Below are 217467 nucleotides of genomic sequence, written 5' to 3'. Positions count from 1 at the left end.
TCAGCCTGTAGACGATAATTCTGATGGCAAAACAACCAAATGGGTTAGGCGGGGGAAAAAAAAAGAATAGAAATAGAAAGAAAGTGACTTTAGCTTAATTCATGAGATAAATTAAAATAACTTACACTAGATTCCTGCTGACGCTGAAAGTGAAGAGAGCAGCACACTGCAGTCAGTAACAATGGGAGAAGTTGCAGTTTGGCTTTGAGCTTTTGTGGTTAGTCACAGGAAATACCTCCACCCAAGATAAGAACGAATGAACCAATCAGCGAATCTTCATGGGGGCCTCAGTAAGATATGTGAAAACAGCTGATTTACAAGAAAGTCATGTTTCCACAGCAGAACTCAGTGAACTATAGAGTGGAGTGGAAAAATCACAAAAATTAAATTTTTATGTGCCTGTCACACTTTAATGTTTCAGATCATCAAACAAATTTAAGTATTTGGCAAAGAGAACACAAGCAAACACAAAATTCTATTTCTAAATGAAGGTGTTTGTTATGAAGGGGAAAAATCCAAACCTACATGGCCCTGTGTGAAAAAGTGTTTGCCCCCTCCCTCTTAAAATACCTGAAGTGCCTCAATGCTATGCTTTATATTAATAAGTGTCATATAATTATATAGTGTAGTATTGAATGGACGCAGCCCTGAAAATGAAGGCCTTAGACTGCGTGTCCTTTAGCTGGAGACTCACACCCACATTTGTCTGCAGGAAATGAAAACAGGAAAAACAGGAAACATCTGCCAGTGGAAACTTACTAGAAGGGAGTAGGGCAAGGTCACAGCCTCGCTGGAGCTGAGAAGAGAATAACCTCTGCAACGTGGCTACTGAATGTCTGTGCAACACTGGTGTTTAGACTACACTGTTAAAAAAAACATTCTAAAACAACGGTAATATTCCGGCAGCTGGGGCGCCAAAATACGACCGTGAAATAACAGAAAATAACTGTCCCATAAAAATACGGTTATTTCCAGTAATGAAAATACAATTAGTTGCACTAATTTGACATGGGATCTCGCCTTTTTCAAGTGCCGCTAAACATTAAATCAGGAACATTTTTACGCGATCAAACAATGAAATTACCTATAAACAAGGTCACTGAATGTGGAAATATGAATCATAATACGTAAATGTACAGAAATATACAGTTAACAGTTGGTTTAAATAATAATTGATTGCATGCCCTGGGACAGAGGCGAGGCTGCCATATCGCACCATTGGCCATCACTAGTAGGCGGTAGGTGAAGAGCCTTGACCACGGACACAATGACGGAGAGTGTCCGAGCCGGGGCGCGAACCAGTAACCTTTTGATCACAAGGCGAACTGCCAACTCTTGAGCCACGAATGGCCTAACTAGCAACGATAATAATACTTATGTGATGTAACACAAGCTTATAGGGATCGTGTTATTGTCAGAGGTTGTGTGTGGAGGCGTGGAAGAGATGACCCAAACGCTGGACTCACGGTGCAGAAATGAAGAGGATTTATTGGAGGGTGAATGAACAAAACAGGAACGATGGAGTGACTGGCTGGCTGGCTGAAAGACTGGAAGAATGGCTGGCTGACTAACTGAACATACAGACGGAGGGACGACATGAACATCAACATCAATGACACGACAGAGAACTGGTGAAACCGAGGAACTTAAATACACAGGTTGAATGATGACAATGATTGGAAACAGGTGAGTACAGGGCTGAACATAATCTGACTAATGACACGGGAGACAAGCTGACACGGGAAAAAACAGGAAGTGAGAACATTAATGTGGCAAACTAAACTGAACATGAACAAACTGAAATCACTGGGTCAACGACCCAGGAACCCTGACAGTACCCCCCCCTTCAAAGGCCGGCACCCGACGGCCAAACGAAAAAGAACCAGAACAGGGCGGGCGGAGGGGGCCCAGGACGGAGGGACGGAGTCCACACAGAGACAGTTCAGGAGGGCGGCCACGTGGCCCGAGGCCGAGACGAGATAGTTCAGGGGGCCGACCATGCGGACGGCAACGGCGGCGACGTGGACACAGTTCGGGAGGCCGACCGTGCGGAAGGCAACGGCAGCAACGTGGACACAGTTCGGGAGGCCGACCGTGCGGAAGGCAACGGCGATGACTACAGCGCTGGTCCGGGGGCCGGCCGTGCGGAAGGCAACGGCGGCCACTCAGGCGAAGGAGACGACAGAGCAGTTCAGGGGGCCGACCGCGCGGAAGGCAACGGCGGCCACTCAGGCGAAGGAGACGACAGAGCAGTTCAGGGGGCCGACCGCGCGGAAGGCAGCGGCGGCAGCGAAGGAGACGACAGAGCAGTTCAGGGGGCCGACAGCGCGGAAGGCAGCGGCGGCTCTCCAGTGAAAGGTGTGCTGGCCATGGCCCGGTGGGCACAGGACCAGACGAGGCAGGACCAGGCGATGACGGGGCCGGACCAGGCGAAGACGGGACCGGACCAGGCGAAGCCCAGGCTGGAGCTGCAGCAGGCGAAACAAAAGCCAGAGTCGAGGCTGGGCCAGACGAGGACGAAGGCTCTGAGGCTGGAGCCAGACCAGGCGGAGCAGAAGCAGAGGCCGACGCCAGACCGGGCGACGTTGAAGGCGATGCAGAGGCCGGACCAGGCGTGGGTGCAGCTGATGCAGAGGCCGGACCGGGCGTGGGTGCAGCTGATGCAGAGGCCGGACCGGGCGTGGGTGCAGCTGAGGCAGAGGCCGGACCGGGCGAAGCAGAAGCCGAGGCCGGACCAGGCGAAGCTGAAGCCGAGGCTGAGGCCTGACCAGGCGAAGTTGAAGCCTCTGGCTGGAGACAGGCTGGGCCAGCGGGTGCGGAAACCTCTGGCTGAGGAGCGGCCGGGCCAGCGGGTGCGGAAACCCCTGGCTGAGGAGCGGCCGGGCCAGCGGGTGCGGAAACCCCTGGCTGAGAAGCAGGAGAGCTCACAGCTGGCTCTGGGTGCTGTGGCTGCAGGTCCGGGAACTGAACAGGATGGTAGACGGGCGACTGGGCTACGGACTGGACAGGGGCAGACTGGACTACAGGTGAGTGGACAGGAGCAGACTGAGCTACAGGTGAGTGGACAGGAGCAGACTGAGCTACAGGTGAGTGGACTGACGGGGCTGGAAGCTGAACAGCAGGTGAGGGAACTGACTGGAGTGAAAGCTGAACAGCAGGTGAGGGAACTGACTGAATTGAAAGCTGAACAGCAGGTGAGGGAACTGACTGGAGCGGAGATGCTAAGGGATGAACAGAGGTAGGCGAGGCTGACGACGGAGCTGAGGTTGGTGTGGCTAATGGCTGAGCTACAGACTGAGCTAGTGACGGGGATAAAATTACGGCTTGGGCTAGTAAGGCTGGTGCCTGGGCAGGGGACAGTTCAGCTAATCTAACTAGGGATAGTGCGAGGGCGTGAAAGGCTGGGTCAGGAGGTGGATGAAGTGGTGACGTAGCAGGTGAACCGGTTAGCTCTTCCAAGTCTCTAGGGAGGTCAGGCTGGGTTCTGGCTGCCCTCAGCCTGGGCGCTGGGACGGGCACGGAAGGTGGCTGGACACCAGTCACCCCCACCTGAGAAACAGAAGCAGGTGTGGAAGTAGACCGGGTCGCAGCTGCCCTCCTCCTGAGAGCTGGCACTGGTGTGGGCGTGGACTGGGCCCCCATGCTGGTGGGAAATGGCTGAATAATGGGTGTGGAAATAGTGACGGTGTGTGTGTTACTGGCAGGTTTATTGGAGAATGTTTGGGTTTTTCTGCCACCACTATTTACAGTCTTTGGAGAAGAGCAGAAAAACTCTTCCCAGTCCACGTCCTCGTCTAGGAGGGAGACTCCCCATGAATCAGAAGTGGGTCTATGGTGCGTTTCAAGTGAGTAATCAGATGGTGAGTGCGAAAAACAGTCACTGGAGCTCACCATCGGGAGTGGCTGAAAGTAGTCCGTTTTATGGCGGCGTGTGCGCCGCTTTCTTCGGGAAGAGACAGCAGGCGGGGTACACAGCCGAGCCTCTGGCACGGGAGCCTCCATTGAGCCGAGGTGGTAGGCAGAGCCGCTGTGCCATGGCGAGGTTGAAGGTCCGGTGAGTAAAACGGCTGGCGGGCGAGCGAGGAGCTTAGCAGCGGGAGAGCGAGCGGCCGAAGCTTGGCCTGCGACGCCCACTCTCCGCGGCGAACGCTCCGATGCAGGTGAGGCAGCAGGTGGAGGACCGCGGCGTCTCCGAGGCCCGCCCAGAGCCAGACGAGTCCCCTCAAAGACGTGCTCCCTCTCTGAGAAGAGCCGCTGTTTCCACCTGAGCTTCTCCGCCCAAATGGAGAGCGCTGCGTCCTGCCGCTCGTAAAGGTCCGAGTCCGCTGGGTCAAAAGCGTGTCTTCTTGGCACGGGTCGTGTCATTCTGTCAGAGGTTGTGTGTGGAGGCGTGGAAGAGATGACCCAAACGCTGGACTCACGGTGCAGAAATGAAGAGGATTTATTGGAGGGTGAATGAACAAAACAGGAACGATGGAGTGACTGGCTGGCTGGCTGAAAGACTGGAAGAATGGCTGGCTGACTAACTGAACATACAGACGGAGGGACGACATGAACATCAACATCAATGACACGACAGAGAACTGGTGAAACCGAGGAACTTAAATACACAGGTTGAATGATGACAATGATTGGAAACAGGTGAGTACAGGGCTGAACATAATCTGACTAATGACACGGGAGACAAGCTGACACGGGAAAAAACAGGAAGTGAGAACATTAATGTGGTGAACTAAACTGAACATGAACAAACTGAAATCACTGGGTCAACGACCCAGGAACCCTGGCAGTTATATACTTTACCATAGCATTACATTTGAATTCGATCTTTCAAATAACGGACAGATATTTGTGAGATCATGATACATTTGTGAATGTATTTTAACAATCTAAATATGCATATGTACAGACAGATACATTTAATAGTCATGACAATTATGTTGTATTACATTACAGTGATTTAACGTTAATTTACATTCAAAATGTGAAGTCAAAGTCTATTTACGTAACTTTAATGATACTCTAGAAGAACAGAACATTACTGTGAAATGCAGTAAAATACCTTCATATTAGGGTTTTTTCCTACGGTCGCAGCCATACCCGCGACCTTGTTGTTAGTTCACATTCATTGGCCGATGCTTAGCGTCATGTTATTTATATTAATTGCAACTCCTACCTCTACATTTCTTTTTCAAAATATATAATTAGTGTTATGGCCCTGTCCATAATCTGTTTTGGTGGCTGTTGTTGTCTGTGCCTTTAAGTCTTTGCAGGTCCCGGAGTGGATGAGCTGATGGCTGCTGATTGGCCCCCTGGCCATGTGATCTTCTTCAAATCCCTCACCAGCAGTTGTCCTGGGGCAGCCACTGACAGCAGCAGCAGACCTGACCCTGGCCTCTGTTACGGATTCAAATATTGGGGATGGAGACAAGAGAAAAAACCACAATAACAATACTGGTCCGGCCGGGTTAAGTCAAACGATGATTTTAATGAACACATGCGTGGGAGATGGACACTGTATGCAGACAGCCTCGGATCTCAAAATGGTGGAGCATTGCTCAAACTCTTATAGCCTCTGGTGCCTCCACCTTATCATAAAAAGCCTAAACATTCACATGCTTTCTCTCACACAGCGCCTAAGCTACGACCTTGGCTCCCCGTCTATCTGCTCCTGCTGAGATGGGGCAGAAAACTCCAGTATATTCTGTTCTCTTCTATCCATCCATCCATCCATCTTCATCCGCTTTATCCGGAGCCGGGTCGCGGGGGCAGCAGCCTAAGCAAAGAGGCCCAGACCTCCCTCTCCCCAGCCACCTCCTCCAGCTCATCCGGGGGAACACCAAGGCGTTCCCAGGCCAGCCAAGAGATATAATCTCTCCAGCGTGTCCTGGGTCTGCCCCGGGGCCTCCTCCCGGTGGGACATGCCTGGAACACCTCACCCAGGAGGCGCCCAGGGGGCATCCTTGTCAGATGCCCGAACCACCTTTCGATGTGGAGCAGCAGCTGCTCTACTCTGAGCCCCTCCCGGATGGCCGAACCTCTCACCCTATCTCTAAGGGAGAGGCCAGCCACCCTTCGGAGGAAGCTCATTTCCGCCGCTTGTATCCGCGATCTCGTTCTTTCGGTCACTACCCACAGCTCGTGGCCATAGGTGAGGGTAGGGACGTAGATCGACCGGTAAATTGAGAGCTTCGCTTTTACACTCAGCTCCCTCTTCACCACGACGGACCGGTGCAGCGTCCGCATTACTGCAGCCGCAGCCCCAATCCGTCTGTCGATCTCCGGCTCCCTTCTCCCATCACTCGCGAGAAATCCTGTCCATAAAAATTATGAACAGAACCGGAGACAAAGGGCAGCCCTGGCGGAGCCCATCACCCACCGGGAACGAGTCCGACTTATTGCCGGCAATGCGAACCAAGCTCTTGCAACGGTTGTATAGGGATCGAATGGCCCGTAGCAATGGGCCAGACACCCCATACTCCCGCAACACCTCCCACAGGACACCCCGAGGGACACGGTCGAATGCCTTCTCCAAGTCCACAAAACACATGTAGACTGGTTGGGCAAACTCCCATGCACCCTCAAGTATCCTGGAGAGGATAAAGAGCTGGTCCAGTGTTCCGCGACCAGGACGAAAACCGCATTGTTCCTCCTGTATCCGAGGTTCGACTAGCGGATGAACTCTCCTTTCCAGCACCCTGGCATAGACTTTCCCAGGGAGGCTGAGGAGTGTGATCCCCCTGTAGTTGGAACACACCCTCCGGTCCCCCTTCTTAAAGATGGGGACCACCACCCCGGTCTGCCAGTCCACAGGTACTGCCCCTGATCTCCACGCAACATTGCAGAGGCGTGTCAACCAGGACAGCCCTACAACGTCCAGAGCCTTCAGGAACTCGGGGCGGACCTCATCAACACCAGGGGCTCTGCCACCAAGGAGTTGTTTAACTGCCTCAGTGACCTCGCCCCCGGAAATTGGCGGGTCATTCCCCTCATCCCCAGACTCTGCTTCCTCCTCGGAAGACGTGTCAGTGGGATTAAGGAGGTCCTCGAAGTATTCCTTCCACCGCCTGACAATTTTCTCAGTCGACGTCAGTAGCGCTCCGCCAGCACTATACACAGTGCAGGTAGAGCACCGCTTTCCCCTCCTGAGACGCCTGACGGTTTGCCAGAATCTCTTCGAGGCAGTCCGAAAGTCTTTTTCCATGGCCTCTCCGAACTCCTCCCACACCCGAGTTTTTGCTTCAGCCACTGCCCGAGCCGCATTCCGCTTGGCCTGTCGATACCTGTCCGCTGCCTCCGGAGTCCCACAGGCTAACCAAGCCCGATAGGACTCCTTCTTCAGCCTGGTGGCTCCCTTCACCTCTGGTGTCCAACATTTGGTTCGGGGATTACCACCGCGGCAGGCACCAACCACCTTGCGGCCGCAGCTCAATGCAGCAGCTTCGGCAATGGAGATGCTGAACATGGTCCATTCAGACTCAATGTCCCCAGTCTCCCTCGGAATGCTGTTGAAGCTCTGCCGGAGGTGTGCGTTGAAGATCTCGCGGACTGGGGCCTCTGCTAGACGTTCCCAGCACACCCTCACTACGCGTTTAGGTGCACCAGGTCTGTCCAGCGTCCTCCCCCGCCACCTGATCCAACTCACCACCACGTGGTGATCAGTTGACAGCTCAGCCCCTCTCTTTACCCGAGTGTCCAGAACATATGGTCGCAGGTCTGCTGATACGATTACAAAATCGATCATCGACCTACGGCCTAGAGCGTCCTGGTGCCTCGTGTTCTCTTCTAATCAGACAAATAAGGCAATGACTTTCTGCAAACAGTATTTCTCATAACTCAGCAGTATAATGCATCATAAAACAATATCATTCATCCACAATAAATCAGCAGTCTAATGTAATGCAAATCAGTTTAACTAATGCAATAGTTATCGGCTTCTTCTAATTCAGGAGAATAATGCCAACTAAAACTACATAATAATTCCCAATCTTTAATTAGGGGTCTAACATGGCATAAAATAATATTATAATCTAACAATTCCCCCTGATGAGGTCATTAGAATAATGACCTCACCAACACCCTTCAATTCAGTGTGGCCGGGTTCATCTCTTCTCACTCCTGAGGTCCTTTGTCCCCCTGATGGGCGAACCATATGTGAGATGACCTCTGTGTTTGCGCAGTTCAGATGAAAGAAAAACTATTATTCCAACAATAGCAGGTACAGATGACACTCTCCAGTTCTCCCACAGCTTTATTTGGTGCTACCTTATACCCTCCAGACGTACTCAGACTAGAACCTCTGTCCAAGGAGCTTTTAGCCTTTATTTTATTGCTGCAGCTACCAGTGTCGTCCAGTTGGGTGATCCTCTGCTCTTCATTCTTCAACCTTAGGGGTTAGACAACCCTTCAGTCGTGGCACAGATCAGGGGATTATTCTGCCCCGATTTCAAACAACGATCTGTGTATCCTCCAGAAAAAGGAACAGGAAGGTGTCCCCCTTTTTGCCCAAGAGCCTCTCGAACCTCGTTGGTCTGGTGTTCCTGGATTTCCGCCAACCCCTTCATGGTTATCGCTGTGTTTATGGGATCCATCCTTTTGTGGTTACTAGCTGGAGCCCAAACGCCATGACCCTTGGACCCAGTTGGTGTCTTGGCAGTCACTGTGTCTGTCTCTGCTGCGGAGGATCCTCGTATATCTGTGACCTCGTCTGGTGTCTGTTCCTTTCTCTGTAAGAGACAGAAAACCAAAACACCTCTCTTCCTAACCCTAATAATCTAATGTTGTTATCTACTGACCTTCTAGTGATTCAGAATTGGTTTAAAAACATTCAGAATGTCCCAGGGACTTATTCTAATCATATCCTATGTGTGTGTAAGCGTGTTTGCATTTAGCCCCCTGCACTCAAAGTCAATACCTACAATATATCAGTCCGGACCATCACGCCGAACGAAGCTTATGACCTTCAAAAGACCAAGTGCCAACTCATTATAAGCACATTTGCAAGGTGTGTCTGAAAATTATTGAAACCACTCTTTTTAACAAAAGACAAACAAATTAACAAATCTTCTAAACGCTATTCAGTTCATTTCAATGATTAATGCTTAAACATGGACGTGATGATCTATGCTTCTCACTGATTCTCTACAAAGGACCAGAAACTTCTCGGACCGCTATTAGCTTAAGCTTTACCATACCTAAGGTATTAAAGACACAAATAAAGTTATAAAAAGTTATGTTAAAACTCAACTTCCCCCCCCTTTTTTGACACATCCCAATGTGTCAAATCAACGGAGCTAGAACATTCAAAAAAAAAAAAGTTAGGCAGCTACAAGGTTTCCCAGATTGTTATGGTGATCTGCGTGTAATGTTCTGACTCAGGTATTTAATATTTTAATAAATGTCGTTTAATTAACTGCCACTATGTAAACTAACCAAAAGACCTAATTCAAGAAAAGATCACAAAGAATAACATGATATCAGTGTTTTGTAAGCGCGTGCGGCCCTCTATGCTCGAAGCCTTTTCCCTCAATAGATCAGTCAGACATTCACGCTAACTGTAGCTTTTAACCCTTATTAACTTGAGCACAACTCTACAATGAGCAACAAATCGCAATATGTATAAAAATGATCATGGTTACACCTGCAATGAAAAATTATATCATTATCCTAACACCTGTAAATAGAAGATTCATCAGAGGTTATAACAATCACAGGAACACAAATGTTAGTATAAGGTCAAAAGCTTCAATAAATGATCATTGATGCAATGCTTGTTGCATGATTCTCATACAATAATAATGCTGATATTAAAATAACAGTAAAACACCCCCTTTTATCCCGTTTCACTTGACCCATAAACGTGTATAGATGCCTCTTTTAAATTTTATTTCCCCCTGGTTTCTCCCTCACTGATCACAGCAGGGGGATCTTAGTTTTGACTCAGCCATGAATCCAGCTCACCTGATTCATCAGTGAGCTCCACCATCACTGGCGTCTGACAGGGTGGCGCTGCATACTCTTCCTTTAATGTCACTATTTTCAACCTGTTAATTAGAGTGCTTAAACCTGAAGTCGACTACGTCCACAACAAGTCAATACAGCTGTAAATGTGGCCAATTATCAATCTATTACCAATCAATAACAACAGATAACTTCTATTTTATGCATGCTTTTAATCAACCACTCACCCAGGGGATCTCCAATCCCAGGAAATTCCTTCTCCTCATTTAATGAGTCTGTCCTCCTTCCATGCCCCGGTAACTGGTCCATCTAGAGCCATATGATCTCAAAATATACATACAACAAGCCAAACCACACCTTGGTCACACCAACCCTTTTCCGCCCCGAAGATGTCCAACGCCATCTTAGTCTGGACTGCCAAAGGTGACTTTAACGCTGACTGTTCTGACAATCCATTTTATAACGTTTCCTGGTCAGATTTGCCAATCTCTGCACCAGGGTTTTAATCGTTTTGCCATTTTCATTAGTTGTTATTTTTATTTAGTTTCGACTCCAGATTTTCAATTTTTACCAGTTGTAATTAGTTTTTACCAATTCTTTGCTAGTTTAGTCTAGTTTTTATTTTCTGAAAATCCTTAGTTTCAGTTTAGTTTTAGTTGTGTTTTGCAAAAATTAAGTGTAACAAAATCTCAGTTCCATCATATCAATCATGCTCTTCTGGTTATCCTTGGGTGTTGAGACTAATAACTATTAACTCTTGCCGCACAGAGTGTTCCTAATTTTGGTTGAAGTGAATTGATAACCTTTTTGAAGGCAATTGATTCACACATTTATTTAGATGTCCCAGTCCTGTTGTCTCGGGATACATCACGCTGCCTTATCTGGGGTTAGCTGTTTTCTGGGGATGCGGTTTGAGTGGGGGAGCTCCTCACGGAGGGGGAGTGTGCTCCCCCTGATGAGCTCTTCAAGGTAAGCTAGGTTAACCTTCTTGTGTGAGCTTTTCAAGTGCACTTCGAGGTTTGTGGGATTTTTAGTTTTATACATGTCCCTCATAACCCCCTAATCACCCAATATTTCATTTTTGCACACTGTAGTACACATTTAGTTTTTGCTTGTAGCTCTCATACTCTACTTGCCACTCCTCTAAGTCCTGATGTTTCTTAGAGAGGACAACAGTATCTTTAAAATTATATCACATGTGTGGGGGTGTGGCCTTGCCAATTGTTTTTATTTTTATTTTTTAACTCAGGTTTTGATTAATTTTTAAAAATAAACATCTAGTAAATAATTCGAGGGGTCTTTAAGGATTAAGCTTATTTAGTTTCACGGAGAACATGACTAATTTATTAATGTGTGCTCTACACATTGGGACTTTGTACTTATATTTATTTCACTTTTTCCTAATAGACAACTCTTTGACAAAGGCAGAGAGAATTCATAATTCAGGGGGAATTCATAGCAGAATAATTGAGCGAGATTCAAACATAGATTCTTCTGAGGATGAGAGTCATGTGAGCCAGATACGAGAGGGTCACAACCCAATAAGAACCACACAAAGATTATCGAGATGCAGTGGCAGATGTAATAGAGAAAAACACAGGGCCACCTGAAAACTGTCATCCTATCTGGTCCAAAACCAACATGTAGGAGAATCTGGAATTTTTGATTTTGAGTTAAAAATAAAATATGGGTAAAATGCAGAAATGTTTTCCAGTAAAGTAAAAATAAGAGTCGCAATTATAGCTGACTCCATGACACCTAATTGTTTCTACAAGATCACGTCGTTGCTAAAAGTTATCAGTGATCTCAATGTGCGAACAGAACTCCCAGTATCTGGAGTTCAAGCTCCTCTTGGCTGAGAAACCTGGGACAAACATGTGAACAAGACCTGAATAATACCAATAATGAAAAGTTCTCTCCGAAAATCAAGAAAAGGAAGCCCTAATCAGATAAGAGTGTAGCAAAATATGGTTCACTCCACTTGCCTGACATGGTTAACAGTCCAAGGCATTTCAGTTGTAGAATGGTTGGGTGCAACAGTAAAACATATGTGAGATGTGGGAAGTGCCAAATGTTCCTTTGTGTCTCCAAATAAAAATCACAGTACTTCCTCAGATATCATAAATGAATTGGCTTTTGTGAAATAGAAAGCCCAGTGCAATCACTTGTTCCTGAACCAATGGCTTACAGCTAGTGAAGTGTCAGTGACTTCTAAGTTGATCCCTGATCTACATTTTTATGATAATGTTATATAAATAAGTTTTAATATCCTGCTTACAAAAATTTCAGAGGAACATGTAATCTTCTTAAATAGCTCTTGAATGTTGTTAGTTTCACATTCGTGATCAATGAACTCCCCTTGTGCACTGTAGTGCACATGTTGTAAAATTTAAATAAAATTAATTAAAAACAATTTTGTTTTTGTAATGTGTTTATTTTACCGTCCCAACACTCTTGATTTATCTTAAAAAGAAAAAAGAAAAAGAAAAAGAAAAAATGAAAATACTTATCAATGCAACTAAACACATTTTGCTATAAATCTAGTTAATTTTAGTTAGTTTTGTGAACATTCATTACAGTTTTAGTTAGTTTTCCTTTTTGTCTTGATTTTATTTCCGTTAACGCAAATTTTCAACTTCTAGTTTTCGTTATTTCATTTGTTGTCTTTGATAATAATAACCTTGCTCTGCACCCTGGAATAAACATAATCAACTTGATCAACATTTTGCTGCGTGTCAATTCACCATCTTATCGATTCAAGTGCTCCATCCTTACGTGGTTTGTGACATTATGTTTATCTAAATCTCCACTTCGTCTCTAAATGTTTGAAGAATTTTTCAAGTTCGGGGTCAAATTTTGAGAATTTGACCATAAGTGAAAGTTATGGCGTTATCACCCCCTTTGGGGATTACCTTTTTCCAGTTTTGATGATATTCCTCCCCATTCTCTATTCTTTGCAAGTACCCCTCTTCGGTGGCGAGAAACTGTTGGTGTGGTCAAGCGGGTGCTGTAAAAACAAAAGCTCAGGACAGAACAGTCACCAATCATGTACTTCATTCAAAATTAACATATATCGAACTTCATATTGATCCTCTGAGTGTAATGGTACATTTTAATTTGCACTTCTCAAAACTAAAAACAATATTTTCTTTATTTTACTCTTGTTCTTGTGCAGCACCACCCCGCAGCACATGCCCCTGTTATTCTATCTTACTTTTAAATTGTTGACTACTTCAAGAAAGCGCCCAAAAGACGGGGACCAGTGTTTATCATTACATATCTCCATTTTGAGTGTGGCTGTCTATCATTCCCCTGTTATTCATAGACCTCGGTGGAGGGTTTTTTTGGGGGGTTTTTTACCTCTATAAAAATTAATTGACTCTTTACAGTGACCCACTATGGTTAATAATAACAACATGTTCAGTCATGAGTGGAATCCAACCTTTTCTTCACTTTAGCATTTAACATTCCCAACCATATAATATGATACATTAATCGAAACACAGCTATTAAAACACAATTTTCTTAATGCAAACATCAGTAACTCAAAATTAGCAACCAAAGGGTTAAGTCTGCAGTTCACACTGCTGTGAAGCTACAGCCTCCCCCTTTGGTCTCTGTCATTCTTCTGTTCTTGCAAACAAAACAAAGCAAGACAAAACCTCCACCCTTCTTTTACAGGCTGGGTGAATTGTCTGTGGACATTCAATAATCCTAAAGTCGGCACCGTTTTTGTCTCAGTATCAAGTCAGTTAAAACTTTTAGTCGTCAGTCCGTGACAGTCCAGTCACATGCATACATCCACACACATTCATACCAGAAGTTGCTGATAATGGAGTCTCACGCGCAACCTATTCGAGCCTCCCTCACCAGCAAGATGACGTCATCATTTTAAAAGAAACAATTCCTTTTTTTAGGACTGGATTGACTCGCTGCAATCCTTTTAGGCTCAGGACTTCTCATTCGATCAGTGTCCCATATAAGTCAATTTCTCCCAAGCTCATTATAATCATGGAGAAAAAATACTTTGCGACTGTTTTCAATAAGAATATTTTATAGCGCTTTAAAGTTCAATCTCTCAGGCCTGGATTAAAGAGCTGATTTGTTAAATCAGGAACTCATAAAATACCAAAATATCACCACCGGTGGATCACACCTCTCAGATGTTCTTATCTCAGTGCACTGTAACAAAAGCACAAACAAACGTAACCAATAAAACACTCATATAATAACAGATACTGGGGCCCATTGCAAACATGTCCAAAGATCAACCCATCTTTCTCTCTCTTAGGGAAAGAGAACAATCCATACCTCACTGATAGAATCAACCTAGTGTCAAACAAAACCCAAAAATCAACCAAAACTTCACACACTATATTGTGTAGGCATACAGGCACCGTAACTCCTTTTTGCACTGACAAAAACATGTTGGATTAACTTAATTCAATAGTGGACACTGGTTGCACACAAATGCTTTGCTTTGGCAGAAACTTAAACAACTAAGTTAAATCAACACAACCTTTTCATATTCTCTCCGAAATAAAACTCACATCATTCACTCATCATTTTCGCTCTGTACCACTGCTCCTTATCAGGCTGTGTGAAGCACAATAAACAATTCAGTGGAGGCCTTGAGCCATACACAGACATCACGCACAGACATTGTTTTCACAACCAAACTACTTTAGACCCTGTCTCCTAAATCTACACAAATGCCCTCTGTGTGGCATGAAATGCATTTAACCAATAAACAATCAATGGCTTCTTATTGTTGTAACCGACTCCATATTCGGATGTTTGTGTGCAGCATTTGTTAGTAAAGCATTCTTCATTGCATCAGCGTGGGTGTGTGTGTGGATCACTTCTCAGTGAATTGAATCAGCATTTCGATTTGTGTGTGTGTGTGTCATTTCTCACTCAATCAACGAATGCATATGTTCATATGTGTGTTTCTCTTCATTCTGAGTCAATGCATGTAGATGTGTGTGTTTGTGTGGGTGTTTGTGTTCATCACTTTCCTGTTCTGGTGTTCTGGGTAAACCACGGCCTGAAGCGTGCCCTGGGGTCCTGCCCTCCTCCTTTTCAGTCCGTTTGCATCCGTTGGTGCTGCTGCTCAAAGTTCTGTCCATACTGGTTCTGGCCCCAGTTGAGGCAGTCCTTTTCTCCAGTGTCCTGCATCTTCTCCTTGTTCTGCTCCTCCTTAACTTGACCCTTTTGCTTCCGTAGCCTCTTCAGGGCTTGCTCCTGCTGTTGGAGCTTTTTCGTCAGGTTTGGCGGCCTCCTGCTCCTGCAAGCTACGGCCTGATTTCAAGTCCTGTGTCTGGGACTCCAAGCCTGATGGGTTCGATTATCAGCCAGCTCCTCCTGAGCCATGGTCAGTTTCTGCTCTGATGCCTTGAGCTCTTACTGAGGGCAGAAACCTCAGTCTTTTCCGTACAGGTCAGATTGAAGTCCATAGATGTTTCCCTTGCTTTGCTCCACGGCCTTCTACAGCTCTGCTGTTCGGCTCTTCTCAGAGTTCAGCTCCTGGCCGAGCCCCGACACCTGTGCCTTCAGCTTATTTTCTCCTGGTGTTTTTGTTCATTTCGAGGTGCCTCCTGACCTCAGTTGCTCCTTTTGTCTCTGGCACACCCTTTTTGCTGCCCGATGATCATTGTTGGTCCGTCACTGTCCTGCACAGTTTTAATGCAGAGTGGTTAAGGTCAGCATTGTTTTGCTCGGCCTCACTTTTCATCTGGGCTTAATGGGCGTCTAATCACAGTTCTATCAGCTGAAGCTGTCTTTTTTCATATGGCAAGAGTATGAAGAGTGTGTGAGAGGGGTGTGTCCGATCAGGCACAATGCTGTTGGCTTTGCGAATGCCTCGTTTTCCAAATTCAGATTTTTATTTGTCACGTACATAGCAACAGAGGGAACAGTCTGTTGTTGGGATGGCTGAGGTCCTTCACGATCTTCCTGGCCTTGGTCCAGCACCGCCTGCTGTAGATTGAGTGCAGGTCAAGGTGCTCGGAGCGGATGGTGCGCTCAGCTGATCGCACAACCCTCTGTAGAGCTCGTCTGTCCGGCATGGTGCTGTTCCCGAAGCCTTTCTCAGTCTTCTCAGAAAGAAGAGACGCTGACGGAAATCTCCCCGTGTAGTGAAACGGGCCTTGGATTTAACTCTCTCCGTCTCTGCTGCATGAGATCATTTTCCTGCAGCACTGTTGACATTTTCAAGTTGTTGTTGTGGGTCCAGCTGCTTTAGCATTTGGTCAGGGTCACATCAAAGATGGTAGAGGAGAGAGCAAAGATGGTAGGGGAGAGCAGGAGTCCAGGGTCAGCCTCGGCTTTCCGGCAAAGCAGCCTGTAATCAAGCATAAAGAGAAAAAACAAAACAAACACAAAACAAAAACAAACGAACAGGAAAATGATGTTATTTTGGCTGCGCTATTCAGAGAGGGGAGAAACAACAGGACCAGGCCCTGTGTCAGCCTTCTCTCCCCCTTTTTTGTTTTTTCTCACCATATAATCCACTCATGACCCACCAAGCTGACAGGACATCACAGGTACATGTTAAAATTCTTAAGATCGTGTTTAAAAGCACAAAAATTGGAATTTTCTTTCATCTGGTAATCACTTGTATTAATCAATCAGCAGAAAACATGTCACAATTTGACTTTTCTAACCACTAAATTTGTTGTGTTATCACTGGTTGGTCAGACCAGTGCCTTTTTTTGAAGTTAAGTTGTTGTCCTGCAACCCAGAGAGTTTATTTGTTAGTAATGGATAACCTTTATTATTTAACGGCGGGTGTATGTTAAGTTTCACTGCTTGAAACTTGCTGGAAAATCTTCACGTGTTCATGGATGTAAGCTGTTTCTTCATTGCGTGTATGTGCGTTTGTAGGTGGGCTAATTTAACGTTTTTTCTCAAACAAGGCATTTCTCTAACATGTGCCTCTCTCTCACATTTCTCTGCTTGTGTGTTTTGTTTCACCTTTTGTTGTGATGCTCCGGACGCCTTCCCAACCTCCACAACTCTGTTGGCCCCAATTTTATGTGTAAAAGCTTCTCTTAATTTCTCCTTTAATTCTCTGCTAGCTGCTGTCTTTTCCACAGCTGCTGATTCTTGCTGAGTGTGGTTTCCATTACTATAATTTGCTTCGGCCGCTGTGCTTGTGGGGGCAGTTGGTCCAGGCCCGTAGCCACCTGTATCAACACACTGAGAGATTTATTTAATATCATTTTCATCACAATCTTACTCTGCCGGCTGACGTGCCGGTCTTAATCATGCTCGATTTATCTCTTCTATATCAAAACCCAGCCAAACATCAAACATTCACCCTAGTCATTCATAACCTTATTGGTAATACTATAATCAGCAAAATCAGCGTTTTAATTACAGGCATGTATCATTATTTGCAAATCATAATTATAAAACTCAAAAACACGCTAAACAGCAACAAAAGTCCTCTGTGCGCGTCACAGCTCATTTGCATGCTCACACAGTCTAAAAATAGCTCGCAGCGCTGCAGTGCGCTGTCGTCACACACAGGGTCACACAAAGCTCAGACAAAACTCTATTATTTTATATTACAAAGACGTCTTATATTTACAACCACTGACAGGCCTGACAGATTCAGCGCCTAACAATTTTGACAAATTTATCATAACGGGTCCAACCGAAGAAAGTTAACTTTTTTGTAATCAATCAACCAGTATCTGTTTCTTCCAGAACAGCCTCTGGCCTAATCTCTAAAGAACCTAAACAATTTCGACAACTTTATCATAACGGGTCCAACCGAAGAAAGTTAACTTTTTTGTAATCAATTAACCAGTATCTGTTTCCACAGTCTCTGGCCTAAATTCTAAAGTCCCTAACTCAATTTAACTTTGTCCAAAAAAGCACATGACACCGTTTCCAACGACGAGGAGACTCGGTAACTCCTAGCTTATTTCAGGATGCCCTGTACCCCACAGATAAGCCAAACTGAACTAACCCTGTTCGACGACAGGTCAAAGCCGCGCGTCCACGGCCAGGAGGGGGCGTAACCCCCGGGCTATGCGCTTCTTAGCAGTTTCCGACTGCCGTCCTATAATAATTTTCACCTAACCGATTTTGACAAATTTATCATAACGGGTCCGACCGAAGAAAGTTAACTTTTTTGTAATCAATTAACCAGTATCTGTTTCCACAGTCTCTGGCCTAATTTCTAGAACAACACATAGCCAATTCCCTACCAAACTACTTGAGACTTTAACTCAATATCCTGGGACTCAAACCCAATATTTCTTCCTAGCAGTTTCCGACTGCATTAAACACTTCTTAGCAGTTTCCGACTGCATTAAACACTCATTAAACCATTAATTAACCATTAACCGACTTTAACTGCATAACACACACGGTGATTCTCATCAAAATCAAAACAGACCCTCTACCAGTAATTTCAGTGAGTAGACTTTAATTTAGTCATATCCAATTTGGCACACTTTGGAAATAATTCAACAGGTAGTGCCTTACCTTTAGATAAGCCGGCTTATGCCCACTCACGTCAGACCACTGGCTTGTGCCTGTCCGTTCGACAACCTCGGACCGTCCAAACCTCTAACTTCCACCCCAATACCACAGGACGAGCCCCCAAACTGTTACGAGTTCAAAATTGGGGATGGAGACAAGAGAAAAAACCACAATAACAACACTGGTCCGGCCGGGTTAAGTCAAACGATGATTTTAATGAACACACGCGTGGGAGATGGACACTGTATGCAGACAGCCTCGGATCTCAAAATGGTGGAGCATTGCTCAAACTCTTATAGCCTCTGGTGCCTCCACCTTATCATAAAAAGCCTAAACATTCACATGCTTTCTCTCACACAGCGCCTAAGCTACGACCTTGGCTCCCCGTCTATCTGCTCCTGCTGAGATGGGGCAGAAAACTCCAGTATATTCTGTTCTCTTCTAATCAGACAAATAAGGCAATGACTTTCTGCAAACAGTATTTCTCATAACTCAGCAGTATAATGCATCATAAAACAATATCATTCATCCACAATAAATCAGCAGTCTAATGTAATGCAAATCAGTTTAACTAATGCAATAGTTATCGGCTTCTTCTAATTCAGGAGAATAATGCAAACTAAAACTACATAATAATTCCCAATCTTTAATTAGGGGTCTAACATGGCATAAAATAATATTATAATCTAACACCTCCAAAAACCTGAGACTTTTGTGCTCGTGATTTTTGCGGTTTTTCTGAGTTTTGTATATAGTGTGTACATTAGTTTTCATTATAAATAGCACATTGTAAATAGCACATTGTAAATAGCACTGCAACAGAAGGGGTGAGCTGCCTTATTGTTTTTCCTTGCACTGTTTTCTCCTGTTTATTTCAGTTAGGGAGTTAGGTGTAGCGCTTGTCTTCGGTTTGATGTTTGATTTCACATAGGGTTTTAGATAGCACCTCCTCCTGACTTAGCTTGTTTTGTTTGTTATTTTGGCCTTTGTTCACCCCGGAGCTTCATTTTTGCAGTGTAGATAATAAAACACGATTCACTAAGAAATTGGTTTCCCTCTGTGTATGGTTTTGGGGACCAGGGCGGGGTAGTCTTTTCAAATTTATGTTGCGTTCCTGTACCCCTAGACTGGGGCGTAACATAAAGTGGGGGCTTGTCCTTTTTTTTTTCTTTTGCCATTCTTTTTGCTCATTGTGTTTTGTGGGTTGTCTGCAGTTTTTGGTTGGCAGTTTTCTTGTAGTGTTGGGGGTGATCTAGTCACGATGACTTTTGACGTGGATGATTTTGCACTGCAACCCACCGTGGATAAGTTGGATCGATGCACAAAGGCGGATTTGTTGTTGGTGGCAGATTTGTTTAATGTTAGTGTGTCTTTACATGCTAAAAAGGCAGAAATTAAGCAGTGCCTGACAGCTCAGCTGGTAGATATGGGGGTATTTGCGAAGTAGAAACCTCGGCCGGTTGAGGCGACTGGAGGTTTGAATTGAATTGAATTGAATTGAATTGAATGCTTTATTGGCCATATGCAGGTTGCCCCGCAGAGGAATAGGACCCCCCCGACTTACACACACAACAAAGACATCACATGGGAATACAGTCGGAGATCGGCAGCGTTGCAGAGAATAACACTGAAAAATTACACAACAATGGGGAAGTACAAGAGGAAAAAAAGAGACCTCTTCTCACGCTGGGCACCTATGGGAGGACAGCAAGAGAACAGGAAACAAAAAAAACTCCTCTGCACAGAGAGCACATTAACGTCCACATCACAACATTAGAGCACGTGACAAGCCACAGGGGTTGGATAGGGGGGTGGGGGGTAATCCGAAGGAACACAGCAGTCGTCCTGCACAGCGCTACCATTACAGCGCGGCACGCAGACCCGCCGTCTTCCCCCGCAGGAAACAAGCATCGAAGGCGTTTGGAAAGGGAGGGGGATGAGTGCGTGCTTATCAGTGTAAGTGTATGTGTGTGCGTGTCCATAGTTCAGCTGAGACAGTGTCCTTCGCTCTATCAGGCTAAGTAAACAGTCCTCCAGCCAGCCAGGTGTCCTTGCAGGGGATGGGAAGAATAGCCGTAACACAGTCGTTATCAGGGAGTGATTGGTCGGCTCCAGCCTTGGGCCTGCAGCTGGCGCCGTGATGGGGATCCGCAATGTTCATGTTGATTGTGTAAATTTCCATGCGAGCAGCCCAGGAGAATTTTCAGGCTGCCCTAACACTCCGACACTGGTCTCTCAATCTCCCGTTGGAGAGTCGCGAGCCTCCCCATGATGGTATCAAACTTTCTGTTCCATGGTGTTGTCATTCTTTTGATTCTGAGACTTCACAACTGCAGTGATCCGTTCCGCGATGTTTTCCAACTGTCGCTCAAGGGTGTCATTTTGAGCAGGCCTTTCTCTGATGTGTCCTCCCATACGCTCAATGGTGTTGTTTTGAGCCTTCACAGCAGCTGTAAGCGTCTCCAAGGTGTTGACCATATTACGTTCGTTGTGAGAGGTCGCGCCTCGTCCCGTCGCTTCGATTCCAGCGGGCAGCCTTGTGGGGGTTTGAACAGCCAGTTCCGCTCTCTTATTTCTCTGATAAACCAGGGCTAAGCCAACGGCGATCAGCATGAACCCTGTTATCACGGTTCCGAATAGATAGATATCTTCAGCATCCTCGATCGACAGTCCCGCCAGGCACATGATCCTCCAGTTCTGCCACCCGTCCATCGTGTAACCGGCAGGGAAAGTCCCAGGGAAAGGCACTCAGGCTCTCCCGAGCCCCGACTTCTCGTTGAGAAAAGGGTGTCAATAGCAGTCAGAGACCAGTTGATCAAATCCATAATTCTCTTTTAGGTTTTAGAGAACGACAGTGAGCGTGTCACGGTCTGCGGAGGCAGACCGTGCGGAAATGTGTGTGGTGGACCCAGGTGCGAACACAAGCGAGGATGCAGGAGTGGATTTAAACAAAAGCGAGCCTTTTATTATGGCTGATGAAAGGAACAAAACAGAGTGAAGGCAGCATATGAGTAGTAGCTCAACAGAAACCTAAACTGGACAAACTAAGGAAAGGCTATGGCTGGAGATACGGAACACAGGGGGTGGGAACACAGACGACGCGACGCAGACTACATGAAACACAGAGACTAAATACACATGAGGGATGATCAGGGGAAGTGGCCACACATGGGAACGCAGCTGACACACATGAACTTAACGACAGGACAGGAGGAGTGAAACTGAATACACTGACAGTGAATGCAGGCCTTCAAAGTAAAACAGGAAACATGAGACATGAACCGGGGAGACGTAGTACAGGGGGAGGTGACATAACTGACAGCATGAACTTAACAGTACAAGACACACAGACATAAACACACGAAGGGCAAGGGAGACGTAATGCAAGGGTGATATATACAGATGGCTGGACTAACTTAATGAACCTAAACAATCAATAAACATCAAAATAGACTAAACACAAAACACTGGGTCGCACGACCCAGGAACATGACAGAGAGACTGTTCCAGGGAAAGTAATGCACACCAGACAAGACAAGGACATAGAGGCTAAGCAGGGAAGATAAGGGTGAGGAGGTGAGGAGAAAAGTGCGACCGCCTTCGCTGAGAGCAAAAAAGAAAGCCTGAAGTTTGGTGGTGGATGCGGGGGCAGAAGCTGCTGCAACCACCCCACAAGCTGCCAGTGGACGGGTGTCGCCAGGGGCGGAGGCTCCTGCTGCCATTCGGATCCCAAACGTTAGCCCAGCCGGACAATCAACAGGATTGGTTACGGAGGATCTTAGGCTCGCCCTTCGCCTGAAAGAGGTGGAGCTTGCGGCTAAAGCCAAAGAAGTTGAGCTTATGCATCTCCGCATAAGGGCTATGGAGCTGGATCCTTCCCGACAACCCAATGTTACCTCTACCCCAATGAGTAAAATTGTGAGTAGATCTTCTGATTCGTTCTCCTCTGACCAATTTGATGCAAGCAAGCAAATTGCTTTAGTGCCACCTTTCAGAGAAAGTGAGGTTGACTCTTACTTTAATGCCTTTGAACGCATCGCAACCACTTTGAAATGGCCCAAGGATGTGTGGAGTTTGTTGCTGCAGTGTAAATTGGTGGGGAAGGCACAGGAAGTGTGTGCGAGCTTGTCTATTGATGACAGCCTGGATTATGATATTGTGAAATCCACTATTTTAAGGGCTTATGAGCTAGTTCCAGAGGCATATCGCCAGAAGTTTCGGTCATGTGAAAAATCTGCCAACCAAACACATGTAGAGTTTGCCAGGGAGAAGACTGTCTTGTTTGATAAGTGGTTAGCTGCAAGTAAAGTGAAGGACTTTGCTCAGCTAAGAGAATTGGTCCTGCTGGAAGAATTCAAAACGTGTCTTCCAGAGAATGTTGTTGTATATATCAATGAGCAAAAGGTGGATTCGTTGTCTAAAGCTGCTGTTCTCGCAGATGAGTTTGTGTTGACCCATCGCGTTACGTTTTCAGCTGTGCGCCGTGAATGTGCCCGGTTGTCTAAACCTGAGAGGAGTTTGAGGGTTTCTCCTAAGCGTCAAACGCGCCCTGATCAGGTCCCCATGACTGTCCGAGAATGCTTTTATTGCCATGATACTGGCCATCTCATTGCCAATTGTCGGTCGCTCCGTCGCAAAGAGCAAACTCACACATGGATAAAGCCAAAAAGCATTGGTTTTGTTCAGTCGGTTTCTACTCCTAATCCCGTCAGTGATGAACCAGGAAATGACAGTCTTGACAGCGGTTACCGACCTTTCATTTCACAAGGGTTCGCCTCACTGACTGGAATAGAGGAGGATCGCGTGCCGATTGTAATTTTGCGCGACACTGGGGCTGCCCAGTCTCTCATTTTGGAAAGCGCGTTGCCTTTTTCAAGTAACTCGTTTTGTGGTGCTGATGCTCTCGTGTGGGGAGTGAAAATGAGTGTGTTACGAGCTCCGCTGCACAGAGTCTTCCTACAGTCACCTCTCGTTTCGGGCCCGGTAACAGTTGGGGTGCGCACTCGCTTGCCCGTGCAGGGGGTTACTATGATTCTGGGGAATGATCTAGCCAATGGAAAAGTTTTCCCGATCCCTGAAGTAATTGAAAACCCCGTCGATGATTTTGTTTTTGTTTCTGAGCCTGCTGCTGACAGTCTGCCCTCTGTTTTTCCTGCCTGTGTTGTCACACGCGCCCACAAGCGCAAATATGGTGATGTTGATTTGTCTGACTCTTTTCTATGTTCTGAAGCTGTTCCTGAGAAAGCTGAACTGCCTGTGGAAAAAGCCGAAAAATGTGTGTCTGATAAAATGCTACCCGCTACACCTGACCTGTCTTTTGAGGTAAACAAAACAGATTTTATTCATGCGCAACAGAATGACCCGACTTTGGCCAAATGTTTACTTGCCGCAAATTCCAGCGATCAGAATCCCCGTGTCTACAGCATTGAAAATGATGTGTTAATGCGCAAATGGCATCCTCCCTCCTCTAGTGATCTTGGCTGGAACGTATTTCAACAAGTGGTTGTACCGCAAAATTTCCGACCCCAAGTACTCAGCCTCGCACATGACAGTTTCTCTGGACATTTAGGAATTAGGAAAACTTACCATCTTATTCTGTGTCACTTTTTCTGGCCAGGTTTGAAGTCTGATGTGACCAAGTATTGTCGTTTTTGCCACATTTGCCAGGTCAGTGGAAAACCCAACCAGGTTATTCCTCCCGCTCCATTGCACCCAATCCCGGCTTTAGGTGAACCATTTGAGCACATAATCATCGATTGTGTAGGTCTGCTTCCAAAAACAAAGTCAGGACATCAGTACCTCTTGACTTTGATGTGCGCCGCCACACGCTTCCCCGAGGCTATTCCGTTACGCACTATCAAAGTCAAAGCCATCATCAGAGCATTAGTAAACTTTTTCTCCACTTTTGGTTTGCCTAAATCAGTTCAAACGGACCAAGGGTCTAACTTCATGTCCAAGATATTCGCTCAGGTCTTAAAATCGCTATCCATCAAGCATCAAAAATCCAGTGCATATCACCCCGAATCACAGGGTGCGCTTGAGCGTTTCCACCAGACTTTAAAAGCCATGATGAGGAAGTTCTGCCTCGAGTCAGGAAGAGAGTGGGACGAAGGTCTGCCACTTCTCCTTCTAGCGGTGAGGGAGAGTGTGCAGGACTCCACAGGTTTCAGTCCCGCAGAGCTGGTGTTTGGACACACAGTGCGTGGTCCCCTGCGGCTGCTTAAAGAGAGAGATCTGTCCGACACAGCTACCCCCGAGCAGAACGTATTAGACTACGTAAGTTGTTTTAGGGAGCGTCTGCATAAAGCATGCGAAATTGCACGCGAGGCTCTTTCTGTGTCTCAGGAAAAAATGAAAAGGAAATTTGATAAAAAGTCCGTGCAGAGAAAATTTGAAGTGGGTGACAAAGTGTTGACTCTCCTACCCGTTCCTGGATCCTCTCTCCAGGCAAAGTTCTGTGGGCCCTATACTGTCCAAGAGAAACTGAGTGACACAGATTATGTTATAGGTACCCCAGACCGTAGGAGAAAGCGTCGTGTGTGTCATGTTAATCTGATGAAGCCTTATTTTGTTCATGATGCAGGTGTAAACTCCTCCTCATCCCCCGCTGCGCTGTCTGCCGTGCCGGTAGTTGTGCCAGCATCCCCGTCTCAGTATAGCCCAGAAAGTGATGGCTTAGCTTTCGTTTGTGCTGAGGGTTGCTCCCGACTCAGAAACTCTGAAATATTGGATAATTTGAAATCCCACCTAAAACATTTAGATGAGGCTGCCCAGACCGATGTGTGTTCTCTGATCAATACTTACCCATCTCTGTTTGCTGATACTCCGTCTCGCACTACTGTCCTCAAACATGAGAGAGAGAGATTGAGCTTGTTATTTAACCCCAAGCTGGTAGTGGGAGCTCCTTATTAAAACACTTGTGGTGCTACAATGTGCCTCAAGGTTCAACAACAGCACAACAGAAGTCACTCATGGTACAACACTCTCTCTACAAAACAACAACTGTCAGTGACACTGCACCACGGCGTAAACACAACATTCAAGATAACAGTTAAAAGTAACGTAACCATAAACAATAAAACAAGAACATCTAAACAGCAGCACATGTCCCAAGGCATGATGGGAGACATTTCTGGATGTATTTTTACGATCTAAATATGCATATGTACAACAAAATATATTTAACAAACAAGTAAATTGTGTTTTATTACATTTACAGTGATGTTATGTTATTTTACATAAATGTAATGATATTCTAGAAAAACAGTACACATCTGTAAAATACAGTAAAATAATTTGACATTACTATTTTTTGGAACAGTGTAGAGTGGGACAGCCTGTAATAAAACTGTTGAGCACATACCGCCATTTCGAGATCCATGGCGGAGTGTCATGCAGGACGCATCTCCCTTCTAGAAGTAATTTTGTAAGAGAATAAAGGTATAAAATGTTCTACTGAGCAGCGTGTTGTGCTCCATCAGATGCCTATGAGGAATCCTATGCATCCTATTTTGACTTTATCCTGCAGGACAGCCTCCTGAAAATCCAGGAGTACCAATAAGCTATCAACCCTCTCCCCATTAATTGTTTTTAATAGTCTTTTTACTTTGCTGACCTCACCATCATCAATACACCACTTGATATTAATACATCCTTTAATACATCTTTTCTCTCCCACAGTCTTCTCACACATGCTTTCAACATTTAACACTTTCTGTTCTTCTGTCCTAACGGCTATCAACAAATTTCCATCCATGAGAGTTTTAGCCAGCTGCACTTACCAAACATTTTTTTCAACTCTCTAAATCAGCGGTCCCCGACCTTTTTTGTGCCATGGACCGGTTTAATGTCAGACAATATTGTCGTGGATAAATACAACCAAATAAAATGATACGACCAAAACAAAAACTGTGGTATTTTGTAAAAACAATGTCGGACTCTGTAGTTTTCTCTGGTCCCCTCCCCAATCAGACCAGGAGTGACATGTTTAGCCGCATGTTCTCCTTAAATTGCTGGGTGTCTGAGTGGTGTCCCAGAAACGATGTGGGCTTCATAGATAATTGGCAAACCTTCTGGAGGAAACCTGGTCTTGTTAGGAGAGACGGCATCCATCCCACTTTGGATGGAGCAGCTCTCATTTCTAGAAAGATGGACAAATTTATTAAACCCCCCAAAATATGACTATCCAGAGTTGGGACCAGGAAGCAGAGTTGCAGTCTTACACGCCTCTCTGCAGCTTCTCTCCTCCTGCTACCCCCCCAAAAACCCATCTCCATAGAGACTGTGTCAGCTTCCAAAAAGACAAAAAACAAACTAAAAACCACCAACAAACAACTTAAACAATTACAAAGAAAGAACAATACAGTATCCACATCTGAACCAAAGAGTAAAACAGTGAAATGTGGATTATTAAATATTAGGTCTCTCTCCTCCAAGTCTCTGTTAGTACATGACTTAATAATTGATCAACAAATCGATTTACTCTGCCTTACAGAAACCTGGTTGCAGCAGGATGATTATGTTAGTTTAAATGAATCAACACCCCCGAGTCATTCGGACTACCAGAAATCTCGAAGCACAGGCCGAGGGGGCGGTGTGGCAGCAATTTTTCACACCAGCCTATTAATTAATGAAAGACCAAGACAGACTTTTAATTCATTTGAAAGCCTGATGCTTAACATTGTCCACCCCAGCTGTAAAACTCAGAAACCAGTCTTACTTGTTATCATCTATCGTCCACCTGGGCCTTACACAGAGTTTCTGTCTGATTTCTCAGACTTTATATCTAATTTAGTTCTGAGCTCAGATAAAATAATTATTGTGGGTGATTTTAACATCCATGTAGATGCTAAAAATGACAGCCTCAACATGGCATTTAATCTGTTATTAGACTCAATTGGTTTCTCTCAAAATGTAAAAGAACCCACCCACCACTTTAATCACACTCTAGATCTTGTTTTAACATATGGCATAGAAACTGAACATTTAACAGTGTTTCCTGAAAACCCTCTCCTGTCTGATCATTTCCTGATAACATTTACATTTACAATAATTGATTACACAGCGGTGAAGAGTAGACTTTATCAAAGTAGATGTCTTTCTGAAAGCGCTGTAACTAAGTTTAAGAATATAATCCACCCACTGTTATCATCTCCAATGCCCTGTACCAACACAGAGCAGAGCAGCTATCTGAACGCTACTCCAACAGAGGTCGATCATCTTGTTACAGTTTTTTCTGATTGCTTAAGCACATTTTTTGTAACTATTGGCTAATTTTGCAAAACTCTTCACACAAATAAGAAAACCTGTCACCCAATCATCAAAACATTGTAGTTCTCTTGCAAAAGCAAACACAGCTGGATTAACTCTTCACACCTTCGTAAAAATGGTGTTTCCGTATCAAACAGTACACACAAGTCATCATCTACTAAGCACACAATGCGCCAACTGCACACTGATGGTATGAATACAAAACACATCTGGCTTTTGCTTTCTCTGTGCACAAGGTAGGCTATGTCAGTTTGAGCTCATACTTCTGTCATAGATCCATAAGCATAGAGGGATCCAAACTTCAAGTACTGGTGTTTATTCAAACACATCAAAACAAACACAAGTGTTTATTTCCAAGTATAGGATTATTTGCAATCGCCATAATGACTATATGGGTTTCTTGGTCTGCAGTGAACATGCTTCCTCTGCCCCCAGCATCTGGTCATCTAGCAATTCTGTAAAGTAACAATTTCAGTATTTTTACATCAATGGTATTGGTGTGTTTCTCATTGGCATATGGCAGTGCTACAAATCTTTGTGCGAAGTGACTGTACTAACCGATTCTCATTTCAAAATGTCCTTATGGTACTTGCTACAGTGTAGCGGCTCGAGTTAGGCTGGACCCGTTGGCCAGCTCCCCTCAGGGTCACTCCACGGTTGATTACATGGTCCACTATTGTAGCTCTGATGTCATCAGCAATTCTATTTCTTACTCTTCCTACCCTTCCTCTCCCCCCTCCTCATCTTCCTCTCCCCCCTCCTCATCTTCCTCTCCCCCCTCCTCGTCTTCCTCTTGCTCCTCCTTGTCCTTGTCGTCCTCTTCATCCTACTTCTTCACCTCCACATCCTCTTCCTCGGCCTCCTCTACTTCTCACTCTTTCTGCTCCCTCCATTGTACTCCGCACACACAGCTTACCTGTATTATAGTGCTTAGGCTGAACTAATTATCTAAAAAAGTTTTCACATGTGAAAGTGTGCCAGACAGTTGGCAAATTAGTGTTAATGATAGCCATACATGTGTATACTTTTGCTAGGAGTGTGTTGGAATTTTGGTAATTGAGTGCTGTGCAGTGAATTGTGCCTACAGTTTTGCAAAGTGTGTGTTACAAAATTGCAAACTGAGTGCAAAGCAGTTTTTGTGCTTTTAGTTTTGCAAACTCAGTGAGTGGTTTTGCTATAAGTCTGAATAGTTTTAGAGATTGTGCTACAGGAATCACAGTTAGGGTTTAAGCATTCAGAAAAAACTGTAATAATTTCACCTCCTCACTACATACGACTCTGGATACTGTAGCTCCTGTGAAAACTAAGGCCTCAAATCAGAAGTACCTGACTCCGTGGTATAATTCTCAAACACGTACCCTAAAGCAGATGACTCATAATCTGGAGAGGAAATGGCGTGTCACAAATCTAGAGGATCATCATTTAGTCTGGAGAAATAGTTTGCTGCTTTATAAGAAAGCCCTCCGCAAAACCAGAACATCTTACTATTCATCACTGATTGAAGAAAATAAGAACAACCCTAGGTTTCTCTTCAGCACTGTAGCCAGGCTGACAAAAAGTCAGAGCTCTTTTGAGCCAACCATCCCTTTAACGTTAACTAGTAATGACTTCATGAACTTCTTCACAAATAAAATTTTTATCATTAGAGAAAAAATTACCAATAATCATCCCACAGATGTAATATTATCTACAGCTACTCTTAGTACCATTGATGTTAAGTTACTCTTTTTCTCCAATTGATCTTTCTGAGTTAACTTCAATAATTACTTCCTCCAAACCATCAACGTGTCTTTTAGACCCCATTCCTACAAAACTGCTCAAAGAAGTCCTGCCATTAATTAATTCTTCGATCTTAAATATGATCAACCTATCTCTAATAATCGGCTATGTACCACTGGCCTTCAAGCTGGCTGTAGTTAAACCTTTACTCAAAAAGCCATCTCTAGACCCAGCAGTCTTAGCTAATTATAGGCCAATCTCCAACCTTCCTTTCATATCAAAAATCCTTGATGATGACATCTGATCCACAGCTATGCAGATGACACACAAATATATATCACAATGTCACCAGGAGACCGAGGCCCTGTACAGGCTCTTGGTAAATGCATTGAGGAAATTAATGACTGCTTGTGCCGCAATTTTGTCCAGCTAAACAAAAACAAAATTGAGTTAATAGTCTTTGGAGCCAAAGAAAAACGATTACAGGTCACCAGAGAATTTCAATCTATACACCTAAAAACCACAAACCAGGCGAGAAATTTGGGTGGATGGATGCAGACCTAAACATAGAAAAACACATTAAGACAATAACAAAATCAGCTTACTATCACCTCAAGAATATTTCAAGGATAAAAGATCTGATGTCTCAACAGGACCTGGAAAAACTAGTCCATGCATTCATCTTTTGTAGGCTTGATTACTGTAACAGCATCTTTACAGGTCTACCTAAAAAATCAGTCAGACAACTACAGCTCATTCAGAACTCTGCTGCTCGAGTCCTCACTAAGACCAAAAAAGTGGACCACATCAGTCCAGCTCTGAGGTCTTTACACTGGCTGCCTGTCCGTCAGAGGATAGACTTTAAAGTTCTGATGCTGGTCTATAAAGCTCTGAATGGTTTAGGACCAAAATACATCAGTGGCCTCCTGACCCAGTACGAACCTTCCAGATCCCTCAGGTCATCTGGATCCGGTCTTTTATCAGCTCCCAGAGTCAGAACCAAACACGGAGAAGCTGCATTCAGCTTTTATGCTCCTTATATATATATATATATATATATATATATATATATATATATATATATATATATATATATATGCATTTGAATAAAGCACCAAATCCGCACTTAAGCTTAAATTTCAAAACTTACATTTTAACTACTGATTTTATCTACTCTTCTGATTTTATCTGTTTTGATTTTATATACTGTTTTGTTTGTTTGTTTGTTAATTAGTTAGATTGTTTGTTTGCTTGTTTTAATCAATTTTAAATCATGCTTTTTATTTGTTTTTGTGTCTAATGTCTCTGTAAAGCACTTTGAATCACCTTGTTGTTGAATTGTGCTATACAAATAAACTTACCTTGCCTTACACAGGCAGTTAAATTTATTCAACAAAAGCAAACCCAACATGTGATAATAAATCAGAGAGAAATGCATACATACATGCGGTGGGTTCAGAAATTAGTTAGACATTCACTTTTTTCAGCTTTATTATGTTGCTGCAACGTACTACAATTGCTCAAATTTATTTTTCTGCTCATAATTCTACACTCCCTATTCTATTATGAGCAGAAAACTTTAAAGAGATTCTTTGAAGTTTTAAAAATTTTATAGATATGTCACCATTATGAATCACCTTTGGCAGCAACAAGCAAAAACACAGCATACAGGAGATTTTTTGCCAGGCCTGTGGGTGTTTTCAAGATCTTCATTTCATATTTAGTGGTGACTCGAACCAAATTCCATCGCAGATGAAACATTTTGTAACCAATAAGTTAGGTACAGACGAAAGTTCAACATAACACGTGAATAAACAGTTTGTAAAATCCTGTCCACACCACATTCAGTAATTATAGACACTAACTCAGCTGGGGTTATGATGTGTTATATGGTGGTCTTGATGGATGGATGTAGGATGGATGGTGTTAAGGTTCAAAATTGAGGAGGGAGAGTACAAACCACCCTGGGTCCAGAAGCTCTTGGTCAAACAATGATTTTTAATGAATACACATGTGTGGGAAGACAACTCTGTACGCAGACAGCAAGTAGTCTTCAACTTAATCAAAGCATGAACAGATATTTTATAGCATCAGGGTTTGATTTACTGACGCCCCTTCATGCGTCACAGATACATTTTATACATAGATCAGATCAACACCACAATGACTTTTAACCCAGAAGATCATCTTCTATTTTCATGGCTGGTACTTTCCGTTCTTATCTTAAAGTGAATTGTTCCTCTTTCTTGCCGAGACAACAAGGACGGTTCCTCTTTTACCGAGACATGACTAATCTCTCCTCTAAATAAATCTAACTCATGTGTGTGTGTGTGTGTGTTGACCTCACATGCTCTTTGTGTCACCTCTTCACCTACTAACTGTCTGTGTCTCGTCCTCAAATGCTCTTTCTCAATTCACCTGTTGCACTTCTGACCTTTCACCAGACCAGAGGCTCACTGAGACTATATGTATGTCTTCTACTAAATAAATGTTTTAACCAAGAACCTCTACTTAAAACCTTAATATAAAATGACCTGATATATAAGTGTTTTGTAAGCATGTATTGCAATTCCTTCTATGTTCTAGTTTTCCCTCAGCATGTATCACCTGAACAGTCACGTCAGTGAAGCTTAAGACCTTTAAAGAACCTGAACATCAACTCAAATAAGCACAGATATGCATTGTGTACACAATAGTTATAACTGCATCTGAAATACAAAATTAACATCATCATAAACATCTTAAGGCCATCTTAAAGCTATCTGTTACATTGTCAAAGCAATGATCATACTGCAGATTATATTATTAATGCAATGGTAATAATGATGATTATTTAACAATAGCAGTAAAATAATTTCCCTGCTCCACAATGGATGGATGGATGGATGGATGCAGGATGGATGCAGGATGGATGGATGGATGCAGGATGGATGGATGCTGGATGGATGCAGGATGGATGCAGAATGGATGGATGCAGGATGGATGGATGGATGGATGGATGCAGGATGGATGGATGGATGGAGGCAGGATGGATGGATGGATGGATGGATGCAGGGTGGATGGATGGATGGATGGATGGATGGATGGATGGATGGATGGATGGATGGATGGATGGATATAAAGGCCACATTATTGTGTTGCTGTGTAAAGGTGGGAGAGGTTCCTCTGTTGTTTCTGAGGACATGAGACCTGCTGAGGCCTCTGATGCACTGATCAGCTGTAAGGATGCTGGTTTACAGCTGGATTCACTGCATATTCAATGATTTAGGAATTTTATTTCATACCCTTCAGTTTTAAACGTGTCACTGTATCGCCTTTAACTATTTAAATCACACTGAGGTGTTCAGACCCAGAGCTTTTTTGAACACCTTCTGGGCGTCTTCAGCAAGCTGGTTGAGGATGAAATTCAAAAGTCTGTAAGTTGTAGTAAAAGAGAACACCATTGCCAGCGGGATTCCAACTATTGGAATGAATCTGGAAACTTCCTCCAGTGCCATAAATGTAGCTGCTCCTGCAATTTGGCTCAACACCTTCAGGAGGAGCTCTTTCGATATTTTCACCGCAGCCAGCGGAGAAACGATGACGGCATGCAGATCGGCGTATGGCACGCCTGTGCTGGCAGACAATCTCTGCAGAGACTTGATATCAAGACCAAACCCAAAGACGTAATTTGTGACAGCACCAACTAGCACCGCTATGTCAACAGCAATAGAAAGCCCAGGAACTGGAACAGCAGCTACAGCTGCAGACAGAGTGGACAACCAATACAATCGGCGCTTGAAAGTTTTTTTCTTCTTGTCGATGATCTCCAGGCTGATGTTGGGCATGGCGCGCAGCAGAGCATGTCTTTTGTGTTCAGGAAGGTCTCTGTCTAAGGTCTCATGTAAGAGAGAGAAGTCGTACAGGTGGAGCTCAAAGCTGGACACCAGGAACACCTGCGGAGCCTCGACGCCTAAATCTCTGAGTCCTGGCACAGAAAAAACAAACAGTATGATGATAAGATACAAAATAATAAAAACATCTAAAACTGCATTTTATCTTTCAGCAGATTCAGTGAGCCGACTGACTTTATAGATGTGTAAAGGATTTGAACTCATAGTGTAACTTGTAAGCCACCACATACAGACTGGGGTCGTGTTTTCATATTGGTGATTTTATAGCTTACTGTTGCAATATATTCCTTATTAAATAGTTATATTTTAAAATACACTGTGCCACTTTATGTGTAACATTTAAGCTACCGACTGCAACAAAAATGATTTTGACGTCTGTGACTCATCGAGAACTATCTTAATACAAAATCACCTGATGATATCAGACTGCAAGATCCTCCCAAACACTATAATAAGTATAATAAAGTTTCCTTATAACAAAGTTCATCTATCTAGCATCTGCCTGACTTCTTCAGCAGCTGTGTCACCATCATCAGGACAATCATCCTCCTCCTGTCTGGGCTGTACCTCGTCTATCACCCTGGATGGTGATGTTCAAGCAGCTTTCTCTCAGTAAGCTTTGGTGAACAAACGTTTTTGGTATGAGATGATGAACACACAAATCAGTCTCACCTTGAATGCAGTTTTCCCTCATTTTCCTAAGAGTCTCCTCTTCGCTGAAGTTTCTCTTTCTTCTCTCGGCTCGTAAATCGTTGTCAATCTTTGAGCGAACAAAGTAGAACTTCTTCTCCATCCTCTGAATCTCCTGAGCCAGTTTCACGTCATTTTCTCTGAAGCGATCGGCTGAGACGATGATGAAGAAGTCAAACTTCTCAAATCCAACAAGCTCCAAATATTTATCAGCTGGGAACTTGGTGGTGCCGATTCCAGGGAGATCCCATAAAGTAACCTTGGGATAGTTTGGATGGGGGTACGGTGTGACCTCTGAGGTGGTTTCTACAACACCGGTCAGGGCCGCTCCCTCCTCTCTGTTGTCCATGCCCCTGAAGGCATTAACAAAGGTGGATTTCCCAGAGCCAGATTCTCCTGTGATGGCGATATTCAGTGGAGTGTTCCTCTCCTTGTCCAGTAACTCCTTGATCTTTGTGATAGCCAGCGATTTGTCATTGTTCAGCAGAGCTTCTTTGATTTCTTCTCTCACAGTTTCAATTTCAAATTGGTTGTCTGTGCTTGTCTCTGATACCTGGAATGAAAAAAAGAGGATAAACTTTAAACTTTGGGGCTTTTTTTCGAGTTCTTTTGCTTTATTTAATCTTAGATCATCATCACACAAAACATGACACACTCCTCTTAATATTCCACAGAGAATTGACTACAATATCTTAGCATGCTGTGAACTGAGCCACTTTATTGTATTTTATTATATTCATGTGCATCACACACCTTTACGTCTGTCTGTGTTTACTGTTATTATATTTTTGAGCTAATTATGTTGATACAAAATCAACTTACACTTTTTCAGTTTTAAAGCACCGAAATATTTAAATTTATTCTAAAAACAAATTTCAATAACTGTTTATAAAAATTTCCCCAATCGAAAGAAAAAGTTCTCTGTAATTAAATCGAATTTACAGTGTTATTACTTACAAATACTTAAAGAAGGCACACTATAATAAAAGGCAGTGAGTAATAATAATTATATAATAATTGTGGCATATTATTGATATTTTAGTAATTTTAATTATGTAAGATTTCATGGCCCAGCCACCAGATGCTCGCCCTCGGGCACCCTCCCCGGGCCTGGCTCCAGGGCGGGGCCCCGGTAACCCTATCCCGGGCAGGGTAAACTGTTCCCTCGATATCCTTTTCATAAGGGTCTTCTGAATCGCTCTTTGTCTGGACAGACCTGGTGCACCTAAACGCGTAGTGAGGGTGTGCTGGGAACGTCTAGCAGAGGCCCCAGTCCGCGAGATCTTCAACGCACACCTCCGGCAGAGCTTCAACAGCATTCCGAGGGAGACTGGGGACATTGAGTCCGAATGGACCATGTTCAGCGTCTCCATTGCCGAAGCTGCTGCATTGAGCTGCGGCCGCAAGGTGGTTGGTGCCTGCTGTGGTGGTAATCCCCGAACCAAATGGTGGACACCAGAGGTGAAGGGAGCCACCAGGCTGAAGAAGGAGTCCTATCGGGCTTGGTTAGCCTGTGGGACTCCGGAGGCAGCCGACAGGTATCGACAGGCCAAGCGGAATGCGGCTCGGGCAGTGGCTGAAGCAAAAACTCGGGTGTGGGAGGAGTTCGGAGAGGCCATGGAAAAAGACTTTCGGACTGCCTCGAAGAGATTCTGGCAAACCGTCAGGCGTCTCAGGAGGGGAAAGCGGTGCTCTACCTGCACTGTGTATAGTGCTGGCGGAGCGCTGCTGACGTCGACTGAGAAAATTGTCAGGCGGTGGAAGGAATACTTCGAGGACCTCCTTAATCCCACTGACACGTCTTCCGAGGAGGAAGCAGAGTCTGGGGATGAGGGGAATGACCCGCCAATTTCTGGGGGCGAGGTCACTGAGGCAGTTAAACAACTCCTTGGTGGCAGAGCCCCTGGTGTTGATGAGGTCCGCCCCGAGTTCCTGAAGGCTCTGGACGTTGTAGGGCTGTCCTGGTTGACACGCCTCTGCAATGTTGCGTGGAGATCAGGGGCAGTACCTGTGGACTGGCAGACCGGGGTGGTGGTTCCCATCTTTAAGAAGGGGGACCGGAGGGTGTGTTCCAACTACAGGGGGATCACACTCCTCAGCCTCCCGGGGAAAGTCTATGCCAGGGTGCTGGAAAGGAGAGTTCGTCCGCTAGTCGAACCTCGGATACAGGAGGAACAATGCGGTTTTCGTCCTGGTCGCGGAACACTGGACCAGCTCTTTATCCTCTCCAGGATACTTGAGGGTGCATGGGAGTTTGCCCAACCAGTCTACATGTGTTTTGTGGACTTGGAGAAGGCATTCAACCGTGTCCCTCGGGGTGTCCTGTGGGAGGTGTTGCGGGAGTATGGGGTGTCTGGCCCATTGCTACGGGCCATTCGATCCCTATACAACCGTTGCAAGAGCTTGGTTCGCATTGCCGGCAATAAGTCGGACTCGTTCCCGGTGGGTGATGGGCTCCGCCAGGGCTGCCCTTTGTCTCCGGTTCTGTTCATAATTTTTATGGACAGGATTTCTAGGCGCAGCCAAGTGGCGGAGGGGTTTCGCTTTGGTGGCCTCAGAATCTCATCTCTGATTTTTGTGGATGATGTGGTTCTGTTGGCTTCATCGGGTGAGGGCCTCCAGCTCGCACTGGAATGGTTCGCAGCCGAGTGTGAAGCAGCGGGAATGAGGATCAGCACCTCCAAATCTGAGGCCATGGTTCTCAGCCGGAAAAGGGTGGAGTGCCCACTCCGGGTCGGGGATGAGTTCCTGCCCCAAGTGGAGGAGTTCAAGTATCTCGGGGTCTTGTTCGCGAATGATGGGAGAAGGGAGCCGGAGATCAACAGACGGATTGGGGCTGCAGCTGCAGTAATGCGGACGCTGCACCGGTCCGTTGTGGTGAAGAGGGAGCTGAGTGTAAAAGCGAAGCTCTCAATTTACCGGTCGATCTACGTCCCTACCCTCACCTATGGCCACGAGCTGTGGGTAGTGACCGAAAGAACGAGATCGCGGATACAAGTGGCAGAAATGAGCTTCCTCCGAAGGGTGGCTGGCCTCTCCCTTAGAGATAGGGTGAGAAGTTCGGCCATCCGGGAGGGGCTCAGAGTAGAGCAGCTGCTGCTCCACATCGAAAGGAGCCAGCTGAGGTGGTTCGGGCATCTGACAAGGATGCCCCCTGGGCGCCTCCTGGGTGAGGTGTTCCAGGCATGTCCCACCGGGAGGAGGCCCCGGGGCAGACCCAGGACACGCTGGAGAGATTATATCTCTCGGCTGGCCTGGGAACGCCTTGGTATTCCCCCAGATAAGCTGGAGGAGGTGGCTGGGGAGAGGGAGGTCTGGGCCTCTTTGCTTAGGCTGCTGCCCCCGCGACCCGGCCTCGGATAAAGCGGATGAAGATGGATGGATGGAAGATTTCATGGTAATTTTGCACAAAAACAAACAACATTAGCGCATCTTACATCGTATGTTGTGGTTTTGGGGCTTTAAGAAAATTGAGATGTTTATTATGATTCTGCTGAAAGACAATCAGTGTCTTCATGTAGACACAGTTATATCAGATTTATAAACGGTGATGTCCCCACAACAGAGGTAAATATTTTCACCCATAAACTGTATAAGCCTCAATGTGAACCTCAGACTCGTCACATGGGTCATCTCACTGAGATTATCTGCTTCTGCTTCATCTCTTCTTCTGTCTCTTTTTATGTTTCTAACATCATAGTTTTCTCTGTATTTGTAGAATCAAACGCGTTCAGGTCTGTTGCATGGTGTCACCATGGCCTCTCTTATATGAATTTGCTCTTAGACTGATAAACCTTGGCTGATAACCTCCTTTGTTCGAGTGAATGTTGATGTTATGATGAGTGAGGGCAGATTAAGAAAAAAAGCCTTGAGTATGCTGATCAGACTCCAGTAAAGATGTAGACAGAGTGGCTGACAGTACAATCATACCTTGAAAGCTTCTTTCTTCTTGTTGATGATCTCGCTGCTGATACTGGGCATGGCCAAAACCAGAGCATCTCTCTTGACTTCAGGAAGGCCGCTCTCTAAGGCTTTGTGTAAGAGGGAGAAGTCATACTGGTGGAGCTGAAAGCTGGACACCAGGAAGACCTGCGGAGTCTTGATGCCTAATCCTGTGAGTCCTGCGTCAGAGAAGGAAAGAAACGTGCACATGCGTGTCAGGGAGGGGCAGCCAATCAGCAGAAAGTTGGCCTAAAGGAAGGAGATTAACAGAGGATGAACTAAAGAAGCATCCTGCAGCCACACAGTAATAAAACTAACAGAGATGAACTGTCCAACTGTGGCCTGAACACTCCAACAACTGCATCACCATCATTAAATCCAGAAACTGGTCTCACTCATATAAATGATCTCATGTGACACTCACCTTGAATGCAGTCTTGTCTGATTTGTGAAAGAGTCTTCTCCACCTTAAACTCTCTCTGACTTCTTTCTTCAGCTCGTAAATCGTTGTCAATCTTTGAGCGAACAAAGTAGAACTTCTTCTCCATCCTCTGAATCTCCTGAGCCAGTTTCACGTCATTTTCTCTGAAGCGAACGGCTGAGATGATGATGAAGAAGTCAAACTTCTCAAATCCAACAAGCTCCAGGTACTCTTCAGCTGGGAACTTGGTGGTGCCGATTCCAGGGAGATCCCAAAAAGTAACATTGGGATAGTTTGGATGGGGGTACGGTGCGACCTCTGAGGTGGTTTCTGTAACACCAGTAGGAGCAGCTCCCTCGTCACCATCGGACAGGTCTCTGAGAGCGTTAACAAAGGTGGATTTCCCAGAGCCAGATTCTCCTGTGATGGCGATATTTAGTGTGATGTCATCCATCCCCAGTGGCTCCTTAACTAATCCAACAGCTGATGGTTTGTCATGGAGTTGTAGAGCTTTAATTTGTTTTCTAACTAATTTAAAGTCAGCCATCCTGATCCTCGATAACTGCAGTAAGAGAGATGTTGAAAGTTATCACACAATTGGAAAAATAATAATAATACATTTTTCAGTTAACATACAAAACTGTATGATGTCAAGATACATTTCAAGGCACTGAAAATTTAAAGTTCTTAAAATTTCCTGGCAGGTCTACTGCCATAATATCTGAGGAGTAGAGCTGGGCGATAGAACGATAACGATATGTATTGCGAAATAACTTTTTCTTGACAGAAAAATGAAACTATTGTGATAGACCTCATCTCTCTCTCTTCCTCTCTTAAAAAAAAAGAAAAAGAACAGCCAATCCAAATTAACTAGCGCAGAGCCGAACCAATCACAGCCGCAGCGTCACGTCACGTGACTTGTTACGTACAGCACAAGTGCCAAGCCGCACATGTGTATTTGTTTGGGAAGCAGCCAGCCGCCGTGCCGCCCGGTAATGGAGGAAATGAGTGTGCCGACTAGAGAAAAATCAACCGAGAGCATGACCGAAGGTTACCGAAGAGAAAACAGATGATGGTTCCAATGCCGGAGAGATTGTCGAACTAGTTTCTAGAATCGATTCAATCAATGATTCGATTCGATTTGAATCGGGGAAATTTAGCCTCAGACAGTCAGAAATATTATAATTCTGTTAGGATGCCTGGGTCGTTGACCAAGGGGTTTTGAGTTTATTGTATTATTTATACTTTCTAGTCTTTGGTTTCTTTGAGTTCTGTCTTATGGTTTATGTCTGTCTTCTCTAGTTGTTCTGTCTCCCCTGTCACCTGTAGCCCCTTGTCTAGTTCGCGTCTCTGTGTATCCTTAGTTCCTATATCCCTGTGTCCAGTCAGTGTTTGTGTCTGCCCTGGTCCCACGTCTCTGTTCCCTCTGTAGTGCCTGCATGTGAGTCTGTGTCTTTGTTCAGTCTGTGTTATGTGTTTCCTGTTTTACTTTGAAGGTCTCTGTCTTATCTCAGTGTGTTCAGTTTACGCTTCTTTGCTCTCGTCAGTTCTGATTTGTCCCAGCTGTGTTTCCCTCCTGTTACTCATTCCCTGATTGCTCCCTCTGTGTATTTAAGCCCTGTGTTTCTCTGTGTCTGTGTCGCGATCTACCGTTTATTTTGCTGTGTGTTTTGTCATTCCGCCGGTGCTAGTTTATTTTTGACCTTTTTCCAGTTATGTTATGTTTGAGTTCAGCATTAAAGCTGTTTTGGTTTAAGTTTCTCTCTGGAGTCTGCATCTTGGGTCCTATCCCTGTCCGCACACAGCCGTCACCTAACAGAAGATCGCGACCATACTATGGACCCAGCAGACATTGAACGACGCCGAGCAGCCTTTGCCCAGCTGGAGGAGGAACTCCGCTGGAAGCCATGGCTCACCCCTGACGTCGGGCGCATTTTCCATGGCACTCAGCTGGCTCTTGGTGGTCCCCGGAGCTGTCAGAAGTCTCGTCCTGTTGCTTCGCTGGCACTCAAGATGCGGCCGCTTCAGTTGGGAGTCCTCCGTGTGGCTTCAGGCGCTCACGCTCCATCCTCAGCGTCACCGTTCTGTGCACCGGAGGCTCAGTTGCTCACACCGCCAGCTACCTCTGCCCAAAGGAAACGGCGCTCACGTCGCCGTCATATGGACACGTCTGAGCAACCTCCGGTGGTGAGTCAAAAGGACTACACTTTCCAAACTCCACCTGAGCCGTTAAACGGTAAAGACTATGAACTCACCTCAGACACTTTTGGGATTTCTTTTCTCGACAAGGATTTGGATTGGGAGGCCAGTTTTGGTTTGAATCCTCCCGCGCTAGTTCATCACAATAAGCATTCGTCTGGGATTTTTAGTTCAAGGTCTGCTCGTTGGAGTGGGAACAAGCTAAAACCCAAGTTTGCCGAGTCTGTTTTTTCTGAGACTGTGAACACTGCTAAACCTAAGACTGTACGGACTGTTAAACGTGGTGGGAAAGGGTCGTCACCTATTTTTGATGAACCAGTTTTCAGTGAGCCTGCGCCTTTGCCTTCCGGTGCTCCTCCGCCCAGGGCAGCTGCGGTCCAGCCGTCTCCTGCACCTGTATCAGTTCCTCGGGTGAGGGGGGCTAGGGCCCAGTTTGTCCCTGCTCCAGTTTCCAGGCTGGCTGAGGCTCCGCTAGTCTCTGTGCCCGTGCCTATTCCGCGGGTGGGAGCGGCTACTGCCCAGCAGGCCCCTGCACCGGTTTCTGTCCTCGCTGGAGGCTCAGGTGAGCCCGTCCAGCAGTTTTCCGTAGGCTCGGAAGACATAGCTCAGCTTTGTGCTCATCCATCACCTCACCCACCATTACTACCATCGTTACAACAGTAAATACAACTTAAACTTCTCTCCATAGCTCAAACATTAGCTCACCTGTCAGCTCAGTCACCTGCTCAGTTCTCACCTCAGTCATTCACTCCACCGTCTGTTCCCGCTGGGGGTTCTGGAGAACCGCTTCAGCCGTCTCTTCCTGCTGGGGGGTCCGAGGAACCGATTCAGCCTCCTGTCTCTGCTGGAGGGTCCGAGGGGCCCGTTCAGCCACCCGTCTCCGCTGGAGGGTCCGAGGGGCCCGTTCAGCCACCTGTCTCCGCTGGAGGGTCCGAGGGGCCCGTTCAGCCTCTTGCCTCGTCAGCTGGGGGTCCGGGAGGACCCAGCCAGCACGTCCCAGTGTCTGCTGATGGTTCTGGCGAGGCCGTTCAGCCACCACCGGCTCCACCGCCTGGTCCGGCCTCCGAGTCTGCAGCTCCGCCTGGTCCTGCCTCTGCTGCTCCGCCTGGTCCGGCCTCCGAGTCTGCAGCTCCGCCTGGTCCGGCCTCCGAGTCTGCAGCTCCGTCTGGTCCGGCCTCCGAGTCCGCAGCTCCGTCTGGTCCGGCCTCCGAGTCCGCAGCTCCGCCTCAGCCTCTGCAGCTCCGCCTGGTCCAGCCTCCGAGTGTTCAGCTTCGTCTGCTCCTGAGGTCTCCATGGTGTCTGTTCCTGCACATCTTGTCCGGCCTGCTCGTCCTGCACGTCCCGTCCGGCCTGCACGTCCTGTCCGGCCTGCACGTCCTGCACGTCCTGTCCGGCCGATGACTGGGCGTCGTTGCCATCATGGACAGCCCCCTGAACTATGCCGCCGTCATGGACGGCCCCATGAACTACGCCGCTGCCAGTGCCTCCCGCCCGGCTGGCCTCCTGACCTACTCGTGGCTCAAGAGTTGGGAGTTCGCCTTGTAATCGGAAGGTTGCCGGTTCGAGCCCCAGCTTGGACAGTCTCGGTCGTTGTGTCCTTGGGCAAGACACTTCACCTGTTGCCTACTGGTGGTGGTCAGAGGGCCTGGTGGCGCCAGTGTCCGGCAGCCTCGCCTCTGTCAGTGCGCCCCAGGGTGGCTGTGGCTACAATGTAGCTTGCCATCACCAGTGTGTGAATGTGTGTGTGAATGGGTGGATGACTGGATATGTAAAGCGCTTTGGGGTCCTTAGGGACTAGAAAAGCGCTATATAAATACAGGCCATTTACCATTTACCATTTACTCCGTCGCCGCCGGTGTCTCCTGCCTGCCCGGCCCCCTGAACTGTTTTCTGGGCTCTTGGGCCGTCAGCCTCCGGGCCGCCCCCCTGAACTGCCCGGGTTTGGACTATCGTGCTGTCAGCCTCCGGGCCGGCCCCCTGAACTTTGTGTGAACTGTTTTTCCTGGCCGCCTGCGCCTGTCGTGAGCCTGTGTTTTGTTATGTTGCTTTCCGGGCTCCCTTGTTTGCACTTTTTTTTGTTTCTGGCTCCTTGACATTTATAACAGCGTACAGAGAGTTGCGCTCAAAGCAGCAGTGTTGCCAAATTAAGCTGGACATACACTTTGCGCTTTTTTTTCAGGCCCATTATTCAGCTCCTGCTCAAACTGCACGATTGACTCGCAGGGGTTAGAAGTTCATAGATCACGATGCGACCTGAGTGCTCACACTGTGTGTCCATAAAATGATATGGACGCATCATACAAAATTGGTCTCTCCCTCTCTGTCTTTCACTCACACACAGACCACCACCATCAACCTTTCTAAATTGCTAATGAAAAACATTGACCGGGCAGCTGAGATTGAGCATCAGTGTCCATCCAACTCTTTTCACGGTTGTTGTGGTCGTGATAATTTTGTGAGGCCACATCGAAAAGGCTCGGATGAGCCAAAGTTCTACAAGTTGTGCCTCCATCGCTTGTGTCCAGATCACACGCTGCATTGCCGTGCTGCTCCGTCTTTTCACTTTCATTTCTGTGTTTGTGTGTGCGCAATGTGAGAGGCTGCAGTGATGCCCTCACGACGGCCGACAGGATTTCAAACAGGTTTGATTATCTTACGACCAAATGATTAATGATCGGGAGCTGGTAGTGAGGTGTTAATCGCTTCTCGTTACCCCATGTACACGAAGCGATGAAGGCGAAACTCAGGCTGATCCCCAAAACGGTCGCACGACTGAAAAATAAGTCGTAGAGAAGAAACAGCTGATTTGGGCCTGTGTTGATCTGAGAGCCCACACCGGAAACTGTGGGAACAGGGACGAGGATCAGTAGTGAGAGGTGAACCTAGACATAACATAGTGAAAGCATGTGGGAAAATTTGATCGAAAATTGAGACTGAACTCATGGAGGTTCAGGAATGTCCACCACATCACAACAAAGAGGTAAAAAAAGAAAAAAGAAAAAGAAAAAAAAAAGAAGAAAAAAGAAAAATAGAGAGATAAAAAAATAAATAAACTAACTAACAATTACATTAATGAATAGAAAACACACATATACAAATTGTTACATGTGAAATTATATTTGGAGAGAATCAGAAGTGAGACAGTTTGAATCCACAGCTCAGTGCAAAGATGCATGAATTAAACCTGATTATAAAACACATATGCAATGAAGAATCAGCTTACACTCAATATTAATATGAACACATAACAACAACGCAATGAAGACATGCTTACATTCATGAATGTGAATACATGACAGAAATGGTAGATTCAACATACTTAAAGCTTGAAGTGAGGAATAACTCAGGAAAGTTCCACGACAATAGAGTGACTTTGGCGAAAATGAAAAGTGATTAAAAGCATAAAGTAGTTTTAAAATAGTGAATTGGAAGTGCTTTTGTGTCGATTGAGCTAAACAAGTGATTACTCTAGGAAGAAAATAAAATAATTTAATAATGTGGTAATGTTTAAATATGCATTTCTCTTGTCACGGCAACTTCTTGAGATATGAAAAGAAAAAGGAGAACTTGGGTTTCCTGTCTGACCGGATGAGTGAAGCTTGCACTGAAAGAGACACTGTGACTGTGAGAAGAAAGGCTTGGTAACATACAGGATAATTAAATAAAGTGGTCAGGTCTGTGACTAAGTGCAGTAGTGCAGATTTGGAAAATACATTTAGAATTTAGTGATGACACATTGTTATAACATCTTTAGAAAGGGCTTAATGAGAATATCAATGGTGTGCAAACTGTGCGGCTTTTAACAAGATTTTCTGTGTATTTAGCAGGTGAAATTATGTCATTTGACCTCAGATTGTCAGGACGCTGAAGAACCTGAGGCCACTGAAATATGATGTGGGGAAAATAAACAGAGGGAGTGATTTTAAGTCTGAGTTCAGACTATGTAAGTATTAATTTAACCAAGAGTAGGGCAAAACCTTTGTGGCCCTGAAGTTCTAATCTCCATAACATATTGATTAGTGAGCAAAACTTTTCTGTGATTAAGATTTTTGGGGCTGTTGTTTTAGTGATGGATTTTGACAGTTAGGTTTGGGTTGTTTTCTTATGTTAATAGAGTTTTATTAATCATGGACATGTTTAGAACTGGGCCCTTTAAAATTGTAACAGTGCACTTAGAGAAATCCTGTCAGGATTGTGTTTTGATGAGCTAATAATCAGCTCTCTTTGTCTCATTTTTGTTTTAAGCAGGCCTGCAAGATTGATTTAACAGTGCTGTAAAAATTTTCGGGAGAGTAAATATAAGGTGAGCTTTTCCAGATTATAATGGGCCGAGGAGAAGCCATCTGTGGGAACTGATGAGCATTTGAGTTCCTGTTTAAAAGGATTGCAGCGAGTCAATCCAGTTAAAGATTATAAAGAACTTTTTTCTAGAAAATAAAACAAATGAATGAGCTCATGTTGCTGAGGGTGGAGAATCTGATTATTTGCGCGGGAGTCTCCACTATCAGCAATATATGGTGTGAATGCGAGTGATGTGGGTGACTGAACTGCGATGGACTGACGACGTGGACTAAAGGTTAGACTGACTTGACACTGAGACTGGACCAAGGTTAGGATGAATAAAGGTTAACAAACAATTCACCACGTAGGGGAGAAAGGGAGACTGGAGGTTTACATAAGTTTGGAGCTGCAGACTTTTTTGGGTTGCTGATGTTTCCTTTAAGCAAATTTTGTGTTATTGACTGGGTGTAGATTATGGTAGTACATTATATTGTGGGGAAAATGGTAAATGCTAAAGGGGAGAAAATTTTTGATGTTACTCATGTTACCAGTAACAAAAGCAGGCCACTGTAGAAGTCAATTACATTTTATAGAGGAAAATAATTACAACCAAAGTAATATTTGTCCAAGTGACCAAGGTTTTTCCTTTAAAACAGTAAATTATTAAATTAACAGGACATAAGTTATTTCACCAATAAGTCTCACCAATAATATACTCACTATACTATAATATACTATATTATAATATACTCAATAATATACTCAATAATATACTCACCATTCATCTTGCCGCAGAGAATGGGGGTGAGAGAAGACTCCAAACCTCCCTCCACCCGCTCATTGTAGTGTTGATGCATGTGTGTTCTAAGGTGCAATTAAAACCCAGGAGGGCATGGAGCTACCTGCCAGCGAGCAGCAGGTAAGCGCATAGTCCCTCCTGCTAGCCCTCAATGTCTACGTGTATTTAAAATTGAGAGGTGGGCAACGATGCCAGGGGTGAGGTGTACACCCTGATGGTAATTTGGACTCCGTGTATCGTGCCCACCCCCAAAATCCTATATGTATGTGTAATGAGGGTGTGAGTAATGTGACTGTCTAAGTTGTGGGATAAAATTGAGGCAGAGGCAGCCAGAAGGGGACAGAGGAGGGGGGGGGGGGGTAGCCTCCTCTGCAGAGTGTAACAACCAACCACCTGTGTGGGAGCGCGATACCACTTTATGTCCGATATGACTGATATCATAAATTTGGATATCTGCCGTTATGACTCCAATATAGTGTATTTTATAGTCAGTAAAACTGTTTGTTTTTTAATATCGTGCTGCATTTTGTATAAGTTGATACTCAAGTTTTAAAAAACAAAACACTAAAGCTGTTCTGTTACACCTGTATGCAAAAAATACATAGCACCCAAAATATTTCATAGTTCAGCAACACTGATCAATCTGATAAACTTAAATCTACATCATGGCTGGACTTGGACAAATAAATCGGCCTGGGCATTTTGACTAGAGACCAGCCCACCGGGTATTACAGGAAAAGCCATAAAGCCTTTGAATGAAAAGAAACGCCGTTGTCAGAGTGATGTACACTGTCTTGTTGGAGATGTATCAATCTAATAAACTTAAACCTACCACATCCTCCCTATTCTGGTATTCTAAACAGAACTTAGTAGATCTATTAAACAACCTAACTAATAGGGTTGCCAACTCCCAGCAAAAGGCAAGATAGGTAGATCTCTGAAAGTGCAGTAACTGAATGTAAGGAAGTGATTCTATTACCTTCAGTGGCGGGCGGTTACATTTTGCAGTGCAAGACAATAATCGTTTCTCTCTCTCTTATTTCGATGTTGTTTTTCCTCTTTTCCATCACGGGAATCCCCATCCCCCATGCTTCCCCCTTCCCGTTTCCTTTTACTGCGGCTGTAGCTGCTTTAGTGACACGCACAGACAAATCGACCCACTTACTTGGTTCTGTCGAGATTAAGAACAAATAAGAAGAAACAGGTCATAGATCATTTCACCAAACGATGGAAGTTTACCTGCGCGTTGGTCCTGGAAAGATGATGAATACTTTATTCAGCAGTAATTCTGATGACGCGGTCTGCACGGACTGGATCCTTGTGCTGGCTCAAACTTTCTTTCTTTACCTGTTTGCTGTCTTTAGCCCCTCCCCCTGAACACAGCAAGTGAAACTGTTTAAACTGGTGACATAAAACTAACAGACTGGCGTTCTGCCTAGGGGTGGGTTTTTATAATTGATTTATCGATTAAAATCGATTCTGGCTTGGATAACGTAAAATCGATTCATTAAAATCCTGAATCGATTTTTTTAATATAAATTTATTTTGTGAGTTTGAGGTGTAGCAGGAGCTCCGTGAAATCCTGACATCCTGTTTCTACAGCCTGATGTATGAAGACAGTTTAGATGCTTTTCATATTTTAGATTATGAATCTATGAAGCGCCTTGAGGCGACTTTTGTTGTGATTTGGCGATATATAAATAAAATTGAATTGAATTGAATAGATTATATAACAGAAAGACATGATCCAAATGAAAACCAGTCAGCGTCTTTGTGTGGGCAGCAGTGTGTGTAAAGCAGCTGATTTACAAGACGTGCAGAGTGAAGAGCAGAGCTAAATCTCTTAACACACTGCGCCCTCTGCTGGAGAAAACTGTAGTGTTCACTTAGTGTTTATTTAACCTGACAGCTAACTTTCACTGTTTACTTCAAATAACAACTCCAATAGCAGTTTTTCACATCATCTTTACCTTTCAGCCAGACTGATGTTTGGATTAATTCATTACAGCAGCTGTTGGCTGTGAGCTCATCACTCCCTGCTGATATCAAACACAGAAAGTGGAGAGTGATAGTAAACATACCTGATGCAGTCATGGATGGAGGTGTCAGGACAACAATGTGGACAGTAACATGTCAGAGGAACAGATGAGAAATGTAGCACTTGTATTGACCACCATGTGGGGAAAAGTCATTATTCACACCCTGATGAAATTTAAAAAAAAAAAAAAATCTATTAATTAGTTATGAGGGGTTCTTTACATGCGATCCACAGAGTCAGATTAGATTCATTACGTTCTTGTTTGTTGAAGCACAAACATGTCTTCATTTTACCGTCCTTGTTTTTCATAAAACAGGATCACAACACCAACAAAAAAAAACACAATCTGCCCTCCCTGAATAACATTTCCAACATTCATAACAAACTGACATTCTTCCTAAAAGCATACACTGTGACAGTAGTAGTAATAATAGTAATAATAATAGTAGTAATAATAATCATAATAATAATCATAATAATCTAAATGAAAAAGTGCACTATCACTGATTTAATATTCATTGTAAAAACTTCAAAAGCTGAAATCCTCAAAATCATTCAAATAAAATGTACATATGCTATAATGCCTTCCAGTCTGTTTTTACTTAAAACTATTGTGTCTCTCAAATATTAAAGTAAAAAACATAATTTGTTATTGTGACCCCATTAAGGACCTGAGACACTCAGTGTGCTTGTAATGAGGTTTTATTTACAAAATGTTCATTTTTTTTAGTTTCTCGGTTTCTTGGCCTGACAGTTTCCTGCTGTGTACACATGTCCTCCTTTCTTCCAGGTCCCAGCATCACTGCATAATTACAGGTATGGCCCAGTAAAATGGACCATATAGTAACGTGGTTACTTCAAACTTCAGAGGACAATAACAGGGAGTATGAGAGAAGAATCAGCAGAAACATCCCTGTGTGCTCTGAGGGCCTGTAACCTTTTATCAGTATGGAGGTCTCAGCTCATCTGCCTGCTATGCAACATTATTTATTTAATGTACAGATAAATAACAATTTTAATAATACTGCATTCTGACGGGGTCAGGTTAAAGGCACATTAATCTCAAATGAAACGTTCATATTCTTTAGGAAAAAATGGAAATGGTCAGGTGAAAATCTAAATATTCCTGTCCTCACTAAGCTCTTTGAGGATGCTGATCATCCTTGCAGGGAGTCTCTGTAGACTGCCAATCTTTCCATCACAGCAGGAGGCTTGCACTTGGCTAACCACAGGTCTGGTGTGTGTGGTTGGTTTTTCCATGTCTTCTTCCTGCAGTCCAGAGACTGAGTCTTTCTGTGGTAGCTCTGTGGTAGACTAGCCTGCCTGGGGTGCACCCCACCTTTCACCCTACGACAGGAATAGGCTCCAACACCCCCTCGACACACCAGCCAGCCTGAGACCCTGAACTGGATAAGTGGAAGAAAGCAAACAGATCATTATTTATATTGTGACAAGTGTCATTTCCTTATTGCACTTTCACCCCTAGAAACAACACAAGTCCCACTGCTCGATTGGTTTCAGAGTGATCTACATGCAAACTACAGATTCTGGGTAACGTCTGATCTTTGAGCTGCAGCGATGTGTGCGGGATCATTTGTAGTTGTCTTTATGTTTCATTACACACATGCAACAAACTTTATATTAACATTTTTTAACTGCTGCTTCTTGATGATAAAGTTAAACTCTGAATCATGTTGTGTCTCTTTTATAACACAGCACTCAGAGATTTCCATCCAACGACTTCTCTCTCCTACATGAGAACCTAGAGAGAAAAGTTCCTGAGGTCCAGAGAGATGCTCTGCTGTTTGCCACATCCAGCATCAACAAGCACAAAGAAAGTTTGACGTCCAACATAAAGAAAGTGTTTGAAAGGCTTTGGATGTGAAGCAGTAAGTGACCGACAGTGTGACTCAGTGATGCATTTAAAGCTGCTGTATACAAAAGAGCTTTGTAGTATTGTTCATTTCCTCTGATCAGAGCAGAAACAACAGCAACCTCTCCCAGCTTCACACACTCAATCTTTCCTCTTCATCGCGTCAATACAGCAACAAATGTGATCTTAGTGTCAGTAAATAAATACATTTATTTAATAAATAAATAAATTAAATAAATAAATAAATTTCAAGACAGCGAGTGTAGTGGTACAGGCCAGGTACACAGAGAGACAGAAGTCAGATTTAAATAATTTAAAGTGTGTCAGGAAAACATGAAGAAACAAGTAAAAACGTAAAATGAGCATCTGTCTGTGCTTCAGTGAAAAGCTGAGTGCATTTAAAAAAAAATTGTATAATATTAGGAGGATAAAGTGATCCCAGTTTTAATTTCAGCCATTTCCCACTGTGGAAGACAAAATGTGGCAAACTTCACTGGTAGCAGTAAATCCATAAAAACAAGACTTTTATGAAAACACTGAATAAAAATTGTTTTCTTGAAAAAGACCAAATGTACAGTTCAGTGAATATTAGATAAACTATATGTAAGTGTTTTTGAAAGGCAGAGATACAGAAATGTGTGCATGTAACCAAGAGTCACGGTCAGTGACTGAATGAGTCTCACTGGGCTGGATGTGAGCGTGAAGCTGTTTATAATAATTATAAATTATAATTATTATAATTCTCTGATCTGCTGCTCACCACAAACAAGCACACACAGATATTTTGGACTTAACTATATTTTCACAAGTTTTACAGCTTTTTCTACTGATAAAGAAAATAAAACAAAACCCTCCCTTATGGCCATTCGTACTCCATCCATCCATTCACTTCCGCTTATCCTTTTCAGGGTCGCAGGGGGCGCTGGAGCCCATACCAGCTGTCATAGGGCGAGAGGCGGGGTACACCCCGGACAGGTCGCCAGTCTGTCGCAGGGCCAACACACAGGGACAGACAACCATTCGCACTCACATTCATTCGCACATTCACACCTAGTGACAATTTGGATTATCCAATTAACCTATCCCCACAAGCTGCATGTCTTTGGATGGTGGGAGGAAGCCGGAGTACCCGGAGGGAACCCACGCAAACACGGGGAGAACATGCAAACTCCACACAGAAAGACCCCGGCCTGATGTTGGAATTGAACTCAGGACCTTCTTGCTGTGCGGCAACAGTGCTAACCACCATGCCACCTATTCATACTATGCACAGTAATTAAGCAATAAACAATTCAATTTTTTGCAGACTTCAAACAAGAAACATAAAAAGGATAGTGTGGGCAGTGAGCAGAGCTTTCTGTAGTTTTGTTTCTTACAGTTTCAGTCCAGAGAGTCGTGCTGACAGATTTCATTTTTCTTCATCTTGTAGAAAAACAGTTCAGTCTGTGACTTCTTCACACTGACAGAACGTTTCACTGGTCCGGCCCACTTACAGTTTTTTCTGATTGCTTAAGCACATTTTTTGTAACTATTGGCTAATTTTGCAAAACTCTACACACAAATAAGAGAACCTGTCACCCAATCATCAAAACATTGTAGTTCTCTTGCAAAAGCAAACACAGCTAGATTAACTCTTCACACCTTCGTAAAAATGGTGTTTCCGTATCAAACAGTACCCACAAGTCATCATCTACTAAGCACACAATGCGCCAACTGCACACTGATGGTATGAATACAAAACACATCTGGCTTTTGCTTTCTCTGTGCACAAGGTAGGCTATGTCAGTTTGAGCTCATACTTCTGTCATAGATCCATAAGCATAGAGGGATCCAAACTTCAAGTACTGGTGTTTATTCACACACATCAAAACAAACACAAGTGTTCATTTCCAAGTATAGGATTATTTGCAATCGCCATAATGACTATATGGGTTTCTTGGTCTGCAGTGAACATGCTTCCTCTGCCCCCAGCATCTGGTCATCTAGCAATTCTGTAAAGTAACAATTTCAGTATTTTTACATCAATGGTATTGGTGTGTTTCTCATTGGCATATGGCAGTGCTACAAATCTTTGTGCAAAGTGACTGTACTAACCGATTCTCATTTCAAGATGTCCTTATGGTACTTGCTACAGTGTAGCGGCTCGAGTTAGGCTGGACCCGTTGGCCAGCTCCCCTCAGGGTCACTCCACGGTTGATTACATGGTCCACTATTGTAGCTCTGATGTCATCAGCAATTCTATTTCTTACTCTTCTTACCCTTCCTCTCCCCCCTCCTCATCCTTCTCTCCCCCCTCCTCGTCCTCCTCTTGGTCCTCCTTGTCCTTGTCGTCCTCTTCATCCTACTTCTTCACCTCCACGTCCTCTTCCTCGGCCTCCTCTACTTCTCACTCTTACTGCTCCTTCCATTGTACTCCACATAGACAGCTTACCTGTGGCCTGTTTATAGTGCTTAGGCTGATTGCAAAGTGGACTAATTATCTAATACAGTTTTCGCATGTGAAAGTGTGCCAGACAGTTGGCAAAATAGTGTTAATGATAGCCATACATGTGTATAATTTTGCTAGGAGTGTGTTGGAAATTTGGTAATTGAGTGTTGTGCAGTGAATTGTGCCAACAGTTTTGCAAAGTGTGTGTTACAAAATTGCAAACTGAGTGCAAAGCAGTTTTTGTGCTTTTAGTTTTGCAAACTCAGTGAGTGGTTTTGCTATAAGTATGAATAGTTTTAGAAATTGTGCTACAATAATCACAGTTAGGGTTTAAGCATTCAGAAAAAACTGTAAGGTCAAAGTGGACCGTATGTGGCCTGTGATGTAAAATTAGTTTGACACCCCTAATTTAGACAAAATATAATGTTGTCATGGTCCTGGGTCTTTTGACCCAGCGTTTTAAGTTTGAGTTTATTTTGTTCATTAGGTTATCTAAGTTCATTTGGTTATTAGACTCCTTGTGTTTTCTTCCCCTGTATTTAAGCTTCCCCTCACCCTTATGTTATCAAGTTTGTATTATTATGCCTAAGTGTTTCTAGTTATTATTTTCCCCTCGTGTTTCCAACCATGTTAAATCTCCCCTGCTCTTCATGCGTTTCATGTCTGTGTCTTACGTTGTCAAGTTCGGGTTGTCATGTCTATGTCTCATTATGTTTCCTGTTTTATTGTGAAGAGGTCTGGTGTTCTGTGTTCATCATGTTCAGTTTTACTCTCCCACTGTGACGTCATTATGTTCATGTGTGCCAGCTGTTTCCTCATGTGTCTCCACTTCCCCTAATCACCTCCTGTGTATTTAAGTCCTCTGTTTTCAGTGTGTGATTGTCAGGTCGTCTGTTGTCCACGCCATGTTTCCAAGTTTCTTGTCTAGGTTTTTCTTATTGTTTGTTTAGATTTCCCAGTTTAGGTTTGTGTTAATTTTGTTTCAGTTTGCCTTGCCCTTTGTTTGTACCTTTTTTCCAGCCATATTAAACGGCTCGCTTTTTGTTAACATTCAAGTTTTGTTCCCTGTTCCTTGGAGTCTGCATTTTGGGTCCTTTTTCAATTCATACAGTCTGCCCTCGCCAGACTGTGACAAATGTAGAACTACAGAATTGATGTGATGCTGTTTTCTAATTCTTTGTTAACTTCAGCACTTTGGGCTGAATCAGCTGGTGGAGTTTCTATGTTATCATTTGTAGCTTTCAGCATAATAACCTTTTTTGATGCAGACTGTATGGGGTAATGTAACATGTAGAAGTGTGTAGCACAGAGACTAGATTGTGAGGAGTGGTCACTGCCCTCCAGTGATCACAGTGAGGAACTGCAACACAAATGATATACCGGTATGTATGATTTATAATTTTTATCTACATCATTGTTGATAACATTTTATTGGTTCACATATTTTTTATGAGTTTGTCTTAAAACATTCAGATGCTCCATGTCATTCATGGTGAATAATAAATATTCAGCAGAACGTGCAGGAGAGGACTTGATGCACAGACTGGATCAATCATGCAGCTGATGAAGCTGTCATCAGGACATCAGCAGCACCTTGCTGACTAAGAAGTATATTGATAGATGCATATGAACTAAATTAAAAAGTCAGATTGAGAAAAAACCCCCACTGCTCAAAATAACAAAGTCACATTATGTTGGCCTGAAGTCTGAAGTGAGTGGAGCAAAATATCTTGGTCAAAAATGACTCCAAGGTTCCTCACAGCGTTACTGGAGGCCAAGGTAATGCCATCCAGAGTAAGAATCTGCTTAGATACCATATTTCTAAGATTTTCAGGGCCGAGTACAATAACCTCAGTTTTATCTGAATTAAGAAGCAGGAAGTTAGCGGCCATCCAGGTCTTTATGTCTTTAAGACATTCCTGCAGTTTAACTAATTGGTGTGTGTTATCTGGCTTCATGGGTAGATAGAGCTGGGTGTCATCTGCATAGCAGTGTAAATGTATGCTATGTTTTCTAATGATACTGCCTAGGGGAAGCATGTATAATGTAAACAGAATTGGTCCTAGCACTGAACCCTGTGGAACTCCATAATTAACCTCAGTGTGTTAAGAGGACTCTCCATTTACATGCACAAACTGGAGTCTATTAGACAGATATGATACAAACCACTGCAGTGCAGTACCTGTAATACCTACAGCATGTTCTAATCGCTCTAATAGGATATTATGGTCGACAGTATCGAATGCTGCACTGAGGTCTAGCAGGACAAGCACAGAGATGAGTCCACTGTCAGAGGCCATAAGAAGATCATTTGTAACCTTCACTAAAGCTGTTTCTGTGCTGTGATGAGCTCTGAAACCTGACTGAAACTCTTCAAATAAACCATTCCCCTGCAGATGATCTGTTAGCTGTTTGACAACTACTCTTTCAAGGATTTTTGATATGAAAGGAAGGTTGGAGATTGGCCTATAATTAGCTAAGACAGCTGGGTCTAGAGATGGCTTTTTGAGTAAAGGTTTAACTACAGCCAGCTTGAAGGCCTGTGGTACATAGCTGATTATTAGACATAGGTTGATCATATTTAAGATTAAAGCATTAATTAATGGCAGGACTTCATTGAGCAGTTTTGTAGGAATGGGGTCTAAAAGACACGTTGATGGTTTGGAGGAAGTAATTATTGAAGTTAACTCAGAAAGATGAAAGAGTAAAATATCAGCAGTTATCAAATTTGGCTTTTTTATTTCAGTAATGGTTACATTTTATTTGTAAAGAAGTTCATGAAATCATTACTAGTCAAAGCAGGGGTGGGGAACTCCAGGTACCAAGGCCCGGTGTGCTGCAGGTTTTAGATAACACGCCCTGGGTCAGCACACCTGAATCAAATGATTAGTTCATTACCAGGCCTCTGGAGAACTTTAAGACATGTTGAGGAGGTAATTTAGCCATTTAAATCAGCTGTGTTGGATCAAGGACACATCTAAAACCTTCGGGACCTGAGGTCTGGAGTTCCCCCACCTCTGTTTTAAAGGGACGGTTGGCTCAACAGAGCTCTGACTGTTTGTCAGCCTGGTTACAGAGCTGAACCTGTACCTGAACCTGGGGTTGTCCTTTCATTTTCATTTATTTATTTATTTATTTCACACTTGGTACAACAATTCAAACAAACCAACCACACTTTCTATCAAAAAGCACTACAACCATATGGTAAAAGGAGCAGGAAGAAGAAAATATTCTTATTAAACCCTGCCCGCTATCTACAATCCAACTTATATTACAAGTGGGCACCAAAAATCAGGGAACAAACTAACATTAACATTTATCTCCGGTCCTAACCCAAACCAAACAACAAATTTACAATCAGAATATACCACTCCACATAGTAACAAGGAGAAAAATAAAATTAAAACAAATAAAACAAAAAATTATAAAGGATCCTTTTTCAATGAACTCCAATTTCATTCATATTGAGTTATCGTTTTAAGCATGTAACACTTTTTAAAACAAAGTAAACTTATACAATTCTTTAAACTATAATGAAGAGAGTTCCACAGTCGTATACCCCTAACCGTTGGACTCATTAATCTTTGTGTTGTCCTAGCTAGCTGATGCTTAAAATAAAATTTCCTTCTGCTATCTTCTCCCCCTGAACACATTAAAAATACTCTTTGTAATTTAAAGGGCAAAATATTATTTTTAGCCTTAAACATAATAAATAGTGTCCGTAGTTTCACTAAATCTCCTTATTTTATTTTATTTTATTTTATTTTATTTTTAATTTTTTTTTGCCTGTCCCATTTGGTTCTTTAGCCATCAGAATTGTTGTCTGAAGACCAACAAGGATACCCAATGGATTTACTTTGCCAAATGGATCTTCGTGGCATTGCCGTATTGGTCCATTTGGTCGATCTTTGTTTTTATTATTTATTATATTTTATTTTCAGATGTTACAGACGGGACAGACATCAGTGAGGGATAGGAAAGGGAGAAAGAAAGAGGAAGGAAAGGAAAAACAGAAGGGGAGAGGGACAGTGAGAAAGGGGGGGAGAGAAAAAATAAAAATCTCCTGGATCACCTGTTGAGAGAAGAATAGAAGACAAAAAAAACAAAAAAACAAAGCAACATACTAAACACAACACCATCGCATTAATCTAGCTAAGTGTAAACAGCAGTAAATACTAAATATTCAATGTTGTTGTGCAGCACGCAGGACAGATGTGCTTCGAAGTAGTAGCCAAGAAAGGTGTAATTTAAGTCTACGAGCAGTGAACACCCGTGTGCATACCTGTGTGGATCAGCGTGCTTGTATTCCAAAGGTTTCTCCATGTAATGATCTGCTAGGGAGTGTGTGGGGGGGGGCACAGCCCCATCCTCCAGGGTATGAAGCAGGTATGGAGGAGATCAAAACTCCAGACATCCAGAGGCCCCCAGAACACAAGAGACCAAGGAAGACCAACAGAGGGGCAGCCGCGCCACTGTCCCAGCAAGAGCTGAGGAGAGTCCCAGATGAGGGTTCACTCAGCAGCCGCGGAGCAGAAGCCAGGGGGAGTTGCAGTGACGCGCCCGTGAGCTCCGCCGGCCCCCAGCTGTGCCTGAGTGACCGAGCCCCAGGCCGAGAGGCCGGGGGCAACCCACCTCCGAAGTGGTCCGAGCGAGCCCCAGGCTCCAGGCCCCGATAAGCGGCCGCCAAGGAGTGAGCCGGTGTGTACCTGGACGCCCACCCCCAGACACAAAGAACCACCAACGCACCGACACCTGAGGGAGTCCGCCACCGGCAGGGGAAGTGGTGGTAGGTGGAGATAGGCCTCCAAACCTTGGAGGGCCTGAGGTGTCCCCAGAGAGGTGGTGTCTGATACCCAACCTGACATATAGACACAGACATACAGGCACACACAGACACAAACATCCATTCCCCCCCTCATGCTCTCATGTGCACTCACTCCACACTCAACCAACGTGGAGACAGACATAAAGAGACGCTGTACACACGATCACACTCCCCAAGCGTACTCTACAAACCGGGTCTAGGTACCCTTGCCCCTGGAGGGGGGAACTGCACCCAGACCCAGGTGGTGTTACCCTTTTCCCTGCGGTGGGGAGAGGCAGACCACCCCGACTCCGTAGCAGCAGGGAGGCCCCACACTCCAGACCGCAGTCGGACGGCCAACAACTCCTAGCCCTCCCGCTCCAGCAGGCCGCAGGGAATGGGGGTGGGAGAAGACTCCAAACCTCCCTCCACCCGCTCATTGTAGTGTTGATGCATGTCTGTTCTAAGGTGCAATTAAAACCCAGGAGAGCATGGAGCTACCTGCCAAGGAGCAGCAGGTAAGCGCATAATCTCCTAATTTTAATAATTTCGATTTTATAAATAATTTATTTGTATGTTCTCTATATTTAACATTATGAATCATTCGTATCACTTTCTTCTGTAATAAGTTTATAGATTTTATAGTTTTCTCATATGTATTCCCCCAAACTTCCACACAGTAACTAAAATATGAGAAAAACAATGAAAAATATAAAATGCGCATTGTTTTATAGTCTAATAAATCTCTAACATTTCCCAAAATATAAATGTTTTTAACCATCTTCTTTCTAATATACTCAATATGTGATTTCCACGTAAAATTTTCATCTACTATTACACCCACAAAGCGAAATTCAGTAACTCTATCAATCAATTCTCCATCAATGGACATAATAACTTTATCCTCCTTTACACGACTCCCAAATATCATGAATTTCGTTTTTGTCAAATTCAAGGATAATTTATTTACATCAAACCATATTTTTAATCTTAACATCTCAGAAGTCATAATTTCAACCAAATCTTTCAAATTCTCTCCAGAGCAATAAAAATTTGTGTCATCTGCAAATAAAATAGAATTTAACCTTTTTGATACGTCACAGATATCATTAATATATAAATTAAAAAGTTTAGGTCCCAAAACAGAACCTTGAAGAACGCAACATACAATCTTCAATCTTTCAGAGGTGTTACCGAGAAAATGTACATATTGCGACCTATTTTGTAAATAACTCCTTAACCATTTCAATGCCACTCATCTCACACCATAATTATACAATTTAGAAATCAAAATATGATGTTGGTTAATGGAGGTATGGAGAAGCTGCAATTGGGGACGGTGACACAGATTGATTCCTCTTCTAGTCTTAAATACTGCCTGCAGATTGGCCTGGATCTCCCACAGGTGAGTATAACAGGTGTAGTGACGAGGGCTCCGCCCAGAGGCGGGAACACAGGGACACCATGGAAAAATCCAGATAACTCAGCCGGCCCATGACCACTTCTCATTTGAGACTTTTGTTAAAAGCAGATCCTTAAACTTAGTTACAGCACTTTCAGAAAGACACCTACTGTGATGACAGTCATGTGTAATCCATTATTCTAAATGTAAAGGCTACTGTAACTGATTTTCAACATCTGGATGTTAAAATCATCTACAATTAATATTTTTATCAGAACTGAGCACTAAATGAGATAAAAGTATGACAATCAGAAACTCTAAGGCCCAGATGGACGATCGATAACAACAAATAAAACTGTTTTTTTTTTTTAGTTTTCTGGCTTTCAAGTGAATTAAAACTACGTCTACATTTTTGGGTGATTGATGAGTGTAAGAATGCTGCCACTCCTCAGCCTGTGCTTCGTGTGTGTGTGTGTAACTTCCGCCCAAACTCAGGTACAACCAGTCGAACTTAAAACACAACAAAACGAACATTCTTTGGTTTTGACTCATCGCCCATCACAGCAGCAAACACAGTGATCTTATTGGCTGAGCTCTGCTGTAGGCGGTGCTCGTGGATTTTAAGTATTAGACTCTAATTGTCCAAACAGTGTCTGTGGTTCACTTCATTAACCATGATGTTTGCTGCTCTTGCAGGTGCAGCTCTGTTATCAACACACAGCCTTCCTCTCTGTTTCCAACAACACCTGGGCCCTATTTCAGGAAGCCGGTTTGGAAAACTCAGAGTGAAAAACGATACTCGGGGTTGAGTAACCCCGAACTGTCCAACTCAGAATATTCGGTTTCAGAAAGGCTGATAACAATTAGTTCAATCAACGCGGAGTTGCTTTAACCCCAAGTTAAACGCGCGCACGAGGATACATAAAGCCCTGATTAGTGGAGCACAGATTAAGCGAGTCACCATGGAGACGGAGGGAAAGAAGGCGCGGTCAATGTATTTTACATCGCTTGAGGCCGAAATTCTGATGGCAGCATATGCCGATAACATGCAAATTTTGCAGAAAAAAAGTAACACAGCCTCAGCTGCAAAAGAAAGGGAGCATGCATGGCAAAACATAGCCGACAGAGTCAATGCGTGAGTGTTAATCTAAACATTGATCTAGGGATTTCCACCCATTTAACACGTTATTTTATTATATTTTATTTTATTTTTTATGTTATACATTTGATTTTGTGATGTGATTTGAGCGCAGGTGCAACCCAACAGGCCCCAAACGTTCCTGGCAGCAAGTAAAAATGAAATATAAAAATATAGTCCAAACAGGTAAGGTGTAATTGTATTATGAGCCATAGTGCTTGGTCTGTTTGTCCCATGTAAATCAATTGCAGTTAGAGGCTACATTAATTTCCCCTCTGTAAGCACTTATTGAAATTATCTGAGCACATTACAAGTACATATTTGCTTACTCTGTATGCTCAAATGTGACCCGTTATAGCCAACAGAAAAAAAGCAGAGGCCCGAAAAACAGGTGGGGGTCCTCCACCACCACCACTCACAGAGGCTGAGCAGTTAGCTTCCACATTTGTGATAATGTTGGCAGCATCACATATGATCTTCACAGTGCAGAGAACACAAATTAGCATCCATTACTATAATGAAATAATTTGTTAGTTTGAAATGCTACAGGGAACTATGTACCTGTACATTAATGCTGTGGAAAGACTTCCTGTTCACATAGTCTCCTTCATTTACTGAAGGAGCAATGATTGGAATGTGATTGCCATCTATACAGCCAATCACGCCTGGGAACCGTGAACATAAATGTAAAATTTAAGTAGTAGTTCAAGTATCACCATATAATGAATTAAGTGTTCTTCATCCTGATACCTGCAATTTTGTGGCATCCCTCTTTGATAAATCTTGTGGGTCTATGACCGGGGAACACCACAAACGAGTACAGGAGACGTTTCAGTGCAACTGTAAAATTCCTGACTGCCCGACAGACGGTAGCCTTGGAAACGTGCTCAGCGTCACCAATATTATACAGAAAGCTCCCGTTTGCAAAAAACCGAAGTGCAATACAAATAATATGTACAGAACTGAGAGAATGTCCACGATGTGTCACATGAGCAATATTAGGCCTGAGGATGTTATTCAAAGAAATTATAGATTGTGCTGAAAAACGGTAACGTTCACACAGAAAATCATCAGGAAATGATAAAATGTCCAAACGCGCTCTAATCACTCTCTCCCGGCGGAGAGCTCTGCGGAGAATTTGGGCTTCAACATCTACTGGCTATTCAAGGAAGGGGCACGCCATGTCTGACACTTCCTACAGTCAGGTTTCTGACAAAGAGGCGGAGAAAGTTAGGGTTAGTTGAAGCTAACCTGCTAGGGGGCAGGTTAGCTTCACGGAGTGTGTCGTCATAGTAACTCACTCAGAATTAATCTAAACTCGCTTTGTGAAACCGAAAACCCAGAGTTTTCGTTAACTCAGGGTATACTTACTCAGAGTTTGCACTAAACCGGCTTCCTGAAATAGGGCCCTGCAGTTAAAAAAAGAGTAAAAACAAACTGGTTGGTTCAGTTTGCAGCATTTTCATTGGTCGCTCTCTGTGGATCTGCCCTCACCTGTTCTGCACCTCTATAACAACCAGGTGAGAACAAACTGAAGCACCGATCGCTGTTGTTGCTGATCCAGCTGTGTGTGTGTCAACAGTACGAAGAATCCAGTGAGTACCTGCTGTTAGCTTAAACTTAGTTAAGTGACAGGTTTGCTGTCCTATCAGAACAAGAATGAGAATAAGCACAAATTATTTTTTCAAGTCAAGGAAAAGGAAAAGTTTCAGGTTTATAGAAAGATATTATTTGTAAATTAATGTTAATGTTGGATGTAAAAATACTTGACAAACCCCAGGAAGAGACTTTGGTGGCCTCAGTGTTTTCTCTTATAAACACGTCTTTTACCGACATTTAACGTTTTACCTTTAATCACTTACTGCCCACATGTGCTGTGTCCGTGTGCCGTCAGTAACATTACTGATTATCAATAGTATATGTCTGCATTCCAAAATAAAAGTCTTTATGTTTTTCTTTCTGTCAGGATGAGCATGGAGGATCCAGATGATTCGTGCCCAGAACAAATTCCTGGAGTTAAAGAAGCCCTGAAGAACAACGACACGGCCGGAGCAGCAAAAAGGATTAAAGAATATTTAGAAAAGCAAACCAATGTCTCGTTAAATATCGCCATCACAGGAGAAAGTGGTGCAGGTAAATCCACCTTTATTAATGCCTTCAGGGGGATAAAGAACAGAGACGAGGGAGCTGCTCCTACTGGTGTCACAGAAACGACGTCGGAGGTCACACCGTACCCCCATCCAGATAATCCCAACGTCACTTTATGGGATCTTCCTGGAATCGGAACCAAAGACTTCCCAGCAAGGAAATACCTGAAGCTTGTTGGGTTTGACAAGTATGACTTCTTCCTCATCATCTCAGACACTCGCTTCAGAGAAAATGACGTGAAACTCGCTCAGAAGATTCAGAAGATGAAGAAAAATTTCTACTTTGTTCGCTCAAAGATTGACAACGATATCCGAGCCGAGGAAAGTGTTTCCGACTCCAGCAAAGAGAAAACTCTCACAAAAATCAGAGACGACTGCGTTCAACGTGAGTGAGGTCGAGTTTTCAAAATCATTTAAATCTCGTTTTTAATCGTTTTTTATTTGTATGAATCTGATGGTGTTGACATGTTTCCTCTGTGACGCAGGACTCAAAGACTTGGGCATCGAGTCTCCACGAGTCTTCCTAATGTCGAGTTTTCAGCTCCACAAGTACGACTTCTCTCTCTTACAAGAGACCTTAGAGACAGAGCTTCCCAAAGATAAGAGAGACACTCTGCTGTATGTCATGCCCAACGTCAACCCCGACGTCATCAGCAAGAAGAAAAAGGCTTTAAAGGTACACTTATACCTCTTGGCCACTCTGTCTGCAGCTGCTGCAGCTGTTCCCGTTCCTGGGCTTTCTGTTGCTGTTGATGTTGCTGTGCTCATTGGTGCTGTCACACATTTTGTACATGCGTTTGGTCTCGATGTCCAATCTCTGAAGAGACTCGCTATCAGAACAGCTGTGTCATACACTGAGCTGCGTGATGTCATCATTTCACCAGTGGCTGCGAAGGAAATTACTAAAGAGCTCTTCCTGAAGGTGTTCGCCCAACTTGGAGGAGCAGCTGGATTAATTGGAGCAGAGGAAGTATCCAGATTCATTCCGATAGTGGGAATCCCGGTAGCCATGAGCCTCTCCTTCGTCACAACCTACAGAGTTCTGAACTTTATCCTCAACCAGCTCGCTGAAGACGCTCAGAAGGTGTTAAATAAGGCTCTGGTCTGAGCGTGAAAGGAAAAGGCAATGAAACTCAGTGAAACTGGGATTTACACATGAAACTCAGTAAACCAGTCTCCTTGCACAGCTGGTCAGCTTCACACACTCAAACTTTTCTCATCATCACATACATACAGAAACAAACATCATCATATTATTCAGATATGAACTGTGTAAAGTGTAGAAGTCTGAGTCATTGTCATGTTTTTTCCTTTGTGTAAGTGCTTCCTCAGGACATCAGGAGATACGATGACCCAGCTTCAACTAGTTGCGGCAGATGGCTGAACTTCCTGGGTCTCCTTCCTGTTAAAGGCAGTTTTTCCTTCCCTCTTTCGTCATAGAGTGATGTCTGATTGTTGGGGTTTTCTCTGATTTGTAGGGACTTCACTGAACTTAATTTATCTGAGCTGTTTCTACCTTTACTCAAACATGTCTTGTTGTTTGAATAAATTGTGATGAAACTGGTTGTTTTGCTGTATTATATTTTCACATCATAGCTTCCAGAGTTAAACAGACTGTTTGCTGTAATGTGAGAATCAGGGGTTGTTTTGATGTTTTTACTTGCTGTTGACTGTGGATTGTGATGAGTGTTCACTGCCCTCTGGTGGCCAAAGTGAGAAACTACAACACAAATAATAACGATATGAATTATATTACTTATCACCATCACACCTGTTTATTATTAATAAAATGTTATTGATAAATAAACATCAGTGTTAGTGTGTAGGTCAGCCACTATATCATTTATAACTTACCTCAGCACTTCAGTCATCTGATACTCTTCTACACCACCCAGAGGCTGTCTCCTCCTTCTTCAGCTTCCACCTGACTCCACCTTACAGTCGCCTGTCTGTTTCAGAGTGCACCTTCTGCATAAGACGTCGTCCACCTGTGTGCATGTACAGGGTGCAGGGTGGACGCAATATTAGATACCTTGACTCTGTGGTGTAGATTTACGTTATGCACAAAACAGAATGAGGATTAATGGTGGAGAATACTAACGCATCTAGGAAATAACAGAACAGACTGCAGCCATCAGATGTATCCTGAGTCCTTCGATGACAGCCTCATCACCTGTAACAAAGACAGGAAGGATGAACTTGAACTGGCTGTGACGTCAGTGAAATGCATCGCATAGACACGAGGTGGCGCCATTTCACTACCAAATACTGTCAGTTTGTTTTGGAGCCACAAACAGCAGCAGGAGAGGAAACAGGAGACGCACTGCAGTGAACATTCACACAGAGAAATCTAAATCTAAACACGGAGCACACGCTGATCAGTGATCAATCGTTTACTGGGTTGTGATCAGTTACAGGGATGGAAAATAATCACAGGTGATGTTGTGAATATCTGACTGACATTAATATCACAGGTCTGTCAGTAAACTCGGCCTCATCTGTTTGATTCGTATTATTATCTCCAGTTTTTTCCACCTGCTCTTCATCCCTGTGAAGCTGAATCTTTGGATTTAAAACTCAGATGTGAAATTTGGCAGAACTGCAGTTTTATCTATAATCTACAAGTTGGCCAGATGGTGACTGAGTGATGATGATGCCCCACATTGATCGTCTTCATCTTCCTCAGTTCCCTGAAGCTCTGCTCGTTGTTTACCCGTTGCCACAGTGAATCTGTCCTGTCACCTACATGCGTTTCTGTGAAACTGGAAACTCTGAGTTAAAAGTTAGAGTTTGGTGAACTTGGTGCTTTGTGGAGCAATCTCTGATTGTTGTCTCAGATATTATCCCGTAAATACAGAGAAATAAAGTTCAGCTTTGCTCTCAAACTCCCAGAAAACCTGCAGCTGACGTCTGACATCATCAGTTTCTGTTCAAAGTTAGAAAACAACAGAGATGGAGGCAAACTTCCTGCAAAAACCTCAAATGTTTTGAAGTTTATTTACTTATTAACTGTTATTTTGAATGGAATTTATTTTATTAAATAAAGTATAACATGTTATATTATGTAAAACTGTATTAAAAATACAGAAAGAAAGAAACTTGGATTCTTCTGGATGTTTGATTTGGTATCCAGTATTTATTTGTACATTTACCTGTTTTCCACTGATAATGCTGTTAATAAATAACTAATAAAAATCCCAGAAATGCTTTTTAGATTTCCTCTGTGTGGGATCATTGTTCTGTTGATTGTTTGGTCCCAGTTTGGTCCCAGTTGTAGCTGTGGAACAGACGACCTCACAGATGAGTAAATACTACTTTGATGTACACAGGATTTATGACTCACATCAGGCCTGGTGCTGCAAACATTTGCACGCTGGTCTCGTCTGTCCAAAGAAGATCGTTCTTGCTGTGTTTGATAAAGGATGAATTTCATGATTCCCTGATATGTAAAGACCTCAGAATAGAGGAAAGGTGTACTTTATTTTTACTATTACTGTAACAAACCACTGTCACTGGTGTTACTGTAACAGTGCGGTGTATGGAGCACACGGATGACACACAATGCAAATATTGTGGGTTCTCCTTCCAAATCTAGGCCGGGTTTATTTAACTAATGTATCTCATAACTCTAAAGTTGTTGTTTGTTTGTTTTAAGGCAACAGATTAGCATTTTTAAATAAAGCCAGCAAATCAAATGTTACAGTTTCCCACAAAAAAGAGAAATCCTTCGTGTCAGACGTGACCTTTGTGGGGGCGGGTAAATCGCGTAGGGAGAACGTCCCCACGCGGCTGGTGACGGCTTTGCTGATCAAACCATCAGATAAGGAAGCTCCGTGTGAGTGCGAAGATCAGAGGAGCTTTTCACAGTCATCGAGCCCGAGAGAACGTGGCTTTGACTGCGCCTGCTTTGAGGTTTTGTTCTTTGTGGTGCCATCACCGTCTTCTTACCCACACAGAGCGAGGAGCTGTTAAAGAGCCGCCGCTCTGTCAGGAGTCAGAAAAATATCGGCTCAGGGAGAACGCTCTGCAAGGTATGCATGCTCTACACTTTACTGTCTCACTGCATTGTGATTTTAGTGTGTCTGTTTTCACTGTGCTGCATCTAAAGAAACGTTTGTTTAGATGCAACACAGAATTAATTTTAAAGTTTTAAAGAAATGATCAGACTTTAAAGGATAAAATGCCTTTCACAGATATTATTTCATATTTGGAGAACTGCCAGTTCTGCAAAAACATGAAACCCTGTTTGTTCCCAGTTTGCATTTTTAGAAAGGTGTTGTCTTTTCTTTACTGCCTTTCTCATTAATAACAGCCTCACTGAGGTTAGTGAGAACTGAAAGAGGTAAAGTGAGAGCAATATCAGCCTGTCACATTTGTTCCTCACGGCAGGTTTTTAAAGAAGTTCAAGTTCTTGTTTGTGTCTTTATCGCGGCGCTGCAGGGTCCATTTACTCAGAACTTAAATGTGTTTCCTCAAAGCTGTGAAAACAGCATCCATGTCCTGCCTCCTCATTCCAGAAACAGAACGATACATATCAGGTAATCACGTAATTAAGACGATCGTGGGGTCAAATACAGATTAATCTGACTGCTACCTGCTCCACATGCTAATACGAGCCTCGAAGGTTTACCCAGAATGCACTGTGATTTATCAGAAACAGATCAAACATCAGGACACTGAGGTTGGTTTCTGCTCCTCTGTGTCACAGATATCAAACCGCTGCAGTTTATTTATACCGATGCTCACGGCCTGTCAGCGAAAACCGTCTGTAGCTCTGGACTCTTGTGGCTCCAACACTTTGGTTTTTAAACAGAGCTTCAATGTGTTTCTCAGCTTTGAACATTTCATGTGAACATCTGATGGATTTGTGACATTGTTAAAAAATGCTGGAATTTTTTTTCAATGCTTAAATCTGAACCCACTGGCTGTGGATTTCAGGGCCTGGAACTCAGAAAACATCCACAGTATGAAAGTAAAGTGTAGCAATGTTTCATTAAAACAATAATAATAATGCTTCATTAAAAAAACGAGTTAATGTACCTAAAAAAAAAGATTCTGAGGCGTTCGGGTGGGAGGAGCCATGACCTTGTTTTTTTGTGTCATCTATCATAATTATAAGAAGCACGAATGCTGTGTGAGGAAAAAGCAAACGAGGACAAGTGACTGGAACATTAAGTTGTCCTGATGCTTCCTCCTCTCGTACGGATCCATCGCGCTCTGATTTCATGTGAAATAACTGACGCCTTCTCGCTCGCCCAAACTCTTTCCATCCCTCGTTTCTATCTGCTTTGATGGTTTTTCCACAACTGCTGTGACTCAAATCTCTAAACCCCAAACTCAACTTTCAAACCTCACCAATGCACCAAAACTGTCTTATTGGCAAACCACACATTAGGAGACAGACACAGTCAGTCAGACTAATGACGGCGCTGCGGAGGCTTCATTGTTAACGCAGCTACAGAAACGTGTTACAGCAATTCTACAAACACGTGAAGTAAAAGCAGAGCTGGACCTCAGATTACAGACGAGTCACACCTGCAGCTAATTTACAGCCACTAATTAACCCTACATGCAAGTCTGTGGCCTGCAGGAGGAAACCAGAGCACCGGCACACTCAGCCCACACTTAAATATTATTATTATCATGTCCATGTAAAGCTTCATGTGTTAAACATAGCATTTTAATTTGGTGGGAAGTGTGAAAAGGTGTGAAATATGTGAGCCGGCGTCCCAGTGACTGCTGGGCCCTGACCTCAGGACCCACAGGAGTCTCCTCAGATCAATGAATTAAAATTTAACAAAGAAACAACACATAATATTAATTATTAATGCTGCTTAAAAGTTTTTACTTTGAAGGTCAGCTCTCTCCGTTTCCTGCTGTTTTCATTATAAACAGCTGAACAAGCAGAATTATTATCATGTTGGATTTTTTTAGTTAAATTTAAACAGATTTTTTTGATTTAGTTGCTTTATAAGTTTTAGTTTTCATTTCATGTAATTTCTGGGATTAATAATAATAATAATAATTATTATTATTATTATTATTATTATTATTATTATTATTATTATTATTATTATTATTATTGTTGTTGTTGTTATGTGGGCTTATTTTTGTTACAGGCATGTTTAACTCAAACACTACTGTTGGTGGAGAGGAACTAAAAATGAAACTTTTCCTGTTTAATTATCTGTATTTTAGCAGCTTTGTAATCACACGTTGTTCAAAGACACAATGAACGAGCTCATGTGGGAAACAGCTTCAAAGCCTGCAGACGGATCCTTGCACAGACCCACGTTCATGAATGCATCAAAAGTGAGACATTTAAATCTCACACTTTGCATGTCCTCTGCTTTTTATATGGGTTAGGACTGTCTGTACGCGCTGCCCTCCATCTTCCTCCCTTCATCCTCCTCTGCCTCTCACACTCTCCCACCCTCGCTGCTTTATATCAGCTCAGATCAGAAAAACTGTGAACAGTTCTGAGTCGTCGTGTTTAAGAAGTGACGTTTGAAGTCTTAGATGATTTAATTCTGGGAAAGGATTTCAAAGAAGGTCAAATGAGGTACTTTAATCTCATCAAGGTGACACACTGTCTGTAGGTCACGGCCCACGTGTGGCCTGGTTTGATCTCAAGTAAAAATGCTTTATTAAAAAAAAAAACTTCAAAATTTATTTTTTTTACTAAAAATAGTTTAAAGATTTCTCCTGGAAAAAGCACAAAATTTAACAGCGAGGTGATAAAATCTAGATTCAGTGAATCTGAAACTGTTACATTTTATCCACACGTTTAGTTCATCACGTTAGTTCCTCTGATTCTCTACAATAACAATAATAAATCTGATCTTGTTTTTTATGTTAGTAATGATTCAAACGAGCTCTGAAACAGTTTTACAGCCACAGATGTGACGACCTCACAGCCACAAACTGAAATGAAGCATAAAAACTCTAAAATTGACCCAACAATTTCATTGTTCTCTGACAATGACAATAAATAAATAAATACTAAATACTAAACAGTTAAACTCAGCAGTAAAAGCCAGTCTGTGAAGATTCTGACTGTTTGGATTTGACATCATTGTATTTGGTTTGTCTGCATCTAGACCGATTTTAACTTCTCATCCGACAGCATAGTTTTATTGACAAATAAATAAATTAACGAGTGAATGAAATGTTATCCGGACTGGAGGTTAGAGCTCGCCGGCTTCTTCAGAAATCAGAATCTGATTCAGAGAATCTTCGTTTGTGTTTGAACAATGCAAAAAAGTGCAGTTCTGCAGACACAAAGCCTCTGCACTCCCTTTTTTGTGATTTTCTCACTTCAGTTTGGCTCTTAGTGTTTGTTTTTTGACCTCATTACATCTGAGATGCCCTCTGATAACAATCAGATCATTTTCTAAGCGAAGCACAAAGCACGGCGTACCTGTGCAGGCGTCGCCTCGGGCTGAAAGTGGGTCATTCATAACCAGAGGAACAGCTGACACAGAACGATGGTTTATTTTCTGAAACCACCAGAAAAGGTGTGAGGAGTCTCAACCCCCGGTGTGTGCAGGGTGCACGCTGTGCTGGATTGATTTGTATTGTTGGTGCTGAACTCTTCATATCTTCTTTCATCAGACAGCGCAGTGGTCTGTCAGAGGTCAAACCTGCTTTCTAATGATGGCACAGGGCTTTCCTTTGGTGTCATCACACAGATGATTAATTTTGGCCTTTTTTTTGGCACCACAGATTTAGCACCACAGATTTCTACATCTGGAAGTAAAACTGCAGCTTTAGATCAGGACAGAAATCACAGTAATTCAGCTGTTTGTGAGAATCACATCACAAACTACCCAACACAACTGATGTTACAAAGTTTTCCTTCAAATCAAAGGATCTGATTCAAATTAAAATTGGTTCAATGTTAAAAATTATTATTACAATATTATTCGTCACACGATCATACATTTAGAAATCAGGCGGTGTGTAAACTTTTACAACTTCAGTGTCCTGAAACTTTTGCATCTGCGTCTCAGACTCGTTCTGCTGAGTTTGCTGTTAAATGGATGAGACAGACTCATCTGGAGAAGAGATCGTTATGTGGCACAGAGCAGACAGGAACACAAAAACCACCAAAGACACTGTGCTGAAGTTTAAGGTCGGAGCTGCTGTGGCGGCTTTACGTGGATACGTGGCAGAAACAGGAAGCTATTAGAGGCACAGACCAAAACACCCACATGTGACTGCGAGACCTTCACTGACTGGTGGAAGCAGACGCCGCGGCTTCAGCTCATGTAGCACGTCAGACACTTCACGCTGGAGGGATCCTTGATGTCAACATGACTGACCCAAAGACACGAGAAAGGTCGGCTCCAGGACGGCGAACCCAGGCAGCGCAGCAGCTGGACAGCTTTCAGGAAACATTCACAATTTATGTGTTTTAATTCTTTATAAACAAGCGTTTTTTACAATGTACAACGTCTGGTTTCTGTGAGCGGTGGAGCATTAAATAACACGTCAGATCTACTGGGAACAATGGAGGCCGGAGATCCTCTCTGAAGTCTCTTTTCTCATTGCTCAACCTGAACAACATCACATGATTAAAGCTTCACTGACAGCGTGTTTCAGGTCCTTCTGCAAATGTCTCCAGTCAGTGCTTCACTCATCATGTTTCTTTTCTTCTCCAGGTCGCAAACATGACGGAGAGTCCTGCAAACGCGACATTCGGTGACTATGACAACGGTACTGAGACATATATCGATGACGACGGCTTCTGCATCATGGATCCTGACGCCAGTGAGGTCATCACCCAGACTTTGATCCACTCCATCATCTGCGGATTCGGCCTGATTGGCAACGTCCTGGTGATGGTGACTTACAGCTTCTACAAGAGAACCAAGACCATGACGGACGTCTACCTCTTCAACATGGCCGTGGCCGACCTGATCTTCGTGGCTACACTTCCGTTCGTCATATACAACGAGCAGCACGATTGGTCGATGGGCAGGGTGGCCTGTAAGGTGCTCCGGTCGTCCTACAGCATTAACCTCTACAGCGGCATGCTGCTGCTCGCCTGTATCAGCTGCGATCGGTACATCGCGATTGTTCGGGCGACGCGCTCCTTTGGGACGCGCTCCCGTGCCCTCGTCTACAGCCGCCTGATCTGCTTGGCGGTTTGGGTGTTTGCAGTGGCGTTAACTCTCCCCACGCTCATCTACACTGAACCCTCTGAAGATAACTCCCCGGGGTCTGACCGCGTCACCGTGATGTGTCAGATGTCTTTCAACCAGACTGAAACTGCGGCGCTCGTGAAGCTGCTGGTACCCAGCCTCCAGATGGCTGTTGGCTTCCTGCTGCCACTGTGCATGATGGCGTTCTGCTACTCCTGCATCATCTACACGCTGCTGAGGGCGCAGAGCAACCAGCGGCACAAGGCCGTCCGGGTGGTGTTGGCGGTCGTTGCTGTCTTCATCGTCTGCCATCTTCCGTACAACGTGACCCTGCTGATCCACATGCTGTCTCTGTTCAAGCAGAGGAGCTGCGACGCCGAGAACCTTAAACTCAAATTTCTCAACATCTGCAGGACCGTCGCTTACCTGCACTGCTGTCTCAATCCCTTCCTCTACGCCTTCGTCGGGGTCAAGTTCAGGAACCACTTCCGCCAGATCATGCTGGACCTCTGGTGCTTCAGCAAAAGGTACATCTACACCGCTCGCTCGTCACGTGGCACGTCCGAGATCTGCGTGTCAGGGCTGAAGTTGTCGGAAGGCTCCAACAACATGTCGTCATTCAGCGCTTAACACTTCAGCTATAAAGGGAAATCAGTCCGGCGCTCATCGCTCTCAAGCTTTGCTATGAAACTGTGCTTTAATCATAGAGACTGTGAGATGTTCTCATCTACTGCATCCAGTTTATATGACACAAAACTGGACATCAAGTCCAACAGCTGTCCTCAGAAACACAGGTGACCACAGCAGCTTATTATCCATCAAACTAAAAACACAGCAGCAGAATCTCACGCTTTGACTTCACGTATTGTTCTTGTGATTTAGAAGTAACTGTGTCGTGCAGGTTGCAACTGTACTCTTTGCTAATGAAGTTTGATGCTATAAACCGCATCTCTAACTGAACTAAACATAATGTACTTTTTTTAACGGGCAGGTTTGGATGTTTGGGACATCGAGGTCGGTTTTCTGTGACATGAACATGTAAACACATAATCCTGCAATCTGAGAATGAAGCGCCCTGTTGGAATAATTTGGTATTACAGTCGAGGCGTTTATTCCTGTTCTCGTGTCACCAGCAGGAGCTTCTTTTTTGTGTATGATGATTAAATCTGCTGTTTTTAAAGATAAGAAGCTAAACTTCTTCATTTTCTGGATCTTCCCATAACTGTCACTTGAACCTCATCTTCTTTTCTTGAAGCATGCTGTACACCTGCCCTGCTGTTTTTAATATTTGGCATTTTGTAGACCTGTGTTTTGTTTTGTTTTTGCATTATCTGAATAAAACTGTATGAAAATATCAGGGTTTTAATCAATATTAATTATTAATTTAACTGGATGTGCCAAAAGTTTGCAGACTAAAATGTATTTTTAAGATATTGTGTGCGTGGTTTCTCTGTGGATAGATATCATCGTACAGTTCTGAGTATCATGTCTGAGAGGAAGTGGGTAACCCGAGCAGAGCAGTGGGCCGAGCACGGGGCTCTGGGGAACACCACAGCTAAACTGGGCTTTGGAGAAACAGGAAGATGGGAAAACTAGATGTAGATCAGATTAACAGTGAAAGGAGAAGTGTAGTAGCAGATTGTGACACCGTGTGCGGTTTCCAACAATGACTTTCTCAGATGTGCTGATAAGCAGAGGTTTCACAGGCTACAGACACGAGCACAGATAGTGTGCTCAATAATCCAGCTGTTTCATGCTCCTGCAGCCTGCTGTGGAGGACAGGGACCTCTGCGCAGGTCAGACTTTTGGAAGCACACATAAAACATTTTATTGAGCACTGATGTGTGAGTTCATGTTGTACCTCACATGTCATTGTTTGTGCCACGTAAAGGCCTCAGGACAGGAAATGACACATGAAACTGTCATTAATGGAGAAATTATGATCACTGGAGCAGGAAACTGTGTCTCTAATACACTAAATTAGTTTCAATCAAACTCTGTGCTGGCGTTTGTAGTTCCTCTGCAAAGTTTCCATAGAGATAAAAAACACTGAGGACAAAGCTGCCGTACTGACCAGAAAAATGTGTAAAACCTTTAAAAAGTATCACAAAGTGTTAGACTGTGTGTTTGAACAGCTGTACCTCAGACATAAAGCACTTTATCAAACGCTGGCTGACCTAAAACTGAAACTCCAAACTGTGTCAGTCACTGCTCCAGAAACCTCTATAACAACAAGATCAGTCCACGCTTGAACAATGGCAGCGCTCTGCTGGAAGCTGCTGCATCAGCATGAACTGTGAACACATTACTACAGTACAGGCAAATGTGCACTAGTAACACTGTTGAATTATTACTGTTAAAGTTTTACCCATAGCTTCTCAATCCTTACACGGTCACATAAGTACATCCAGGCTTTGTTTGTTCGATCCAGACAAAGGTGACTGCGTCTGTGTGACCTGTTATGTAAATACAGTCGTGTGGGAGCCACAAAAACCCTGAATCTCAAATAAAAGCTCATAAAAATATTTCTACGACCATCAAACAGGTAAAATAACAAACAATTAAAAGAGCATCATTTCACCAACTGTATGGAAACAAAAAACAACCGAAGCTCAGATTTACTGGAGCGAACGTCACAAATCAGACGACGCTTTCATTACGCTCCGAACCGCAGACGTTTCACGTTCGATAAACTACAACATGAAGCGATTCCACAAAACTGCTACGACCCTTCTGTGAAGCCTCCACCTTGGACACCAACACAGAGCCGTTCACATCAAATCGCCATTTCCAGCCCAGTTAGAGAGTCGTAAATTGTTGTAAATTTTACAGCACGTTTTTCTCACCTTGCAACTTTTGACTTGTGGGACTGATGTAAATGTAGTGACGTTACTGTGATTCTACTGTCAGCCATGCAAATCAGCCAATAGAAGCCGAAGTTCAGCCTATTTAATCAACTCTGGGGCACAACGTCAACCATCCCATCATACTGAGAGTGTTGGTAATTCTTCAAAAAATATTCAAACAACAAACATTTTTTAGGCCTGTAAATAAAGTTCAATCATTTCTGCTGTTCAACAGAAATTTCTACTCACAGATGTGTCACAATGTGCCAAACGCCGGCCTGTGTCCTCATTAAACCCACTGTGTAATTTCTGTGTTTGCACAGATGATGCTCATATGTGGTTTCCTGGAGTTTATTGTCCACTGTGCATATTTTCAAAGAGTTTATAACCAATATAATACAAACAAATTAGGTGATAAAAAATATTCTTACTTCTTTTTGCTCCAGCCTCGGTAACTTTGACACAGTAACTTCTGCTGTAATATTTACACCTCTAAAGAAATCTCACAAGCGTTCGCTTTACTTTGATACCAAGATGTTTACACAGAGTCTGTAATTGCAGAGAAATACATGACTGGAGCACATGTAGAATTGACGGCTCCTTTTTCTTTTTCCACTGCTTTGCTTCTAACAAGCAGACACATGCACTGTAGAAAAACGCAGCTGCAGCCACTGCGGGCTGTCCGCTTACATGCATACATACATACGACCACCAGGGGGCAGGATAGGATCATTACTGCATGCCTAGCTTTGTTGGTAGTTTCATGGATGTGAGGAGCGTCTACGCAGGGAACGGCAGCGGTCTCTGCGGTCAGGACTCACAGCATCAGCTGATTTATGAGCATCCACCTCTCGTCACAGAAATGGCAGCTTGTAAAACGTTAGCGTGTTGACTGAGAGAGCCCATCAGCCCCGGGCTCATTCCAGATGACTCGTTTTATGTTTTTCAGTTATTATGGATGAGCTGAGATAGATAGATACCTCAGGGCCTCAGAGAGGTCTCTCCTGTGCGGCCTTTTCATGAGGAACGTCAAAACATCTGGTACCTGATAACGAAAGCACTGGTTTCTCTCTTACAGCTGAGTGATTCTCTCAGGAGTCGTCACTGACGCATCGTGGGGGCTCATTTGGTTATCTGTGAGCTTTAACTGGAGCTGCACTCAGAAACGGCCCTAACCAATCTGGCGCCCTAGGCAAGATTTTAGGTGGCGCCCCCCTACATCAGCAGTGTAGTGTAATGTTGTAACAAATAATATTTCTATTAAATAAGCTTTACTTTGCATTTTAATTAACGTGGGATTATTTTTTGTATTTAGAAATAATAGTACCAACTTTTTTTTTTTTTTTTCAACATTTGTGGCACTGGCGTGGCGCCCCCTGATGGACGGCGCCCTTAGCATTTGCCTATACGGCCTATGCCACGGGCCGGCCCTGGCTGCACTGGTCCTAGTTAGCAAATCTACACCTGGTTAAATGAGACAAATCACAGCTAATAACACTTTGAGTTCCTTTGCTGGTTGATTAGAAGTTAAATTTGGAGACGTGCAACATTTCTTACACGGATTACAAAAGTGAAGCCAGTGCCATAGTACCTTAAACCTGTATTTTTCTCTCATGTCCAGCAGGGGGCGACTGTGCTGTAAACAAAAATGCAATTTTTGAAGTCTTTCAATGGTGTTTTTGGACATTGGCTGTTTTTCACTCATTTCCAGATGTTGTTCACTTGTATCTGAACGTTTTCAGAGGAGTGTTTTTGAGCTATGAATCATTCCAGTGTTGTGTTGTCACAGCTTAGCTTAGAGCTGCATCTTTGGCCTCTTTGTCATCAGCAGCCTGTCACACAAACACATTTATTCACCGTTCTTTAGTTGCATTTTTTTTAAAAATCCCAAAGATAACACAGTGAAACAGCATATTTTTTGCACCAACAGGGTGATTCCTGAAGAACTGAAAACTTGTGGAGAAAAGGCCTGAGAACAATTATCTACAGCTGACGAATCTGAAAGTACGTTCTTTAGAAAAGAGCAAAAGATCCAGCAGAAATCTGACGGAGGCCCTGAGAGATGATCTGGACCTTCAGCCGATCATCTTCTGTTCATTGAAGCCTGGGTTAGTGAACCCTAACCCCTGACCCTAGCTTCATCAGAAACTCTCTCAGTGAAGGACGGCTGTCAGCAAGTCAATCTTAATGAAGGGAAACAGGAGCAAAGGCTGATGTATGAAAATGACACAAGAACTGAACTGAAGATCCGAGGAACAGGTCTGACGGAGAGATGGATCCACACCCTGATCCTTATGTTTGAGGTCTGCTGTGTGTACACCACAGCGGAGGCTGTCATGGTGTCAAATCTTTAAGAAAGTAAAAACAAAAAAAGTGTCTTATCATCTGCGTATGAATATTTTTTCACTTTTAGATCTCTGAGAGCGATTTCAACAGATTAGTAAAAGACCCCAAACTCTTTGAGCCTCCACCGTGGTGTCACACAAAGGTGTGTGAAGACGAGACAAAGACAAATATCCACCAACAAAGTACCAAAGGAAACAGAATATCACACACAAACAGGGCACGACTTCAGCGAAACAAACTGAAGTTTTGACAAAGAGCTGAAGAAACGGGGCGAAATATGGAGAACATGCAGAGAACTGACTGAAGACTAGACACAGGTGAGGGCCAAGAGCAGCACGGCTGGGCACAGAAACACAAAGTATGAAGAAAAACCTCAAACAAGACGTGAAAAGCCAAGTGAACAAACAGCCGCGAGCACTGAAACAGCCAAGAAATCCAAACAGAAACTCAATCGCATCAATCAGGAGTGCAGAACTCAAACCCTGAGACCAGGACCAGGAGACATGTCCAAGTCTTTGTATGCTAACACGCTGTCATGTAGGCAACCGAGGGGCAACACCCTGAGCTGCAGACACCCCCCCCCCCCCCCCCCCCCCCCTCACTGAGCACCTGACATCAGCCCGTCAGCGCCGACAGGCCTCAGAGATACGGTCGCAGATGAACTCCATCGATGAAAACCAACATGCATTCGTTTTGATTCCTCGTGCATCCAAGTGTCTCTCAGTGGTTTTGCTGATTTAGAGTTTTATTTTCTCCCAGGCTCTGTGAAGAAAGCTGCAGACAGGTCATTTATCTTTCTTTTTTAAGAGATGCAGACAGATGGTTCTTTTTGGCGTCACAGTCTGTGTTTGTGTGCCTGTGAACATACATTCCTCCAGTGTGTGCTTGGCCCATTTTATGCCTGAAGGAGGGCCGATTAGGGGGTCCTGGAGGCGAGGAGAGGATTATCACGCTGGGTCAGACTGTACCCCGCTGGCGTCCACCGAGGAATGCGGGCAAATCAACCAGCGGGCCGATCAGTCAGTCACGCACCGAGTCATCCCATCTGCCAGTCAGTCATCTGCCAGCGAGGCACTCGGCCAGTCCTCACATGCTTGGCTCTCTATCAGCAACCGTTACTCTGCCCAGCACTCACACGCCTGAAATAATCGTATCTAACCTGGAGAACACTGACGATCAAACCTCCTCTTATCTGTGTCTGCGTTTCAGCCACAGGAGACACTCTGCTTAGGCAATCACACTTTACAGACCTGGGAAAGCAGTTTGGTATTTTCATAAGGGGGGAAAGACTCCCCCTGGTGGGAGGGGGGTCATATGTAGCACTCTATTTGGCGTCGAGTTACAGCTGTAAATCTAATTTGTGTAACTTAAACGCTGGAAGCTGAAAAGAGCAAAGCTGAGAATGAAATCAGAGACTGAGGAGGAAAGAGGAACAAACAACCCAGCCTTCACTTTCACACAGACTAATGCAGCAACGCCACACAGGCTTCAACCCTTTCAGCATCTGTTTTCAACATGCAGGGCAGTGTGGTGGAGTTCATCCGGAGCCACTCGTGTCTGCAGGAGATGTGATGAAAGTGGGTCCGAGTTCAGGGACTGAGAGCAGCACCAGCCAGCGGGGCAGCAGGTAGTGCTGCCGTGTGCTTTAGCATGTGCAACAGAGACAAATCTGTCAGTCTCAGCTCATCATGGCCCAATGAGCAGTTTACTGCCTGTAAGGAAATCTTTTTACACCAAATGATGAAATGTTCCTGAACCTAAAGTGAGCAAAAGTTAAAAAAAAATCATATTTTTCCTTAATTTTTGTTCTCAAGTCCTCAGACAGCTCTCTGCTCTCCTTTCTGTCCTCCGTGCAGCACACTCACGCTACTACTGGCTTCAGGTGTGATTGCTTCATTGCCAGCACCTGTTTCCTGCCACAGGTGAGTTCAAACAAGCGTCATACGCTTGACATAAGACAATTCACCAACAATATTGAAAAGATGCCAATAATTTTGTCCAGCCTGAGTTCTGTGTGAAACGCTTCAAATGTGACTTTTGTTCTTTTGGGTTTTTTTGATCAAATGCAAATAAACGAAATAAAGTGTAAACCAAAACATTTGTAACTGTAACAATATTCTGGGAGAAATGGTGCTTTTTCTGGAAAGATTTCAGGGGTGCTGATTATTTCGGCTGTGACTGTACATAAATAACATTGTTTGCCATCCCATCCCCTCCAGTGCACAGGAATCATTATGTCATGTATGCACGATGCTTCCAGTGTTAAGACGACACTTTTATTTGAGGATACGATGCCTGAACACATCTGCAGTAGCTTGTTAGGATTACCTTTTCTGCTGCTGATGGCGCCTCTGTGCAAGATGCATATTTGTGGTGGTCCCATCTGTTACCAGTTATAAATAAAACTGAAGTCTTTGTGCGTGTAAAGCAGCCATACTTATCAACGTGAGCATCCTCTCAGATTCACGAGTCTAAATATGGAAGGCTGCCGTTTGACATAAGGAGGTGCTTGCTTCACTTTTTTAAAGTGCTCGAGGCGAGCGCTCAGGACAAAAACACGAATTTCACAAACATATCGAAGATCATCGAGCAGCTGGAAGGAATAAATGAGTCAAACATGCCTCGTGTTTTCTGAGTATCACTGCCACTGAATGAATTAAGTCCAGTCCAAAGCACACTGGACACAAAGAACAGGAAGTAATCATGCTGAATGAAAAGATGCTTTGTTAGCAGTTAGCTGCTGATGCTAACATCACAGTAGATGTGATACAAACAGAAACGTTGAGGACATCAGGCTGAAGCTCCACAGAGACCTCCTGAGAGGCAGTTACTGCAAATGAGGCCAATAAGCTCTCTGCCAGGTTTGATGAGCACAACTTTTCCACTGAGCATGCAAACATTTCCTCGTCACTGTCTCCCATTACGATAGCTCTGGATTGCCATCGTTAACGCTGGCAGATAAGCACGCAAGCATTTAGAGTGAAGCTTGCTTGTGAACTTTACATGCAGTCTTAGTAAAATCTGCCCAATCCTGCATTCAGCACTGCAGCACAGGTGACTAATAATCTGTGCACTGAAGTCAGAACATCTGAACATTTACAGGAACTTTAATCACCTGAGATTAAAATGGAAGGATGAGAACTTTTCTGTGGGGCTCACAGCAGATTTGCTCCCTGACTGATGGGTTCTTGGTTTTAAACCTGGAACCTGTAAAAAGCCTGTACACAGAGTCTGAGTGACTCATGTGAGTGGCTACGGGATGGGCTCCCACAGGAACCAATACACAGCAGATGCAGCCTTTAGATTCCAACATCTGCTCGTGATTATAATCTGTTCACTAAGGCAGTGAGGCAGACCTGGCTCTGAACCAGCACCTAAAGATATGTCCAGTTTGTTGTGACCACAGAGACGAGTCAGGTGGGCAGATAGGACCGGAGCACACGCCCACTCATGGCGTCTGCAGCTAGAATTCTCAGGACAAGAATCACAGCGCGAGTCTGAACCCAACCACCAGTTTCATCCAGGTTCACTCCGTGTGCAGGAAGACTACGCTGCACATCAGCGCGTCCTCGCAGTGTGAACTGTTTCCTGCAGTCCTGCTGTGTATTCTTGTACTCTTCTCTCTGTGACGGATGCTCGACCGCCTCCCGCGAGTCAAACCGTTGATCCTCCAGTTTGAGTTTCGTTTTCAGGAAGTGGGACAGGTCACAGGCCGAGAGATGTGATGAGTGATTCATGTGGGGAGTGATTGTGTTGGTTGCTTGCTTTCCTTTGTTTTTTTTTACTGGTGCATTATGGGTAGCCTCAGTCTCTAACTGAGCATGCTCCAGTGACAGGCCAGCACCTCATGGTCAGGTTTCAGGTTTTTGACTTTTATAGACGTATTTTCACAGTTTTGTGATTACACTTCATACACATGGTATAGTGATGATTTACATGTATTTTTGTAAACCTGAAATAAACATTTGATCTACTTCAAGGCAGCAGAAGCAAACTCCAACAAAGCTGTCGTATAACTAATGACATTATGACATCAATAGACTAAAAGTAATGAACCAGAATAAAGTGAACATACAGGCAGGAAATGGGCGGGTCGCTCATGTCAACAAGGGGAGAGACGAGAGCTGAGAGTGTGGAGCTTTTGAAAAGCTGTTGAAAAGATAAACACTCAGCTGCAGTCCATCAGCACAGACCTGCTTACAGTTTGCTTGTCTGGACTCTGGCAGGACGCTCACAGGAAGCTGCAAGTCCACGAGCTCTCAAAAAGATCAAAAAGACTAAGATTACGTCTGCATGAAATAAAGCGCCTGTAATTCTTAATAACTCGGTGAAGCACATTAAACTGCATCTCTTGTGATTTCAGCAGTTGCTTTATGCAAACACCTGCCCTGTAAACTCTCTGCCTCATGTGTCAGAGCCAAAAACGCTAGCGGGAATCCATCTCATGACACTTCCTACCCACCGGGGGTCACAAGCCATCACCGCAGTCCTTTGAGTGCTGGGATGCAAAACCCATTTTCCCTCAGCAGGACACCACTTCTCTGGCTTTCATCCGCCCCGCTCTGGAAATGAGAATGACGTTCCATTAGCGAGGGGAAAGAATCCCCCACCTTGGCGAGCGAGAGGTGCATCGCTGAGGGCCAATTGCCTAAATGAAATTCCAGTATGTGATGAGTGGGAAGCAGGCGGCTCGCCGGGTAGCCAGGACTGTGCAGCTGCAGACTCGTGTCCTTTCCAAACCCTGAAGTTTCGCCCCAGTGCTCTGCCTCAAACTCTGACACACACTGTATGGCGATCCAGATCTCAGGGTTGCTTTAGATTTTGTAGGTCTGCATTGCTTTGCTGAGTGTGTGTGTGAGACGTGCTGGTCTAATCTAGCCCGTCCACAACACTTACATAATCAGATTTTCCACCTCTCTCTGAATCGCTCAGTCTGGACCTTTGGCTTTCATGTTAAACTCTGCAGCAGACAAGGAAACAACCAGACACAGTCCATGTGTGTATTCCTGTTTGGATCTCCAAGTGAGCCAGGTCCCTTGTTGTCAGGGCGATAATGTGTTTTCCTGCCAAAGATTGAGGCTCTTTTATCTGTGCAGCACTGGAAACCTCATTTCCCGGTCCGGTTTTCCTTCCAGAGGCTCTGTCCACTCCGGTCCGGCTGCCAGAGCCGAGTCTGTGGGGAGAAGCGTGGAAGACCAGGCGTAGAGTTCAACGAGACAACTCCCAGAGCAGAGTTCATTTACTTCAACCCACATGTGGCCAGCAGTCTGAAGCTGCTAATATTACTCACCTTGCAAACATCCCTCACAGCTGCTTTCTGCTTGTCTGCACATAGTTTAGATGCTGTTGTTGCTCTTGGCAAAAGCTGGCAGTTAGTGTGCTAACATGCTAATGTTTAAAGGCACAGCATGCTCAGTCTTGTCGCCTTCATGTTTGCAGGTGTGTTACTGATTTGCTCTCATCCACAGAGCTGCCAGAGTGACCAGCGATCACTGAAGGTCAGTGACACGGTGAACGGTAGCAACAGGTGGAGCAACTGTTAGCAACACAGAGTAGGCGGTGTCCCTGCTGAGGTGAGCGACTGCAGCAAAGGATGGGTCTGATTAACCTGACACAGTGGAGCACAGGTTAGAAGGTTATTTACTGAACCGGAGCCTGAAGGTAGCAAAGAGCAGAACAGCTCCTGTGAGGTTTTAGGATGTTTGCAGATTACTGCAGTTTCCATGTTTGCATGAAACATGCAGGCCTGCGTGACTGAGGCCTTTTAACCTGCAGACGAGTTTTCAGGGATGTTCAGATGTTCGGGCCGAGACGTCCTCTTCCATCTGCTGCATGAATTGGCCGTTGACTCTGGAGCCTGGGTAGGAGATGATGTTCACATTTGGAGAGTCACACCAATAAACTGAACTCAGCTCAGCTCCACTTTCAGCCCTTTATGAGCTTATTGGTGCGACCCTCCACAACAGTCCCAGTTTTTCATGTGGCTGTTGGGGCAAAGAATTGCTGGGTCCGCTCTGGAGCGTCTGCTGTAGCAGCAGATATCTCAGCCAAGACTTCCTGTTTTGTCTGCTGGTCACAGTTTCCAAAAGCAGATTGATTTCAAAGAGTGAAATGCACTTCAGCAGTTAGAAGAGGACAAATGAAAAACTGATGGTCATCGATGATTCTGAGATTAGACCAGGTGGGTACTACACTAAAGGGTTAACTACTGTTAGCCCCAAATCTACTGACAGGTTTCATTTTATATGCAGATGACAGTTTAACCTCAGCAGGAAGTTTATGTGAGGACAGATCTGCAGAGTTCCTGTTGCACGTGAGAGTCGTGGTCAAGATGAATTTCAAAAAGTTCCTAAAAGGCTAAATATTCACAGGTATGGATGGAGGTGGACTCACCGTACTGATAGTCGATGTCTGCGGACACATCGTCTCGTCCTGAGATAGGTTTCAGCCCCCCCCAAGGATAAGTGGGATGGATGGGTCTAAAACTGTAATGGGACCCATCCAGTCATGACTGACAGACCAACTAACAAACCAAACAGGAAGTGCAGGAACTTGAGAGTAATCAGAGTCAAATGCAAACTTGTAGACTCTGTAGTTTGGACCTGATCAAGTATCTGCTTTAAACCAGAACACTAAATCAGACGAGTCATGTTCAGTGAAACAAAAGTCATTTTGTGATGAGCAAATAAAAAAGTCCTCTCATTAATGATGAGCTGACAAAGAACAGGCACCAACATGTGACTGTAATTCAAATGTGGCTTTTTTATTTATTATTACTGTTGAGAGGCATACATTACAGTGCAAACCATTCTTTGGCAAAGGTACAATACAACTGTCATGACAGGCACTAGGTTGTCCACAATGACCACTGGTTAGGACAGTGTAGGTAACACACGTTCAGTACTGCAGGGCAGTGCGCTCCACTGACACTGGGAACCTTTTCAAGGGGAAATAAAAAGAGGGACTCACAAATACACACATCTATCAACAAACACAGACGGGTAACGCAAAGAGCTCACAGAGCTTCGGGGCGCAAGCCAAAGCTAGTAGCTGTGACCGAGACACGGGGACATGGTGATGCAGGAGAAGGAGACACCACTGTAAACACAGTTCGTCCAGTATGAGGTGATACTGTTTACCAGTGTGACTGTTGGTGCTCTGACATCTTTACTGTCACCGATCAGCCCCTCAGCTCGCAGGATGTTACCACTGAAGAAGAAAACACAGGAAAGGAAAACTGCACACGCTCCGACACAATCGGAGGAAAACAGGAAGACGAGATCGGGAATTGTGTCGCACGGAGCGAGTCAGTGCACGGAGAGTACGAGGAGTACAGTACGTGTGAAAGGCGGTAAATCGGTCTGACAAACAGCCCCCCCGACCCTGAGCGCCCCTCCCCCAACATCACTTCCTCTCTCATATGGCTTCAATTATGAAGGAATGAGGGTCAGAGGCCCGCGCCACACATGCTCGGCTACATGGCGTCATCCTCCATATCTCAGAGCATTCCTAACCTATATAAACACCCAACGGGGGGGGGGGGGGGAGCGAGGAGGGGGGCTGCTGGACAAAGGAATGCAAGAGTGTCCTTGGACCGAGAGAGCTGCAGAGCAGAGCTGCTCGCAGTCCTCCAACGGTGTCGTCGGCGCCAGCGGAGCCGCAGGCTGTGACCCCGCCCCCCCAGCACCTCTCACGTTATTCTTTTAAACTGGATCTAAACAACTTTTAGCCAAACTGTCCATAAATGCACAAACTGGCAGCAATATTCTGCTACTTATTAGAGCATTAAGTCTGTTATGGACAGCAGCCATTTCTGTTATATTTCAGCTGTTCATTGTTTGTCACGCTGACCTTTAAATGTGCAGCTTTATAACTGTAATCAAGAGAAAGAAAAGTTTCTCTGTTTTTCATATCAGGGCAAAATAAAGTCTGTAAAATGAGGAAAATACGACCTGGAATAAGCGACACATTAATTCATTATTCATGCAGACGGCGTGTATGCGAGTCCAGCCTGTGATTCATGGAGGAGCACTGGAAGTTTCCTGTGTGACCGCCTCAGTCGGTCTCTCCACTGTGAGGTTTCAGCATCTTTGGAGTTCATGGTCCAGCTGTTAGGTTGGTGGACAAACATCTGCCCTCTGTTCAGCTTCCAAACGACCCATGCTTGTTCTGTCTTCTTCTGCTTGTCGTGACCTTTAACCTTTCACATGCTAGCTGAGTTTGAGCCGGAACTCTTGGGTCTGACCTCACGGTGAATTTTCTAGGACGTCCACTGCTGTGAAGATCCAGACCTGCAAACTGACACAGCTCCTGCTTTTATAGAGGCGCTGGTGATGATGACGATGATGATGATTAATTAATCAATGCATCTGATTGGCAGCTCCACGCTGACGCTGACTCCTGCAGAAGCATTAAGAGTGGACTCGGTTTATCACGTTGTTTCTGCATTTTGCATTAGCGTCTGCAGGATAGATGATAACAGGTTGTGTTAACCTCATTCAGACACCTGATGAGAATCGAATTGTTTATATTTGATATTAGCGCACACGACTGTGGCTGAGTGTTTCTGGCAGGTAAGCATCGTTTCAGCTACTTAATAAACAGACGCTGGTTTGTTTGGCTTTAAGCCTTTGTGCTAAAACTTGTTCAGATCCAGTCAAATATTTGTTTCATTGAAATTACTGAGCTCATCTTCCCACGACTGCAGAAGCACCGGTCCGAACATGAGCAGGTCAAAGTGAGAATACTGAACCAGGACAACATTCAAACATAAACTCATAAAATCATACTTTTGGCTTTAAAACACTGAGGAAAATACTGGAATAAAGTCCGCGGCACGTGAACACAGTGGTACAAACAGGGTTTCTTTCAAAGGCGCCGGAGCGAAAGCCGGCCGAGCGTCCGGCACACACAGCGAGGGAGTCGTCAGTGGACCGACGAGCAGAGATCAGTAGACATTTCTTTTGCATTACAAACATTTTTGTAGGGCTTCACATTTTCTTCATATGCAACAATTTATACAAAAAGGGAAAAGAAGAGAATAACATGATAAAAAGCACCGCGGGTTAAAGATGCAGTAACTCTACTCATAAGTACAACAGTCGTCTCAACTGTGATGTAGCATTAAGGACATACTGAGTGTATATAGGCTGCTTTGCATATACAACAAAATACTTTGAAGGTTTAGTGATTAAACTGTGATAAAATCGGGGGATAGCACCAGTTTTCGGCATCTCTAACCTGAGAATATTGTGTGAGACAAGAAAATGGCGACCGCCTTTCCATCTACTTCCCTGTCCTGCGATTTATCGTCGAGCGGGAGGAGCAGGACGGCAAACGGCGGCTGGTCGCGGCTCTTCGGGAGCCTCGGCGCAGGGAGGAAGGAGAGGCCGGCCCATCTCATGCCCGTTCGTCCATCCGGCGGGTCAGAAATAAATCCACGTAGTGACAGCGGCTCGTCGCCGGAGGATTTCGAAGCGAGCCTCGCGCCGCTGGGTGCAACAAACAGGAAACAAAATAAAATCCCTCCCTGGGTCAAGAAAACGAAAAACTGAGACGAGGCTGTTGGGTCTGTCGAGGTTGTTGGCGGTGGTGGAGCCGCGCAATTTCACGAGTCTCATGTCCTCTCCGTGCGTCTGATTGCGAGCGTGTGACGTTCAGACGCCAGAGGGCGTGTTTGCGGGAGTCCTGAGGGTCGTTACGGGCGGCGGGCGGGCGCCGTCAGCTGCTCGAGGCACACCGGGCAGCAGCTGCCTTTTAGCTTGACGGGCCGTTTGCACTCGGTTGCTGGGCAGGACTCCACGAAGCAGGTCACCTGGGCGTCCTGTCGGGGCGGGAAAACACAACAAGGGCGACAAGTCATGACGTCGTTACGTGTGAGATCTGAGGCGAAACTGACAGAAAAGACGCCAAAAACACCAAAACGGGAAAGAAAACTTAAACTGTTCAATAAGAACTGACATCATTTAGCTCACGTGAACAACAGCCAATCACACGGCTGCAAACCAGGGCAGGTAGACATGATCGCGTTCAAACCCAGGTTTGATTTTGGGTTCTGTTTGTTTGCATGTGACAATAACACCATGTGACCCTCAGCCGGTCACTCCGCCTCCTGCCACCAGGACCACCTGACCTGGGACTGACCTGCCCGTCATGCTCGCTGTGTCGTCGTGCGTGACGACCACAGACTGCTCTGTTTGCTCGCAGACTGTCTTCCTCGTCTGCTTCTGCCTGCCAAGCTCAATTACTGCAAACATCCCTCTGAATGCAGAGAGGTGTGGAAGAGGAGAGCGAAAGATGGCAACACAGCGGCGTGGAGGCCAGGCCTGCAGGAGGTGGGAAGGTCTGACACCGGAGCGCCATCGCCAGCAGCAACACAGTCAGACACGAAAACTGAACATGATGCCAAGATCTGCTCGAAGAGACGAGACGCTTCCAGACTCACAGAAACATTTAAACGGCGTCTGACAGAGGACGTGTTCACGTGTTAACCCACAGCCCTGCCCGCTACACTCACTCTGCATTCACATGTGGCGCACGGGTCCTTTTTCCACCGCTCGCCGTCCGCTCGCTCGCGGCCTTCGCTGTCAGTGCAGTCAGTGGTGCTCAAACGGGCTTCAAGTCTTTTAATCTGCAGAAACATGAGAACAACACATTTTAAAAGTCAGAACACACACCTCACCTCCCCAAACACACTGACACCTGCAGCTGACCAGAGGGCGGAGCCAGCACACCGACCTCGGCACGCCGACCCCTTCTTGAGGAATTAACTGTGCTCTGAGCAGTGAGACATGGCAACGTTTTTAAGATGGTTAGAAGTTTCAGACACTTTGATCACAAACATCACCATCTGGATTTAAAGGATAAAGAACAGCTGCAAACATCTGTCTGTGGATGCAGACACACCTGCTTTCGTAAGCTGGTGATGGTCTTCTGCATGTCGGAGACAAAATCCTGGAAGTCGTTGATGGAGGGCTCAGTGCTCTTCCTGGAAGTCGCAGAGACATTTCCCAGACTGCCCGGGGTCTCCTCCACTGAGCTGCACACACACACAAACCAAATGACTGAAGATGTTCACAGTTAACAGTTTACAGGACAAAGATGCACAAATGAGTGTTTTACTTATTCTACACCTCAAATATCTGTTATCGAGGTATTGTCAGGACAGCATTCCTCGCCACATCGCAGGTCACCTGACTCACACATCTGTAAGTGTATGTCGCAGGTTTCTGAGGCCTACAAGTGTTTTTATTTTTGCTGTAAAACAAGAATTTTCTGGCCTAAAAACTGATGCCAGACTTTCCCACGCTCCAGGACCGCTGACACCGAGGGAACGCTGTAAGATTACACAGGAGGCAGCAGTGAGTCAGCCATGTTCAAACTTTACAGCACATATAAACATGTTTACAGCCTGATACACAAACTGGTTGGTCTCCATGGATACTTCCTGAAGGTTTGCATGATTAGGGGCGTGGCCTGCTAGCTGTCTGCTGGACTCGGGTAACCAGAGTCCCTGAACTGGACCTCTGGACAACGTCTGTGCTGTTGGAGCAGTTTAAGTTTACAGGTGTTGTTACCTGTTCTCCTGGGAGCTGCTGGCAGGTTTGTACTCTTTGTAGCTGTGCTCAGCTGACCGGCGTCCCCTGAAGTGGTACGACAGGGCGTTGAACTGGCCCTTAGTTCTGCAGTCTGGTGGGTTAAACACAACACACTGAAAATCAATAGAAGAAGAAAACAGAGTCGCTGAGGCCAACAGAAGGACCGTTTATGACCTGACTGCAGTGCTTTTAGGCTGAAGTGCTGGAATGAACCACAGGAGCACACGGTACCCTCATCTCTTAGCGCGAGTTGTTTAAATCTTCTCTGACGTGCTTCGTCTTGCACTGTATCGGCTCCTTTAGACTCTCTGCAATGCAGACGACTCACCCATTTATCGAGCTGTGAGGGAGAAGACCGCGACCCCCCTAACGATCCCGCTTTTGTCATCCTGGAGGATGAAAAAACTGACAAACCCTTCTCCACTGTCACAGTGACGCAGCTTCCAGGTTTACGAGCCTGGAAGCTGTGGTCTTTATGTAAACGCTCAAATCTCAGCTGCGGTTGATTCACAGACTGCGTGTAGAAGACGAGAACAACAACACTTCCTCTCTTGTGCCGACACATAAAAGCGAACACACACGTGTCACTGTTAGCAAACGCAGTTATATTCTCTGTTTATTGTTTCTGCTCTCCTCATACAGTGAATATGTGCAGTATGTAAGAGGCTGCAGTCGGAGAGCAGACTCATCACCAGCGTCTGCTTCCTCTTTAAAGAAGAAAACATGTTTCCATCCTGTGATTAAACTCCTGACTAAACCTTTACATCAAACACTGAGATCACTCCAACCGCAATAAAAACCTCTTTTTAATAATGGAGGTTTGTTTTCATGCACCAGTATAAAATAATAAAACTGGGATCAGATTTGTGCAACAAATTCACACTACGGGCCAAAAATAAACTTTAAAAGGTTGAAGCAGAGACAGCGACCTCTGTGACCACAGAGCCACTTTGTCTCAGCGAAGATCAGAAAAACAACCAAAACCAAACAACGTCCTGAAAGCTCCTCTCGCCCTCACGGGTCTGCAGGCTGTTCTATTTGTTGTTCTGCGCTTGCTCAGGGCTGCAGCTGTTCAACACATCTGGGATACACTCGAATGCTAATATTCAACCAGTGATTTATTCAGTGGAGTTTAATTTATTCAAGCTTAAAATAAATGTTTGTGTTTTGAAAACAACAAACGTCTGCTAAGGTATCCTGGTCGTCGTGATCTGAGCTGTCGAGTAAACTGAAGAATAAAGCGAGCGTTTGCTGACTCTTACCTTCGCAGCAGTCCTGCCACATGCGCAGGTCGATCTGAGGGACGTCATCACAGCTGATGTAGCCGTGAGGCAGCTCGGCCACCCTGAACACGTCTCGCTGTACGCGCGTGATGTTGTCGCCATTATCGCACAGCACCCGGGCGAGGGACGTCTGCTTCAGCTGGGTCAGCTGGGCAGGCGTGAACACGCCGGGGTTCTCGTACCAGAACCTGAACACGGCAGGAAGGAGAGAAATAGGATTCATTTGTTGCGGTCACGTGACGCTCGGCGACAGTTCGGTACTGAAAGGTTGACCTACCTGTCGCCGTCACGCACGCGTTTGAACTGAGTGGTGAGGAGACACATGAGGGTGGGGCCCAGCCTGCTGCCGGGGACCAGATCTTCAGCCATGAGGGCGGGGAACAGGTCGATGTTCAGAGGCGTGCCGTACAGCCTGCAACACGAGGAAATAGAAACACGCTGAGCTCATACCATAACTCTGGCGAGTCACACTGAGCCTGTCTGAGGCCACGCCCACCTCTGCAGCTTCTCTCTGACCGACGGATTCTTAATCTCGTTCTTTAGGTCATCAAAGGTCCGAGCAGACGTCAGGTTACAGAAGGTCCTGTAGTCGTTATACGGCGGGATGCCGTGGTCCCTCCCTCGCTGTATATTCATGGCGGCCAGGTCCAGAGCCACGGCGTGGGCCATGGAGAACAACCGCTCCGTCAGCTCGGTGTTCAGAAGCTGCGTGGTGACACGCATTTTACCGGCGACGCCGAAGAGCCCGCGAAGCAGCGGGTCGATGCCGCCCTCGTTCACGATGCGGAATGGCGAGAAGAAGGCCCGGTGCAGCGAGATGTGGCCCTGCGGGATCGGCTGGAAGTCCTCATCTAACCTGTACAGGATCGGGTTGATGAGGGTGTGGCCAAAGCGGAACGCGGCGGTGGCAAACGCGTTGAAGATGCCGGCGTTCACGTTGGGGTCGTAGCCCCCGTACGGCCCCATCATCTTCATGCCAACCTCACCTAAGATCTGAGAGAAGAGGAGGGTTAGTCTGCCTGCTGTGACATCATCAGAGAAGCGTTTCATTGGCTGCAACTTTTACATTAAACAGCTGAATGAAGTGAGCCCCTCCCTCTCTCTGTGTCCCGGGCTGTCACACTCATGCTAACCCTGAGCTCACCTGATGATCAGCTGAGCAGCGCGGGCGCCATCAGCTCGGAGCCGTTACCTTGGGCAGCCAGTGGCTGTAGGTGATGTGCTGCATCTGGGCGCCGACGATCTTCCGGGCCTCGTGGTAGATGGTGTCCCCGTCCCAGTGGGGGTTCAGCCTCAGCAGCTCTGTAGCGATGCGGTTGTGCTCCCTGAACCACGCGGTGTGCATGGCGGTCAAACCCAGCTGCTCGTTGGCTCGGTGGTCTCCGGCGAGGAAGCACGGAATGGGACTCTCGTTCTCGTCCCTCATGCACTCGGTTGGCGGCCCGCTGGCGAACGGCAGGAGCGGCTTGCCCGTCCGCTGTATGATGCCCTGCCGCAGGAGACCCCTCTGGCTCGCCAAGTCGCGGACTTCCTCCGATTCGTGCCGCGAGCTGCCGTAGACGTTGGAGGCGTCGATGTAGGAGGTCAGCTGGTTGATTTGCTCTCTCGGGTAAACGCTGTTCATCAGCAGAGACGTCATCCCGCTGCCGCACACCGGGCTGGACCGGACGAAGAACATGCAGCGGGCGCCGCTCCGCAGCTGCCGCTGGTCGTTGGGCGGGAACTGGATGGGGAAGCAGGGCGGGTCGTTGGTGCACACCTGAGCGCACAGCTGGCCGTCGGAGAACCGGGACTGGCTCAGAGCCACCACCGTGGAGTCCAGGTCGTGGTCCAGGAACTGACCCCACTGCATCAGCATGTGTGTGTAGCGGTCGTCGGGGGTGATGGTCTCCGATCCGATCATGGTGGTGGACACCAGCCTCGGCAGCGGCAGCTTGTAGCCGTTATGGACGCGGTCGGTGGCGCCTCGCGGAAGGTTGAAACCGTTATCGTAGACGGACTTCAGCAGCCGCTCGAAGGCGGTGAGCGAGGCGCCCCACATCGGGTGCTGCAGGTTGTTGCAGGTGCCGTCGTGGCTGCGGTACTTCTGGTGGAAACAAATGTCCGAGCAGTTGTTGATGCGGCGGTGGGCTGTGCAGCCGGACAGGTTGGCGATCATGTCCAGGAAGCGGGGGGACACCAGGTCGTTGTAGCGAAACGCTGCGGAAAGGAAACACACGCTTAGACGTCCATCACAGAGTAATCATAGCAGCCCGGCTACTACACTCGGCCCCGCCCCCTCTGTTAACGCCAACACCTCCCAAACCAAAGCCTAAGATGTCACGGTGGATATGGCCATCTTTTATATACAGTCTATCACTCCCAGCTTCAGCCCACAGCGCCTCCTGGAGACGCCGCGGGTTAGAGACCTGCTCACATTCATCAGGTAATCCACAGGATCAGGCCCTGGAGCCCCTCCCACAGAGGCCACAGGGCGCCCTCCATCAGCTTTGAAATGAGAGCACAGCACATTCAGGTGTGTTAGCAGTGCAGCGTTGCACTTATGCATGACAGCAAGTGTCAAGCGTGTGTGAGGTGAGACTTCCTGTGTGAACGTTCCCACACATCACTGCTGCGTGTTTGTTTACTGGGGAGTTAAAAGGAGAACGTGGGAGCTGGCGTTTCCCTCCACGAACGTTTGTTCAAACTCGCCGTCTGTTGTGTTCATCGCTGTTCCTGCGTTTCCCCGTGAACCTGAAACTGTCACTATTGGTCTCACTACATTTACACCACATGAGGCGTCAACTACACTCAGCCTTTGTTATCATTTCAAGGATGAAAATATCCCAAAGAGCAAAAACAGGAAGTGAAAAAATGGTGAAAAAATTAACTAAAATAAAAATCTTGCAAAGAGAAAACTGCAGATTTATGAGGGAAACACTGACACATTTCAATATGACAAAAAAATGAACAAAACTTTTTAGAAGAACTTGCAGATTCAGGAGAATTAAAGCCAGAAATTTAATTTCAAAACTAAGAAAAACTTGATTTCCCGTCACACTGATGGTGAAATGTAGATCAGCTGACCTTCGTGCTGTTAAAATTAAACCCCCAGAACAACGACTGCTTCATGAGCCAGAAACTAAAACAACCCCCCCCACATGCTTTTGCACATAAACATCAAAATCCCCCCGTGCTCCCCCCACGCGCAGGTATAATTGACCCAGTGTGAACACAAACCACGTAGGTGAGGCGCTGCGGCCAACCGAGGACTAATAAAAGTGTTTACGGCTCCTCGTCAGGAGGCGTGCACAGCAACGAGAGATTCATAGACAGAATTAAATTATTGGCACCACAAGACTCCACTCAGGAAACTGTGTGGAAGCTGTTTACTGAACAGCAGCTTCATTCTGCAAAGTCTGAAACTGCATATGTGCCCAAAATATCAGCACAGCAGAGATGACCGATCAGTTTAAACCGATCAGCGAGCGCGCTCAGTGTTCACGAGGGTGTGGTTTTGCATTTTCAGCAGCGTGTCGAGTCTGAATCTGCTCACCGGTGCCGTTGGTGTCCACCATGAGACCCTGGTTGACGTGGTTCTGGATGAGCAGCAGCGTCTGCTCGAAGATCTCTCCGGCCCGCGCCTGCTCCACGGTGTAGGGGTCCCGCGGATACCGGAAGAGAGCCAGCAACTCCCCGGGGGTGCGAGGCTGACTGCAGGGCGAGGGAGGAGAGGGAACAATAAATATGACAGATCACAGAGACAGTAAGTGTGGAAGTAAGAGACAAAGACAGGTTAAACAAAAGCAGGAGGAAAGATTGCTCCGGTCTTTGGGGATTTTCCGTTAGAGCTCGAGGACTAGAACATCAGGCGGGAATTTCTCCAGTGCAGGTCGGAGAGTTTAAACACGCAGCAGCGTCTGAGTCACTGCGCAGCTGAGTCGCCGCCATCATTTCACTCTTTGTCGTTCCTGCTTCCTCCCAAACATCAGCTCGGTGGTTTTCAGCACAGCTATTCTAAACTTGCACTGAGCCTCGGGCTGTTGAAACTCAGCGAGGTGCTGCAGCCACGATCACACCGCCGCCGTCAACGCCAGCGCTGTTGGCGAGCAGGACTTCCTAACCTGGTCACATGACCCCAGGACACCTCACCGGTACACATGTTCTCATCCTGACCCATCATACGTCTCACCATTACACTCAATCCCATGATGCACTGCAGCAATAACGACAAGATGAAGATCAGGCTCAGGGAAGAGGGACACACGTGGTGGCGTAGGAAAATGGAGACACTTCAGAGCCTTCCAGGTTTTTATCCTCGAGGCCGTCGTGAGGGTCAGAGTCTCATATCGCGTGTTTGTCATATCCTACCCGTCAAAGAGACGCCTCCTCGTCGACTCGATGGCGCTGTCCACAGTACGGATGGCCTGCTCTATGGACGTGCTGACGAAGGTGTCGCCCTCCCTGCTGATGGCGGGCACTGTAGAGACACACAGGTGGAACATCAGCAAGCACGAGCAGAGCTCGGCCAGGGTTTACATCTCAAACAGAACCAGAGTTTTCAATAAAGAGGTTGGTGTCATCCCTAACACAAGCCCCGCCCACCTCCCCCACAGTGATGCACAAAGTTGCACAAAGGCCTGTTATGAGATAAAAACAATGAATCGTGCAGAGCTGCTCCAGTAGAGCCACAAAATAAAAGTACGGAGGTATATCCGAGTAAGGCCGTGAGGCAGACTGCGGTCTAAACCCAACAGGAAGTCGTGTCCATCTTTCATACATTTAAGTAACGGCCGTAAGCAGCTCCAGTTCACCGGTGTTCTTTAGTTCACTGAAATCCTGTGAGCTCTTCCCTCCTGAGTGATTTCTGGCGCTCCTTCGTCTTCGTGTGCCACTGAAAACATCCAGCAGCTGATGCAGTTTAAGGTTCGGTTGCAGAGCGCTGACCTCCAAAAGTCTCAGCAGGAAACAGCAACACACTCCGAGACCCGACAGCGCGGCTACATCGGCTGAGCAGCAGATCACACACACCGAGCAGCGCCACAGACCTTTGGTCCCGGCGGCGCTCTGATATCACTGCTTACCTGTCACAGTTAGCACCATGCTAGCCACCTGGTAGCCGATGGGGTTGCGTGCGACACACTCGTAGCGTCCAGCATCAGCCGTGCCCACGTCCTTCACTTCCAGGTAACCATCGGGGCTGATGTGGAACTTTCCACTTTCTGTCACCTGAACGCCATCCTGAGAGACAGACAGAGGTCAGAGGTCACGGTGCTGAGAGCTGGTGCCTGAACTAAGCCCTCGGTGCATGCTTGTGTAAGGACACAGACGTCTGAGTTTTACAAAGGCTCTCAGCGTCTGGTTTGAGCGTTAGGACCCTCTCGGTCTGATTGACCTGACCTCCTGACCTCTGCACCTGCACTGAGGTCGCCTCTTTACCCGCTCACCTTGTTCCAGGTGAGGACCGGCTGCGGCTGGCCCTGAGCGCTGCAGGGAATCTGCACGTCCTGCCCGGACTCCACCGTCAGGTCCCTCGGGGCATTCGTGAAAACAGGCGTCACTGAATGAGTAACACACACACACACAAGTTAATGAGCGGGCAGCAAAGGGTCCACATGTGAAGTGCATTTTGTAATCAATCACAGCCGACATCAAACATTTTACTGTCGCAGTGTTTGTGCTTCACCAGAGCTGCTGCTTCCCTCTGCTCACACACAGGAGCATCAATCAGCTTAATGTGAAGCTCAGAGCAAGACAGAACACACACACACACACACACAGACAGTCATATTACATAAATACAAACAGATTTCTGATTGAACCCTTGCGTCACTGTCAGAGTCTTGACCCCGCCCCCTGCGGTTCCTGTGCAGAGCGAGCAGCACGAACACAAAGACTCATCGACATCTAAACACCTGAAAGTCTTTGTGCCTGAGAATGAAGAACTCTCTCTGTGCGTGTTCACCCGACCCACACTCGCCGGCGTGCTGCTAACGGCTGAATTTGAGGTTGTCTAATTTTTACAGGTCACCTCTGCAGGCATTCCCCCGGTGGTCGTTGACAGTACTGCAGGTCTTTTCCAATATTCATGTTTTATATTTATAATATATATTTTTGCAAACAGATATTCTTAATTCTTAATTCTAATAAAACATGAATGTGTTTTAAAACGTGTTTAAAAACTGTACACGGCTTGATCCTACGGGATAAACTTGGGACTTTCCCGTTGCTTTCATGATTCGCGCTCGTGTCACTTCACGCTCTCTACGTCGGCTTCTCCATGAAACAGCTGTGGGCTCACACAGTGCTCCAGTGTGCAACCATTACGCAACTAGTACTTTGCAGCGTGTTAACAGGCATTACAACATGGAAAAACATGGCGTCACCTCAGGATTACAGGCTGCCGTGTTTTCCTGTGCCACGCCAGGCCTGTCATTGCAGAACACGCACACACACAAACACACACACACGAACACACACACACACACCTTCCAATGAGCTGTGACTTAAACGCTGCACACCACTCCCACCCTCCCCTCCACCTACACAAACAAACAGCCTGTGATTGGCAGCCATATTTCATCTATGCACCACCTGCTCTTAGAGCCTAAAGCTCCGCCCCCCTCCTCACCTCTCTGCTGGATGCTGAGCTGCACGGCGGTGCGCGTGGTGCCCACGGGGCTGACTGCCTGGCACTCGTACTGGCCCTCATCGTGGGCTGCCACCCGAGTGATGCGCAGCGTGCCGGAGGGCAGGGTCACGTGACGGCGGTCCGAGGGTAACGGGCTGCCCCCTCGAGTCCAGGCGATCACCGGCTGAGGATAGCCGGTCGCCTCGCAGGGGAAATCCACCGTGTGGCCTTCCAGGGCTAGCTGGTCCTGCGGCGTGACGGTGAACTGAGGGATCGCTACAGGCAGAGCAGGAAATGATGTTTTAATTGGTCAACAAAGGCACACAGCACCCACACCTTTCATCGATCTTCTGATTTACCTTGTACGATGATGTGCGCCGTAGCGTGTATGGTATCAACATTATTGGAGGCGAAGCACGTGTACTGTCCTCCATCAGCCTGCTCCACGTTCTGGATGTAGAGCCCTCCGGAGGGGGTGATGGTGATGCGGGCGTCGTTGGGCAGGGGCGTCCGGTCACCCTTCGTCCAGGACACCCGAGGCTGCGGCTGGCCCGTGGCGCTGCACTCCAGGGTCACGCTCTCCCCCACCAGGACCTCCGTGTTCTGGGGCTGGATCACAAAACTGGGCCGTGCTGGAGGAGCAGACATGGGAACGGTGGTGACCTCACTTTTTCTAAAATAAAGATCTGAAGATGTGAAGCGGCAGCTCGTGCTGGGATCGATGATGCCACTCTGAAACCATCCCCATTTGTCACGGCACGCAGCTGTGCCCTGTCCTTATTTGGCAGTGATTACAGTGGAGTCATAGCAGTGTGTACACAGCCGGGGACCTGAGGTTTACAGCCACACAGAGACAGGAAATGCACAACATCTGCTCCCAGAGGCTGGCCGTGACCTTCAGCTCAGATTTTAGCTCATTCATGTGGTTTCAGCCTTTTCCCAAAGCTTTGCAACTTTAATACCAGTTTAGCTAGCTGTAGTTTCAGTTGTCATGGAAACATGACAGATAATCTGATGCAGGTTAAATAAGTCAGCCATGAACTCCAGACTTGCTGTTGCTGCCACATCCATACAGGAAACCTGGTTATTCTACACACGGCTTCTTCCTTTTGCTTCTTTTCACAATAAAAGCCCCTCACATATACAGAAGTGCACTGAAGTTTTTCACACTGGTTCTGGGATAAAAGTGAAACGATATCTTTGATTCTTCTGGTAACCAGATGTGAAACTCACTGATGTTTCATAAAGCGTTTAGAAACCAGCCTCAACATCAATCATGACCATAAAATGCATGAAAGAATAAACAGAAATGAAAAAAGGCAAACAGGACTGCATCCCATAATGCATTGCATCCACAGCTTTAGCTGCATAGAGTGCATAAAAAACATGGCACCTACATTTCACTGACATCAGTGTGAAGATGATACGCAAACAGGTAACCACAGTAACTTTAATTAGTCTGGAGCGTTGACAGGAAGTAACTAGTAATAAGTAATGAAACTTAATGAAATCAGACTGTATGTGTGGCTGAGAGTTTGTAGCTGTGAATGTTTCTGTAACACCTGACCTGCTGACCTCGGAACTCTTGGTGCAAACACCGTCTTTAAACGTCTCAGTGGGATGTCGTGTATTTTATGGCTGTCACAGTGAACGGGCTCGGGAGCGCACACTTACACGGAGCTCCGAAGTATCGCAGCGTGACCTCGGACGTTTTGACCTCTCCGGCCACATTTTTGGCCATGCACTGGTACACTCCCTGATCCGTCTCCCTGGTGTTCTGGATCATCAGCGTCCCGTCCTCCAGCAGGTTCAGACGGCTGTCGTCGCGCATGTTTAGCGCATTGCTACGAGGAAGACGCACCGATAAAAACCAGAGCTCGTAAATGCGTGCGATGCGTTTCGATGTTAACCCACCCACCCGTTAGCCTTACTTGTTCCTGAGCCAGATAATCTGTGGTTTAGGGTTGCCTTCGGCTCTACAGGTGAAGTAGACGGTGTTTCCCGACGTCACGTCCACATCGTGAGGCTCCGACGTGATCCTGGGAACCTCTGCAGGAGAAGATCAGACAGAAAACCGATGTAATGTATAAGCAAGCACACAGCATCACACGTCTCTTCATATGTATTTCTTAGCCTACTGAATCGAGCTTCTGCTGAGTCTGTCTCGTCTTTTTGAACCTGCTCAATAATATCAGGGCTAAAATCCAGATCCAGAGGGAGGTCGGACAGGGACGATGCAAACTTCATGAGGCTTTTTGTTCAAAGATCATCGTCATTCTGACCCACAGAGCGGAGAATGACTCGTTCAGCAGCTGCACATGGAGACCAGTGGAGGAGTCCCCCAGGGTTCAATATTAGGGCCTCATTTTTTCCTGTTTTTTGGTTGGTAGGAGACTTTGTGCTGAGTTTGAAGCACAAACAGACACAAAGCTCCCAAACACAAGCGGGATGATATATGAACGTCCAGATCTGAAAAGTGAAGCCAGGTTCCTTAAAGCTGCACTTTATTTACAGACCACCAGGGGGCGACCCTCATGGTTACAGATATGCTGGTTTTGGGGATTCATTTCGTCAATTTTGGTCATTATTTAAGTCATAAAGGAGACTATTTTGGAAACCCTCCTCCACACACTTCACACCGCCCTCCTGTTTATCTCCACCAACAGGAGGCGAGTGTCCCCACCAGAAACAGCTCGTGTGAGGAGATGGCACTTCACCTCCAGCCACTGCTTTGTTTTGACAGCTCCTCCACCCACCGTGCAGGGGGGGAGGAGGGCGTGGAAAGGCTTCCACCGCGTTTTCAGGCAGACATTCCAGACAGGGCCACGCCAAGCAGGCCCGGGCACGTTTGGGGGCCATCGAATTAGCTGCTGAGGTTTAAATGTGGCGGAGACACAAGCAGCTGCCAGCCGGCTCAGCGTGCAGCCATGGCCGCAGGAAACGCAGAACTGAGACGGCGGGATTTACAGCTGCTCATAAAACCGGGTGAACATCAGGACACAGACGAGCGAGGAAAAGCAGTTCAACCTGAGCTGAAGCAGCCTCTCTGTGACAGAGCTCAACAGATTTTCTTCTTCTCTTTTGTTTTACGGCACTCAGCTGCACAGAAATGAAACTTTACAGAGTTCACTTGTTAACTGATGAAACAACTTTAAATAAAATATGAATTTTTGTGTCGACTGATGAGAAAAACAAGCAAAATACTAACATGACGGTTTCACACCAGACTAAACACTTCTCAAACTAAAGTGTCTCACAATGAGGACAAAGGCCTCCTGTGGGCCTCCATCCTCACACACACACACACACACACACACACACACACACACACACACACACACACACACACACACACACACACAGCTATCAGCCAGCCCATCTCAGCAGCTGCTGGTGGTCTGACGCAGGGCCCACAGACACGTTGAGCTCCCTTCGCCCTCAGACTGTTTGTGGTGTGTGAAGGATGGAAGTGGGGGCTGCAGACACAAAGAGAGGATACACCTGTGTGTGTCTCAGCTTACCTGCAGGGAGGGGGGCTGGGGGGGCTGTCTGAGAGTTTGCAGAGTTTGGCTATAAAAATAAGTGGATGTGTGTAACGCATGACTTCCGACGTGCTTCCTGTTAGGCTCCAAAGTCTTGAAGCTTTCTGCTTCCTTTGTCCAGCAGAGATGAGAGGAGACGTTCAGGAAACCAGGAATGCAAGCTGCACATCCAGCTGCTGTTAAACAGCTGTAACTTCTCCACTTTATAGCCAGTGATGGGGGGAGACTGTTTCTATAACTCATTCTGTAACTGTTCTCAGTACCGCAGTTGAGCTCCTCAGCGGTGAGCGTCGCCACCGATCTGCCCTGCAGGCGGCTCGGGTAGTCGCAGGTGGCAGCAGCCTGAGCGTTGCCCGACTCGGCGTACTGCTTCAGCAGGTCGGCCAGCCAAAGCAGCTCGCAGTCACAGTTCAAGGAGTTGGAATCCAGTCGCCTGCACACACAGAAACACAGAGACAAGTGGGCATGTGTGGATAGATGGAGCCCGCAGTCTGGATAAGCAGTAAACCCTCCCTCACACTGGACACGCCCCCTTCCTGAAGTGAGCACAGGTTTTTCAGGGACGAGGCTCTCGAATATTTATTTGAATCTAAAACTTCACAAATGACCGAGGCTCATTTATAAGTAATAAAGGAAACCTGGTTATTGTTGTGGAGCCTCCTCCACCTGCTCATAGCTCTGTATGTTTATTTGCTCTACATCAGCATCATGATTACTGAGACCCAAACTCCTCCGCTCATGTCTGAGCCAGCTGCAGTACCTCTAGCATCCAGCAGGGGCTCCAGCAGTGAGTCAGTCTGCTTAAATTTTAATAAGGCTTAAAGTTTGCAAACTGGGGGCGTGGCCTCTTTGACTGACAGGTGGTTGGTGACACAGGTGGCAGCAGCTCGCTGTCTGCTAACAGGACCTCTGAGCAGTGTCTGTGCTGTTGGAGCATTTTAACGATGTCATGTGACCAATAACATCGCTGCTGTACTAACAGCAGCTCCAGTTTCACTGTTTGGACACAGATACATGTCTGCTTGCATCATCTGGTCACCTCTGGCTCCACAAAAGCAACATGGCGGCAGCGCTGTAAACGGCGTGCGGCACAACGTGACGTCTGGAATCAAAGAGCTGCAGGCTGTTTGGTAACTAAAGCAAACAGGAAGTCTCTGTTTGGTAATCAGAGTCCTCTGAGACACACAAACATGCTGTGATGACATCGTTATTACCCAGGAAAATATGCAGAGCGGTAGGCGGGGCTGTGCGACCACGTAAGCATGTCTGTTCCTAATGACATCATGTAGATCCTGTGGCTCAGGAGGATTCACAGAAACGTGTTTATTATGAACACTTACTCGTGAGCCGGAGAGACACGACAGAAAATAAAGAAAAGCACAAACTCTAAAGACTTCGTATTCTCTTAAATGGAGTCATTTATATGAGCGACGTCTCAGATGGACTCAGATCTGCTGCAGCTCAACGGGAGGAAAAGCTGTGGGAGGGCCGAGCGCTGCAGGCGAGCGTGAGAACAGCGCGCTGCGGTTTCATGGCATCTAACCGATAAACACGCCTGTCTGATAGTGAGCACAGAGTCTCGCATGTGTTTGTGAGCTTGTCTTTTCCACTTACAGTCGCTTCATGGCCTGAAGATGAGAGAAAGTTCCCGGCACCAGCTGGGTGATCCTGTTGTTGTGCAGAAACCTGAGAGAGGCAGAAAAACATCACAGTCGTCAAGCAGGAATCTGTCGTTTCAGTGAGGAAACACTCTGAGGGATCACACAGTCCCAAAATCGATCTGCTCGACTAATAACAGGACATATTTGCCTTTAATAGCATCTTTTGGGATGGGAGAAGAAATATGATCGTTTTCCCAGATGATGACTCACGCTGGCTAAAACGCAGGCATGAAAACATTTTCCTGTGTACACGAGTCTCGGGCCAAACACATTTTTAATACCACAAAATGACATTAATTTTCCATCCCGCCCTCAGGAACGCCATCCTGCTCTCCATCTCTCTCTCGATGCTTTGACCGCAGAGAAATTTCCCAACCATGACCGGAGTGTGCGCCTGGGAATTCCACCCTCAGGTGTTTTCCCCGTGCAGCAGGTGTCCTTCCTCTCCTTTACTCAGGAGACTGGGAGGAGTGGAAACCCTGCTGGCTCATAAACAGTGAAAGAGATCAGGACACCTGCTGCCGATCGCTCGTCACGCCTGAAAGTCGGCACACGTCTGTGCGCGCCGCGTTTACACTGTAAGAAGGTGCTTACAGTGTGCACAGCACAAGCATTGCACTGCTGCAGGATAGTTAAACTGGGATGTATCCCATAATACTGATGGTCAAAACTGGTCAGGCAAAAATAATCACACTTGATTTGTCTCAAAACTGCTGAAGAAATAGTGAAAGCCAAAGTCGAGGTCCTGAAACCGTGTGTGTGTGGAGGGGGAGGGGCTTAGCACACAGCCCTGCACACCCTGCAGCACACACATGCAGGGAGCGACGGTGCTACCAACCCTGCACGACTTCCTGCAGCCGTTCCTCAGAAACCGTCCTGCAGCCTCTGACATCAGTGAAATGTCTGAGCGCTCTTCCAGTCCACATTCCTTCAGCTGAAGGATGTTCGAGCGCTTCCTGGCATGTACCGTCTGCTTCAAATTCAGATCTGGGCTCCGCGAGCCTCTCCGTTCTTTGTTTCCAAGCCATTCCTTCCATTCCCCGCCAACTACATCATGCTAGTTATTGCTTTCTGGTTTCTATCAACTGTCACAGTAAATCCAGTCGCACCGGTGGCTCTATTATTCCACGGATCTTAAAATTACCGTTCGGAAAAGCTTTTGGTGAACGCTCAGGCAGGATGAACTTACAGTCGCTCCAGCTTTGGTAGATGAGTGAAGGACTCTGGTTCCAAGGACTCGATGTTGTTGAAGTGCAGGTACCTGCAGAAGAGAGCAGAATGTAGATAAAGCAGAGTAAAACTGGATTATGTGATCTTAGTGTCCTGATGAGCTTCACCGGCTCTTATCTTAAAGCTACAGGGCCAGATTTACTTCGCGCAGGCTGCAACCATGAAGATGCTACAGAGGGAGAGCAAAGGTTTGGGTTGTAATATGAAGAAGGTCTGATGAGGTCACACAAACACAGGGCAGCGTTAACTCGTCTCTGCCTCTTTGGAAACCGCCGCCTGTTAGGATCATGGAGGCAGCTCTGAGAGAATCAATGATTTTATCATCAGGGCAAACTGATGGAAACTGGTGGGGTCTCTGAGGCTGGGCAGCAGGCAGCCATCCCGCAGGATGTGTAGAAGAAGAACACTGAGCATTACTGTCAGACCCACGTGTGTTAATGACGTTAGAGCGCTACGTGTATGAGCGTGCACGCTGTCATTGTTCTCTCCGTGCTGCATGAGGCCGCAGGGATTTATTAAAGTCAGAGGAAGGAATCTGACTCACAGCCAACTGTGGCCAACAAACAGACTGAAAAATCACAGATTACAGCCAGCGCAGCACGCCGTGACGCTGCGATGGTGCAGCCTGATGGAAACCTTCACGAGGCACCTTTGTGTGGTTTAAATGCTCTAAATCAAGTGGAACAATTAATTAACTGTACCCAGACCTTTGTGTAACAAACGCCACCGACACTCGTTTGTAAATCACAAAAGTACTTTTTAAAGCTGAAGCAGTCTTTAGTAAATCTGGCTCTTTGTCTACAGCAGGGGCCTCGAGGGCCGGGGTCCTGCAGGTTTTAGTTCTCAGCCTGGGTCAGCACACCAGAGTCACATGATCAGTTCATTACCGGCCTCTATAGAGACGAGGTTAACTGAGCTGTGTTGGATCGAGGACACGTCTGAAACCTGCAGGACACCCTCGAGGCCTGCAGTTGGACACCCCCCTTGTGTTTGTCTGTGTGACTCTCTATCATTGATTCTGAGTGAAAAGCAGGGACGCTGATTGTTTACTGGAGAGCAAACAGAATGAAGCTCATATACAAGATCGGGGTAAACAAATCCAACAGCTGTGAGGTTCAGCCGGGTGAGGGTCAGAGCAGCAGAGCAGACGTCATGTACACCACACCTTTGAGTTTAGAACAGAAACACCTCCAGACGAGCGCACCGATCGTATCGTCACGCTTTCAGAACCATCCCAGTGTGGCTGCTACGGGAACCAAACAAACGCAGACGAGCTGGAAATATTTAACTCGGTGAAACGTTTCCTCGAACGTGTCGCGAAAGCCTGTCAGCTCTGCCGAAGCCTCCAACACTCAGAGAGGGAGGAGCTTACTGTCGCTGTCTGAGGCGCGACTCGTTTCACTTTTATACAAAGAACAAAACGCAGAACCAGGAGAAACTCAGACACAGGTCAGTGCTGAAAGCAGGTTATCACTGCTCATTCAAGCTTTCCTTGTACTGAAGGAAGGAAGCAGCGGGCGTCCGAGGCACCTGATGTCCCAGTGTTGGTTTGTGGATCATCACAATTCATGTTTGTCGAGGTTTCAAGTGCACAGTCACTAGGGCTGCCACAAACGATTATTTTGATAGTCGACTAGTCACCGATTATTTTTGCGATTAGTCGACTAATCAGATCATCATCCATACAGCTTATTGCACCAGCAGCATCTGCTCTTGTATAACTATCATTAGCTTACAGCTTGAAGTGTTTAAGGTCTGTGCTAACTAAAAATAAAGACAAGATGATAGTTTATTAAATTTTAATGAAATGTGCAGATTGTTTCGGTGAAGTTTAATAAACTCCTTGCTATCTAAAATATAACAGGACACCGGAGTAAATTCTCGAGAATCTCACACTTCTGATAATCAGCTGTCTGCTTGACGTTTATTCAGCTGTGTAAAAACTATAACTTTAATCTCAGCCAAACCGATTTATTCAGGAACAATAACATTTTGAAGTTATCTAAGTGACTTATATATGTTTAACCTGAGTGGCGAAAGACGGCGGTGGGTTTGAAGCCGGGAGTCCGGTGTTCTCACGGGCTCTAGTGAGCCTTGCCCCGGCTCGCTATCGAGCTAGTGGGTAACAGACGTCTCCGAAAACGTCGGAGCGCTTTTGAAAATATGTGGTGTCTTGATAAACTGAGCAGATATTTGAGGTTTACACAGCTACATTCTCGCCTGAAAATATGTTAAACGTTTATTTTGTGACCCAGAAAGAATAATAAGAGTAATATTAAAACTAACTAGCTGCCGCCATTGTTGGAAACTGAGCTGGGCCGCGCTATGAATTCTGGGACACAGCTTCTTCTTCGGGGTTTAACGGCAGCTGGCATCCTTGTACATGCAGTGCTGCCATCTTCTGTTTCAGTCCGTTATTACACTCTTAAATCCTACTACTCATTCCTGCGTCTTTTGTGATCTTACAAAGCTTCAAACGAGCGTCGACTATTAAATTAGTCGTCGACGATTCTGATAGTCGACGTAATCGTGACTAGTCGACTAATCGTGGCAGCCCTAACAGTCACACTGCTGTGATGTCATAGTTGTGCAACTGCTTACGTCCACTCAGAAAAAAATTTTAAAAAATTGGGCGCTCAAGGTCCGAGTCGGGGTCAGGGTTGGAAGTTCGGTGGGTGGGGGGTGATGATGCAAAACTATGACATCACTACAGCGTGATATCCAACATTACGATGACGATCCAGGCACCCTCGCGTACACGGGGACATCAGTAACTCTCCGTCTGAGCACGCTCAGTTACAGCGATGACATAAAACGGTGGAGTTACCGATGATGTTCTGGGCGTTTTAAAATTTCATTTTTCTAGATTTGACTGAAAAACTGTCACCGATACGTGACTCCCATCACGTCTGCCGACGGGCTGATGTCATCGGTGATCAGCTGATAACTCATGAATCCGCGGCTCTCTGGGCTGTGATGCGTTCAGCCCTGAGGTTTCTTCGCTCCGGTGTCGTCACAGGTCCGATTCCCTGACAAACCGCAGGCACGCTGATAAACTCGAACGGCGCGCGCTGTTGGGCTACTCTTCAGCCTTTGGCATGCGTCGCCCGATGATGCAGGACCATTAAAACTCAAAACCCACATATACGTAAACTCAAAACAGATGTTGGAGTGCACTTGGTGAATTGGCCGTTTGTTCTCTGTTGCAGCGAAGAACAGTGAGTCACAGGCTCCTCACAGATTACTGAGCCTGAGTTTCTCAGCAGACGCAGCAGAAAGAGCAGCAGAAGCCTAACAGCAGACCATCGGCACATTTACGACCTCGTGTACAGCCACACATACGTCTGTCGGACATGCAGGTTTACGGAGCTCGACGTGTTTCTGACAGGCAGGATTTGCATCACACAGATTAAACACACACGATGCAGATTTCACACAAAGAAACAGCAAATTTACAGCGAATCAGAGCAGGAGCTGTTTCTGCAGCGGGACAGAAGCGAGTCAGGCTGTGGCGTGCAGACACGCTGCTCCACAGCAGCCGTGCTGGACGTCCCAGCAGCGCAGGTGAATTCATGCTGCAAGCTTCACAGGAGGGAGGGGCGCAACGTCGCCGCCATCCTGACCGCACGGCATGAAGCCAGTGTTTCCCCCACTCATGTCCAGGTTTCACAGTACATGTGGTTGTTAATGCTCAGATCAGCTGATCTGAAGAACGCACACTGAGTCGGGATCTGAGTTTGTGATCCGGCTTCAGTAAACCTAACGACGTTCACCCTTGAGGGCCAACGGAGGAACTGTGACGAGTGCACGTGAAACAGGCGGAGTCCATCCTTCGGTTTGTGTTAGAGGTGTGTGTGGGGGGGGGGGGGGGGGGCAGCTGTGGAGGAAACACTGGTGACTCATGCAGAAAGGGTCACGGGAGGCAAGCGCAGCTGCGAGGGGGCTGCAGTCACGGCATGCACGGTGGCAGCAGAAAGGTGGATGAAGGGTGGGCGTAGCACACTGTGGGGGAAACATGACACCTGCAAAGTCTGCAGTCATGCCACAAGAACATGCTCGCAGATAACACGTCACATGACGGAGACTTTGCCAGGCTTTATGGAGTGTTTGTTTTTCAGGAAGGGGGGAGGGGGTGGAGGCATTTACAGCTGGAGAAGAGAAGGAGGAGGAGTGGTGCTGCGAGCAGAAGGAAAAGGTGGAAGAGGAAGTAGGTCACTTACAGTTGCTCAAGAGAGACAAGCCCCTTAAATGCTTGTCTGTCAATTGATTGGATTTCATTCTTGTACAAATAGCTGGAAGGAGAGATAATCAGCATCATTAGTAACACACACACACACACACACACACACACACACACACAGAAAGGATAAACGTTTGCTGTCTGTAGAAGTATTCAGACGTGTCTCGGGGGCGGAGCCCGTCCTGCTTCACATGGACAGGTGTGGTCAGCAGGTGAGTGTTTGGGGCAGCAAACGGTTCAAGCTTCAGGTGAGACGATCTCTGCGAGCACCGCCCGGCAACGCGAGCTTTCTTAAACTCTCTGAGATGTTTTACGACACGGTTGATCCTGATCCTAAACATCTACTACTGCAGAGGTGGGGGGTGTGGCCTGTGTGCGTGTAACGGGAACAAAGTGACAGATGAGCGTTGATGACAGCATTACAACTTTTCACCTGAAAACTTAAAAACATGAACTTTTTACAGGCAGGGGAAGTGGAGCTGTGCTGGTTCTCACAGCTCTCAGGTCTCCTGTTCCTGTGCTGCACGACCTTTGACATGTGCATGTTTTTTCTCCGTGGCACATGTGAAAGAAATGCGACAAAAAATAAGAGCTAATGACTGCCTGACCTTTCACCTCCCTCCTCAGTCCACTCGTGACGAGCTGTTCTTTGCACGTCTGCCTGACTCACGGTGTCGGTCGGGCTTCACGCCACCGCTCGGCAGTGATCGTTTTCATGGAAATGAAGCAGAACCACAGCCCGGCTGCTCCCTTTAGCTCGACAGCTGAGTTTATCACAGTAATAAAATCAGGAAGAATTTTTTCTCCCGCAGGAAAACCTTCAATCTTCACTGGAATTTACGGGAGGATTCATGGGAACGCCATCTCAGCCCATAATCTCGGTGAGGACTTCGTCAGAACTCAGATCTGCTTTCTGTCCCAATCAGAGCTGCTCACGCCCACACAGGGGGGAGGGGCCAGGGGGAGGGGCCAGAGGAGGACAGAAGGGAGGATACAGAGGGGAGGACACAGTGTGGAGGACACAGAAGAAAGGACACAGAGGGGAGGACACAGAGAGGAGGACACAGAGAGGAAGACACAGTGTGGAGGACACAGAGGGGAGGACACAGAGAGGAAGACACAGTGTGGAGGACACAGAGGGGAGGACACAGAGAGGAAGACACAGTGTGGAGGACAGAGGGGAGGACCAGTAGCCTGTCAGACTCACAGTCCTGGTTATGCTAACAGCTAATGAGCACGTGTTACATCGCTGTGTAACGACCGCTGGCAGTGCGGCGGCGGTGGGAGCGTGCGCGGTTGCCTCATGAGTTTAATAGCACAACATGATTGTGGGGAAGAATGAGGGCCCACCCTGCTGCCCCCCCTCTGTTCTCTGCACTCAGCTTTGCTCTGCTGCACGAAGCAGTAAAACGCCTCCTAAACACTAAAGTGGACAACACACTACCTCCCCCTCCAAGCACCTCGCTACCTACTGACACAGCCAACTATCGAGGTGCGCACCAACCTCTACAGTCATCATCATCATCAGCATGAGCTCCTCTATGAAAGCACAGGTTTTGGCAGTTTGCAGGTCTTGCTGTGTTAACTCACAATCCTCTCAGGAGTGGACGTCCCATAAAAATTCACCCTGAGGTCAGACCTCAGACTCTCTCTAAAACAACATGGCAGCGTAGGGTTGCACGACCTGAAGAAGAGCGGCCCAAAGCCCGCCCACAGTGATGACACAGACCGATCACTGCAGGTTACTGCTGCTGAAGGAGGAGCTACAAGCTGCTGAGTCGGGACCGGACTCCACAGGTTCTCCAAAGGTTCTCCACATATGCATAATAAAGAAAACAAAATGAAGCACTAAAGAGAGAGCTTACAGGACGGAGCTGAAGAAGGACTAAATAAAGAGGAGTGCTGGGGGGAGGTGCTGTACGGTTGTAAGGAAGTGAAGAGGTGAGAAGAGTGTGTGTGTGTGTGTGTGTGTGTGTGTGTGTGTGTGTGTGTGTGGGGGGGGGGCATCTTCAAAGGGTCAGTTCTTCACCTCCACTGTGCTTTAAAGTGAGCTCTGTAATCAAAGCAGCTGAGGATTTCATTACAACATGAAAGTGTGTGTCTGTGTATGTGAGCGTTTGTGAGTGTGAGCGCGTGTGTGAGTGTTTGTGTGTGTGTGAGCGTGTGTCTGTGTGTGTGTGTGTGTGTGTGAGCGTGTGTGTGTGTGTGTGTGTGTGGAGGGGGGCATGTATTTCAGGAATGTGTATGTTTGCTCTCTGGCTTACTGAGTAGAAACGGCTGTGGGGTGGGGTGGGGGGGGATCAGGGACGTTTGGTTTCTACATGTTTCAGGTCACTTGGGCTCCATCATCTCCATGACTAAAGAGCGGTCAGCGGGGCTGATCTGGGATCAGAGCAGGGGAACTAAAGATGGCGTTAAGTTTCCGATGTTTGGCGCTGACAGTCGAGTTGAGCTCTCGGCTGCGAGCTCAGCTGAGGCCGCGGGATGATCGCGCGCGTGACTCACAAAGCCAAGCCCGAGGCTTCACACGCCTGCAGGTCACCGCGTCCAGACACATAAGTACAGAGGATCAGACAAAAGGAGGCCTTTCATTCGCACAATTTCCGCAACGCAGCCTCAGCCGTCCACGGCTTCTGAAGCGCCCGGCGAGGCTTGTTCCAGCACGAGCGCCTTTCTGCTGACTGAGCGAAAAGCTTCTGAGAACAGTCTGACACAGCAAACACAGGAAGTGACGGCTGAACTCACAGATATTTGAGGTTTTCCAGGTCTTCGAACGCCCCCCTGGGGATCCTCCGGATGTGATTGTTGTTGAGAAGGCTGAGGGGAAACAAACAAACTGCTTCAGTGTCAGTGCCTGTACTGTGTTAGCTTAGCAAAGAGCCGCAGCAGGTCAGAGGTGCAAAGCGAGCTCAGGTGAGACGTTCAATTCCTCGAGCCGACCTGCACGCGTGCGAAAGCAGCAGAACGAGGCATGACTGTCAGCATGAACCTTTCAGCTCCGTCGTCACGCTGAGCTCGTGCGTCTGGCTGGAGAACACTTACAGGGTGTTGAGGTTCTTTAGTCGCCTGAAGGAACCCGGCTGTAAATCCTTGATTTTGTTGAACCTCAGGTCTCTGAAAATAGAAGAAAGCATGTTCATAATCAGGAACACGAGCCGAGCATAACATTTATTTATCCATTCAGACCAGTTTGTTCTGGGAGATTTCTATTAAAAAGACAAGACTGGACCATAAAACATCTAAACAGCACATTTTGCACATTTCTGTCGCGCCGTCTTCGTTTAGTTTTTTTGCCATTTTTGCAGGTTATGTAGTCCCGTGTTGACTGTCTGTCATATGTAGCACCACGGTCTCACTGTACACCTGCACATGGCTGAATGACAATAAAGCCACTTGACTTGAGTTCAGACAGAGAGGAAACCTGCTGATGCCCACGAGTTCAAGACTCGGCTGTCAGTGCCAGCAGAGGCATTTTTACTTATTTAAGTTGTCAGATTACTTTTGAGCCCCTGAGATGAAGGAACTGTTAAACATGTGATCCTCACATTTGTAAACAAATGAATTAAAGCTGAATCTGAGCTGTTTCATTCAAATTCACTGAGACAGAACCAAGTCTGTCCAAGTGTTTATGGACCTGAGTGTAAACGTCTGTTAATTCATGTGCATAGCACGAAACTGATCCAGAAATTACATAATATCACTCATTTCATTTATTTGTGTGTCATTTATTTTTCTTTTTATGCATCTGTGTAAAATAAGTTAATAAATACAGAAACAAATAAAATGGAAATAATTATTTCCTGCTTTATTAATTATTATTATTATTAATTATTTTGTCTGCTTGGACTTTATTCATTCATTTATTTCACTGAATAATTGAATAAATAATAATGCACTGGCATGAATAAAGATCAATAATAATAACGACCTTTATCTTTGTTTTAAATGCTGCTTTTAATAATGAGTTTTGCCAAATGACGATCAGAGAAAATGCAGGAGGAAAATCAATCGATCAATAAAAAGCTAAATGAATAAGCAGCACTTCTATGAAGGCTCAAAATCAGCAAACCTATGAATGCAAAGCTGTGCTTCATTAATAAAACATGCAGGAGAGCAGGATGTAAGTACTGGATAAAAGCTGAACAGGGACCATAAAGTCCAGCGCAGAGCCGCCACGCTCTCATCCTGAGGCATGTCTGGGCGTCTTACTCATGTGGCAGGAATGCTCTTATCGAGCTTTAATCACGAGGACCGATTTAAAGCACATCAGCCCCAAAGATAACAAGCAGAAGGCTTCGTAATGAGCTCAGGCACTAATCAGCCTTAATAAGAGCGAGCGTGCCGTCGGTGCGACGAGCTGAAAACACGCCGCTCCTCCAGCTTGGTGAAATCTGAACGTTGTGTCTTTGGCTCTGAGACATCTGAGCTGTGATGTTCTTTCAGCGCCACAGAGACACGAGCGTCAGGACGGATCCACGAGGCCGAATCGTCACGGAGCTGAGAGTCGAGACAGGAAAATATCAACGCTCCTCCTCCTCTAGAAGAACTCCTCCCCCGGCAGAGCTCCCAGCATTCTTCGTATCCGCCGACCTGGCAGAGGAAGTCATCTGGGTCATTCAGACCCAAACTGACAGACATCCGGCTGCTGAGAGCCCGACAGCCCCCCCAACTCTAAAGACTCATCCTATGAAATCCAAAAACTTGAAAATCCAAAAGCTTACACCTGAAATCTGATCAGTTCCACTGAAGAAATCTACACAGGGTGCATTCTGGGTAAACTGAAGGCTCCTGTCAGCATTCCTGTTCACAAATTCCTTCGTGCCAATATTTAAAGGACCCGCTCCAGAGAGCTGGGACCGGGCCGGGTGCAGGACCTCCCGTCTTTAACTGAACTACACCTGACTGTTTGCAGCATCCTCCATCTCTGCTGTTTAATGAGGGCTGAGCGCTGCTTTACATCCTACCAGGGCAGACATGAGGAAATATACCACGTCTAATAATCCCAGAAATTATTCTTTTATAGTTAATGTGTGAATATTAGACCATCACCTCTAGTCTAATCAAACACCTGCTGCTGTTGTGCTGTGATGCATGTGAGAGTAAATGTAACGGAGACTTGAGGACAGGCATAGTCTCAAACCAAAGGTTTGCTCTGCAGCTCAAAGACAGAGCCGTGAGGGTCCACGAGGAAAGAGCAGGTACGGTACCCACAGAGCGCTCTGTCCAGACACGCCGAGGCCGTCGCGCCTACACCGCCCCCAGCTGTGAGGACGAGGAGGAGGGGGGGCTACGTGCTGGATCAGGCAGCTCTCCTTATAATGAACTTCTGTTAGGAGGTCTGAAAAGCCCATATCGTACATGCGACCCCGCCCTCAGAGCTGCCGATGGCTGTGAGGTCGTTAACTGGACCGGATTAACCCTGCTCGGTGGCTGTGTTATTCTGGCTCAGTGCGAGTGTGTGCCGCTTTCATGGCTGGCATGACTGCGGCTCTTTGTGGAGAAGGCTAAATAAGGTCAGCAGAGCTTTGTCTGCGGGTGTGTTTAAAGCATCAGCTGTCGAGGCTCAGCTGACCAGAATGTCCTAGAAGGACGGGAGGCGGTGAAATCAGCCCCGAGGCCCCGACAAGCGCTCCAATGCAGCGGGAGGAGACAGACTGAAAGCTGGCTGTCCTACAGCTGGATCGTGTGTTTGTGTCAGAGCTCGTTCTGTCTGCAGGTCTGTTAATGAAACCCTCGTGAGCGCCAAAGCCCGACGCTGCCCATCCATCATAACCACAACCACGTCTAATCCCCGCTCGGAGAGAGGAGGCAGCTTTGCAACGTGCACGTCGACGCTGCTTCTGCAAGCACGAAAGCAAAAACCTCAATTGTCTCAACACAATCAAACAGGATGTAATAACTCGCCCGAGGAGCACGGCGGTCTCTGGAGCCGCTCGATAGTTTAGAAAGAGGAGAAACCGGAGAAAAGCAGGGGAGGCGAGTGAGTCAGTCCATAAAGGGGGAAATTACAGTGCGGAGCACGCTCAGTAAACAGTGTTTGTAGACATGCACGTCCACGCAGCGCTGCAGGCCGGCCCAAAATCCACACGCAGCATTTTAATGCTATTTGTGGCAGAGCTGATTTAATGAGTCAGATAACAGCCATTACGGTCCCACGCCTCGAGGAACCGGCAGACAGCAAGGCTAACTCCCACACAACAGCAAGTCTGAGAACGGCGTCCCAGGTCACAGATAAAGGGAAATGAACAACAATGGGAGCAAAGGCAGGGAGGCGTGGAAAAAGATCGGCATTTCCCACACAGAGGCTCACTCAGACACTCAGGTACACAAACACAAGTGCAGGGAGGCAAATCCTGATCTCATCCACTGCTGAACTTCTAAGTTTGCTTCCATCAAACGACCTGAAACACTCAAACAGATCCATGTATGCTACACTGCACACAGCCTGTCCCCTCACATCACACCAACTCTGAGGGAACGACTAACGAGCAAAACAGCAGGAACGAGGCAGAAACACCGACTCGGCCAATCACTGCAGCTGATATGTTCATCCAGCCACCCGTCCTCTGACAAGTCTCTGAAAGTCGCTCCTCTGACCATGACCATCGTCGGCTCTGCTCGGTTCATTCTGAGCGCGCTCAGTAATCAGAGGAGATGCTGGGATGACCTCCAGCAGGTCTGTGGTGACCCTGGATGGGTTGGTATGGAAACCGAGCCAGTTTCATGGACTAATCAGAATTTTTCTTTGAGATTTGTGAATCATTTCCACGATAATGCGACTCACAGTTCTCTGCCACAGTAACAGGAAGTCATTGTGTTTGCTGTGATCCGTTTGACATGTAAACAGTCAAAGACACGCAGGAAGTGAAGCACGGTGTTCCTGCGAAGAAAGGAAATCAGTTCACAGCTTCACAAAGACCACGAACACATGAGACCAGGGCCTGCAGCAGGTGGAGGTCTGGCACTGCAGCCAGGTGAAGCCGCTGAGCCACACAGGTGAGTAAATGTGAGCCTCCGACGTTCTCGCCCGTCTGGCTGCACATCAGCTGCAGGAGCAGAAGCCGAGCGGTGTGAACGGGGCCGACGTGGCCGGCGTCCAGATCACAAACACGAGGCAAAGCCAATTATCATGCAGGACTTGGTGGGCACACAAACCCAGACAAAAGCAACCGGTCCTGTGTGAAAGTGCGGCGTCTGCCCCGCAGCTGCTGCACGCACCTGTAATCTGACCCCAGATCAGGTCACTCAAGCAACCTGCAGCTCGTCTGGCACCGACTCGCAGACCTGCTGGCTTTTTATTTTCTGTTCGCCTCTTTAAAGCTCTGACGCTGAGCTGGGAGGATTTCAGGTTTCTATGAATGTGGCGTGAGCCGGACGGCGAGCGGAGCTGGCTGCCTCCCAGCTCCTCCAGCATCTGAGGGCCACGTGTGCGCCTCACCATGCTCGACGGGCTCTTCGGCTTTGCATGCCGAGCTGCCAGGGGCTGCCGGGCCTGTACGAATCACAGAGTTAAACGAGTACATAACGGCCTCCTCGCAGAGCAGGAGCTCCAAACATGGCCGTGACATTTATCTGGAAAACATCCCGCGTAAGGCTGGATGTTGAGTTCAGCCTCTATGCATGCGTTACCTGTAGCAGGAGGCCACGCCCCCATGATTTTAAATACCTGAAAGAATCACTGCAGCCTTCAGACTCCAGTCACAAAAACAAGAATGTGACCTGTCACAACATGTGAGCTGCCATGTTTGGCATGTTGGTTTGTGTAGTTACAAAAAGATGTAATGTGATTACAGTTACAGCTCCCTGCAGAGAACTAAAGCTGGGAGTAAAACACATCCTTCAGCCTGACGAGACGTCTGTGCACACGTGCACTGACCGACACGCTCCCCACACAATCCACAATCAGCCTGCGTGTTCCAAAACAGCCAATCACAGACGTGCACCATACGGACCCACTGATGAATCGCGTGGCTGCAGGTGGGGGCCCAGCGGAGAGCCCGGCTGTGCAAATGTTTGTTCAAATTAACCAAAAATCCAGTAAAAACAAACTCCAATAATAACAGGAAGTTCAAAACTGCTTTCTAAGTTTAAGGGCGGAGTCCTGCAGCGCGGTGAGAGGCGAGGTTAAACCCTCAGCGACTGCAGGTTTGTGCCCCGACACGAGACCCAAGGAGTTGGTTTGTATCTCGGCCGGTCGGCCTGAGCGAGCAAAGCTGTGGGGATTTCTGGCTCTGCATTCCACTGTGCTGCCGACACCGAGCCCCACAAACCCTGACTACAGCACATTCCAGCGGCCGCGCCGCTGCCCGTCACGCAGGCAGATATCGGGCCGTTTGGGGAGAGGACACTACCAGTGTCTCAGCCCCGTGACACGAATGCACGCCGAGCTGACTCACAGCGCACATCCCTGTGTGAGCCACTAATACCGAAAACAACCAGTTTATACCCCATGTTGGCAAAACAGGACCATTCGTCCCACTGCTGCAAATCCCTGAGAAGATGTGCAGAGACCGTGAGTCTCAAACAGGCGTCCACAGAGGACACAGCTGACAAATACACACAAACCTCCATGTGTGGAGGCCCGAGAGCCAAACAGGAACGCTGCGGGCACAAAACCAGGACGGTCTTTGTGTCGTGACCCAGATTCAACAAGACATTTCACACAGAGATCATCTTTCCTCTTCATAAAGGAAATCAGCACTTTGTATTTATCTCAGTTATCTTTGTCTAATATTAACATTTAAATGTGACAAGTATGCAAAAAACAGCGCTGCACGCTCTGACGTGGCTGTGACATCATCGAATCAGGCGGGCCTAAACAAACAAAGTCAGCTCTGCCTGATATTTACATGACATCATCAACTTCAGCTTCTGTGACTCTAACATCATCATCCTCCAGCTGAGCCCACACCTTCACACCAAGCAGACCAATCGGTGCTGGGAGGAACTCGTGGAGAGCGACATCATCTCTAACAGTCACTCACATAAACACGTGAACAGCACGTGTGCTGTTTCGACTTTAATCACAAATATCTGAACAGAGCTGTAATACCAAGGTAGTAAAGGTTTAGCAGGACAGACACGGGCTGACGTGAAGCATCATCTCCCACCTCTGTGATATTATCACTTTAAATTCCTCCCACGGCACGCCGCCAGCTGGACTCGGGGGCCGTTCCTGTGGAGCCACAGACGGAGGTCAGAAAGAATCTGCAGCAGCTGCGAGCTCGTCCTGAAACCACCTCACAGCTCACGGTAGAAACTGTGAAAGAGTTTCAGATGAAGGGCTCGTCGCCTCACACGCAGCGGTGACGATGACCGGTGCTGAGCATTGAAGATGCATTTACACCTCGACCAGCAGGCTGAGATCAGCGCTTGAACAGGCCTTTCATCTGTGGCCACACACATCCACCTCCATCCTCCTCTGGGGTATGTGGGCAGCGCCGCCGCCGAGGGCTGACGGGCAGGGAACGGCTAATTCTGGCACGCCTGGCTGAGTTGCCCCCTTTGTCCTGGATGAAGCTATTTATAGTGCGGCGTATGACGTGCCCGCTTAAAGACAAAGGGGCCACATGTTTGGGACGGACAGATGTGGAGCTGTGTGTTCTCCCGCTGAGCCGAGCCGCTACGACATGCTGACCAGCGCATGCCGGAGAATTTCCGTCCTTTCATGGCAGAGGAAGAAAAACATGAACAACAAAAAGTTCCAAAGACAATCAGAGAAGGAAGGGGAGGTCACTGAGACGCACTACGCCACGGCGAGGACGCTGTGGGCGTGAGGGCCTCGGTTTGGGAGAGGTCAGCTGACCCAGGCTGGGAGTCGGTGCTGACGAGGCCCGCCACAGGGTCAGAGCTCACTGTGGAGAAACGAGCCAACACGAGGAAGGGCAGCAGCGCTGCCGCTCACAATCGTCTTCATCTTTCTTTTACTCATCCTCGCCGCTCTAACGTGTCTCTGAAACGCCACGAGGCGCCGCACGCAGACGCAGCATCGTGACAGCATCAGTGGTTCTCCTCCAAACACGCCAAAGCGAGCAGATCCAGATGTGCGAGGCGAGGCTTCCGTTTTAAAAGCAGAGGGAGAGTTTGCGCCCCCTCACTCGCTGAAACTCTCTCAAGTCTTTGTCTCTCCGCCCTCTCCATCCTTCTTCTGTGGTTTCTTCTCCTCGGACGCTCCATCAGATGTTGTGCTCCTTGCTGAGGCTGTAAGACAGTCGTGCTTGATGCAGAGATTCTGAGACCACCTGTTTCCTGATGCCCGGTCACAATGGCCGTCAGAGCGTGGAAAAACGTCCGTGCTCCCGATGTGCAGTCTGCTTCCAGCGTGGCTCTTCTTCTCCACACTCGGGCTGAGGGACGGCTGTCCTCAACCGAACAGCGAGGAGCTGCTCGGTATGGCAAAACGTCTGATTCAGGTGCATGCAGAGACCATGATTATAAACAAATAAATAAACAATCAATAAACAATAAACAAGGAAGAACTGAACTCTCACAGAACAGCTGGGCAGGGAACAGCTGGGCAGGGAACAGCTGGGGAGGGAACGCCCCCCCCAGAGGACTTTTTAGCCCAATACTCTGACCCAAACCTTCCTACCCGGCCTGAAGGTCGGGCTCAGCGTCAGATACGAGCTCAGGCCTCAACAAAGCCCAGAATGAAAGCACAGCAGAATAATCACATCTATAACTCACATATTTACATTTTCAATAAAAAAACTGAAGCAAAGATCTTTGACGTCACAGCTAGAAAACGACCACACCCACCCGGACATCAGCTGACCCCCACCCTCACTGTGTTTATCTTTCTCATATTTATTTTATATTTACAGTGAACAAAGCGTCAGAGCTGTTCTACTCAGAAAAACTATAAATCACATAACTGCAGTTTTTGGAAACGTCGCTGGGACAAATATGAAGAACACAAACGGTGCGAGACCCCTGATTGGCTCCGGTGTACAAATGCAAACACACAAGAAGCAAAAAGCAACACCAGGATCTGCTGATGTGTCCCTAAAACACCAGCTGGGACAGTTTAGGGGGACACAAGCCCCAGAATCTAACTTCAGCTTCATACCAGCTTGGTTGGACCTCTTTCAAAGACCTGCAGGCTTCCTGTGACCTCACAGATCGACTTTTAAGGTGGATCCATCGGATTCCTCCTGAGCTCAGCCTGCGGTGCCCTGAAAGATTTCCTCTTCTCCAGCTCGGAGACCCTAAAAGCGCCTCTCCTGCACTCTCTGATCCCCAGAACCTGCAGCAGCACGGCTCGGTGTGCACACGTCCCCCTCCACCCTCACTAACACTAACTCGGACCGTGTCTCGGGCCTCCCCCTCCGCAGGCTTGCGGATCGAGCCGCTCTCCGCCGGGAGAAAGTACTCACAGGATGGTGGTCTGCGGAGAGACCGCCGGCACCGTCTCCAGGTTCAGATGCATACATCTCACCGTGGTCCGGAAACACAGGCAGCGGCTCGGACAGCACAGGCCGAACCGCCGAACCGCGCAGAGCAGCAGCAGAGAGGAGAGCAGCGCAGCCCGCAGCGCCATTTCTAACCGAGCAGAGCCGAGCGACCAGCTGCCCCCTCACACACACAGACACACACTCAGAGAGGAGGAGGAGAGGCAGCACACACACACACGCAGGCTGGAAGCTCGCAGCCCGGCTGTCCTTCTCTGAGCGGAGCTCCTGAAACAATGAAGGAAACTTTCTGAAGTTTCACCGACCAATGATTCTGAGCAGGACAAAGCTGCAGTTTCTCTGCCCACCGGCAGGGGCAGCAGGGAGTCCGCCCCGTGCACTCGCATGTTAGAACTTCACAGCAGAAACAAACATGTTTACAGCCGGATACACACACAGTCCTCCCGCTTTCTTCTAAAGGAGATCATATGCAGCAGTACCATCGCTCAGCGAGCTCACGGCTCCAACATCCCTGCAACTTCTGTTGTAGCAACTTTTATATTGTAGCAACTTTTGTTGTAGCAACTTTTATATTGTAGCAACTTTTATGTTCCAGCAACTTTTATATTGTAGTAACTTTTATATTGTAGTAACTTTTTAAACCAACACTGTGTGCACGAAAAGACTTCAGCATGTGGAGACAGTCATTCATAATCATAACTGTATTTGTACAACATGCACACACAGAGCTGCAGAGGAAACACGAACAACAAGGCAGCAGGTCAGGTGTTGTCTACACTTCTCTGCTGCTGATCTTCTGGACAAAAGTCTCCACTCGGGTCTCATCAGTCCAAAGGATGTTGTTCTGGTGCAGCTTTGCAAACCCAGGCTGTGCTGCCATGTTCTTACTAAAGGAAAAGGCGTTCTCCTGCAGGGTCAGTTTTTCTCATTGTACTGTCATGAACTTTGACCTTTAACCTGCTGACTGAGGCCTGTAGAGTCAGACGGGCTCTCAGGGTTTTTCTTCCTGGTTTGAACTGGGACGTCCACTCCCGAGGCTGAAATGATGATGATGGTAAAGGAACATTTTATTTTATGATATTAATTATAGTTATGATTGAAAATATGGCGTTGAATCTGTCCACAGTTAGTGGACACCCGCTCTGTCAACCATAAACGACACATTCATGTCATTTCCATTATTTCTATTCATCTTTGTGTTATCGGCACAGTGAAGCAGCCACAGGTTAAACGTTTGGCTTTGTTGACATCTGCTGGAAAATTCACGAATTACAGCACATACCAGCAAGTAATGACGTCACTATCTTCAGTTATTATTACGGGTGTTTTAAATGTGTTTTTATTGAGCTAATATTAATTATTTTCTGATTTCCACTCATAAATCCGCTCTTCCAAATTATGCATGTTCATATTAAACGTGACTAAAGTTCCTAATAATGAGCTCAGTGTCTGTGCAGTGATCTCTGTGCTCCTACAGCCGAACAGCTTTATTACTTTTCTTTCTAATCAGTGTTTTTTCTGTTCCGTTTTTATTAGTTTCAGTTTTACTGTCCTTCATTCTTCGTTTCTTATTTAGTGGCAACTCAAACAAAATTCCACAGTAAGAAGACGACGTGGAGGGTCCTTCAGGACCTTAAAGCCTGCGACTGAGGGCGTACTTCCCCTGTAATTAAAACGTCAACTTATTTCATCTGAAATGACAGTATAATTATATTTACCAACAAATACTTTAACAAGTGTGCACTAGAAAAAGGAGGTATAGTTCAGGTTTGTACAGGAAACAAAGAAATACTGTGATTTAAGTGTATAAGTAATTTTATGTAGTACTATCTTTTCTGTGGTTTCCAGCCAAAGAGACACAAATTATAGTGTAAGTAATTTTACTGCTTTGCGTCTCCTTACCTGTAAAATACCCAGAAGTTAGACAAGGTTCAGATGCTTCATAATAAGCCCCGTGATGAAAAAAGTACAGCATACATATGATATGTTGTTGTTTTTTTGGTTAAATTACCAGGAAATTACAGAGTACCTAAAACCTGTTACAGAAGAATTTGTGTCTCTTTTCCTGTAAAACACCTGAAGTTAAGGGTAACTTAGAATTGCTCATGCACCTCGTAAATGTACCTACAGTATCATTTTTTCCTTGACTCGTCCCATCATGCCTTCTGTCTGCCCACTTTTTAACTAAACCCAGAGTTTGGCTAAAACATGACCAATCATTATTTCCACAGTTTGGTTACAAGCACAGTGTCGCCACCAGCTCCAACCTGGCCAAGGAGCTGGAGAAGAACTCCCAGACCAGCTTCACTTACAGCAGCAACAAACCGCAGGGCCGTCGCTCCCAGAGTTCAGAGACTCGGAGACACGAGCCATGAAGGATGTGGCGGCACGACTTCACAGCAACATCAGACCTTTATTTCTAGAAAATCGATAGCTTGTGTTTGAATTTCCTCTTTTTTGTTTCAAAAGTTTCCTTTGCTTTTTATTTCCTGGAAGTGAAACGCCTCGGTTTAGTTCCAGTCCAGTTTCAGTCTCTAGAATAACCTCGCAGCAGGAGCATGGTTTCTCCGGGCTCCGTGAACTTCCCATCAAACATTAAAACAAACGTGTCTGTGAGTCCAGAAACACTGATCAGGTTTCAACTGCAAAGATGAAACACTGAAGACAGCTGAGTTCCACATCAGACTTCTGATCCTTTCTGCTAACATGTTTATCTCCAGTAAAGAAGCCCCACCAGCCTGACAATCACACTTTATGTTTCTGAGGGGCAGCCAGTCTTATCCAGTCCGAACTGTCAGGTGGAGCTATTAGCCTGCAGCTAATGTGAAACAATGAAACTCAATTTACTGTGACAGTTTGAAACAGCCCTCACTGTCAGCTGCAGGCTGACAGGAGCACAGGAGCCAAATTATCCATCCACCCATCTCCACTTATCCAGGGTCAAGTCTTTGGGAAGCAGATGAAGCGCAGAAGCCCAGACCTCCCTCTCCCAACCAAACTTATCGGGGGGAACAGTCAGGTGTCTGTCCTGGGTCGACCCCGGGTCCTCCTCCTGGTGGGTCACACCAGAACACCTGACCCAACTCAGCTGGCTCCTCAGCAGGTAAGTAGTAATAAAAGGCAAAATTACTGCATGAATGATTCACCTGGATACGTGATGGTCAAAAAACAACAACAAAAAAAAGAGATAGTTTCCTAAAAGTATGTCTAACAGTAATAACTGTCATGTGATCATGCTACCTCAAACTATCAAATCAAGGTCCTAAAGTAGCCCGTAGTATGGATATCATCCATCCATCACTTCTTCTGCCCCAGCTCAGAGTCATGGGGGCCTGTCTTAGCTATCATAGGGCAACAGGTGAGGTACACCCCAGACAGGTGGGTGTGGCCAGCAGCTGAAATTTAGCAATAAATCAATGCAATATTTACACATTACAGTGTAGTAAAAAGGGGACTGTTCAAAAACAAACATACATATTACTAAACAAATGTTAAAATTCAAAGATAAACGTTATGATTATTTACGCTAAATAATAATATTAATCCATTTTATTTATAGCACCTTTAAAAGACCCTCAAGGTCACCTTACAATAGCACAGAACAGTAGAAACAGTACAATATAAAAATACATAAATAAAATTTAGACATAAGATAAATAAGAAAAAAAAACAAGCATGAAAGTTAGGGTAGGTAAAAAATGGAGATTCATGAGGTAGAGCATAAAGTATAAAATAATAGAGTAAACACTATATTTAGCTGGTTGGACTGCCCCCTCAGAGGAGGGGTCGCCTTATCTTAATGACCTTGTAGTACCATATCACCCTATTGGAGCACTTCGCTCTCACACTGCAGGCCTACTTGTTGTTCCTAGAGTATTTAAAAGTAGAATGGGAGGCAGAGCCTTCAGTTTTCAGGCCCCTCTTCTGTGGAACCAGCTTCCAGTTTGTACTGGAAATACGTTTGAACTAGCTGCGATGCTACAGGCTCAGGCTGCTGGGGACTTCCCATGATGCACCTGTCTCACATCTTTTCACTGTGATTACACACCAAAGCAGACGTCTGCTTCTGTCGGAAGTCACTTCCTGTTAAAAGGGAGTTCTTCTTTCCCACTGTTGCCAAGTGCTGCTCAGATTGTTGGGGTCATCTCACAAGATAAAGCATTCTCAGACGATAGCTGATATGAGCCGGTGTTATATCAATAAAACACAGCTGAAATAAACCTGAACAACGAAGCCGACAGTGAGTCGGTCCACACAGACTCCCATGTTAAAACTTAAACACATTGCTTTGGTACCTACAGATAATTTCCACTTCATAACACCTGTATGGGGGGGAGACTGTTATAACCTACCTGTTTGCATTATTAGGGGTGTGGCTTCTGACTGACAGGTGGACAGAGAAACAAGCAGCTCTCTGTTAGGTTTCACCTGAGCTAACTGGAGTCCCTGAACTGGACCTCTTGAACGTGTTTGTGTTGTTGGAGCCTTTCAGCGCATTTTTAATGACATCATCTGACCAATAACACGGCTGCTGTGAGGTCACTGTACTAACAGACCATTCATGAGGTCTCAGTTTCAGCTTTGGTGACATTCTTGGATTTTAATTGGATGTTACTGACCATGGAATGTCACCTCTCTGGTGGGGAAGGAGCCTGAGTTAGTGCGTGAGGTTGAGAGGTTCCGGCTAGATACAGTCGGGCTCACCTCTACGCATGGCTTGGGCTCTGGAACCAGTCTCCTGGAGAGGGGCTGGACTCTGTCTCAGTCTGGAGTTGCCCCTGGTGAGAGGCGGCGGGCTGGGGTGGGTATTCTAATATCCCCTCGGCTTGCTGCCGGTACGCTGGGGTTCTTCCCGGTGAATGAGAGGGTTTGTTCCCTGCGCCTTAGGGTCGGGGAACGGGTCCTGACTGTCATCTGCGCTTATGCGCCGAGTGGCAGTTCAGAGTACCCAGCCAAGTTGCGGAGGGCTTTCACTTAGGTGGCCTCAGAATCTCTTCTCTGCTTTTCGCGGATGATGTGGTTCTGTTGGCTTCATTGGGTGAGGGCCTCCAGCTCACACTGGAACGGTTTGCAGCCGAGTGTGAAGCAGCGGGAATGAAGATCAGCACCTCCAAACGGACGCTGCACCGGTCCGTCGTGGAGAAGAGGGAGCTGAGCGTAAAAGCGAAGCTCTCAATTTACCGGTTGATCTACATCCCTACCCTCACCTATGGCCACGAGCTGTGGGTAGCGAAAGAACGAGCGGCAGAAATGAGCTTCCTCTGAAGGGTGGCTGGCCTCTCCCTTAGGGATAGGGTGAGAAGTTCAGCCATCCGGGAGGGGCTCAGAGTAGAGCTGCTGCTGCTCCACATCGAAAGGAGCCAGCTGAGGTGGTTCGGGCATCTGACAAGGATGCCTCCTAGGTGAGGTGTTCCAGGCCCCGGGGCAGACCCAGGACACGCTGGAGAGATTATATCTCTCGGCTGGTCTGGGAACGCCTTGGTGTTCCCCTGGATAAACTGGAGGAGGTGGCTGGGGAGTAGGACGGTCTGGGCTTCTCTGCTTGGGCTGCTGCCTCCGTGACCCGGCCCCAGATAAAGCGGATGAAGATGGATGGATGGATGGATGGATGGATGGATGTTACTGAGCACTGATTAGCAGGTATGTGTGTCTGTGTGAAGCTAGCGTGTCCAGATATGGTCTAGAAACAAAAACAACAACCTGTGGTGAAAACACACAGGAGATGATTCAACTTTATTCATAAAGTTTACGACATCATTTCCTGACGCCCGTCGCGAGCTGTAACCCGTCGAAGTGCTGCAGCGTCACACGAAGAACACAAAGAAATAGTTTCCAGGTCTCTGGCAACACATTTGTCTTTATTCTGAGTTTAAGATGTGTCAACATCCAGCATGACAAAAATTGTACAAAGTTCACAATTTATAAATGAAATATCACAGCAACTTGTGATCTCACACATTTATAGCAAAATTAAAATGTCAACAAATCCATGCTGTGTAGTACAAAAATAAATCAAACTTCAGTTCCACAGAGAGCACAATAGTTTATACAAAATCCTGTCTTTGTTGATGGTCACTGAACTCAACCTCCAACTAAATCAGCTGGCTCCGACTAAATAATAAACTCTGATGAATTCACAATAGTTTCTATGAAAGGTTCTAAATATGCGACGACCTCTTTGCGTTCCCTATAGATAGTCACAGATACTCTTTTTCAGGCTTGTTATTTATGTCCCAACGTCAGATGAGCAGCCGGTTTGTGCTTTAAAGTCCCTCCTCCATGTTCACTGGTAATGAGAATTAATTCAAAAACTGGTACTAGCTATTACTCTACTGAAGCGTTACTATATTGGCAAAAAGCTGCAGACACGATGCTGTGGAAAAAGGCATACGCAGTCATGGATGATGGGAAGCAGAGTCCCGACAGAGGACGGTAAAGTACAATAGATGAGATTCGGTCAGGTGAACGACGACGAGCACCGTTGGCATTCGCTCTCGAGAAGGCAAATCCTGAACGTGAGCGCTAACGACTAGGACGACTAGGAGAAGGGAGGGGCGCGCACAGCGGCGTGGCCCCATTATTTTTTATTCAAACCTCGAACTGATTGACTATTTAACCATTTGTACAGTGATTAGATATAAAGTGCTGCGGGGGATAACTTCATCTTCCTAAAACAGAGCAAAAATGGCTGAATGTTTTTACACTCGATAGTAGCCTACAGCTAACTGCTATGGTTTGAACCAAGTCCCTGTTCTTCCTCTCTCAGTGGTACGAAATCCGATCGTGTGCCAGAGAGGTCACCTGGGAAATTGCACGCCGCCGTACGCAAGGATAATATCTTCAAGGACAAGTGCAAATAGTCTACTGGCACATAAGTGGGGACAGTGACCCTGTAAGTCCCGCTGTCATACTCTATAAATACTCTTTACAAAACCCTCGGAAACCCTCGCTTCAGGCTCTCGGGTACTGCTTTTAGCTTCTGTAAGAACATCAAAACATGGAAACGAAGGTGTCCCTGTGCAAAGTCGTACAGAAAAAAAGTGGAACTCATATACTTCTGCTCCTAAAACTCCACGTCCAGGTTCCCTCCTCCTTTTTTAAAAAGACTTTTTGTATTAAAAGATTTGTATAAAAATCAATATTTTACATTACAGGCTATATTAAAAAGATTCCTGTTACCCCGCTATGCTTATAAACAAGAGATTGCATATACCCAACCAACGTTTTTCCTTTGCAGATTGCATCGCCTCCCTGCTAGAAACCATAGTTCTGATATTGCAGAGACGTTTCCCACACGAGTCTCCAAATTGAGCAGATTTGATAGCAGAGAGCTCTCTGTAGGTCTTTTCTACTAATTAACGATGAGCATGTGAACATGACGCGTTCCCCTAGGACTCAATTGGCTCTCCTAGGTAACGGGATTTCCACCATCGGGTTTCCGTGTAATGATGTTTCCAATAGAACTGTTCATACATACATTCATACAAACATCAGGTCAGTTTCCTCTCCGGGTTCGTTTACAGCACCGATTTTAAAAATGCCCCCACCTGCAGCTGCACGTCTTTTCTTTAAAACAAAGCACAAACTTTTCTCGAGCATTGGCAGAAAATAAAGCGATCCGCAAAGCCAGTTCTTGTTCTGGAACAATCTACACGCAAGAAGAAGAAGAAGACGAAGAAGAAGAAGGAGGAGGAAAAAAACATTGAAAAGTCCAGAATCGTCCACAGGAGAAAAATCCTCCTCCATCGCTGCGTTTCGCTTCCACCGTCCACCTTTTTTTCCATCTCGAATGCTTCGTGGCCACGCGTTAAAAAGAGCTCACGTTCCGTTAGCGTTAGCTTACTGTTCAGAAATATACACTAAAAATGTGCATACATGAGCAGCTAGAAACATACATGACACTATGTGAGCTCATATGAAAACGTACAAAATGTGAATGTCCTCAAAAACCGATTCTCTCCCTCACAGCGAGACCCAGAAAGAAAAGAGAGAACGAAAAGCTCTTCCTACACTTAGAGCCTCGCAATTTTTTCAGAGAACAGAATTTAGAATATATAACACTTTAGTGCGCCGGACCGAGGAGATCAAACCATCGCTGCCTGTTTGTACGTGGATTCTGATTCGCCGCCCACACCTGCGGCGGGAACAAAAAGTCTCCCTTTGCTGATTGGTTGATTACACCTGGATCCCTTGGACGGCTTGCTTGATGTTTTCCAACAGTGCTTTGTTCTCGGGGCTCTGGTACTGCTCCTGGTTTGTGTACATGTCCGTCAGAGTGGTGACGTAGGCGTCAAAGTTCTGCTCGCTGATTGGCTCCTGCAGGAAAACAAAAAGCACCACATGGACACCGTCAGAGGCAAAAAATCATCAATCACTACAAACTCCATGTTAGAGTAAAACGCTGTTAACTCAAGGGCCGGAGTCCTGCAGGTTTTAATCTCACCCTGGGTCAGCACACCATCACCAGGCCTCTGGAGAACTTCAGGACATGCTGAGGAGGTCCTTTATCCATTTAAACCAGGACACATCTAAAACCTACAGAACCTGGAGCTCCCCACCCCTGTGCTAAACCATCACTGGTACATGAGCACAAACAGAAGGAACACGGACACGTGAAGTACGGAAGCAAAGAAATGCCAAAACCACTCAACGCATCACAGACAGCTGCACACGCTCACTGCTGGACCTCCTCGTACATACGGACCAGGATGTGGATCCAGCTCTCCGTCAGACCTGTTCCTCTGCTCTTCGGTCCAGTTCTTATGTCATGTTCATACCTTAGCCTTTCCCTTCATTCAGACTGGCTTCCTGACAGTCGTTTCTCACTGAGATCATGTCTGATCAATCCAGATCATCTCTCAGGCCCTCTGTCAGGTTTCTGCTTGTTCCTCTCGTTCTTAAAGACGGATCATCAGCTAACTGCTCTTTAGGAATCACCTTGTTGGTACAAAAATACTGTTTTAGAGTCGGCTAAAGAAACAGGAACAAGTGTTTGTGTGACAGGCTGCTGGTAACAAAGTTAGGTCAGTGTTAGTTAATGATGATGATTGGGCAGAAGGACTGAACTCAAAGAAAACGCTTCAGAAAGCAGAACTGTTGCTCATGAGCACTTCAAAAATGACAAGAGTCCTGCTCTCATAAACAATAAGTGGTGGCCCAAGACTTTTGCACAGTGCTGTAACTTCCTGTTCTTTGTAAAGCATGACAGCATGAAGACGTCAACCTTGTCATCGTTGCGTTGCAGGACACATCACTGGATGAAGCTCTCAGTCAGTTTAGCGTCTGCACTCATGCTTTAATGACATCATCTCCTCGCGTCAGCATCACGAGGATCAGGTGACGCTGAGGTCGAGAGGTGGCAGAGGTCCCAAATCCTCCTGCGGGCTGTTGATGATGGTGGAGTCCAACACTGGTTCCTCCAAAGTCTGTGTCCAGTGAGAATTCAGAGAAACTCGGGACCGGTCTCTGCAGGAACTTTTCCTGTAAGTCCGTCACATGAGAATGAAAGCTCTGTGGTTTAATAAATGAACAGCTCAAAGATTAGCGGGAGACTTTGTGAGTCCTTTCAGATGTTTCTTTCATGATGGAAAAAGCTGTTCGGGAGACTCGTCCATTGTTGTAGCTCACATGGCTGAGAGACAGACTGTTTCAGACTTCCTAAACTCTGAGACGCGGTGCTCTGACAGGTTTGGAATAAAATCTGTGCCGGCAGACACAACCTGTGACTCATCATTGAGTTTCTTCCCCAGAACAGTTCGGCCGCATCGGCGCATCTCAGTCGGACACCGGAAGCTAGAGTTCATATATCTGACAAATCAACCAGTTCAAACTCGGCAGCCAAATGTTTCTGAAACCAACATTAAGGATTTAGTGCTGATAAAGAGTCACATTAAGGTGTTTAATCACTTTTCTTTGCTTCCATAACAACAGAAGTGCGTCAGACACGAAGCAGAGTGCAGCAGAGTGCATGAATCGCTGCTCACTTACTTGCTGGTGCATCTGTAAGCAGCTGTTAGTCCTCAGAGGCGGCTCTTTGTGCGTCAGTGGTTTCTGGAAGGAAAAGAGGGACAATCTCCTTTAAAATCCCTTTGAGAAACCAGTCTCACAATCAAACACTAGATGGCAGTATTTAACTGAGAAACAACACGAGCTGGTCTTCATTGGTGATTCTGCTGCAGTGCTGTGGACATTTTTCACCAGAGGAAATGTTTAAATGTAAAAGTTGATTTTATAAAATGCTCCAGTTTCACTCGTTCCTCTGTCAGCGAAACGTGTTCGTTAAATAAAAGGATATGAGAGCAGTGTGATTACCATGAAACACTTTTTTAATCACTGAGAGCAAACAGATGAACATGTATATAAACGTACACTTTAATTCCTCCTAAACAATTAAACTAACAATAAAAGACAAAAACCTCAATATTTCAGTTCATGGAGACGCTGAGAGAAACTACCACTCCCCTTCGCTGTTTGGAGAGACAAGCAGCGTCCCACACTTCAGGCTAAGCAGCATGCACATTGGGCTGAGCTTAAATACACAGATAATGCTACGGTCAGCTTTAATCTGCAACTTGCTGGCTTGCCGTTCCTGGTGGCCCTTACCATATGAGGGAGCTGGACATTAGCTAAACTGTTAATCAGTGACTGGCTGAGGTTGGCCAGCTCATGCAGGAGAGATTCATTTTGCTGTTCAATCACCTTGTTTTCCTCTTCTATGGACTTCAAGTTGGACTCCATTGTTGTGATCTGCAGAGAGGGACGGTGCAGAGTTAGTGCACAGCGTCACGGGCAGCTACGCACCACTGCAGGATCGGCTCATACGAGGTGTGACCAGAAAGTTCTGCAAATCCACCTCGACAGCCTCCAGGGCTGAAAAACAAGCCGCAATTCCCCCAATGTCCACAGGAGGCGTAGTACCATTTACGCATTCATGCTACTTTCTGCACGTTTGGGGCTCAAGCTGCAGCGAAGGATCTACAGGTAGGAGGCCCAGGGGTGCACAAGGAGACGACCTTGAAGGGAAGGCTAAACGTTAATCAGGCGTGTAATGTTGGTGTTAAGCCGGGATTTGGTGAGGACACCTAAACAGTCCAGCCTGAGGGAGCCTTTTGCTTCTCTTTAATTTGGCCTCCAGTTCAGTGGTTTGCTGACTGATATCTGCACACGCAGGGGGAGGAGCTACGTGAGACGTATGTCCACTTTGACATGTGTTCCCCTCACTTCAAGATGATCGCCACCCCTTATTCTAGCATACCCACCTCTAAGTATTTGCAGGTAAATCTTATTAGATTGTCACTTCAAATTACACCTTTAGTTGGAGGCAGCATTACAGGAGGAGGTGCTCAAGGAGCTGATCCACTTCCCCAGAACCTTTTTAGCTCCGCCTCGTGACCTCATAATCTCCATAACAACGTTTGGCTTTTGAGCTCTGAGGGGCGGAGCTGCAGAACTTTACAATCACACCCGGTACAGACAGGAAGCGACTCACCTGTGTTCTGAGTTTGATCATGTCTGCTTCCACTTGTGAATTCGATTCACTTAAGTCTTTGATTTCTTCATCCAGCTGTTTGATCTCCTCGTCGTGCTCCAGCCCTGCACACAAGGAGGGACTCTCAATCACACGAGCACCTTCTGTGTGGAATAATTAAAAAGTGTGCCGGACGCTCGGCGTGCGACCGCCTCCACCTACACCGCGTCAGCTCGTTTAAGCTAATTAAGACTCAACAACCTCACAGACACATTACAGCAAACCCAGCCCTGTTCCTCGGCTCCCCTCATTATTCACACCCACTCTCACACACACACACTCCTGATTGGTCCATTATGTGGAATTGGAAGTCTCTTCAGTAAATCGCTCCCTGGCCGTGTTCCTGATTGGCTGTATTGTGTGTGTGAGTGGTAGCTGCCGTTACCGTTGCTGGCACGCTGCTGCTTTATTGTTAGCATTTCCACTCCGGAGAGCCTGGCTTTCCTCATGGCGGAGGTGGCACGCGGACAACCTGACAGACTGGAGGCAGCGACAAGAACAGGAAGCATTGTTTCAGTATATGATGGGCGCCACAGACACACACAGAGCGAGCCAACGCTCTCCACAGATGGAAAACACAACCCCCCCCCCCCCCCTCCCCCGACCCAGTGTGTTCTTCCTAAAGAAGAGACGCTCGTGCTGGTGTGGCAAACTTCAACCAAGCAGCAGCCTGCAGTTCCTGCAGCGTCCAGCAGAGGCTCCAGAAATAAACATGTTTACAGCCCACAGTGCTGTCATCTGAAGCCCGGCACATATTTAATATACTGTCAATCAATCAATCGATCAATCAATCAATCTTTATTGGCAGAATTTACGTCCATAGTTAAAAAAAACAACACAACATATAAACCTTAAAAAATGATAAAATATTTTTAAAGACATAAAACCATAATATACATAAAATACACAATTACATAAAAGAAATCAATAAATACACAAACTGGTGCTTCCTCAGACTGTCGATCTGTGAGCTGCTAACCTGTTAGCAGAGCCGTGCAAACGTCCAAACACCCACAGCTACAAACATCTGACTGACACGACCCCCTGTAGGTGTCCTACCAAGGATGCTCATTGCATCATTATATGCAACGTGCAGTTTCTGCACTGTCTGTAAGATGTCCACAAGGGAGCAGCATGTAGCGGTGTGCAATACGCTTTAAACAAAGCTACTGGAACTGGAACCGAACAGAAGCTGAGTTTGGACATAGAGCTTCCAGCGCTGTCTGTATATGTCATATAAGTGTAATTGGTTTCCATGCAAAAGCTAAAGGAAGTGCTAAAAACGTCCTGCAGTCAGACATGTAACCCCGTGAGTGACGCTCAGGCTATAAGCTCTCCATCTACGCTTGTCTCCTGACACATGTTTGCTTATTCACTGCGAGCTCTTTCTGCACACATGGAAGCTCGACCGCTGAGTTTTTGACTCATTCAGCAGTCGAGCTGTTTTTCCTACGGTGGAGATGAAACTGTGTTCGTCTGTGGCAGAAGTTCCCACAGGTTGCTCGGCCGTCCCCCTTCTGTCCGGTTCATCCTGAATCAGCTCAATGGGCTTTGTGTTTGCAGACTGTGCAGCTCTTCCATCGTCTGAAGCCTCCATCTGGTCCTGTTCTCCTAATGTTTTGTCTGTAGGACGCAGCCCTGCCTGACCCGCCTGTCTGCCTGCTTACTGTGTTTCCATCCACACTGCAGACCTGCAGACAGCACCGGCCTAATAACACATCACAGTGCTGCCTGTGTTTATCCATTTATGTAGGGACTTTCATGCACGTTCTTCTCCTTAAAGCTCCGCCCACACACCCCTGACTCACCTCCGATGCGTCAGGAAGCTTCCGCTGACGTGACCCGAGCCGTCGCAGCCCGGCGTCGGGCAGGACATGCCCTCCGTCTTCCCGGACTTCCACGTGAACTGAATGCCATTCAGGTATCCGTCCTTTTGCCTCTTGGCTGCGATGGGGCATCCGGACGCGCTTCTGTGGGACGCGTACTTCCCTGTCACATGACCCTGACCGTCACATCCCGGGACCGGACACCTGAGGGGGGGAAAAAAGCATATTTTCATCATACAGGAGATAACGTCCTCTCTGTGACCTGTGAGCCGGAGCTCGTGCTTCCTCAGCGGTGAATTGCTGAACAGCTGATGTTATTTTTCTGTTTTGCGTCTTTGCTTTCGCTCTGATTTAAACAAAGATACGATCATCTTATTTTAAAGCTGTCCCAGTGGCGGCTCTTATCGCGGGGGGGGGGGAACAGTGTCAGTGCATCAACACCCGCGCTAATCAGATGCATCGAGGCAGTAAATTATTCCAAATGTCACAGCACGCACAACGGATTACGGCTAAAGCCGTGGACGTATCAGTTCTGTCTGCTTTTAGTTCAGCCTCATGGAAAACAGATAGAGGGAGGTTCACCGGCTTTCTGCACTGACAGGAATTTATTTCATTCATCTTTATCTGTTCTGCCCAAAGCTTCCCCTGAAGTGATGGGACAGTCCTCTCACACATGCAGGACAGTCTGAACTTGTCAGACTGAGCTGCTTTACTAGTTTCTTTCTGAGGAGAAATATCTGATTAGATCTACAGCACCCCCCCAATCTGGGGCATATCTCGTTTCCCCGCCCCTTCATTCATTCCTCACATAAACTCTCCATCATGCCGTCTCAGTGAGCCTCACCGATAAGTGTGCATAAATCAGGAAGACGCTCTTGTTTGCAGCAGCTTGTCTTCCTCTTTCGGCACGCCCTGTAACCACGGAGCATCCTAACACGGTCAGCGTGAGCCGACTGTCCTCGCAATCCGGCAGAATGAGGAGCGTCGGAGTATTGTTTGTGCTCTGCACCACCAGAGAAATCAATGCAGCTGCAGAGCTGAGGCCAGAGAAGCACATCGCGGGATTCGGCTAAAGTCAATCAATCTCTCTGTCTCCGTCTCTTTGTCTTTCCTACCTGTGTGTGTCTGCAGGAGACTGCAGAACCTCCCCCAGCCTCCTGTGAACTCACACAACCCGCGCTCTCCGACTTTCTCCTTCACACTCCGGCACAAACTTTGCCCTCCGAGGACATTCGTCCTGTCAGAGCTCATACTGACTCCTGCTTACAGGAGGCGAGCAGCGGCACAGCTGTGCACGGCTCCTTTGCATCATTTAAAAGTCATTCATCACATCACGTGTCACGCGGGAAATATGTGGCGAGCAGAGCTGGTCCAGGAGGAGGAGTTATCACGGCGTTTCAGGGAGACAGAAGACAGATGATGAGTGTCTGTACTGCACCTGATAGGCTCCTGGTCCTCCTTGTTCTCTTTGCTGTGGATGATCTTTATCCCACTTTTCCTGGCACGCGGACACCCTGAAAGACTGTAGATAAATGACAGCGTTACAGAGAGGAGAGCGATCTGCAGGATTAATACGTGCACGGCGCGGCGGTGCTTTACCTTCTGTGTGAGGCGTAGTTGCCAGTGATATGTCCCGAACCGTCGCACCCTGGTGTCGGGCACCTGGGGCACAAAACACAAAAAGGGCTCAGGGCCTACGGCATCTCAGCTGCAACGCGCCACATTCATCTAAAGGAAAGAGCTGCGAGGTCTGCTTAAGACGGATGATCTGATTCATTCATTCATTTATGAAATTCCAGTGTTGCAAGGACAATATGTACAATGTTTACCGTTTATTAAAGAACAGTATCCTGAAATGCAACGAACTCTAACTGCTGGATTGGTGGACAGAGGCGGTTTCTCGCAAGTCAAGCCGATTTTGTTTTTTAAGGCATTTTTTCCAAAGTTGCAAAAGTATGACGTCACAACAATGTGATTGGTCACTTGCGATGTTGAACCTGGAACAACATTTATTATGATGATGTGGGAACAACAGCGACACGAGGTTATCAGATCGTGCGCTTCAGTGTCAGAAACCGCAGTTCCTCTAACGTCCACCGGAGGCTCTAAGAGCCAGCCAATCCCCATCCTTTCATAACGGCCGTGCTCAGCTTTTTAAATCACATCATCTGACCAATAACACAGCTGCCGAGAGGTTACCGTAGTAACTGAGCCGCCAACAAGTCCGAGCTGCAGTTTAGGTGAAATTCTGGGATGTTACTCAGCACTGATCAGCTCACCGTCCGGTGATATATCATATATAATATCATCCCTTGAGGGTTAGAGCAGATCCGCGTGCAGATGTGAGGACGTTACTGATCTTAATCCGGAGGCTTCTTTAACAATATTTACGTCTTTTTTTGCCATAAAATCTCTAAAATATGCGCCGAGCTCCTGCTGCTGTCGTTACGGCCTCACATTTAAATCACATGCACGTCTTTCCCACTCGGACCTCTTCAGTCCCCTCATCTCTTTCACTCAGGCCCTGCCTGCAAACCTCTCCGTCAGCAGCGCGTACATTTGTGTGAGCTCGACATACAAATCAAACGTGTGAGTGAATCATGTCACGCCTTACTTGAGCTCTTGCGCGTTGTTGGCCAGCATGCTTCGAATGCTTTTGTCAGCTAAAGGACAACCTGAGAGACTGGAAAATACAGCAGTGGAGCGTTAGTCACACAAGGATCAGGGAGGGAAAACTCCAACACTCCCACTACTGAAACACAACACAAGCAGCCTGCACTCACACTCCGCTCCAAAGCATGCACAGAAAACACACGATATCAACCAGGAAATGTAATAAAGCCATGATGCACGTGCAGGGAGCTGAGCTTTAACGTTAACCCTCTGAGTATTTGCGCCCGTGGCCAAAGGTTGGGTGCGGCGCTCGGCTCAAACGGGGCTGAAGGGCGTTTCCGGAAACTTTGCCGTGAGTTTCGATGTGGGGAATCCAAAAGCGTGAGCCTTCGCTCGCTCCGTGCACACACGTCCCACACTCAGCATTTCTGCTTCCACCTGCCGTCTCTGAATGCTTAGTCTGCATCACGCTGTGGGAAAGGCCTGGAGAACCGAATAACACCAGCTTAGACGGCTTTACGCACGGCCCATCGAGGGATGGCTTCATCCCGGGGTTTAGCTTAGGAAAATGTAGCCGATCTTTAATTAATTTCTAGTCTCTTCTTATTCCGTATTTCAGCCCCGCTTCAGCGTGACCGGTCAAATAGTCAAAGGGCTAACAGATCAGAGAGAGAGAGGGAGAGAGAGAGCCTACAGGTGTCTGACAGCATAGTCGAGGTAAGCTGAAAACAATAAAGAGAAATAGACTTAGAATCCACCAGGAGAAAAGGAAGTCACACCTTCGATGTGAGGCGAAATTGCTCGTCAAGTGACCACTTCCATCACACCCCGGTGTGGGACATCTGCCACCGGAAAAATAGACAGATTTATAAGCCCAAAGGGAAGGAGAAGGAAAAGTGAAAATTAGAGAAAAAGCGGGGGAGGGGGGTCGTTTCTGGTGTGTTCGGTTTTCATTGTTTCCAGTTTAGCTTCACTGTCTCTGCTTCACACTCCTGACATCTCCACACTGACGGCTGCCGCGTCCATAAAGCGTCTACCACAGCGCAGGATTTACCAGGTCTGAGATCAGCGTGGACACACGGACAACGCTGGGAAATAAAAGTCATAGAGCAAAGCCACTGCCAGCAGCGCCGCACGGGGGGAGGAGGAAGGGAGGTGGTAGGCCGAGAGGAGGATGGAGGAAGAAACAAGGTGGAGGGGAAGCAGAGCACGAGTGGGGAGAGGCAGGTGGGGTCAGGTGGGAGGAGGAAGAGGGGGAGGGCGCTTACGTTATCAGGTCCTTCTTCGTCTCCTTGCACTGGAGGAATTTGGGCTTGGGGCTCGGCATGTTGACGTCTGTGGTGTAGGAGCGGTCGTCCAGGAGGTCGTGGAAGGGGTCGAGGTCGTCCGGCTGTGGGACGGGGGCGTGGAGCAGGAAGACACGGGGGGAAAAAAGATTTTTAGTGGTTTTACACTTTTCAATAAATCCAATCTTTCCATTAAAGGAACAGTTCACCTCAAATCACATCGACATCTTTTCCAGCTGCATATTTTCAAATATGATGGAACAAACTTCTGTACGGAAATTTAAACAGATACAGAAATAAATAAACGGCTCCGATAATAAATATGCGAGACATTTTTAGATAAACTTCATTTATCCAGCAGCCAAAACATTAAATACGTCTGCGTAGAAATAAATGAAACATGACAAAACAAATAATTTAAAGCCACATAAAAGAAATTAAATATAAGAAATAAAGTAAATAAACAAGTACAATAATTATGGAATAATTTAAATAGAGTTAATGATGTTTCATTGTTATTTGTGTCTGTGCTGTTTTTATATATTTAGTTATGGATTTATTTGCTGTTACATTTCTTTATGCATGTGCTTTTAAATAAACAGGAACATTAAAACAAAGGTAATGATTTTCACATTTGATAAAATATTCACTGACATTATGAATATATTTATTGCATTTCTTTCATTTTGGCCGTTCCTGTCCTCCGTAGCCTCGAGGCACAAACTGCCAAAATTGTTTTTATAATTTTTTGTGTGCTTGGAAAATAAACTGGAAACAATTAAAGAAGCAAATAAAAACACAGATATCAATAAATTATATATTTATAAATTATTTAATTCCTGTATTTATTTTGGATAATTTTTTATGTAAAAGTCTTTTTATTCCTTTGTTTTGGCAGTTTCGATCCTCTCGCACAAACTTGTGATCACAGCCTTCGTGAGCAGTTTCAAATATATGAATTCATTTTGAAGCACTCGTTCTCGCGAGCGTCTCTCTTCTCATAAACTCGTGATCGTCTCTCAGCGGGCGTGAAATCTTAAAATGTAGGAGACGTCTGATAAAACACAATAAACCAAAGTGAGTGTAGGACGAGCTCGATGTGGTCACGTGTGGGTCGAACAATCATCGCTGTCAGTCTGACAGGAAGTAAGCCCTGAGAGGAAGCACTGCCTCCCTCATGCATTTGCACACATTCATGGTGAGAACACTCAGGGAGTCGGCCCCCTCATGATGCAGCTTTCGGCCACTAGATGGCACTGCGGTGAAGCGCCAGCACGCTGCAGCCTGCGTTCTGTGGGCCTTTGTCTGCAGTGCTTGCGGCCGGGGCTCGACAGCCGTGGATGCAAATCCTCTTTTCCTTCCCTCAGTGCTTGCAGAGTATGTACAGTAATGCCCATAAAGAGACAGGTCCAGATACAGCCCAAATTATCCAGCACTCAAGCTGTCTCAGGGTGCGCGACGCTGGGTCGGGCCAGCCAGTTTCGCCAATTAAAGGGAGCGCAGGCTGCGAGGCGGCCACGCGGGGGAACGACGCAGGCATACTCGGAGATGCAGAAAGTAGGCTAGCATCTACACACTCCCAAAGAGACACACACACTCTTATGAATATTCACACACAGCAAAAGAGGCACATGTACTGTACATGCATGCGCCCGTCGCAGCAGTGGTGCATTGATTTCCTGCAGTTCTTTGATGAGATGAGCTATTCCGATTCCCTCCCAAGGTGCTACTTTGCATAATTCATTTTTGGAGAGGAGCAAAATGTAAAAACAGAAAGCCAGCATGCAGCGAGCACGACGCAAACAGAGACGGTAACTCCGCGCACGGCGGCGCTGACATCAATTAACATGCAGATTCATTAGGTTTCCCTCAAAAATCCCCCTCATATGACTTTCTAATGATTCTAAATATAACAGCGAGTCAGACGGCGAGGTAAGAAACCTCGAAGACGATCAGACGGCAGTGCAAATGTTTGACTTGGAGACAGAGTGTTGAATCAATGGCTTGGAGGGAGATAATTTGGGCTGAGCCTCGCTGAGCAGACAGCGTAAGTGACGCATGCCAACTGTATGGTCTATCAGCTTCCAGAGACACACTCCTGCTTTGTAATTATCACCGGCAGCATCACGGCCGCCTGTGGTCCGCCGCTCCCCTCCCTCACCCTCCTGCGCGTCACTCATCCGTCACGAACATTCAAAGATGGAGACAGACGTGATCTCGGCGACCTTTAGGCCGTGACCCCTTTACCTCTTTCTCGTCCTCATCTATGTGTTTGATCTTGGTGTAGTCTACGGGCAGGTCCCAGCAGTCTGCCGCGTCCCCCATGCCGTAGCAGCGGGAGCCCAGCAGGGCGGCCTGCCTCTGGGGGGACATGGGCTCAAGGGGCGTTAGCACCGAGTCGCCTACGCCGCCGCTGCAAAGACGCTTGCTCACGCTCAGGTCCAACGTACCGTTCTCATCGACATCTAGACCGGGACTCTGGAGGGTGCGCGGGGTCGGGGTCGGCGTGCGCGTGTGTTTAAAGTCGGGAGGATGAAGAGGCGGGGATGGAGAGAAAGGGATAAAAGAGAGAGAGAGAGCGTCTGATTAACAGCAGTCAAACATTTTCAGGCTCTACGGTCAGAGATGGCAAAACACTGAGGAGGAAAAAAAGTTTGCAGCTGCAGTTCAAACATCTGAAACAGCGCTCCAATTCTGTTTGGTGTTTTTGCCCAAGTCTGCGTAGGAAGAAACATTAGCAGAGCACAGTAACAGATCCAGGAGAGGGTCAAAAACCCGAAGAGGTCGTCAGCGCATCCCTCTGCGAACCCTCCTCTTCCTTTCTGTCTCCGTCTCTCTTTCCTTCCATCCCACCGCTCTGCAGTGTGTGTTTGTGTGTCGGTGTGTGAGTCTAATGTGAGCGGACATCGCGGGGGGGGCAGAGGCTGAGGGTTAGGGAGGGCTGATGAGCAGCGGCGGTTGAAACAACGCCCAAAAATAGAGACAGAACTGGACTGTAACGAAGTGGGCCGAGACTCGGGACCTGAAGACTTCAACAACCGAGGCTTCAGCAACAAGGAGCCAACAAACCTCCCGGCTGCAGGCTCGTTTATCCAAGGAGGAAAACATCACATGAGGAACAACATAAAGTAAATCATGCACGAGTCCCGTCTCCTAAAAATCCCCAAACAGCTGAAATACAAGCCTGGCTTCTCCCTGCAGGACGCGTCTGAGCAGCTCATGTTTGTCTCTGTGGGTCGTGTGGAAAATATGATTTCTTAGTTTCTGCAGATTTATCAGCTTACAAAGATAACCTGAGGAAATGATGCAGAGACAAAGTGATCCACACCTGTGTGCAAAAGTAACTGCCCCCTGAACTTCACCATTGTAATGACTGCAGTCAGTGTTTGTGATGACGTCACTGTGGAGGACCCACTCTGTGCACCACAGTCTGAATCCAGACGCTGTGTTTGAGGTCACGCCGTGTGTTCTGGATCCTCGTTGAATTCAGGACATGAACTGATCTCCAGCCTGCTTCACTTCGTCTCACAGCGATCAGGCTGGTGTGGAGCTCAACTCAGTAAAGACGTGTTTACAGTTTATTCATCATTTATAAAGTTTGGTGCTTTAAATCATCCCCGTATTTACTCGGGTTGTCTTTGTCTGATATCAAAGCTAATTCTGAAACAAATATGCAAAACACTAAGAAATCGTGAAAGAGGACTTTTCCACAGCACTGTGTCTGTTCCACAAACAGGAAAAACAAGTGTAACAAGAATAATCCAACAAGGGAACAAACACAGTCCCCACAGGGAACCTGAAGCTCGTTCTCTGGGATTAAAGTCCTCTGGATTATACACACACCACATCCCAGCTTCCCCGACTGACTCAGTCTGTTTCATGAATTATATTTTGTGTTTTGTTGGGAGTAAAACCTGTCAGATAAAACATGTAGGCTCTGTGCAGGTTTCACCCAGCCCTACAGCTGCAGTCTCCTCCGCCCTCCACAGGGGGCTCCACACAAACTCGCTCGTGTCCGAGGCTTCGTAACTGAACGTCGTCACCCATCGGGCTGCTTCTCCCATCTTTGCTGTGATCCCAGGATACGGAGCAGCCCGGGACAAAGGCTTTTTAAACTAGAACCGGATCTTGTGCAAACCTCGCTGAGCAGAGCTCCAGTGTCCTGGATGAAAGTCTTGTGGATTGTAAGTACGAGTGATAGTTTACTGGTTTTACTGGTTGCGCCTTTGTGCTGCTGTGGTTACAAACAGAGCACAGTGATAAACAAAGTGTGCGAGGCACGGCCGTGGCGCCACGTGGCTCGCCGTGTGTGCCGCTGACTTGTTGCCCTCGTGAGCGTGCTCAGCACATCGCCCTCTCCTTGTCAGCTGTTGTACTGTGTGTCACTGCCCAATTAACGTGACCCACCCCTTCATATCGAGTTAACGAGGATGAGATGTAGAGAGAGCCGCCTTCCTGATCCGCCCAACCCCCTGTGGTGACCCCTGGCCTCTGTTGCCATGGCAATGCTGGGTGTAAAGGGGCCAGGTCGCTGACTAGTTCTGGCCACATTATTTCCGCCCTCTAATTCCAGTTCTTAAAATAAAACCAGCTTCGCTGCTCGCTCTGCTCTCTGGTTCCTGCGACTGCTCTTTCCCGTCGCCGTGACTCCTGCTCTCGGTGCCGCTCTCAGACCTCTGCGAATGTCAAACGACGATTATTACGTACAATAATAACGTGACACGTTTCCAGCTGATTTCAACGTTCCTGTGATTGGCTGCCCCTCATCAACAGATCTGAATAGCAGATCTCTATGACATCACAGAGAGCCAAAGGAAGTCTGCAGCCCAAGCCTCTGGCCCACAGAGCTGTCATGTCGACCACAGGACGAGCACGAACATGACAGGATAGAAGCAGAAGTGTTATAGATGCAATCTCAGTCAGTAACACGAGTGTGGTCCACATCCTTCTACATGCATACGTGCACAATCGTGCTTTTCCACCTGAGGAAGACTTCTGCCTGAGCCAAAGGGCTGGCACAGAGACGAAGGTGCGAGGTGCTACCAGGAGAGAGTGATTGGCAGATGCAGATCTCCAAGTTCAAGATTGCTGTTCAACCAGGAAACAGAGGACCGCCCACTCTGGGTTGGGGAGGAGTTGCTGCCCCAAATAAAGGAATTCAACTTCTCTGGTTCTTATTAATAAGTTGGGAGAGAGGAGCGCTGTACTGGTCTGTTGTGGTGAAGATTTCTTGGTACACTTATGTTCCTACAGCCATGTGATAGATGGAGGACAGAAGCAGCAGGGTCACTCAGGAGGAACTCGGAGTAGAAAACAGTCGGCCGAGGGGGTTCATTTGACCAGGAAACCTCCGGGTGGCTTCGTTCTGAGATGTGTCGGATGTTGTACTGGCAAAGCAGACCCAGGACACGGGCATGCCTCCGAGGAGCTGGAGGAGGTGGCCGCTCGCAGGGAGGTCCAGGTATCTCTGTTTACAGCACTGCCCTGTGACCTGCATAAATGGTTAGCAGTGACCTTTTGTAAAACCTCAGCTTGTGTAATAATGAGCTGTAAAAGGGGCCGAAAGCTCTGCCTCTGACTCGGCTGAACACAGTGTGGAGGTGCCTCGGTCAGACTGGACCTCAGTGCTGTACGACGTGGCACAGACCGATCCTTCAACCAGCAGGCAGAGGAGGAGGAGGAGGAGGAGGAGGAGGAGGGACTGACTGAGAAACAGGAGGTGTGTTTGTGCAAAGCTTCATAAAGAAACCGTCCACACCCCGAGTCCTGTGCGATACACCTCCTCTCCTCTGTGACATTTACAAATCTGCCACCTTTCCTTTATTCTCACTTCTGTCCTTCGCCGCTGTGCTCTCTGCTGTCAACATTAGCATTAAGCCAGCATTAGCCCGCCGCTGTGCGCTCCGTCTCCGGCCTCCATTTTCCGGCTCAGCGTCCGGGCGCAGATAATACAGGAACACCGTCACCTTATCTCCTCAGAAATGACACACTGGACTCACGCCGTGTCAAACGGGGCCTCGTCCTGCTCCTATCTGATCCCCAGACGGAAAATAAAAAACTGCCCGCTGAGCTGTGAGTGTGAGACACAGGCTGGATCTGTGTGTGTGTGTGCGCGCTCCTTGTCAGCGTTGGTATGACTGACGCACAGAGATAATTTTGCGGTGGATCAGTGCTGCGCCTGTGTAACCCCGCGGGTGCACGTCGGTCTCGAGCCGTCGCAGAAGTTCGCATCACTCCGGGAGCATGTTAGGAGCAGCGCTTAGGGGTCTTTTATTTTGAAAATTGAACTGATTCTCTAAGCTGTTCCTGTGTCTGACTTCCTGCCTTCATCTTCTACTTCCATCAGTGTGAGACTGAGTAAGACTGCTGACCTCACTTTACAACAGGTGCATTTAAAGGACATCGTGGCGGCGCCCTACCTGCGAGCACAGGTCCTGCGGCTTCCCCGCCATGTCGTGGGGCATCTCCCGGCAGCGCGTGGACAGGTTGAGGATGGCGGTGGCGGCCATGTGGGCGGCCTCCATGTCGTGGCTGTAGTCGAAGCTGCTCTTGCTGCAGGTGCTGCTGGCGCTGCTGCCCCCGCCGCCGCCTCCCGCGCCCCCTCTTCCGCCACCGCCGCCACAGCTCAGGCTGCTGCCACTGCTGCTGGGGGCGTAGGTGCTGGTGGTGCTGCTGGCCGAGCTGGAGTTCTTGCAGTAACGTTTGGCTGCGGATGCATACGAGAAATTCAACACGAGAAGAAGAAGCAGAAGTTTTTCCAGAAATACGAGCAAAAGCGTCAGATTGACACGTCAGGCCTGAAACAGCGAGTCGAAGCCCAAAACCTTTTAGTTCAGCACATCACTGACTAACGCCGGGTTAGACGTGCTCCATGCAGATGCTGCAGATGTGTCACAAACTCACAGGGTTCACTGTTTCTTATCTTACAGTTTCTTTCTCAGCAGAGCAAAGAAGTTACTGAGAAGTTTGTGCATGTCAGAGTTAGTCGCTCTGAAGGTTTCAGCAGCGTTCACATTTCACAAATTCTCAAAAATATAAAGTGAAACTTTGCTGAATGCTTAAAATTACTGATTTTTATTTCACTAATCTTCACTTTGGCAAATTTTCCCATGTGCTGCATTCTTGCTAATTAGCAGCAGGGGGCAGGATGTGATTGGAGCCTCCAGGTCAGCTGACCTCTGAGCTCGGTGAACTGTTGCCTGATGAGTTTGTGTCTCGGTCGCTGCTCTGAGGTTTGAATAAAACATGAAGGTCATTCTGCTGCTAGAGTCTGAGCAGGAAGCAGGAGAAGGCGGGGCTACACTGAGTCTCAAGGTTGTTACTAGGGCTGGGCATTGTCACTGATTTCTAGAATCGATTCGATCCACGATTCAATTCGATTCGATTCAATTCGATTTGAATCTGGAAAATTTTACCTCAGACAGTCAGAAATATTATAATTCAGATCAGTACATTTACATATTTTTGTATCTATAAAAAGGAAGCTGACACTCGCGTGACTTTATCAAAGGTGTGAGCATCACAGCAGATGCCTTTGTGTCAAAGTAGCTGAAGATAAAACACAGAAACACATGAAGGTGATTTTCCTGGCCTGGACTTTATAAAAATATTCTGCAGTAGATCAAAAACGAAAGAAAACCATTAATCAACATATGAATGTTACCTCTGACGTTACAGCGGTTTTATTACAGACACAGCGTTTTGCATTTTGCATAATTTTAAAAAGTTTAAATTTGTTCAGACGCCTGTTGAACAGCAGAAATCAGGTTTTCTTTTTGGAAGTAAGTAAAAGGAAAAAAACAGCATTTTTTTGTAAACAACGGTAGACTTGTGCGTAACAAACAAGCGAATAATGAAGAAAACAGATTTTTAGACGGGAAACTGTTGTTGAAGTACAGAGAGAGCGAGAGAGAGAGAGAGAGAGAGCTGTGCATGAAGTGTGATTTTATCGTGGTGGAAGCAAAACAGCAAAAGTCAGAGTGAATTCATGACGATGTTTATGTGAAGCGTAGTTTGGATCTTCTTTTGCTATTGGTTCGGTCAATATTGTTTGGAGAGAGATCAAACTAACAGCTTTAGAATCAGCGCAAAAAGGGCGTAAACACAAAGCTCACCCCGCCGAAACATCAGAATCAGCGAGCTGTCGGCTTTCAGCTTTCAGCACATCTCACTGATTCTGATCCGCGGGTCCTTTGTGTTTACGTCTTTGTGCAGAATCCGTGTTCCTGCTCTCATTTACTGTCTTAGCTGAAATTTTGTGAGGTTTTCACCTGAGATTCTGGCGTTTCGGACAAAATAAATTTATATAAAAAATCGATTCAGGATTTTAATGAATCGATATCACATTATCCAGGCCAGCATCGATTTTAATCGGTAAATCGATTATAAAAACCCAGCCCTACAAAGGTTTAAATTTTAACAGTGAAGTTAAACACCCCTAGTTGCTACACTGTAACAGTGAAGAGTGTATTATTGAAAAACGTGCAGTTTTTACTGGTTTTCAGTGTTTTTACTAACAAACTGAACCAAACAAACAGAAAATGAATTTCTGTCTATTTTGAATCTTTTTCTCTTTGAAAACTCATTTCAGTGACTTTTAAAATTCGTCTTTACTTATTATGTTTAACATGGTCCCGATGTCTCTCCCTAAGGAACATCGGCGTGTTAGAAAACGCGTCACACAAACGTCTCGAGTTTGTCGTACCGTCGTAGCCTTTGGGCGACGTGTCCCTCTGTCCATGCACTTTGGGAGCGATGGCCCGTTTCCCGTACACGTGGTGGTTGTTGCCGCCGTCGAAGGCGCTGTAGTCAAAGCTGGTCTTGGAGTACTTCTCCAGCTCCTTGGCCAGGTTGGAGCGGGGCGTGCTGGTGGAAACATTGTTCTTGTAACCATACTGTGGATAGTCCAGTTGTTTGACAAAGCACATTGGCCTGGAAAATAAATGACGAGGGGGTGGAAGTTGGACCGAGGCATTCAACATTGCCCACGGGGGGAGGAGAGGAAACTTGGGGTTCGGCTAAAAATGGGCAGACTGAGGGGAAGATGGGAATACCGGAGGTTTAGAGGGTGGAGGGTGGGGCTGGATGATGGAGACGTGTCCCTTTATGTGCCACAGCATGGATGTTTCTGCTCTTCTCTCAAAAACATAATCCCGCTACAAGTATTTTTCAAGCGTAGACAATAAAAACAGCTAAATTAAATTTAAGCTTTTATTTCACTTGCATACTTCTGATACGCTTTCATCATCTGATATGTGTTTATGGCCTCAATCGGAGACCGAGAAGAAATGAAATGCAAGATCTTAAACTGCTGATGTTCAGTTAGATATAAATATAAAACGCACAATTACTTGTGACTTTTTCATCACAGCATTTTCATGACTATCACAGAGGCGCTCGTTCAAAAAGCTCTGCCTTCGCTCTGATAAATGAGGCCAATTTTGTTAAATGTTATAAAGCGTCCATGACGAGCAGAGCGATGAACATGCGGTCTCTTGGATGTGTTCTCAGGGGACGGGAGAACACGAGCATGAAACAAAAAAGGGGAAGACGTCAAGTCTCAATTACAGGATGCACGTGAAGAAAGAACATAACGTTCCAACATGACAAGAGCATTTTATTCTGCTTAAACCAGAACAAAGCCACGTCCCGCCTGCCGCTGCACTGCATTCACAACACACTGTGCTGAATTCTGGGGGTGTGGAGTGAATACTACCTTAGGACTCGGTCGGACGCCTGGTTGGACTTGGGTCCGTCGCAGCTCTGGTGCTTCTCCTTGGCTTTGGCCAGCTTCTCGGCGGCAGCGATGGGACACCCTGACAGACTGCAAAGAGAGAGCGGGTGGTGGAGGACGCGTTTTGATAGGTGAAAGTGTTACAACGAACGCACACGCCGCGAAGCGTCGGGCTCGTTAGAGCGCCTGTCAGAGCGTCAGCCGGGCTGAAAACAGCTCGAGCACATCTGCCTGTCAGACAGTCGATTGCGGCGTCTACCGTAGTTCACAAAGTGTTAAAAAGTGAGGAAAATTAATGAATTTGCATTTTAAGTAACAACACAGTCAGTAACAGCTTGTGTGTTTCTGGTTGAACAGCTTAAAATCATTCTCAGAATAGATATTCCCATATGGACAAACGTGCTCGTTTCCTTCAAACACCTGCTGACAGGAAACGCAGCGCAACTTCCTCCTGACAAATAACTGACCAAATGTGACAAAAGTTCATGTTGTTATCCTTAACCCCGATTATTCTCCATCCAGGCTGTCAGCTGCAGCGCTGGAAAAATGATCTGTGACAATGGCCCGGAGCCAGCGTGGAGCACCTGCCATCAGGGTGCATCAGATGGGGAAGTGTGAAGGAGCACACGATGGAGGCTTCTATCAGCTCTTTCTGCTCCACGTCTGCAGCGTGCGCCTGTTTTGCGCTGCCGCCGTGTCACCGAGCGCGGCGGGGAGGCGTTCTGGTCCTCCCAGGTCTGCACCTCTCCCGTCACCCCGGCTGAGTGGCAGAGAGGTGCTAATGGCTGTTGCTACGCCCGACTCCCTGAGCATCTGCTGTGGGTGACACTCCTCTTTCACTGTCACCTCGCCCCGTCTGACAGGCACGAGCGCCCTGCTATTTTGGTTTCTCCCTCCAAACCTGCACCTGACAAATGCCATTTTTTCCCGCCACGAGCTGATAAATGATTTATGCTGCCGAGCCGCTGCATTCGGAGCAGGCTCGACTAAAATATGGCAGCTGGACTACTTTAATTACGTCCTGCGATCCAGGCAGGGCTATCTGTGGAAGACCAAACTGCTATAATCAAAAATAACTAAGTAACGACTCAAAGAGCCTCTGAGGTTTTCATTGTGCAACTTGAATATTTTTGAGGCCCTTCAGTCAGCGCCCTGTCGTGGCCCCATCACAATCAGCATTATTATAATTAATGATACCACAGCAACATTTTATAGTCTAAAGTCTGAAGGGTTTTTTCTCTAACAGCATTGGTATGATGGGATGTCTGTGACGCAGACGAGCAGAAACCAACGTTTCACTGCAGGAAATTTCAAAAAGTGCATTCTGGGTAAATTTTAAAGGTTCATAGCTCTTATAATGCACCTATTAACTGTGATAAAGTGGTGAAAATGTTGTCATGTTGTCATGTAACTGCTTAAATTCACCGTCCAGTCAGAACTTCACAGATGTGAAACAGGAATTGATGCTTGCAGACTGACTCAGGTGAGTGCAGCATGTCTGCAACCCGTCTGTGTTTGTAAGTAAAACCTTCGCCAGTCTCTTTGAGTCGGGCTGCTGTTGTTTGGAGGCAGGCTGCCTCCCAGCAGAGGCTGAGGGTGTTGCATGGTAAGGCCTGTGTGTCTCATTGGTCAAAAAGATTGAACACAAACACCAGGCAACGACCAATTTTAACTGATTGCAATTAAGTTGCTGTGCAATTTTCACTGTAGTGCGACTACAAGTAGCCAGCAAAAAAACCACATCAGACTAAGTTTTACGTATTTAAAGACATATCAGCTCTTTTGATTAACTCATTTATTTTTAAATATGGCAGTGTTGGTCCTCCATATGTTTTTCACATAAACATAATGTGAGAGGACAGCAAAAATAACGAGTTTAAGGATAATTCAATCAAGTGAAAAGGACACGAAGGGTGAAAACAGAATCCATCGAACATGCATGAACCGAAATAAGTCCCACAGCAAAATAACCGAAATAAGTCCCACAGTAAAATCCCCGAAAGAAGTCCCACAGTAAAATAACCAAAATAAGTCCCACAGTAAAATAACCGAAATAAGTCCCACAGTAAAATAACCGAAATAAGTCCCAAAGTAAAATAACCAAAATAAGTCCCACAGTAAAATAACCGAAATAAGTCCCACAGTAAAATAACCGAAATAAGTCCCAAAGTAAAATAACCAAAATAAGTCCCACAGTAAAATAGCCGAAATAAGTCCAACAGTAAAATAACCAAAATAAGTCCCACAGTAAAATAACCGAAATAAGTCCCACAGCAAAATAACTGAAATAAGTTCCAAAGTAAAATAACTGAAATAAGTTCCAAAGTAAAATAACTGAAATAAGTCCCACAGTAAAAAAAACAAAAACAAAAACAAAATACGTCCCATAGTAAAAAACATGAAGCAAGTCCAACAGTAACATAACCGAAATAAGGAGGGGTGCAGGCGCTGGGTCCGGGCTGAGCTCTTACCTTCGGTGGGAGTTTCTGTTGCTATTGACATGGCCGCGTCCCGTGCAGCCAGGCGTAGGACACTTAAGAACATTCTCATACATTGCCACAACTTCGCACAGACAGGAGATAGGAGTGAAAGACAGGGAAGGTTAGGAGCCCCTTACAATCAGCCATGAGCTCTATTAGAGTGTGAGGAGCTTGGCATTATAAACATCATTAAGAAATGAGCCTGAGTGAACCCAAATGACCTCTTCTTCATTTTAATGAACACTAGTTTGAAAGGGCAGGCGAGGTTTCCCACCATATTGCTTCCACTTATCCAGCTCTTTCAAATTAGTATTCATGGAACGGGGCAGTCATGAATAAAAAGATGTCATTTGAGTTTAGCAGGACAAAGCCAGCAAGAAATGGAGGGAAATTTCTGGACATGCAAAGAGCAGAGCGACCAACAGCCAGCAATCATGCACAACAACACATGCCGCCTTAAAATCAATGAAGAAGCAGACAGAGGGGCGCAGCGCCGTGATGGAGTGCGCTCTGTTATCACGTGCTCGTCGTTAGAGTAAGAGTGCAGTCTTCAATACCGTTTACCATTAAAACAGTCCATAGCTGCCTCGCATCCCCTCGGCAACCGGCCATTTAGATTAATGATCTATGGATGTCCAAGAGGAGCGCCAGAGCACCGCGGGCGGGGGCGCGAGGAAGGGGTCGGCATGACACCGCTGACGTGCGGGGCCAAACCCCATCGGCACCAGCTTCATCATTATCACCCCCTTAAACTTTAACCCCTCATCATCCTCCTTCCCTTACATACTAATTGGTGTTGGGTGCAGGTAATTGGACAAAGCCTGCCGCCTCAGCTCGCCAAAAGCCAATACATTATGCATTTCCCAGGTTTTTCCTGCCCTCTGCGAGGACGCACGCACAATGCCGAGGAATTAAAGGCAGAATCGGTGAGCGCAGATATTAACCGCAGCAGGATGTGGCTGCGCTAGCGTCGCGTGCACCAAAGGTAAATCACTTTAAAGACCAAAACACGACTCCCTGATGAAATATTTTAATATTCCACAAGAACGGAGCTACAATGGGCAAGCAGCAACGGGAATTAATGAATTTGAGATCTAATTTAATCGTCATTTTTCACAAGGAAAGGAAGAGTGTGGCTACACTGTGTGATTTCCCAATTAAATGAAGCCACTGCATTAATAATACATCGTCCATTCAGTACAGCAAATGTGTTAACAGGGGGGAGAGGCTCGCCCGCCGCTGAATCCGCCCTGCAGGCAGTCACATGTGTGGCATGTATTTGTCTTTACAGGAGTCTCTGTGCACGGCCGCTTACACGTCAGCCATGACACGACCAATAACACTGAAAGCTCCTGATAACGTCTCTGCACAGCAACGGTCCTGATGGAATGACATCTGTTTGCTCAGGTGCACGGGCACACAGGTAGCACGCCCTAATGCCCTAAAGCTTGTTTCACACCCGTACTGGGTATATTTGTAACCAGCACACCAAAATCAGGCTTCTCCAACATTCTGGACAGCAGGTGCTGCGCAAAAAGACACTTAGCTCGAGCCCGAGCTGTTTGTTGCATCCTGTTTCATTTCAGGATTGATGGCAAATTAAATACAATCTCATGGTTTTGTCTCGAAGCAGGTGAAAGCACTCATGAGCGCCACCTGCTGCACTCCTGGCTGATGCGCGGCCAGTTTCGGTACAAAAACAGGAAGTGGGACGGCTCCCCGAACGTCTGAATCATCCGTGGTATCGTCTTCTCCAAAAGTTAGCCGGACGTGAGAAAGAAGGAGGAGGAGGAACACGGATATCATATCCCCACATCTCCAGTGACAATCAATTCAAGACCTTTCCAAATTCCATTTTGGGGCTCTTGATCCCACTCAAGGTCAGCTGCCCTGAGCGACTTCACATTTCTGGGAGATGATTACATCTCAGGTTGGAGACCTTGTGCGGGCGGCACTCCACGGAACAAGAGACATCTGTGACACTGTGCTGGTCTTTACAAGCCTGCCCTTAATGGTAACTAATTTCTCCTCTTTTATTTTGATTGCAGTCCAGGTCACAGCGGATCATAACTTGATTTTCATGCTGCGTTTAATGAAACGTGTAAAGGGGCTTTTATTGAGAAGTTTGCACAAGGTGAATGAGACTAAATAGCCGGGGTGAGTTCTCTAAAGGGAAACGTCACTATTCATTCAAGGCTAATGTTTATTGCCACTTCACTTGATCTGTGGCTCGGAGATATGACACTGCCTTTCTATCCAGTGAAACTTAATTGAGCAAGGAATACAAATAAATGAAGAGGGTTTGTGGCGTGGACGGCTGCAGCGCGCACCAAGGTCTGTGAGCTTTTCAGACTTTAGAGAAAACTGAAGAACTCAAAAAATAATTAAAAAGGTACACAAATAAAGGAAAGACCTTTTCTTTCAGCCACATATACACTGATGAAGCATGCAACCCACATCTCGATCGCTGTCAGTCAATGCAGCTGACTCCAGTCGCTGCATTGCAGCGATTAGTGCATTATCACAGCCTCATTTCCACCTCATCACCTCGGCACATTAGGCAGGCAATCGGCAAGCAAACCCACGGCCCCGTGCAAAAGGTCACAAAAGAAGTGCTGCCGTGACCCGTGTAATCCCCAAGGCATCAGACACTCACAGCACCGCACGCACGAGCATGCCTGAGCAACAACATTGCTGCTGAGCGCTTACTTTCAGGTGGCACCCGGTCTTTGTGCGGGCAGCCCGAAAGGCTCCGGTGGTGCGGGTACAGGCCCGTCACGTGACCCGTGCCGTCGCAGCCCGGCGTCGGACACCGGCTCTCCTTCTTGTCCACACGTGAAGCGTCTGTGAGGGGAAAGATGTAGAGGTTATTAGCACCCAAGCGGCAGCTGACTGTACGTTACAACTCCTCTCTGGACTCCTGCAGGGCTGCTTTGCATGATTCACGCTTCAAAATAATCCCCCTGTGGTTCATCCTCTGTTTGAAACAAGCTATTTAGCTCCTCCCTCTTTAACACGGCTTTCTTCTGATTGGCTGCCCCTATAAAGGGCAGATGGGTGGGGCTTCTATTACATCTTTGTGACCTCATATTGAGCCAAGAATAGAAAAAAACTGTGATTGACTGACTGTTTACATCAGTCGGCAGCTTGAGTTTACTGCACAGGTTCTGAGCTTATTATTAGAAACTTTGGTTATATTTAATATGAACACCTGCCGCTGGAACACGTCATATATGACAGAGTATAACAGCGATGGTATTTAGATTCTACATGTGTCGGCCTGCCCCGTCTCCTGCCATTGATGAAACCTCTACTGAGGACATCCCTGTTGACTGCTTCCATGGAAACAGTGACATTAAATTAACAGCAAAGAAACAAATGACACTATTCTGAGATGAAGAGCAGCTTCTGCCTCGTGTTGCGATTTAGTAACGTTAACGGTACTTTTACGATTGCACGTGTTTTTTCTGATGTCATGAAATGAGGTCAGAACAACTTCATGCTAACACATCTGTTTTTTGGTTTCACATCGTGTATTCTTCACTAACTTTGGGATAAATGGCACCTTATCACCTTTATTCACCTTTACCCATCGGCCAGCTGTCTGACCCTGATGGTTGAATGAGGTGATTATGAAGTTAAACAATACAGCTTAAAGTTTAAATCTTAAAATCCAAAGTAAAGGACTATTTATATGGAGTCGCACGACATCACGTTCACCGCGTTTCAGACGTTCTTTGTAAGCTAACCACAGACAGTTCAGTCCTTCAAATATTTCAGGGTAAGTATCTGTGAGTATGGACTCTCAGGTTAACGCAGACGGATGGGGGCTGAAATTTTGGATGTGTGATCTCTGACCGACCATAGAAACTGTTTTACAGGTCAGCAACAGAGATTTTGTTTGCATGTTCTCATATACGAGGCTCATATCAGCTGAATACCTTCACACATATTATACATTGTGGTCAGATGAAGTATGACAGCATGCACCAAATCCAAACGAACTTTTTCTGAAAGGAAAAGTTTCTGTTCATCAAACATTTGTGATGTTGTTCTCCCTCTCCCCTTTTGGGAGAGACCATTTGGCCTTTGGTGCAGGGATGCAGGGACGGCCATGGACCAGGACCACTAACATTTATTTATCACAAGCTCTCTGTGAATATTCACCACAATTATGTAAACATGAATGAATGTACATTTGAAGCTCAATTTTATATGTATGAATATTCATTTATAATGATAAAGTGAAACTGACAGACACTTTCTGAATTTCCAGGCTGTGTTTGTATGAAGAAGAAGAGATTCTGATTGAGTTTGTTTACTGTTTGTTTAAAACTGAAGGAATTGTGAAATATTAGAACTTTTACATGTTTGACCTTCAACAGAAAGAACTTAGGCTCCTTTAAAGCTGCATCATGCTTTTTTTCATTAAAACCAGCTCACAGCTGCACGTGACAGTTTGCTGGGTGCACGCACGTGTCCTCAAACACACACAGCGGAGAAGATTGTGTTTCCCTTTCCAAAACCTGGATCTCTTCTTTCCTTCAAACTCAGGTTACCACCAAAAAGCAGCAATGCCAAGTTGTGCCAACTGGCATTGTTTCTGGAAATTCAACCATCCAGCTTTAAAATCCTCTGACCCCCGTGTGCAAAGTCAAGCTGAAGTGCAGTAAATATGCGATATTCGAAAGTGAAAACAGGTTTGTGCATTTTCATGGCAGAGTTTTGGAGCCGTGTCAGATTGCAGAATGAATTTGGAGTCGTTGGATTGACAGAAACCTTTATCAGGAGCATGTTTTAGAAGAATAGGCAGTGGAGGGGTAATTATCTCACAGCACAGAAAGAGAGACCACTGATTAAAGTTTCAAAGGCCCGTGTAACTCAGAAGCTCCGACTAAAACACGGAGCGATGAACCAAAATAAAGCCCTGAGTTGCAGAGTAAGAGAAGGTTGGGGTTCTGTATATGAGTGGGGGAGGACTGCTACACTGTTGTGGTGAGGAGAGAGCAGAGCGTGAAGGTGAGCTTCCGATTCATTGGCCAGTCTACATTCCTATCCTCACCCATCACCAGCAGATGTGGGTAATGACCGGAAGAATAAAATAAAGGATACAATCTATAGAAATGAGCTTTGACTGAAAAGTGTCAGGCCTCAGCCTCAAATGGAGACCAGGACTCGGAGTTATGGCTGTAAAAGAATATTTTATACACGGTTATATAATTTGGGGGGCGGCTGTGGCTCAAGAGGTAGAAAAGGCCTTCCAGTAATCGGAAGGTTGACTGATTCATCTCGATCCTGACACCAAAGTGTCCAGATACAGAACCCCAAATTGCTTCCGATGCATCCATGTGGCTTGCAGCGTAAAAGCACTTTGAGTGCTCACTGAGAGCAGAAAAACTCTATATAAATACCAGTCCAATTACCATTCACCATAAAGAATAGACATCTGATTGTGAAAATTGTGGGAAAATAGCAGTGCTACCAGCAGCTGTCTGTCTCCCGAGAGGCCTCGAATGCATGTTGGGTTGACACCAGAAAAGAAGTTAGACCCGGAGCTGCTGGGGGTTAACGGAGCAAACTGTGTGGCAAAGTCGGAACGACTGTCTGGTGCAGCTGCGAGATTCAGAAATAATGCTGCTGGTGCAGAGAGTGCAGTGAACGGGCTCCTGTAAGTGGATGGAGATCAGCTGAACCACTGAAGGTAAATACTCCTGAGTCTGAACATTTACCTGGCTGACTAACTCTTCCAGGCTGCAACAGTAGGTAATAACACACATTAGCAAGCTCAGTGGTTGAAGTTTAAGTCTAAAAACATCTTTAGAAACCTGAATTCCCTGAACTTTTGCTCTTCTCAAGATTGATTTTATGCCTGTAATAACTGGAGGCCCATTGTGCCTCATGAGGTGAGGTTTCCAACCAGTAGGAGATCCTGAGATAGGAGCTAGACCCCAGGAACTAGATCTGGATGGATGGATGGATGGATGGATGAAGGGGGGGGGGATGGATGGATGGATGGATGGAGGGAGGGAGGGAGGGAGGGAGGGAGGGAGGGATGGCTGAAAAGGATGGGTGCCTGGTTCGATGGATGAGAGGAAGGGATGGCTGGATGGATGGATGGATGGATGGATGGATGGATGGAGGGAGGGAGGGAGGGATGGCTGAAAAGGATGGGTACCTGGTTGAATGGATGAAAGGAGGGATGGTTCGATGGATGGATGGATGGATGGATGGATGGATGGATGGATGGATGGATGGATGGCTGAAAAGGATGGGTGCCTGGTTGGATGGATGAAAGGATGGATGGATGGATGGATGGATGGATGGATGGATGGATGGAGGGATGGCTGAAAAGGATGGGTGCCTGGTTGGATGGATGAAAGGAAGGGATGGTTGGATGGATGGATGGATGGATGGATGGATGTGTGGATGTGGTAAAGTGGAAAGAGTTCATAAAAGGCAAAATGAAGAGGGGACATGAAGGCACACCTACTCATTCATTTACTAATGAGTCACCAAACCAAATCTCGTCTCTCATTCATCAGAACAAAGCTCCTCGTTATCCTCGGTGGCCGTCGTCCATCTATGTCACATTACAGAGGCCCATGAATACGGCACATACTGCTCCGTCATGTCTGGCTCTCGTGTCTGGCACCAGGGTAATATCACGTTGATAACACCGAGGCTTCTTTTTAATGGCCTCTTATTACATTGGCTGTTAATGTTTGTATGTTGGAAAAAATTCCCTACTTCCATACGCCTGACCGCACGTGCACACAGACATGATGCTCGTGCCTGCCTCCACTCCTCTTGCAGGGAGTGGAGGCAGCCAAGTGGAAGGCATATTAGAAAGCAGTGGATATTGATTGTGGCTGGGGACGGTCTGCGCTTTGCATAGCAAATGGCCCCCATTACCATACCATCTCTGGATAATTAATGTGCAGTCAGTAGGCCCGTCGTTCGTTATCGGTCATTCTGATACTGTTCAATTTTCATCTCAACCTCATGCTTCTCTCTTCCCCGTCCCGCCCTCTTCCTCGCCATGCTCTACTTTATAAATCACGCACAAGAACCCTGGTCAACGAGTGTCTGCTACCATCTCGCCTGAGGGAAGATGCTATCGTGACGCAGCCGTCTTGCGTCCTCTCATTATTCCAACATTAGCCAGACACAGAGGCCACAGAAGGCCCTTGAAATTAGCATTTGTGTGGCATTTAAGTCGCAATATAAACCTGCTGTGAGATGTGTGGCATTTAAGGTGTGATACCATCCTGCTGTGAATTAGCATGCTCTTATTTGTTGCTCTCATCTGATATCTTCCTTATGGGAGGGAGCAATTTAACCTTGTTAGGCCTGTATATTGTTGTTGTAAAGGATATGATAAGAAGAATAATTAAGAGTTAAACAAAGGAATTTGCAATCAGACCGCTGCGTGAATGCCAATGTAATTTTTCTGTGACTTTACTTTGTGCGCAGTACACAGCATAACAATTAGAACCGAGGGTGTTCTGTAGTGTTTGTACTGCAGGATTAGCTTGATATTTGTCGGTATCAATCTGAATGGTAGCTCATAGCTACTCTCAACAAATTTAAAGAGTTCCCTGCAGAATGAATCCTTTCTGCAGACAGAAGGCCTCTATTTTGTGGTTTCTCCTCCCAAGTGTTTGCACAGGTTTAAAAATAGGCAGCTTTACCCCAAGCTGCATCACAGGGATGAGATTTTCAGTCCTAACAGGCCGTGCAGATTGCCATTACTTATGCCTGACAAGCCTACCCTCTGATGTTTCCATGCTGGCCTATTTTAACAACATAAGCTGCTGCTGCCGTTCCCGCTGCTACCGAGATGCGAATTTCCAAATTGGCTGAAAAAGCTTGTCCTGGGGTTACAGCGAGGTTCCCAGAATGCATGTGGGCTGCCTGGCCTCCAGCACAGGATAGATAAAATACAGAGTTGTCAGGAAAACATTTTACCTGAGCTTGTTAAGGTCTTAACATCCGCCACGTCGCCGGGGACCGGTCCAGGGTTAGGGTTCAGGTTGGGTTTTATTATAGCCACATGCTAAAATTTCTGAAGCTAAAGATGTTCCATTAAGGTGTTGCACAAAGCCCAATGCCAATCCAAACTTTGGTTGGGTTCCCGATGACCTGGTGGAACATGGTGCGATTCTCCCATTTCCATGATACTTTTTGTTTACCAAGCTGGTCGAGCTGATTAACTGTCCTAATTCTCTAAAATGAGCTACACTGTGAAAATGTGGAGGAACTTACCGATCGAACAGTTCATACTGAAAACTGTTCAAACGCTCGGATTTCTTTTACAAAATCAGAAACCACACTGAACCAGCTTAAATGCTGCTGTTGTCGTATGGTGTGCATCCGTGTTTGAGAGAATGGCTCACCTTTATGGTAGAAAGGCTTCTTCATACCATCGGGAAGACGGGCTTTACGCTCAACGCCGTAGCCGTGCCGCGGGCCGTGATCTTCATGGCCATACCTCACCCCGTCTCTTCTTGCAGCCTCGGCAGCCATTTTATCCCTCATTGCCTTGGCGCGTTCGGACTCTAGTGCAATAGCCTTCTCCAGCAGGGACAGATTCCCCTTTGTCATGTCAAACACTTCTTCTGATCGGTCTGAGGTCACAGAGGCCGTGTCCTCATCGAAGTCCCGGTGGTGAGTGTGGTACCGGTCATCGTGTGCACAACTGGAGAAGGCCTTGGAGCGTGGGCTCAGCTGCTCCTCGAGCTTCATGAGATTGTCCATGTCGGAATAGTTCCTATCGAGCATTCGCCTGTCGTCCTGGCTGTTGTGGAAGTCCCCATAGCCGTGATGCTGGGGCTGTTGATTGGGATCCTCACATGAGAAGTGATTTTGCTGGGACGGTGCGTTTCGGTCAATGGACTTTGTTTCGCTGAGTTTCCGAGCGAGGTCGAAGCACTGGTTCCGTAGACACTCCAGACTGCTCAAACACACCTCCTCATCGCTGTTTTCTATTTGTCCATTACTGGTGGTCTTAATTTGTCCATTACCACCGTTGTGCGCATTTACCCCATTGTTCGTGCAGTCAATCGCATCCCCGTTGTTGGCCGTGCCGTCCTCGAACTCCTGTCCGTCCAAGTTGTCGGACAGCACGGCGCCGTGACCCTGTGCCAGCAGTTTGAGGGAGTCCACCGTTTCCCGAACCACGTCGCTGTCGACGTCCAAACTCAGATCGCCCCTCTGAGGTTCATCCCCTTCTTCTTCTTCCTCCTCCTCTTCCTCCTCCTCTTCTTCTTCCTCCTCCTCTTCCTCTTCATCCTCCTCCTCCTCTTCCTCCTCTTCCTCCTCCTCTTCATCCTCAGCACTGTTAGAGGAGTTGCTGTTCATCTCAGACTCCGTCATGGCACGGTTTGCAGCATCTTCTGCGATCTTGCCCAGGTTCAGGAGCGACTTGGCCACAAGTTCGTCGTAGTTTTCGTACTCATCGTTGTTGTTGTCGTCTTTCTCCGCCGTCGGGCCCGATTTGGAAGTGCTGCTGCCTCCGCCTCCACCGCCATTGCCCTCGGCCCCCTCACCGCTGCTCATCTGATCGTCCTCTGTTGGAAAGAAAGAACAAGCGTCTTGTAATTTCATTTCCGTCATTCTATTTTACTGCTAAATCAGATTTCTGGGCTTGGTCCATCTAAATTGGATAAGGAACTCTTTGCTTCCCCTAATAATTTACTTTGAGAGTCTTAACAGCAGCTTGTGTTCTGAATTGTGAATCAGCACAGGAAGTTAAATGCAGTGGTTTGGGAAAATTCCAGAGAAAGATGCTCTGCTAAATGAGACTCTATCAAACAAGTTCTAGGTTACCCCTTTCCCTACCTCTTAATTTACAGGTCCTCTGGTTATCCTTTAACACCCACCACATCACCAGTGAGCTGCTTAGGGTTAAGGTTGGGTTTTCATCTATGCCTTTATCTGTTTTTTTCATCTGTTAGCCCAAATGGAAACGTTATTAGAAGAAGACACCTTGTTTCAAAGGTGGCGTTGACTACTTTTTCAAACTGTGCTTACTAAGCATTAACTCAGCTGTCCAACTCTCACTCCAAATGATTCCCTGGTGAAAGTTAGCCCTTCACAGGTGGGAAGACTTTTTTTTAAATATGTATCTGTTATAATGATTATTTTCTTTGTTATTTGGCTCAAAAATGACATATACCAACCTACCAACCTTTTCCCATACAGGGTTACGGTTGGCGGCCTGGGGGTTTCCATCAGTGACGACTTAGACCTCAGAGTATTAACAGGGTGATGATATCGCTTGATAATTCTATAAATTGTCAGTCTGTAGTGTGAAAACCGAAAGCGAAACTAAAATCATTGCATTACTGTGAACATTTCTCACAGGAAAGTCTAAAATCTAAGAGATAAAATGTTCCCTGTGCACCACCATAAACCCCAAACAGCAGCTATTCATCACGCGCCTGTAAAGTTCCTTTTTTCATTCAATCAACAACATCTTTAGAATTCCTTTCAGTGCCTAATTGATTCTGACAGACTGCGAAAGGTTACTGAACCTCTTCTGTCAGTAATTTCAAGCACTCACTCCTGGAGCACTTCCAATCTCTCCTTTCACATTTCCGCCCCGAGCCGCCAAGAGCACATCGCTCACATTGGCGTCACATTTGCCACTTACATTCCTGCAGAGAAAATGAACCCACAGGCTCACACAGACACATATCTAATGAGAGATTTCATCACTTTTGGTGCAAAGGAGCAAGGCAAAAAAATAATATTAATAATAATAACAATAATTATAGAAAACAATATAACATAATGGAAAAAGCATGTAATTAGTGATGCAGACTGTTTCATTAGTGATGAAATATTAATTACTGCTGGGTTCAAAGACTTAATTGTAATCAAAACAATGATATGAATTTAGTTTTTTTTTCCAAGGAGCTACAAAGGATGAGATCTACATTTTCATACATTGGGGGGTCAAAAGGAAAACATTATGCATCAACTGTGCAACTTGAAGAACCTACTAACAGTTTTTATGAAGACTACGTGAAATCAGCTGTAAACAACTTCTACAATGGTTGCATGACGTTGATATCTCCATCACTGAGATCCTGCGTTTGGCGTGATGATGCTGGATGTTTTTAGCTGATGGATTTATGTCCAAACGTCTTTGCTCACCTCGTTTCAGACCAACAGCCTAAAACCCGGTGACTGCAATCACAGCCACAAAATGGTGACTGGTTCATTCTGGATTTTAGACGTCAAGTAAAGGTGAGAGGTAACCATGACTTTCTACACATACACTGCTTTCCCTGCGCAAACACACTTACGAGCTAACGAGAGCAGCACAGTATCACCGCTTCGGAGCAAGAAGAGGGAGCAGTCACGAATGACCGGCCTTTGACAGTGCAAGGCTTCTTATTCTGCACCAGAGGTTTCATTTTTGATTGCATGGAAACAGTCTGAAGAGCAATCAAGGTGCACAAAAGGGTTAAAGAGATTAAACGGGAAACAGAGTAGTGGTGTTGGGTGACGCTCCAGAACAGCGCCCGTATTTGCCCAGCGACGGAAAGAGGTTTCTGCTTTCCTTCTGCAGACGTAAATGCAGGAAGTCCTTCCACGCCAATAAAAATCATGATGATTATAAAGAAGGGTTTGGCAACAACAGCACACGGCAGCATGCAAAGCACTTATCAAAAATACATGGTAATCAGGCAGTAGCCACAGAGCGCGAGGGAGAGGCTGCTGACAGGCTGACGAGGCGGTGGCAACAGTCCGCAGTCTCATTGTTAAGGATAAGACCTTGGCTGTGGGCTCTAATGAACACCAGTCTGCAGAGATGTTTTCACATGGCTGCCGAGATGCCACATCAACACGTTGGGTGGGTAGAGCTGCGCGCCAAGCAGGGTTAACACACTCCTCTCTCTGAGCTTCACTCTTAATTGGACTTGAAGGCACTGTCAGGTCCAATCGTGATGCGGGGGTGCAAAGCTGAATCTGCTGGAGAGAAACCTGCCAGATCTGGTGTTGGGCACGCCAGGCGGGGGGGGAGACGAGATAACATATGGGGCAGGAGTTTCTCAAATCCCAGTCCCAAACCAGGGGCGCTGTTTTTGTATTTTATCCAAATGAAAGGCAACATTCAGCTGAACCTGGAGCTCAGAAGCTTTTCAAACGAGAAAATAATCGTTTTCCAAAATAATCTGGCTGCCGTTTGAGTAATTTAACATGATTTAGTTCCTTTTAGCCTCTGTCCTAACGATGAAGGTCAAACAATTTCAATGGGGAATAACTGAAAAAAGGCGACTCCATCAATTTAGATCATTTATCCATAATTAGAAGAAGCAATTAATATTATTATTTTTTTTTAAAAAGGAGCTCTCTGAAAAAAAAAATCAATAAACCAACAGATAATTTGGTCTCAGAGCAGCTGCAGTAAAGGCTCTGAAAATAATATGCAAGGAAAATGTGCAAATGAATGAATGACATTAACAAAGCATATTAGAGAAATAACTAATCACTGTAGGAACAACAGGCTGTGTGGATCAGCCTGTCGGTGCACATCTCTTATTCCAATGCAGAGGTCTGCATTGGACCTTCACCTGTACCGGGCCAACACTACGACATCACAGCTAGGGCTGGGCGATATGGCCTAAAATCCATATCGCGGTATAATTTGAAGCACGTGCGGTAACGATATATATCGCGATATATTCTTTTCTTCTGTATAACGTATTTTCCACACTATAAGGGACACTTAAAATCCTTTAATTTTCTCAAAAATCGAGAGTGTGCCTTATGTATGAATTCTGGTTGTGCTTACTGACCTCGAACCGATTTTGGCTGCAGAAATCTGTTAAAAAATGTTTTAGTACAACTTTGGTAAGCCGCACTGCTTGATGGATTGTCAGAGCATTACGGCTGCCGTAGTGAGGAGCTTCACGGAGTAATCTGGGTGCAAAACTCCGTCTGCTTCAGGTCCCAAAGTCAAACGAACACTGAGAGTTAAAAACGGTCTAAATTCTTTAATCTTTAATAAAATCATCAGCGTTGCTGCTTTACCGGGTGTAACAATTAAGTTTAACATCCAGGCATCGATGAAAACAGGATTTATTAAATTTAACAGAGTTAGAAGTTAACAGGAAGTTTGCAGGAAGTTAGCTCGCTCGTTTACACCTAAACATTTCATAGCATGTTCTGACTGAGATTTTTGAAACTAATAAAACGTACAGCTCTGCTACCACTACCAACATAAATGAAGACAGAAAACTAAACAGCAGTGGCGTTTGCAGGGTTACTGAAGTTGGACTACCTGGTATATAATGTTGTGCTACGTGATTGCTAGCGACACAGCTATGTTAGCATAACATTAGCACAGTGAAGCTGAAGGATGAACGCCAACTTTTTTTCCACTCGATAAAAGTTAACGTGAGGGATTCTGGTGGTCAGGGACAAATGCAGTCGCATAGCAGGATGCTATACACGGGCCAAACTTCAGTCAGGAGAACAACTGAGATTATTCATCCACAATACGAGGTTAGTTATTAATATACTGCAACAACATGGGAATAGAGCAGCTGCGAGAGAATTCAACATTAATGAATCAATGTTACGGAAGTGGAGGAAGCGCAGTTTTTGGCGATGCTTTTGACCAAAACAGGCGCAGCTTGATGGCATCATTAACATGCCCTATCGCGGTAGAGCGGTATAGTCAAAATCTCTATCGTTGGCCAAATTTATATAGTTTCTATCGTATATCGTTTATATCGCCCACCCCTAAAAACCGCAAACAGAACAAGTGCTGCACTAAAAGCAATAGAAACAGCAAATGGAGCCATTTTTATGAGTAGAAAATATAAACTGTTACCCAACTAATATACTCTTATTTCTGTGTTTGGCAGTGAATTTGGTTAGCTGAGCACAGCAACCGCTGCTAGTCTGGCTTTCACAGCACTTCTTGAGATGTTCACCATGATTCAGGAACAATTTATCCTCCACAAACTCAACACAGTTGTGCACTGGTTGGATTTTAAACAGCTTTTTCAGCTTTTGAGTTGAAATGCAAAGACAGCATCTTCACCTGCATTCTTTCTGACGGCCAGCAGAGGGCGGCTTGTCCGACTGTACAGGGAGTGCAGAATTATTAGGCAAGTTGTATTTTTGAGGAATAATTTTATTATTGAACAACAACCATGTTCTCAATGAACCCAAAAAAACTCATTAATATCAAAGCTGAATGTTTTTGGAAGTAGTTTTTAGTTTGTTTTTAGTTTTAGCTATTTTAGGGGGATATCTGTGTGTGCAGGTGACTATTACTGTGCATAATTATTAGGCAACTTAACAAAAAACAAATATATACCCATTTCAATTATTTATTTTTACCAGTGAAACCAATATAACATCTCCACATTCACAAATATACATTTCTGACATTCAAAAACAAAACAAAAATAAATCAGCAACCAATATAGCCACCTTTCTTTGCAAGGACACTCAAAAGCCTGCCATCCATGGATTCTGTCAGTGTTTTGATCTGTTCACCATCAACATTGCGTGCAGCAGCAACCACAGCCTCCCAGACACTGTTCAGAGAGGTGTACTGTTTTCCCTCCTTGTAAATCTCACATTTGATGATGGACCACAGGTTCTCAATGGGGTTCAGATCAGGTGAACAAGGTGGCCATGTCATTAGTTTTTCTTCTTTTATACCCTTTCTTGCCAGCCACGCTGTGGAGTACTTGGACGTGTGTGATGGAGCATTGTCCTGCATGAAAATCACGTTTTTCTTGAAGGATGCAGACTTCTTCCTGTACCACTGCTTGAAGAAGGTGTCTTCCAGAAACTGGCAGTAGGACTGGGAGTTGAGCTTGACTCCATCCTCGACCTGAAAAGGCCCCACAAGCTCATCTTTGATGATACCAGCCCAAACCAGTACTCCACCTCCACCTTGCTGGCGTCTGAGTCGGACTGGAGCTCTCTGCCCTTTACCAATCCAGCCACGGGCCCATCCATCTGGCCCATCAAGACTCACTCTCATTTCATCAGTCCATAAAACCTTAGAAAAACCAGTCTTGAGATATTTCTTGGCCCAGTCTTGACGTTTCAGCTTGTGTGTCTTGTTCAGTGGTGGTCGTCTTTCAGCCTTTCTTACCTTGGCCATGCCTCTGAGTATTGCACACCTTGTGCTTTTGGGCCCTCCAGTGATGTTGCAGCTCTGAAATATGGCCAAACTGGTGGCAAGTGGCATCTTGGCAGCTGCACGCTTGACTTTTCTCAGTTCATGGGCAGTTATTTGGCGCCTTGGTTTTTCCACACGCTTCTTGCGACCCTGTTGACTATTTTGAATGAAACGCTTGATTGTTCGATGATCACGCTTCAGAAGCTTTGCAATTTTGAGACTGCTGCATCCCTCTGCAAGATATCTCACTATTTTTGACTTTTCTGAGCCTGTCAAGTCCTTCTTTTGACCCATTTTGTCAAAGGAAAGGACGTTGCCTAATAATTATGCACACCTGATATAGGGTGTTGATGTCATTAGACCACACGCCTTCTCATTACAGAGATGCACATCACCTAATATGCTTAATTGGTAGTAGGCTTTCGAGCCTATACAGCTTGGAGTAAGACAACATGCATGAAGAGGATGATGTGGACAAAATACTCATTTGCCTAATAATTCTGCACTCCCTGTATAGAAGTCTACATGAAAGCGAGCCTGCTGCCGGCCTCACATCTCAGCTCAATAAACACTGCTCTGATACGTTTCTGGTCTCAGTCGCTGGTTTAAAGTCTTACTGAGTAAAACACGATGCTTATTTTGTAGTTTATGTCTTAACTGAGTGGAAAAAAGGAACAATAAAGGTGGGTATGCTGCAGGTCACTTTAATGCCTATGCTCCCTATAGCTCATTAGGCATAGTTCAAAATAACCAACATGGCAATGATGGGAACACAGTGCCTGCATTCGTTTATAATCTTCCTGCCATGATCAGCCTTTGTGCTGAGTGAAATTTTAACCTTCCAATTAATGCAGAGACACTAAAACGTTATTTATTCAAACACATGCTTTGTTACCTGTCTCACCTGTTGATGGCTATTTTTGCTACAGGTTTGTAGCATTAGCACCAGAATTTCCTGCAAATTCCATGGGAAGAAATGGTGACTAACATCCGTGAGCTGCATCTGGCAGTCACTGGTGAAGTTACTAGCTGCCCTTTCATTCGCCACTGACTTTTGGTTACATGCGTAACCTCGGTTCCAGCTTTGAGCCGAGCAAACGTGTTCCAGCTGTTTGGGCCTGGCGCTGGTCTTTTTGAGGCAGAAATACATGGAACCAGTTCTAGATCAGGCACCGTGTCCACTGGACCTGGGTGCGCTTCTGTGGTCCCCAACCCCCTGGGCCACAGACCGGCCCCTGAGTCGTTTGGTACCAACTCACGGGTGTGAAATTTATGGTTTTCAGGGTTTTTATCGTTAATTCAGTTTCCTGTGTTGTAGTTGTTCGTCTTATTTTGAAATAAATATTTACGCGTTACCATAGCGACCTGACAGGGGAAGAGAGGAGGGGCAGAGAGGAGGATGTTACTGTCAGTGTTGTTGGTGCATTTCAGAAGGACGCTGCTAATAAAGCTACACAATTACACAGTGAATTCATGTTTACTATTATATTTACCAAATACCACAGTTTTTGTCTCGGTCATATTGTTTTATTTTGTTGTGTTTATCCGCAACACCTTAAAGGCCGGTCGTGAAAATATTGCGTGACATTAAACCATCTGTGGGGCAAAAAAGGCTGGGGGGCCGCTGCTGCAGGGTGTGTTTCCACTGTGACAACGTTTCTATAACCAGACGAACTAGCCTACATTTTGACAGGCTTGATAACTGTTTGGATACTTTATGTCATGGAGGACAGAGTCTGTGGGCTGCATCTGTGAATCACTGATGAGTTTCTTCCAGTCACCCCTCCCATATCCACTAACAGCAGTACTGGCACCAGTGTTTTAGGGGTGGAAATGCACAGAACCAGACCAAAATGTCATTCTCCATGGAGTCAGAGGACTCACCTCCTCTGAGGCAGTGTGTGTGAAAATGAGAACTGGCACAACCTCCCACCTCAAACACAACGATGGGAGTTGTTGTGCAGCAGTAAGCTGCTGCCTGTGGGGCCGGCTGGACCTGCACAGCCGCTGCTTCAGTGGAAAGTGGCATTAAAACGTGCCTTTAAACCCTTCACTGAAGGTACTCTTACCCATTATGCCTAACACGTTATATCAATAATTAATCATCAATAACAATAACAGGTGGAAATGACGGTGCTCTCACCTTGCCCTTGATTCTGCTCTCCTTCCTCCTCCTCTCCGTCTTCATAATCCACCTCTTCTACTCCTTCCTCCTCCTCCTCTTCTGCCTCCACCACCACCCTTCCTTCATCACCCTCCTCTTCTTCTTCCTGCTCCACCTCTACCTCCTCCTCCTCTGCTTCCTCTTCCCCCTCTCCATCCCCTGTCTCCACCTCCCCGTCCTCGTGCTCCATTTGCTCTACATTGTAGTCCATGTAGGCTTCTACCTCCTCCTCTTCCTCCTCCTCCACTTCCCCCTCCTCCTCCTCATCCTCTACAGCTCCTTCCTCCTCCTCTTCCTCCCGGTCATCCATCTCCTCGGTTCCGTCCGTCTCGTAGCACTCCTCCATTGTGGAGTTGTCCATGTCATCAAGGTAGGTGCTCCTCTTTGGGGATGTTTCCAAGGTTTGTCTGTCTATGCTCTTCCTCTTCTTGGCCAGAGGGCAGCCGTACACACTGCAGAGGAGAGATAAGAGGGCAGCCGTTAGCCGTTAGCACCACCTGCCCATAAACGTTCACTCTGGTTTGTGCCGGGGCCTGTGCTGCGACGCTGTGGTTATATAGTACATCGCTCAGGAGCAAAGAAATATTCAGAAGATCAAACTTTGCCCAAACGGCCTTAATTAGACACGCACTCATTAACTGATAAACAACAAAACGCAAAGATGTCGACTCTCTATCTGTGCAGGGAAACAAAAAGCAGAAGATCTGGTTTAGTTTCCACATTCATTGATATTCAGGTACCATCAGTTTGCTCTTCCGGCAGGAGAAAATCACTGTGCATGCCCTGCAAACGCTTTGTTCCAAACTGATATGTCCTTGTTCCCAAGTGAAGCAAAACACATCTGCCTGTCTGGAATTGACTGTAAGGGGAAACAGACAACCTGTAGCCTGATTAATTGAATCTTGCCGAGGCACCTCGGGTTTTAATGTATTCTCCGGCTCCCCCCGGCAGCAGGGGGACAGATCCTAATCTGATAATCTGATAATCTGTGTATTTGCCCCGGCTATTGATCACAGGGGCTTAATCCATTTGATTCATCAAACCTCGGAGAGTCCCGACTCCTACCGGGCCCCCCGAGCCGCCCGTGTGTGCGACCGTTCGTGTGTGTCGTGGCTGCGCACGCACATTTGGCACGTTAGAACAAAAGCACCACACAGTCAGAATTATGATGAGTTCTGCTGAGTGTTTTGGCCATCAAATAAACCCCCTGTCCAGGCCCGAGTGCGAGAGAGCTAAACACGCTTTGGGCATGTTCACTCGGCTGTGAAATATCCCTGGCTCCCATTTTTACAACCTCTGGATGTTTCCCCGGGTTCTGCGCTACTTAGAGTGGGACCTGATGTGAACGAATGGCACAGGCGGCACGCGAGGGGAGAAAATGGCAACTGTTAGTCACTGTGAGCTACTTTTGTGCTGGGAAAAACTCATCGCAGTGGTCAGACGGTCTCAGGTACCCCTTTTTGTTTCCTCTCTTCCTCTGCTTCATCCAATATCCTCTCCCTTGTGCTCTCTCTTTCTTTCTTTCGCCCATCAGTCAGTCAGCTGGCAGGCTCAATCTTGCCCAGCCCTGAAATTCCTTAATGGTCTGACCCCCTGCACCCCCCGCAACCAGGGGGCTCATTTCATTAATCTAAGCCCACATGGAAACTCATTCCCTGCCTGACAACCTCTCCCCCAGGGCAGCGAGAAGGTCTGCAGGACAGTGAGGGAGGGGGCGGTGGCGTGCTGCAGCACAGTGATCAATAGTGCTTGTGACCAAACATCTCAAAAGCACATTAAAATGCCACTCATCCCAGCCCCTCTGTTCCAGCGCCCTCTCCAAATAAATCAAGGGCCGGTCCCAGCAGGTTAGCGGCTGCCAAGGCAGGCAGGCTGGCAGGAGGGGGGGATAGGTGAGTGGGAGGAGTGGGGGGAGTGGGGGAGCGGTGTGAAAAGCAGATAAACACCTCACCCCTCCTCCCTCCCTCTGTCTTCTAGTCCTGCAGTTCCACCTTTATTTTAGCAGTGAAGCAGTCCTGCAGGCGACCAGTGCAGCACCGTGTGCAGGATACCGTCGGCCTGCGTGTTCTCTATGTCATGTATGTTGTCCTGCAGCTGAGAGAGCATAAAAACTGTTTGCCCAAGTGTCAGTGTAGACACAACAAAGCAGCCTTTGACATGCTGAAACTACAAGTGCCCACCTTATCCACTCAAAGCAGCGCCCCTGACAGCAGCTCCGCCCCTCCCCAAAACACAGCAGATGGGCTGAGGCCTCAGTCACATACGCCTCTGATTGGTGAATGGTTGGTGAGTGGTTGGTGAATGGTTGGTGAGTGGTTGGTGAGTGGTTGGTGAGTGGTTGCTTGAGGTCGCTGGCTGTTGCCAAGTGAACTGGGTTGCAAAGAGTGTGCAGCACCAAAACCCTCGATGTTATTGCTTTGGTTGCTCACACACTGCCGCTGCTGACATGCACATTTTGCATGGAAGATGCAGACTGATCTGCAAACACTTGACTCGTGCTCTCTGAGTTGAAGTGAAGCTCGAAAAAGTGCAACGCAAACCAGAAACTGAGATGTTCTCCTTCAAAGTAAAAGTCTAGCGTCACCGCTGACACTAAACATTTTCAATAGGTGCATCTTTTACTTTGAAGGTAAATGGTCACTGTTTCCAGTTTGCATCAATGTTTTCACAGCGTTTTTTAGAAAACTACAGGCGACGACAGCAGAGGATTTGCAGCCTATTTCACCTCCAGCAACCAGGCAGGGAATATATATTTTTCCCTAGCGACTGGTGGTTACCATGGGATTACTGACTGGTCTCTAGGCTTGCATTATCGGAGTCTCACCATCTATTTCACAGGTACCACCAGGAACCAGTTGCAGCCAGTTGGTTCATTTTCCCCTAGCAAGTGGCGGCTATCAGTCAGTGCTCAGGCCTGAGTGACCGAGGCTTTAGCTAGCTCTCTGTATTCATCTGAAGCCTCTGAAGCTACCAGTGTTGGTTTTTGTGGAGTCTGCTGCGGTCGTTTGGTGACGTCCTGATTAGTCGGCTCTATTGCTAAGCTTACGTTAGCCAGCGTCGCTCAGTGTTGGGAAGCACTGCAGCGAGGCTCTCGGGGAACGAGCGTGAGCCTTTTATCTCCTGGATTTTCAGACAAACAAAAGTTGGGCAATGTCTCGTATTTTAGACTGCGTTATCCTGTGTTCACAAATTGGCAATAAAAAAGCGTTTAATACCTGAAAATGCTGCACGGAGCACGTTTGACTTGGTGTTTGCTGTCAAGCATTCAGCGCCGGCTCAGTGGCTGACAGGTATTAATGTGACTACACCTGAATCAAAACAATGCTGTTGAATTGCTATAATTGCTCTGCAACATCAGCTAATGGATAGCAAATAATAACTGCTGGCTTGTGTATTTTTCATTGTAGTTTTAAAAGGAGTCGAGTGCGCTTCATTATTTCGGGTCAGGCTTGTACAAACAGGGATGCCTTTTAGCAGAGCGTGAACAAGCTTTAAAACCTGACGCTGCTGAAAGTTCCGCCTACGGTCCAACAGACATTTGGATGCCATTAAAGAGCTCCGGCTCGCTGAGAGCAGCCACACAGATTCTTATGTAAATGACTTTTAATCACGCTGCCGTTGAGGAGCGCTGCATACAGAGCGCCCGGCTCTCAGGTGTCCTCTCGTCCCTGAGCCGTCAGCTCGTTGTGACACGGTGAAAGGTTTGTTTGCCCTACGATGACTAAGCCACAGGAAGCCTCCGCAGCTCGGCCATCCCACGTTCCCTGGCTCCATCGCTGTGTGACCTTGGCTGCGACGTTCGTCATCACAGGCACTGCATCCCACTCGCTTCACTTGGCAATTAAAATTCCAGAAATAATTAAAAAGAAATTCTGCAGTCACTGTGCAGACAAAGGAAGGCGATGAGAAAATACTGCACCATCCTGAGTTTGCTTTTGCTTTTGTCCCCCCGGCAGCATCACAAAGTCCTCCAAGAAGAGTGAGCCGTACGAGAGGTAGTAATCAAAGAAGAAAAGAGCCTCAGATCACAAAAAGACCACTTCATATTTCATGGAGTGGGCATCCTTGGCATTAGAAGATGGAACAAATTCTATTACAGTGTGAACAAGTGGCCTTTTAATGCAGAAAAGAAACCTTTTGGATACGGAGAGGGCCCCATTCCCTGCAATTTAATGTGAGGCGGGGGGGAGGGTGGCGGCAGGAGAGGGAGAGCTCCTGTTTGGCTAATTTTGGGTGACAGTTGAGCGACTGCTGGAATGCGACAGCGTTCCACGGTGCCTTTATTAGCAGTCATATTAGCGGCTGTTCGCAGCAGGGGCAAAAGCTTTAGCCAGTCATTAGCATCACACACTATTTGTCTCCGTGACGCACGGATGAGGCAGCTGCTGCTGCTTTTTCCCTCTCTCCCTCGTCATCTCCTCTTGTCACCAAACATTCCCACCTCAAATCTCTCTGTCTGTTTTCACCCCGGCTCCTTTCTCGGCTCATATTTTAGAATAACATTACAGGTCAGCATCCTTCATCCTCATTTAGAGTCACAGAAGGTTCTAAAAAGGTTACCGAACTTCAGTGTCGTGACCTACAGGGACGAACACTTTTGATGTCTGTCATCCCACTGTTCTTTAAAGAACACAGCACTGTGATTGGGAATTTTCTGGAACATTAGGCAACATCCATTCTGCCAGCAAACATTCCCAAAACATCCCGGGAGTCTAAATTGTGAAGTTGCTCGATGCAGACACTCTGTGGAAAGGGAACGTCTCCTAAATATTTCTAGAACGTCCAAAAGTCCACTGAGTGTCTGCCTCCGCATCGTGAGCAGAACTAAAGGTTCTCCAAACATCCTGGGGAACCTGAAAGGGAACTTTAAGACTGGTTCCCTGAAAATCCCGAGAACAACTTGACTGTCCCCTCGTTGTTCATGAAATAAGCACAAACTCAGACCCCATCAGGTCTTTTAAATGCTCCCAAATATCTCCTGTGTAATCCTGCACAAAAAAACAAACACATGCAGCGTCATCTAAAAGTGGGGACTTTTTTGTTTTCATGTGCACATAGCTGACCTTTGACACTGCAGCGTTGTACTGAGACAATATTAAATGTTCTTGACTTCTCAAAGGGATTTTCTTATTTTACCAACAGGCGTCCATCCTGAAGGTGTCCTCTGTGTTACGCTGTCATGTGACCCATGAATAAACAGAACTGGACATCCTCTTAAACGCACATTAAACGAGCAGCTTAGATCCATATGTGAACATCCTGATTAAGTCCTCGAAACCTCTCAGCGTCACCCATCGGGAACCATACAGGAACATTATCGAAATAAATGTCACATAAGAACGATTTCATGAGACCGACTTGGAGCCATATGCGAATGTTTGAGATGTTCTCACGTGTCCAACGTGGAAACATATGCTGATGTCCTCTGTGTAATGTCACCAATAAAGAAATTTAATATGGAAGTTTTTGAACACCCTTTCCTGACCGCTCTCATGGGAATGATGGATCCATGTGGGAACACCGCCTGAACATCCCAAATTCACCATCCATGTTACGTTGAGACTAACAAACAAAACAACTGGAAAGTTTAAATAAGAACAGCTGAGCCTCATATGTGCACATGCTCAGTACGTTATTGTTCTCATGGAACCACTTGGAATATTCTCTAAACATCCCAAATGTCATCCATGTAGTTTAAAACAGGAAAAACAGAATTCCCTTTTAAACTCTACAGGGAACGTCTGCATAGGACCGACCTGGACCAGTGGGGAACCATGAGGGAACGTTCTTTGTAGGTCCCACATGTCTTGTGTGTAGTGCTGCACTGAGCATTTCCAATAGCTAGAAGAAGATTCTTATGAAGTCCTGAACAAAATGTTCCCAAAGGGCCAATGAGGAACCACGTGGGAACCTGAAACACACTAAATGTAATGTAAAGGAACTAACATGTAGATGTTCTCTTAACGTCACGCAGAGCCCTTTAAAGAGCAGCATAGAATGTTCTTGATGTTCAGTATCGTTTGAGAACCGTTAAAGAAACACTCAGCTCCGTGGATTTCCTCCCATATTTCCACCTCCTTTCCCATTTTCTCATTCTTCGCAGCCTCTCTGTCTGCCTCCACAGAGCACAGCAGAGATGGAGGGAATGCACCACCTCTAACTGTGCTCCCTATCCAGCAGGAGGATCTATAGACATGTGTGGCAGAGCCCTGTCTCCATGGTGATACCCTCCAGAAATCCATGAGGGATTCACCATCCTCACCGCCAGCCAGCGAGGAGAAAGGAAAAATGAGAGGGAGGCAGAGCAAATGGGGGAGCAAAATGGGAGGCTATAGGAGGGAGGCAGAGGGAGAATGTATGTTTCTGTGCATGTTTGCATGCATGTCCTCCAGTCTTCTGTGTGTGTGCAGAAATATGGGGAATCTATGGCAGCAGAGTTGAAATGAGAAGAAGAGTTGTGTGTGTGTGTGAGAGTGTGAAAGAGGAGAGAGGATCATTTCAGAGCTGTCAGGCTTCTCCCGCGAGCAGCCGAGAACAAAAGGCAGCGTCTCGGTGCAGGAGGCTCAGCGCATGGCAGACGCTGCAATTTGGGGCGTTTTCTGGCTCCAGCTTGGATATCAGCTGCTATCACCCATTCACACCCCAACACACACACACAGATTCAGCAGAATAACTGTCAGACTGTCCTAAAGCTCATGAAAAATTACTTCGGAGCAGCGGTCTTGGAATAATCCTCACTGTCAGGGAAACTTACATGATGTTTGTAGGTGTTGCGGTTCCATGTCCACTTGGATTTACGCACACGCGTTAATAATGAAAGCATCATTTAACTGTAATCTTTTCGTGTTTCGTTTCTCCAGGAAGCATTAACATGCCACAGTCCCCGTTTCTTCAGCCGGTAATTTAAATGATTTCAGACAGCGGGCGCGGCGGTGGAGAGGCTGAGAGGCAGCGGGCCCCCAAAGACTCTCTGCTCATGTCTGCTCGCTGCTGCAGCTCTAACGTGCAGCCTGCAGCTACTAAACCCAACTTTTAGTCAAATACTCCACTTGCTCTGCCTCGACTCTTGCCGTTAACTCTTGCTCTTGATTTTATCCGAGCCTTGGCTGGTGTCCTTACTCCCCGCTGCCTGTCGAGTCTCCTCCTTTATCCCGAGCCTGGCGAGAGCCCGGGAGCTCAGCTCGGCTGAGACGCACAACAGTGGCGAGAAATCAGCCTCACGTGTGCTGAGCAACATCTCCCTGCAGTCGCCCTCATTCCTAAAATGCTCAGTGTCATTGCCGTGGTCTCATACGCTAACATCTCCTGGTACATGTGTGTGCACGGTGCTCAGTCATCCAGGTCACGGAGGCAGCTGGACTTCTTTTCTTTTTCCTGGACACTGCTAATACAGTTTGGGTCGATAGCTATGCAGCGTTGATCTGACTGCATTACATGTAGATTCAACTTTGGTCAGGTTTGTGACATAAATCTGTGTCCTTGACCCAAAGTCAAGCATGCTTTCAGTGGCTGTTTGGCTCTGGGTGGGTGTTTGCTACTTGTCCACAGTCCTGTTTGTGGTCTTCATGGACAGATGCTTTCTGCATCATGGTGTGTCCATCTGCATGCGGTCGAGTGTGAAGCAGCTGGTCCAAACATTTGCACCTCCAAGTTTAAGGCCATGATTCTCTACTGGGAGATGGTGGACTGAGTCCTTTCGTCTTATCAGCCTGAGCACCACGCTTGAGCGAGGAGCATCTCCATGTCTTTATTATGGAGCTTTTATGGGGCTGTGATGGGACAAGACGGGCCAGGGTTTTTCTCGTTGTACCACATGAAATGCCGAAAGAGTCGAAGGAGGAAATTTATAGCTTCAGAGCTGCAATGGTTGTTCTTTGTCCTGTTGGGTTACGTTAAACTAATGCCTACCACACACTGGAAGACATCTAAAGACAGCCAAGAGTCAGTTTTTAATCAGAGAGTAGAGGATTTTGCAGAGATATAGGATCTTACGGGGTCACTTTTTGCAGCTAAAGTCCCTTTAAGATGATTTCCCTTCATGCTTCTGGTGGAAATTCAGAAGCAGAAGCAGCTTTTGTGTCTGCTGTGGTTCGTTCTGGAAAAACGAAAAGAAAAAGAAGATGCTGCAGAAGCTCTGTGGGGAAACAGAAGAGCTCCTGTTGGTCGTCGATGATGTTCGTGTGGGTGATTTTGACCATTTGTATAAATCTGAACAGATGAAAATTAATATCTAACATCAGCTCTGTGACCAGCCTACAACAAAGCATGGAGGTGACTGCAGCGCGCCGTGACTTTAGCACAACTGTCGGGTTTTCCTCGCTGTGAACATTTAAATTGCTTAAAAAGTCTTTTGGACTGAAGCTGAAATAACTACAATGACATGTGATTTTCACTTACTGTGTACCTCATTGTGAGTAAATAACTAAATACTCTGAGCACAAATGCAGTATTTATCATATATCATGAAGTATTTGTGTTTCGAGGCCCCTGAATTAACTCCGAGGTCGGAGATTTGGTCGATTATTGATCTGTGTTTATCGTACAAGCTACTCTGCATAATGTTCCAGCAGAGCTGGAGGCAGGGAGCTCATCGGGCAGCAGAATCAGGGGGTGTAATGTGGCTATCTGTCATGCTGCAGCTAAAATCACTCCTGGATTAGCCAGGTAAGGAGTCTCTCCACAAGCGTAATGACTTCAATCAATCACCCTCAACTCAGAGGAGCGCACAGGGAAGCCGGTGAGTTAGCTGCTGGCCTATCTGCCATTTTGGAAAGGAGCTCCTTCTCGTGGTTAGCCCATTTATTCGGATGAGCAGATTTGTTCCTTATACTGGATATACTGCTAAAACCTGCAGCACGAAGCTGTCTTTTTAAATCAAAGTGCACATCTTCATGTCCCATTTCTCCAGATTTCCATCTCCAGCAGGAACCAGCAGACTTTCTGCTGAGAGCCACGGAGCAGCTGGAGAACAGAGAACGTATGGATGCACCGACGCACGGCTGCTTTCGCTCTTTTCGTGAGATTTGTCGACAATAACAAGAAACACCAGCCTCATCTTTTACCGAATACTGGCGTTCAGAATAAAGCGTCTGCCCTTTGTGTGTTTCATTGTGATTCCCACTCTGTGCCATGTTTACTAAGCCCTGTCTCTCCAGCAGTGGAGGAGGAGGAGGGCTTTTTGACATTGATGTAATTTAGTTGGCAGCTGCTCTAAGGGAAGGGCTGGCCAGAGGAGGCAGGCGGGGGGGAAGGGAGGGCTGGTGGTGGGTTCAGGGGTTAGGGGTCAGGATGTGCCCGGGCCTGAAGCTGGCCCTGAGCAGCTGCCTGCCCCCCGCCTCCCCTCTTCATGCCCATCATGTCCCCCTGGCACGCTCCGCGCTCATCGCACATGATCTGTTATTTCCTTTGATGTCTTTCCTCAGGGATGCGGTTATTAAAAAAGAAGAAAAAAGAGGATGAAAAAAGCATAAACACCACCTGTTTATCTGACGCCGGGTGATGTCAGAAAGGTAGTCTGCAGGCTTGTCATAATATGCACAGGAGGCAAATAAGGGGGAATAAACAAATGTCATCAAAAAGGAAGTCGCATGTGTGTGCCACTGTACATTTAGCAGCCCTGGCTTTGAAATGCTTTCAAAGGCTTTTTTAAAATGCATTAAAGGTTCATACAAGGAAACAACAGACAGCAGAAAAATGCACAGTTATTCTCTCACACAGGAATTTAGGCCTACCAATACCCCAGGGGGTACGTCTGCAGTATCCTAGGCTGATAAATTCAACTTATCTCACAAAACGAGAAATTACAGTTTAACAACTGAGTAAACATGAAGAGCTGAAAGCTGCCTAAAAGTAAAGGATACACAGTGGAAACAGCCAAAATGCACTCATGTAAAAAGTGACAGAAATGGTGAACTCGCTAAAAGTAGTGCTGCTAATATCAGTCATAACTGTTGACCAACACTAGATGACTGAAACAACCAGCTAACATTATGATTTAAGCCCCTCCCATCTTCCTCCAATTTTCAACAACATAAAAATGACCAGAATTAAAACAACTTAATAATCCTGTCTCATCATTTTCAGCTGCATCCTCACATTTCTGCACAATTAAAGAATCATATCAGACTGATATGGAGCAAATAAAACACGATGAAAACACCTCCCTGCATAAAAAACTGCATTATTGGCAAACTGCACATAACGCATTCAAAGTAAAAGCAATTATTAATAGTAGTAGTAATAATATGATTATAATAATAGTAATTATTCTACAAATGTCCCACACCAGTGTTACATGGATCAATATTACCGCTGCAGATGTTTAAGGCTGATCGAATTTTAAAAAGTGTATAAAGTATTTAATTTCCAATGATGCACCAAATTCCACAAAGTCATATGCTTGTTGTGGCTAAGATAAAAACAGCTGTTAATGAGGTTTTCCTTCAAATATATTAATAGCAATAAAGCCACAGCAGAGTTAAAAGGCTTTGAGCTCTGTGACATGGCTAACTGTTCATATCTACGGGGGATTAAGACAATAATGGTCACACTTTGTACAGTCAACTATGTTCACCTGTTTCAGTGACTTGATGTCAAGCGGAGTTCATCCTGCTTCCAGAGACTGGAACACTGCCTGCTAGAAGAATAGCTAACAGCTAATAATAGTGGAATAGTTAGCTAAAACATATTGACTGAACCTTTGAAAATGGTGATTTAACAAAGTGAATAGCTGTTAAATGGAGCAGTAAAGGGTTGTGACTGTTCACATGTGGTAAACTAAATATATACTAACTGGTGAAGTAAGCGTAAAGCTGAATCAAATCTAGTTTAAAATGAATTAAAACGGGCACATTTTCACATGAAGGAGTTCACTGAGTGAAAAAGGACTCACTGCTCTGACGTGCAGTAGGCACAGGAACAGGAAATAGTAACCTTATAATGCGCTGTTTACACCATAGTTCCTCTGGTTGCACGTGACAGCGACCGATGTCTGACCGGCTCCGTCATCATACTGCGGGAATGATAACAATTGCGTCGGAGCCAAACCGAATGAACCCCGAGGCTCCACATGAAGTCTAAAGTGTAGAAGCTAATGACAGAGCTGACAGATCCGACCGACTCTGTTCTTTCACCCTCAGCCCACACTGTCTTTTTGGTGATATAAAGCTTTCCCATTAAATATGGAAATTTCTGTTTCGGTGACAGATACATCACAGAGGGGGGCTGATGGCAGAGACGGTGTTTTTTTGGAAGGGGAAGTGGCAGATTTTGATTAATGCGACCTTATCTGGTTCTGCACATGGAGGCAGAGGGGTTCCTGAGCTTGGCGGGGGTGGATGGCTGCCTCGTTCTCTCTTCACAGTCACTCTGCTTCTGTCTTCTCTCCATTTTGCGGTGAGCTCGCTCGTCTTCTATCTTTGCTTTAATGTCTTGTAGTTGCACTGTCCTTTAGCTTCACGCGGCCTTCAGATAATTCTGTCTGATTCCTTTCGTCCCCTCTTCACCTCTTCACTCTCTTCATCTCTGTACCGATCCCACTTAGCATTTCCCTGTTTCTGTTAAAGCTGCTCATCTCTCTGCTGCTCCATTGTATCTTCAATTTCCATATCTGTTTCTCTCCCTGCCAGGCAGAGAGCGAGGTGCAGTGTTGCTGCTTCCCCTGTCGCTCCATCACCACCTGGCCCACTTCCAATGCTTTTAGTGAGCGCTATCTGTCAAGCTATGAATAATACAGGCCCAAGGCTGGCGTTAGCTTGCTAGCTAGCTATGTGGAATCCAAATGAGGTCTACAGCAGGAAGAGAGCACTTGACTTTTAGCTCGCTACCACGCTCCCCCTACCAAGACAGGCAATTACTCAGCCCACAGCCCCAGCTGCAGTCGTGGCAATCATAAACGCAACCCCTCACACTTTGCATGTATAAGTAGGCGCGCGCTCCATCTCCATCCTGCACAGACATTGTCTATGCAGAGACAGAAAGTCCATATATGACAGGAAATCCATAGCTTTTCAGGCGGTGAAAAGAAAAACTGAAATTGTGAAAATCTCCAAATATATTTTGGCAGTGTTTTCACACAGGATGATGATGATGATGATGATGATGATGAAATCAGGGCGCTGGCTTTAAGTGGAAAACTCGTGGCCGCCTACAAATGGTAACGCCGCAGGAGCAGATGTTTGATGAGGCAAATTTAAAGTGCCAAGTGACACCAAAGGAACTCATTTAGGAGCCACGGAGATCTATTAATCAGCTGCGGCGTTACTTCATCATGCCTTATCTGCAGATTAACAGGAGACACATCGTCCACCTTTATCGCACCTGTTCCAGAGTTATGGCAGAAGGCTGAGAGGGCTATCAGGTATGTGACACGTGTACGCTCGTATAATTAGCTCAGCACCATGGCATCCTAAGGTGACAGCGTTAACCCATCCATCATTGCTTCTAATCACTCATTGGTGGAGTGTGGGCTGTAATTACAGAGCGCTAGGCAACGGCAGGCTTCACAGGTAAAAATAGTCATGCAGGATGAGAGACTTGTGCATGAGTTTGGCATGTGGTGTGTGGGAAAATGTGACTACGGAGGTAATGAGATCTAGTTAGTGATGCTCCAGAGTGTCTTATTAACAAATAATAACAGCACTCCTTTGTTTTTACCTCTCCTCCCATCTATTATTCACACCTCACAGATTCACTCATGATTCATTTATACAAGCATCTTGTGCAACCTAGAAACTAAATGTCACCCAAAAACATCCCCGTCAGATGTTGCTGTGGGTACACGTTTCCGTGTGCTCGTCGCTCGCTCGTGGCGTGCAGGTTTGACTGCGTGAAATTGGTCCTGCGTCACATAGAAGCAGCATTTCCAGTGAACAATTTGGACTCGTGCAATCTGCCTCCACTTGTGCATGCACACATAAGTGCAAATGATAGAGTGCTATTGAAACAGATGAGTCGGATCTTGCCGGATCAGTAACGAGGGCTGTAGTGAGGCCATTCTGCCATTCAACCCCCCTGTTGTGAAATCAGCATGACGCCCTGTGTACTTTAGCTGGATTCTCTTTCCGCTCAAATTGCCAGGTTGGAGAGCGGCACTCAGCTGGGAATGCTGCTCTACATGTGAAGTAGGTTGTGCGTGTGCGTGTGTGATCGCATTAAGAGCGCCGATGTAGATGTGGATGCGAATGTGTGTCAGTGAGCTGCCCCTCGCCTCTGTCCCCTCTCTTTCTTCAGGTGAAGAGCCTGTTCTGAAGGCTCTGCTCCAGTCGAGGGTCCTTAAAGCCAGGATGGAAGCACTTTACCCAGATAGAGGTAAACCTACAGTACACCATCTGACTCCTAGTGGACCATCAGACCATCAGGAGGAATAAGTGGTTTGGCACAAAGCAGCAACCTCTGGGGGTGAAAAGTGAAGCTGCAGTTCCTCTAATGGCCACTTGAAGCTGTCTTTCAAATATAATCAGTCCCTGTAGACTCCCATGTTAAAATGTCCAACCTTACAGCAGAAATAAACAGGTCTACATACAAACACTGGTTTGTTCCTTTTGGAGTATTTTTAAAGCATCTGACCAATATAATATCTGACTAACATGGCTGCTGTGCAGCTAATTATACTGAGAGATGGTCCAACAAGTCCGAGCTCCAGTTTCGCTGAGTGAATTTTTGTCTGGATGTTACTGCGGACTGATTAGATTAGTATCTGTGAATGGAGCTGAAAGTAGGACTCCACCCTCTGATCCAAATATGGTCACTTATGGCTCAAAACCCAGAACTTGTCACTAACCATGTAACCTGTCCAAAGACTGCTCTGCAACTGCCTGCCAAACAGTGGTCACCAGTTTCTATTCTCCACCCATTTGGCAAAAACCTCTTTCCTTTGGCAGCTACGGTTGCCGTGGTCACCACCAGTTTGCATGGAATTTGTACACAAAAATTAACGATCTCAAGTGAAACTCTGAAAAGCTTTTATTTTGCAGGCGAACTGTCTCATTTTCAGTTTGCGTGACTTTTTGGTGTTTCGCTGCCACTCAGCAAGTGTTTGCAGACAAGTCTGCATCTTCCAAGCAAACTACGACCACAGTACTCTGCTAGCGAGCGCAGAAATCAACCACTCACAACTCAAGTTTCCTGGTTGAACTGCGTCCAACGTAGATGACAGCGTGACACGATACGTGACAAACCATGAGAAAGTCCAATTAGCTGAATCTAAATATTATGGTTAAGGTGGGTATTTGTAACTTAGAATTTCCTGTTAGAGAATTTCACATTGTAGATTCAGCAGCTTGTAGGCTATTTTCAGACGGCCTACATAACAAAATGTGTCAAACAGTGAGACAAGATGAGGCTGAGTAGTTTCCAGATGTTACTCAGGGACAGTTTTGGTGTGACGGGGTTGAACAGCTGCAGCTTGCTGTCTGATTGGCCTGTACTGCTACTGACTATTACTACAGAGAAGTCATTGATTTAGTGCAGGACAAAGTCAGTACTGTTCTGCTTTAGTGTAACACATCAGGTTAGCATTTCATTTTGCTTTGCTTATTTTCATCACGGTCGTAGTTCATAATGAAATAATCAGGTCGGACAGTTTGGGAGGTTGGATGAAACAGCTGACCTTGAGCCTGTATTAGAGCGCCTGCAAATGGACAGTGAAAGTCATTAACCCCGCCCTTCAAATATTGGACGTTCAATGTTTGGCTGTGGTTTTCACCTGGAAATCAAATTCCTGGTGGGAAAACAGGCTTCATTCAATTCGTCCTTCACTTAGAAATCAGCCCACAAACTGCTGGAGGCAACGAAGGAACGTCTCACTTTTGAAGTGCTCGTGATAACCGATGTGTTTTTAATCACAAAGGAAGAGGATATTTGTGGAAGCAGATCATTCTTTGGGTCTTTTCTCTACGTTACGAGTAAATGAGGTTCTTCAGAGGGACGCTGCAGATTTATTCTCTGCTTTGCAGCGATCCGTCACTCTTTCTGTGCACTTCCTGCTGTTGTTGAGCTCCTCCACTGTAGATACCCGAAGACTCATTGTGCCACTCTGCCGGCCGCTCACTGCTCTCATATCAGTCTGAGTGCTTTGAGAGCATGACATAGTGGAGAGAGCAGAGACGGCTGTGTGCAAGGGAGAGGGAGTAAATAGCATCCCAACTGCAGAGATGGCATTTAAGTGTCTCTCCCTTTGCACTCCAATAGTACTGCAGACCCATTACCTCAGCGCGAGCCTTTGTGTGTCTACCAGCATCCGTGTGTGTGCGTGCGTGTGCCTCAAATGTATTTCCGAGCCATTCCTCCAATCATCTCCGTGCTCCCACGCGACTCACCCGCTACCTTTCCGTTCTGATCTTTTTCTCATTCATCATGCTTCCCCTCCTGTCCTCCTGCCAGAGGTCTCTGCTAAGGTGTAATTTAGCTCCTGCTGCTCTCTAATTTCTACCTTAGTCAGGGTGGGCGTGGCTGGCCCCCCTGACACCATGGATACAATCTGTCAATCATTCCCCACAGCCAGGAAATTGCGTTCAAAGCGAGAGTAATTATTAAGTCTGCCCTGTGTGGGTTGAATTGAACACCCTCTCCGTTTGGCACACAGAGAAATATGTCCTCAGAGGCAAGGCCAGGTGGATTAGCGAGGCTTTTATTGCTGCTTAGAACAAGGTGAGCGCTCTCTCATCTCACCTTTTGTTTCGCCTAATCTCTTTGCCTTTCCCTTCCTACCGTCCTCATTCTTCGCTCATCAATATCAAAACGGCCTGTTCTACGAGAACGTTTAAAAGAACGAGGGCTGGAAAACAACACTTCTTGATGTTTATGCCCAATTTACTGCAGGTATCTCTGTGAAAACAATGGCAGAAGCCAGAGGTGAAAGCATGAAAGAAAGTCTCCCTAAAGTGAGTGCGTTCAGTGAATCCTGTTTGTTCAAGTCCTTGAAAAGCTGAAATCAAATCCGGTGAGCAGGATGTTGTAACAGTCTGTCTCTGCTGCTGCTTACCTTTCTGTTTCCACACAAAAATGTTGATTTATTTCCAAGCCTCGCGTTCAGGAACCACATGCCTTTGTTTGCCAGCGTACGGCTGAATAAACGCTACGATTATGTGGATTCTAGTGCTCAAACCACAGAGTTTAAATAGCATCAAGGACAGCAATTCCCAAGATGCCTTGCGCCAACATTTGCTGATAACTTCCCCTTGTCATTTTTAATTACTGCCAGCATCTTCTTCAGTCACCTGTATCAGTGTTGACTAACCATAGAAACCTTGTTAGAACAGACCCGTTAACCTCTGCTCGTGAGCAGATAAGTCTGAGTTAACAAGGTGTCCTGCTGCTGCTGCTGAATGACTCCACTTCTGACCTCCAACCTTTATGTACAGGACATATTCTTCATTAACGGCGTCCTGCTGAAGGCTGGCACTGCACTCAGAGTGAAGCTTTACACGAGCTTCAGCCTCAGAGGTGGGCTACCATTACAACCTATTTCTGCCACAGAGTGTAATTAAAAGCCGGGTTAGGGTTTGGGTATGTGACGCTTCAGAGTCTGAAAACTGAAGCCAATGTCCAGCAGGGATGACTCGTCAGATTGTATAAAACGAACCTGCTGCTCATGGATCTGTGAGCTCAGTAAACATTAAAGACTCCTGATGCATTTATGGTTTATTTCTAGTCTTATTGAATATGACATGATGTTCATTTAGGAAATTATGATCCCATTACAGTCAAAAAGGACCGGAAGGTCTTCAAAAAGCTAAGATGGCAACAGCCAGAACACTCAAAACAGGATTTTACGAAGCAACATTGTGGCGGCTTCATCTATATTTCATACGCAGTGTATGACTGCTATACCTGCAAAGGGGAACTCCCACTGTCTGGACTTTCTGCTCCATAGAGGGCACTCTCGACCCAGAATAAATGATGCTTTATGGAGCGGTTGAGTTGAAATTGATCAGAGATGATACTCAAAGCACAGTCTCCGGGTTGAAAGTCATGGTGCCTGATAGCAACAAGCCCAATAAGCCTGTATTTCTATACAAACACGTGATAAATACAAATAGATGGACTGATGGGACTTGGTTTTTTATTTCAATACGACAAATATTTTGAGCTCATAGGAAACCAGTTTGGCCTCCTTCACAGTCTACAAGTTAGGTGATTCGTTGTTTGTTTGAAATCTGTTTAGCTCCCTGATGAAGTGATTTTTTAAATAAATGTGACAGTGCCATGGGAATACAATTATTAAACTGTACTTCAGAATTTTCGGGATTTTTAATACACCGTGTCTATTCATGTCAGTCAGTATAACTGGGAGTACAGGCTTCCACAAATGCAATGACAACCAGAACAGGTTTGCTTATGCTGGTCTGAAATAAGAAATAAACCAGGACCAACATTAACACACCACAACATACACCTACAGACTTAACCCGAGCAGATGGTGGGACTGGGAACTCGATTCCACAAGAACCAAAAGGTAACCAACAAGTGAAATGCTTCCAAGGCAATGTGCGCCCAGGTTCTCAAACATGCCTAAGTAGAAATACTGATTATGAATCACTCAAAGGAGCTCTCAAACAGCAAATCAATCTAAAACACAGATCAAAACCTACAAGACACTCCAAAGAATATTATTCACAAAACTAAAAACCAAAGCCACTTCAAGTGTGCACGCAGAAAAACAAATACAATTTCATTTCAACAAACCAGACAGGGTTCAAAGATCCCGGACAAGCCCCCAATCATCCCAGATTAAGTGCCGTACAGGGACCTTCAAAGATTTAAAAAAATTAAAAACACTCAAGGACCTCAGAAATTATTCATTGTATCAAGGTAAGATTTTGCATATATTGTGTTAAAAATGCTAAAAATTAAAATGAGCTGATTCTGAGCAGGTCAGGTGGGAATATCAACCAGAACCGCCTCCAAGTCAACTCAGTGGCTTGATTGTTACTTCTAAGCTTGGCTTAGCATTAACACTCAGTGTTTTCTTTAGGAAATAGTTAGCTCAGAGCGCTAATAATAATAATAGAGTCTTACTTTAGACATATATTTTACATTTGTCTTTAATTTTGTGTTTGATAATAATGAAAAGAAAACATATCATCTTCCACTTACTTAAAATTCAGACATCACCGTGACTGAGATAGACAAACTTGTCTTGACGGCAAAGATTGATAATATTTGCTCAATTTTGTAACCACATCATTACACGGTGCTAAAATTTCCTATGCAAAACTCAAACGTTGCTAATCCAACAGCACAGATGTGTATTTGTCTGCATGCATGCAAACGCACTCTCTATACGTCGTTGTGAACCTAAGCCCTGTGTGTGCATGTCTGCAGAGTCTTATGGTATTTGCAGGGCCTCTGAGGGTATTCAAACATTCAAAGGCTGAGAGAGGTGGAGGATACGGATGGTGCGCCAGCATCTAAAAGGCGGGGGGAGAAAAAGGATGGAGCGAAGGGGCTAATTAACATATTAATGACCCCACCTTCCTACAGCTTCTGTCGGATAGTCCAAACACTTTGATAAGTATGCAAATGAGAGCCGCACCATCTGAAGAGGGAATTAGCTCTGCCAGAGAGAAAAGGGAGGGGGCAAGGGAGGGAGGAAGGAAGGCAGGGAAGGAGGCAGGAAAGGATAGAGTGTTAGGAAGGGGAAGAGGAGGAAGGAGAGTCGGGCATGCTGATGAAGTGATATCTCCATGTTTATTTTAGCTGTCTTTAATTATCTTCTGTGCACAGCGTGCCTTGGTGTGTTATAAAACCACGAGCGGTGAAAGAAAAGACTTCCATTCTTGCTGCTCTTGGATCGATGCAGCGGCGCCCGTCAGCCCCGCGGCGATGTGCAGAATGGCTGCAGGGGCTCGAGCCCGTGGGCGGCTCGGAGCGACGACCCCGAGCAAAAAAGGGTGGGTCAGTGTAACGCAGCCTATGGTGGAGCTATAAGGACGAGGGAGACGTGTGGGTGAGACAAAGAGAGGAGAGTGGATCTGTGCCGTGTCAATCGCTTCCTGTTTGGCCTCGTTTCAGCTCTAACGCTGACGATCTAAAGCCCTCTTCCTCGGCCAGGCGGTGACCACCTCATCTCTTTTGTGAGGGAGCAGGAGTCTGACAGGGGAAAAATGAGGAGCTTTAGCCGTTATCCTCCTTACTTAACTGTTCTCAACACTTCAGAGATAAAGCACAGAGGGACTGACAGCAGAAATCTCTGTGTTCAAAGTGAAATCGAGCAAATCTGGATTTGATTTCCTTGATGTATTTATATTTTTTGCACTGAGTTTCTCAGGATTTTGCAGCTTCAGTTCCATTTTTGGATGAAGAACTGAACACAACATAAAAATATCTGCACGAATCTTGGCCTTTGTTTGAAATCAGGGGAATTCTTAACACCATAATTAGCAGAAGCCTGTGCTGTCCTAGTTATGTAAGATGGCTCTTTTTGTCTTTTTGAAATTGGATTACCGCAGGAGGAACCATTTATTTCAAAAATGGGGGGGCTGGGGGTAATTTTTATATCTCACAGTCTCCGGCAGAAAGCTGTCCTCCGCCGTCGAGCCCATGCGCAGTTCTTATACACCCCAATAAACATGATTAGCATGGCAGACTGTAAATATGCAAATGACAGAGGAGATGTGGAGCGAATGTTTATGCTGTGAGCTTTCCCGTCTGCACAAACTCGCCTCCCCGTCTATCTCACGGTGAGCTTTATGGAGACGGGGTCCTCTCTTAAAGCCACCTTTGCTTTTTTCTTTCATAAAAGAAATTCATCCATGTAATTGGAGCTTTAAACGTGAAAGGATGCCTTTTCCTTCAGTGTCTTTGCTGCTTTAGCTGCGCACAGATGAAGGCAGCTGCAATGGCCGCATGCTGAAAGCACCCTCTCTAAACAGCTTCTTCCCACATGAATCTGAATTATGCTCTATATGCGTGCCTTTCTGCTGCACTCTGACTTCAATTAGCCATCCTGCACATCTATGATTACTGTGCCAGTTGATGGTGACTGAAAAGCCACTGAAAAGTCAGAGACCCCACTGGTGTACTGCGGCTGAGACCTGAGATCCCACTGCCTCAAATGATTTACATTCTGTATAATCTATGAAAGCGACTTAAATAAAGTTAATCTGAGTGGATGAAATGTGCCCTACAGCACAGCTGCTGCTGTATTTATCATGCCAGTTATTCACCAAAGTGGATCTTTTCTTCTCTTTTAACCTTAACATCTTTATTGTCACTCCATTACAGCAGCTTTGCATGATTCACAGTCCAAAATAATCCTTTTGTACGTCACACCGGTGCAGCTCCTCAGATCGTCCTCTGTATGAAACAAGCTGTTTTAGCAACTTTCTTCTGATTGGCTGCCCCTCCTAAACAAAGGTGGGTGGGGCTTCTTTGCACAAGCTGACCATATTAAGAATATCCCCTGTCTATGACATCACCTCGATCTAAAAGTAGAAAAAACCGTGACAATCTGTTCAGGGATTACTGCACATCCGCTGATTATTAGAAACATGGGCCATGTGAATGTCACTCAGGTCCATTTACCATATGCAAGCCTGATATTGATAACATTACCTAGACACTTAATGCACTCGATCTTGGTCCAATAAAAGCATTTACCCAAACACATTTATTTATGGATCAGCCGTATTAAACCTGGAGCGGTTCTTAAAATATATTGAATTCATAGATTTTTATGGTTTTAAATCAAGTTTGTTTCTGTTTTTTATAACAATTCTCTAACAATGATATAATAACAAAGGACAGCAGATCGGGATATAAACTAATGTGTAGATAAATATTAAAGTATGAATATTTTAAAAAGAAAGAATGGAAAATTATGTAAAATCAGCCTTTAAAGTATTATCAGTAAAATCAGGTCAAAAAGGTTTGTGTTGGTTTTGGGGATTTTTTCACATAAATCAACAGTTTTCATCTTAGAAATTATTAGTTTTTCATATTAATTTCTTTACGCAGCACTATATTTGTCTCTCACTGCATTTGTAACTGTGATCATATAGTGTCCATGCTGAATAGGATTTTAAACACACATACGCAGAGCCGAACGGCCCGTGTCAAGCGTGTTCGCCCTGAAGACTATCAGCTCTCCGGGGAGAGAGGCCATCGAGCAGCATTATCGACATTATAGACGCCTCAGCCTGGAGATAGGCTTCCCATCGATCCCCTGATTAATTACTATCTGCAGGCAGCAGCACAGTGAGGGATGGAGGAGGAGGAGGTGAGAATGATAGAAAAGGGGGAGAAAGACTGAAAGAGAGGGGGAGAGAGCAGGGAGAGTACACCTTGGACTATCTATGAATATCAGCTAAAGGCTACGCAGTAATCTTCCAGGTGGAATATTATTTATTGATATATAGGTAGGCAGGAACCCTTATCTTACCCCCCGAACACACAGCCAAGGACAAAGTGAAACTCACACATTACTGTGGTGGAAACAACTCGCAAAGATGAGTAGAGGACACTGAAGCATCCACACTTTCAACCAGGTGACACAACATGGCTAATAGAGAAAAACAAGCATGCCACATGTATATTCGAGCCTCTGTGCGCACTGTCAGCACCTCCTTGTCTTAGCCTCCACCGTCTAACCAGAAGAGTCCGTATTGGTTAAGAGATAGCCTGGATTGCACAGTGTATCCACAGCTTTGTTAGGAGCTGTTCAGGTATTTCACAGAGTGACACGGCCCGAATGGAGGCGCATAAGCTTATTGACTTATGTTACAGCGGGTCGACAGTCTCAGGGGGACGAGGAGTGAAGCCGCAGCCTTTAACTGGAGTTCATTAATGGTAACTGCTTGTCCTGACCAGTCGCCCTCCTCAGGGGAAGGAAAATAAACAACCAAAACCTGCACTTCCTCTAATGTCCACTCGAAAACTGAGTCAGGCCATTACTGGGTTGTGGCCTCTCTGACTAACAGCTAGGCTTCACCTGAACTGGACCTCTGAACCATGTATGGAGCATTTTAATGACATTATCCACCAACAGTGTGGCTGCTGTGGTGTTACTTAGCGCTGGGTATTGATTCGATTCCAACTCACAAGGTCCCTATTCGATTTGATCGTAATGTTACTAACAGACCGCCCAGGAAGTCTGAGCTCGTTTTGAGGGAAATTCAAGGATTTTATTTGGCAATGCAGAAGTGCCTTAAATGTGCCTTACTTTTAATGGCCACAAGGGGGCAATACACGTGGTTGCCCACACCTTTAAATTGCCCTTTAACCTCCTAGGACCTGGTGTCCACATATGTGGACATCACATTTTGGGTTATTTAGACCAAAATACTCAATTTTGCTCTACAAGCACCTGATATTCACTTATGAGGACATTATGCTGCTCCTGTTCTATCAGAATTTTAAACGAATATCCTCATATGTGGCTCTGATTTTTCTTAAAAACAAAAATAAGGTAAAAAAAAAAATCTGGTAATTCTTTGTTTTTACATTCATCGGACCCCAATCAGCCCAAATATCAAAGAGAAATTAAAAATGCTGCTGTGGAAGAGTTCAGGTCTTAGGAGGTTAAAGTTAACGTCACTTACAACCTTATGGAAGTCAAATAATTTGCTGTAATGAGCACATAAACCTCATTTAAACCAGGAAGTCCTGTTTTTCAAGGAAGATCTGGCCATGAAGGCACAACCTTAAATCATATAAAACATGAATAACATAATACTTTATAAAAAGCTCTCAACTCTCCCTGACAGACAAAAGCCTCCAGCTTTAGAGAGCTTATTGGTGACCAGAAAGGTTCAAAGGTTATGCAAAGGTTCAAAATAAGAAAAAGTTCAGAGAAAGTTCCGGGTCCCCAACAAGGAGCCGACTGTGATTAGCATAAATCACAGGAACAGGTTTGTGCTGCTGTCTCGTCAGGCTGAATGAGAAGCTTGACTCTGTACAGCCAGCTGAGTAAAGTATGGTGTCATCTGCATAAAGGTGCACTTTAGCTGTAAACATATTCTGTGCTACATATGTTATTAATGATAGTGCAAATTAACCTGAACCATGGTGGACTCCTCTGAAACTCTTCAGGAAACCTGACATCTGAAGCTTCCAGCAGCATCACCAAGTCTGCCTAACAGCAGCTCGACACAACCAAACCAGACTCGGATCGACAAATACAACAACACAATTATTCTTCTGGTCCATTAATATTGTGATTTGTTCCCAACATAGCTGTTGGTACCATGACCCAGTCGAACGTCAGACTTTCGTCAGTTTCACCTAAGATATTAATATCAGCCAAACATATAAGCTAAGAGTTTATTTCAGATTAACAGGGTGATAATTGTTTAAACCTGGAGGGTCACAGCCTTTCATAAGATGCCTGATGTTAGTCTGGAGACTGTCAGGTGAGTAATATACATCGTGTAAATATAAAGCAAACAAGATGTTTTTTACAATTCTATCCAACATTTTCTTTTTCTAGCAGCACTTTCCAGCACGAAGCTTTAACAGCTTAAATGTGGCTCCAGTCACGTTACCTTACTTAAAGCAGGTAAATTAAGCTAATTAGTATCTTGAAGTAGTTCCTGACACAGTGGATGGTTTTAGAAATGACGGCACTTCCTAAAACTGTTCTGAGAGGAAACTTTTCCAGTGACAAAGAGAATAAAGTTCTACCTTCCACCCACTCCACTCACCCAGCGAGAACTTTTAGGGCTGTAGGCGTAGAAAGAGAGAAGGAAATGTGCTGAATGCTTAATACATTGATAATCGACCATCATCGAAATAACATTGAGAACATTAGACAAAAACAGACAAGAAATCCTCTTATTTAATATTTCATGTGTGGAGTTGGAAAAAGAAAGTGGTGCATGTTTTTGTTCTGCTGTTATCAGAGGATGTCCAAAGGGAGGGACGCGAGTGTGGAACTCACACAGGAAGAATCTCGAGTATGGGATCATCATGGAAAACAGGCAGGTTTGTGTGTGTGTGTGTGTTCATTCCCACTGACCTGAAAAGCTCTGTTAATGCTGGATCCACAGGCACTGGAAGAGAAACACAGAGAGATTATGAAACATGTGAAATCCGCCTGAACGGCCACGACTGTGACTCTGCATCAGTTTCCTGCGACATCATCAGGGAAACACTCGAAGCTGGAGAGAACGTCACTGAATGCAGGCGTATATTCATCATCTGTACTTGTGTCTGAGGACATGTGTGTGATCTGTCTGCAGCTTATTACTCTCGTCTGAATGTTTGGATCAACAATATGGAAACGATGCAGTGTCACAAAGTTGTCACTTTCATATATGTATGAAGACCAGGACGACTACATGAATGTGAGTCAGTGGACTTCACACTGAAATTTAACACCTGTTCTAAAACTGATAAATATTATATCATATTTGATAAATTAAAAAAACTGAAACTAATAATAACAAAGCTTTTAAGATAAACATTAAAAACTACTGTCAGACGACAGTTTAACGTTAATAAACTGTCTCTAAATCTAAATATTACAACATTTGGAAACTGAAAAGAAATTCATTCAAATCTATGATTTAAAATTAAAAGAATTATTGCAGGAAAAATCTCAACATGGTGACAAATATGATTATAAAAATTCAATATACTTTATAATATAAGAGTCGAAATTTCATTTGTAATTTCTCTGTGGCAGTATTTTATTTTGATATAATATTTTTATATGATATGATATATATACACATTTGGGTTTTGTGCTAGTAAAAAGTAAAACGCTGTCATGTTTGCACACGATACACGTTTATTTTGCTGTATTCAAAGGCAGCTGGAGCAGAAACGTTTGGTGTGACGATAAGAAATAATCTTTAAACTTTCATGAAAACAAAATTGGTTCGATTATTTATATTTAACATCTGTGATTTAAAAAAGTGCAAAGTGTTCAAGTGTCACGAGTGATCATAAATTAACAAATAAATATGTTGAAAGGAAAAAAGTAACGTTGTGAGATCCGAGCCATCACAATGAGAATAATTTAGATATAATGTGTCTTTGGTTTGTTGGAATATTTCACTTTAATTTCATGGGACAAAAAGCATGTAGATGATGGAAACTCTGAAAGTAACAACAACAACAATAACAATAATAATAATAATAATAATAAAATGGATTATTCCTAAAAATGCAAGTCTAAAAACCTGAACTCGAAGTCACCAAGATCCCATAATTTCCTTGTACATGAACAGTGGCAATAAAGTGCTATTCTATTCTATTCTATTCTGACGTTTGGGATCCTGTCACATTTCACTGTGTGTTATACTTGTATAACTATGCATGTGACAAATAAAAAACCTTGAACCTTAAACCTTGAACCTGTCCTTTGGTGCACAGACGTGACCCTTGACCCAAACAGCAGACTCGTTGCTGTGTGTGTATGACCTGCAGGACTGTTAGATGTCCGTTTGAGATGATTTGTATGTCACTGATTGCCAAAACTAAACTTTTTTAAATGCTGCTTGTCTAACAGCTTTAACTGCTACGTACAGCCTGAGTGGGCGTTACACAGCTGGGACTAGTTTCACAGATGAGAGCTGTAGAAGGATACGGGCTTAAACATCACTGGGATTAGCAAACAAAGGTCAAAGGTCAGTCCCATGTTATACTGCAGATGCTCTCTGTTTAAATGATTCTGTCTAAATGAAGGGAACGATGATCTCAGTGACACATCTTTGGTTTCGCCTGAACTTCAATCACACGGCTGACGAGCTGCTTGATCCTCGTGATGGAGGAGCAGCGGTCACCACTTTCATCCTCGCCTGGTCAAAGATGTCGGGCACTCAGAGTTGGAGGGGATAAAATATGAATGTAGCATCTTAGATGTTTCAGACAGAGTGGACTGAGCCTCGGTTCAGTTTTACTGAGATGTTCCAAAGGAGAGTCGCTGACAGCTGCCGTTTCTTTGGTTTAAATAAAGTTCAATAACCTGTTTTCACTTCGCAGGGTTTCATAGGAGTGGATATCGCTGCGGTAGATATTTCATTGTGAACAAAGCTCTTAAAATGTGGATTTCTGTTTCTGTCAGATATAAAACGAGCGATAGAGGAGCAGAGAGCCGCGAGAAAAGCCAACTCGAGTGTGACAGTCTGGGATTTGTGCAGTAGCGTGTGTGCGCTGTGTGTGTTTGTGTTGGGGGAGTGAAGGTCACCCTGAATGGTGTATGTGTGCATGTGTGTGTGTGTGCAGATACCTTTGGAGCGTGTGCGATGGCGCTTATCATCTGCATCCACCTCCATCTGCAGAGAGGCACAAACAAGCTGTTAAACACACAACAGACACGTCGCAAAATTAGCTTTCATTTGGATCCATGTTCGCTCAGGTGCTCGGGACTTTTCTGCAGCTTGTCAAACATTTCAATTCACACCCGACATTGGAAAGAACATTTCACGAGACGACTGACGGCAGCGTTTGTGTAAATGATTAAAATCCTTCAGTAAGATTTGAGTTGTCGCCCTGCACTGGTAACAGAGACCTAAAAACCTCATGAAAGCAAACAGCCAAACCCACGGGTGTAACGCCAATGCTGTGCTTCGCTTTTCCTCAGAAACTCTTTGGGAACCGTATTAATTTCCAAAGTCTGACCACAACAGATGTGGTCACACAGACTTTTTTTTTTTGTATCGAAAAAATATCGAACCGTGACACCAAAGTGTCGAACCGAACCGAACCGTGAATTTTGTGTATCGTTGCACCCCTAATAAACATGTGACTGTTCAATCAGTCATGTTACAGATTTATTGACCTCATCAAACACAGATGGCTCTTCATTTACTGGGATAAATATTCCACCTTACTTTCACATGGAGCCCTGCTGTGGGGCTGAAGAACAGTATTTCCTGGTCACACAGCTGTCCTGAAGGAGGAAGCACTTTGTGTATCAGGGCAGTTTAACATGAGGACTCCCATCATTGCTGGAGCCCCTGGTGGGCGTTAGAGGAACTGTAGGTTTTATTTCTTTATTTTGGCCGGCCTCTCCCTCAAAGATGGGTGAGGAGTACATCCATCCAGGAGGGGCTCAGAAAGCTGACGAATTAGCGCTTCTGTCAGGACAGAATATTTTACTTGGATCACTGAAACCAATATCAAAACACTGAGCTGCACAATAAAAGCACTTCCTGTCCGCACCATTAGAAGCTCCTCCTGCTGATTTGAAGTGATTGTTGGGAATCATCTAACTATTAACATGAGCCATGCGAGCACACAGCCAGCACACGAAGGAACAAAGACTTTTACGTCTCCATGAAAGGCGCAGATACTGCAGCATCCGTCCTGGAAGAGCTGACATGAGGTATAAAAACCCACAAGGTGACTTTTCATCCAGTCTGAGGTGGATTACACATGTTGGAGCGATAGCATCGCCGCTGCTCGTTGTTCCAGAGAAGCTTTGATAAAACAGGAGAGCACTGGGCATTTTAGTCTCATTTTAATCTCCCGCTCTCACACACACCAACAACACACGCTCAGCCGGTCCCTCCTTACTGCACTAATAAGATTTACGAGGTATCCTCGCTTTTCATCATTTTATTTTTCTCCCGTCGAAACATTTATGGGCGTTCGTAAAGAAACACACCATTAGAGCTGAGGGGCTCTACAGTAAAGTAAGTGTGGTGTTAATAAATCACGTTTAATAAAAAGAGACATCCAAACAGGGCCTCCGTCACAGCCCAAACCTGCCAGGCAGGCATGAATATTTAGGGACATCTGGAAATAAAGCAGGGACGCTCCGAGGTGTTGGGATTTATGACGGCTCGTTGAGAGGATAAACCTGCCTCAGAGGGATGTGCAGGTCTGACATACATGAGCCCCAGCGGTATCATGGGTGGGACAAACATTGCTGCGTGGCCACAAGAATTTGATTTAGTTTGAAACTTTGGACTTTGGATTATTCTTCACGGTTTTCGCTTCACTTCATCAGCGGAGATGAAGCAGGATGTTAGTCCGACATACGTCAGCACGTGCGGTTCAGTCGGGAGGCCCTGCAACATAAAGCACCTTTAAAAATGTCTCCAAATCTCTCAGCTGCCTCCAACATCCTGTGAACTGATTTGTAAGCGACGGCTGGCCTTTCCATGCGTGCAGAGGAGATATGAGCTGTGGACTACAGTGTGAGCCCGGCTTGTTTAAATGCACACACATGCATACTAACAGAGCCTATCTGACGCTGTCAGACTTTCTCTGAGGGTTTGAAGCGAGGCCCGAGTCGCTGCCGAACACGAGCGGATCCGGGAAGCCTCGTCGTTTACTTCCCTCGAGCTTCCTCGGGAGACTTGGACCTGGGAAGCGCGCACGCCTCTGCAGCTCGCCATATGTTGGCGAGTCATGCGTATTCCGTCTGGCATTTTCTCTCTCTTAGCACCCCATGGGAAAATGTCACGGCTGTAATGAAGGTTAGCCTGCTTATTGAGGATTAGTTGGAGGCCCACTCCTTCTCTGTCTGTGTCTCAATTAGAGCTGGGATCAATGGCATTAAAGGCCCAGATGAATGACCACTGAGTCACGCTGATCCCTGCTCCAAAAGTTCACACTGCTTAGTTAAGAAAACACCTCGAACAATGAGAAAACTCTGCATGTGTGATTATTTCTGCACAGCAAGCAGATTTAACCCAACTAACTGATTGTGTGTCAAAATGAAAGCTGTCCACTGAACTTTCGGTAAATGTTTAAGTTAATGAATTTTCCTTTTTTTTTTTCATAAACTCATCGTTCATCGTTTTCAAAGTAAGAACTGTGATTCAAAGCAGGACACGAGGGGATGGCAGCTGGAGACAGTAACCAACAAACGTTTGATCCTGTTGTCGTTGAAGCAGTTTGGTGCTTTAACACATCCATGAAACAGGAATAAGACGCTCAGTCATCAGTGTGTGACTGGATGAAGAGGAAACAAATCTGTTGCCGTCTACATCCACAGAAACTCACATCAACTGTTTCCAATCAGACTCCAGAAGCTCACAGGCCTGAAACGCGCAGCAACTTTGCTTCTATATAAGAACAAAACCAGAATATAGTTGCTGACGACCTGTCTGTGATTATTAATGAGGCCGTGAAAAACCTCCATCAGTCAGACTGAGACTGTTTGCAGACAGGTTGCATCCCAGCAGGTGACCTTGGCCAAGGTTGCTCAGATACTTGCAATCAGTCCCTGGCATCGCCGGGGAACCGCATGTCCTGTTTGGAAGAAGGTTAGTGCTCCCCCCGGCCCCCCACAGTTTGTACACTTCATCCATTACAAAATAATAAAACAATATGTTAAATCTAAAATATGAGTAACCTGCAGAGTTACCCAGTCATGGTATGCACTGTGTTTGGTGACGTTTGCATCAAAACATCAAAACTAAAATGATATTTTTCAAAAACAAAGTTATTACAGGCCATTAAAGTTTAACAGCAAAGATCAGAGTTTTTTATTTTTCTACACTGACAACAATAAACGGCTTCATCAGCTTTCACAGGCTCAACAGTAATCCTTCCTGCTAAAATTACAGGAATTATTATAAAAGTTTCAGCAGAATTTAGTCTGAAGTTGGACAACAGCCACAAATGTTTGTTGGCCAGTTAAAAAAACAGAAACACAAAATCTCAGCTTGAACATTAATGTTGCAGTCAGCCAATCACGTTTCAGACTGGTGTAGGACTCAGTGGCGCCTAGATGAACCCTCTGATGAGCGCCGCGTGTTCGTGCAAACATGACAAACACGTGTTCAGCAGTGCTGCGAGGCACAGCTCAGACTATCACTGTTTTTTATTCTCCGGGATCTTTATGACGTCACAGAGCTGGCCCTTACATGGTCATCCCAGGCACAGAAGCCACACCTACCTTCTGTTTATTTGTCACAGAGTGCCAATCAGAATAAAATGCTTTAAAGGGGGAGGAGCTAAAGCAGTTTCAGACAGAGGATGAGGTGAGGCGGTTAAAGAAGGATTATTACGAGGAGAGAATCATGCAAAGCTGCTCACTGATGAAACCACAGAGCTGGAAGCAGCAGAATGAGTCCAGTTCAGAGAGGCTGAGAGTTTTGATGCACAACCTTAATGTTAATGAAGGTAACGGAGTAATTCACTCTTCATTTCACGCATGACGTCCTCGTGGGTTTGTTTGGTAGAATCCAAACCGAGCACAATCCTTTTAGCGCGTCCTTATTCGGAAGTTCTTCACGTGTTTTCTGATTTGCATCCATGAATATTAGCCTGGGCTGCACAAACACACGAAGCCAGGTCATGAACGGGAGCGAGACTCTTAATTCAGCTCACATATAGGAAACAGCAGCAGCACTGATCAGAGTCGAGATCAATGCCAAAATAAAATGCATCAAAAAATGTAAAAAAGGTTTCAGGGAGGAGAAACGGGGTTAGCATTGGAATATGCACAGAGACACAGAACAAGCATTTTGTATGTGTGTGTTTACGATTTAGGTGGTGATGGGGGAGGGGGGGGAGGGGGTGGGGCTCAGACATCTGTCACAACAGTTCACATCGTCATTGCTTCCCTTTGTTTTACCCTTGAAGTTTTGGGAGAATGCGTTTCAGGCATATGGCGCCCAACCCCACCCTCACACACATACACACATTGATATTCTGTGCAGCGTAGCAGCAGGGGGGAGCCACCAAAACCGTGCTGGCATTATCGAATTTCACTGCAAATAGGTATTTACGCCGTGCATCATCCAGTGGCAGTAAACACGTGTGCCAAACCGACGCTAAGTGCATCTGAATTAGTGTGAAGGGCCGCCGAGATAGCATCTGAGTGGGCGTTCGGCGTGTGTGTGTGTGTGTGCGCGTGTGTGAGGCTGAAATCTGGGGAGTGATTCCTAACTAGGAATGAAAATGGTTTTGGTGGGTGACAGCAGCTGTGCAGGGCGCTGAAATGCTGCGATCGCAATAGAATAAAACAATTTATGAGCTGGTCCGCCGATGACAGCGCGCTGTAACGGTATGGATGTGAAACTAACCTGATTTCTTTAACGCCTAAGCGGGTCTCGTGTTTTATCCTTCATAAAACTCTGATTTTATTCAGCCTCGCCATCCGGGACGCTTGGAAAACATTCCATCTTTGAGCCTCGCATTTGATCGTTACTAAACATAAAAGCAGCTGTAAACATCTGGGCTTCTATAGTCACCTGACCCTACACCACAGTTCAGACTTAGCCATAAAGGATGGACACGCCACCAGGACATGTTTGTGCGATCTTTCCGCTGCTTTGGTGGAGCCAGAGGTGACCACATCTATGCAACAGGGTGCAGCTATAAGCTAACACTAGCACTAAAATGTACCTGTGCAGTTCTTTCTACTGTCCTGCAGGGGGCGACTCCTCTGGCTGACTGTATGGAAAATAAGCTTCCTGCTCACTTTCCTGATGACTTCATGGTCTCAGGTGCTTTCCCAGGAAGCAGGACAGGATTCAGAGCAGGGGATCGATAAGCTGATAAATTAAAATAAAAAAATCTGGTTCCTAAATGTTTGGCTGAAGCTTTTATTGGACGGATCGCTGAATCTGCTTTTTATATCCAGGCAGCGATCGAAGCTGAAGCTCCAGAACCTGCAGTTTGGTTTTGCCAACACATTTTTGTGTGAGCAAATAAATAAATCAGAAATCAGTACAAAGAGTCATAAAAGCTCATTGTTGCCATGATTTCAGGAGGAAAACCAACATGAATGGCAATGATCCTGCAGACGCGCTGTACCTGAAGCGTTGTGGGCGTGACACAGCTCGTTGGCCCCGACCTCTGCTTCCAGCGTGACCTTCTGACGTTCGGCGAGGGAGGAGCGGCTCACCACGTCTCCTCCAAACTCATTTTCTGCACAGAGGGAGGAAGGAGAACACGCATCATTAAAATCATTCCCAGAACAATCACATTCACACACAGAGCCGTGACAGGATCTGAAATTTCCTCTCCTCCTTTGACTCCGGGCTCATGAATAGTCATATAGCGTCAGCTATGCGGCGCACGCCAAAGCCAACGCTGATTTCCGCCATAACGACGGCCGCTTGTCGTGTGCGATAGGCTTGGCAACATGGGGTAATTAGCTAGATCTATCATCTGCTGCAGGAAGTGGGGACAAATATAGCTAATGATCCGTGCCTGCCTCCATGATTTCTCTCCTCAGCTCTCCATCCTCTGCTGAGCGCGAGGAAGAGGAGGCAGAGAGGGGGAAAAAAAATGACCCGAGATGGAGAAAGGGAAGAAGACGGAAGAGACGGAGGTGTGAGAGAACATGTCAACCCTCCCTCTGCCTGTCAATGCTCCTCCATCCGCTGCAGCTAATTGAGAAAACGTATGGAACGAGAACAGATGAGGTGTCGATGGTGTATAGAGTGAAGGCCCCCATAGGGAGCGCAGCAGACGGCCGTAACACACACACACACACACACACACACACACACACACAGACGCACACACACACACACACGCTGAAAGCAGAGTGAATCCAAACAATAGCTGCTCCCTGAGGACTAACACCCGTACACTGAGTGTGTCTGCGTTATGTAAAAGGAGTGCTGGTGCTTAAGCGGACTTTACTTTGAACCAGCAGGGGGTCTCTTTCTACCCCCCATCCACACACACACACACACACACACACACACACACACACACACGCACGCACGCACGCACGCACACACACACACACACACACACCTCTGCTTTCCATTTTCTTTGCAGCGTTTCTTCTTTGTAGTTTGAATGGTGCGTGCGGAGGCAGCGTGGGTGGGGGCTGTAAGGGGATCGCACAAACAACTTTGAAAGTGGCTATTAACAGGAAACCCTAATGTGAAACAATGGGACACTCAAACTATATTTTCACTTCACGAGCGCGGCCCCGCTGCCTTTGTTTCATGAAAAAAAAAAACGCGTCAGAGGCTGCCGGTTCGTATTTGATTACAGCCTCCGGGGCATTTCATTCAGAAAACGTGGGAATAAAACAAAGTCGGAGCGAATTCGGACGTGGGTGGCTGCGAGAAATGTAAAACCTGCAGATAAAACAGCAGCTCGAGAGGTAAAAGAATCAATCGTGCCGTTTGCTTCCTGTTTCTGAGCACCTTTTTAGGCGAACGCTCGTCTGTCTGTCGGACGACTGTGCAAAAATGTTTTCATCTAAGAAAAGTAGCATCCAGTGAAAATGTAGAAAAAGTTCAAATGTTTAACTGTAAATTAAAGGGTGTTCTCAGTGATGGACTGAAGACGCCAAAAATGGAGGTGACTTGAGCCCAGAGAAGGTCTGAGATGATCCAACCACAGCACGAGGTCGTTAATCTGCTGCTGCACAGTTTGGAGTAAATCTACAGCGTCAGGTTTGAAAAAGCTGCACAGAAACATCAGTAATAATCAGGTCTCACCCAAAGTTTCCATTTCTGTTTAAACATTCTGATATTATCTTCACATCATCATTCAAAAGTTTCATGTTTTATTATTTTTTACCTGTTTAGCATCTTTCTGTTAAACGGGTTTGGAAAAATTCATCTGTGTTCATCTTTACTTGCAATAATATCAATAACTACAGCAGGTTAGCTCCTGTATTTGAGTTCAGCAGCAGTCACAGGACAGAGTAAACTAGAGGTGGGAATCACCATACATCCCACGATACGATATTATCACAATACTTAACGCGCGATACGATATTATTGCAATTTTTTAAAATATTTTGCGATATTCAGATTCTGTACATAAAGGTAAACTTCATCAATATTCATTTTATCTAATATCAAAGTCTCGCACTCAGTCTTTCTCTCATTTCAGTCAGTTTTATTGGTGACAAACTGAACGGTTTGTATTACAGTCTAGTCCAACTTAACTGAATGCAACCATCTGGTACAATTATAGCTTTCTAAACTATGCAATTTATGAAAACTACGCAGCCCATTCAGCAACTGAAGAATTTGAAAGTAAATTAAAACAAAATATAATTTTACATTAAATAAAAAAGTTTTAAACTTAATTAAAATAAAACATGTCTTAAATTAAAATAAGTAAACTGTCATGTTTATCGCTGCCAAAAAACAGTTAAACACATTTGGACAGTGAAGGAATGTCAGGATTCTTGCTCAGAAAAAGGATCAACAGGCTCTGAAGTTAGAGCACAAAAACCTTTTTTGTAACAAAATATCGATTTCTGCTGTCCCTGTATCGATACATTATTAGCAAACAAAATATCACGATACTACACAGTATCGATTTTTTCCCCCACCCCTAGAGTAAACCTCTGGAGTCAAACATCTGGAGAGGGCAGCAAATAACCAACATCCACACAGCCAGCACCGTGCAAAACATTTATCAAGGTCTAAACCATGAAGAAAAAACTGTAGTTTTCTTGTAATTCACTCCACAGGAAGTCATGAGACTGGTTCAGTCGCTCTGTTGGCTAGCAAGTTTGGTCAAGAAGTTGGACCTTGGCTCAACTTCCTGGAATGTTTACCAATGAGCTTTGGTGACATACGTCCATAAATAGATACTGGGAAAGATTCTCAGAGTCCTCAAGCAAACATCACAAACTAACCCAGATCCAGATCCTGCAGGATCCAGCTCAGACACAGACACCTGCTAATCACTGCTCAGTAACATCCACATAAAATCCCAGAACTTATCTTAATCTCACAGCAGCCAAGTTATTTTCAGATGATGTCATTAAAAATGGTCCCAAATGCTCCAACAGCACAAACAGTTAGCAGGCAGCTAGCTGCTACAGCCGCCTGTGTCACCATCCACCTGTCAGTCAAAGAGGCCACGCCCCCAATAATGCAAGCTTTACATTTTAATAAAATGTAAACAGGCACCAAAAGCAGTTTCTGTATCAGGCTGTAAACATGTTTAGTTTAACATGGGAGTCTGTGGGCACGGACTGGCTGGTGGAGCCTCCAGTGGACGTCAGAGGAACTGCAGGTAGTTTCATTGAGCTTAACGTGAGTAATCAGCACAAGTTTTATGTAGCGTCTCCTAACTAAGGACAAATTCATCAAGTGTTGCGAATGATTTCAAGTAAATTTCTCCTCCTTTTACCCCATTAAATACCCAAAAACACACACACACACACACACTCCTGGGTCTTTATAATCAGAGTGCAAGTGATGGGTCTGTCCTCTGATCAAGGTCTTCATGTGGAGGCTGATGACAAATCACAGCTCTGTGACTCCTCATCAGCACGAAGCGTGTGCGTGTGAGAAAAGAAGACCGAAAAAGGTGTGTATCTGCAGCAGAAAGCGATGCAGCGTGGCTGTTGGTGGTGTCGATGTTGTTCCGGTCATGCAGTCGGTTTGCTAATCTGCACGTTTCAGCACAAGGACAGCGACAGGCAGCAAAGCGGAGGAGGAATCGGCCTTCAGCTCGAATGGGAACACACACACACACACACACACACACACACACACACACACACTCTTACACAGTCGCACACTGGGATGTGCACACAGCTATTCTTGTTCCCCTCCTTTGTTACAAAGGAAGAATATATGACCAAGGACTGTTAAGACTGTGTGTGTGTGTGTGTGTGTGTGTGTATTCCTAAGAGAAAAAGAAGAGACCATGCCTGCCCTTTTCTGGGCTTCTCTATCTATCAAAGCCACAGTACACACTGTAAATAGGCTGGAAGACTGGCTGCACACACGCACACACACACACACACACACACACACACACACTCTCTCACTCACTGTAATGATACCCTGTTGTATGGTGATGTACACTGCAGTATGGGAAATGGGCTGTGACACAAACTACACACATCACACCCAAAGAAATCACACCAGTCACACAGAAACACACACACATATAAGCACATATTACAGCAGAGACACATGCTTTATTCATGTGATGTGTAAGCAAGCACGCGCACGCACGCACGCACGCACACACACACACACACACACACACACACACACACACACACACACACACACAGCCTCTGAGAGCAACTGGGGCTGCCTGACCTACATTCTCGATATGTATACAGGCTGAGAGGAGATGAAATCTCTCTCTGTTTCTTCCTCTATGTTCTGTATCCTCTATTCTCCTCACTGCCTCGGACACACACACACACACACACGCACAGAGGAGATGAAGAAGGACTCAGGCTGCAGATGCATCCTCAGCCATGTGTGTCCTGATTCTTCATCTTTGCTGCTTTAGATAACAGAAGCTCTGCTCCTCAGAGTCACAGGTAAGACCGTCTCCTGTTGGTCACACGTCCCGCGGTGGGTGATGGAGGATCTGACGCTGCTTTTTATCACCATGATATGAAGAAATGTTCCAAAATTATGAGTCAAAAACAGAGATAATCTTTATTAAACACAATAAGTTATTTACATCTCTGCAGTTTCTTTGAAGAAATGATGCTACTGAGCTGCACGCGTCTTTGAGTCTGAGTTTATATTTTCAATAACTTTACAATATTTTTGTCTTTTGCCTTCTTGTTCTTGTTTTTTATTTTATATTCTTCTTGTCTTGTCAATGAGGGAAAATAAAGGATATTTCTACTCTACTCTAACTTATTCCCTCATATGTGTCCATTTCAGTAGGCTTTATGCCATGAAGGATGAGGACAGTTACCTGCCTTCATTTTAGATGTAAGCTCACCGCTGTATGTTTAGCTAATCGACTCCATCAGTCTAACTGTTTCTGTCTCTGCATTTATTCTTTTACCGAGCTGTCGTAGCTGCTGTGACCGGGCGTCCAGCTCGGTCACAGAGAGACGATTTATCTCTTTGTATAGTTTCTAATAATGAACTCAGTAATCGCTGTGAGCCCAAAGCTCAGGCAGCAGCCTGCTCTAAACACTCAGTTTATCACCGTGTTTTCTATTCTTGGAGCTCTGTGATGTCACTGAGACTTACAAACCCCACCCACCTGCTGTTCAGAGCCACTGTAGGACAGCCAATCCAAAAGAAGCTGGCTTAAAGGTGGAGGAGCTACACGGGCTTGTTTCATACAGAATGAAGGGAGCGGCTATGAAATAAAGAAGGCTTATTATGAACTGTGACTCATGCAAAGCCTTTCTAAAAGAGTGTCACCATACAAATGTGAAGCTAGAAAACAGATCACCCCTTAGTCATTACTGCAGAAGGCAAACCGCAGCGTGTCTCTAACCTGCAGGTTAAACGCACATGTAACACACAAATGAAAACAATGTAGAATTTTATGTCTCACAAGTGAAAATAAGAGCCTTTAAAACATTTTATGACCTGCCTTTTTAAAAAAATCTAATTCAATACTTTATGAGGATCCACAGGAATAAAATATTTACATCCCCCCAAAAGCAGCGCAGACACGAGCTTCTTCAGAGAAAGGTGAGACAGGGGACGACGGCGTGCAGGCAGAGGGCGAGATAACTCGGTGATGAGAAGTGGAATTAACGTATGCCTGCGTACAAATATGTGTTTATTGGAGATGGGATCGGTCTGATAATGAAGCCAGCTGGCGCCTTTTCTCTTCTTCACGCCGCTCGCTGGAAATCAATGGACCGCAAACACACGGGGATAAAACCAGCAGCACGCATCTCCTCTCTGAAAGGCACCCGAACCTTCTAACGCCACGTCGGCGCCGTTTGCTCATGCGGCTGTGCAGAGAGCAGATCCACCTCCGGAGCGTCTGCAGGAGCTCCCCCTCCCTCCCCTCATGCCCCGACAGCACAGAGGTTAGTAATTCAAAAGGTTCTCGGTGTAAAAAAAGACCTGATCCACTATATCCCCAAACTAAACCACCCAAACCCTCTAAATCCAGCGAGGCATTACACTGACCACACTGTCAAAACATTGATACAGCACAAACCAACAAATCCTGCGACCCTGCATCCAGCCTGCTTTAATATTACAGCGTTTCCCCAACAAATCCTGCTGCAGGTGAAGAGCAAGGACGACACGTTACACGTCTCAAACTTTTTCATCACACCTTCTCATATCCAGTCACCCCACGGAAAATCAACCAATCAGCTGATTGTTGCTATGCGATATTTAACCTTCAAAATGTGAATATTTTCAGAGACCCTCCGAGTACACAGAGGTGGGAAAAGCTGGTCAAAGTCCATGAAAACAGGCGAGCAATCAAACAGAGCAGACCCATGTTTCTCCAAACGAGCTCTGAAAACTGTCGTTTACTGAGCAGCACCACTTCACTATTTCATCCAGCAATGGGGGTGTGGCCTGGCCTGACAGCCAATGAAATCTGCCCTCTTTTTTTTTTTTATATAATTGAAGTCTTTATTTGTTTTTAACATTTCACAACACTAAAACAAACAAAACAACCAACAAACAACAACAGAAAAAACCCCAAAATAAAATATAATAAAACAAAAAAAAAACAAACAAACAAAAAAAAACAAAACCCAAATCAGTTAACTCAAATCTTTAAGTCATTCCCTTACTGAGTGCCTACACAAACAAACAGTGCAGCAAGCGTACAACATGACTAAAGATAATTGCCCTGACCAAATAAGTTCCAACCATCTCAGCCAAAAACACGTCCCCACGATTTGTCAAAACCCTCCCTATCATCATTAATCCTAGCCAAGAGTTTTTCATACGACACCATTTTCAGCATAGTTTCTTTCCACCTATTATATTCTGGAGGAGACGGTTCCTTCCATACACTGAGAATAACTCGAGCCGCTGCGATAACCCCCACCTTTATAACCACAAAGTCATATTTTGAAACCCCAGGTAATACTGACCGATCCCCTAATAAGCACAGTCTTGGTGACAGGGGTATCATCAAACCAATCCACCTTCCTATTTTGTCCAATACTTTTTGCCAAAAGGGATAAACTTTCCCACATTCCCAAATAGCATGCATAAATGTCCCTGGATCTGATCTACATTTCCAGCATACATTACTGGGACTAATTCCCATTCTATAAAGTTTGGATGGAGTGAAGTACCATCTGTGTATTAATTTATACTGAGTAAATTTACCCCTGGCCTCTCTTATATATTTATCAGAGAATGACAAAATTCTGCGCCAGTCTTCTTTAGAAATTGCACAACCCAGATCCCTCTGACATATAACCCTCAAGTTTTCACATATCTCTTTTTTTGGATTGTTAAACAGTTTGTAGAAAACCGCTGCCCTATGTGCTGTACTGGACAATTCTAAAAACTCCACCACCATATTCGAGCTTTGAGCAAATTTTCCTTTGGTAACACAATCCCTTATTTGTAAATATTTCCAAAAATTATTTTCTCTTATCAAACCGTATTTTTGGGTTATTTCAGCAAATGACATAAACACTCCCCCTGAGTAAAGATCACTTATCCTGCGTATGCCTTTGACGAGCCATTCCTTCCAGAACACAGTTTTCCGCCCAATCCTTACAGCAATATTGTTCCATAGCGAGGCATAAGGTTGTCTTAGATGAGATGCTCCACACAACTTGTGCACCTCCACCCAGACAGCTTTGGAATACCTGAGCACTGGGTTATCATGAGAGTCTTGTCCATTAGTTGCCGCGCCCTGCGAGAGAACATCCAAAGGTGTGAAGGGGCTCGCTAGTTCCTGTTCGATCTTCATCCAGCTCAGCTCAGAGCCCGATCCTGTCCAGTATTTGGCCAGTCTTGACAATTCAAAAGCTAAATTATACAACTTCACATTTGGGAGGGCCATTCCCCCAATGTCTTTAGAGGCCCACATTTTCTTTATATTCACTCTCGGCTTCTTGTTATTCCACAAAAAATCTTTGATTAACTTCTCAATTTGACCAAATATGTGCAAAGGAATTCGTACAGGTAACATCATGGAAACATAATTGAACTGTGGGACCACCATCATTTTAATCACATTAATTTTACCCCATAATGTAAGATTCAATTTACCCCATTTATCCAGATTTGTTTTTATCTTTAGGAGGAGAGGTTCCACATTTGAAAGCATAATATCCTCCAAGTCGGGTTTTAATAATATTCCTAAATACTTCATACCTGAAGGTGAGTACTTAAAATTGAATGGAGTAACGCATCCAGAATGACATGATGCTGACAATGGCATGCCCTCTGACTTGTCCCAGTTTATCTTATAACCTGACAACCCTGAAAATGACTCAACACACGTGAGTAGCGCTGGTAGAGACTGCATGGGATCCGTCAATACTGCTAAGATGTCATCAGCATATAGAAACAACTTGTGTTCCATACCCCCTGCATGAACACCTCTGACACCCCTGTTTGCTCGAATAGCCAAGGCCAGCGGTTCTAGAAATATTGTAAAAAGCAACGGGGACAAAGGGCACCCCTGTCGGGTCCCGCGAGTAAGATGAAAAAACCCTGACACCAATCCATTTGTCAAAACCGCTGCCCTTGGACTTGCATATACAGTTTTGACCCAATTACAAAACCCAGGCCCAAACCCGAACCTTGCGAGGGTCGTCATAAGGAAGCCCCATTCCACCCGATCAAAGGCCTTCTCAGCATCTAGCGAGAAGGCCGCAACCGGGGTTAGGTTAGATTCGCTTCTGTGCATGAGATGAAGAAGTCTTCTAATGTTATCACCTGAGGACCTATTTTTAATAAAGCCAACCTGGTCGCCATTAATGATATCTGGTAATATTTGATCCAGGCGGGAGGCCAAAACCTTTGTCAAAATTTTGCAATCAACGCCCAAAAGGCTTACAGGCCGGTAATTTGCTGGGTCCGACAGATCCCTATCCTTTTTAGGAATAAGGGAGATCAGTGCTTCATTAAACGTACTCGGCAAGGAACCTATCTCCAATGCCTCAAGGTAAACTTTATGCAGGACTGGGGCTAAAATATCGATATATTTCTTATAATACTCAATCGGGAAGCCATCCAAGCCTGGCGATTTCCCATTCTTCATTAATAAGATCGCAGCCCTGACCTCTTCTTCCGTTATAGGCTCATCCAGTCTCGTTTTCTGTTCCCCAGAGAGAGTAGGTAATTGTAGACCTGAAAAAAATGTCTCCACCTCCCCTTCATCAAGCGCACCAGCAGACGTATACAAATCTTGATAAAATAATTGGAAAACTGAGTTTATTTCCTTCGATGAGGTTATCACTTGGCCGTCCTTCTTAATCATAGATATATTATTCAAATTATCTTGCTGCTTCAGTTGTCTTGCCAATAGTCTTCCACTCTTTTCGCCACCTTCATAAAATTTTGTTTTGAGCCTAAATAAGGCATATTCCGCCTTTTTGTTATAAATGTCATTCAACTGGTATTTTAATTTACATATAGTCTGATATTTATAATTTGAATATTGACTCGCTAAGTCCTTCGCCAACTCCCGTATTTCTTTGTCCAAGGTTTCTACCCGTTCTAGATCACTTTTCTTAACTTTTGATGCGTATGCAATCATCTTTCCTCTTATATATGCTTTAGACGCTTCCCAAACTGTGGCTACTTTGTCTGTGGAACCTATATTGATTTCGAAAAAAAATTTGAGATCCTTTGTTAACTCCTCACTAAAACTCTTGTTCTGCAACAACATCGTGTTAAGCCTCCAGCGGCCCCTCTTCGTTCTATCCGTGTTCAAGTCAATTTGCAACTCTACTGTGGCATGATCACTAATAGCAATGGCACCAATCTCACAGTCTACGACTGACTCGACCAGAGACTTTGATATTAAGGCGAAATCTATCCTCGAATATGTTTTATGACAGTTGGAGTAAAACGTGTATTCCCTTGAACTGGGATTAACTAACCTCCAAATGTCCGTTAAGCAAAGATCCTCTGTCAGTAAATGAACAGCCTCTCTGTCCCTGGGTGTAGACGTACCCCTGGGATTACTCTTATCAATTATCCCATCCATCACCTGGTTGAAATCCCCAGCCAATATCACGAAATCTGCCCTCTTATTGATTGTATGACTTTATGAGTCTTTATCGTCACTAAAGCACAAAGATTCAGTTCAAGTTACAAACTCATAGAAAATAAAAAAGATGACATTTTCATGTGTTGCATCACATTTTTGGTTTTTGGGGGAATTTTGAGCCGTTGTCACTGAGAACCACAGAAATCCACTCAAGTCTGTGGAAACACATTTAAGCTTAAAAGCTCTAAAGCCAAACTCACATTTCTGATTATTCAATGGAGAAAACTTAAAGAAGTGCCTTCTGGGTAAACTCTCGGGGTTCGGATCACCATGTGGGCTCGGAGCAGAAGTGCATTCTGGGTAAACTCTCGGGGTTCGGATCACCACGTGGGCTCGGAGCAGTGGTACCGGGATCATCTTTAAACATGTTTTTCATCCCTGAGAGTTTTTCGTTGCACGGGACAATAACGGCCTCGCGAACTGTGAGGGCCCGAAGCTGAAACTGTTCATTTTATATTCACGTGAAAGTAAAATTCTGCTTCATCGGATACACCGAAAAAATTAAAACAGCATCACGCAGCATATTCGTTTACATATGAATGCCTTTTTAAAGCTGACTCGCAGCAAAAACAATGATTGTGGAAATAGCCGACACCTCCAGGATCCTTCCAGAGGCTGTTGGACTATTACAGAAATGTCCTTGTTAAAGCAGAGTGCAGGAGCGAGCTCCTCCCCCCGCCGCCCCTCTCCTCTCTAATCTTATTGAGGCTGCGGGCCTCTCACACCGGGCGCACAGGCAGAGAAAACAGACACACCTGCATCAAATCAGCACATCTCTGATTGGAGCTGTTGGCTGATCTCCTGCTACAACAGCTGGAAAATGAATCTGCCTGTTGGTCTGAATCTCTCCCACAAAATATCTTTGGACTCAGCGGTGCCGTCGGAGACTCCGAGGTTCAAGGGTGAGAGGGGCTGTCAGGCAGTGAAGTGGACCGGCTCTTTATGACTTCCCTGCACCTATCAAAGAGGAAGAGCACACCAAGGTAAAAGCAGTTTTCTGACCCACTTTTCTCTTCAAGGACGCCAGAGATGGAACTGACCGCGCGCCTGACCTGCCGAGGCTTCGCAAACACAGGCGGCGAGCCGCGCTGTGTCCACGCCGGCAGTCTGGGAGGAAAATAAAGCAACGCGGCAACACGGCAACACGCACGCCGTGCTCGTTATTAGCTGCACCCCTCCTAAAAAGACACAAATGCACACACGCAGCTAAAAGTGCACTCCTCCATCCTCCTTCTTTGGGGAGGCGCCTCCCCTGTAAGCTCGCAGAGTGGGGGAAATAACATCGGGCGAACAGCCGCCGCAATTACCCACAGTGGGGTAATCACCAGCACAATGCAATATGGGCTGGCTGCCTGGGAGAGAGAGCGAAATACTCAGGTGAGGAAAGAAGCCAGACAGCAATCAGCCCAGCAGGACGAGTGAGAGAGGGAGAGAGAGAGGAGAGCAAAGGGCCATTCCTTTAATTTCCAAGGGAGAGCCAGGGCCTTAATTACTTGATGAGTCTCCTCTCTTTCTCTTCTTCTCTGTGGCTGTTAGAAAAAAGCAGAGAGGGAGCGCGTATAGCGGCCTATTATGGGACTGGGAAGACTCCAATCACCTCTCAGCACAGACAGCGAGCGGCGAGAACAACATAGCAGTGATGGAGGGGAGAGAGGGAGAGGTGATTTACGCCTTTAGAAGTGTTAACACCATCTCTCATTCCCGGCAGCTATAGAACACCAAGGTCGAGGAGGGAGACTTGAAACAGCCGCAGGAAAACAGGAGGCTGAGCGGCGCCTCCGCCTATAGAAAACAGCAGCGTTCACACCGGCGGAGAGGCGGAGACTCTCCCCGCGTCCCCAGGGCTCGACGACGTCTGTTACACCTGCGAAAGCAAAATAATCACAAAGCATTAACGACCCATAACGTCTGCAGACACACGGCTGCCCTCTGATCCAAACCACAGATCAGTCGGCCGTGTGGGGAGCGCTCGGTGCAGGTCGCTAGGTGAAACTGGTGCAATCACGTATTGCATGAAAACCTCATTCGCCAACTAACTGCTGAGAGATTGGGGACAAGTTGATGACTGCAGCTGGTTGTCTTTTCCTGGGTCAAACTAAATCAAAAAGGCCTTAAAGGAAAAATGAAACCGCCCGCACATCACAGGCGGCACGAAGAACAATGGAGCGCTCCCACCCAACGACGAGACGTTGACACGTCCGTGAGCCGCTGTGCATCAGCAGCAACTGCTTGCTAACCCCTCACAAACATTCACTGGTCTTCAAACAGCAAATCCAAATCTGCATTTGACCCCACAGAGCGGCTGGTGGTCCCTGATAGGTCCCAAGGCCCGTGTGATTGGAGCTTAATCAGCAGATTACATTTAGATGTCTGCCTGACTAAAAGCCCAGGCTGCTGTCTCATCCAGCCAGAAACCCAGCTGACATCATTCCTCAAAACACTTCATGATAAACTCCAGATCCATAAACGTTTTTCAGGATGGCTCCATTATCTGGTTCCTCGGTGACACGTTTCACAGTCAGGACGAGCTTTACTCAGACGTGACTCTGAGTACCTTCAGCGTTTCTTTGGCTTTTCCATGCTGCCTTCCTTCTTCTTAATCAGCCAACATGCATGCTGTTATTGGGCTCCATATCAAATTGGATGAAATGCAATCAAAGCCCACTCCCACTTAAGAAGAAGGAACAGGCTCTGGCTGTCTGCAGGCTCCCATCTGATGTGTTCACTGTTAGGTCCCGTGTACAGTTTCTCAGTCTTTCTAAGCAGTTTGCAGCCATCGGCCCGGGACACCAGCAGGTCCAAACGTCCAGGTGTGATGTCTCTTCTTAAGGCTCAGTGACTTACAGTGGTTTGTCTCAGACTTAAGAACTACACGTTATCACTAATGTTTCAGCCCATTAATTTATGCAGCAGGTGTCCTTGGGCAGTGACTGCAATCTTCATTTATTACATGTGCAGGGTAAAGAAAGGGCTTGACAATAACGGAGCAGCTTTCAGTGCTAAACCTCCAGTTAATGAAAACAAGATGAACACAAAGATCTACATCAGATGATTTACAGTCATAACCGTCAGTCAGTGTCCTAAACAGGCAGTTATATCGCCATGCATCAAGCCACTGGTGCTAAAAGTAGCACATTATTATTCTTTGACTCTGTGGGATTAAAATGTGTTACTTATACATCAAAGCTGTAGTTTAGCATCTATTTAAAGCTCAGTTTTCTGTGATGCTGCCGTACACTTCTACACTGATGACTCTCAAACATACCTGCCTTTATCGGCTACATTATTACAGTATCTGCCTGCAGGAGGTCAAATACTGGATGACAAAGAGTCACATGGCCAGAGGAGACCTCGGCGTCACGCTGGCGTGTTGGTGGCATCGGACACAAATGCATTATTTGGTTACATTTTATGACCAATTATCATTGATTTCCTGCAAACATAACATCTGCTTTTACTTGTAGCGATAAGTTTTCCATGAACGCTCAGCAACACCTGCAGTATAAAGTGTAACGAAGCGTCCCGATCAGTTCATGAAGCGGTGCTGCACATTTGGAGCGCGGCAGCTTTGAGGTTTGTGTCTTCTGTACACTTGAACATTAAATGTGATCCATTTTTATTTAGTAATGTCACATTGTCTACAACAATGGTCCAGATTGATCGATAGGAACATCTTCCTAGCTGCACTTTGTGCTCAGAAATCTGAGCCGCGGTGTCCACCTGTCATTGGAGGCTGAATGCTTGTTTACTGGGACAGTTTATATGATCTTCCCTCAGCACACGGTCACAAAGACCACTGTGAAGACCCCGTTTGCACGATTGTGCAGTGAAATGATTTCTCTGAAGGTTAGCGATCATTTATCTGGTCAGAGGGGAATTTAACCTGAAGCTATGCGAACCCGATGCCGGGCCGACGCTCTCCGGCACGGCTAATGAAGCAGCTCCTTTTGTGTGGCATTTCCAACCTTCGCTGCTTCTCCTCAGTCGTATCGGATCTCCGGAACTGATTGATAAGGACGCGGTGCGAGAGCAGGATGAGCGCGCTCGCCTCAGCGTTGCAGGTATACAAACACGTGGACTAAATCAACGTGTTTGTGCGCGTTTGATTGCACCCTGGTCTCAATGCACTGATGAGCTCTATTGTTCTCTTCTGTTTTTTCCCATCTTCTACCCTCTCTCCATCCTTCCTCTGCCCTCCCACCCCCTGCCTGACTGCCAGCGTCTACCCAGAATACCAATGATGCAGTCTGCAGATAGATAGGACTGTCTGTCACATGACCCTATATGTCCTGAGGCTTTACCCCAGGATGACAGCAGGCGTAGCGCGTGCACGCACACACTCCCACACAAAGGTACTCCCAGTAAGGCGTGCTGTATCTCAGCACAGGCACCGAAGCATGGCAGCACACACAAAATATTCAGAGCTATACACTCGCTCGGGCAAGCTAATGGGCACACACACACCGAATCACCGCAGGGGAGAGAGGCAGAGAGAGAGCGAGCGGACACCCCGTCACCGTTCACACATGCTGTCTCTCTATCTGCCTCTCTCGCCATCACACACACAGCGCTGCAGGCGAGACAGAAAAACACTGAATATCCCCCCAATTCCATCCATCTCCACCAACACACACACACACACACACATCCTCCTGTGGGAAGGCACCCCACCCCTGTTTCTCACACAAACACATTCGTCACTGACAAGGCTCTACACAGTCACTGGGTATCCTGTGGCACCAAAAATAGCAGCCCCTAATAGGACGGGATAGAAACGGTCCCCTCGCTCTCTGCTCAAATCAGCTCCGCATTTCCAGTGTGGGATTCGAAGGCATCGGGCTACACGAAGCAGAATTTGTTTCGATTTGAATGAATCACACGGTAATTTAAAAACGGCTCCCCCAAAGCCAGAGAGCATCCTCTGAGGGGGACGGCGGCGGGCTGCGCCCTCCACCCCAAGTCTGCCGGATTCACTGCACGTATAAGACAGCAAGGCCGCTTCATCGCCGTTATTAGTCACTAACACCTGCGAGTGACTCACATGTTTCCTGTTTTTATACACGAGCTGGATGCATTTCCTGTTAGCAGAACCTCTGCCTCCAATTATGTCAAATTTCACTGTTAGATTACATGAAATTACTGCACCTGCTCTTTTTACTGCGTGTTTACTGTAAGACACAAGAAATGCTGTCACGGATTTTTCCATATAAAACTGAGTGCATTCATTTATTTGTTAATTTTAACTCCTAAGACCTGAACTCTTCCACAGCAGCATTTTTAATTTCTCTTTGATATTTGGTCACATTGGGGCCCGATGATACTAATTACTGGCAGACGTGGAGAAAAGCTGCTGTAACATATACTGTAGTTTATACACATATAAGAACTGCACGCTAACATACAGAAACGGAAAAACCTCACAGGATTGTGAATAATTAAGTAGAAATCGCTCATTCAGCAGAGCTGTGACGGTTACTTTAAAATGTTTGCGGGACTGAGACAAATCTGCAGGTTCAGCCTCCTCGACCAGGAATTCTGCAGCGATTAATCGTCTTCAGAGTTTACAGAAAAACATGCATTAAATACACGTTTGATCGAGTAGCATTCCTGCAACAGCTGCACGCATTAAACAGAAGGATCGCGACAAAGCTGATCTCATGCCGTCGTTCCAGAACATCAAGAAGAAGAATGGAAGGTGTGACTGGTTAATAAACAGCACAGACGGTCAGCTGTTGGTTTGCATGGCGCTATAAAGACTATGTGTTTGTAGATCACAGCAGTATGAACAGGAGTAACAAAGCAAATGTAGCTGCTGCAACTTTACAGTCATTTAACAGCAGAACGTCTCACGATGTGCCTCATTGTGGTCACGTTACACTTTCAACACAACGACTGTCAGAAGCCACCGCAGCACGCAGTGCACAGATATTCTTATTAAAAACACAGTAACTGCAGCCTGTTTTTACCCTGTGTCACTATGAGAAACGCTGAAAATAATTCAAACCAAAATTAATCGGAAAAGAAAAAAAAATAAATGTAACAACAAATACAATAAATTAATATAATTTAAATACAAATCACACAGGAAGCAATTACATCACAAATACTGATTTATGTCAGTTTGGACTGATGTCTGTTTTAAATATTTAGATGTTTTTATTCTTCCTTTATTTTGACTGCGACAGCTCTGATCCTCCGTATTAATGTGGGGATATTTACTCAGACATGATAGACGTGCACTGCTCACGTGCACGTGCAAACGGCGAGGAGAAACCCTGAAGCACGCTGTCAAGCTGTACTGTTTACTTTTAATCTCATTAATAATGAGAGACCAACATAATGACGTCATTAATAATCTGTGATTTTGGACGTTACACAATCCCATCAAAGAATAAAACGACTTCATCAAAGAGCAGCAACGAGACAAAATCCCCAACTCCAGAGGAAAGCGGCCTTCCGAGTCTCCGACCTATAAAAGCTCAGCTGTGCGTGGAGCTGATGCCGGCGGGCTCGGTGTGAACGCAGCAGCCGTAAAGCTGCGACCGATCCCCGACGAGTGTCGCCGGCAAACACACCGAATCTCAGAAAAGAAACGTGCGATTAACGCGCCGCTTGCGAATGAATCTGATTGGAGATCGTCCCAGAGTCGCGCCGGCGACGTGGAGCTCGTTTCAGTAATTATCATCTTGGCGCTCGGCGTGCCAGCACACACTGAAACACAAACTGAGACTACAGCGAGCTGCAAACACGAGCGGCGCATGAATGGCTGCACGTATACGTCGCTGTGTTGGGGCTCGTCTTTTCTTTCCCTCGTATGTCTCCTAACACCTGTTGTGAAATATGTATATGTGCGTTTCTGGATCCTTGTCAGAAAACTTGTTATGTTGATATCACACTGCGTGCCGCAGCGACATCAAGGTGACAGCTCGAGAAAAGGTGGGATGTTTTTATGCAAATGGCGCCTGAACGGAGCTGCAACCAGAAAAAGACTCGGCGAGCTGCGCAGGTATGCAGCGAGCGTTGGAGGTTCTGAGGTGGATTTCTGCATATGTGTGTGAGTGGGGGGAGGAGGAGGGCTGCACATGTGTGAGTGGGCTCAGGTGGATTGTGAACTCCACAGATGGACATTTGGAGCAGCTTTGCGCCCTGCAGCAAACACACACACACACATTCACACTCCCACGCACGGCTGTAACATTAACCTCGTGTAACTGTAGCCGAGAGAAAGCCATAAAAACCCTCCTCAGCACCTCGAATCACGTATCGACATGCTGATCCAATAATTCAGCTGTCCAAACACCAGGAAAGTCGAATCGGCCTCCAGATTCTAACGTTTCGTCTGCGTCCTGAAGATGCCTCCGCAGAGAGGTTTCCTTCAGCAATTTTAACTCTGCAAACGTGATGATCGGGAAATATTATACAGTCGAAATTAAACCTGCTGCACTGCCATCACCACAGAAATAGAAACGTGCTTCATTCGGCTCTATTTGACTTGTTTATTGTTGCTGATCACGAAGCTCGTGAAACAGAAGAATATGATATATAAACGTAACTATGACACACGGAGGGAGCTAAGTTTAGACTTTATAATATGGTAGTTTTCCTTTTGCAGTGATGCTCTGAGATCTCGGAAGCAGGGAAAGCAGCAGCACAGAGGTGATCCTGAAACTATCAGAGGATGGGACGGAGGGCAGGGCAGGAGGTGGGCTGCACCACCACCTGGCGACTTCACCACCTCAAACACCAGCTTATCCTGATTTCACGTGGTAGGTCATGAGTGGTGATGAGAGCTGGGCCTGCAGCTGTGCGGGTTACAGCCAATGATCAGGGACCAGTAGGTCCTTTTGTTGTTTCTGCAGTGTGAGTTCCTCTTCACTCAAAACAGGATATCTGCAGAGTTGTACTGTAACATCCTGAGGCGGCTGAGGGAGCTTCTTTTTACCCAGCGACTCCCTAATTAACCCGACACGCATGTCTTTGGATAGTGGGAGGAGCCTGTGCAGGAGAACATGCAAAAGTCAACATGAAAGACCTCGTGTGACGAGGAGGTTTAACCCGGAGCAGCCAAACTATCAGCGTCTGAGAGCAGCGTCCTGCCAGGTGTTTGACCTCTACGTGTCGCATAGAAGCGTTTACATTATTTATGCTTCGACAATCCTGGAAACCTCCTCGCTGTCACTGTCGGTCTGTCAATCAGGCCAGTGAGCGTCACACCTGGGCTGGCCTGAAAGCAGCTCCTCTCTGCAGCATCGTTGTGCTGCCTTCTGATCTGGGGGTTGAATCTGTGTTCAGAAATAGCGTCCTAACGACGCAGTCACATGGCGTGATCTAAATGTGTCGAGGGGGTGAAAATAGCAGCTCGGTGCGACATGACTAAAACATTAAAGACCCGACCGAAGGAGAGGCCGCGTTCCTGTGTCCCTGCGCCTCATTCACGGCTTTCTGTTTTCGACCTTTACACGGCGCCGTTTGTCGCTCCGGCTCCTCGTTTCGTGCCTTCTTTCACCTCTTTGTGCCACTGTGTGCTAAAAGTCTCTCCCCTCACAGGCTCGTCTTCCATCCCGGCTGGAGGTTGAAGGGATGAAGGGCTGGCGGAGGCGGGGGGTTGGTGTAGACGGAGGCTGTGTGGAGCTGCTCGCTCCCCGAGGAGCCTCTTCTGCCAGCCCAGTGCCACAGATCAGCAGTCAGCCAGCCAGCCGTGCACTGACCTCATCCCTCTCCCTCTCTCTCCTCTATTTCTGTCTCCTTCTATCTCGCTCTGCCTCTCTGCCAGAGGCACTCGCTGTCCCCGTGTCTCCTTCCTACGCCAACTGCCTGTCCTGCTACCAACGGTGCATGTCTGTCTGGCAACCTCTCCGCCCGCCTTCCTGTCTGTCTCTCTTCCAGCCGGTCTTTCTATTATTCCTCCAGTCCTCCTGTCTGCCTGCCTGTCCATCTGCCTGTCTGCCTGCCAGCTTCCTTCTCCAGCCAATACCTCCACAGCGGAAAGCGTCCAGGCTGTCAGCCGCTCTGCCAATCTGCCCGACTATCTGCCCGTCTACTCGTCATCTGTTTGTGTCTCTGTTTGTTTGCCCGCTCGTCTATCTGCCTGTTTACCTGTCTGCCTCTCCATCTGTCTGCTGTCTGTCTCGCTGCACGGCTGTCTGCGTCCAGGTAAAGAGGGAAACGAAACCCTGCCTCCGCTCTGTAGCGGCCTGTGAAATAATTCTGCAAAAATCTGATCTAAAGCATAAAAAAGAGAAACAGAGGATACAACAAATGACAGGAAAACATCAGACTCTAAAGCATCTGCAGTCTGAAGGTGAAGCAGAGCATCTGTCGGGCTGATGATCGGGCTCAGTGTGGTTCTGATAATCCTCGAGCACTCCACCAGGCCCAGAAACCATCCACCCACCACCAGGTGAGAGCTTCATCAGAGATGTCACTCTGGAGGAAATCTGAAGGACCAGATTTAATCAAATTCCCTTTGGAAGTCTCAGCTCTCCATCTTTCTGGCTGGATGCTGTGAATTCTGTTTATTGCTGGTTAAAACATGAACACATGAAATATTCTCATTGTTATAAACATGTTTTCATCCACACAGGCCGCCGTGACTTTGGCTCTGCACCCCACCCAGGCAGGTTGAACTGTGTGCTGTTTCAGCGTTATGCTGCTCCCAGTGCTGCCGGCTACGAACGATGATGGAAACCAGTTTAACCAGAGTGAAAATCACCCTCTCCACCTCTGTGGCAAACCAGAGGTCACGACCCCGATAAGCAGTAGAAGAAGATGGTGGTGGATGACGACATTTTATTATGAAAGGATAGTTTGATCCTCTAACTTCCTGTCACCGCTACAGGTTACAGTGAATGTTTTTCTGCTGCTGTTGGATTGAAATGACTGAACTGTTGTTTCCTGGGATCAGTGTGTCTGTGTTTCAGATTTCTTTTTCATCTGGCTGATAAAGTCAACTTTTATTGTGCTCTATGTTTAGCAGGAAGTTTACCACAGAAATAAACAATACCACTGTTTAATAAAAAAATGCAAAAAGTTTGTTTTTATTTTACTTTTATTATAGAACCTAAATAAAAATGTTTGATGAAACTATTAAATGATTGGAGAGCTCCAGCTGACACTGATGAACTCGGACTGGGTTGCAAAGCGGCTTGCAGGATTGATTATCCATCATTAGCTGTTTCATTCCAGCTCACATTTATAATCTGTATTATATTATATAAGACAATTATTTTTAAGTGGTGTCTTTATCTCAGAGACGAGTGTAAATAACCATTTGGGCTGTTCATCAGAGTGCCCTCTAGATGAAGCTCAGCCGGTTGGGGCGCAGTGGGATTAAATATTAAGAGAGCGGGCTCTTTGTGCTCGGCTCAGTCTTTTCCTGCTTTAATCTCATATTCACAGACGAGCACCTTCCTGCTCCTGTTGTCGACTGTAAATCTCAGTGACTGATGCACCACAGTTTGTGAGGGTTTCTTTCTTGGCAGACGACGACTTTTCATTCACTGTCTTTCCAAACGAGACGCCCGGAGCGCTCCTCTGTCTTCAGACGCTTGCTCATCAGGCCAACTTCCTGCTAATAGTCCTCCACGCTCTCATTCACAGCTCCGTGTTTTAAAAAAAACAGAAAAGGCTGTCCTGTCTTTTCTCGCTATCCTTTCTGCGTCTCGCTCTCCCATGTCCTCTTCTATTCTTGTCTCAACGGGAGAGCGAGAGAGCATTTGACTGGCTCCTCTCGACCAAAGGCTGCGCCGCGCGCTCGCTCGGCAGTCAAGGACGAGTCTAATAGAGGTAGAACAAAAGAAGAGGGGCGAGGGAGGCGAGCAGAGAAACAAGCCTGCTGTGGCGCAGAGCTCTTTGAAATCAGTGGAAAATAATAAAGGTGTGCAATTCCCCGTCTGTGGCGCCGACGTTTGGCCCGCACCTCTGTCCACAGGTGGGGAGGGCAGGGGAAGGAAACACAAGTTTGCCCGTGCTTTACATCTCGCACGGCTCCACGGGAGGCTTCAAATGAGCACTGCATCTCCTCCTGCACAACCACAGCCACGTGCATTATGTTCATTCACTGCAGGGTCAACAAGATGCTTCACACATCCCATCCACCTCCAATTTTTCCTGCATGTAATCTTCTCTCTGTGTCATTTCACGAGAGATCGCTTCTACACTGCGTTCAGGCTGATTCTGCCTTACCGCGTTCTCTTTGTCTCCACCCGTGCGCTACAAATAAAGTAAAAACAATAGAGTACAAGCGTTTCCTGTCTTGCTGTTCTCTCGCCGTTTGTGTTTACGCTCACTCCCACATGAAGCACATTTAAATGCCTCTGCAGCGAGATGGCTAATCCCTGTTGTGGATTGGCCCAGTTAGCGGTTCCCGGCTTTTGGAGGGGAACGTGGGGATGAGGCGGGAGGGTGCAGTGGGTAAACCCGGCCCATGTTTCTGCAGCACTGATAGATGTTATCTGTGTCAGCCTTTGTTTCTTCCTCCCTCTCC

The 217467-nt window shown here is 45.9% G+C and overlaps 6 protein-coding genes across 6 annotated transcripts in view; 2 read left to right on the top strand and 4 right to left on the bottom strand.

Annotated features, from left to right (window-relative positions):
* The window catches only part of LOC146611811 (interferon-inducible GTPase 5-like), a 3662-nt gene extending 3494 nt beyond the window's left edge, over nt 1-168 (bottom strand). Inside the window, exon 1 of the mRNA XM_085343152.1 lies at nt 126-168. The gene's annotated coding sequence lies outside the window, so the exon portion shown is untranslated. The remainder of the gene's footprint in view (nt 1-125) is intronic.
* A 32606-nt stretch (nt 169-32774) lies between these two features.
* On the bottom strand, nt 32775-38845 carry LOC146611810 (interferon-inducible GTPase 5-like). Its single transcript, XM_085342725.1, has 4 exons — nt 38395-38845; nt 37959-38149; nt 34011-34581; nt 32775-33412 (listed from the first exon to the last, which is right to left on the bottom strand). Exons 1-4 carry the CDS (start codon nt 38843-38845, stop codon nt 32775-32777), a joined length of 1851 nt encoding a protein of 616 aa, XP_085198851.1.
* Nucleotides 38846-61320: 22475 nt separating this feature from the next.
* On the top strand, nt 61321-62608 carry LOC146611809 (interferon-inducible GTPase 5-like). The gene is made up of 2 exons (XM_085342955.1): nt 61321-61885; nt 61986-62608. Exons 1-2 carry the CDS (start codon nt 61321-61323, stop codon nt 62606-62608), a joined length of 1188 nt encoding a protein of 395 aa, XP_085199081.1.
* Nucleotides 62609-70172: 7564 nt separating this feature from the next.
* Nucleotides 70173-71276, top strand: ccr6b (chemokine (C-C motif) receptor 6b). Its single transcript, XM_085342890.1, has one exon. The coding sequence runs from the start codon at nt 70173-70175 to the stop codon at nt 71274-71276; it is 1104 nt and encodes a 367-aa protein (XP_085199016.1).
* An 11323-nt stretch (nt 71277-82599) lies between these two features.
* pxdn (peroxidasin) lies at nt 82600-117712 on the bottom strand. Its single transcript, XM_085342566.1, has 23 exons — nt 117377-117712; nt 109044-109115; nt 108747-108818; nt 105982-106053; nt 101721-101792; nt 100485-100556; nt 99134-99303; nt 97260-97377; nt 97003-97172; nt 95688-95960; nt 95329-95604; nt 94145-94257; nt 93782-93938; nt 93069-93177; nt 92254-92411; nt 89911-90917; nt 89215-89711; nt 88996-89130; nt 88698-88906; nt 87415-87526; nt 86744-86876; nt 86355-86468; nt 82600-85661 (listed from the first exon to the last, which is right to left on the bottom strand). Exons 1-23 carry the CDS (start codon nt 117538-117540, stop codon nt 85536-85538), a joined length of 4401 nt encoding a protein of 1466 aa, XP_085198692.1. The 5' UTR covers nt 117541-117712; the 3' UTR covers nt 82600-85535.
* Nucleotides 117713-125587: 7875 nt separating this feature from the next.
* On the bottom strand, nt 125588-203762 carry myt1lb (myelin transcription factor 1-like, b). Its single transcript, XM_085343552.1, has 24 exons — nt 203354-203762; nt 195864-195977; nt 190979-191037; nt 190375-190420; nt 188158-188191; nt 164181-164653; nt 155274-156446; nt 149587-149721; nt 146869-146959; nt 144380-144487; nt 143369-143595; nt 141084-141370; nt 136912-137142; nt 134647-134768; nt 134158-134220; nt 133380-133448; nt 132365-132427; nt 132204-132287; nt 130748-130969; nt 129325-129419; nt 128901-129004; nt 128015-128158; nt 127400-127462; nt 125588-125728 (listed from the first exon to the last, which is right to left on the bottom strand). Exons 1-24 carry the CDS (start codon nt 203760-203762, stop codon nt 125588-125590), a joined length of 4557 nt encoding a protein of 1518 aa, XP_085199678.1.
* Nucleotides 203763-217467: the final 13705 nt, after the last annotated feature.

This window comes from Diplotaxodon limnothrissa, linkage group LG19 (genome assembly GCF_057381915.1).
Source record: "Diplotaxodon limnothrissa isolate DT_005_m linkage group LG19, D_limnothrissa_male_GT1.1, whole genome shotgun sequence".
Taxonomy (NCBI): domain Eukaryota; kingdom Metazoa; phylum Chordata; class Actinopteri; order Cichliformes; family Cichlidae; genus Diplotaxodon; species Diplotaxodon limnothrissa.
Note: the sequence above shows the minus strand (reverse complement) of the source record. Positions and strands in the feature narration are given on the sequence as shown.

Coding starts and splice junctions, on each gene's coding strand:
- LOC146611810 (XM_085342725.1), bottom strand. CDS start 38,845: ATGGATGACATCACACTAAATATCGCCATCACAGGAGAATCTGGCTCT. Junction 38,150..38,394: donor CAGACAAGACTGCATTCAAG/GTGAGTGTCACA, acceptor TCTCTGACGCAG/GACTCACAGGATTAGGCATC. Junction 34,582..37,958: donor AGAAGAAAGAAGCTTTCAAG/GTATGATTGTAC, acceptor TTTTCATTCCAG/GTATCAGAGACAAGCACAGA.
- LOC146611809 (XM_085342955.1), top strand. CDS start 61,321: ATGAGCATGGAGGATCCAGATGATTCGTGCCCAGAACAAATTCCTGGA. Junction 61,886..61,985: donor CAGAGACGACTGCGTTCAAC/GTGAGTGAGGTC, acceptor TCTGTGACGCAG/GACTCAAAGACTTGGGCATC.
- ccr6b (XM_085342890.1), top strand. CDS start 70,173: ATGACGGAGAGTCCTGCAAACGCGACATTCGGTGACTATGACAACGGT.
- pxdn (XM_085342566.1), bottom strand. CDS start 117,540: ATGGCGCTGCGGGCTGCGCTGCTCTCCTCTCTGCTGCTGCTCTGCGCG. Junction 97,378..99,133: donor CGCTGAGGAGCTCAACTGCG/GTACTGAGAACA, acceptor CTTCTCCTGCAG/AGGTTCCCAGGATCACGTCG. Junction 86,469..86,743: donor TCACCAGCTTACGAAAGCAG/GTGTGTCTGCAT, acceptor ATGTTTCTGCAG/ATTAAAAGACTTGAAGCCCG.
- myt1lb (XM_085343552.1), bottom strand. CDS start 203,762: ATGGCCCTCCCAAATGTGAAGTTGTATAATTTAGCTTTTGAATTGTCA. Junction 190,421..190,978: donor CAGCAGGGCTCCATGTGAAA/GTAAGGTGGAAT, acceptor GCCTCTCTGCAG/ATGGAGGTGGATGCAGATGA. Junction 143,596..144,379: donor GCGTCCGACCGAGTCCTAAG/GTAGTATTCACT, acceptor TTTATTTTCCAG/GCCAATGTGCTTTGTCAAAC.